General features: G+C 52.4%; 8 protein-coding genes and 1 long non-coding RNA gene across 33 annotated transcripts; 6 read left to right on the forward strand and 3 right to left on the reverse strand.

Moving 5' to 3' along the window:
* The first annotated feature begins 1,733 nt into the window (after positions 1-1,733).
* Positions 1,734-55,312, forward strand: LOC110472802 (phosphofurin acidic cluster sorting protein 1). 2 transcript variants are annotated; one of them, XM_021534843.4, is made up of 25 exons: positions 1,734-1,960; positions 35,730-35,817; positions 40,791-40,880; positions 41,181-41,306; positions 41,493-41,655; positions 41,803-41,894; positions 43,388-43,468; positions 44,233-44,292; positions 44,924-45,075; positions 48,986-49,079; positions 49,388-49,459; positions 49,764-49,894; positions 50,018-50,150; positions 50,259-50,363; positions 51,632-51,738; positions 52,041-52,195; positions 52,289-52,399; positions 52,487-52,589; positions 52,951-52,983; positions 53,344-53,386; positions 53,478-53,520; positions 53,615-53,756; positions 53,849-54,072; positions 54,267-54,380; positions 54,481-55,312. In XM_021534843.4, the coding sequence occupies exons 1-25, from the start codon at positions 1,767-1,769 to the stop codon at positions 54,594-54,596; spliced, it is 2,772 nt and encodes a 923-aa protein (XP_021390518.4). In that variant the 5' UTR covers positions 1,734-1,766; the 3' UTR covers positions 54,597-55,312. The 2 variants fall into 2 exon arrangements, with proteins under 2 accessions (XP_021390518.4, XP_021390520.2); XM_021534845.4 differs by lacking the exon at positions 52,951-52,983 and having other exon boundaries at positions 1,735-1,960.
* Positions 55,313-55,516: 204 nt separating this feature from the next.
* Positions 55,517-70,031, reverse strand: LOC110472822 (cullin-9). 2 transcript variants are annotated; one of them, XM_085575823.1, is made up of 29 exons: positions 69,206-70,031; positions 66,838-66,992; positions 65,956-66,474; positions 65,694-65,829; positions 65,308-65,498; positions 64,449-64,821; positions 64,052-64,253; positions 63,597-63,804; positions 63,307-63,500; positions 62,964-63,181; positions 62,587-62,818; positions 62,107-62,212; positions 61,588-61,815; positions 61,334-61,424; positions 61,095-61,266; positions 60,815-60,920; positions 60,552-60,647; positions 60,289-60,464; positions 59,648-59,781; positions 59,392-59,568; positions 59,060-59,175; positions 58,455-58,637; positions 57,956-58,113; positions 57,456-57,666; positions 57,192-57,357; positions 56,924-57,069; positions 56,628-56,745; positions 55,988-56,113; positions 55,517-55,905 (listed from the first exon to the last, which is right to left on the reverse strand). In XM_085575823.1, the coding sequence occupies exons 1-29, from the start codon at positions 69,891-69,893 to the stop codon at positions 55,742-55,744; spliced, it is 5,790 nt and encodes a 1,929-aa protein (XP_085431949.1). In that variant the 5' UTR covers positions 69,894-70,031; the 3' UTR covers positions 55,517-55,741. The 2 variants fall into 2 exon arrangements, with proteins under 2 accessions (XP_085431949.1, XP_085431948.1); XM_085575822.1 differs by having other exon boundaries at positions 55,988-56,184.
* A 1,485-nt stretch (positions 70,032-71,516) lies between these two features.
* On the reverse strand, positions 71,517-73,119 carry MRPL2 (mitochondrial ribosomal protein L2). Its single transcript, XM_021537027.3, has 6 exons — positions 72,853-73,119; positions 72,640-72,781; positions 72,437-72,552; positions 72,237-72,347; positions 71,851-71,924; positions 71,517-71,761 (listed from the first exon to the last, which is right to left on the reverse strand). The coding sequence occupies exons 1-6, from the start codon at positions 73,100-73,102 to the stop codon at positions 71,549-71,551; spliced, it is 906 nt and encodes a 301-aa protein (XP_021392702.2). The 5' UTR covers positions 73,103-73,119; the 3' UTR covers positions 71,517-71,548.
* KLC4 (kinesin light chain 4) lies at positions 72,322-98,661 on the forward strand. Of its 13 annotated transcripts, none has more exons than XM_085575841.1 (16): positions 72,322-72,457; positions 83,802-84,068; positions 84,258-84,488; positions 84,800-84,878; positions 84,965-85,190; positions 85,495-85,582; positions 85,882-85,983; positions 86,288-86,461; positions 86,617-86,716; positions 87,209-87,261; positions 89,716-89,783; positions 89,865-89,973; positions 90,734-90,883; positions 97,539-97,663; positions 97,777-97,834; positions 98,184-98,661. In XM_085575841.1, the coding sequence occupies exons 2-16, from the start codon at positions 83,820-83,822 to the stop codon at positions 98,271-98,273; spliced, it is 1,902 nt and encodes a 633-aa protein (XP_085431967.1). In that variant the 5' UTR covers positions 72,322-72,457; positions 83,802-83,819; the 3' UTR covers positions 98,274-98,661. The 13 variants fall into 13 exon arrangements, with proteins under 13 accessions (XP_085431967.1, XP_085431970.1, XP_085431974.1 ...); XM_085575844.1 differs by having other exon boundaries at positions 90,734-90,856; XM_021537025.3 differs by lacking the exon at positions 72,322-72,457 and adding an exon at positions 73,269-75,023.
* Positions 98,662-98,773: 112 nt separating this feature from the next.
* Positions 98,774-103,374, forward strand: LOC110473962 (heme-binding protein 1). The gene is made up of 5 exons (XM_021536990.3): positions 98,774-98,973; positions 99,069-99,154; positions 101,755-101,896; positions 102,044-102,227; positions 102,376-103,374. The coding sequence occupies exons 1-5, from the start codon at positions 98,814-98,816 to the stop codon at positions 102,548-102,550; spliced, it is 747 nt and encodes a 248-aa protein (XP_021392665.1). The 5' UTR covers positions 98,774-98,813; the 3' UTR covers positions 102,551-103,374.
* A 2,074-nt stretch (positions 103,375-105,448) lies between these two features.
* Positions 105,449-140,077, forward strand: PTK7 (protein tyrosine kinase 7 (inactive)). Of its 6 annotated transcripts, none has more exons than XM_085575837.1 (20): positions 105,449-105,550; positions 127,511-127,804; positions 128,357-128,459; positions 128,967-129,157; positions 129,784-129,931; positions 130,882-131,012; positions 131,226-131,492; positions 131,717-131,850; positions 132,231-132,366; positions 132,479-132,598; positions 132,742-132,891; positions 133,150-133,300; positions 133,663-133,790; positions 134,076-134,288; positions 137,367-137,522; positions 137,702-137,934; positions 138,458-138,538; positions 138,619-138,770; positions 138,845-139,023; positions 139,242-140,077. In XM_085575837.1, the coding sequence occupies exons 1-20, from the start codon at positions 105,502-105,504 to the stop codon at positions 139,400-139,402; spliced, it is 3,177 nt and encodes a 1,058-aa protein (XP_085431963.1). In that variant the 5' UTR covers positions 105,449-105,501; the 3' UTR covers positions 139,403-140,077. The 6 variants fall into 6 exon arrangements, with proteins under 6 accessions (XP_085431963.1, XP_077638045.2, XP_085431961.1 ...); XM_077781919.2 differs by having other exon boundaries at positions 134,076-134,279; XM_085575835.1 differs by lacking the exon at positions 105,449-105,550 and adding an exon at positions 105,793-119,913.
* Positions 139,581-145,748, reverse strand: LOC146768024 (uncharacterized). The gene is made up of 2 exons (XR_014953968.1): positions 143,803-145,748; positions 139,581-143,691 (listed from the first exon to the last, which is right to left on the reverse strand). It is a non-coding gene; the product is annotated as an uncharacterized LOC146768024 (long non-coding RNA).
* Positions 145,607-159,883, forward strand: SRF (serum response factor). 2 transcript variants are annotated; one of them, XM_085575875.1, is made up of 8 exons: positions 145,607-146,065; positions 147,387-147,653; positions 152,782-153,040; positions 153,378-153,557; positions 155,175-155,294; positions 155,985-156,176; positions 156,705-156,781; positions 157,042-159,883. In XM_085575875.1, the coding sequence occupies exons 1-8, from the start codon at positions 145,622-145,624 to the stop codon at positions 157,135-157,137; spliced, it is 1,635 nt and encodes a 544-aa protein (XP_085432001.1). In that variant the 5' UTR covers positions 145,607-145,621; the 3' UTR covers positions 157,138-159,883. The 2 variants fall into 2 exon arrangements, with proteins under 2 accessions (XP_085432001.1, XP_021392695.3); XM_021537020.4 differs by lacking the exon at positions 153,378-153,557.
* CUL9 (cullin 9) lies at positions 156,763-188,444 on the forward strand. Of its 5 annotated transcripts, none has more exons than XM_085575830.1 (42): positions 156,763-156,781; positions 163,233-163,294; positions 164,342-164,995; positions 165,783-165,937; positions 166,283-166,816; positions 170,219-170,357; positions 171,354-171,544; positions 172,031-172,403; positions 172,598-172,799; positions 173,047-173,254; positions 173,351-173,544; positions 173,670-173,887; positions 174,033-174,264; positions 174,639-174,744; positions 175,036-175,263; positions 175,427-175,517; positions 175,585-175,756; positions 175,931-176,036; positions 176,204-176,299; positions 176,387-176,562; positions 177,070-177,203; positions 177,283-177,459; positions 177,676-177,791; positions 178,215-178,397; positions 178,739-178,896; positions 179,187-179,397; positions 179,496-179,661; positions 179,786-179,931; positions 180,110-180,227; positions 180,672-180,868; positions 180,952-181,211; positions 181,290-181,653; positions 181,941-182,081; positions 183,657-183,821; positions 183,919-184,082; positions 184,218-184,311; positions 184,492-184,566; positions 185,071-185,181; positions 186,221-186,338; positions 186,682-186,815; positions 187,008-187,099; positions 187,474-188,444. In XM_085575830.1, exons 3-42 carry the CDS (start codon positions 164,356-164,358, stop codon positions 187,664-187,666), a joined length of 7,578 nt encoding a protein of 2,525 aa, XP_085431956.1. In that variant the 5' UTR covers positions 156,763-156,781; positions 163,233-163,294; positions 164,342-164,355; the 3' UTR covers positions 187,667-188,444. The 5 variants fall into 5 exon arrangements, with proteins under 5 accessions (XP_085431956.1, XP_085431960.1, XP_085431955.1 ...); XM_085575834.1 differs by lacking the exon at positions 156,763-156,781 and adding an exon at positions 162,829-163,004; XM_085575829.1 differs by lacking the exon at positions 156,763-156,781 and adding an exon at positions 162,867-163,133.
* Positions 188,445-203,058: the final 14,614 nt, after the last annotated feature.

The raw sequence follows: 203,058 nt of genomic DNA on the forward strand, positions 1-203,058 counted from the left end.
GCATTAATGACTTACTTAAATGAAAGCAAATGCATTAAAGCAGCAATGAAGCTGTTTTGTGAGCAAGTCAGGAGGTCTGGGCAACTCTGCTGAGACCCATGCCATTTATCAGATGCAGAAGTGGGCCTGGAAGGTGGGCAGAGAACAAAAAGTAAAAGTTTGATGATGGTTCAGATTATCCATCTAGTCAAACTGGAATCTGATGTGAATTACCAGCATGTTACTGACCAACCTGAACCCCAACAGCAGAGCTAATGCAGACCTGACAAATGCAAGTAAGAAGAGGTGCAAGGGACAGACTACAAATGATACATCAGTATTCAGTATTAGGAAGGTGCCCCCAGAATGTTTGCTGGTAATGTTTTGAAAACACAGTACTCAATATTGACAGTAGAAACCATGGATGTTTTAGGCTGCTTTGCAAGATTTTGCTGATGCCACTTTTCCGAGTCTAATTCCTCCACTGGCATAAGCCATGTTATACAGTCTGCCTGGAATAACACTGCATCCATGGAAAACTCTGTCACTGCTAAATGCATTTAGGAGCACAGGTCCCTGCAGAAGCTGCTGGCTTTTCTTTGTTTTCTGGTTTGACCACTATTGAGTTGCCTGTTTCTTTCACATAGTTTTCAGTGCAGCTCTCGGATCACCTCTGCTTCCTTTCAGAAGCCCTCAACCCTACCACCCTACTTTGATTATGTGATTTCTCTGAGCCATTTCAGACAGATACTTCTGCTGGAGGCAAGGTACAGTGGGGAACTTTTGTGCTTTCTACCAGAACAGAGTGCACTTGTCCAGCTGCAGTGTCACAGGTGTGTCCTCAGCTCTGTCCCTAGGGATGCTCTGCTCTGCACATGCTTTCTAATCTGCAACGCCTTCTCAGCAGTTGAAGCTCTGGGCATGGTCTCCAGGTCACAAAAGGCTTTTGCCCATGACAGCCACCACTTGCAGTTTCTGGCCGACGAGGTTCCTCCTTTTGCTGCATTGGCCTGGAGAGGTGCAGTGGGACTGAAGGGGATTTCTGCCTTGCTCCTGTAGCCTGCTCGGAGTTCCCAAGTGTTTCGAGGAAAGAAACAGTCGGAGGTCTCGCCTTCCTTTTGGCTTCATCTCGCCGTGCCCCCGGGTCCAGCTGCTCTGTTCCTCCTCAGGCCCATCCGCTGGCCGGCCCTGCTGTTCAGCCCTGAGGGCACCCTCTCCTCTCGGCGCTTCACGGCTCGCCATCGCCGCGGGCGTTCCCGCGGACATCTTAACCGCCGGTTCACCGCCACCGCCGGGAGAGCAGCTCGTGCGCGGGCGAGGCCCGGGGCAGCCCCGGGGATTCTCCGCCGCTGCCCGGGTGCGGGGACGGACAGACAGCTGGACCAGCCCTGGCGGTGGGACGCGCGCCCGACCGCGCCCCTGGGCGCGCTCCCGCGGGCGGACACCGACGCGTTTTAAAGGGAGCGACGCCGCGCCCTCCTACCCCCTCCAAGCCGGGGCAGCGGCGCCGCTCCCATTGGCTGGCCCCGCCCCGCCGGCCTCTCCGATTGGGCAACGGCCTCCCCGGCCTCGCCTCTCGCTCGGCTCCGATTGGCTGTTTCCCATCAGCCGCGGTCCTCGCCCTTTTCCTGACTCCGGTTGGCTCGTGCCCGCGCCCCAGCCGCGCTCTGATTGGTCACGGGCCGCGAAGGAGCGGGCGCGCGCGCGCGCGCGCGCGCCGGGGTGGAGGCCGTCGCTGAGGCGAGGGGCTCGCGCCGCCCCCCAGCGCCAACGGCGGCGGCGGCGGGATGGCGGCGATGGCGGCCGCGGCGTCGACGAGCGGTGCGCTGGGCTCGGGCCCCGCCGCAGGGCCTCCGGCGGCGGCCGGCGGGACGGCGGCGACAGCGGCGGCCGCGATGGCGGTGGGCAGCCCGATGCAGGTGCCCATGAACCTCTTCGCCACGTGGGAGATCGATCGGTCGGCGCCGAGCTGCGTGCCCAGGTGAGCCGCCCGGCCGCCGGGGCCGCGCGGAGCCCGGACACGAGCGGGGCCGGGCAGGAGGCGGCCCCCGCAGCATCCCTGCCCCGCCGGGCCGCGCTCCTCGCTGGCGGGGAGGCCCGGCCCCAGGCAGGGGCCGATGCGCACTCGGGCCCTCGCTGTGCTTCCAGCGGGAGCGGCCCGGGGGACCGGCGGGGCAGGGGGCACAGCACTGGAGCGCGGCTGTGTTGCCTCCATGTTGCAGCCTCTGGCGAGCTGCGATGACCGTGGATCGTAGAAGGGGGTGTATCATCCTGCCGTGCTTTGGAAAGCTGCCTCTTTGCCCCCGAAGTGAACCGTGATGGCCCTGCTGCCGGTTCCGTGGAGCCAGGCAGTGGCCAGCGGGCATCCATGGGCCTGTGTCATCTACACTCCAGACCATAGGGAGCAACAGGAAGGATTCACTGTGCTGCCAGCTGAACTCAGAGTTGTATCTCTAGCAGAGCTGGGAGACAAGCTGAGTGCTGTGGATGTCATAACTGTCTGTATGGTTAAAGGTATGGTCCAGGCTAGACGTACTTGTTCACCTGTCTTGGAGCCTGAAGGTGCCGGATGTGTTAACAAGGTGGGTGGGTGTCCTTTGACCCACTCACCAGGTCTTCTCATGAGAGTTACAGGGCAGATTCAGGAAGTCACCCTGGTTCCTTGTGTCTCTGGGCTGTGGTGTGTTGTCTGCAGTGATGTATTCAAATGTTTCACCAAAATTAGAGGTGTAAAATTCAAGAGGGAGAAAAAACCCATTCCTGTAGGGCAGGAGAATACCAGCCTTTGTGAAAGGGCTTTGCTAGGCAGATATGTTTTTAGGGGGAAACTCAGTGACTGTGTGGCCAGATGGGCTGGAGTAGAAACGTTCCAAAATACTCCAAGCTACTAGAGAAAGCCTCTGTGATTGTGGTGCCCAAGGGGGTGCTGGGCTCGGCAGGCAGCAGATGTGAAGGACTTTGCAACATGTGTCTGCTAAAAGCCTGTGCACCCTTTGATGACACATACTGAGGCTGTTGTGTGGAGCAGGAAGCAAGTGATCATTTCATAGCTTTAAAGTGACTTGAGGTGTTGTTCATTTGTGGGTAGGTTACTCCCAAGCTAGAATTTGGAGAGCAGGACAGAATTATCATGTTGACTTCCTGTAGAAAAAATTTGCATATGCAAGACCCAGAACTTATTGATGGTAAAGGATGTGCATGTACATAGGCTTCACAAATGGAAGTGCTCCAGGAGCTAGGGAGAGAGGAACTGCTTTGGGCAAACCATGGACAGAATGACTGAGAATAGTGAGTCTGAGTGTACAAGAGGGTTACATGGATGGCAGGATGCCAGCGGGTGACAATTGATGTGTAATCAGTCTGAAAGTTGTTTGTAGAACTGGTTTTTGGCCCAATGAATCCTATGTTTTCTCACAAGGACAGTTTCCATTAGCATTGTGTAGATGCTTGTTCTAATGCACAAGCTTATTTGTGTGCTGACAGCCCAGGGGGCAGCCATCTGACACAGCTGCTTGCAGGGAACTTCTGTGAAATTCATCTGAAATATCATCTCTGAAATGTCTTCTAACACAGCATCTGCTAAGATGGGAAGAAACTGATGGAAGCTAATTCTTCCTTCAGAGGCCATGGCTCTAACATGATGTGCTGTCATGTCTGTAGAGTCAGCAGGTCTGGAGAAGTCCTGCCAGTGGCCACAGTCTACAGTGACCAGTGTGGAACTGGTGCTTCTGTGTTTTCCAGTGTTCAGTTAGCCCAAGCTTTTCTGACTGAGCAGGTCACGGGTGGGGATGTGTCAGGCAAGTGTTTCGGTTCACTGAAGCTGAAGGCAGCGCAAGCCCCAAACCTGAGCTGTTAATGGAGTATCTGTGCACTGTGCTTCCTTATTGCTTGCCCATGTTCTTTCTCTACTGATCTGCTTGTATATGGTATAGTCTTGATGTGTTCTTCAAGGCAGGAGCTCTGCCGGACTGTCCCAGTGCCCAGCAGAGGTGGTCTCTGGTCTCACTGTGCTTTGGGGGTGGTAGTGGTGGCAAAGTAATTTCCATCCATAGGCAATAATGCCTTGGGTTTCTCTGTCTCTTATGCATGTGTAGTCTGTGTTTTTTCATACTTAGGCATATCTGGAGAAAGAAGAACTTTGCATTGGTTTTAATGCTATAGAAGATGATTTCTTTTTCTGGAGTCTCTATTGCAAATCTTGGCTGTCCCTGTGCTTCTTCTTAGGTGTTTAATTTTCTGCAGGTGTAGCTCTGGCTGCTGCAGGAGTGTGACTGGGCTGGATCAACCTTTGTGGGGTTGCTGTGTGCTTGGATACATAATGCAGGATAGATGGGAGGCCTTCAAGCTACCAGAAAGAGTCTGGGTCAATAAAAATAGTGGGAAGTATAAGCCCTAGTGCATGGAATAGTTCAGTAGTATGACTACAGGACTTTTGATGCCTTGCAGGAGGATCTTGGCTTTCTAAGCTCAGCTGCTGGCTGTAATGGAAGTTTTTTTCTGGCTGCATCAGGCATGTGCCACTGAACAAAGTCCACATTTATTTTTGGAAATTGCCTTGCTCTCTGGGTGGAGGTCTGCTGGGGTCTGTCTCTTCTCAGGGCCAAGTTGAGAGAGATCTGTGACCTCTTGATGACCTTCTTATGAATTGGCTGAGCACAGCCTAGACCCCAGCTGCCTTTGGCTTAAGTGGCTACCAGGGGAGGCAAAGCTGAATTTTATGGGCAGTGGGCTATTATGCAGAAAGGCAGAAGGAAGTAAACACCTGGAAACTGTAAAAAATGTTCTTTGCTTCTTCAATGGGGCTACCCATTGGCTCAAAATTATTGGCTTCCCATCACAGTGCCTTAGAAGGAAAACAAACCTGCTTAATTCACGATGCAGGATGTGAAGTATGCTTTGGTTAAAATAGTCCCTCAATCAGCCTTAACTTCTATTCATAGTTATCTTAGTAGAAGTCTTTATAGCAGTGGTGAGGTGGGAGTGTCTTGCTTTAGATCCCCTTAGGGGTAGTAGCAGATTTTCACTGTGTGGAGACGGCCAGAAGTGGACTAGAGCATCGCCAAGGTAAAATGTCTGTCTGCATCAAGGTAATGTCTTACTGTGTTTTCATTGTTCTGTGTGTTGGTCAGGCAGTACGTTGGGAAAAAATGTGTCAAAGGACTTTGTACAAACATGCTTGAGGTCTTGTTATTTCCACATAGTGGTATTTTCCACCTCTTTTAATAGGACTGCTCTTTTTTTTTTTTTTTTTCTTTTAACATCTGAGCGTCCATAAATGTGAGTTCTTAATTAGGAAACAAGATAAGATTGTGTGATTGTGTTCACTTTTTCCATGACACAGCTACTGTGTTCAGTGTTATGTGGATGTTGTTTCAGTGATAAGTAATCATATTTCTAGTTAGAGGTGAGAGATACAAGCTGTGTTTTGGTTGCTGCGTCAGTATTGTTGAGGTCAGGCTGCAAAAGCAGATTCTACCTGTGTAGATTATGCTGTGAATGGCACTGCAAGGATTCAAATACACTGCATTTCATCCACAATGTCTTGTATCTCAGTACAACGCATGAGGAAACATTCCAAATCTTGCTGCCACCCCCACAGTGTGCTCGAATACAGTGTCTCCTGTTTATGGTTGTTATAAAAGCATTGATTGAGGGAAATGCATGTGTTTTGGACTCACTTTATAGGACTGTGTATGTGTACCTTCAGGATATAACATTCCATCAGGTGCTCTGAATTCTCTATCATTATCAATTGCAAACTTTTGATTTGGAAAATTACAGCCTAATGAATGTCTTCTTGGAATGAGAGCAGTTGTTGCAAGTACAACTGGAATTATCCCCAAAAGTGCCAGCTAGGGTGATCCTCTGAAGTTCCATGAGGTGAATGCTCTTGTCTCTGCAACCCAGTTTTCCTGTTTGGGCAGCCAGTGTCCATTACCTGACTACTCATGGATTGTAGGTGAACATTTTATTTGTGCAAGTGTGGTTGCAGGCTTCCCATTGCCTGAGGCCCAAGAATCCTTTCAGTGACAGTTCCTGCCACGTGGTGTGAGGGAATGTGCTCTCCTCTGGCACAGCTACATGAAGGGGCTACTGTGGGCTCAGGGGTCTCTTTACTCTCAGCACAGGGCATTGCCTGTCTTTTCTACACCCCCTAAGAGTTTCGTGGCAATGAAGAGTGTCTGAATTGGGTGTTCCTTTAAGAAATGCTTATTCCAGCAGGAATAATATGTATTTATCTGCCTGAGATGTTCTTGAGTGGTTTCCTGGGTAAATTAGACATTTTCATGGTAAACTTCCTACCTCAGCAAAATCTGTTCTGTTTGGATAAGCTACAGAGTTGCACCTCTGGGAATGTTAAATGATTCCAGATTGTTCCTTCAGAAGACAGCTATGATTCCTTGACAAACTGATGTAGCTTCAGACTCAGAGTGCTTGGGAGAGGCCACAGTTTCTTGTAGGGAAACAGTCTCTTATAACTGGTGATATGCTGTGTTTGAATTATGATTTCCTTTCAGTCCTATATAGAAAACAAAATGTTCTAAACAGCCATCAGATGGCTTATTATTCTTAATATCATGGGCTTGGCTACAGGCCTGCAGGATAATATGTCTCATATGTTGTCCACTATCTGTAGCTCTCTGTGGCAGTGGAACACATTTGGGATTTCTTCTCTAGCAGTGTTTTGTTTTCCTTCTGAGCATACAATAATTGAGCAGAACTTGGGACAAGTGTGCCCTCCTAATATGATTGATGGGGGGTGTGCTCCTTGCAAAATGTTAATAGTGACTTCCCTGAGGGTTTAATTTTATTTGAAGGCCCTGTCATGCTGTGTCCTAGCCTGGTTTTCCAGTGCTTCATTCATTAGCCAGGCTGTGTTGCAACAGTTGTCTGATGGCTTATCAAAAATGTTGCATTGTTCTTGCTGTGCCTGGACACCAGGAGTGCACATTCCTCTTCCTCTGGCATCCTCAGTCACTTGTGGCTGATCATTAGCAGCCATGTCGTTTGTGTACACTTCTCTGGGATCACAATCCCCAGACCTTTATTCTGTCAAAAGAAGGAATTGTTGAGCACCAGTGGCTTACAGGGTTCCCCTAGGGATCCATTCTGTGCTTAAGTCTGTGCTGATGCTTTTGTTTAGTTGTTTGAACATGGAATGATTCTAGATTGAAAGCTGTGTCTCCTGTCAGCTTTAAAAGTTGTTTCCAAAAGAGAGCCAGAGGTAAAAAGCATGCTGCATTTTATGGCATGCCAGGTGAGCATATGGCCAGGGCTATTTTCCAAATACCTTCTGTTGTTATCTTGTCCAAGCTTTCAGCATCCCAGCTGATGGGGAAGCTGTGCTTCTGTTTTGGTTTGTTTGGGTTTTTTTTTAACTACATCAAAGCTGGTGAACACTGTTTTGGGAAACAAGAAGTGAGAATGTCTTACTCCTCTGTGCGGGATGTGGCAGCAGGAACTTGTCTCTGCCTCTGGGGAAGCTGGCAGCTCAAGTGATACTGCTCTTGTAGGTAGAAGTCTCTTAGATAAATGAGGCTTTGTTTGGATACTTCAGTATACTCATTGCAGTGTACTGAGAGGAGAAATGCAATATTTCAGGTGCTTGAACACATTGCAACTGTGGTTACAGAGACCACTCCCTGCTCTGCAGTGTGATTCAGCCTCAGTGCACACAGCCCAGAATTACGCTGACATTTTCTGCTGGCCTGTTGCAATGCCCTCTCCTTTATAATGCTGCCCACTGCCATCTCTCATGCCCTGTTTTGCTGTATTGTGGTTTAACTCAGCGAGGGGTCCTGTCTAGTAAATGAGAACTCCTGTTCTATGTTTGTTCTGTGTTTTCCTTATTTACCTACTCATGCTGGTCTTTAAACTTCCATTTCTTATCATATTTCTTATTCTTCGGTGCAAACATATTTTAAGTAGCATGGGATCCAAAGCCACTGTATGTGGGACCATTTCCTGGACAAAAAATGTCCAGATTCCATGCTCAGATATGTAGTTTTAACTGTTTTTCTGCATATGTGATAAATAAATTCTTATCAGTGTAGGCAGTTCAGGATGACAGCAGAACTCATGTCTAGTTCCTTTTTTCCAAAACTGAAAACCATTAACAATTAGGTGTTGGACTGTTGCAAAGGTAGCAGGGTTAGAATAAGAGTAACTCCCTCTTAAAGGGTTCTGCTACTCTTTTCCTGTTCTTTAATAGCTTTCTCTACCAGGGGAGAAGATCCTGTTCATGCAAAGCCTCTCATTGATTCTCCTGCTGTTTCATTTTCAGTAACAATTCAAGTAGTGTCTCTGAATCGGTATTATTTAAATAAGGGTCATTCAGATTTACATTATTTATATACTTTTTAAAGAGATCCTGTGTATTTAGGATTTCCCTCCATGTTCCTTCATCTGTCTTCTTCTAGTCTATTTTCTGCCTTATCAATACATTCACTTTTTTCTGCACATACTTGCGATATTTTTGACACCGTTCTCACGATTTTTTCCTTGCTTCTGGCTTGACTTGCAGACCTGTAATTGAGCAATCTTTCAATCCAAGTCTTAATTCTTCCCTTTCAAAGTAGTTTGATTTTTTCTTATAATTTAAAGACTATTCCTAGTGAAGCTGTGATGACTTAATCTTATTCTTGTATGGCTTGTATTTTTTAGCTGGACTATGTTCTTGATATGCTTGGGTAATTTCTTAATGCCTTTTACATTTTTTCAGTGTTAATGAATATCAACCTTTTTCTTCTTCTAGACTTTCTGAACTTTATTGTATGTGCATCCCTGAAATACAGTCCCATAAGTCAACATTTCTTTCAGTTGTCTCATACCTTATTCTCAAGGCTGCTTGTTCCAGGTATTCCTTCCTATCCTGTGTGCTCCTTTGTCAGAAGCAAACTCTGGATGTCTGGATTTCACTTGCTGTGTGTATGAATAATTGATTAAATTTCTCCTTGATGTTTGTCAAGTCCCTTGACATTTCAAGCTTTTTTTCCCCTGCCTCTTATGTTCCTTAACTTCCAGTCAGATAAAAGGACAACATTTCCATTGCTCTGCATTTACACTGTATTCATCTCATCTGTGTGTTGCTGAAATGTTAATACTATTTGGAGGTGATTTTATCTGTTGCTGTACTGATTTGTGAAAGTATGGACAAGTCAGCCTTGTTTCAGTCTCCTGCTCCACCCACAAGGATCTGACCAGGGAACTGCATTGTACAGACACTGGTTATTAACAGCTTGTGTTGATGAAAAGCCTAAGAACAAATTTGCCAGCTTTGGTAAGAATCACTCTTTTGAGTGAAGAATCTTAACTGTGCAACTCTTTAGAATGAAACTTTTTTTAAAATGTAATTTTTTTCTTAATTTTTTGAAGAAGCTTCAAAAATGGATGTCCATGCTGGTTTGACACTCTTTCATGGGCTTGTATCGCTTCGGTCTCTCCCCTGCCTATGCTGTTTTCCCAGGTGTAATTTAACGCGGTACAGTGTTCCTGAGTCTGCAGGGATTCAGATCTAAGGTGCTTGCCAGCTCAAGATAAAAGCCAAGGGAGTGGATGACAGTGTTGTGTCCGTGCTACTTCAGGAATAGCAGGCTGTAATGAAATGTGAACTCTACATTAAGCATTCGTAGGAAAATTGTTAACTACACTTTAGGAAGGCTGCTGTGTGGCACATGAGTGTTTTTTGCCAGTGTGTGTGTAGGTCTTTACCAGGGCACTCTGGATAATGGAAGGAGTTCGTGTGTATCAGTGATCTAACCCTGACCTCACTTCGACACTTTTCCCAGCTTAGCTGCGTTGGCACAGCAGGCTTGGAGGTGTATCCCAGGAAACTGTGCCAGGTGATGAGTGTGAGAATGTGGTCTGTTCTGCATCCCCATTAGCACTTTCTCACTTGGTTCAAAGGTACTTGTCACCATGTCTTAAGCTCTTGTGCTTTCTTTTCTACAGAAAAGGCTGCAAGTGGTGTTTTTGTAATTACCACTTTGTGGTGGTTACTTCATTAACACATTTTATTTTAGCCTGGAGACAGTGAGCAGCAACAGGTACCTACCAGGCTGCTCTGGCTGTGGAGGCTCCAAGCAGCTGTGCTGTGTATGCAGCTTGCCTGTGCCACTGATTGCTGCTCTCCGCTAAACTGGCACTGCAGCATCATTTGTTAAAGCAGCCTTGGATTTGGGGGCAGCTGGTACAGCAATTCTGCTGCATATGGAGAGAGAAAATTTCAAAATCTGTTGCATTTGTGAAGAAAGTTCCATGACATTAGCCATACTACTGCTGTTGCCTAATTTCAGCATGACTAAAATGAGAGATCAGTATGCTGCTGCAGACTTCCACTATTTCTTGTCTATCCTAAGATAGCTTTTGGTAGACCCCAGTGAACAACTGGAAGTTTTAACACAGTGATTTTAAGTAAAGCAGTGACCAGGTAAAGATGGGATGTGTCCCACCTAGTGTGCCCCTTTTATTGCCTAGAAAAGATAATTATAAAAGTTCACTGCAGCATGTTACCACTGCCCTGTGGATTGGTTAGTAAGCTCTTTTTAAGGTATATAGGGAGGCTGGTACGCATCAGCAATGAATTTGGTCATGTGCTCTTTGTTAAACAAGTAAAAGTTTGAAAAAGAAAAGGTGACCTTGTGGTTTGGACGCTGAAGTGAGGCTTAGGTCCAGATCCTGAAGTTGCTTGCCCTTCTAATTGAAGTAGCCCTTTCTCCCCCCGAAGCCACAGCTATGACTCATGTTCCTGTTCTCCCTACTTTGTTCACAGCTGTTTCCATGCCACAGTGTTGCTTTTTTCTTGCATGTGATAGGGCGACTGTGGAGAAAAACCACCTGAGAGTGAGAGCGCTAGCAGAGTTTGCCTTGCTGCCCAGTCTGCCAGATAGGAATCCCATGGGAGCTGGTGGAATCTAGACTGAGGTTTGGAGAGCAGTGTGTGGAAATTATGTGGACTTTCTGCTGAGGTTTTAAGGGCTCTTTGTGCAGAGAAACGACATTGTTCCTGGTTGAGTTGGTGAGTTTCTGCATAACTTGCAGTGGAACATGAGAGAGGCTGATGGCTGCATGACTGGGTAGAATGCTGTGCATGCTTGCCAGGGTGCAGGCTGTTTGGGCAGACCCTAATGCATCCTCAGGAGATGCTAGTTGACAGTGTCCTTATTAGCGGGGATTCAGCTTGTGTGACAGGACATGCCAGGATGCTATGGCAGAATCTCACATTCTGTTGTGGTAGATGCTACATGATGTGCTACAGTGAAATGTTGCTTGTTTTGTGGGGGTTTTACTCCGTGGTTTGAATTAACATGGGTGAGGGGGAAGCAGAGGTGAAGCAATTCATCCAACAGTTTAAAAGTGGCAGTGACAGATTAAATCTTATGTCTCTGCCTGAATCCAGATCTTAACTCTAAATTGCATCATTCTAAGAGCAATAAAGTCTTGCTATAGCAGGGTCCAGGAAATGTAGTTATGTCACTGCAACTCTCCTGTTCACACGGTGGGGCAGCAGTTGCTTGGTATGGTTTGTCCTCAGTTAATTTTCCTTTTTATTTTTTCTCACTCCTTCCTAAATATTTGGGTATTGTGAACAACACAGCCAATGTGTTGTAGCCTCACACAGGAATCTGCTAGGAAATTACACAGTGTCTGTCCAGCTCTCTCAACTTCTGATCTATTTGCCCAGTTTTGTACTGTCTTGTCAAGGGCAACTGTCTCAAAGAATCGTATTTCATAGAAATCTGTGGTTAAAGGAAGCTAGGAGGTCCTGTTAGGTCCCGGGTGGTGGAGAACTTGGCTGTCTTCCAAGCCCGTATTTGCTGTCTGGGTATGCTGTGGAGGTAACTCAACCATCCTCAGGGTTTGCTGTCTTTTTCTAGTGGGGTGGTATTGAGAATCAGGAGGGGGAAAGGAGGAGAGAAGGCAGCCTGGAAAGAGCTGATATGAGTGCAGGAAAGGAGGTGGGAGAGAACAGTGCATTTTCAGGCTAAGCTGTTTCAGCTGTGTTCTCTTCAGCGATGCATCTGTGTGGGTTTGTGGTGTGAAAGGATGCAGAGTTGAGAGATTAGTTTCAAGGAGTCTGTTTCATTCATGGTTTGTGCAGCAAGGTGCACTTGCACCCTGCATAGGTAAATGTGCCTTTAAATCAATGAGTAGGAGGCAAAATTAACAACCCTGAACACCCCTCTCAAACAACTGAGTAGGAACAGTTTAACAGCCCCCCACTTGCCTTGTAACTTCTGCCTACTCACAGCCTAGCCAAGAGGAGGGAAAGGAAATCTCTTAACCTGATTATTGTTTGTGACTACAGGAAGCAATCCAGTTACAGCAATACTTTAATCCTGACACTGTTGGATCCCACTTAGAACAGAGAAATTTTGGTTTCATACCCTTGCAGGCAGGGATGTGGTGTTTGTAAAGAAAATCATCGAACCTCCCCTTGCCTGAAGAAACTGTGATGAGGCTCCACACGGGAGTTTGTTGAAAGAGCATAAGAACAGTTGGCCCCAAAATTTGAATCCTGTCTGTCTATGTAAGGAATGACTACCTTTGTAGATCTAAGTGTCTTTTGGGGGGGAAGTTTGAAGCTTTTAGCAGATCCTGATAGTTGTACGCTCCTGAGAAGAGGAATCTTGAAAAGCATTTTCCAGAGACCACTTCTGCCATTGCAGCCATCGTTATTTCTCCTCTGGATAGCTGGCAGAGCTGTGAAATTAGGGAAGAAACCAGGCTGTGAACTGTGGCAGCTTATGCCTGTGACAAGGGAAATTGTGTTCTTTGGATGAGATGCAAAAAATGAAAAATGATTGGCGATAAACTGGCAGAAGTGGTCAACATCCCAGCTAAACACAGCTGTGAACGAAGGCAGAATAGGTATTGGCCCCCAGAAGATTATTTTCTCTTCTGAGAAATGATGAGGGACTTGTCTTGTGTGCAGTCCTGTAGCAGCAAACATTCATGTTGACATTAATATGAATAGGTTTCAGGTCCCAAGTGACCAAAGATTAATAACTCTGCTTAATTACAGCCTAATTTTTTTCTAATACTATGAGAGAGATGGACTTTTGAAGGAGACCTGACTGTGAGATGTGTGCAATATTAGAACTCTCTTTGGGAAGAAGGCAAAATTAAATAGATCAAGGTTTAAAATTCAGGCAAAATTTGTGTGACAGAAGCTCCATGGTCTCCGCCTTTAGATTAGATGTGTTTTCAGGCCAGACAAACTTTCCACTGAGGTTAGCAGTGTTCATGTAGATCTGTCCCAGGGTGGTTACAGCCTCAGCTATCCAGGTTACAGAACATCTTCCTTGTGACATCACAGCACTCCAAAGAAGATTATGAAGAGGAAGTGTAGAGTTACATGGTGTTTTGCCAGCACTAATTATTCATTTTATTGTATAAATAAAACACATGAAGTTTCAGAATTCAGTTCCTGTCATCCAGAATAAACATTTGTTGCTGATGGCTCTCTAGAAAGATCCCCGAGTTGTTGACAGTGCAGGTGACTTCATATATGATACAGTTTAAGAGCAGACAGCAACATGGGGGGTGGGGGGGGTTTTCTCTGAAGCAGCAGGTAGAACAACAAAAGCTAGAAAAGAGAATCTCTTAGAAAGAAAGGAAAAGAATGAAAGAGAATAGAAGAGAATAAAAAAGAAAAAAGATTGATTGGTGACAGTGTGAAGATTTCTAGATGTATTTTTTGAGTGTCTTGGTTCTTTCTTGTTGACTGTGGGAAATGAAGCCATTGAAGGGAAAATAACTTGGTCCTTTCTGGGGCTGAGAGAGATAATCTCAGGCTGCCTCAAAGAAGACTTTTCAACAACTTCTTCTCTTATTTTGCAGTAGGAAATATCCCCACTAAGTACGTGTTAGATGTTCTGTAGAGCATCTATTAGTTTTGGGGCATGTAACTGAAATACATGGGCATGTGCACACCCTCCCCACTGTCCCTCTGAAAGACAAAAGCTGGACCTCAGTGGCAAGTTACCACCCTTGTCAAGGGTACTTTGGAAATGCATGCACTGCAAAAGGCCTATGGATTTGAGCTGTGGGGGTGTGACTGTTAGTCCTTCCTCCTTCTCCCTGTACCTGTGGACTCTTTTTGGAGGGTCAGCTCCGTGTGCAACCTGTAGGATGCTCTTGGATTTGCAAGGGATGGTTGCTGCTTCTGAATGGTACCTGTTGAAAGGGAGATGATTGAGAGTGTTTGAAAAGTACATGTCTGTACAAAATACCTGTCTCCACCATTATGCTTGTCCTGGAGATGATTATACCTGCATTGTACCTGGGCTCTGCGTCTTGCATCCCCCCCTTCTCCTGGGACACAGGTGCTCAATCTTTTAGAAAAGCAATAAATCCATATAAAGTAAACAAGTTGCAGGTTGTGTTGTCCATGTCTCTGGTGCAGGTCCAGGGAGAAGGGACAAAAATGGAGGAGAACTCTTCTCCTATCCTATTGAACTGAAAGACATTTTGCAACTGCGTCATTAATTGTATAATTGTGTGACAGCTGTCAGCACTGTAGAAACTCAAGCCTGTGCCATTTGCTTATTATTTCCCTGGTTCTCACAGTTCTTAAGTTTTTGCTACATCTTACAGCATCTAGATTATATAAAGGAGAGGCTGAGTAAAAGCCAGACATGTTTTACACTTGCCGATTTTCTTCCTTTCATATTTTTGGGTTTTGTATTACTTTGAGATTTCCCACTTTTCAGCTATGAAACAAATACTTGTAAGGACTAAATCTTAATGTTTAGGATTAGATAAAAGGGGTGTTGAGGGAAGGAGTCTATTCTATGCTTGGTGACATTGGTTTTGTGCATGCACAGCCTGCAATGTTTGGGAGGAGAAACAGCTCCTGAACAAACTGCTCATGGACTATGTCTGCTAATGACAAATGATTTGGGGTGGCAACTGCCTGGTAGTAAAATGACCAGGCCAGTGAAACAAAATAGCAGAGAGATTTTTTGGGCTTGGGAATTTGTATGAGGTTTTGTACAACTGATTCAAAGGAGCATTTCAGTCTTGTACTGTCTTGCATCCCATCTTTACCTGGTCACTGCTTCACTTAAAATCACTGGCATTAAATTGCCCCAATAGAAGATAAAGCAAATTCACCTAAGCTGAGTGCTTCCTTTCCTCTGATTTACATGAGCTTTGCCTTGGGAAGTGAACCTGATAAGCTCTCTTGCAGTATGTATGTGGGTATACGATAAATAAGCTCTAAATATGATTTATTTTTCCTTCTTTAATGTAAGACCTTGAGATATTAGGAACTAGGAAGAATCCTGCTCTTCCATGTGGCTATCCCTGAGAACAAAAGTGTTTAGAGTTCACTAGGACCCACAGCAGCATTTCTTCCTTGCCTGCCTGTCTTCCCTGCCCTTGCAGAATTTGGCATGTGCTTTCTCTTGCAGTGATAGTAGGAGGTTTCTTGTAAAGCTTGTAATTATTAAAGGCAGGGTTCATTTTCTTTTTACTTTGCCTGCAGAGGTTGTGCTTTGGAGGATTGTCATCCTCTGAATAGCAAGACTAGCAGCTTTCTTCTCCTTAAGAATAAAGCTCTAATTTTGAAGATGTATGCAGATTTTGCACTGAAGGAAGATATCTAATAAAATAGGGAATTTTCTGTTAGGACAAGCTGTGCATTTCTTTGTGGCTGCAGCTACTAAATGAAATGGATGAGATGCTCCTAAAGCATATACCTTAGAATCAGATCTTTCTGTATGCTATGAATTACTGGGCTACTTCCAGTGATAAAACTGCATGTAAAATCCTGGTCCTAACTCCAGACTATTCCAGAAGCCACAGGTCCATATCATAACAGAACTGAGTGAACTGAACTGTGAGGTGTGTGGCCGAGTTTCCCCCCCTGTCCTTTCAGATGCATTTCAAGCTGTTTCTCAATGGCTGTTGGCAGACTTCCAGCCTCTTGCTGCCTTGCTCAATCATCTACAGTGTGAGTAGTTTAGTAACACACAAGAATTACAGCAAGCGTGAGGTGGTGTGCCCTGGGAGTTCTGATGGAAAGTCTGCCTGGAAATGGCATTTGGGGTTACTGGTTGGTATGAATTTGGGTGCAAATCCACCACTAGCTCCCAGCAGCTGACATCCCTAGCAGGGGATAAGATTGTAGTAGTTGTTTTCTATCTTTTGAGTTAGTTTTCTCACCAATCCAAAGGGGAATGGAGTAATGTGGCATGAATGCTGAGAAGCTGCCCCTTTGTGGAAGTGCATTGCCTGTTTGGGACTCTTTAGAGGTAGCAGTTGCCAGAGTGCAAAAAGAGGGTGTGATGAAAATCCAAACGTGGATACTGGAAGGATGCTATGCTTTTCATTTCTTCAGCCGTGGTAGCTGACTTCCATCTTTTCTTTTATGGAGACAATCTGCCCATTTTCCAATATTTTCTGAGGCAGTTGTCAGTCAGTTGGTAGGTGGGCAGAAATGCCAACTTTCCAGGCAGTGGTGCTGGGGATGAACACCCCTCATCTTTACTCCTTCCTGTCAGGAGGTGTCTTCCAGTGCTCTGTCCTCCCTACTTTTTTTCCAGAAGAGATGGGCAGGAACATGTAGATTATCTCTGAAGTATCTACCAAAGTAACTGTCTCTGACTGGAGAGGCTTCTGGAGGGCTAGGTAATTATAAATGTTATTTCTTAGAAAAGAAAAAATAAGTTTTCTCAAGCCACTTCCTCTCATTGCTTCTTCCCTGGGAATATGAAAAAAGAAAAGCTGTCTGCACCCCTTCTGGAAGTTGCCTGGATGTTTGGTTGACTCTGGTACAGAGCAAATCCTGCAGATGTTCTGACGTCCCTTTGTAAGATTGCTGGTTCACGTGCTTCAGGTGTTAGGGGAGTGTATTAAGATATTTAGAGCTCAAATATCGCAGAATCTCCTGAGCTGGAAGGGATCCATGAAGATCATCAAGTCTAACAACCGACTGCATACAGGACAACCTAAAATTCTCAAACTTGTAAAAACTCAAAATTTTTCACTATGAGGGTGAACAGGCCCTGGCACAGGTTGCCCAGAGAAGTTTTGGATGCCCTGTCCCTGGAAGGGTTCAAGGCCAGGCTGGTTGGGGCTTTGAGTAACCTGCTCTACTGCAGGTTGAGTATGCCTGCTCATGGCAGGGGAGTTGGAGCAAGATGGGTCTCTTCCAACCTAAAGCAGTCTATGATTCTGTGATAATTGTCCCCATTTCTGCTGAACATCTTGTCACTCCCTGGCTGTCAGTTCAGGATGGGAATCGGAGCTCTTCAGAAAGTTACAACTGTTTCTAAGTGTAAAGATTTTGGTGCTGATTAATGCAACAATGACTTTGAATGCACTTCAGTGTTGAATTCTGCTTCCATGGATGCATACTGGACATGAGGCTGCTGCTTTGTCTGTTATAAGGAGTTGCATCTAATATCTGAGGTGCTTTGTCAGCTGTGTTTCCTTTTTTATTCTGTGGACATACAAAACAGGGGGTAAATTTCAGAGATGGCTTGACACCAGCCCAGGTTTTGTTGCTTTCTGATAAAAGATGGACCATTTCTCAGTGGGTGTTTGGTATGTTGCCATTTCTTTCTTGCCTGAGGAAATATGTTGTTTGTCTGTGCTCTACAGGAGGTCATGCCAGACAGACCTAAAAGACTTATGGGCCCTCCTAATCTTAAAAAAGAATGGAAAAAAACCCAATGGGAAGTCTTATATGCTGAGGTTTAGAGGATTACATATTAGATGCTGACACTGAATGGTTTTCTCATAAGTATCTTTTCAAATAACTTGGTGGGGTGTTTTGTTTTGTTTTGTTGTTTTTTTTTTTTTTTTTTTCCCTCCCCAAAGAGCATGATTTGAATGGCACCTTTCATGGGCTTTAGTGCAGGTAGCTGGGATTCATGACCCAAAGCTGTTGTGTGAGCTCTCAACACAGCACAGCCAGTGTTGTCAGCAGAAATCTGTGCAGCAGGGTGCAGGACTCAACACAGGACATAATAGGTGAAATAAAAGTACGCCAATAAGTCAACAATACTGCCTTCTGGAAGCTGCTTCAGGAGCTGTGGTGTGCTGAGGGAGAGAGAGGTGACAGGCACCCCAAAGTGGCTAAGTGCTTTTTTCTTATCTTAACTGGAAGCCTTGCATGCCTTTCTGCTGGGGTGCTGGGTGATATGTATGGTAGGCATTACAAGTGCTTCCTGTGGGTGATTCATGCATTGATTGGGTTGTGTCGAAAGAAGGTGGGAGAGCTTTATTCCTTTCTCAGGCCCAGTTCCAGATCCTCTCTACTTACACTCAGCAGGGACACCTGGAATGGCGCAAATTGGCAGTTCAGCCTCACAGCTCTGGACTGACACTAATTCCAGCTCATGCCTGATTATGTGACAAGCTAGCTCAGTGCTGCCCTGGAAGGAAACAACTCATTGTTTTTTAGGCTCATTCTTTGCTGGATGAACAGGCTGAGTCAATGTGTCATATGCTCAAACACACAGTGGTGCTTGGGAATCGAAGGGAGTGAAGGATACAGCATTAGGTTCTGGCAGGGGGGTTGGTTCTCCAGCTTCTCTGCCTGCACCCTCTGAGAGGGATTGTCAGTGTTTCCAAAGAAGTGGGATGTTGCTTGATTTCTGTGAGCATCTCTGACAAGGGCCTGAAAATGAGCCTGGTGGGGAATTGTCCAAGCTCCTATGGGACTCCTGGGGGAACCTGGTTATGGGCAGGAACTATCCCTCACCCTAGATATCTGTCTGTCCATTCTGCCCTTTATGTGCTCTCTGATGGGCACAGCCTGTAGGTCAGTGCCCATAAAGGTCCATGAAATGGAGCCATGCTGTTTTGTCTCTGAGAGAAAGGCAGTGGTATAAGGAAAAGGTCAGTCTGACTTAGTTCTAGTGTAAACAGATTAAAACCTCCTCTTTGCTTATTCACATTTTTTTTTTCCTGTAATTAATGTGGCTAGGTAGCACTCTTTACCTTTTGTTTTGTGCTTGTTTCAATTAACAGTGATGTACATGGATAACTGAGTAGAATAAGGTATTTCTCACTGAGTGCCAGTTCTAATGAGGATATTATCAGGTGTTCTCTTCCCTGGCACATTTTCCAGGTGATTCCTTGAAGAAAATTCTCTGCAGAGATGGAAATATGTCTCTAACTGAAAAAAAAAAAAAAAAAAAAAAAAAAAAAAAAAAAAAAGAGGATCTTCCAAAAGCAGCAAAGCACAGTGAAGTTGTACTGAAGTATAGGAATTCCCATGGACATTTCTACAGTGTGTGCATATGTAAGAATTCATCCTTTCTCATTGTGTATGAAGCTGTTACAGAATTTCTTGTGCACAGAGGTATTTTAAACCCAAATTGCCATGGTGTATCTGGGGCTCCAAGTAAATATCATTCATCAGGTGAGTGGCAGGGATATTCACAGGGCTTTGCAATTTTTTGCTAGAGACAGTTTCATCAGGAGTGCAGCTCTCAGTCAGGGGTGTGTGCTGGATAAATTACCAGTAGTGCTCAGATACCAACTTTATCAAAAACAATGCAAACTGAAGAAACAAATGCAAGAAACAGCTAACAAATACCTCCAGAGTCTTTGTTCTATGATTGAAGTCTTCCCTTTAAGCCTTATTTTTTTGGGGGGTGAGGGGGGGTGGTAACTGACCTTGAGTCTGAAACCAGTGCTTCAGTGTCTGTGAGCAGCTGTTCTTTGAGCAGATAATATAAGTGTGTGGGAGACTGGCTCAGCTTGCCTTCTGAGGAGTAAGCAGCATTACACTGGGGAGGTGGAGGGCTGGTTCATACACAGGTGTTCACACAGAGCCTGTTCATGGAGACCCAGGAATGAGTACCCTGTGCTTTATGTAGCCACCAAACCTGGAAGCAGAGGTGGCTGTTGCTGATGCAGGAGCTTTTCATAGTTGTGTGCCCGATCTCTGTCCTCAGAGTTTGGTTGTCACCTGTATCTTCTGGATTTTTCCTTCATATTTCATAGCTGTTCACATTGCTGGGTTAGATCTCTTTTCTTGCAGGAAGTGTTAAGCCATAGACCTTAGGTTTTGTCTGTCAATGATACTTCTGCACATTGGGAGTTTATTATGTTTCACCTGTATTCAGTTGCAGGGTTTTGGCATCACCAAAAGTGAGGCTGGACTTGGTGTTAAATCAGCATATTCCAGAGGGAGACAAAAGCCCCAGTGAAATGTGAGTGGTAGATTAATCTCTTGTTTCAGGTTATCTCTACAACTGTTGGAATAATTTGATCTTTCTCTGTGGTGGTTACAAGCAGTCAGAGGGGCTGACAAGAGCAATTGCATTAAGCCTTCTTAACCCTTGATAATGCCATGAGCCAGAGAAAATGCAGTATTGTCTGACTGAGGCTTTTAGCCAGTTGTTTAATATCAGGTACTTGAGTTCAGATTTTGAGAAAGGGTATAAACAAGAAGAAAGGGAAAACACACAGTTTTATTTCTTTGCTTTTGGAAAATGCTGGAAGGTGCTCCAAATTATTGTCAGCCTTTATAAAGTAGTTCTGAGGATTAATCACTCAGGTAGGTCTAGTTGTATGTTTTGTTGCCTGTTATGCTGAAGCAGCTCAGGCAACTTTTTAACAGAGAACAATCTGTGCTGCACACTCCATGTGTGCTGCTCTGCTGGTCACAAGTGCAGATCTCCAATGTATCATTCCCTCAAATGGAAAAACTTGGAGAATCAATCACAATGGCAGTTCAATGATCGGCCTAACAGTACCTTCACAGCTTGGCTTTGTGGGATGCTGAGCCTGCACCGGATGTGCCAGCTGTTCTGGTATTCCTTGGAGATCTTCCATTCATAAGATTGAGCTGGGCTGATCTTACTTAGGCTTGCAGTCCTGTTGCCAGAAAACTGGATAGCTGGCTGTCATCCAAGTGCTAAAAGGGCTTTGCTGTCAGAGTTTTCTGAGTATGGTGGTCTCTGGTGACATGGATATGTGGAGTTGCTGTGGCAACCTGCATAGGTTTCCTCAAGCCACTGCCTGGTTTCTGGTTTCCAAATTAGCTTTGTTATTCATCCCACTCTGGAGAAGGGAGACTGAGGGCTGGGCCTTGGGGCAGTTTTCCTGCTGGACAAGCAAAGCAACCATCTGTAGAGGTGGGAGCAGAGAGCTGATGGCTGCAGCGTGGTGCCTGCCTGCCTTCCCTCCAGCTGGGCACATGAACCTCTGTCTCTCTGCAGCCTCCCTATTGCCTTTGCCTGCTTATTCCTGCTGTAGCTGTAGTTCAAAAGTAGTTAAAAGTTGTTGTGTCCTGACCCCATTGCATTAGGTCAGACTGATTTTAAAACCCTATGCTATTTTCATTTTAAGTGAAAAAATACTGATAACTTAAGCAGACACATGGCTTTAAAACAGTGCTTGCTTCCAGTGCTTGCTTCCATTCCTCTGCAGTTCATCTGAGTGGAACGTAGTTCAAACAACGCCTTGAAAGGCAGAATTTTCTGAGGTAACTTAGGGCCTGATGCTTCCTAGCTGGAAGTCCATCCCACACCCTGAAACATGCAGCCTTTCACTCCTGTCCCTTTCACTCCTTGGAGCTCAGTGTGCAGCACTGTTGGCTCTACATACTTGCAAATTTTCTTCTTGAAGCTCCATGCCTTCTCATGAGGATGCCTACAAGGTCCTGAGTGATTGTCTCTTCTGGTGTTAAAACGTGAAAGGGAGAAAATGAAACTTCCTATTTTATGTGGCTAGCTTTTAACAGGTAAGCACCCTAATTAATTAAATGCCATGCACAGCTCTAATATAGGATAATTAAAGGTTGGAGAGGGATATTTTTTTTCCTTTTAAATAATATTTTAAACACATCTTTTTATTATGATGAATCATGGGTTATTATATGCATTTGATTGAAATTTTCTCATTTTTCTTCTCAGGATCTGATCACCCATCCCAGCATAATAGTCTTGTTTTCCTGTTTCTTGTGAGGTGCCCAGCACTGCTGCGTACCTAGTGTTCATAGCAAGCTAAACATGAAGTGTCTATAAAAAGCTGTTCCAGTTTTTATTTTCACTCTAACAGGTTCTGCATAACTGATATCTTGATTAAAATATAAAGCATGTAGTTTTGTTCCATTTATGTGACGTTTAGTAGCAAGTGGGGAGAAAAAGCTAAGCTTAGTGAAATGCTACTTGGAGTTCTATGACAGCAAGAGCTGCTTATATTTTGGGCTTGATATGCACTTGCATCAGGATCATTAGAGTTTAGAGTTGGAGGTTCTGGCCTGTGCACAGCAGAAGTGCCTTTATATTGTCCAAGTCATGTGTCTCACTTAAAGTACTTTTTACTTAACTTTACACAGCCTTGAGCTTGAGGTGTTCTGGGTATTGCGTGTCTCTGATAAAAATAACAGAGAAGCAAATATGTGCTCAGGACTGGGATTGTTGCAGAGCTGCTAGTGATCTCAGAAACCACAGGAGTGTCATGTTCCTCAGCTCTTAGATGGAGATGCCTTGAAATGCCTGTGTGAAATGCTCCAGGGCATTATGATCCTGCAGCCTGCGTGCTGCAGAGACCATACATGGGTAAAGAAGAGCTGTTTATTGAATGGTAACACAAGTTCTGATTTTCAGTCTGGGCACAGGACTGCACATGTTAGTGTCTGTACTGTTAACTCACTGTGAAGAAGGGAGTGTGTAGGGGAACTCTGGCACATCAGAATCGGGTTTGCAGCCTGCCTTGGATTTCCTGGGTACACCGCAAACACCTGAGTATGCATTCTCCAACTCCCATGGAAGTGATGAGAAACACAGTATGTGAAGGGAGACTGGGGGTGATGCTGGGGGCACAGAATTGCTTTTACTTGTTTCTGCTTTTGCTCTTTGAGAGTAATCTGAAATATTTGTATCATATGTCATTGCATTCTGTGTCTTACTTGCCAAGACTGGTTGCCTTAGTCACCAGGGCTTTGGTAACTAGGACAACAAGATTAAGCAGGCAAATGTAGAAATAATAGTAATAACTTTCTCAACTCTTCCTGCAATTGGCTTGTATGAACAAATATCCTGCATGTGGGTGACCTGTGTCAGCAGTCTATTCTCGCTTTCTGCCTGACACATCCTGAAATCCTGCTGGTGACACTAATCGAGCTGTGGTGGTGCCCTCCTGCAGTTGGAATAAGCCTGTCAGGGGGCCAAGTGAATATTGCTGTCCACCTCCTTCCTGAGCATGGCAGCCTGTGCTGGAGCAGGGTGCAAGGGGCACTGAAGGCCAGCTCTCGGGGCCAACACTTGTGTGCTCACTAGCTTGGTGACAGATTCTGAGAAGGAAGTATGGGACCAGTGTGTCTGCTGGGATGGGGAGGCTGCCTTACAGTGCTGGGGCCAACTGGTGGCTTCCATGCAGTCACTTTCTTCCATAGATGCTGTCCTCTCCTGGAACAGTTATTTACATCTTGATTTGTTTGCTCGCTGTTGGACTCAGGAGGGTCTGGGAAATGGTAATTGTCATCCTGTCTCTTATTCCTCAGGATACTTGTTTGCACTGTTGGAGATCAGCTTTTGATGAAATTTTGCTTTGCTTTGAGAGCAGGCTGTTTCTATTCCACCAGCTAAACCCAAATCGTGACTTGGGACATTGAAGTTGTATCTCCCACCCCACCTTTGAAACATGTTCTTGGAGGCTCCCAGGGAGCTGCTTGCTGTGTCTGTGCCTTGCGTCTCCCCTTTCTGCAGTAACAAACCAGCGCTGTGTTCTCTCCTCTAGAAAGCTTCCAGCTCCATGAATTTGGGATACCAAGGCACTTGCCTAGTATTCGTTGCTGCTCTGTGCAGTTTTCCTTCTCCCTGCTTGTTTTCTCCCAGCTGAACATGATAGGGAGCTGCAGTGAGCACAGTAAAGGGATTCCCTTTGGCTTGGGAAAGAACAGACCTCTTCTTTGTGAGCACCCAGTGCAAGCTTAATAGGCTCTTTTGAATGCTCTTGACAATCTCTGATCTTTCATGTGTGGGAGGAATAGGGTGATCGCATCCAAGGAATTGTGCTAACAAAAGACCCTGTGCTTTGGTATCTGCCTTCCCTGGGGAACAGCTTCCTCTGCTTTTTCTCCATATGTGATTATCCTGAGTGCATTCACCTCTCCTTTGAACTGGCAGCTTGTTCATAGCTGCAAGCAGCATTTCTATTAAGGAACTGTCAGATCTTCCTGAACTAAGTTTTTGCTTTGAGTGGTACCCTTTTCATATGTCCAGATCCTGTGCCTTTAGTTATGTTTCTTTCTCTGATGTTGCTTTCCCTTGACTTTTGTCCTCTTGAAAAGTGTAACTGGCTACAATTTCATAGTCACTTGCAGTCTTATTACTTGCCCTTACTAACCACTGTTAGAGTCAGATTCAAAGGTGTCCCCTCATGGCTGTTTTAAAAACTTTTCAGTATTATTCTGGACTGGAACTAGCTTTTATTTCTTTTATAGGCTTGTTTTACAGTTTGATCAGTGAACCAAAAAACCCCATGTTTTTGTCTCTTCTGCTTCAGTTGGCTGATGCAGAGCTTCCTGTGGGCCAGTCTCAAGGTCGTATGTGCACTGGCAAATGCTTTTCTGGAAGCCTGTGTACAAGAGCTGAGGACAACTCCTTTCAGAAATGCTTAATGACCTCCTGTATAAAATTCAGAGTACTTAGAGAGAAAACAAGGATGCTGCATCTGAACATATACAGGACAGCATATGCCCAGATAATGGACATAAAGGAGTGCCTCTGTTGCACCAAGTGGTTTTGTGTGCACCTATTGTCCTTCACTATAGCTACACATTCCTGTGGGCTGATGGGAAGGATTGCATGATAAATCACCTGTCCCTCCATTTCCTGAGTTCTTCAATAGGCATTCTGGTGCTTCAGTGAGCACTAAGTCTTCAACTGTGCTTTAAAGAGACAAAGTGGTTGGTAGGGTGTTGAAATTCTGAAGTATGTAACAAATTTAAATTTTCTTAGTGATGGTGTCTTTGGATGGCTGCCTGTGCCCTGTATGGCTGTAATACAGGATGTGGTGAGGAGGCACACCAGGTTATTTATGGATCCTTTTGCTGGGTGAAATGTGTGCTGTGATAACTCCTGGCTCTGCTTGCAGCTGGCTGAGAAGGTGAATAGGCACAGTGATCCTTGGAAAGAATGTCCTGTTCCACTGGGACAGCATCTGGAAGTGAGCCATTGCAGGTGCATGCAGTGTCATCTGTTCAGTGTGTGTGCTGCTTGCTGAGGTCCCCAAGAGCCCTGTCAGCCTGTCAGTGACTGTCTGACACTGCTGAGCCCAAGCTGCAGCACCTTGGAGAGTAGGGACAGTCTGCTGGACAGCCTGGCAGCCTGCTGGCAAATCTTGTGGTGCCAGTGAGCAGGAATGACTGGACAGCAGCTGCCTGCATGCTTTGCCTGGAGAGGGCCCCGAGGGGAAATTGCCTCTGCTGTGGTCCACTGGTGCTCCAGCTGTTCCCTGGAAACATTTATTTTTGCAGCATAGCTGGTTCATGCTCTTTGATGCCTGCTCCCAAAGAGCCTGATGTTACAGGGTCAGTGGATCTGGACAAAAAGCAGTATTCGTTTGCTGGGATTTTTTGGTAAATACCATGATATTTCTGAGCTAGGGATTTAGTGTGAGTCATAGCAATGTGTACTGCCTTGTCATTTCCACTCCAGCTGCATGGATTGTGTGGCATCCCTGCCTCAGAAAAGCAAGCATTGCTGGGTAGAAACAGCCCAGAAGCTTTGTATTGCAGTGGTGTTTCAAGATGGATGTCTCTTCCAGGAGGGGCTATTTTTGAAGCTGACTGGTGAGGCGAAGCAGTGCACACTGGAGTGTTTGCAGGTACCTCTATTCTAAAAGGAAAGCTGCTCTGTAACACTAGGTAAGCTGCAGCTCCTTGCTGTGGAGTTTGGGCTAGTTCTTGCATGTCTGTGTTAGTGACAGGTTGGAGTAGCCAAGTGTCTTTCTAGGCAGATCTCAGGTTTTCCACTCCATCCTGTGATCTTGTTTTTGTCACTGAATGCACAGAGTGATTGCTCTTCCGTGGTTTTAACAACTGCCCTTTCATAGCTTTCCCACTTTTCAGACAAGGGCTTGTTGTGTGTGGTCTGCATAGTGGCCTCACTGGTCTAGATCAGTGGCTTGAGAGACCAATGCAACAGAGAGGTTTATAAACCTCTTGGGAAACAACTACTGGGCAGAGCTCTATATTGAATTATGTCTGGAGAGAGGAGACTTGCCAGGATGGGGAGGCTGAAATAACCCTGCCAGTACTGACAGGCCTTGCTCATCTTGTTTGGGAGTTTGAGATTCTGGGTAGGTTTGGCATCACAGTGGCAGCTGCTCTTTCCTCCTGCAGTGGGACTAACCACATTATTGGGAATGTCCCTGAGATCAGGGTAGGGAGGATGTATATCCTGTGTGTGATCTGCTCTCCAGCCTGGAAGAACTTGTGGGAGATCTCAGTCCGCAGCAGGGAGGACCAGGAGGAAGCAGTCCTCAAGTCAGGAGGTGGCATGTAGGTTATATATTGATGTTGGCCATCTCTCTGTCTGCTTCCTACAGTGTGCCATGCTTTTCCTCAACACAAATCCACAACACGAACTAGTAGTAGGCCAGAGTGGTCCACTTCTTTTTGAGGCTGCCTGTGTTACTGAGTCTGAAACTCTGGAGCTGTCTTTAGCTATGGAGCCTGTAAAGGATAGATGTGCTTAAAGAAATCTGCCTGGGAACTGGAAGGGAGCATTTTGTAATATAGGCTTATCTTTGACTGGCTTCCATTATGGTGTTTGAATTTGAATTGAGAAAGCACCATTTGTCTTGTTTAGAAGCTATTTGCTTGCAGAGATGCTGACACACACTTGTCCTTGTGAGGAGACACGTCCAAACATCTGGGGATGGTTCAGCAGGCTCGAGAAGGAGAGCACATATACTCTGGAAGTGTGGGCTGCAGGCCTAACCAGAGGGAATCCCAGAGATCTTTGCTGGTCTGAGAGTGTCACTGCTGTCCATGCTTTGTGAGGTACTGGAGAAAAGGGAATACTCCTGTAGGGCCTTGGCCAATCATTTTGTGAGTTTTTCTACTGCAGCCAGGCTTGCTCTGTCCTGGTTTGGGATCTCATGACCTCTGCATTGCCCTCCTGCTTAGAACAGCCTCACTGTGCTATGGGCAGCAAACAAGCCGAGGGATCTCGATGTTAGTTCCTCTCCTGAGTAGCCATTATTTAATTGGAAATGCAGTGTTACGAGTAGTAACACTCTTTGGTGTGCCTTGCTAGCATGGTAACATTTTGGCAGCCCAAAAGCAGCTGAAAGCCTGTAGTAGCTTTTAGGAAAGAGAAGTGTTCTGCACCCTGAGCACAGCACTGCTGGTGGTCCATCTGCCGCTCCTCGTGTGACTCCCTGGGAGTGGGGCTGGTGTACACTCAGTGATGCATGTTGGCTGACCTCCTTTTTAGCAAGTGTGTTTCTAAAGCAAAACCCGTTGTAACCTTCTTGTGAAGGAAGCAGTGGATGGTCCAGCAATAGTGTTGGTTGCAGTTTGGCTACACGTGTCAGATAGCAGTTTTGAAAACCCTGAGGAAGATTTTGTACATCTTGTTTGGTATGTAGAAAGATTTTTATATTGTCTTAGATAAATCCAACAAATCTTCTGTAATCCTGAGTGAATCTTCCAGACAAAACCAGTGAATCCAGTACCTGTCTGCACTTTCCTCCCTTACACCTATCTGCTTTCACACTGGTAGCAGCAGCTCTGATGGCTGTTGCTGGTGATCAGTAGTAGCTACTGCTGCTGGCTGAGTCATGCATAGTGTTGATGTCCTTATCCTTTGTCTGAACCTCCTTATCTCACTGGTGCACCTGACCCAGCCTGGAATGCCTGCTATGCCTGTGACGTTGTGTCTCTTTGGGGTATGACCTGCCCTGTTCTTTGCCTCTGTTGAGAGCAGCTGTGTGCTGTCTCAGTGGTACTGCAGTACTATGAAATACATCTCAGAGCACAGAGGAATGTTATTAGCCTGTGATGGAAGAGAAAATGCCTGGGAGGCCTCTGGGTGGCAGTCAGAGCCCCTGGGCAGAGCTGTGTGTGGTCTCTGCAGCAGGTAGGAAAGCTGCTTCAGCGTGTTTAACAGCAGCTGGGTGCTGACCAAAGCAGAGATCGTCTGCCCAGAGAATGAAGAGTTAGACACTCTTCTAAGGGCTGATTGGAGCAGGGTATGCTCGATAAACGTGCATACATGGTGATGTTTGATGCAGTTAAGAATGGCTTGCCTGGTCAGATGAGAACAGCAGGGGCTGATGGTGTGGATTTTCCCTTCCATGGGGATAAGAAAATTAAAAAAATGAGATGCTCCAATTCAGTACAGTGGTGCTGAGGTCCCATTTAATGCACTGCACTGGCCTCTTTTCAGTGTCTGCAGTCTATCTTGAATGGCCATTCCAGGGGGGAAATGCTAACCAGGACACAAGGCTGTGAGGAAAACTCTAGGCAGTAGCAAGAAGCCAGCCAGGAAGACAAGGAAAGGTAGATGTATCTGCTTGCAGGACACTTTTCTTCCTATTTGCCTCATTACTCAGGATGAATTGCTTGATGATACCGTGCTCTTGGTAATGTATATCCTACTTGATAGTGTTCTTTGCCCTCCCCAGCATGACTTTGCCTGTCTTCCTCCCTTGTAGCTCAACCAAGTTGCTGCTGTGAGGACAAGACCCCCCCTTCCTTTGCTGCATCCTCAAAGACAAAAGGAAGGAGGGTGTCATCTGGTCCTCTGGGATGTCTGAGCATTGGCCTCGGGTTTGGTCTGTCTGGGGGCACATGGAAGGAGATGGGCTGATGGAGGGGAGGAATAGTCATGTGGGAAGACAGGTTGGATTTCTTGAGGCAGGCAGAGCTGTAAGCTGTGAAATAAAGGGACATAACCTGGGCAGGTTTTGTTTTCTGTGTTTCGTGCTTTAGAATTTCCTTTGTGAATGTCACTTGGGAATTGGGATAAATCAAACCTACTGCAATTTGCGGTAACAGAGCCCTGCTCTGTATCCAGCAGCAGGGCAGACATGTGCTACTGGTAGCTGTTGTCAGCCAGGACACAGACGAGCCAAAATGTCCCTTATGGCAAGGAGAGGAATGCTGGTTGGCACCAGGGCTGTTGTGCTGCACACCACCCTGTGTAGCTTGGCTGAGGGACTTGAGACACAGCAGGTATTTGGTGGCTCTGCCCTAGTTCTTTCCTTGGTGACTCCAGGAGGGTGCTGCCATCTCTTTTGGCCTTTGTATCCTACTGTGTTACACTTCTTCGGTGCAGCTTGCTTTACTTGCCCATCCTGGGCTGCAGCAGTTGTAGTGGCTAGAGGACAGAGTGGCAAGAGTGCTGGCAAGCCCTGAGTCCTCCGTCTGTCTCTCCCTTGGGGGAGCTCTCAGAGCAGGCTGGCGCTGGCTTTTCTCCCAGTCCATCTCTGATTGGCGCAGCTACCTGTACTGATTGATGCCTGATCTGCAGAGCCTGATGAATCTGCTGCTGTCCCAGTTCGTTGCTCTGTTTGCTGGCAGCAGGGACTTGGTTTCTGAAAGTGGAGTAGGTCTCTCCTCCCCCTGTGTGCATCAGTGGTGTCTCATGCAAACACACCACTTGGGGCTTGGGGAGGATCTTGCTTTCAGGAAGCTGTGGCACATTTTGGGTGGTGTCTCACCACTGGCACACAGTTTGTGTGCTCTTCCCTTGGCGCCTGCTTTGGCCAGTATCCGAGGTGAGCTCTGTGGATGGACACCCCTCTGATCAGATCTTTTACAAGCTGCTCCATGCGGCCGGCCAGTCTGCAGAGCGTCCCGGTATCCCGGGTTTGTGGTCCTGGCCGTCTGCCTTCTGCCCTCTAGCGGGAACATGTTTTGGGAATAGGTGCTACTCCAGCTCTTGGCAGGGGTACCAGGAACATCGGGAGCATCCCGTGCCTTCTGAGGCCATAGAAATTCTTACATCTTTCCAGAAGCCCAGTCTCAGAGTTTAATGCCACCTTTAAGGGAAACCTGAGCTGTCAAAGTCAGGAAAAATTGAAAAGCAGCTAAACAGACACTATTAAAGGCTAAGTACTCATCTGTGCATCTAGTAAGGATGGTAGTGCTGACAAGGATGCACAGAGGGCAGTGCTAGGAAAGGTAGATATGTTCTAACATTTGTATGTGGCATGAACACTACAGGAAAACCCAAGACTGCTGCCACTTGGAGAAATCAGTACAAATGTCCAGGGAAACAGTCTTGTCCAGAGAATGAGCTGCCACTCATGAGTGATTGGTAAGCCAAGCACTGAACAGCCCAGATATCAGCAGAAAAAGAGCTTTTTGTGGGCTTGACCCTTAACTCGGTAATAAGGACTAGCTCTGAGGCTGGGGCACGGAGTGTGGTTGGGCAGTGACTCTGGATGTACACTGGGATTTCCCCCTGGCTTGTTCCAGCTGCAGTGGTTACCACACCAAGAGCAGATTCTCCAGATGTTGCACATCAGCTGAAACACTGCTTTGTTATTTGGATGAGATTTTCTTTGGATTAGTACTTGCTTATAATAATGCTTATATATGTTTTTGAAAAAAATTCTAAAAGCATATTTTTATACATTTACATTTATATGTAAGAGGATGGTAAACATACAAATAATATTTGAAGACTGCCTCCAGAATGAGGAGGACTGTTGTAGTTGCTCTTAAGAAGATTTTATTACTTCTGTTCATACATGGAGGGCACCACCTGTGACCCAGTTTAGTGGCACAGTCAGCAGCAGAAAATCTTCTTGCTTTTGAAAACAATATTAGTTTTTTTAACTTGGTGAACACTTTCATTTTCTTCAAGGAGGAAGTTATGCAAAGAGTACTGCCCAAGCAGGAAATTGTTGCATAATGCTTTATATTGCTCCTTCAGTGAAAAGGAAAGCAAAAAACAACCTTTTGTTATTGAAAAGAAAAAAAAAAAAGAAGTAGAAAGAAAATGCTTTAATGTCCTCTTGCTGTGGTCTCTGGGAGGTAGAGGATTAGGTCCATTGAATCTATAGAGAATTTTGACACTTTTACTGCACTGCAATAAATATATTGAGTGAATTGGTTCTTGGATAATATGTACATGATTTGGTATAACAAATAGTGATAAGAATGCTTATAAAATAGATCCTATACATCTCTATATTGCTCTGGCAAAAAAATGGGGACACAGTGCAGCTCTGGCCAGACTTCAGTTGTATCAAAGTTAAAATGTTTAGGATTTATTTTGAGGAAGGATAGACCCAGGAAGAATAGAGGCCATAATTAAGCTCCCATGTCTGCTTTCAAGAAAGCAGATATGAGGATTTTTCAGAATAGTGAGATTTCATTGGCTGTGGTTTCCTGGGTTAGGGGAATTGACTAAGCCTCTGACAGAGACAACCAATAATGAAAACACAGAACTTGTCACATGGGGCTCAGAGAGGGAACAAGCTTTTAAAGCAATAAAATGGTGTCTGCTCCTTGTCTCGGGCTCCCACATTATATATCCAATCTGTGTGTATATGAAGTAAAGATAGTGGAGTGATAATGCAGAAATTGTGACTGCACCACAAACCAGTCATACATTATTCCACTCAACTTGATTAAGTTTCATTTGGAAGACCAGCCTGTAGTAAATCACTGTCAGCAGCAGCAACAATATTGGAGAAAGCTGCTTCTTTGTCCTGGGACATCCCATAACAGTCCATGTTCCACATGCAGTGGAAACACTGTAGAGATAGCATGCAACCCAAGCTCCATTGCCACAATGGGTCACGTACATACATAGGTATGAGCTGACCCTCCTAATGGCAGATAACATCATCTTAAAGGGATGTGACACCTTGAATTCAGCAGGTCTCACACCTCTGCCTGATGATTTGAAGCTCCACTTTGAATACTGTGTTCAGTTTTGGGCCTCTCACTACACAAAAGACACTGAGGTGCTGGAGTGTGTCTGGACTTAGTGAAGGGTCTAGAGAATTAAGTTTATGAGGAGTGCTTGAGGGACCCAGGGCTGTTTGGTGTGGAGAAAAGGAGACTCAAGGTGACCTTATAGCTCTACACAGCTCCCTGAAAGGAGGTTGTACCGAGTTAGGGGTTGGTCTGTTTTCCCAGGTAACAAATGACAGCACAAGAGGAAACAGCCTCATGTTGCACCAGTGTAGGTTTAGGTTGGATATTAGGAAAAAGTTCTTCACTGAAGGGGTGGAGAAGTGGTGGAATCAAGTGATGGAAGCACCACCCCTAGAAGTATTCAGAAAACAAGCAGATGAGGCACTCACGTACATGGTTTACAAGTTGGTGGTGAACATGGTCGTGCTTTGTTAATGGTTTGATGATCTTGGAGGTCTTTTCCAACCTTAACAATACTATGGTTCTCCGATGGAGAATATCACCTGTATGATGCACATTTCAAGTAAACCACAGACTGATTTAACTAACATTCTCTTACATTACCCAAATCTAGTTCTTTTTGCAAATGTTTTGTCCTCCTATCTGTAAGGACACTGGTGAACCAGGTAAAAGCAGTAGAAGCAGAACAACTCTTAGCAAGGATAAGCGCACAGGGAGCAGGATTAGTCACCTTGGAACATCTTCTGGGAAGAGGAGAAATGAATTAATATCTCTATGGATTCCAATATGTTTTTGGGGTGTGTCAGGCAGCAGGAAGGTTATGAAAAGAATGGGGATTCTTCACATCAGCAGAGGATCTTCTTCACGGCAGAGTATCTATCCCTTGGAGAACAAATATTCAGTTTGTTAGAATTAGTACAGTTACCTGTGGTTCTGGATGGCCAGAGAGGAAAGCTTCCTTAACAAAAATAAGCTGCTGTGTGTTCTCTGTGACCTCTTGATTGGATGCTTTTGCAAACAACCGCTGGAGGCAGTGCTTTGCTGCTGGCAGTGAATTTCACAAAATGCATGTTGTAAGAGTTTTCTTTTTCAAGATAACTACAGGCCAGCTTGGTGAAAGCATAAATGTTTCAATCAAACTTCAGAGCAAAAGCTCCAAATCTGTCATGTAGTGAGGGAAAGAAGGCAGCATTTTTTAAGATAATACCAGGGAACAGTGAGTACCTCTCCCCAGTAAATGACCAGTAGAGTGGTGTAGGAGTACTGTTCCAGGAGGCTGTCAGACTGCCCTGTTGGAGTTCATTTTCCTTGTTGCTGTCAGTCATTGTTGCTATCAGAATGTTACACAGACATATTTACCCAGCTCAGTATAGTGGAGGTCTCTACAGCAGTTCCATAGCTCAAGCACAGTTGCTGCTTGTTCTGTTTAATTACAGGAATAAGTAAATCCAGATTTATAATTTATCTACCAAAAAGTGATTTTCAGGGATCACGCTGTGATCAGTTCTGGACAAAACCATGGGGTTGTTGCCATGGGATTTGGCTGAAATGTTCAGAGCAGCATCTGATCACTGTGGATCGATCCTGTCCTGTAAATATCTGCAGAGATTTGTGTGAGACCCTCTCCTGCCCTGGACTGGCACTGATCACTCAGCACTGTTGTAAATCTGGGTGATGCAGGGATTGGTTAAGTAACAGATCAAAAGAGGATCATCAGGGACAACCAAGCTGCTTAAAAATTGTGTGCTCTTGTGCTGCAAGTACATTCAGACTCTAGAACATGCATGTTAATCCCTGTGGGAAGGGTTGTGGTATTTTAGAAAGCACTGTTTTGAGAAGGGTTGGAGCTGCAAAGTGCAAGCTATATCTTTGAGTACCTTATGTCTTTGAGTGCTGCAGGGAGGAATAGCAGAGGGTGGAAGGAGGGAATCACCTTCTGGCATGTGCTATGGAAAGGACATAGGGCAGACTACAGCGTCTCTCACTGTATATAATAGATCTTGAAAGCTGGAGAGGGATAGAAAGAGAAGAGTGCCATATTAGAGATCAAAGAGCTGCCCAGGTGGCAGAGCTGACAGTAGGCATTCATTCTTCCCCTGGAAAAAAGACCAGGTACTGCCTCAGAGAGCAGCATGAAGAGCTAATGAATTAATTAGTTTTTGATAAGGAGTGTGCTTCTACAGCGAGAACAACTGCTAGGGAGAATTAAAACTTTTCCACATCCTCCAATTAAGACTGAATATCCTTATGTAAGTTTAGTCTTTAAGAGATAACTTTTCCATGCAGGTAACTAGGTGACTAAATTAGTGCTGCAAGGAAAGTTTGAGTAGATGGGCTGTACTTGTCTTACATGTTCAAGCCTCATTTCTCTCCATGGCTTGTCTAGCGACAGTCACAATTAGCACTGGTCAATGGTGGTAGCTAAGCTTAGCCTCTTTGCAAGTTTTCCTTCAGTACATCTGATGGAGTTGCTCTACCCCTTTTTCTAGTTAGAACTCGGTCCCCCCCGTCCCTGCCTGAGAGGTGCATCTTTGTCTTTGGCTGTGCTCTCCACAGCTCACCCTGTAACCATGCCTAAGTATTTCTGGGGAGGAAGAAACCTGCCTCAGGTAATAAAGTTTCTCCCTTCCTACAAGCAGAGGCTCAGAGGGGAAGGGTGGACAGAGATGGGATCACTTGTTGCTGGTGTGCACAAAGTACGAGAGCTCAGGGTCTGTGCTCTGGGGGCAGCCATCTGGCAAACAAGTGTGCAGGGCTTCCCTTCCTTCACACACCCAGCTTCCGAAGGGCAGAACAGCAGGGTTGCAGTCACAGTCCAGGAAACCTTCCGCACAAGCTAAAAGTATTCTAGAAGGGAGGACAGGGACATGATAGGAGGTGAGTGCTTGCTAAGCTCTAAACCTGTCCTGCAGTTCGGCTCTGTCCTTCCCTTTTTACTGTCATTCTGTCTTGGGGATTGTTCTACACTGCTGCTGTACGTCACCATAGCAAGAGCAGGTTTTTCCCTTTAAGAATAAATAAGGCCAGCAAGCCTTCAGAGAGCACCGTGTGTCAGACAAGAAAGGTATTTGGTAGTAGCCAAATCTGTAGTCCTGGGAGGGTGGCCTGACTCTCAGGTCCAGCATGCTGATTTCCACAGAAGTCCTGGGAACCAGAGTCTGCAGCAACGCAGCTGTGGAGGGTAACTTGCAAAACATCAGTGTGCTCTTACTGCTGGTAAAGCCATGTTTGGCTTTGCTCCCTGACACAGAGTTCCTTGCAAGCAGTCTCTATGGGAGTCCTGCTGCAGGTTCCTAGGTAGGAGATTTGAGTAGTTAGCTGTCTCACTGGCACTGTGACTGCTCCTTTGAGCAGCAAAGTAGCTCTTCTCACTTAGCATCAGAATCCCTCCTAACTTTTTCCTGGAAGTGCCACTTACCATGCTGAATCCCCAGGATTTGAGCTTGTCAGTGTGGCTGAAGCTGTATGAAGCCTCCTTGTGGGGTTGCTTCCCAAGTCAGCTCTGTGTGGTACTGTGCAAGAGAGGAGCTGAATTGTGATGTCTGCATGGGAACATTTGCCTTAATTAAGTCCAGGATAAGAGTGGATTTAAGTGCTTTGGTTTATAAATAAACAGTGCTGTGGCCAAGGTAGATTTAAGCAGAGCTGGCAACAGCCCTGCTTGGGAAGGGATCTCTTTACCACATGGCCTGCTGTTGGACTTCCTGTTGCATGCTAATCCCTTAAGCCTGCTTTAGCTCTGTTAATTTTCCTTCTTTCCTTTTTTCCCCGATGGGCTGTCTCCGTGGCGTGTGAATGCCAGCGTTCCTAGGCCAAGCTTGTGCCTGCGACTGGGCCAAGCATCCAGGCTGCCTTCTGAGCACTGGGTACCATGTGGCAGGGCCCCAGGGATGGTGGTGCCTGAATGTGTCCCATTCTCTCTGTCTTACAGGCTCTGCAGTCTGCGCCTGAAGAAACTCACGGTGCTGAAAGAGCTGGACAAAGAGCTGAGCTCTATACTTATCGCTGTGAAGATTCAGGTAGGCTCCTCTCATTGCTGCTGCCTGATGGCAGCAAGCCAAGCCCATCCTTGTGCCGTCTGTGAAGTGCTGGTCTGCATGTCCCTTGCCTAGTGCCAACCAACCCCTCTGTCTCAGCATGCTCAGGGAGATTTTGGCTCTCAGGCAGGTGGGAATGATACCCCAGGGACAGCAGCAAGATACCTGGTACTGGCTTGTATTGGGAATTAATTTGGTTAGACACTGGGACAGAATCTGTCATGCCTCCCTGCCCGCTTCTGCCAAGGCGTTCCTCTCAAAGTGCTGTTTGGAGTTTGTCATCCTACTGTTTCCTACCCTTTAAGAGATGCAGTGCTGGATGGTTTCCAGCAGTGCCTTCCATTCAGATCACTCCCTGGGGGGTGGGTGAAGGGTGCAAGGGATCAGCGTCTCTGTGCATAATGTTCTGCTGATATTTGTCTGATCTCTAAAATCCCTTCCCTTTCCCTCTGCATCCCTGCTAGGCCTGGTACCTCTAACCAGGCAGAAGGGAGGGGAGAGGATTTTTGTCACCACAGGGACGGGAATTTGCCACCATCCTAGTATGTGTGATCCCTCCACCCTCTCTGCTGCTTGTGGTGGAGAGATGCATTTCTGGGGTTGCAAGCACATCCTTTCCACCTGCCAAAGGACAACATGGAAACAAAATGCATCTTGAGCATGCTGTCCTGGCCACAGCTTCCCTGACCTAGCTAGGGTGCTGGTGTCCTTCCTTCGTTCTTGTCAGATGGCATGAAATCAGCTGATCCCGTTGAAAGCACCGTGGGTCGTCAGCTCAGCGGCTTTGTGCTCCCACAGAGCTCTGTGTGTCACACACATTAGGATCTAAATCCTGGATTAATGCTGGAAGCTTCAGTATTAGTAGAGCCCTGGGAGCTGGAGTTTGCCTTCATGGCAGACCTGATTCCCTCACACAAAAGCTGAAAGCAACATGTATGAAACCTGGGAGAGAGAGTGAGGACAGTAGGAGGAGGCTGTGGTCCACACACTATTGGTCAGTGTCCCACTTTGCTGGCCTTTCCATCACTGTGTGTACATGTCGTTCTGGAGAGCTGAAATCCCTGAGACCCAAGCCTCTTGGGTGCAGGCTTTAGCAAGGAGCCAACCTGAGCAGCAGAGAACTGCCTGGCTGGCCCTTGGAAATGTGAAAGCAATCCAGGTTGGGCCACAGCTGGCAGCAGCTGCACAGGACTATGGGTCTGGCAGTCAGCTGGGAGCTGTGGGTCCTGCGTGATTGGGAGGGCTGGGGTGGTCCCTGACTTTTCTTCTGCATGGTCAGCCCAAGCTCAATGTGTTTCTCTGCACTGGGGAACCTTCGGTTGTTGTGCAGCCCGGTTATGCTGGGGCTGACATGTGCTGAGTGTCCTCAGCTACAGCCCTCACACGCTGCAAATGTGGGACCATGGAAGAGACTGCACAGCTCTTTCAAGCAGACCACCCCCATCCCTGCCACAGGCCAATCTTGCACCTTGATGGCAAAAGAAATTAATAGGCCTCAGCAGTTTGAAGCCACAGGGCCTTCTTGCTGCAGGGCTTCTTTTCCTGTTAGGGAATGGAGGCTGCATCCAGGGATTTAATTTAAACACGGTCACCTCCTCTCTGCATGGCCACGTAGCTGTGGCTGCATGCTGGTGTAGTCTTCCTGCAAAGCTGAAGAAAACGAGGAGAATGCTTTTGCCCACATTACCCCCTGGCTCAGCATTCCCTGTAGGAGTGGGCTGCGTTTGTGTGCCTCTCTAGGCTGCTTTCCACCTGCCTGACCAGCTGCCTTGGCAGGGTTTGGGATTGCTGGAAGGCAGATGGAGGCTGTAGGCAGCTTCAGCACAGCGTGCCTACAGAGTGGCCTCAGATGGATCTGTTCCTCCTGCTCCTCTCCTAGGTAACAGATGAGTCACACTAGTAAGAAACTGTTTGAAGGCTTTCCAGTGAGCATTCCATCTTTTGGATGGAAAGAGCTGATGCACATAATTTATAAAGGACCTGCAAATTCCCAAAGGGGGAAGCTGGGGACTAGAGGAAAGGAGAGCTATATTTCTCTCATTTTAATAATAGTTCTGTTAGGATCAGGAAGTTGCTGCTCTGAAAGGCAGATTGCAAGGAAATAAAACTCTGACCCTGCCTGAATGCGGCTGCCATGCAGGCAACAGCTCCAGTGCTGGAGACAGTCTTCTTCAAAACTGTGCATGACCCAAAAGAACCTGTCCAGAACTCCTGTTGTTTTTCTCACAGTGCTCTTTTGGTCTTAAAAGACAGCTTCGAAGGGTGCCATGTGCTGCTATCTGCTCCTTCATCTGAAAATACCACTGTCAAGGAAAACTTTCTATGTCTACAGAACTTAGCCATTTCCCTGAGGTGATTTGAATATATAATATTCTGTGGATTTGAGTGAGATAAAGCCTGAACTACTGTGAAAAAGGGGATTTGCTCTCATTCACTTGAGTGGTTTTTAAACCTTTGTCCCTTGTTATTTGTTTTAGCAGACTGGAGCCATCATAGAGCATTTCCTTCTGCATGTTGTTTACTGTGGCACTAAGAGATTTGGAGGTGCTGGCTCAGCTCTATAAGGCTGCAGATACCTGCCTTGGTATCACAACTGGTTGTGGCATGAAGGGAAACAGTGTTCCCTCTCAGCAGAGAGACTGTAGTTCACAAAGACCCTATCTTGAACCATGAATAAAGTAAACAGTCAAAGAAAGAAAGAAGAAAAAAAACCCCAGCACTCCCAGAACTTTCAGCTCCTCTTACAGGTGCTGTGGATGCCGATCTTCCTGCATCTGCATGCAGGATACAGCTGGTGACTCGGTTCAAGCCTTGGTACTGCTGTAGCGAGTTGATACTGAGAGTCCCTATGTAGCAAACAAGAGTGTGTGCTATGAAATAGGCCAGAGTAAAAAGGTTGTTTGCCTCTGCCAGGCCTGCCTGCTGCCCCATCCCTGCTCCCTGAAGGAACTTGGGTTGTTTTGGTCTTTCTTACTATGCAGAGATTTTTGTTTATGCCTCACTCATGCTTTGTTCCTTATCTCTTTGTAACCACTTGTAGTATTTTTCACTTTGCCTGAGCAATCCTAGCTAAACCCAAAATTTGTTTATTATATTAATGAGTTGTTCTCTCCCAAAATTCATGTTCAACTTGAATTCTGGTGTTGTGCTGTCTGCCTAGTCTGGTACTTACATTAGTTCTCTCTCATTTTCCAGATGTGGTATGCTGCTCTAGCCTCAACCCTTTAATAAACCAGACCAATAATGACAGATTTACAACTGAAATGTGGGATTGTCCCTTGCAAACCAGACCTGGGCATCATGTACCTGCCTATTGTAGTGAAAGCTCCTTTGTGTTTTCAGTTCTTAGGAAGCAAAAACCTGTGATCACTACCTGTCCCTATTGCTTTTCTCTTCCTTGACACTCTTTGTCATCCATGATTTTCACTGTAACAGTCTGATATTAAGTTTTTCTGTGGTATTCATAGGGATATATATATTCATAGGGATACTCAACTGTTCTACAGAGAAATTTGTCTTGCCTGACATTATTCAAGTTACAGAACAGATGAGCTACATCAGGTGTTCAGTGCCATGTCCAGTTGAGGTTTGAATTTCTCAAAGGATGGACAATCTTCAGTATTTCTATGTCCTTGTCCTTGCACTGTGATAATGAAGCAGCCTTTGTTCCAGTCCTTGTAATTCCACATGGATGTGCACTGGCATTGCACTGAGAGTTTGGATTTACCTAGGATTGAGGCTGGGCATGTAACTTCCGTAGTGGTAAATGACAGTAAGGCACAGGACAGCAATGTTTATGAAACCATCACTTCCTGGACACACCACTCAGGATATCCTCACCTTTTCTTTGCTGTAAATCCTTCCCCAGAAATGTCTGCATCTTCAGGAAGAGTAATTGCACTTTACTTGTGTTTTGATGAAAGAATGAATCTTTGGTGGATCATTTCTTTGCAACAAAGAGCAAATGACAAATGTACTAAAGTAAATGGTCACTGTCATTGTAACTGCCTGTCATCTGTTATCAGAGAAGAGTTCAGGAAGGGTCAGTGTGTTCTTGGCCAGGAAGGCTCACAGATGGTGAAGGGGATGAGCTCCACCTCCTCTCTTCCATTTTAGGAAGACCTTTTGCAGGAAAGCCTTGCTCCTGGCACAGTGTCTGGGAACAGCACTGCAGACAGCTTTTGGGAGGATCTGTGGGTTGTGCCACCCTGCAGCCAAGAGGACCTGGTGCATGCAGACAGCATTTTTCTGCCCCCAAGTCATTCAGGGTCTCTATCAGAAACCAAGACATAGAGATGGTAGAGATAGGGCAGAGGTAAAGAGTTGGAGTGGGAACATGATTAGAGTGCCTCCATTACTACCCTTCTGGTACAAAACATTTCTATATGTAGAGAGATAAAGACTGTTGCCTGAAGAAAAGACTGGGATAGGGTTTTCTGAGACATAAGCTGAGCAAGCAGGGGGGCTCCTGTTCTCCTGCATATCCTGACTTGGTCCCAGTAGAGCCAGCCTGCCAGCTGTGCTTAGACAGGGATCTGCACTGGGCCTGTCTGCTTGGGAGACAGATGTCTCCAGGACCTGTCCCTTTCCTGGCCAGTGTGCTGGGATCCTTTCCTTGCCCTGCATGGCTCCCTCTGGCTCCAGGAGTGTCCCTCTATGGCATGGGAGTGGCACTCCAGGTGCAGAGAGCCAGATTAAGCAGAGCAGGCTTGTGAAGAGCAGGTGCTCCCTGGCAGGTGGAGAAGGGAGAAGGTGCCTCTGGCAGCTCAGGGGATACTGCAGGCTTTTGCAAAGTGTTCATAAGCATGTGAAAGGTGGCTCTGCAAGGTGAAACAGAACAGTGTTGAAGGATTCTCATTTTCTTGTGGACTGTGAACACCATTGTCTTTGTGTGTGTGATGCAGTGGAGTCTGTGGTCAAGCTCTCAGTGTGTGTGTCTGTCAATCTTGTTGTAGGGTTCAAAGCGAGTCCTGAGGTCAAATGAATACATCCTCCCGCCTGGGGGTCTGATGGAGACCGAGCTGGAGCTGACCTTCTCACTGCAGGTACCTGGTGTTTCCTGGTCCCCTGGGCTTCCTTACCTGGCGTTTTTCCACAAAGACAACCTTAGGGCTAAGTATGAAAGGCACAGCCTCTGGGGAGGGGCCTGCTGTGGTTGGCCAATTGCTCCAGGGATTGTTTTGCTGGGCATTGGGATTTGGGGGATGATGGATAGGTGAGATGGCTTTTGAGGGGCACTTCAAAGCTCAGCAGGTCAGATCCTGCTGTACATCAGCATTGAAGAAGAGTTTTCTACCTGTGTGTCTACCTTATGCTGCCATATTCTGTGTGCTTCCCTTCCCCAGTATCCACACTTCCTCAAGAGAGATGGCAACAAGCTACAGATCATGCTGCAGCGGAGGAAGAGATATAAGAACCGCACCATCCTGGGTTACAAGACCCTGGCAGTGGGAATCATCAACATGGCTGAGGTACAGCGTGCTGGGAACAGAGGGGAGTACCACATGGCCTTCCTGTGCCAGCACTGGCCAGGGAACTGGGCAGGGTCTCATTGCTGTGAGTGTTCTGGCTTGTTGGCTGGCTGTAATATAGAGAGGGTGGGCTGCCAGCTGCCATTGTGTCACCCTATCAGCGAGCTTGTCTGTCTGTGTGTCTAGGTCATGCAGCACCCGACAGATGGTGGGCAACTCCTGGGCCTTCACAGCAACATGAAGGATGTGAACATTCGAGTGGCTGAAATCAGCATCTACTCTCTGTCCAGTCAGCCCATCGACCATGAGGATGGGAATGTCCCTTCAGGTCCTAAAATCAAAGCTTCAGGTGTGTTTGGTGCTCAGACCTGCAGGCAAACGTTTGGGGCACGGGTAACAGAGTGTGTCCCTCAGCACTGCCAGCAATGCCAGTCCTTTCACTGCAGCCATGACAGGCATCATGCTTAGCTGGGGCATTTGCACTGTCTGCTTTCAGATCGCTCCCCAGACATTGATAACTACTCTGAAGAAGAGGATGACAGCTTCTCCTCAGAGCAGGAAGCCAGTGATGATGCTGTGCAGGGTCAGGTAAGGGAGGCCTGGCAAGATGCCTTATGTCCTGGCCCTGTTTCTGAGGCAAAAGTCAGGCATTGAGGTTCTTGATCACCCTGAGCCCTCTCATCCCCTTGTAAACATAAGATATATATATATATATATGGCAGATTTATTCAGAACAACTTGGTTGCAATGGAAAGGAGGTATGTTTCCATTTCGGTAATTATTACCTATGGTAATACAGTATCAAAGTATAAAGATACCACTTCAGAAAATATAACTTCAGAAAAAGATATAACTTCAGAAAAAATATATATTCAGAAAAAGAAATAAAGAGAGGTAAAGAAACAGTAAGAGTAGATAGTGGAGAGAAAAACTGTGGATTCAGATTTGATTATTGCTTGGTTTGGTTAAAGCAGTGGTCATAGTCTTGATGGGGGAAGCCTGAAACAGAGAGTTCAATAGTTAATATGCATTCAGGTTTGGGTGGGAATGCCCAGGTACTTCTGCTGGTGGGGACTTTTACATTGTCTAATGTAACTGTAGATTTGATGCAACACTGTGAATTAGGTGCAGTCCTAGAGCGAAAGGCCTCAGAAATGAGTCTGGGGGTGCTTGGGTGGGGAGGGTGGTCTTTGATAAGACGTGAGAGCTCTCACTTCAGTGCACTTGAGCCGGTTAAACTCCATCAGAAACGATGAATACCTTCAGGCCTAAGGGGGCAGCGGATGGGGTAGGAAGTTTTACACCTGAGCCAGCTAGGTAATGGAGGATATTGGTCTGATGAAAAACATTATCCTACCCAACAGGATCTGCTTCTTGTGGCCTTCCTTTATCTAGCTCAAAACCTAGTTTGTTGCTAAGCTAAAATTTGTCATGGTTGGTTTCTGGTGATGGGTGCTTACCCCTTTGTACCTAGGCTGTTCTTATGCAGATCAGAGGCTTCTCCACCACACATCCAAAAATTCTCCTCCTCCTCCCCTTTGGTTTGCTGGGCCTCAGCAAAGCATACCTGCTGCTTTTGCAATGGCCATTTGTTCAAGACATTAACCATTATCATTTCTCTCACAAGGGTCCTCCAAGATTACCTGTCCCATCATGCTGGGTTAATACAGTAGTGGCCCATGTCCCTAGGAGTTGTGAATATTGTTAAGGCTAGCCCGTGGAAAAAATGGGGTATTTTGTGATTCATGTTCTGTGCTCTCTGAGCTAACTCTGGAGAGGGGAGAGCAGGAGAACAACACACAGGTCCTGAAGAGGCTGTTTCTCCTCTTAATCTTGCTGATACATTCTTCTCTGGAGGGGCCTGGAGACAGAAGTGCTGGGAAAGAAGGTCTGAAGGGGAACAGTGCTAAGGAGAAAGAAGGAGCTCCATAGAGAGAGGTAGCAGAAAAAGACAAGACTTTAGGAGCATATTGGATCAAAGCTTTTCAAAATGAAGGGCAAATGTCAGGTGGGAAAATTTTAGAGGAGGTGCTGCTCCATGAACTTAGTTGTTCTAATGTACTGTGACTTTTTGCCTGCAGGATCTGTTTGATGAAGAGGATGACTTGAGGAAAACCAAGAAGGCCAGGAGGAAAATGAACCGAACCACATCAATCACCAGAGTAACATCCGCATTTACAACATGATTAAAGGGATGGAGGGGATTCACTTTCTCCCCTCACTGAAGGCATTGAGGGGTCTTGGGAAGGGTTGATGCTGTCACTGGTGCAGAGCAGGGGAGAGAGCCCTTGGCTCTGAGAAGGAGCAAAACTCTTGCCATTAATGAGCTAGCTTGTTGCTCAGAGCTGTATCCCAGGTCATGGTCTGTGCTGTGTTCAGCTGGGCTTTGTGGTGATCGGTATGCAACAGTTTTGACTTGCTGCTGTCATGTGGTCTCTTTCCTGAGGAAGGGGAAGGTAGGCACAAGGAAAGCTGAACTATTAGCAGCTCCTCTGTATGTCTGCAGAAGGAGGAGCTGCTCTGTCAGATCCTTGCTCTCCAAACTTCTCAACCCTATTGACTTCAGCCCTGCGGATCCCTGGCCACCTTCTTCCTGAGTTTGTTCCCCATCTTTTCTTGCTTGAAGGCAGTATTGTTCAACCAGGGGGTCTGGGGAGAAACATGATTTAAATGAAGTGCTGTTCCAGCCTGTAGCAGAGAAAGTATGAGTCCTTGCATCCTCCCTCATGCCCAGACCATGGCTTCTTGTGGAGTACAGAGGTAGCCTAAGTCCTTCGCCAAATTTAAAGAGAGAGAGAGCAATCATAGCTGACCTTGGATCTCTGGACAGCATGTTAGAGGGAATAACCATGGCCTGTTGTATGTTAGCTTGGAATGTGGTTTGATAGTTTTGTTGATGTTTTTTTCTTCCCTCCTTTTGTTTTAGCAACCAAACTTCAAGCAGAAATTTGTGGCTTTGCTGAGGAGGTTCAGAGTGACAGAAGAGGTAAGGAGCAAGAAAGCTGCCTCATCTGGTGATGTCTCCTGCAGATGTGTAGGTGTCAGAGTGCAGATTCCCACACACTGGTAACACAAAGCTCATGAGCTCAGGCACGTGCCAAAGATGGTGTAAGACGTGGCAGAGACTAGGACATGGCTTTTCCAAAGCCTTCTGCCTCAAGAAAGCAGTTCTGATCTTTGTGCTCAAATCAAAAAGCACCTTCCTGTTAAGGGAAGGTGCCCAGGGAAGAAGGCTGCTGTCACGGACTGACTCTGCACCAGGAGCTTGCATTGCAGGGGCAATCCTGTCCAGTTAGACTGACTGCAGGCTAACATCAGCCTGTGGATGGTTTCTCTTGGCTGACAGCCCAGGCTAAGTGTGTAGCACAGCCAGTGAAAGTCCTCCCAGGTGTCCTAACTGCCAGTAAGTGTGATGGGTGTCTGAGACTCCTTTGGATGTCATGTTCATGGCATCTTTCTTTGCCCCAATAACAATGTCATTTGATTCTTCCACAGCCTGGATTTGCCTCCTTGAGGTGGGAGCAGTGCCATGGTGACTGACGGGCAGCTTGTACATGTCTGTTGTGGGATGCAGGGAACTCCATGTCTCTTCATTCTCTCTGGTCTTGGTCCCACAGGTCCTGGACTCTGACCCTGTAGACCAGACCCGGGAGGTGGAAGAAGATCTGGGCTTGCTCTACGATAGCCTGGAAGAGTGCAACAACAGTGACAGTGGCCCAGAGATGGAGGACAATGAGAGTGTACACAGCACACCCAAGCCCACCCTGAGGTAAGGGTCGCAGGGAGTCCCTGGCCAACAGCACACCCTATGGGACCTGGAGAAATGCTCTCCAACACCTTTCTGTTGCTTGGGCTAATGCAGGCATTGCCTTGTCTCCACTCCCATTGCCATTTGCTATTGGCACCACTGGCTTCTCACTTAAAACTGCCCAATAAATCTGACTTCCTTCACATTTAATCTCATTTTTCTGCCAGCCTAGCATCTGACACTTATCTGCTGGTAGAGCCCTATTTGATCTAAGCCCTGGCTGCTCCCAGCTCTCATGTCTTTCTGCCAACACTCCTGGCATTATCTGGGTGCTCCATACTGAAGCATGCCTGTCTTTTGAGCCCTTTGTGACTGCTTGGACCAGTCCTTGTGAGATGTGCATGCTGTGTTCCCACCCTGTGTGGCGATGTGACTAGCAACCCAGCAGCGCTGTTCCTCACCCCGTTCCCCAGGCACTGGTGACTTCCCTCTGCCAAGAACTGCTGACTTAGCACAGAGGTCTCCAGTGGATCGTGCAGGGAAACCAGGCTTTGCTCCCACATGATCTGTGCTCACCTGGCCTGTCTGCTCGTGGCTTTTGTGCTTTTGTGCTGTCTTTTTGTGGAAAAGTTGTCTTTTATTGTCTTTCTACTTGACTGCGTTCTAGTGCACTGGGTTTCTTGTAGTCAAGCCAAGCTTACTTGGCATTGTTGTTTCTATAGTTTTATATATAGAATCATAGGATCATAGAACAGCCTGGGTTGGAAGGGACCTGAAAGATCATCTAGTGCTGACCCCCCTGCAATGGAAAAAAAAAAAAAAATTATTTGGTTGGTATCCCCACTGAAGGTACTTAGCAGGAGTAGCAGGCATGGTTTGCCACAGGCAAACTGAAATTAAATCTGTTGGATTTTGGAACCCATAGGCCACTTGGGAAAAATCAGGAATATGATAGAAGTGTTTTTCACAAACGCACAAGTTATTGTGAAGGTGACAGCAGGCACATAGGCAAGCTGCTTAAGTGATCTGCTTGGACTCCAAAAGGAGTTTCACATGGTCTCTCATCAAAGGAGACAAAGGTGCTGTGGGAGGAAAAGGAAGGTCTTTCTGTGGTCAGATAGTGGTTTATGTATATAGACTATATGAAACTGTAAGAAAAGTCTCTTGAGAGTACTTAAATGTAAAGACAGACCTCCACCCTGGTTTTGCAAATGCGGACCTGCAAACATCTGATCACTGGAACAGCATTCCAGAATGAGTGCTAGTTTGTGCTGGTGCCCACCATTACAGTGTTCCTGGAGTGTTTGGTGCTATTCCTGGAAGGACAGCCTATTGGGCTCTGAGCTGTTCTTCATCCTGTTCAGAAAGTGTCCCTGGCTTGATTTGGTCTCTGGTGCCTCAGTTTCTGGCAATGCTGAATGTGCATCCCTTGAATTCACAAGGGAATACTTCACAAAATTCTGGAACTGTATTTTTCCTAAGGAGATGTGGAAGCTGCCTGCCAAGGTGTTTCATGTAGACTTCATGGTTCACAAGTGCTATGTAGCCTTCTCAAGGGGTAAATTACAGCCTAGCCTGTAAATTTGAGGTGATCCTCACTTGCATTTCTTGTCATGGACAGTCCTGCTAGACACTGTAAACATCTCTGTGAAGCAAGGGCACTAATGATGTGCAGTCTTCAGTGATAGGAAGTGGCTGGTGCCCTGGGTTGGGCCAATGGTGCTGAGAGCTGATCCTTTTGATCAGCCAGGGAGGCCATGCAGCATCAGTTTGCTCCTGCACTGGGGCAAAGCTGAAGCTGGAACTGAGGCTGTTAGGCAGGACCTCAAGACAGACCTGTTGATTGAAGGTCAAAGGTAAATGAACAAACATCTTCATAGGTGACTGGGAAAATGGATGGGACAAGGGGGGCTAAATTGATTTAGAACAGAAGGAGGCTGTGCAGAAGGACTGGACTTCACCTAAATCTCAGAGTGCCGAGATGTGGGCTCAGTCACGCCTGTAGGAGGAGAGCCTTTAAACTGCAGAACAGGAAATTGCAGAGCAGCTCTGTGCTTAATGTGATGTCCTTGAGGGATGAAAGTTTCTGAATTGCAAGTGAGATAGGGCACAAACAAACACAGCTTTCATGGGGAAGGAGGAGACAGCCTGATTTAAATGAAGTGTTGAAAGCCAGAGGAAGTATAATATAATCTAGACACATCCAGTGTCTAAGAAAAGGGAGGGAATGAAGATACCTCTTTGTGATGCTAGTGGCACGATGGGTATGTCACATTCTGGTGGGATTACTTGGGACAATATAGAGGAGTATGGAAGAGATGCTGATTGAGGGGTGATCTATTTGAAAACCTACATGTTTTTCTAGTGTGACTCTGTAGTTACTAATGTAGTCTGTATGGATTGAATTTCTGGCTGGCAAAAGGCAAGTGTAGAGTAATGACTGTACAGGATGCCTGAGAATGAAAGGGAAGAGAGAGAAGAAAGATGTTGGTAAAAGGAGATGTAATTTATACCAGTGTGGCCTGGAGAAAATGTACCACCAGGGCACTATTGTGACTCTAAACCTGAAGCAACTGGTCACAGAGCCAGTGAGGGGAAAATCAAGCCATGACTTTTCCCAAACAGTGCATAAACGCTGCTGCTGAAGAGCTGCTCTGTGTGGGAAGCATCATTTATTTACAGAGGTGGAATGTCCTTTCAGGAGCAGTAAAACCTGACAAACACTGTTGTGCCTGGCAGTACAGTGTGCAGTATACAAATGAGGAAGCATGCTAAAAGGAAATAAAAGGAGCGGGCAGGATGTTCAGAGGAGGTATCCTGCAGGAAACTGCAGGTAAATTCTGATGAGAAAAGTAGAAAACAATGGAAAGACATTCTGATAGAGTTCTTCTGATAACAGAAGAACATCTCTATATCTTATGCCTCTGTGGCCATCCCTGGAAACCTGCAACTGCATAGGCCCTATCTACACACTGGGCACATCAGGAGAAACATTTCCTGGGAGTTACTAACCGCATACACAAAGCTTAGAGGGAATCTAGCTCTGATCTCCTGCAGCCAAGTCACAGATTGCAGGTGGATTCTGGTTGCTGTAAAGGTCTTGGGAAAACTGGCAAGTGAGATCCAGTGATAGACTCCACTTGTTTCCTAAAGACTGGTCTTTGGGCAGCCCACAGGCTGTGAAAGGGGTCCTTGGCAAAGAAATAATATGTGGAAAAAGGGTAATCAAAGGTGGAAGCTCACACTGTAGTGGCAGAGACTGTCCTGGATTCCCCAAGAGAGTTCCTGTGTGAACTATGGTGACTTGAAAACAGGACCTTGGAGCTGCACTATGCAACTCTACCAAAACGTCAGCTTAGAGACCGAAAACCTGGCACGTTTAAGTACTGTGCTACCTGAGGTATGGTTCTAAGGAGAAAGCAGAAAGGGAAGGTGAATGCTGCAGTTGGAAATGTGTAGCAGCAGCAGGCAGAGGCAAGGAGCAATCCCTGGAAAAGGGGAAGCAGAAGAGAAGGCAGCAGAAGTCTGTGGAAACTATGTTGATGCAGCGGAAGCAGAGAGGTTTAGTGGCACGTTGAAACTGGTGTTGACAGAGACCGTATACCAGTGAGATGGGGCAGAGTGGCAGCTCTGCACCTGCACTGCAGGGCTAGGGGATCACCTAAGGCAGAAAGCCCCAGGAGACCCTACCTCCAGCTCCCCGAGGTCACAGGGGGAACCGCTGACAGGTCTGCTCCTCAGCTGTGCATCACCCAGACACTTGCCTGTCTGGCCCTGTGTCCCACTGAGGACCTCTCCACAGAGCTCTGTGCTTGGGACAGGCTGGTGGGGGTGTGCTGGGATCATGGTGACTTTGTTCCTCTCTTATTCCTGCCTTTTTCTCTCCCATCTGTCTGTCTGTCCGTCCGTTCGTCTGTCTGTTTCTCTGCAGGCGTTTCTTTGAGGGAGTCTCTCATTCTGGTTCCCAGACTGAGATCGGCAGTTTGCACAGCCAGAAAGGGCAGGATCAAGAGTCGGGCAGCCCTGTGAGTTACACCTCCACCACCACCTCTTGCCCCTTTCCCTCCCCAGGCAGCCCAGCACCCCCACAGTGCCCGTGCTCTGAGACCACAGCTCCTAGCAGCGCCTGCCTGGGGCTGCTCTTTCCTTCTTTCCTCCTCTTTTTCCCAGCACAGGCAGACAGGTAGCGATGGGGGACATCCTCTGGGGCCAGTCCCAGAGATGCCCGACTCCCCTGTGGGAGCTTGTGTTCTGTGAGGCCAGGCATGGGTCACTGGCAGCTGCCCTGCACAGAGTGCTCCATCCTGCTCTGACCCCACTCCCTGTCCCCCAGGGCGAGGCAGACAAGAGGAAGCCAGGAGCACAGCAACCAGAAGAAGAGCAAGGAACAGAGGTCCCTGCAGTGGTGAGTCCAGGCTATGGGATGTGGAGCTCTTTCAAACCCCAGCTTGCTTTCTGGAGTACCAGGGGTGCCCACCAGGCTGCAAGCAGGGCTGGGAAGACAAGCAGATTGTGCTGGAGAGCAGCAGGAGTTGAAGGAGTGTTAGGGTCTGCAGGAAATGCAGCCCAGCCCCCCAAGACCCTGCAGCCTTTCCTCTCCAGAAGGGGCCACCTGGAGTCTCTTGATGATGGGCACCCATGGGTTCAGGGTTGCTCCCTGTTGGAGCTAGGATAGCAGTGTGTGTGAAGTGACTCTGTGTGGCCCTCAGGAGCTGGTGACAGAGGAGTCGTGTTCCTGGCTGGGCCCCACAGAGGCTGCCATGAGGGAGGGCAGCATGGACAGACTGGCCCAGCTGGGCCCTGGGACCAAAGCCGATATCCCCAGTGCTGTATCCCCCAGGTAAGGCAGGTCTGTGCCCCTTCCCAGGGCTGATAGAGCTCACACTAGCTCCCTGAACTGAGTAGGGGTTGGTGGAGATGAGATTTCCTCAACAGTTTTGCCTCTCCTGCTTCTCCTTCACAGCAAGGCAGAGAACAAGCAGTTGTGGCGTCCCCGCAGCACCTCTGTGAAGGACCGGCAGAGCTCAAAGGTACAAGGTGGCCGTACCAGCAGCCTGGACAGTGAGAGCTCCCCAGACTCATGGCATAACACCCAGGTGAGCCCACTTGGAGGCTTCTCATTCAAAAGCTCTGTCAGATCTTCAGCCGTGGGCAGTGTCCAAGGTGGATGACTGGGGTTAACCTCTATGGTGATGCTGTCACAGGTGCCTCGAAAATCTGTTTATGATCAGCTGAACCAGATCCTGGTCTCAGACGAGCAGCTCCCTGAGAGCATCGTGCTGGTGAATGTTGCTGAGTGGCAGGGCCAGGTGAGTAGGTGTGATGAGAGCTGGATGCATGTAGGCAGCTGTAAGCAGGGTGAATTCTCCCAGTTATAGCAGGGCATCTAGGGAAACTGGCATCAGCTGTGCTCTCCTCTCCCCCAGTGTGGCACTTCATTCAAGGAGACAGTGCATTTACAGGATGCTGAGTCACATACACGAGTCAGGTGTCTCCCCTCCATCACACAGCATCACTGGATTCTCAAAACATGATGGCCTGATCAGTCCCAGAAACACTGGCTAGCAGACTGTGCCCTACGCCTTCACTGCTTGGTTCTGGCTCCCAGGAAACCTATGGGTCAGAGCTTTGTTGGATTCCATGGCAAAGACCTCTCCTGTGTGGGCACCAGGTCCTGGGAAGCAGCAGAGGTATTTCCCACTGAGAGATGCAAGAGTGTCACCTGCCACTCCCAGGGAGCATTAACTACATCATCAGAGCAGGGTGGCGTGTGAGGACAGGCCCAGTGTCTGACAAACACTTGCCTCCCCCATACCTAGAGCTCTAAAACCAAAGGTGAGCAAGGAAATGTACATGTGTGCAAACATGCAGTTAGATAAAACACTTGTGAGACTCCTTCAGGATCCTGCAGCTACATCTGGCATTCAGAAAGGGTGCTGGAAAATTGTGAGGCAGAAGAAAGCACTTATTGAGAGGCAGTGAAGTCTTGACTCAGACCATGCATTTTTGGCTTGTTCCACTTGTCCTGGATAGGGAAAAAAGGGTCAGTGCCCAGTTGCAGAACCAGCCCCCTTGTCCATCTTGACTGCCTATTTTGCCACTGTTGAACTGCATGCAGACACATCAAGAGACAGAAGGATTTTGGAGTGCCATAGTGGGAGAGAGCAAGAAGAGGGTATGACCAGAGGCAGAGGGAGCCTAGAGTAGGATCCTGCTGTGGGATGACAGAACGTAAATCAGAGGGTCCCTGGACCAAACTGCTTATTTCAAGGAGCACAGCCTGGTTCTTGGAACAGTTTTTCCCTTGCCGTGGCAAGGGTGGTGACTGCTGTGTTCAAAGGTGAGAGCAGGGGGCTGGCTGGCCCCTAGAGCAGAGCTGGGAGGAGTGGGGATGCTCAGGATGTAACTGTGCAGGGAGACTGAAACCTGGTGGTTTCATCCTCCCTGCATGGCATGGGTGGGGACAGGTGTCCCAGCTGTAACCCAGGGGCACGGGACTCAGGGCAGGCATGGGCTGGTGCTGGCCAGCACAGCCATGGTTCCAGGGTGCCTTAACCTGAGCTCTCTGCATTGGCAGTACGTGAGCGAGCAGCTCCAGGCGCACAAGCAGTTGGTTGTATCCACCTGCTCCGTGGCAGACATCCAGGCAGCCTTCAACACCACTGTCTCCCGCATCCAGCGATAGTGAGTACAGCTTGGGATCAGCCTGGTGGCACTGTATGGGTTCAGAGAAGAGCTGGGTACGGCCCTGACTCCCCAGGGCTCATTAGGACCCTTTGGGGTTGTGGATGGTACTATAAAAACAGGTGTACATCCTGGGGAGAGTGGGGGGGTCCCAGTACTGCTTTTGCCTTTGGCAGTGCACACCAAGCTGGATATTCTCAGCAGTGGGTTTTTGTCAGCTGGCCTGGCAGATCATGTCCCCTGGCCCACCTGCTGAGCCACTGCATGTCCCTCAGGGTCTCCTTTTCCTCTCCCTTTGGCAGCTGTAACTGTAACTCCCAAATGCCTCCCCCGGTGAAGGTGGTGGTGGCAGGAGACCAGAGCTACCTGAGTGTCGTCCTCCGTTTCTTTGTGGAGCAACTGGCCAGCAAGACACCCGACTGGCTCAACTACCTTCGCTTCCTGCTTGTGCCGCTGGGTGAGAACCATGAGGAGCCCAGCCCTAGGGCTGTTCTCTCCCACCTCCCCAGACTCCCCTGGCTGAACCCAACACTGCCCTTCTCTCCTGCAGGTTCTCACCCTCTGGCCAAGTACCTGGCCTCGGTGGATAACAAATACAGCACTCTCTTCCTGGACACAGCGTGGCGGGAACTGTTCAGCAGGGCTGAGCCTCCCACCGCAGGTGAGGAGTGGGGCAGGCTGGCATCAGCAGTGCCCTGATGGGGAGCCCAGCTGCCATCGAGGTCTTCATTGCTCTTTGTGCCCATAGACACTGTGGACATAGCCGGCCGTGTTGCCCAGTTCATTGCTGGAGCCAGCCTCTCTCACCAGCTCCCCATCTCTGAGGCCATGTTGACCTACAAGCAGAAGAGGTGAGTGGGGCCCCAGGGTGCCTGTCCTCCCTCAAGCAGCCCCAGTCTGGGATGTGCCCAGGACAGGAATGAGGGACACGGGACAAGTGAGTGAGGCCCTGCATTACGCTGACGAGCAGCATGGTTTTGAGGGGAGCTGGGGTCCCACAGTGAGCGGTCCACAGCACCATTCCCTGCCACCTCCTGGTGTCCTTGGCCCCTCCAGTAGCTGTGACTGTGATAGCCCCAGTGGTGGGGACCAGCTGCGAGGGCTGGGATGGGCTGGGTGGGGCTGCAAGCTGGTACTGTGCTGTCCGGGGGTTGATGCTCGTGTTCCAGCTGCACTCTCACCTCTCCCTTCTCTTGGTTTCTGGCACCCAAGGAAGAGAAGTCTCTATTTTGATTTTTATATCAGGTATTGGCTTGTGCTTGCTGTGCCGCTGCCTGGCCCCTCCCTGCCTTTCCCCATGTGCGTCCATCCCTCTTGCTGTGCAGAGGAGCCATGACCCCCCAAAGGGGCAGGCTGCCCTCCCGCATGCAAGCCCTTTCCCAGCACTGGAGGGGACAACTCCTTGCCTCCTTGTGTAGTGTGCCCTGTGCTGCCATGTTGGGACAGGGGGTCTCATGGGAGGGAGGGCAGAGGAGATGGTCCTAGTGGATGTGAGCCAACATTGACCTCTGTGAGTTCAGGGCTGCCTGGGCACAAGGTTAGTAGTCACACAGCAATTGGTGCTCAGCACACCCAGACCCTGACCAGACTCTCTTCCTTCTGCAGCCCTGATGAGGACTCCTGCCAGAAGTTTGTCCCCTTTGTGGGGGTGAGTGAGTTGAGGGGCCAGCAGGGGCTGAGGGGAGAGGTGCAGTGCACAGTCCTGCTGATGCTGGGTATCCTCTGGTTTCTCCTTGCAGGTGGTGAAGGTGGGCCTGGTAGAGCAGTCTTTCAGTGCCTCCGGTGAGTATCTGGGAATGCCCATCTCTCTTCTCCACAGATGGGAGGCTCTTGTTGGTGTCCCCCAAACCTTCAAACCCACACTTTTTCTTCCCAGTGGACTCGGATGATGCCACAGTTTGCACCCCCTCCCTGCTGAGCTCAACACCAGCCTCCAGTGTAGCTGTTCCCTACGGCAAGGAGACCGTGAGCACCCCACCACCCTCTCCATCTGTCAGCAGCAGCCTCTCGGGTGCTGGGTAAGGAAACAAGGTCCCCTCAGCCTGTGGCAGTCAGGGGAGAGGAGCAGAGGCAGCACCTGTGTGCTGCATGTGCTGTCCATGTTACCCAGGTCTCCGAGCCCTGGTGTGGAGGTGATGGGCCTGCAGGTGGACTACTGGACAACACAAGGGCTGGACAGGAAGAAGGAGGGTGACAGGCGGGAGACGGGTATCAAGAACACACTCAAGAGCAACTTCCGCTCGCTCCAAGTCAGCCGCATCCCCAGCACAGGGGAACTGGTGTCCCCCAGCACTATGGCCATGACTGTGGTCACCAAGGAAAAAAACAAGAAAGGTAACCAAGCCCACTCTGGGGTGCTCTCTGTCTGTGGGGCCACAGTGCTTTGCAGAAAGGGTGGGGGGAGCCTGCAGGAGGGCAGGGCTGAGATGTGGCCCAGCAGGGATCAGTCAATGCACTGGGGCAGGGGCTCCCACTTAGGGCCAGGTGGGGGCATCCTAACATTGGTCCTGTCTGGCCTTGGTCCCCAGTGATGTTCCTGAGCAAGAAACCAAAAGAAAAAGACTTGGAACCCAAAAGCCAAGTCATTGAAGGGATCACACGCCTCATCTGCACAGCCAAGCACCAGAACACCATGCTGCGAGGTGAGGGCAGGTACCAGCCCCTTGAGGCTGTAGTGGGGCAGCCCAGGCAGCACAGGCTGGCTGTGATAGCACTGTGGCTCACTACACCCTCTCCTCTCAGTCTCCATAGATGGGGTGGAGTGGAACGATGTGAAGTTTTTCCAGCTGGCAGCACAGTGGCCAACACACGTCAAGTACCTCCCTGTGGGCATCTTCGGCTACTCAAAGAGTGTGTGAGACATTGGGGCATCCCTGGAATGGAGCTGCAGTGGGTTGCAGGAGACAGGGAGATGGACATGCTCTTGTCCCCATCTTCTGCAGACCAGTCCCTGCCTGCTCAGTAGGGGGGGATACTATACCTGCACCCTGTGGGCCAAGACCCATGAAGGTGAGGCCACTGAGACCGGGTCCGTGCACCCTCCAACACCAGCCAGGACACCATGCCATCTGCCTCCCGTGTCCCCCATCAAGCCTGGGACAAGGGTTGGCACCAGCCAGCAGGGCCCCAGGATGGGCTCTGGGCCCCACTCCCCACAGATGCACCTGCCAGGCCAGCCCTGTAGCCAGCCAGGGTCCCAGCTGGGCTGGACCCAGGCAAGTTCCCCAGTGCTGCAGCCAGCCAGACTGCTCTGTGCAGGGGCAGGTGCTGAGCAGGGCCCACCACCCCTGTACCACCCTTGCCAGCCCCACTGCCAGCCTTGCACTGCTGTGCTGGCCCTGCCCTCTGCAGCACAGCCTCAGCAGCTTTTCCAGTCCCCCTGCAGCCCTGCTGCTGAGACTGTCTTCTTCATCTCCCCATCCTTTCCCAACCAGCCCTACCCCATGGTGCTGCCAGCTGGAGGTGTGGGATGAGGGCACCTGAGTTTTTTTTTTTACAAGATTCTATTTTTTTTAAATTTATTGTATGGTTACTTTTCAGGATTAATTTTAATAAATTAACGCTGTTACCATTATGGCAGGGCATGTGTGTGTACGTGTGCGCTCATGTCTGAGGGCATGACTCAGCAGAGCTGGGAGAGAAAAAATTTGGGCAGGGTGCAGCTACTACCACCACTCCAGCAAGCACAACTGTCAGGGCTGCTTGAGCACATGGGTGTGGCCTGGCCACACTCCCAACCATGGACCAATTGAGCTCTCAAACAGACTACACAGTGGGACTGGGTGGAGTTTGGCTCATTTATTTAAATAAAACTCACATGTGTTTAGGAAGAGATAGACTGGATTCAGCCTGAGTTCTCCCAGCCAGGTTCTCAATCTACCTGAATGTGGAAAAAGTCTGTCTCCTTTCAGAGACGGCAGAGGCCAGACTTGCTGCTGTCTTAATCTCTACAGTCTGGAAGGCAACCTGTGGCTGGACCTGAGAAGTGGGGAGCGTTGTGGATTCAGCAGAGATGTATTCCAAGACATGAGGCCTCCCCTCCTGGCGCTGGAGATAGCCCTGGTTCAGCAGGTGCAGGATGCAGGACAGCACGTCCACACTGTGGCAGCAGAAGCTCAGGAACTGCACCCCGGGGCCCAGCTCGCCCTTCTGACAGGCATCGATCACCTACGGCAGCAAGGGAGCCCCACTGCAGTGGCTGCAGCCCCATGCAGCCCCTGTGCCCCCTCTGCCCACACCACCCCCGTACCCTGAACACCAGGTTGTCGATGTGCAGCTGCTTCTCCACCTTGAGGATGCGGGTGATGAGGCAGCACAGGACGTTCCTCTTCCTTTCCAGGGCGCTCACCTCGGCCCTCTCTGTCCGCAGGTACCTCTGCTGGGGCAGCAGCCTCAGCTGGCGGTCGGAGCTCTGGGCCAGGGCTGCCTGGTTCAGCCGCAGTGCACCTGGAGCCAGCCCCCAACCCCGGCTCAGCCAAACCTCGAGCTGAGCCCTGAAGGAGCCCCAGGACACACGTGGGGCTGGGGGACCCAAGCTGGGCCTGCTGCAGCTGCCTGCACCGCTGGCCACCCCGCCCTGTCCCCAGCATGTGGCTCCAAGCCACAGCCACGCACACGGCCCCTGGCCCCAGCCCAAGCCCATACACAGACCTGAGACCCACCCACCCACACTGACCCAGGCCCTGTCCATGGCCCCGAGCCACACCCCACACATCACCCCCAGCCCTACATTGGCCTCAGGCCCTACCCTGACACACAACCCGTGCCCTGAGCACCAACACGTGGACCCAGCCCCTTCACCAGCCCTACAAGCTCCTGTACCCCTAAGCCCAGCACCCCCTCGGGGTTCAGGCCAGCCCCTCCCCTGGGTGCCCCAGCCCCGCACTCACCCCCTGGCGTGCAGCTCCCCACCAGGATGCCCTGGCCGTGGGTCAGCGGTGTCAGTGCTTGGTGCACCAGGTCAGCAGGGAGCCCTGTAGCCTGCAGCAGGGCCTCCACAGCCACCTCCTGCAGCACAGGGTGGGAGGGCAATGGCCAAGACTCACTGGCCACGGGCCCTGCCTAAGAATGGGGTCCTGTGCCCCAAACACTGCTGGAGACCCCACCAGAAGGAAAGGGAGGACACAGCCCTGCCATGCTCCAGCCTCCCCTGCCTCCCTGGCCCCATCGTGGCTCCAGCCCCTACCTGGGCGCTGTTGAAGCACAGCAGGATGTACATCTGCAGCGTGGACACGTGCAGAACGCAGTCTCCAAACTGCAGCTCGGCGTGGCCCAGCCACGTCCACTGCAGCCGACGGGGCTTCGTGCACTCCCAGCCCAGCTGGCTCTGGCCTGCCAGGGACAGTGTCAGTGCCAGGGACGGGGACCAGCCCTGCCAGGCACTCCCAGCCCACCACCACTTGTGGCTGAGCTGCCCTGGAGGGTCTGGGCACACCCCCGGCCACAGCACTCACTCTGCCGGCAGAAGTCAGCAAACTCATCCAGTGGGGAGCTCAGCACCGCTGGGAAAAACCTCCCAGGGTTATCCATGTAACACAGCGGGGAAACAGGCCAGCAGCGCGGGGACAGGGCCAGCACCTTCACCTCTGGCACGTCTGGCACTGTGGCTGTTCCCAGCACCTGGGCACAGGGGCACGAGGGCAGCTCAAGTCAGGCTCCGGGATCCCCGCAAGGAAAGCCGGCGGCCTCCGGCCTCCCCACGCCCCCTTCCCTCTCACCTCCTCCAGGCCCGTGTCCAGCTCCAGCAGCCGCTTATCCTGCTCCTGCAGCTGGAAGAGGCGGAACTGCCGCTGGAGCTCCTCCGACTCGGCCAAGTTGCTCAGCATATCTTGGGGAAAGCGGCTGGGGAAGCACAGCCCGATCTGCTCCACGATGCCTTCCTCCAGCCATGACGGCCCTTGTGTCAGGAGCCGGTCCCCCAGGTAGTGCCTGCCACGGCCACCAGCTTCAGTCAGGGCTGGCCCCGAGCCCTGTGGCCATCAGCCACCCACCAGGAGACAGCCACAGGTCCGAGCCCACCGTATTCCATGGCGCGTGGCCCCTCCCTGTCCCCAGCAGGGAATGTGATTCCACACACTGGCAGCACCCGCAGGCCCTCTGCACTCCATGATCCCATAAAAGCAAAGTGGGAGCACCACTGCCACAGCAGGCCAAGCTCCCCCAGCACACCAGGCCACGCTGCAGCAGGCCCCTGGTTCTGGAGACACAGCAGCCTCACCTGTAGAAGTGTTCAAAGGTGTGGGCAAACTCCAGGCCACTGAAGACGACAAAGGGCTCCAAGAACTGCTGCAGCCGCTCCAGAGGCCCCGTGCTGCCCGCAGCCCTGCGGAGCTCCTGGATCTGCACGTCAAGGTAGCGGGCAAACTGCTCACTCACCTGCAAGGGACAGGGCTGGCTACAGACAGGACTCACCAGGTGCCCACAGGGCCGGGATGGGGGAATGTCCCTACAGGGAGCAGCTGGGAAACTCTGGCACTCCCAGGGACCGAGGGTGCCCAGGCACCAGCCCAAGGCTGGAGTGTGCCAGGGCTGGGCCCACCCTGGGATGAGCACCACGCACCTGAGCTGGGCACCATCCGGGGTGCCGGGGCAGAGCTCTGTGGCTCAGAGGGAACAGGACACCACCCACCCAGAGCTTGCCCCAGTGCCGTGGGCCAGGGCAGCTCCCCAGCCCTTGCCCGGGACCACAGCACCGGGGCCGTGCTCCCTCGACTCACGTGCAGCGCAGTCAGGAAGGAGAGCTGCAGCAAAGCCCCGGCAAAGCCCTGGCCCAGGGCCAGCACAAAGGCGGCCTGCTGCCCAAAGAGCTCCTCCGTGGCCCCGCGCAGGCGCCGGTACAGCCGGCAGTAGCGCTCCGCAAGGTCCGGCGCCTGCCCCGCCGCCTCCAGGAACCGCTGCACCTGCGGGAGCAGCGCGAGGGCTGAGCCCGCAGCGGGACGTGCCCCTGGAACATCCCCAGCCCTGCCCTGCGACACCAACTGCCTGGCTCCCCGGGACTCGGGGCCCTGCTGCCGCTGCAGGGCTGCCGAGGTGGGAGCGCAGCTCTGAGGGCTGCCCAGGGGCTGTGCGGGCACTGTGGACACGCAGCAGCAGCCCAGCAGGAAGTAACAGCCTGGCACCAGACCTGTCTCCTGGCCTGGCTGGCACTCGAGCCAGCGTGACAAGCACAGCAGGGCTGTCCCCACATCGCTCCAGGCTCTGTGGAGGCCAGGTACAGCCCTCTGCCCTCCCCATGCTCCCAGGGCACTGCCAGACCCCGCTCCCTGCTCCAACCACCCAGGGAAGGTCCCACACCCCTCCCAGTCAGCCCTCCAAGCTCTACCTGCTGCTGCACCACACCGCGCCAGCACTGCGAAATTCCCCACAGGCCTCTCGACTTCTCCACCACAGCCTTTGCAGTCCTGGCTGGCACCTCCTTGTTCTTCCTTTCCTTCCCACCTGCCAAGGGTCAACCTCAGGCTCAGTGTAGCTCCATGAGCAGGCCCCACACACTGACCTGCCACAGCAGGGCTGAGGCACGGCCCTGCTGGGGCATGACCACAAGCATGAGCATGACCTGAGCATGACCTGGCTCAGGAGCCTCTGTGCCATAGGATGCTCCCCAGAGGAGCCCCAGGGCCACAGCCTGGCACTCTGGAGCAGCCCCTGGCTCACCAGCTGCTCTGGCCTCCTCTGGCTCGGGGCCACCGGGGTCCACGTGCACCAGGAGCTGGGTCAGGCGCCGCACGCAGGAAGCAAAGGCAGCCCTGTGTCCTGTGGCACAGCGGGGCAGCTCCACGCTCTCCAGGTACTCAGTCAGCAGCCAGCCCAGGGGACTGACACCATCAGGGTCTGCGAGGCCAACCAGACTCAGAGCCAGGTGCCTCTGCCTGGGGCACGGCACAGGTGGGTCCCGGAGAGCGCAGGGTACCTGGGCTGGTGATGCTCTGCACCAAGGGGTTCACCAGGGCCTCCCAGAACGTCCTGCCCAGTGCCCGGGCTGCCTCGTTGTCGGGAAGGAAGCGGTTGGCAAAGCCCTGCTCGTGCCGCAGCGCCCGGTTCAGTCTGCAACAGACACCGGGCAGCACACGGTGCCAAGGGCTGGAGAACTCCCATGGGAAAGCAGAATACAGTGGTGGCTCCCTGCTCTGCCCTTTGCCAAGGCACGATGGCTCGCTGGCCCCACTAGCCCCCAGCAGCCAGGGAGAGCCCCTTGCTGTCTCGGGGCCTGCCCCCAATGGCCCTTGGGGCCTTCGCCCCTCCTGCCAAATGGGGGCTGTGCAGTGCCTGTGGCCACGAGATCCTGCTGTGCCTGGCCAACCTCTGTCAGGACGTGCCAGCCCTGGGGGGACCGGCATCCTGCTCTAGGGGGGTAGCCCAGCTTAAACCCAGATGACCCCAAGGTGGCTCTGGCCAGGAAGGATCTCTGGTGGCCAGGAAGGAGCAAGGGCCCCTCCCATCCAGGTGGCACAGCCAGCTGCTCCTTTCCCAGCCCCGCAGTTCCCTACAGGCTGCCAGCCATGTCCCCCTGGGACACCAGGGATGCGATGGCACAGCCAGGACACGACTCACCTGCCAAAGAGCTGCAGCAGCCGTCCCCGGTCTCGGCAGATCTCCTGGCTCCAGGCATGAGCCCGAGCAGTGCAGGAGAGGAACGTCCGCCGGCACAGCTGCTCCCTGAAGATGGGCCAGAAGGTGGGCTTGGGACCCAGCACCTCGATGCCACGCACGCGTGTGTCGATGCCACCCTGCAGGACAGCGGGACCCTCAGTTCCTGGGGCACAGCCCCAGCGCCCCACACTGCCCGCTCCCAGCCCCAGGCCCAGCTCCCCTACCTGCTGGCACCGCTTCACGCGGATCTGGATGATGGGCCAGAAGCGGGTCATGTTCTCCAGCAGGATCACTCTGCTGTCCGAGGGCAGGATGGTCACCTGCAGGGAGGCATGAGCCCTCAGCGTGACAGGCAGCCCAAGAAGGCTCCCACAGTGCAGCTCCTGCCATTCCCACCTCCCCGAGGGCACCTCCCAGGGCCTCACACCACAGCCACACCTCCCCGGGGCACGGCAAGGACCAGCCCGCCACTCCCACGGGGACTCACCGCATTGAGCTCTGTCCTGATGGTGGCAGGGCTGTCCCCACCCAACACCACGACCCTCGATGGCATATAGCTGGAGTCCTCGCTGGCCACCAGCATGCTCAGCTCCCTGCAGCACAGCAAACACGAGGCTGCCCGGCCATCCCCGCCTCCCTGCCCTAACCCTGACAGCACCACGCCCTGCCCGTCAGTCCCGCTGCCCCCAGGATGGGGACACTGGCAGGGCTGGCACAGATCCCCAAAGCCCTCTTCTCCACACACAGCCCTGCCGGCCCAGCCCCACCTGATCACCACTCCACACTGCATGTGCACAGTGATGAAGTGGGAGCCGGTGCTGCCGTTCGACTCCCAGTAGGTCCTGGGGTTCCTGTCCATGAGCTTGCTGGCCTGGTGCGAGTTGGAAGAGACCTGCACCTTCTCCCAGCACTTGTCCTCCTTCACCTCCATGCTGGAGCCTGTGGGCAGAGCACAAGGAGCTTCCAGCCACCAAGCCCGGGCTCAACTCCCCCTGCCTCCTCTCACCTTGGCATAGGTTGTGCAGGAAGACATCAAAGAAGGGGATGCTGATGGGCTGCTGGCTCCGGCGGTGCTCCTCAATCTGTCCCAGGACCAGCTGTGGGATGGGGCAAGACTCTTACCAGGGGACCCAGGTCCTGCTCCCCTCAGCCCCTGTAGGGCTGTGCCAGCCAGAGAGCACAAGGCCGTCCCTCAGCAGCAGGCACAGCCTGATGCCCCCAGACCCAAATCCTTAGGCAGCTGTGCCTCCCCAGGCCCACCTGGATGCAGCCAGCCAAGATGCTGCTCATCAGCTTCTTGTAGAGGCCGGCGTACTTCTCACACTCCGTCAGCAGGTTGAGCAGGGCCGGCGCCAGCGCCAGGACTGTGCTGTGCTTTTCCAGGGCTTTGCACAGAGCCTCGTGGGTGCCCACGTGGCACATCACCACCACACAGTCCTTGCTGGCACTGCCCAGGCGGTGCAGGAAGCCCACGACCTCCTGCAGCACCTACTGAGATGCAGCCATGAGCAGACGTGGGGCACTGCTGGCAACTCCCCAGGGCCCCCCAGCAGCCAGAGCTGCAGCTCCATTCCCCTCATCCCAGCCCCACCAGAGCCTGGCCAGGCACAGCCAGACTGGGCACAGGGCCACCAGGTCACGCACATGGCCAGGACAGCCGCTCCCCACCTCTCCCAGCACCTCGGACACAAGGCCAGGCTGCCACCCGCGGGGCCCTGCTTGCCTGAGGCACAGCCAGCACAGCCACCCTGCCTGCTGGGAGTCCCGGGGCCCCCTCACCTCCCAGCTGCTGCTGTGGGTGATCAGGAAGGACACACAGGGCTCCACACACTCATGCCAGGGCAGCACATCCTCCTCATAACTGTCCAGGAACTTGTTCAGGATCCTGGGTGACGGAGGGGGCAGGCTCAGGCCGGGGCACAGGGACAGCAGTGCTACAGGCAGCCCTGCTTCCCTGCCCCGCCTGGAAGGCACCTCTCCAGGACTGGGAACCAAGGCTCCCTGGCACCTTGCACACACCACCAGCACCCAGGCATGTCCTCTGCTGCCCCGTATGTCCCCACCAGCACCCAGGCACAGCTGCTCTGGCTCCATGTGGCCCTGTGCCCCAGAACACACCAATCAGCACCTGCCTACAGGCTGGGGTGAGCCTGCCCCCAGTGAAGAATACCCCCACCAGATCCCACAAACAGCATGACCACCAGCACTCACACACCTGCTCAGGGGGTCCCATGCTCCCCCCAGTTGCCCTGCACCCACCTGAGGATGCTCAGGCTCACAGCTTTCTCTGTCCCCAGCAGCTCCAAGCTGCGCAGCAACAGCCTGAAGCAGCTGTGGTCCTGCAGCAGCTGGGCCACGTGGCCAGAGGGAACAGGGCCTTCACTGCACAGCTGCCGCTCCAGGGCCACCACCACCTCCTTGGACAAGCCGCCATCGTCCAGGCCACCCAGCAGCATCTGCACGCCCTTTGGGTCCAACAGGACCTCTCTGCCTGCCATGACAAGGACATGTGAGCCCAGCCCAGGCACTCACTCCAGCGGCAGCAGCCCCTCAGGGTGCTCTGCCCTGCCGGGCCAGGCAGCCCTGCCCATGGCACCCACGGGGCCGTGGCACGGGCAGGGTGGGCAGCACAGTACCTGCTGCCTCCGGGCCCAGGGGCAGCCCGTGCTCCGCCAGGCGATTGATGGCGCTGAGGGCCAGCACTGCCTGGGGGCAGCCGCTGCTCTGCCCGGCCCTCCAGCAGCTCTGCAGCACTGCCAGGAGATCGCAGCTCGCCAGCTGCTCCGCCAGGCCCCGGTGCCCATCCATCAGCATGTTCACCACCAGCAGGCCGTTCTGCACCCCTGAGGAGCCCCTGTGGGAACATAGCCATGCCACTCTCCACCCCAGGCACAGAGCCTCCCCTGCACCCACAAGCCACCTGCCCACCCTGCCCATCCTTCCCCCCAACCTCAGCCGCTCCCCACACTCTGCCCCTACCCTGGGACCCTCTGCATGGTGCTCAGGGCAGCAGGGATGCTGCTCAGCAGGCCGGCAGAGCCCTTGCTGGAGGCAGAGCCGATGCTGGCAAAGATCTCCCGCATCATCTGTGCGTCGCCGTGGTTCCAGGGCAAGCACTTCCCACCGGCACCTCCCGGCTCAGCGTCCGCAGCTCCCACCAGCACCTTCAGGGCCTGTGAGGACGAGAGCGGCGCACAGGGAGCGGCCCCTCCACCACGCCCGGGGCAGCCCGCGCACCCCTGCCCACCCCCACATCCCCTGGCACTCACCGCCAGCCCGGCCTGCTGCACCAGGGCGGAGCAGCCGTGCTGCTGCATGCAGGCCAGCACGGCCCGCACGCCGCCCTCCGTGGCAAAGGGCACGCGCCACTCGTACCGGGCCAGCAGCACGGCCAGCAGCTGCAGCGTCACCGCCACCAGCGCCTTCTCTGCCACCTCCGTGCTCAGCAGCTCCACTGACACCTGCACCAGCTTCTCCCTGCGTGTCACAGGACACCTCAGGCAGAGCCCCCTTGGGCCCTGCCAGCCACCTCCTTCCTGCCCACGCTGCAGCTGGGACAGCCCTGCCAATGCGCCTGCCTGGGACAAAGGGACACAAAATCCACCTTTCCTCTTGCACATACCACCCTTCACACTCCCGCTCTTCCAGCTCAGCACGGTCCCCCACCCTGCCCAAAGGGCCCTCTCCAGGCAGCAGGAGGAGTGTGCAGCACCCCAGCACTCACCCAGCTCTCCCGGTGCCCAGCCTGCCCTGGGCTGTGCCGACTTGCTGCTCCGACTTGGGCTCCTCCTGCAGCATCTTCAGGATGTGCTTGAGCCCAGCTAAGCGCAGCCCCACCGCTGAGCTGCTGCTCTGGATCACCTCCACCACAGCCGCAACCTTGGCCAGCGAGTCGCTCTCACTCAGCCCCTTGGAGCCGCCCAACGCTGGCCGGAGGGACGGAGGCGTCAGGACAGCCTGGAGGTGACACCTCCAGCAGCTCCCAGGGCGCCACACGCCCACACACCCAGCACCCACAGGCACCCCCACTTCAGGCAGCCCTGCCCAGAGCCTTCCCCTGTGGAGGCAGCAGTGCTGCTGCCAGCACTGCACCTGCGCCCCAGCGTGCAGCAGAACATTACCTTGGCTCTGCTCCTCCGTCACCTCTGGCAAGAACAGCCCTTCCCTCTCCAAGAGCTCGCTGAACAGCTGGGAGTCCGACTTCACTGACACTTCACTGCAGCCTTGGGGTGACCCTGGGGCTGCAGAAAGGTCTCCCTCCACTGCCTTGGCCATTGTGCCTTCAGGGCCGGTGCTGCTGTCACCCTCTGAGGACGCTGCGGTGCTCCCTCCACCATCCTGCTCTGCCCGTCTCCCGAGGAAGTGTCTGGCATAGACACGGGAGCCACGCAGGTCACGCAGAGAGCTGCCCTGGCACCGCTTCTCCAGGACCTGCAGCACCTTCTGGGCCAGCTCCACAGGTACCGACAGCTGCATCAGGGCTTCTTCATCCACCTGTGACAGCCACACCCACGGGGGCAAGTTCATCTCAGGCTCGCCACGCACCCCACGGCCCTTGTGGCAGCCACTGGCACATCGGACAGAAAGGCTGCACCGCCAGAGATGCCCAGGGCCACTCCCCACTGCCACCCTCCCCTGCCTGTCCCCAGCCCAATTCCCACCAGCCCACACCTCCCCACCCGTGCTCACCACCCAACTGCAACTGGCAGAATGGCCCCACGGCCTTGCCTCGCCTGCCCAAACCCTGCTGGACAGTCACTCTTCCAGTCAGGGGACACTGCCTTTCCTCTCATCTCCACTTACTGCTCTGCTGGGCCAAGCTCTCCAAGCTTTCGCCATCCCCACTCACCCTCCCATTTCTGCCCCGTTCAGGCTGTCCCTGCACAGCTCACACTTGCCATCTCCTCTGGGCCTGCTCCTTTCCCTAATGCTCCCTTTGCTTCTCCCTCCCATCTCCCTGCTGCAGGCACTGGCCCCTACCTGCTCTCCCTGGTGCTGCTGGATCAGACAGGTGATCTCTTTCTGCTCCTGTGCTTCCAGCTTCCTCACAAAGAAGAGCAGCTCCCACCATTCGGCACGGCTCAGTGTGTCTGCAGCCTTGGGCAGCCGCTGCCCCAGGTAAGGCAGGGAGTACAGCCCCCCCAAGGGCTTGCACAGGAATGGCTGTGGAACTGCAGGGGAGCAGAGCAAGGAAGGGCACTGTCAACTCTGCCAACTCCCCTGTCCTCTGCTGCACACTCCTCATTCTCCAAGAAAAGAGCTCATGCTGGGCAGAAGAGGTCCCCAGCTTGTTGGGAGAAAGGAAGGTGACAGGAGGGTAGTGGGAGAGTTGTAACAGGCTTGAAGGAGACCGATGGGCTGCTCACCTGCTCTTAGTCTGTGGTTTCGTGTCAGGGTATTCACCCTCTCCGGGCCCTCAAGCTCCTTTTGTTCTGAAGGGCCAATGATCTCAACCATGTGCCAGTGAACCCAGTACGTACAGCCCAGAGCTTGCCAGTACACCTGAAGAGGAGAGCCCAGAATACACCCAGCTGGTAGAAGGCAAGCCCAACCCCAGTGTTCCCATGCAAGGCTGCACAGGAGAGCAGACATGCCCCTTGGCATCACCTGCTCCCCCAGCAGCATTACCTGCACTGGGGGCATGCCATCATTGCTGCGGCGGAATTCGCCCTCGTCACCGGCGCTGACCTGCTCATAGTCCTCGAGCATGCGCACCCGCATGCCGCTCACCAGCGTGGCCTGCACGTAGTCCACGTAGCTGCTGCGGCTCGGGAAGGCCGAGCGCGTCTTGAAGGTCACGGGCTCCTTCACTGGGGACGTGGGGGCTGCTTCGGCAGCAGTGCTGGCTGGGGTCTTGTGCTGGAAGATGGAACGGACAGGGCGAGGCTGCAGGTCCCGCTGGGGCAGCGGCTCTGCCTTGTGCCTGTGGCTCCAGCCCATCACGTGCACCAGCTCCGAGATGAGGTTTGCCATGGCCATGCTGAACTCAAACTCCTGCTTCACACGGCTCCTCTCCTCAGGGACAGGGCTGGGCACAGCACAGCCCTGCTGCTCCTCTCCCTGCTCCACGCCACTGCTCAGCTTGTCCAGGAGAGAAGTCACACACAGGTAGTGCTTCACCAGCACAAACAGCTGCTTCCCAGGGATCTGCAACAAGCACAGCTCTCACACTCGGCCTGCAGATTACTTCCAGCCCCCAGCTCTCTGAGCCACCAGCTCATTCCCAGGCAGGCTCCCGTGAGAGCTCCGGACCAGCTGGCACAGCAGAGACCTCTCAGCCCACCCTCCCCTCCCTGCTTGCAGACCAGGCTCTCCAGGTGCCTCTGCACCACCCCCAGCCTCTCACCAGACCCAGGTCCTGTGCCAGCTTTCCCCCAGCCAGTCCTGCTCACCTGCCCACCTTCAGCTCCCCTCCTGTCCCAGACAAGCTGCCAGCCCTGGCCCCCACTCCCACCCCTCCTGGCCCCTCATGCCCCACAGGCCCAGGGCTGCTGGCGGCTCTGTCACCACCTGTGGGAGGTGAATCCCCTCGAAGGACATGCAGTGCTCTGCAGAGGACATGACCTCAGCAAACAGCTCCAGCAAGGTGCAGCGACTGTCGAAGTCCATGTGCTGCTCAATGCCATCCTGCTGGCTCAGGGACAGCAGCACATAGGCCCGGCTCCCTGCAACAACAACAAAAACTCTTCAGGCCCCAGAAAGACAACCCTCACCCACCTTCCCTGACAGAGACAGAGCTGCAGGGAAGGAACAGCTTTGCTGCTCAGTGTCACCTGACCCACGTTCTGGCCCTTCCTCTTCTTCATTTTGCTCCACAGTGTATTTTTTCTACCCCTAAAGCTGTGAGATTCTCACAAAGCAGCAACCCCAAATAACTGATTCTAGAACAGGGTTCCAGGGAAGAAAAGAAGTCAGGTTTTAAGCTGAATCAGCCCCTCCTCTGCCCCACTGCAGAGCTGCATGATCTCAGGCACTAGGACAGGGAAAGTCACATCTCCTGTGGGATACACCACAACCAGCAACATTCCAGGTGCACCCAAGTCTCATCAGGCACTTCCAAGCCACGGCAGCTCCTCTTAAATGAGAAAACTGGGTGAGGACCAACCTCTACTGACCAGGGCTGTGTCAAGCCCTTTGGCACTGGTTTTCATTGCAAGGGTACATGGAAGGAGATTTTCTGTTTCTCTAAGTGTATCAAGTCAAGGACCTTTTCACTGCAAAAAGTCAAAGTAAGAAGGAAGCCATAAACAAGAACATGAAGAATCACAAACCTGACTGACAAATGCTAATGGATGCAGTGAGGAGAAACAAATCTGGTCAGTCATAACAATTAGTAAGGACATCTGGACAACAATTAGTAAGGACATCTGGCATGTGAGAATGATTATTTTTCTGTAAGATTATCTGATTAATTGGAATTGGCAAGGAACACAAAAGGGGGTGCAGAGAATGGGCCATAAAAGGTGCCAGTCATGTTTAAACCATGGCTGATCAGTGTGTTTGTTTGACAGCCCTGTACCTGACCGACACAGTTTGTCCTACTTTCTTATTGAATCTTTACTAAGTCTCTCTACCCTGTGCGTGTGCTGCAAAGACCGAGTGCCAGCTGCTGGTGAGACCTGCATGAGTGGCATTTGGTACCACGAACCGGAGCCTCACTGAGGGTGTGGGAGCCCCATGGAGTCAGTCAGTGCAGTGAGTGACAGCTGGAGGTGCCATCACTCTCTGGATCAAATAATGGATTTGAGCTTGGAGTGCCAGTTATCAGGAAGACTGGTGTACAGCTGACCCAGATCAAATTACTCAGTTCTGATCAGGTGTGTAGGAGTCCCTGGCCTGACACGCCAGCTACTGTGCAAGAGTCAGCTCCAGTGCTAGTGCCTGGAGTTGGCGGGATCCTCGGTCATCAGCCACTGGGGAGAGAACAGTCTGAGTTCTGAAGAACAGCTGCTGGAAGGGAGGCAAGTGAAGAGTTCAGCACCAGCAGCTGAAGCAGAACTGCAGTGCCTGGGGCCAGTGGGAAAGGGTGACTGTCTGCATATTTCCCAACCCTGCTGTGCATGTAACTCATCAGCAAAACTTCATGCTGGAATAGCAAGGAGGAGGTCCTGGGTCCAGACCAAGGTATGAGGTGGGTGGTGGGTGTGCTGGAAGTCCCAAGGGATGTGTTAATGTGAACTGTGGAACAAAAGTGCTACAGGTTTACTGGCAAGTAGCAGGCTTTAACAATGAGCACGGGGATCCCTGGTAGAAGGGCTTGGATCCAGGCACATGTTCAGGAGAGAGGGGCCATGCTGGTACCCAAGAGATCCATGAATGTGTGTGTACTTGTGAACATGGAAAATGCAGTATGTGCTAGCTGCAGTGACCTTCTGTCTCTGCTGGACGAAGAGCAGGAGGGGACACAGCTGGCTGTACTTGTGTTTATGTGAGTGCTGTAAGTGTGTGCTGAGTCCTGCCTGTGTCTGTGCTACAGGATGGGCAATCAGCTTTGCTACTGGTTGAACCTGCAAATGGAAAACTTGCAAACGACAGCTGCATCTCTCAGCTTGAGAAACTACAGATTCCCCAGGCTGGGCTCCAGCAGTGGAGCAGAGGTGCTGGGGCTGCCAGAGGAGCCTTTACATTCCTTCACACTCCTAACAGTTAATCAGCATCCCAGCTCAGAAACCTGGCAGGGGAAAGAGTTTCTAACTCCAAGAGCAGTCCAGACAACTGCAACCATGGAAGTCTGGAAGATCCACACTGATTCTTCCCCTTTTGCCAAGAAGCCCCGAGACATGCTGCTTCCCAGGCATTTCACCCCTCCCAAAGGCCTGGCACCCCTCAGCTGCCCAGCAACCTCTCCTCAGTGGCACCGAGCAGGAGCAGCCCCCACCTGCATCGTGTGCACCCAGAGCGCGCAGCATCTCGCCGGCACTGCGGCGGATCTGCTTCTCCCTGTGGCACAGCATCCTCGTCAGCAGCTCCAGGGCTCCCGCCTCCCTGAAGGCGCCCGCCAGGGAGCCGATGCTGGCGTAGGCACCCAGCACGTGCACCGTGCTCAGGATGGAGCACTCGGGTGTCCCGGCCTCGGCCACCTGGCGCCTGGCTCGCTGCACCAGGCTCCTGACATCGGCCTTCATCTCCAGCAGCGAGGCTTCGTCCAGCGAGGCTTTGGCCAGCGAGGCTTCGGCCAGCGAGGCTTCCGTGGCCAAGGGACCAGGCGCCTTCTCCTCTTTCAGCCTTGGCCCTTCCGGCCTCCTCTGGCCCAGCAGCACCGGGCAGCTGGCGCAGACCTCTTCTGCAGACATCCACATGGAGATGTTCTCTGCCTTGGTCTCTCCAGAGGAGGCACTGCCACCTCCCGCTGCTCTCTCTTCCAAGCTAACAACGCTCCACTGCACCAGGTATTCCGGACGGTCGTCGTGGCCCCGCCGCTGCCGGAGCAGCTTCTCTGGGCGGGCCTGCAGCTTGGGCCCCAGCTGCACAAGCAGGGTGCCATTGTGCTTCTCATTCACCATGGCAGCAGATGTGTCTGCAGAGACAGAGGGGAAGCAGGAGCTGGGGAGAGGTGGCTGAGGCATGCTATGGCTAGAGAGCCGTGTTCCTGTGTGTCACAGTGCTGGTGATATGGCAATGCAGCCATAAAAATGTGCTTTTATACCAGCTGTACTCAAGGACAGTGCTGTACAGCCCTAACACAGCAAGTATGAGATATGGCTTACTTTCTCCTTGAAAAGCCGCATATAGTTACAATATAACAGGGCAAAACACAGTGATTTCTGGACTGTCCAACAGACTGTGGGCACGGCAGGAATACGGACAGCAGTGCCCAGGAAGGACAGCTTTCCCCAGGAAGCTTAGCTATAACACCCGGCTGCGTGCTGATGGAGCGAGCTGCCCGAGGCAGGCAGAGCCCACAGGCGGTATCAGGAGGCCAGCACAAGCTGCACATGGCCCAGCCGGGACCGGGACACGGTGAGGGACAGGCCTGTGCCCGGGCACACATGCTAAAGGCAGGCGGCACGGCACTGCCATCCCCGTGGAGAGGGTTCGTGCGGGCCGGCCGCGCCAGCGGCAGCACCAAAGCTCCTTCCAGGCGCGGGCAAAGCGAGAGCTCGCCGGGCACCGAGCACTGGACCCGGCCCGGTTCGCTGCACTACGTCTTGCCCAGCCGGCCGGTGGCCGCGACCGAGGCCTCCCGCAAACGGCCCGGGCCCGTCCCGGGCCGGTCCGCTCGGGGCGCTCCCCGGCCGCCGCCCGCCCTCCGCCGGGGCCGCGCCGAGGCCGCCGCGTTACCTCCGCCCCGCTCCCGCGCCGCTCCGGCCGCGGCGCCTGCGCGGACCCGCCCGACGGCGGCCGCGAGGGCTGGGCCGGCGGGCGGCAGCGCGGCGCTCGGCGGGGCGCGGAGCGGGGCGCCGGGAGCGCAGCGCGGCGCTCGGCGGGGCGCGGAGCGGGGCGCCGGGAGCGCAGCGCGGCGCTCGGCGGAGCGGGGCACCGGGAGCGCAGCGCGGCGCTCGGCGCTCGGCGGAGCGGGGCACCGGGAGCGCAGCGCGGCGCTCGGCGCTCGGCGGAGCGGGGCACCGGGAGCGCAGCGCGGCGCTCGGCGGGGCGCGGAGCGGGGCACCGGGAGCGCAGCGCGGCGCTCGGCGCTCGGCGGAGCGGGGCACCGGGAGCGCAGCGCGGCGCTCGGCGGGGCGCGGAGCGGGGCGCCGGGAGCGCAGCGCGGCGCTCGGCGGGGCGCTGGCGCTGAGTCCGGCACCGGGAGCGCAGCGCGGCGCTCGGCGCGCAGAGGGACGTGCAGGGTGGGACAGGGAAGGCGGCGAGGGAAGGACGCAGCGGCCGGCGGTAGAAGGGCCAGGGAGCAGTGAGGCGCTGCCGGGGCTGGGAGGAGATGATGTCCGTGATTCGCAGCTTCCCAGTCACCTTGGCTGGAAGCCACCTTCCAGTCCGCTTGCCTTCACTCCTCCACAAGCTGAGGGTGAGAGAAGAGCTCGGGTGTCCTGCAGCTAGGTTTGACACGATTGTGCCGATTGACCGCACCGGGTCACCCACCAACCTCAAACTCAAGCCAAGGCAATCCACAGCCCCACACTCATCTCTCCCACCAATTCCACTCCAGCCAGGGACTGAACACAGCAGAACTTGACCCGTGGGAAAGTGAGGAAAGGCCCTGTGCATAAAAGACATCAGTAATGCAACAGCAGTGGCATGAAAAACGCTTTATTTGTCCTGGGCATCACTCCACTGCTTTGACACGTGGCAGGTTGACATAGCTTTTCATGGGTGGGAGAGGCTTGATCTTGCGCCCAGCCCAGCCACCCTTGCGGTGCCACAAGCCCGTGTGTGGGCGCTTGCCCAGCCAGCGGTTCCGGCCCGCCTTCCCGATCACCCGCTTGTTGTGATCCACGTTGGACACGCGGCCCACTGTGGCCACGCAGGTCTCCAGCACCTAGGGGAGAGAGAAGAGCTGCAGGACTCTCTGGGGGCATACGGCTGTGTGCCCAGGCAGTCGAGCCAGGGGCAGCACAGCTCCTTTACCTGCATATGCCTTTTGGACGGCAGCTGCACGATGGCTGTCCCATTCACTTTCCGCAGCAGCACCCCACAAGTACCTGCAGCAGGCAAGAGAGGAGGCAGCTGCCTTGAGCAGCAGGACAAATATCTCACCCTGTGACAAGCACATCCCCATGCTGGTAACTCTCCAAAGGCCCCCACTATTGTACTAAATGCAGCACTTCTTGCTGAAGACAGAGCCTTGAGGAATCAACGGGGCAGAGCTGCCCCTGCTTTTCAGAAGGGATGTGTTGCACTCTAACATAAGAAGATGGCAAATCCCTGTCACAGGCCAGTGCTCCCCTACCATCCTCTCCAGCTGTGCTCAGCCAAGCCCCTACAAGCAGTGGGTTCCCTGTGTGGGGACATACCAGCTGCCCGGATGTACTGCGCTCCCTTCCCCGGGTGGCTCTCCAGGTTGCAGATCAGCGTGCCAACAGGCAGAGCCCCCAGTGGGTACGCGTCCCCTTCACTGGCTGACACTGGAAGACAGAAGCTGACAAGTTGGGCAAGGAGCAGCCGATGAGCCCTTGGCAAGACCAGCACAGCTGCCCCTGGCCCTGGCGTGCACCTGCCATCCTACTAATGTGAGGTGAGTTCGTGATGCTGTTCCCTGGCTGCATGTTCTCCGTGGCAATGATCCAGCGCTTGCGGTTGCCGCCAGCCACCAAGGCGATGTTAGCCGACCTGCACGGAGAACCCGCGGCGGGTGAGCAGGGGGCCGGGCCGGCGCTACTGCCCGGGCCCGGGGCCAAGCCCGCACGCCGCACTCGCCTGCAAGGGTCGTATCGGACGCTGATGACCTTCTCGGTGAAGGGCTCCGGCGGGGCTCCCTCCTCGTAGCGCAGGCGCTGGAAGTCGATCATGCGGTAGCGCCGCTTGTGCCCCCCACCGATTCCCCGCACGCGGACGCGGCCTGCGGGACACGGGAGCGGCTGCAGGCGGGATCTCCCGCGCCCAGCCGGCCCCGGCAGCCCGCCCGCCCACCTGTGTGGTCGCGGCCGCCCGTCTTCTTCATGCCCACGGGCCGCACGGTGTACTTGACCCGGCACTTCCACAGCGGGTCGGTGGTGCAGCGCGGCGCCGAGCCGCCCAGCCCGCGGCAGGCGGCAGGAACCGACACCGGCCCCGGCAGCCAGGGCTGGGGGCCGGACGGCAGCGGCGGGGGCCGGGCCCGGCGGGGGCCCGCCGACAGCAGGAGAGCGCCGAAGGCGCGGCAGAGCCCCAGCGCCGCCATGGCCACGGAAAGGCGCCGCCGGACGGGGCGGGGCCGCCGTGGGCCTCACCTGGCGCCGCCGGCAGGTGGCGCGCTCCCGCCGGCGGGGCTGAGGCGGCGGCCATCTTGGATTTAAAGGGGCTGCGCCGCTGAGAGGGCGGGTGGTGCCGGCCGCGGGTCTCGCCCCGCCCCCGCCGGGACCGGGACAGCGACTGGGACCGCCATCGAGATCTTGCGCCCAGCAGGTTGGACGGGCGGGTTTACGAGGGCTCGGTCGCTTCCCTCGGCGACCCTGGCATGGGGAGGACACACGGAGCCCGGCGGCGTATGCCGGAGCGGGGGCGGCCTTCCCGGGGCGACGCCGCCCCGCCAGCCGCGGGGGGCGGTGGGACCCTCCGGGGAGCTGGGGAGGCCCTGTGGTGGGGCTGGGCTGGGCTGGGCTGGCGAGGCTCGGGGCGCCCTGCCCGCTGGGCAGCGGAACGAGCGGGGGCGAGGGCAGCGTTCGGGCCGTGCCCGCCGTAACGCTGCGGGTCGGCGCTAAGGGCGCTGCCGGCTCTGCGGACTTTGGAGCCGGCGAGGCGCGCCCTGCGGGATCAACCCCCTTCAGCCCCGGGAGCCGCTGGCTCGGGAGCCCTGCCGGTGCCCGCTCTGCTCGGGTAGCTCCCGGTACGCGGGCTCGGTGCGCCTGGCCTCCCCGCGGGCAGGACCGACTGCCACGCAGGGACGGGCGGCGGAGGCCGGGAGCCCCCGGGGGAAGAGCGCAATGTGTGTGTGGCAGCTGTGGGTCAGCCCGAAGTCCCGGCCGTGGCTGTTTCCAGGGTGCTGTGGGCACAGACTGCGGGATTCACTGCTCTATAATTAGTCTGTGTCTTCATTGCCAAGAATGGCTTTCACTGTAACACAAATAATGTATGTTTGCACTTCTGCTGTGTAACTTATGTGAAATGTAAGCGTGCCATAGTTGTATGTACCCCCACAGCCAGCTAGATTTGCCCTCCAGAACTAGGGAATGGAGGGCACCAAGGTGCTTTAGTTAATAAATATGTGTTGTGCGATGAGGCAAGAGAGAGCCTGCGTGTCAACATGGCTGGGCTGAGCTGTGTTCCTCCTGGGACACCTGAAGCCCTTCCCCGTCTGGGGGAATCCGTGTGGAGGGACAGGAACACCGGTGCAGTACTGGTTCAGGCAGATGTAGATAGCTGGGGACATCGTCGGGAGCACCGTGACAGTTGTGTGTTACCGTGCATGGGATGGCTATAGCAACAATCTAAGCTGGATCCCGTGTCGTTGTCCTCTCTGAGGAGAGCAGCCAGACTGAACAAGTGCTTCCCAGCAGTACCCGGCCTAACCCCACACTGCGCAGTGTGGACACAGCAGGGTTCCAGCTTTCCCAGATCTCCTGAATCTGTCCATTGCTGTGGGCACAGCGATAGCCTCCATGCAGCTGGAGGGCTCTCGGCAGCTACACCAGCTTAACTTTGGAGGCTGGGATGGGGTCAGCAGTGGGGACACAGCCGAGGGTGGTACCAAACAGGATGTAAAACCTTCGGCCACAGGATGGAGGGTGGGATGGAACGGGGCTTTGTCGGGCTGAACAGGAGCCCGGTGGTGGCCAGTGCTGCTTGGGAAGCATTTGGCGGCACCGTGGGGGCTCGGCCCTGCTCCTGGGCGCTCCCGTGGATCTCCGAGGAGGGAGCTGTGAGCTTGGCGTGCGTGGCGCTTTCTGCGCTCCCAGGAGAGCGTCCGACCGTCCTGTTCCCGGAGCGTGTCCGCATCCCTCCCCTCCCCCTGCCGCAGTGTGGTTGGCTGCCGAGCGCCGGGTGCCTGCGCCGCTGCTCGCTCCCCGGGCGGCGCGGCAGACGGAGCCGCGCAGCGCCGCGGCCGCCGCTCCTCCGCCGCCTCCGCGAGCACCGGCGCTGGACAAGCCGCTGCAGGCAGCCAGGTACCGCTCCTCTGCGGCGCGGGGCGGGGGACATTCTCATCCGGTGACTGAGATGGGCAGGGTGCCCAGCCATCCTGGAACAAAGGACCGCTTTGATGCGCAGTTTCGGGCAGAGCTGATGAAAACTTTTTTTCCCTTGTGAAGCTTTCACTTAGCCAGGTGGGCGCAGAATTTCTCTGTGGTGGTTCTGAGGGGTGAAGGGGTTTCTCTGGCTTGTTTGTTTCAAGGATACGCAGCGGGCGTGCCTCCTGCTGCCAGACAAAGCCGGAGAAACGATGACGGAGCAGGTCATACAGCAGTAGCTCTCAGAGAGCCTTGTTTCGCCCCAAACCGTCTTTTCATTAATTAACTGCATCCTAAGGTTTTCCGAAGTGGAGGGGCACCCTACCAAAGGTGGTAGGCTGGGGGAATCGCTGGTAAGCTTCTGTGAAGGAGAAGATGCGCCTGGGAGGAGGTGTCTGAAGAAGAGCTGGGGGATGGTGTTGCGGTAGAATGCTCTGGCCAGGCAGCCGGGGAAAATCTGCACAATGGTGGGAGGCAGCAGCACATTACCAGAAACAGCAGGCTTCCCTGCGTCTTGCATAGCTGGCATCTGGCACACTGCTGCAGTTCCATGCTCGGCTCTCCTCTAGTGCCCTTGGTCTCCTCTCTGCCACGCCGCCTTGGAGATGCAGAAAATACCCACCCCTGCCTGTGCTTGTGGGGAAAGAGGGTGGTGTTCAGCACACATCAGGTCAAAGATCTGGCCAGCTCAGGCGCAGGGTAAATAAACATGGCTGTGCTTTGCTGTAATTGGCAGAAGGAGCAGGAAGCATGTGTTCTCTCATCTGCTGTTTTGGAGGAATGTCCAGGTTAGAACAACAGCATTAACCCCAAATACCAAAATGGCTCTTGGGGCACAAAGGACATGTGTTAAGATACTGACCTTGGCAGAGTTACTGGATAAATGCTTGATTTGCTGAGAAAGAGCCGCATAGCTCCTCAAAGAGCTCAAGCCAAAGATAGAACAGGTCCTCTGCCTGTTTTGCAGGTAGAGGTTTGTCCCTGTGACTTTGCCTGCCTTGCTGTGGTTTACAAAAGCTGTTTGCTCTTGGAAATAGCAGTGCAGTCTTGCAGCCTGCAGTCGGCTAGTCTTTGCAGGTGCCCCAGGTACACCATGGAGGGAGTGTGGGCATACCAGAGTCCCTCAGGGCACACAGAGTGGCTCCAGAGCTCCTGCTGGTCCCATCTGCATCCTGGTTATCTCCTGTATATGGCTCAGGCACATCTAGTGCATAGCCCTCACATTAGACAGATGCCTGCAGAGGCATTACCTCCTGGGAATTACTCTGCCTGCTTTAATACTGCTTCATGCTGTCAGGGCAAGGTAATGGCTCTCGCTCTGTTTTTTATAGTGCAAGACTCCCAATCAGATTCTGAAGCTGGGAAGAGATGCTTGCCCTGGCTCCATTCCAGCTGCTTAACTCTTGTCTCCACTAGCCTGGAAACACGTTTTAATGGTGTTTCGCTGTAGTCCCAGGCGCAGCAGATGCAGAATGGATTTGGTGAGCTGCTGCAGACACCAACAAGTTTAAAAACAAGGTCTTATCAGCTGATCTGGAGGTGCCAGCATAAGCTTGCTGGTAGGAGTGGTGATGACTGCTGTTCTCATTCCAATGGTCTGCTGGAAGGGGCAGGTTTTCCCAGCCAGCTGGGGTTGTAAAAAATATGATGTACAACCAGAACAAATGATTTTCTGCTAATGGCAAAAATCTGTGCTATTTTTTTTTTTTTGCTTGGTTGGTTTTGCTGTTGTTTGTTTTGTTGGGGTTTTTTTAACTCTTGTTGATTCCAGTGTCTGTATTTGGTAGTAACAAATGGAGTGGGACCTTTCTGGTCTTTAAAGGAATGAATGATCTGATACAAAGCCAACCAGACTACCTGTTCTGTCTTCCTCAGAGTACATATCCATTCTGGAATTGGATGATGCTTTGATAATAGAGGACTTGCTTGCTCTGGTCTATCAGAACAAACACCATTACCTTTTGTCCATTTCCAGGTGTGGGCTGGAAGGTGGGAGGGGTATGGGAAACTCCCATCTTCCTTCTGTAGTGGTGTGAACATGAATCACTGTGGCCAAGTCCTTGTAGAGCCACCTTATCACCACCTTGCCCTGGGTTTCAGGAAGGTTATGTGATTTGTGTTTTATTAGAGATTGTGGGTGGTAGGGAGCCGAAACTTCTGGGGCAGAGAGGAGTGTTAGGAGACTCCCCTTCATGCTCTTTCCTTTCAGCTGCTGTCTCTTTGTGACTTGAGCTGCAAATCTAGTTCCTTAGTCCTTGTCCCCTGGGCCTCTGGCAGCCTGCTGGTTAGGACAGACATTCCCAACACAAGCCTTCCAGTATCTAGAAAAAAACCCCAGAGCTAGCATGTGTCAGCTGCTGAAAGAAGCAATCCTGGCCATGATCCCTGGACAGCCCTCCCTATCCCCCAGACAGGGATCAAAGCATATCAACAGCTCAGTCAACTTGTACTGTGTTATACATGACTCTGGGGATTGGGGAAACTGGTTAAGTGAAGTCTTTCCGGGCTTGGAGACTGGCTTCAAAGCCATGTGAGGAGATGTCTGGATGCCAAGGAGAGTCCTGGTTTTGGGGCATAGGAGAATGTGAGTGAGACCACTTCTTGCTTTCACTGCATGCTGTGTTGTTGCAGGTGGATTGCTTTGGGAATCCAAAAATCCCTGTGGGACCTTGCTGGAAGGAAGCAGCCACTGTAATCTCTTTCTCTGGGCCTTGGATCAGTTTCTAGTGCTGTGGTGCCTCGGTCCTTTGTCCTGAAGAGGTGTTCATTAAAGGCAAACACATTGAGTTTATCTGAGGAATTCAGATGAAGAATTTTTATTTTTTTTCTTACCTTTTTTTTTCTCCCACAAGAGGATGGTTAAGTCATGGTACAGGGGTCTGAAGAGTTTGTGGGATCTCTGTTTTGGGAGATGGTCCTTTAGCTAGACACAGATACCTGATCAGATACCTACTTTGGATGAGGGAGTGGACCAAAGATCCACTAAGCATTCATTTCAAGTAATACTCTTCAAATAATACTCAAGCCAGACTCTTATTGAGGGAAAGATTACAACAGAACAGTCCCTCTATAGTACTTGAAGTCATTTGTGTGTTGGTTTAACTCTCTGGACTGTCTGCAGTGCAGAAAAGGTCTGAGCTGGAGGCTGGCATTGGGAAAGAATTTTAGCCAGAAGATGGGACTCTAGGTGTCCCCTTTTTTGGCAGTAGGATGTCGAAACTTAAGAGATAACTGGTGGCAGAGAGTATTATGGACATTAGAATTTGGTTGACATCTTTTGACTTTACAATTGCAGCTCAGATACACGGTGGGTATGACCTCCCAGGATGTGTGTGTCCTTAGTGGCTCTAAGGGAGCATCTTGGCATTTCTGGCAACAGTAACAAGCATCACAGAGCACCATTCCTGCTCTGTGCCTCATGTGAACCACAGCATTTCCTGTTTTACCCAGATTAGAACAGCTCTGGAAATACCAACTTGGATGTGGAGCTCAGCAGTGCTGGTTTGTCCCCTTTTCTGTGCTTCTGCTCCAGGTGGCCTGGGGTGGTGACCCTGAGCACAGTGGCTGTTCTAGCAGTGGTGTGTCAGTGTGCAGGTGTTCCTGGCAGTGTCATTGTGTCCTGGCTGTGCAGTGGAAGCCTCAGAGGCTCTGCACAGCTGACTGTAATCTCCTACAATCTGTTTGCTTTCTGACATGATATCAAAATAAGAAAATTTGTGACACGGTCTCTGTGATGACTGCAACTTTGTCACTCTGTTTGCTTTTTACTGCTTTTATTTTTCAACATCCAAAGTATTAGGTCTAGGTTTTGTTGCAGTGTCCCTTAGGAGTGAAGACTCTCTCTTATTTGCAGTCTTGCTTCTAGCTTCATTGGAGGTCAACCAGTCATTCCAGAGACCCTTTGTTGCTCAACAGTAATTAGCTGGCAGAGGTCCAAGGAAAAACAAACAAAACAAAAAACCCTTCCTGCTTTTATCAAGTCATTTTGCTTCCCAAATGTATAACCTTGCTGTTTCTCCAGGTAGCAAAAGCATGTCTCACAGGAGGAGACTGGATAATTATGATGAAGCAAGACAAAGCCTTGTGTTTTCATTTCTAAATGGAAACCATTGCTATCTATCTCCCAAATGTGGTCACTTGTTCTTGCTGTGGGTCAGACTTACTCTTTTCCACAGGAAGCTTTTTTCCAGAACCCAGCTGTATTTCTGCAACTACTTCACATCATTTATATTCTTGGATCACCTTCTCCTATGGAAGAATTTGCTGCTGAAAATCTGTTTCACTTCTTTACAGAAAGTGCTGGCAGACCATCTGCAGTTTGAAGGAACCTTGCTGCAGTTATTGTCTTGTGCATGCAGAGAGGCAGTGAACTGCATTAGTTGTGTTGTTTGTAGCCCTGAGATCTCTGTTGTGTTGTAGCTGACTCCTGATTTCCCCGATGCTTCTCCTCCCCCACTCCCACAGTCTTTTCTAGCATTAGGCATCATAACCTAAGCTTTAAGATTGACTTGGACCCATTTAATCTGGCATCCTTGTAGATGTTGTGGGTTGAAGATAGAAACAGTGAAGCTTCCAGCTCTTTCCTCTTAAAGGTCTTGCATGTGGGAGCAGTTTTGAGAGGCAGAAAAATGAGCTGCTGAAATTGCTGATGCTTAGCGATTTCGCGGTTATGCACTTGAATACAGGAGGAAGGTTTTTGCCTGGCAGGATGTATTTGCTGATGGATCCCTGGCTGATTGCTGCAGCTGCCACAAAGCTCAGTGCACGCATGTTCCTTCCTTGTCCTCTAAACGGGAGCAGAAGAGGAGAGATGAGATGGGTGCTGTCGGAAAGGCAGGCTATTCTAGCAGCTCACTGTAAATAGGGAAGATGTGCCAACTAGAGCGGAAATGTGCGGGTGGAGACCTGGGCTGGGACACCTGCAGGTCCATGAGGACTGCAGCAGGATAAGCTGGGAACAGGACTCTCCATCTCTCAAGGAGCTTGGTGGAAAAAGCATTCTTTCTTCCTGTTCCAGTCAGGGCCCCACCCTGCTAAAGGCAAGCCATGATGTATCCCCCTTCTCTCTGCAGAAAACCTCTGTGTGTTTTCTGCCTGAGTAAAGGACACTCAGGGCCCCTTACTGAATGTAACGGAGTAAGAGTGCATATACAGCAGCCTCAGCCTGCCTGACCTTGGCACTGGCTACCATAGCAAGGGTTTCCTCTTTGAAGGGCTGAGCACTGAGAGTAGACCTGCCAGCACTGGGGAGAACTAGAAATAAGCCCTCTAGGGGGAGATTCCTGCTTTGGAAGGTTAAGTCAGCTCCTACTGGTGTTTGTTGCTTTTCTTTGCTGTACAAGAGGTAGCAGCATTCAAATGACTTCTCTTTGTTTTCTTGTTCAGCAGCTGTGTGTTGTTCTTAGGTTTTGTGCCTTCTGTCCAGCCTGGACCATTCTCTGTCCACTGCTGAGCATGGAAACATGTTGGTACCTGGCAGAGTTCTGCTTCCAGGCTGTCACCCTAGGGGAGAAAGGCTGAGGTTGTTACAGATGTTTGTACAGCCAGTGAGAGAAGAAAATCCTCTATTAGGATGCCTTGAAGGATCTGAGGATGTAGTTGCAGGGTAGGATGAGTCTTATATGCTGTGGATCAGGATATTTTGATTTATTTTTCCTTCTCAGTCTGAAATCTTTGCAGTTTCAAAAAAAACAGCTTGATTATGAGGACTGTGAAAGGCATGAACATTTTCTGCTGTAAGGGCCAAAGAAAGAATGTTGCTGTAGTAGAGATGCTGATGGCTTGACACACAGCAGTTTCACAGTTGAGGAGTAGTTCTGTGTACAGGGGAATTAATGAGCCTGATTCTCTATGGATCTGGGTCTTGTCTGCCTGACTCTGTTACCTAGCAAGGTGTGAGGTCTGGTGCTTTTTATCCTGTCACATGTTCGTCTTCCCATTGTGTTTGTCTTGCACTTCTTAAAAATGGCAGCAAGATCTCTGTATGGACGTAAGTGATGCTGCCATGAAAAACTGTCAGCATTTCACAGTTGGTCCAGTACCCACAGGGACTTGAACTGCTCAGCTGTGAGAGTTTTAGAGCAGAGTTCTAGTTTTTTGGGTATGAGGCCGTTCCTGTGTATCTTCTTGTTTCCCAAGCGTTGCCTGTGTTCCAGAGAACTCCCACTTGCCTGTTTCCCTGTTTGCAAGTGAGTCAGGGTGTGTTTTCTTACAAGTTGGAACCAGTGATGGGGCCATTTAACCCCTTAAGCAGTTATTACCTTGGTTCTGTGGAAGAGGTAAGTGCCTGCTGAGCCTTCCTGGGAAGCTGTCTGGACTTATTTTAGAGCACAAGAGTTTGTGGCCATATGAAGCAGTGCTATGACTCTTTGAGCTGCTAACCTCTTTTCTCTAGGGCTGGGAGTTGTTGCACATTTCTTCATGAGTTGTGCTCACCTGTAGAAGTCTGCATTAAGCAAGGCTTTCCTTATTGCTTTAGCACTTGATCCCACTCCAGGTGTGTTGGAAAGGTGGGAAGAAGAATAACTAGGGGAACTGTTGACCAGAATGCTTAGCTGCCAGTTTCTGGAGAATGAGTTTGGAAGATGGGGTATGAGTGGCAACCAACTCTCAGCAAGCCTGTTTTTCCTTTTGAAACAGTAGTCTCTGTCCTCTATCTTGACCTTAATGAGGTTTTTCATGCTATTCTTGTAATATAATCTTCTCCAAAGGACACTGGCATAAGTTATGGTCCAGATGAGACTCTTTTGGTATAAAATGTGCTGGGTTAACTGCATGTGGAGCATGACAGATACCCAAAAGCAAAAGATACAGTCAAGTATGACTCAGAATTGGTGCTGATGCTAGATCATGAAGTGAATATGAAGTCAGCATTGTGACTTTGGGGGAGGATGACTCAGTTCTTGTTCAGAGGTGTGAACAGAAACCAAGTCTTCAAGAGACACAAGGTGTTTCTGTCCTTCTGAGGGGTTCAATAAGGTCTCAACTGTGTGTTGAGGGTTTGCCCCCTCTTCCTGAGGGATGGAGGTACATAATGGGAACAGAAACCAAAGAAGAGTTGAGAGGAGTGTTCAGGCCTATAAAACAAGTGGAGGAAGAGTGAGTCTAAAGAGGAGGAGATGAATAGGTTTAATAATGAGATGTGTGTACTTAAAACAACTGTCCCAGTGCTGTTTATCATCTTCACTTTAAATACTGCAATGAGGAGGAAGCTGGGCGTCTCTATTGCTCAGGGCCCATTCCCCAGTAGCTCCCTGGCACTTGGACACAGTGCACAGGTGAGGAGAAGAGGAGCCTGCCAGAAAGGGGAGCTCTGCTTGCTCTGTTCCTGTAGCTGGAACAGTATTTCTGTTCTTTCAGTAAAACAGTCACAAGGCAGCTGCCGAACAAAGAGCTCAAAGCATGCAGAGGTGGGTCCGGCAGGAGGTCAAAGGCAGATCTGCTGGAATCAATTCCCTCACCTCCTCCTGTGTAGCTTCTGGGCAGTTTGCCAGCCTCCTGGCAGCAGGGCCATGGACACTCAAGTTGCAGAGGCCTCTGCCAGCTCCAGGTAGCAAGGATGTGCTGCTGGGCCGGTGCTGCCTGTGCAGGGCATTGCAGGAGGCTGGTTTTGGAGTGACCTGATAGCAAGGTGGGAGGAGGCTTTACTGTTGAGTAATGTGAGGAAGCTGGTGGGGTGGCCCAGCTGGTGTGAGAGGCTGGGATTGTGCTAAATAAGTGAGTCATGGAGCAGCCAGGGTCTTGCTATTAGGGGTCTTGCCTGCCTGTTGTGTCTCTCAGCCTCTGGCCTGTTGTGTTTCCCTAGCTTCTGGACTTTGTATACAGGGATCTTGCAGCCACACTAACGTTCTAGGTTGTAGTGCTTGGTGTTGCTGTGCAAAGGCAGTAGCTGGGTACTTTCCCATTGTATATCTGGGGGAACAGGACAAGGAAGGAGTATGGAAGTTCCTAGGCCATCCTAAGGAGTCCTTGGGGTGGCAGCAGGGTGAATGAAGATGGAAACACTGTTGGTGTTTCAAGTCAACTCCTGCACAAGGATTATGTTAATGTGACTGTAGCTGTGGCTGTATGTGAGCTTCCCCAGTCACATACTGGGGAAGTGGTGTGTCCTGCTGGTGGCATGTCCCTTAGTGGCATAATGGCAGTTCTGTGTTTAGGCTGAGATCCTCAGCATGTACTCTTCTGGTCAGGCATGATGCCTCCCTGTCTGAGATGCTCCTCTAGGAGATTATCCTTTGAGGAAGCAGAAAGTTTTGAGCTGCCATCCCTCCACTTTGTGTTCCCTTTCTTCTGCAGTCAGAAGAGGTGCTGAGCTCTGACACCCTCTCTGCATCAGTGGTCTGTGGGCAGGTGTATAGCTTGCAACCCCAGCTGCCAACCACAAATCTCTGCTCTTAACTAGAAGCTAAATTAGTCTTCCCCCTGCTGGGAGTGTTGGGGTGTTGGAGGTCACCACTGGTTGTCACCTTTTTGTCTCCTCTCCACATAGGCCACCTGCACTGGTTGCCAGCACTCCCAGCCACAAAAGCAGAAGCATGTGCCCTGACAGCTGCCTGCTGCCAGAGGGAGAGGGGAAGATGAAGGAGAAGGGCTTAGAGTAGGCAATCAGATAAATGCTGTCTCTGACTGCTTGAAGGATGTTGTGATGCTTGTGTCTGGTTGTGGCTCCCTGAAACAGTGCTGGGGCATTCAGGTTTTGTCTTGGTCTCTGTGCAGGGCTGCAGGAGTAGGACTATGTCCACCATGGTGTACCCAAGGGAGGAGAAACTGGACAAGCTAAGCCAAGAGGAGATAATTTCCAACACCAAGCTGGTAATGCAAGGGCTGGAAGCACTCAAGAACGAACACAACTCCATCCTGCACAGCTTGCTGGAGACCATCAAGTGCCTGAAGAAGGATGAAGAAGCCAATCTCGTGCATGAGAAATCCAACCTGCTCCGCAAGTCAGTGGAGATGATAGAATTGGGGCTTGGAGAAGCTCAGGTGAGAGTGGGGGGTGATCCCCGAGGTGTTATCTGGGATTGACAGAGGAAGGGTAGGCATGTGGCCATTTCCCATAAGCTACAGGAGTGGGAAGGGGCTAAGTGTAGAAGGCTAGCATGGGTGGACCCTAAGCATGCATGTGAGGGAGAGACAAGACTCTGGTTGTTACTGACTGAGACTCTTAACAAGGTGATGATGGCATTGTCCAACCATCTGAATGCCGTGGAGTCAGAGAAGCAGAAGCTGCGTGCTCAGGTGCGGAGACTGTGCCAGGAGAACCAGTGGCTGCGTGATGAGCTTGCCAACACCCAGCAGAAGCTGCAGCGTAGTGAACAGACCGTGGCTCAGCTGGAGGAGGAGAAGAAACACCTTGAGTTCATGAACCAGCTGAAGAAGTATGACGAGGATGTCTCGCCTTCGGTATGCCCCAGTCCTTTTGAGCAGCTGCTTTTGTGGGTCCAGGAGGTTGGACTGGGAGAACTGCCTACATGTGATAACATTGCCCTGGATTTTGCCCCTTCCCATGTACAGCCATGCCTGTAGCTAAAGGGGGCCTGCATGGGGCAGAATCTCTGGATTTTGTTTTGTGGGGGGAGATGGTGGCAGAGACAGAGGGGAAATTGAGTGTGTTGGTGGGCTGCAGAAGGGGCAAGAGTTTGGCAACTGACTCAAGCCAGGCTTCTGCTGTCTCTGCCGAGAACCAGCAGTATTTGTGATTCTCATTCTCTCAGGAGGAGAAGGAGGGTGATTCCACCAAGGACTCTCTGGATGACCTATTCCCAAATGAGGAGGAGGAGCATGGTCCTGGATGTAAGTGTTTGCTCATGCATGGGTGCTGTCTGTCTCTGTTCAAGCCTGCTGGGCCATTTGTGCTGTGTTTATTTCTGTGTCCACAGTGCCCCACCAGCACAGCAGTGCCGTGGCAGCTGCCCAGCAGGGAGGTTATGAGATTCCTGCACGCTTGCGCACCCTCCACAACCTTGTCATCCAGTACGCCTCCCAGGGACGGTATGAGGTGGCTGTACCACTCTGCAAGCAGGCACTGGAAGACCTGGAGAAGACATCAGGCCATGATCACCCTGATGTGGCTACCATGCTCAATATTCTAGCACTAGTGTACAGGTGAGGATGGTGGGAAGGGTAGGAGTGGGCCAGGACAGCTTTCTGCATCTCCTGTTTCCCTTTGCAGCACATTCTGGGGCTCCCCATGCTCTCAGGGTTTGCCTTTCAGAAAAGTTTTGGCCTAGATGGGGTATTTGATTTGCCAAGCTCTCAGATATAACTAGGGACTGACTAAAGCAGGGAGGAATGAAGAAAGAAAGAACTGTGAAGGCTTGGTCTGTGTGGAAGGAGCACAGTTCATAGTTCTGCCTGCTCTGGGCTGTAATGTCCAAATCCCAAATAAATGGTTGACTTTGCACTGCAGGGATCAGAACAAATACAAAGAAGCAGCACACCTCTTGAATGATGCTCTTTCCATCCGTGAGAAGACTCTAGGCAAAGACCACCCAGCGGTGAGTGTCTCTCTTTCAGTCACTTCTTCACCTTTGGGTGCTGCTGGGGCGCTGTTCCAGCAGTGTTTTACTGCTTCAGCATTTCCTGCTGGCTGTTTCAGTATGGCCTGTAAGGAGTTGGCTTCTCTTGGATCCTGCGATATAGGCAGGGCAGCTTTCTGTCTCTGGACCTCCTCTTGAGAAGCAGCAGTACTGCAGGCTTGGAGGAAATGGGACAGTCACTGTTACTGTTGGTTGTGCCCCTTGTTTGGTCCCGCTGGAATTTGCTTTCTTTCATGGAGAAGTTTCTGTTTCTGCAGGTGGCAGCGACTTTGAACAATTTAGCTGTTCTCTATGGCAAGAGAGGGAAGTACAAAGAAGCAGAGCCACTGTGTAAGCGAGCCCTGGAGATCCGTGAGAAGGTACGAGTCTTCCGTGCTCTTTCGCCTTTCAGCTCTCTCTGTGGGCTTTCTCTCATTACCTCAATGCATGTGCGAGATACAGGGCCTATCTAGTCTGCTCAGCTGCTGATTCTGCCACCACCTTTCCTGTCTCTCCAGTGTTTGTAGCCCTAGAGGGGCCTTCCAGGAGGTGGAAGCTGGAATTTTTCCTCCTCTCCAGACCTTGGCTTTTGTCTGACATGGGCATGTGCTAGGGGGACTCCAATGTCTACTAACTCCAGGAGTCCTCTCCAGTCTTTGTGGCTTGTCTTCTTTTGTTCACCAGGTTCTAGGCAAAGACCATCCTGATGTGGCCAAGCAGCTGAACAACCTAGCCCTGTTGTGCCAGAACCAGGGCAAGTATGATGAGGTGGAGTACTATTACTGCCGGGCCCTGGAGATCTATGAGAGCTGCCTGGGTCCGGACGACCCCAATGTGGCCAAGACCAAGAACAACCTGGTGAGGCACTGGGGAGAGGCCATGTGGTGTTGGGGAGGGGCGCTGTGGGAGAGGTGAGCACTGCCTGGTGCTTGGAGACAGAGCAATAGCTGCAAGAGGTGGGCAGAAGTAATCTGTTTCCCAGTGGGGCTGGAGCTGTTTTGTTTTGGTTGCAGGCTTCCTGTTACCTGAAGCAAGGCAAATACAAAGAGGCAGAGGCGCTGTATAAGGATATCCTTACCCGTGCTCATGTGAAGGAGTTTGGCTCTGTGGATGGTTTGTACAGCAGAAGCCCTTGGGGCAGGGGAGGGGTTTCTTGGCTCTCAGCCTGGACTTGTCTGGTTCTGGTGTTGCCCAGACTGAGGGATGGGTTGCCTTGCAGGGCCCCTGCTTTGGGCATCCCTTGAGATGCTGCCATTCTAGTGTGTTATGCTGTTCCTCTTCTTCTCTCAGGAGTCTCAGCCCAGTCTTTTTACAAGGTTAGAAATAGTTAATGGCACACTCATGCTCAAGCATAGGCTGAAGTTTCTCCTGTGCATCTGGCAAATGTAATTCTGCTGGTAGGACTTGTTCTTTCCTTTCCTTGTCCTGCCTTTGCAGTGTGGGTTGCCTTTCTTGGGACTCTGAGCCAGGGACTGGGGTGAGAATCTGGAGTATCACTTCCCTCTGATGAGGAGCTAGCTCTGGTGGCAGAGTACTGGGCTGTACAGGAGGCAAACAACAGTGTGGGTTGGTGAGCGGACCTGTTTTGCATTCTTCCCCACACAGGTGAGCACAAGCCAATCTGGATGCATGCAGAGGAGAGAGAGGAGATGAGCAAGGTGGGTTTGATCTTCTCTTACCACAGCCTATCTATTTCCTCCTTCCTGGAGAAGCTGCTGTCTGAAGAGCTGCCAAGGTTAGGAGGCATCTGAAGAGAGGGGGATACAGCACTGCTGCTCCCTGGCCAGCAGGGAGGGAAGGACCATCAGAGAGCAGGGTGTTTTTCCTTGGGCAGGACTGTTCAGTCTCTCAGCCATGGCTGCATGCTCTCTCTGCTTTTGTGATTGATCCCTCTTGGACATGCAGATGATGGAAGATGGCACATGGTTGTGCTGCAAGGCCTTGGCACTCTGTTCCAAAGAGCTGCCAGTACCCAGAGCATAACTGGCTTGTAAAGCAGCTCTAAGGCTGTTTGGGAGAAAATGGAGGTCAAGAAGAAACTGCTGCTGTCACCTTGCTTAGGAAATGGAACCATATCTGAAAAGGGTTTCTGCATAGGGCAGGCACTAGCTGGCCTCTGAAAGGGGATAGAAATGGACAGTGCTTGCTTTCGACTAGGCTGAAAGGCAAAGCTACTGTTGCCCCTGCAGCCCAGGCCCTGCTCTGTAGTCAATAAATGCAGCAGTCATGTCTTTGCTTTTGCCAAGTGTAAGGCCCCGTCTGTTTTTTGGCAGGTGGGTGAAGCAGCAGAACGAAGGGTTCTGATCTAGTCCTCTACCTCCAGTAGAGCAGGGGCACTCCTTTTCTTCTGCCCTCAGAGCAGACCCCAACCCTCCAGGGTTCAGGCAGCAGTCTGGCAGGCTTGACTTAGTGACTGATGAGTCCCATCCTGTCAGCCTTAGAAGCAGGGCACTTGCAGGTGTTCCCACAGTATCCTGTGCCTTCCCATTGAACCACTCTGCATGGCTCCCAGTGCAGGGCACTGCTCAGCTTTACACTCTTCTGGTTCTTGTACTGCGAAGGCTCTGCTGCAAAGCATCTGCACTTGCTGCAGCACTATCCTGGAGAAATCCAAAGTGGAGTAGAGACCAGGTTCCCGTTGCCTCCTCTGGGATTGAGACTCTTCTGGTGGTATCTTTGGAGAATTTAGGGATCAAATGTAGATAGCTGTAGTATGAAGCTATGCTGCAGATAATGGAAGCTCTGCCATGGGGCAAGAGAGCAGGCTGATATACTCACAGTTAGAGTAAGAGATTCATTCTGCATGTGAGTCTTAGGCAAGGGCTAAACCTCTTTCCCTGACTCTGGGGCTCCTCTCCCCAAGGCAGCTGTGTCTGTGCCTCATGGCAAAGCAGGTTGGCATTCCTGTCCAGGCAGCAGCAGTAGTTACAGACCTGCTTGTACTCCTGGCCCAGGAGCTGAGGCTGATGTGTTCTGCCTTGTGCTATTTCCATATATTCTGTTAAAATGTATAAAATTCCTCTGACTAGAGCTTGACTACTTTTGTCACTTGCCCCTCTTTCCTGGCAGCAGAGAGGGAGGCCAGTTCATGCCATCAGCAGGGCCTTGGGCACAGCTGGCAGCCTTGGCCTTCAAGGCTTTATCTGCCCCAGAAGATCTGACACCATTCCTATTAGGTTCAGACACCCTTTAGGGCTGTCTCTACAGGAGTAATGTATTGAGTCCTGAACTCCCCTGTCCCTGATGCCTGTCCAGGCTGTGTAGGCTCTGGTGTGAAGAAAACTACATGTGCCTATGGCACAGGGAGACTGGCATGTGGGATAGAGAGCTGAGGAGTGCTGTGGGACTGAGTGACAAAAATGGCCCCCATGGAGACAATTTCTTCTGGGCTAGAGCTGTAACTCATGCTGTGGAGCAGTGGCCCCCTGCACTTGCTTGGTGCTATGGTCCTACATACCCAGGGCTAGCAGCTAGCACCCTGCAGTGTGGGTTGTCCAGATCTTCCTGCTTGAGCATCAGGCTCTGCCCCTTGTGCTATTGCTCTGGCCAGCAGCCTGTTTGCAGCTGGCTGGGACAGGGCCAGCTAGACAGCTTTGGGGTGCAAATGCTGGGCATGGGGAGGGGACATCTAACTGGGCTTACCTGCTGTAGGGCAAGCCTGACCTTGTAGGCCAAAGGCTGGGATGTGGTTGGCTGATTCCTTTGCTAGTCTTGGCTGAGGGATTCAGTGCCCATGGTGATTGGCATGCCAGTGGGGTTTTGTCTCCCTTTTGCATTTTGGTTGGGGTGTCACATGCTCCATTATGCCATGAGAATAGGCTGTGCTGTCCCTGCTGCCTTTGGTACCATGGAAGGGGATAAGGAGATTATGCTTCTTCCAGAAAGGATATAATTTTGCTTGTGGCCTAAATCTGTTGCAGCAAACATGCTTTTAACTTTCCTACCAGGAAGCTGCTGGGTTTCATCACTGCATTTGCATATTGTATTTCCAAGGGTTGAGCTGGTGCAGGGGTGCAGCCTGAGGTCTGACCCTGGCATCCAGTGGCAGAGCACAGGTCAGAGAAGGGCAGTAGGTGTGGAAGTAACAGCTCTCTTCTCTCCTCACCCTCTAGAGCAAGCACAGAGACAGCACTCCCTATGCTGAGTATGGTGGCTGGTACAAGGCCTGTAAGGTTAGCAGGTAAGAGCTGGTTTGTGGGCAGTTGTGGACTCTGTGGGGGTGACCCCAGGGCTCCTGCTCACCTTCTCTGTGTTACCACAGCCCAACTGTGAACACCACTTTGAGGAACCTGGGTGCGCTGTACCGGCGCCAGGGCAAGCTGGAGGCAGCCGAGACCTTGGAGGAGTGCGCAGTTCGCTCCCGGCGACAGGTAACTCCAGAGGGACCTTCCCTGGAGTGGGGGGAGTTGCAGGACTTGGGATGACACGTTATGACACTGCCCTTGGTTGGGGTGTGGTGAGAGACTCTCCTGGTCCTCTCTGATGTTCTTGGTTTATGTTCCCGTGACACCAGAGGGCCTTGGTGGTTGGGGATGCATTTGTGCAGAGATGCACACGTGTGTAGGTGTGTGGGGTGGTGCATGTGTGCGTGGATGGAGCAGATGTCCATGTGTGGGGAAGGCATGGCTCACTGAGTGCAGAAATACTGCAGCAGGGTTAAGGCAGATTACTGGGCTTTGTCAGCTGCTGGGGAGAACTGCACTTACTGGAAAGTTTTCTTCATACTAATTTTTTTTCCAAAGACAAAAAATACCTAGAATTTTTTAGAGTACCTCTTGCCTTAAACTCCTCTCAGTCCTCAAATAATAAAGCAGGAACTGTAAGCACCTAGCACAAAAGACTGAAGGACAGCTGCATCCTTCACACTTCAAAATGTGAAGGAAAGAAGCTGTCGGCTTTGGGGTAGCAAGCACTTGTTCCACAGGGTTGATTATGGCCTTGTGACGACTCATTGAGCTAAGTGCAGGATGGCATTTGGTTCCATCCTGATTGTGTTGGGCAGTTTTGGCTGTGATGGGGCACTGGCCAAGAGAGGAAACGGGAACCAAGCACAGTGATGGCACAGTGAATCTCTAGAGGGAAGGAACACAGAAAGACAAAACAAAGTTCTTTATCCTTTCCTACTTGCAGGGCATTGACCCAATAAACCAGACGAAGGTGGTGGAGATCCTGAAGGAGGGGGATGGCACAGAGAGACATCGGAGCCTGGGGGGCAGTGTCAAGTACGAGAATGCCACAGACGGTAGCGAGGAAGTGAGTATGGGCGTGGAATGGAGCGGGGTAAGTACAAGACACCATCAAGAATGGCCTCAGCCGGCTGCCAGAGAGAAGGGACAGCGTGGCTGAGGGCTGTCCCCGTGTGGCCTGTCGTGGCATCCTTGTCTGCCTCCATTCATTCCCTGCACATTTCCTTTCCCTTTCTTGGCATGAGCCAGCCAGCCCGCAAAGGTGCGTGTCTGGGTCTGGCTTCTGGTGTATAGAACAGATATTCCCAGCTGAGGGCTCCTGCTTCCAGGGAGCTGCCAGGGCCTGGCAGTACCCAGCATGAACTGGTCCTGGTCTGCCCTTAATCTTAGGCTTGTAACCTTATTAACATCTCTCCCTGCTGCTCCCCTCTGGAGGCCCTGGCTGAGAGCATCAGCCCCATCTCAGGCTCACCCAGCCTGTGAGAGCCATTTGGCTGTCTGTCCTGCACTGTGCCACTGACGATGCTGAGCCTGGGCAGGGCTGTGTGTGTGTGATATGCCTGGTGTGTCTGTGACTGACTGACTGCAGGGCACAAGAATAGTCTGTAGCCAGCATCTTTGCTGTCCCCCTCTCCTGGTCTTGTGCCATAGGCAGGTTCTGGCCAAGCAGAGGGGATAAAAGGCAGGTTTTGCGGGATGGCAAGCTGGGCTGACCAGTGGAGGCAAGAAACTGGTGTTAGCTGAGGCACAGACAGGGCAATCTGAACCTCTCTAGGCTTGCTCTGAGGCTGAAGGTGACTTTGGTCACTAGCACTGAGTTTGGAGAAAGGTAGTGATCCAGGGCTGGAACAGGTGCCTTTTGTCTCCTGCAAGCAGGAGGATGGAGAAGAAGAGGCAACAAGTGAGCGTGGTGGTGGTGGGTGCTTGGCTCAAGGGCTGCTAGAGCTGTTAATGCTTACAGTTCTTCTGCAAACCCAGAGAGCATAGAGTAGCTGGGTTTGCAGCCTGGCACAGGGAAGGCACTGGGCACGCAGAGTCCTTTGCTGCCTCCTTACATCTGCTGTCACTAACCCTTCCCCACCTGGCTCTGCTCTATTCCCACCTGCATGAGCTCCCTCCCTTCCTCTTTTTTCTTCCCTGTTGCCATGACAGCCCTTCAACACCCAAAGCCTGAAGCCTGCTGGCTCTCTTGATTGTGGATTGTACGCAGAAGGTGGCTGAAGGGGATCTGAAAAATGGACTTTCAAGTGGACCCAGCAGCTTTACCAGATGCAAGGCTGTCCTTTGCCCCAGGTCTTGGCTTCAGGACCAAAGAGGGTCTTAAGTCTGGCAAGGCACCAACTCTAGCCTCCTTACTAATGGCACTCACCATTAGTAAGGGAGCTAGACAAGCACAGAGGGAGGGCTGCAGGTTTGGATTAGAATCACCAGGTCCCTATGCTGGCTGGTGTCTTTCTGCAGCTCCTCCTGACTTTGCTTGGTGTTGGGTAATCTCTTGGCACTGGTGATGGTCTGGGAGACCTTCCTGACAGTCTCTGAGCTGATCATCCTAAGGCAAGTAGGTAGTGCCACCCTCTGCCACAGCCAGTCCCAGGGAATAGTCCCTTCTCATAGGACCCTTCCCTAGGGGTCTTAGCAGAGCTTCCCTGACCCAGACAGCTGTAAATAGAGGATTTGAGGGCTAGCCCAGCACCCTGGGGGACACAGCTGCTGCCACATGATTCCTTTTCCAGCCTGCTGCATATATAGCCAGTCTTCTCTTCTGAGCCAGCAGCCCTGCACTGTAGTGAAGTTCCCTGCAAAAGAAGGCTGAGGCAGCTCCTGCTGCTGCTGTCTGTCACAGCCTGTTATTTCCTGTGTTGGTCCAGAGACCTCAGATGTGCTGCCTTAAAGCAGCCTCTGCTGTCCTCCCCTAGCTGTCCTCTGCTGCAGGCAGGGCTGTGGGAGCCCCCAGGGTGCCCTGTGCCCATAGGCAGCTCTGGAAGCACCCTAGGGCCTGGATTAGCTGCTTGCTGCCCAGGTAATTGGGATGTGAGAGCAGGGGGATGGCACCAGCTCCATGGTGCAGAAGCCTTGGCAGGTACCCAAGGCCCGGGAGCAGAAGCCCTTGGAGGAGGAGACCCAGGCTGTTCCTCCCTGAGCTAAGCTGTTTCTGCCAACCCACTAAGCCCACTGGCAAAGAGATGAGGGGCAGTTTCAGCCTCACAAGACTCTCTCCCTGCCCAGATGTGGCCTGGGGTCTCTGCATGCAGTCTGGGCCTTGTCCCACCTGCTCCCTAGGTGACCTACAACCTCACAGCCTTGTAAATTGTGTCTTTCTCCTCTCTGTGCACTAGGCTTAAATGCCTCCCGAGACTCCCTCTTTCCCCTCCACCGCAGTCACCTGGATGCTTGTGTTGTATCTTCCGACTTTTCCTCCACACCATCCCTCCTTCCTCAGCGAGAGCTCCACGCCAGTCCCCCAGTCCTCCTGGCGCGTGCCAGGGCACCGCGACGCCTGCAGAGGAGTGCCTGGCCACACGGCCCAGCTCCAGTCCCGTGGCCAGCAAGAGCAGGAAGAATCTGCGAGGAGCTGCCAGCTCCCCCAGGCCAAGGAGACGGACCACCGTCCCCTTGTGTGCCCCCACCCCTGGCCTGCCCTTCCACATCCCTGGGGCCCAGGCCTGCGGGGGGTTGTCTTCACTCCAGGCTTGCTGACTCCATTGTCACTAGACATCTTCAGCCCTCCTAGCTTGTTCTCTCCATCTCTGCAGAGGCTCAAAGATGGAGGGCTGTTATGGGACAGTGGGGCCTGGCCTAGGCAGGGCTGTCATGTGACCAGTTGCTTTCTTCCCTGTAGGCTTAGCTGACATTAGTGCCTTGTAGCAAACCTGTGCTGGTTCCTAGTGAGATGGGCTCTCCCTGCAGCACAGGGCAGTCCCCATCTTGTTACCCTCATTCCTGCTGAGCTCTGTAACCCAGAAGCAGTGTGTGGATGTCTCTGTAGGGCAGCCCATAGACCTACTGTACATCCAAGATGAGGTGAGGGGGCAACAGCCAAGGACTATGTACAGGAGCTGGCCAGCACAAGCATGTTTGGCTGCAGCTTCCTGACTGGAGGTTCTTCATCTGGCATTAAGGGCTGAATCAGCCCCCCATTGCTACAGAGCTCTTAGGTGTGGCTGGTGGGAAAAGTGAGGGTGAAGCTGTTTGCTGTTCTTTGAAAGCAGAGGAGGGGTAAGAGGAAAGGAGGTTTTTTTTGCAAGGGGTAGACCCCAGACCATTAGAAGTGGTTGAGATGGGGAATGGCCTGGATTGGAGCAGTGGTTGGGAGAAAAAGAAGGTGCAAAGACAGATGTGAGGAAGCAAAGGGCTAGGGCTGGAGGTGCTCTGAGCAAGTGGGAGCAGACAGGATGGCTGGAGGGAGATTGCTGCAGGGGTAGGGGCTGGATTGCTCACAGGTCTGTGGGCTTGACTGCAGTCTGGCTGTCCCTAGCCGAGTGGGTGGGAAATGTGTAACCCTGCTACCAGTAGGGTCACCATGCTGACCCTGGGGGGGTGTGGGGATGTCTCAGTGCCTCTGATGGCTTCAGGCCTTCACAGGATCTGGTGCTGTTAGTCATTACTGGGATATGGAATGTGTCCCAGGGCCAGACCTCCACTGTCTTGGGTCTCACATCCTTGAGTGTACACTGTTGTCCCACCTCCTACAGGAAGGGAACCTCCCTGGCCCTCCTCTTTGGGAAGAAAGCCTGGGAGGCTGTAGGCAGCAGGATAGAGCCCAGGGGCCAGCACAGGACTCCTTATTTATTTAGCTAGATCCCTTCTTTATGCTAGTCATCTGGCAGGTTGTTATACTAAATGTGCTTGTGTCTGTCTGGGCCTGGCTTTCCTGTGGTGGTGCAGAGGCCTTGGGGTACATGCATGCTGCTCCCCTGGGAATTTGTGCTTACTGAAAGGAAGCTTGTCCTCGGGACATGGGGTGTGGAGCCCAGGGCTGAGTGCTGCAGGGCTGTACCTTCCCTGCCTCTCTGTCCCAGTGCTGCTCCGTGCTTCTGGAGAGCGGTGAGTTCCCAGTGCAGGGTGTGTTTGGACCTCAGGGCCACCTGCCCCTGTGCTTTGCCATGTCCTGGACCTGGTGCTGTAACAACCATACCTCTAATTAAAGGTAGACTGACCCAAATCGCTGCCCTGTGCTTCTTTCCATGCTCTCTAGGCCAGCGTCGGTCAGCCCTGGGGTGGTGGGTGCAAATGCTGCTGGAGCGGGTCTGGATGTGCTTGGTGTCTGTCTGTGTGTGTACAGGGGCATGTGCTGTCCCCAGGGCTCCCCTCCCAGGCATTGGAGATGAAGGACCCAGCTCCACTGTGCTTTTCCCTGTCCTCCAAATTGGAGTTGCTGCTAACCTCAGCTCTGTAACCATGTGTGGCAGGGCTGCCCTGGGGCATCTGAGCTTGGACCTTCCCCAACAGGCATTTCTATTTAGCCAAAGAAATACCCCATTGTGTCCCTCAGTGCTGAGCTCTACATGCTGCCAAATCCTGCCCAAGTCCTCTGCCTCCATGCATTAGGCAGGGTGGGAGCATGCAGTGGAGAGGAGCTCAGTGGCGGAGCTGCTTATTTTTTTTGAATGCTCTCATCCTGGTGGGTGCAATGGGGTGGGGGCTCTGCGGCAAACCAAACCCATAAATGTTCTGGGTTAAAAATAACCTGTCAGAAAAGGGAGTGGGGGGAGAAGGGAGGCTATTTTTAACCCAGCATGCAGCAGCATTTGGTTCTGGTGTTGGTCTGCAGTCAGTCTACATTGCTGCAGCTGGGTAAATGTGGATCTATCCTCCAGCTCTGATACAAGAACATACTTTCTGGCCTGATCCTTCTGCCCTTGTACCATGGTCCTGCTTCCCTGTCCTAGCTGTGTTCCCTGTTCCACCCCTGGCTTGCGTGCCCTGGGAAAAGGCAACAGTGCTTGGCATAGCAGTACCTTGCAGGGAGAGTTGTGACCCAGTGTAAGTCTGGTGGGGAGGCAAAAGACACCTCCCCATCTTTGTTAATGCTACACACTGATAATCAGCTCATCCAAAACCTGCCCAGGATGCCTCATCCAGGAATTGAATTGTTTACTTTGCTGCTTTGAGTGCTGTCTGCGATCCCTTTGCAGCAGCAACACGTGGCTATCAACTTGGTAAACCTCATCCCAATGAGAATGTGAAGAGGTTAAATGCACTTGTTTTATCCAAGAAGGGATGAGAGGAATACCAGGAGAAATATTTGCTGGTAAGAAATGTCCTGGTCAGCTGTTAAGAGAACAGTCTAGGGCTGGCTCAGCTTTGGGTAATCAGAGTAGAGGAGCACTGGAAATGCCTTCCGCAAGGGCCACAATCTGTAATGGTCAGCACAAGGGGGTGACCGGTCTAAGGCAGAGACCCTGTCTACCTGCAGAGCTGCTTGGACACTACTGAGGTAATTGCTGCTGCTAGCCTGAGGCACAAGGCATTTTGGTCATTTGGAGTGCTTCAAAGGGGCTCCCTCACATCTTCCTAAGGAATAAAAGGGCTTGCCATCACTTTACCTGCTTTTCTTCAGCCCCAGTGTTCCAGGGGCCACTCAAAGCAGGAGCAGGGAGGACTGCTGTTATCCAGCCATCAGAGCAAAAGTAATTCCACATCAGTGGTGATGTCACAACCTTATGTAACAAGCAGAGCAGGCCACAGGGGAAGAGCTTGATGGCATGATGACATAGTGGCATGGTGTGGTGCCATGCTGGCAACGTGTGCCTTGCAAAGTGCAGGAGGTGGACTGGAGCCTGTTAGGGCCTGAGAGTGCCTCGCTGAGTACTGGAGACTTTTGGAGGCATGTGGGAGGAAACGGGGTCAGGAACAAGATTTCAGGCTGGTTTTGGTCTTCAGAAAAAGCAGGTAGACATAAAAAGCTCCCTGTAAAGTGCCACCCCCTGGGGCAGCTATTGGGGCTGCATGCAGCTAAGTTGGGGGAGCTAGGAGTAGTGGCGCCTGCTTGGCAGCACAGATAAATCCATCCCCAGTGGAGCTGCCTGAATTGCTCCAAAGGCCTGAAGCTAATTGTCTTGGGGGTGTTAGAGATTGGACAAGGCTGCGTGTGCAGTGTGAAATGGTCTTGTGTGATGTGAGTGAGCCTGCAGCATCAGGGTGTGTATCTTATCTGTACGAGTGCTGGACAGAGAGGAGGAATGGTGATGGTGTGGTGAAGAAGGGCAAGGGGAGGGAGAGGATGAGGATGGTCTCCAGTGCAGCAAATGAGGAGAGAGTCCTTGAAATTAAATCCCCTGCAGCCTGTCCTGGCCTGACAAAAAGTATCCCTAATCTTGGGACTCCCAACAGGGCTTGTTGCTTCTCTGGCCACTGGGACCTCCTTGATAGTTGCTTCCTGAGCTGTTACAGGTCATGGGAGCTGTGTCATCTTCGAGAAGGACTGTGTGGATGTCAGTGCCATTTGTGCTGGGGGCCTGGGGCAAGTCAGCAGTCCTTCTGGATGTTGAGCTCGCACTGGGCAGGAGGGAGTATCAGGCTGGATGAGCCAGACAATAGTGGCTGACTCCATGGTTACCATGCCCTGTGGAGAACTGGGTGAGGGGAAACCATGTAGTGAGCAGTAAGCCTGCTTTGGGCCAGGGCTAAACCCTCAGTGCAAGTGGGCAAGAGGATGTTTGGAGCCAGTTCCAGCCACTCATCAGCATCATGCCAGAGCCTGATCAGTGCCACTTAGCCATCACCCTGGCTTATGTCTCTGTGTCCAGGATGGCAGTGGCACTCTCCAGCGCAGCAGCTCCCTGGGAAAAATCCGGGATGTGATACGGAGGAGCAGTGAGATGTTGGTCAAGAAGCTGCAGGGCAATGGTCCCCTGGAGCCCAGGAACACCAGGTATGTGCGAGGGTCAGGCTGCGTACAGGGCAGGTGTGGGCCCTGCCACCTTGTGTGTCTGGGTCTGACCACTCACAGCACGATCACATCTGCTCTCCTCTGCTTCCTTACAGCATGAAACGAGCTGCATCCTTAAATTACCTGCACAAGTCTAGTGATGCTTCGTTTGAGGTAAGCACAGTGTGAGTGGTGGGGCTGTTGCAGGACTGTGCGTGAGGCTGGGGTGGTGTGGCCAGCGGCACGGGGGTGAGGGGCATATTTGTGGGGCCATGTGTAGTGTTGAGAACTCCTGAGCCCCTTGACTGAGGTCAGAGCTCCAAATCTGAAGGTGTTGTTTCCAAGTACCCACCTTCCTCTGCACAAAGCTCAGCCATAGATTGGGAGCAAAGGCAGCAGCTACTGTGTGTGATGGAAGCAGCAGGGCCGTCCTGGCTTGCAAGGCAAGGGGTGCAGGAGTTGGGATGGCAGCTTTGGGGCATGAGGCGTTGCAGGTACTTCATGGGCACTGTATTTTTTCCAGGGCACCCAAGGCTTCCGTGCAGAGAGCAGAGGCCTGAGCGCCAGCAGCATGGACCTGTCCTCCCACAGCTCCCTGCTCTCTTCCAACTGAGCTGGCTGCTCCGCTGCTGGGCACCCTGGCTTCGCGCTGCACGGGGCAGCGCCCGGCACCTCCCCACACCACCCACTCTGTTCTCCCCATCACCGGTTCTCGTGCCACCGTCTGCCTGCCCAGCCCGGCCCACCCGGGGGTCCCTAGCTAGTTCGGGCACCGCAGCCCGCCCGCATGCTCCTCTGCTGCTCACCGGGGCGCGCCGCTCCGGTGGCCGCATGCTCGGTACCGGCCACACACGCTCACCAGGTAGAATCGCCAGCCCGGGGAGGGGGGCTATACCCCAGGCCGGGGCACGGCGGGAGTGACCCATGCCCCCGGCACGCCGGTTCCCCGCCGGATGATCGCTGTACTTTATTTTATTAAATAAAACCGACCCTAGAAGCGACCGCGGCTCGGCCTGAGGGGGACGGGGCGGGGCGGGGCGGGGCGGGGGCAGCGCCGCGCGGTCCGCCGGAGCGGCAGGGGGCGCTCTCCGCCGCGCGGGTTGGCCGGGCTGTGCCGCCCCGGGGCGGGCCCGTTCCGCTGCCGGCGGACGCGATGGCGAGGATCACGCTGGAGGACTTGGAGCAGCTGGGCGAGGAGCCCGCGGCCGCCGAGGGGGATGGCAGCGACAGCGAGGACGACCAGGAGGGGGAGGGACGGCTGTTCGCCCACTGGGAGGCCGTGGCCAGCACGCACAGAGTGAGCCTGCCCCGAGGTGAGCGCCGAGCCTGCCGGGGCTGCGATGGCACGGGCCGGGACTCTGCGCTGTGGCCAGGGCGAGCCTCGCCTCTCGTGTGCTTTGCCTTGCAGACATGGCAGGCCCGATCGCCCAGATGGCCCGGCACAGGCACGCCCGCGAGCCCGTGCCCTACGTCTCCCTCTCGGAGCACGGGAAGGTGAGGCCCGACTCCACCTGGCTTCTCGCCCGCTGCCCGCCCGCGGTGGGGCTGCCTCGGGTGCTGCCGCCCGTCCGGGCCCTTGGAAGAGCCGCTCCCGGCAGGGAAGGGGCCTCGTGTCGCAGGCACACACCGGCCTCGCCGGGGCTGCTGCGGCGCCGCGGCCGGGATGGCACCTCTGCATCGGTGCAGTGTTCTGCCGCTCCTGCACCTCCGCCTGTGTAGAGTAATGGCAATGCTCAGCTTCCCGGCCTTTAGGTTAAAATTGGACAAGTCGTGCTGCTTTCTCTGGTCTTCTGACTTCCAGCTCCCTCCTTTACCAGCCTATCCTCTTGTTGGGGTGGGCACATCTAAGAAAGTGAACTTTCAGTTCAGAGCCTGCTCCCTGCCGTTCTCCAAACACCTTGTTGCATAGCTCTAAGTCCTGCTGGCTTTGCATTTGTGCTGGTTACGTTGGCTGGTTGAGCTGGAGAATTCAGCTGGCACAAGATAAAGATGCGTCTGTGACCCTGGCTGTCATATGAGAGTATGTGTAGTTATTTGTCTCACCCACCAATCCAAACATGGTATCTTTTGCTTGAAGATCTTCTCTTTGTGCTGGTTATTTTGCACATTTACTTTCATCTCTTGCACATAAGGGTGCTTCTGTGCTTTGAGAAATAACTGCTTGTCAGACTGGTTCTTATGTCTCTGCAGGCTTAGCTGGGCTTTCTACCAAGAAGACGTCTGTCAGTTGTCCTCTATATGAGAAGTGGTTAACCAATTTCTTCTGGGCTGAGATCCAGCACTCCCTGTAAAACATGTCTGAGCATGTGGCTTGTGCAGCTTGGAACTGGGGCTTCACCACGCTCCCTTTTTCCTTGTTCTGTGTCCCAGGGACTTAATTTGGCCTTTTCTCCTCCTGTGTCAGTCCCAGGCAGGAATGGGGCCCCAAGACTTGGTGGGAACTGAAGAGCTTTTGTTGTTGTTGGCATCCCATTTGTGCCTGAGGAGGATTCTTGGAGTGTGAGGCTGAGTGAGAAGAGCCACTGCCTTACATCAGCGCTGAGGGGACTTTGGAGCTGGGGCTCTTAGGGACACATTTGTCAGGCTCAGGCAGATCAGTAGGTGAGCTATCCTGAGCTATGAGCTATTGGTGCTACAAGCCCTCATCCTCTTGGAGGCAAGTGAATTTTTATGCCACCTACAGCATTGTGCCCTGTCAGCACTCAGGCCCCAGCTCAGTCAGGGCTCAGTTCCCCAGCTCACATTGCAGGGATCTGTTGCTACTGCGTCTGCATGAAGCATCTTCCGTATTTCTTGTGGACAAGTGTCATCCAGAGTGGTGGTGCTTAGCGGAAGGACCAGGCTGTGGCACAGCCAGATGCTGTGACTTCACTGGGTTGATTTGTTTATTGCAGGTGCTATGGTAGATGAGAGTTGCAGATAAAGTAGAGGGATTGGTGATTTCATTGCTTGGAAAATGCTCTTGCTCTGCTCTGCTTTGTTTGGTGGGACAATGGCAGGCATGGCCCCAGCTAGGGGCTGAATGCCCACAGTGTTTTGGGGCGCTCTTCTTCTTGGCATCCCACTGATGCACACAAGCAAGCCTGCTGCCTTCCTTCTGCCTTTGGTTTGGCTTTTAGAGTAGACAACTGATTTGGGTGGAGGCACAGGGAGGCTGCACCCTGCTGTTGTCACAGCTTCCTGTCTCCGTCACTGCTGGCACAGCTATGGAAACAAGAAGTTTGGGAAGATGCCTTGAGCTCCGTGGGACAAGGTTGTCTCGTGACCACTCTGATCTGGATGAGGAACAAGCTGAGAGTAGGAAGACAGGCGCTGGCTACAACTTCCCAGTGCCTGTTTAGGTTACCTGTGGTCACAGACATGCCATGAGCTTACCTATGAACATACCCAAATGGAATTTCCCCATTCCCCTTGCCCCTGCTTCTGTGTCAGGTTTGTCCAGAATGTTGGACATTCTGTGTTGGAAATAGAGATGCCACAAAATTCCACAGCTGGCTTCATGTCTCTTCTTCCTCCTGTCACTTCATAGTACGGGAGAAGGATCTGAGGAGTTTTATTCCAGTCTTTGCAATTCTTGTGGGTGCTAGAGCTCTTCTGCCAGATTTTCCTTTCTAATGGGTAGGGAGTTTCTGTTATCCTCTGTGCATGCAGTGTTCCAGGGAAAAGGCACTGCATCTGAGAGCAACATCAGCCTTACTGGAGGCCTTTGGGTGCCTGGAATCAGGAACATCCTTGTGAGTAGGCCGGACCGAAGAGGAACTGAAAGTCCTGTGCCCCTTGCTGAGGATGTGCTGCATTCCTTGTGCATGCTGGGAGTCTCCAGACCCCCTTGCACCCTGTCCCTTGTCTGTGCCTTTCCTTTTGCTGACTTCTGCTGACCTTTGCCCAGTGCTCATAAGTATCCTTGTCTGAGGTGTGATGCCAGTTCCCCTCACCTTCTTTGTCCTGTTCTGCCGACCACTGCCTAGCAGGGGCTCTCTTTTTGGCAGGCTCATGTCTCCCTGCTTCTTGCCTGTCAGTGTTGGTTTTCCACCCAGCTGCTGCAGTGTTGTCAGTGTGCTCGGCTCTGACTTGGCTTGTCTGGCCTGTTTCAGTGCGAAGAAGCGGCCTACGAGGAGCGGCGGTACCCAGCTGGGAAGTGGGCCTGTGTCACCATGGGGGAGCCCATGTATGAGCAGAGCATCTCCATGAGCTTCATGAAGCTCATGCGCTACATCTGCAAAGAGAACTCTGTAGGTGTGTGCAGGCAGGGGCTGGAGGGGCTGGCAGACTGCACACAGGGAAGGGCTTTGCCACTGTCCATCTGGAGTGGGGAGGAGGGCTGCTCTGCTGCTGCTGATGTTGCTAACATACCTGTCTCACTGCCTGCCTACCTCTTTCCAGGTTGCCATCTGGGCATGACAGTCCCAGTGCTCAACGAAATCCACCTGACCAAGGAGGGGACTGAGCTGGAGCGTGAGGTCCTAACTGCCTATTATCTCCCAGGAGCATTCCAGGAAAACCCCCCTGTTCCCATGGACCCTGAAATCCACATCATCGAGAGGGCACCACTCCGGGTTATAACCAGGTGACCCCAGCATCAGAGGTGTTTTCTCAGCTCAGCAGAGATATACAAACTCCCTGCATGGCTGCTGTGGTTCGTTAGGCAGAGGGATGGGAGCTCTGGCTGTGCGAATGTGCAGGCTTTGTTGCTTATGCTGTTCCCTTTGCTGCAGGGTTTTCTATGGGATGACCACTGAGGAGACAATTCTGCGGGAGATCAGTCTCTTCTGGGAGCTCTTGGGCTCCACAGACATGGTGCTGCAGGGAACCTACATCGTGGCTTCTTACGAAAATCCCAGCGTCCCTCAGCGCCGCAATGAGATCTGGTTCATCTGCCGGGCCGAGTGAGTCACCGCAAGGCAGCGTGCGACTGGACCCGGTGTAGATGGCAGTTCTGACCCAAAGGAGACGGAGCACATCCCCACCCACTATTCACCTACACAATGAGAGACTAAGAGACTCTGGGGTGGGTTTCCAGCCTGCCCTGCAAGGGTCCTGTCAGGGGAAATCCTGCCTGCTCTGTGCTTCACCTGTCCCCACAGCTGAGTCTGGAGCTGGCACCGAAGATGACCTCTAGAGCAAGCTCTTGATGGGAAGCACGTGGTGGGGGCTCATTAAGGCAGTAACCGTGTAGGCTTTTGTGATGTGCTAGCCTGCACTGGGCTTCCAGAGCTGTGCCAGGGAGGCCAGTGGTTCCAGTGGTGGACAGCATCACAAGGTGATAGTGTCTAGAAGGCGAATGATTGTGTACAATATGTGGGGCTCAGTGTGGCCTTTGGCCTGCTTCCTGTGAGAATGGCTGACTGTCCTGAACAGAGCCTCTGAAATGCTGCTACAGAGACAGCTGGGTTGAAAGGGGAAAAGGGCTTAAATTCAGGTGCGAATCCTGAATGTTTCCTGCTGGGTGGTTCTCTTTGGACTGTTGGGTGTCTCCCTGGCTCACCATTCCTCAGCCAGGACTAGGGCGCTGGCAGCCTTTGTCCATCTCTTGTGGGTGCTATTTTGCAGACCTGCTGTGAGCTGAGAGGGGTAGGTCCAGAGAGCAGCAGGAGCAGCACCGCTGTGTGTTGTGTTGTGTGTCAGTTAATGATTCACATCCATGAATACCATCATGCCATGCTTTCCTGGGGGAAGCTGGCAGTGCCAACAGTAAATAAACTCAGCTCAAACCACTGCAGCTACAGATCACTGATGGTGGGGATGGAGGGCAGCTGGGTTGGCTTGGGAAGAGCCTTGGTGTCTCCTCCCTGGAGATGCTCCAGGCTGCAAAGCTGTGGCTGTAATTAGCCCAGGTTACAGCTTCTAGGTTCAGCCAGGCATACCATCTCTGCATTACTGCATAGGCTGCTTCTGTTGCTGCTGCAAGAACTGTGGGCACACTCCCCTGCAGGTAAGGTGGTTTGTCTGCTGGATGGGGTCTGCCTCATTTTTCCCTGGTGCAGAAATTGGAACTGTGGCTGTACTCCATATGGGCACCTGATCTTTTGGGGTGAGAATTCAAATGCAACTGCACATCATGCTGGTTGGCTGCAGAAACTGGTGCACTCCTGCAGGGATGTGCGTAACAGGCTTGGTGTGGAGAGACTTTTAACTGCTTCTGACACTGTTCCTAATGAGTATTCTTGTGCTGTATGCCTTGCTGCCTGCCACTGTTGCTCAAACTCCAGCTCTGGCCCTTTGTCCCTGTGCTGCAGCTAGGGGGTAGGAATGGCTGGAAGGCCTGGCCCTCTTTGTCATTTCACTGCCTGGCAGCACAGTTGTTTTCTGCCACTCCTTTCTCCAGTCAGGTGCTGCTTACTGTCCCTTCCAGGCTGGCTTGCCTTCTGGCTGTGGGGAGCCTGGATGCCCAGCCTGTAGGTATGGGGAGAGTGGGGCTGAGCATGATACACCCTTTTCTGCAAGGGAGGTTGAGGCAGAGTCTGGGTAAGCACAGCAAGGACAGACAGTGGTTTCCTGACGACCTTGTGATACAGTTCTTGTTCCTGGAGCACTAAAGACAATAATGGAGCCAGGAGATGCAGTCACAGCCTGCAGCACTGAGGGTGAATGTGGCAAGTGCTCTTCAGAGAGTGGATCAGCAGTGCTTAGCTCACTTTCCCTCCTGGGAAAAGAGAAGCAATTCCCTGAAGCTGGGGTTGGGTGGCTCAGTATCGCTGGGAGAGCAAAGTCTGCCAGTATGTGTGGGACAGAGACCCTTTCTCTTATCAGCTGCTTTGCTTGCCCTGAGCTTGCAGGTGGAAATAAAACTTCCTTTCTAGAGGGTGTTGAATAGGCTACCACTTCCTCTGAGGCTGCTTGGTCCCTATCCAAAACCAGAACAGCTTTTGGTGGCAGGAGGTGGTGGCTTTCCTGTGAGAGGGGACTGGTTTGTGGTTACTGACCAAGTTCCACAGCTGCATGCCCTGTGAGAGCAGCTCTGTGGTCTCCCAGGACGTGGTAACGGTGGGGGCTTCTGATGCAGCACCAGGCTGGCGCTGCCACACAGGGCAGCAAGCACACTCCAATCCTGTACCACAGGTTTTGCTGACTAAAGGCTCCAGCATCCTCTGTGACGGATCCAGCAGTGCTCAGGGCCATGTCTGATGGCGAGTCTTTCACACAGTACTAAAACCAGTATTTTGGAGGCTGAACAAACCGGCTGGAAAGCTGGTGTTCAGAGTGACAACTGCCAAAGCCGGTGGTGCAGGGCTGGAGCAGGTTCCAACCAGAGGCACTGGATCGGGCAGAGAGGCTCCAGTCTGGGCCATGAAGATGGCCAGACCAGCTCTTCGCTGCTGTGTCTCAGCTGGGTCCTGCAGAGGAGCAGCCAGCGTGCTGTGCATTGGGACTGTGTCCAGCCCTCTGCCTATAGCAGGGTGCAAAGCTCCTGGCTCCTCGCTGCCTCGGTACCTTCACAGGGTCTGTCACAGCGGTACAGACCGGAATCTTCTGCCATCAGTTTAACAAACAGCCCGGCTACAAGGAGCCCTGGGCGGGAGGGGAGCCGCGTCGCCTCCTCGCTGCTCGGGGCACTCCGGGGGCGCTGGCAGGAGCCGGGGGGTTCGCAGGAGCTCGGCGGGGCTCTCCCCGCGCCCCGTGCCGGCGGGGCTCTGCGGGGGATGGCGCCAGCGAGCCCCGAGCTCCGAGCACCGCGGCGGAGGCACGGGGGGCCGAGCCGGGCGCTGCCTGGGGTACCCCACTCCTCCCGACCCCGCCCGGTTTCCGGTGACCGCCCCTCCTCCGGAACCCCTCCCGGCGGCGGCGGGCGGGGCGGCGGCGGCATGGCTGGGGTCCGGCGGGCACGCTGACCGGCGCGGGGGATGGCGGCGGTGCGGAGGATGGCGGCGGTGCGGGCACTGCTGGTGCTGGGTGAGTGCGGGCCGGGACAGCCACCGCAGCCTCCCCCGCGCAGGGGACGCGGGTCCCGGCGGCGGAGCTTCGCGCCTCCCCTCGAGTGCGCGGCTGCGCCGCGCTGGGGCCGGCGGGCGGGGGTCCACGGCCGGCCTCGGTCGTGCCGCCGTGTCCGGGGCCGAACCTCCGGCGGTCCGCGCCCCCCCGGCTTCCCGTGAGCCCGGGGCGATGGGGCCCGCTCGTCCCGCCGGACTCGGGCGCGGAGCGGGGGCTGCGTGCGGCCCCATCTGTTCCCCCGGCCGGCCGCGCCCCCGCCCCGCGCAGCCCCGCTGGGCTGCGGGAGCCGCCGGGGCGCCTCGCCCGGCTCTCCTTCCCCGGCGTGCGCCGGCTCGCCCGCTCCGAAGGGGGAGCGTCATGCCGGCATCCACAGGGATGCAAATACGCCAGACATTTGCCGTCTGGGAGACGGCGAACAGGCGGCCCCGGAGCAGCGCGCACCTGGGTGGGCTCCCGGAGACCCCTTGGCTCCGACCTGCGCCGCTCCGGCCCCGTGGGCAGGGCTGACACCGGGAAGGCTGCGCGGAGCAGTGCGTGGTTTTTCCTATGAATTCAGGTCAGATCAGAACCCGGAGGAAAAACAGGGCGCGTGGTGAGTTGCCACCCATGGAGATGGACCTCTCGGCCGCTGAGGGGTTTTGTCCCTTGCTGAGCGCATCTGGAAGAGCCCCTCTGCCCCGCCCCCCGTGCCACCCTCCTGCCCGTCCCGAGCTCCGCGGCCCCTTGGTTTTTCTGGCTGCTGCTTTTCACAGTGTTCAACTCGCCTTCGCTCGCTCTGCTCCGTGGTGTTTCTCCCCACTGGCCTCCTAGCACCGTTCTCCTTGTCTGAGGAACCCGAGGTCTTAGCTGTGCTTGAGTGAAGCTGTCTTCCAGCCCGGCTTTGAAGGGTCCCACGGCTGCCCCATGCCACATCACCTTGTTTCTTCACTTAGGAGCCCTGGCAGTAGCTGTTTGTGGTCCCTTCTGTCTCAACATGCACAGTTGTAGAGTTTGCATAGCAGTTTCTGCTATAAAATCAAAAGCAATATTAGCTTAGCACCTGGGTGGAATATTGCCTCTGAGAGAAAGATGCCTACAGCACTGCTGCCGTCCATATCTGGAGCCGTGGCTGAGCCCTGCTGCCAGGAGGCAAGTATTGTCCAATTTACAGCTGATAAGCACGAAAAGCAGCACTTACTTAGCTGATTAGCACCGTGATTGCCATCCGCCTTGGCAGCCTTCTGGGAAGGCTGTTTCTGGCGGGGGAGTGCGTGCTTAACCTGGGCTCTGTTTTGAAGTCGAGTGCCAGGAGGCCACCACTGGCAGCTGGGATGTGCAAACCTGCCTGTGAGGACTGTGTGCTGCCTTTCCTGCCACTCTGCAGTTGCTGGAATTTCTGTACTGCTTCAATCACGTATGCTCCCCCTTGTTTCTCTTGCTGAGCAGGATCACATCCTACAGCACTGGGGGCAACATGCAGCTGTCCAGCTCACAGACACTGCAAAAAATCTCAGGCACCATCAATGTAGCCAAAAAGTGCAGTTTGATGTCTAGCTTTTGCAGGCTGGTGGTAAGAGACTGCAGGGCATTGTCTCTCTGCCTGTGGATGGTGTTTGGAAAGAGCACTGGAGAAAGATCTGGAAGGTGTGGAGTATCCATGGCTGACGAGGTCTTTGCCATGTATGTGTTCCAGAAGTGTTTGATGCCTGGACTGCTCCTTCTTCCTCCACTTCATTGTTCAGTGAAGCTGTGATCTTTCTGGCAGTGGCACTGCAGCATGCCAGATGTGTGCTGACTTCTGCTGGAACATGTGGTTGAAATGCTAGCAGAGGAAATATTTGCTGAGTCAACTTTCCTTTAAAGGAAAAAAAAAGAAAAAAAACAAACCCAAAACCAAAAGGTCTATTTTGTTCTGGAATTGCCTTCATGTCCTGTGTTGAGCTGTGTGTTTCTGTATGGAAGTGCTTTTCTCATGCTTCCTAGCAAGCCTGATCTTAAAGAAGAAAATTTATGAAAACAGGAATGATCTGATCCCCCTTGGGACTTGGCTGTGTTCAGACAGTGCTCTGGGCAGGCTGGAACCTCCAAGTGGCAGGAACTTCAAAGGCATGGCAACTCCATGGTCATGGCCATAGGCACTTCTTTGTCTGCACAATGGGCTCCAGAGCCATTGGGAACTGGCACTGGTCAGGGGGCTGTCATGTTTAAAGATTCCTTAAAGATGTGTTCTGAGCTCTTAATTGACCTGGGATGAGACCATCTTCTAAAGGCAGATGGGCAGATGTTTAAATGCAGCAAGCACCTGTGTTTAGTTGCTGTGCTAGGTGATGCATGTTCTTGCTGACTGGGAGCGTGATTCCTCCCAGTCTGCTGAATCCCTCTTGTTCAAGGGAGGTGAGGGGATGGCAGCTCACATCTGCTAATAGCTCAGATGGTAGGTCTCACCTTGTTTGGCCCAAGGCTGGTTTATGCTGCATCCAAGCAGATAGGCAGGGAAGGCAGGTTGCACTTCCTCTAAAGGCCATGGAGCCCAAAGGGAATGGAGGGAAGAAGGTAGGAAAAGTTAGGAAGAGAATAGCCTCACCTTGAGGCAATGGACAAGAACATAAGGGCTAGTTTGGCTGTGATAAGGCCTTCAAAAAGATCTGAAGGCTGTGGGGTCTGGTTACAGGTATTTACTAGAGGATCTTTACACTAATATTTTTCTTGTGTTCATTTCAATTCATCTGCTATTTAAGTTGCAGAGATCAAAGCTATATTCCAGCAAGCACACGTGGACTAAAGTAAATAGCAGGACCTAGTACACCTCTTCCCAGTGAATAAACACTCTTTCCTCTCTGAACATTTTCAAGCATACCTCTCAGGCCTGGAATGCAAAATATTTCACATTAACAGTGGGTGTTTCCACTGCTTTCGATATTTGGGAACTTGGAACAAATGCTTATTTAGAAGTGGACAGACCTGGGTACAAATGTGCTCTTTGTGAAGGCAGTTGCCGCTGTGGTGTTTGGAGGGAAATTCCCCTGAGATTGGAGGACATGCAATTGTTTGTCCAGACCCCAAGGAACAGTTCTCATTCTCCTAACATACAGTGTCGGTCTCAGGGGTTGGGACAGGCAGCTCTTTGGAGGGCAGTGACACTAGCATGATGCTTGGCAGACACACAGGAATATTCTTCTTGATGAGGTTTAAGGTGCACAGGGTGTTAGCTTTGCGTTTGGTGGGGTTTGAAAAGGCTGTGAACCAGCACAGTGGATTTTGCTGTGTAAGGGAAAGAGGCAGCCCTACCTTTGGCATGGCAGTACCTGCTGCAGAAAGCTGATAATGTCTGAGGTGGGAGAAGGGCAACTGTAGTGTCTTCTTCCTTTATAAAAATCAACTGTGTCTGTGCGAAGAGGAGGAAGAGAGATGGAGAAATGATAATTTGACAGTTGGTAACATGTTGTTTCCTGGGCTCAGTGTGTTTCAACATGGCAGAGGTGCCAAAGTGGGTGGCCTGATTCCATGTCTTGCTCCTTGCCTGGAAGATATTGGGAGCTCTGGCATCCCAGAGCTACTTAAAAATACTTTTGAGTCTGTTGGAAGAGCAGATGTTGTATTGCACAGAGGGGTTAAAAGGCTGTGCTGTGCCTGTGGCATACCTTGTGTGCTGCCTTGCCTGAAAAAAAGCAATCACACTGCTGGACACTGAAGGATTTGTTCTCTGGGGGAGACTTGATGAGGAAGGGGTGGGAATGCTGCAAGTTTTCAGGCTTTTCATGTGGCTGCTGCTAGAGCGGTGGCCATTCCCTGGCCTTTGTCATGGTTTGGAGGCTCTGCACATGGTTCATGTTTCTCCTGATGTCCATATGAGCTTTCAGCAGTTCAGAAATGTTGGGCTCTGGTTTTTAGGGAGGCTGTTCAGAGGGAGTTGCTAGTAAGGTGAGGGGTGCGGGGTCTTCTAGAAACTTTTTTGCTTGCTTCCTAATGCTGACGCTGCTGTACCACAGCATATGGAAGCAAGAACACAGATTTTTGATTCTGGAGGATGTGTGTTCAGAGTCCTGCATTTCCACCTCCTTCATCCTACCAGACCCTGTCAGGATCTGCTGTGATGTGTTGATGAGCTGTCAGCCTTCTCCTTTTTCTTGCCTATCACAGTGACTGCTTTCCTGCACTGCTGTTGGGTGTTACAGGAAGGAACAGTGTCAGGTCACCTCTGAAGTCACACAGGACCAGCAAATCCACCTTTGCATTGCAATGGGAACTGCTGACTTTGCCATTTGGTTTGGAGTGGACAGCTGGTGTGTCTAAAAAAGGACCAGACTGAAGGAAGGATCATCTTTGTGGAGAAGACCATCTCCTGTTTCAGTCTTCCTGTGCCTTCTGAATATATCACTATGCAAGCAGGAAGGAAAAGAGGCTTGCAAGGCATGTGGATGTAGGTTGGTTGGGAGCTAGACCAGAATCTTGCTTTTCAGGAGGCACACAGGTGTCTGTAGTCTCAGGGAGGGAGGAACACGAAGAGCAGTTGTTCAGGGTCTATTCTGGAAGAGGGTGAAGAAGAGTGAAGTCTGATTGTAGTGAAGCTTCTGTAGGCTCTTGAGGTTGGAGGCACATTCAGTGTTTTAAGCAACTGCAGCTCTCCAGGTTCAGCCTCTGGATCCAGGTGCTGCTTAAATAGAGGCTGAATAGGTTTGTCCAGCATTTCCTATTGTCTCTGCCTTATTTGGCACAGGACAACACAGTGAGGATGAACCCATGCCACCCAGTCAAGGCAAGGACTCAATTTCTGGTCATTCCTTTGTTCCAGGGAAATAGTTGGCAGTAAGCACTGTTCTGTGTTTACCTGTGTCTCCTTTTAATCTGTGCAGCTCTTGATGAGTAGCTGTGGAAGACCTTCAAGCCAAAACACTAGTGGTCTTTGTTTCAAAGCATCAATTTGTGTTGGCAGCCAGGTCTGCAGTGCATGTGCTTTTCATTGACTGCTGCTTCGGCTCAGTTTCTCACTCTTGCCAGCTCTTTTTTAAAACTTAATACAGAAATGTTTTTCCTGAGCTTAAAAGGCTGACCTGTACAGTACTTCTAGTCTTAACTTAAGCCTTGTCTTTCTCAGGGAAGCAGTCTCTGTCTGGTCACAGAATAGAGTGCTTACCTCTGCTTTGAGAGATGACTAATACACATTGTCTGATCAGCAAAGAGAGTGGCAAGGGGGTGCACTTCAGAGTGGTTTGCAAGTTTCTGAAAGCCTGATCTGTGTGCCTGGGATGAGCAGTTTCGGTGTGCCTGCTCAGCTCTGACTTTTCCCAAGCTTGCTTGTCTTAGCAGTTTGGGAAAGTTAATGGGTGGGCGCTATTTTGATACTCTTTACAGACTGTTACTGCCTGGGGCTGCTCCTTTTATTTGATCAGCTTTCAAGAATCCATCCTCTATTCTCTGATTTTGACCTTCTGAAATTGTTCTGCAAGGGCCTCTTTTGAGAATGCATGCTAATTCTTAAAAATTGTAAGTGCCATCCAGGCAAGGCCCGTTGTAATTAAGATATTTCTGCTGGTAGTGAACAGATGAATGCTGATGTGTTCAGGTGCCTCCGAGAGCAGACTGAAAACTGTCCGTGTCCAACTGCGCAATTTGGGATGAACAATGAGGAGCACTTGTGAACTCCTGTCTCCCTGCACAGGGGGTGTGCACAGGTTGTGTGCCAGGAGAAGAAGCATGGCTGGTTTTAGGTGATGATTCCTCCTGTGAGATGGTGCTTGCCGGCGGGATACCAGTGGTGTGTCTCCTCCTCGTCAAATTGTCTGACTTGAATGGAGCAAGCAGGGATTTTGACACTTGTGAACTGGAGCATGCACAGGGCCCCTGGGCGTGCACAAATTGAATCCACCACTGTCAGGTGGTCTGCACCTCTGGGAGGTTGGGATGGCTTGGATTGATGGTCGTATTGTGCGGGTTGATGAATGAAGAAAACTGATACGAGCAGATTCCTGTCTGGAAAGGTGGTGTGACACATTTGATTTCAGGGCATGAACCTTCTTTCTCTGGAAAACAAGGTGGTGTGTGCTGGGAGAAAGCAATGACGTAGGGCTGTCATTGCTGGGATATGTGTGCTGGGACCCGGTGCAGAAGGGGGCTGGGGTTTAAGTGAGTGAGGATGACAAGGCTCTTTGTATTTCAGCCCCTGGTTGACCTGTGTTCACTTCCTAGGTGACTTCTGTCCTGTAAGACAGCAGTGTCCATGAGCATTGTGCTTAGACCTTGGTGCTAATGCCCAAGATGTTTGTAGCTCTAAGATATAAGGCTTTGTAACTTCTCCTCTCCTGTGATGCTGTTGTGAAATGAAATTTGCCCCAGCAGCAGGATTTTACATTTTGATGCAGCTCAGGCCACTCTGAAGAGCAATCAAGACTCCTTCTGTCAATTTGGGCAGACCAGCAGGTTGGCTCTGTCCTCTGTCACTAGGGAAGAAAGCCAGATGAGTCTGTCCCCAGAGCCATGGCAAGTGGAGGCCAAGTCCCACTCTGGCTGCAGAGGGGAGGCTGTTGTGCCTCTGGGCAGCTCTGGGGGGCTGTCCTTTCTGAGAGTGATCCTGGCACAAGATAGGCGCAGTATTGCTTAAGACCTGCTATAAATGCTCTCCTCCTTGCAGTTGCTCATTGGCTTCTTTGGGAGCACAAAGGAAGCCTTTGATTCAAACCATACAGTGGCTGTCCAAATGGTTAAGGGCAGGACAAGCTGCTGCTTGCAAGTGCCTTTATTGCTCCATTGCAGCGTGCCTTGGTGTGTGCCCTGGATCTGCTGGGGCAGCCTGGCACTCCTGTGGCACAGAGCTGCTCCATGCTGCTGGGTCTGTTGAGGTCACTGGCAGTGCCTGGATTGCTGGGAAGCATTAATTGGAGAAAAGATTATGGATTTTGTCTTTCCTAGCAAAGACGAGACCAGATAGAGTAAAGCCAGGCAGTCTTGCAGGATGCCACAAAAGGCAGTGCATCCAGTTCTCCTTAACTATTCATGGGAGCATAGGTGGGTTTGTGCTGCTGAGGTCAAGCTATGCAGTTGCCTTTGCAGAGGGACCAACATCAAAAATCTCTTTCAGCAGTCGCAAGAATTGTACAAATTGTCTTGGACAAAAAAAACCCCAAAGCTTCTCATGAGTTACTTGATGTTCTTTCTTTCTGTCCATCCATATGGCCTGCTGTAAACACCATGAGCCTGGCACACATCTGAGCACCTGGCAGGAGCTATGAGACTGGCCAGTTCCTGGGTTGAGACTCCTTCTGTAGCAGCGAGGTCTTGTTCTGTGATCATTCTTTCCTCCAGCTAGGGTCAAGCAGTTCTTTGTCCACCATATTCCAAGCAAAAGCTGAGCAACAAAGGCAACACATCTGATTTTTTTTTTTCCTCTTCTGAGTTAATTCCTGCTGGCTCTCCCTGCATGTTGTGTGTGTGCTTGTGCTTGCAGCTTCCCGATATGTAAGAGCTATTTGTTGGGCCCTCGCCAGCACTGACCCTCCTGCCTCTGTCCTGTCTCTCTTGCTGCCTTTTTCTGGCTCAATTGCAACTGTTTCTTTTCCAGTTGTGCCTCCTATCTCCACCTCTTCCTGATTCTTCTTCTGTATCCAGACCTGCCATGGCATGCCACACGCCCCCTTCTCAGACTTTGCTGTTGCTTGGTTTCTCTCCAGTGCCTGCCTCTGGGCACTGCTGTTTTCCCAGGTGTGGCTGTGGCTTCTTCCTGCCATCTTGAGATTGCCTTTGTCTCCGTAAGCCTAGCCTCCAGTTCACAGCAGGTGATGAGAAATCAGAGCAGAGCTGGGGCAGGGCTGCTGAGATGTTCAGGTGGTCCTTGGAAATCATGAGACTTTCTGGATGCGGATTCTTCCACTCAGCTGAAGAAAAGTCTCAAAGCCATGTGGCCTGAAGCAAAAAACATTAATCTGAGTGGTTAACATTTTGGCAAGGAAATAACAAAAGACTGTCATCCTGGGCATCCTTCACCATCATGTTTTGTTTCTGTGGCCTTGCTGGGATTTTGGCCTGCCTCTCACTGGCTGGAGATGCATTCCTGCAGACATAGGCCTGCCATGGGTTTGATGGAGCAATCCATTATACCTGGGTTGCTGAGTGGCCACACTGAGCAGCCAGGGAGCTGCAGGTATCTCAGCACAGCTCTGTGCTCTCCAGGACCTGGTTGTGTGCTTCCTTGGCATTTGGTTGCTTAGGGTGTCCAGGTACTCTTTGTACTGGTGGCTTTGTGACTGTCCAGTAAGAACTGTTTGTTCTCCAGATGTATTGGAAATCAGCTTTTCTGCTGCAATGGGGAAAAGTACTTACTTTTCAAGGAGATCTGGTTAGTATGAATTTCTGCCTCAGTGAGACTGTTATAGCCAAGCTTTTCTTTAATTTGACATGGGGGCTTTGCATTAGATTTATCTGTAGCAAACATCCTGCCTAGGTATTGATTAGTAAAATATTCCAGAAAGTGCCCTGCTGCATAGTCTTCCCACTCAGGGACTTTTTTCCATTTTTAGCTGCGATAATGTAGCAATGTCTCATAGGGAAGCTACCTCTTAATTAATATTGCATGAGCAGAAGAAATATTAGCTTCTCCATCTGCTTTCCTATTTTTGTGGCTTTTAATATAGATTCGTAAATGGCTTTAATGAAAATAAACAAGGAACTGTTCTTTTCTGTGCCCTCTGCTTTCAGAGGTGATACTGCAGGTCCAGCCTCCCTGGTGATGTTTTCCCAGGAGGTAAGTCATGGACAACAGCGCTTCCCTGCACGATCATAAATTATGATTGTGAAATGGGGCTGATCTTCAGCTTTCTAGCAATGGAAAGAGGAGGATCTAGGATAAATCTGCAGACCTGTAGGACATAGCTGGAGGCAGCTATGGGGAGTTGTGGATGGTGCTTTATAGCCAGAAAGAAGCCAGTGCCACACAGATGGAAAATGGATGTGCAGTGCACAGCAGGGAGTGTTTATGAGCAAGTGTTCCTGAAACACTCGTGAGGGTTGGCACAGAAATCCCATGAATCCAGCAGGAAGCCCAGTCCATCCTCCTAAAGTTTCAGAGGCAGCCAGAGGTCAGAACCCAACCTTGCAGAGCCCATATAAATAAAAGAGGCACCAATGCAGGTAATGGAGTGAGGCCTATTTCAGGTGTCTCCTCAGTGCCTTTTCACAACAATTTTTTAATTTGCAGCACTGTGGTGGCTGCTAGAAAAAGTGATTGCCTCTCCTGGGAGCTTCTTTCCTTCCTGTAGGAGGGGAACAAGCAGGTTTTTACCTTTGGTGAACCAAATGGTGAAGCAGGATGCTCCAGAGATTCACCTTGAGCAAGACCCACAATGCAGCTGTGCTCTGTGGGGAGCCCAGCAGTAGGATTACCCTGATGTAGTGTTGTATGGTGGCATTCTTGGGAAGGCAGAGTGGCTGGGTGCATGCTTGTGGGTGGGCTATACAGAGGCAGCAGCAGGAAGGAGTACACAACTGAATCCCTGCAGCAGTTGCCAGAGCATGGGTGTCATTTTCAAGACCATGGCACTGGATGAACCATTTCTCCCGTGAGCTGTAAGCTGTCTGGAAAGCTTGGCCAGCTGGATCTTCATGGCAAATCCATCTGAGTCTTTACAGGCATATAACTAAGGGAAACTTAGCTGTAAATATACTGACATGACCTGGAGAGAGATTTAAAATATTTATCCTAGAGCAGAGCTTGGGATATAAATAAGCTCCCTGTCTGTTTCCCTGCACGCAAGGCTCAGAAGTGCAGCTGTCCCTTTGTCCCCAGCTCGCAGAGTCTTGTTTGGGACCAGCAAGTTGCTTATGGGTGGGCTTGAAGTCCATACAGATGGTGTAAACGTGGAGCTGTCAGCAAAATGGAGAGGGTATTTACAGTAGTATAGATGGGAATTTTCGACTGCAACTTCTGTCCCTTCGTTGCTCCTACAGCTGCTGGCTCTGCTCTGTAGCTCTCGGGGTGTTTGTGGAGTTTGCTGGTGAGCCATGTCTTGGGGTGTGCTGGGTAATGCTGTAACCCTCTCACTTGGGCCCCTGAGCAAGCAAGATTTGCAAGATGTCCAGACAAGCATACCCAAAGGGAAGCACAGATTTGGGTGGTACTGGAGATGTTTTCTTCCTTCCAGTGGGTTTGGTGTCAGCACACAGAGAAACAGCTCACTCAGGTACTTTGAGTGGCAAATAAGCTTCGTTCCCCAGCAAAGTCCTGGGAGGGCAAGGAGGGCTTGCTGGCAGGAGTGCTCCGTGGCCAGTGCAGCCTTGGTGACCTCGCTGTGTGGAGAGGAGCTGGCTCTGAGCAGCAGCTCTGTCTCCAGTGGTGTGTTTGCTTGCAGGCCTCATGCATGCTGCTCCTCTTTGCTCGGCTTCCCTTGCCCTGGCCTCTTTCTACCCCCACCCCCACGTCCTTTTGTCTTTACAGCCTGAGCTTCCATTCTCTGGAGCAGCTGGCTGGGGCTCCTGTTTGCTGCAGGGAAGTGCCAGACAGTTTTATGGAGCTTCTTCTGGCTTTTCCCGTCATCTGGAACAGTGTTTCAGCTGGAACGGGAATAACACAGAGCCCTGGCCAGGCGCTCCATCCACACACACACACACACACACGCACAGTGCTCTTATGGGGGAATCCCTCTTGGCTGGACTTGGGATGGCAGGAACAACTTCAGCCTTTGGCCCTCAGCCTGAGTGCAAGGATGTGGAGATAGATTGGCAAGAGCTGGTGTGACACCTGGAGATGCTGGCCCTGGCTGCCGTGGGATGAGCTCTGAACCACACAGACCCTCACTGCCACTGGGCCTTGCCCCCAGCCCCGGGGCAAGGCGTGATGAGGCAGCCCTGTCACAGCTCTTCCTGGCTGGCAGGACCATGTTCAGCACTGCCTGGGCTCTCCTCTGCCAACAGCAGTTTTGCTTAGTAAAGATATCTTCATTCTCACATGGCCCATGCTTAAATTGTGGGGGAAGCATGATCTTTCAAGGCCACTGCACAGGAAGCATGTGGCTCATCCTGGTTCCACTTGGCATCTTTCTACTGTGTTTCCTTTAGGGGGAGAAAAGTGCAGTGCCTCTGCTGTGCTGGCCAGAGAGCTTAGCCTTCAGATCCCTGTGCCTCCTGCCAGCAGCAAACATCAGGTGTTTATGAGGAAAGCAGGGAATTGCTCAAGGGCTCAGAGCAAGCCTGGCAGAGTTGGTTGGCAAGACCGGTGGGTGCAGCAAGTCTGTCAGTGGTGCTGAGTCGCCTTTGAAACATTTGTGTTTCTCATTGGGGCTTGGCAGTGTGGCTGGCAATGTCTGCTCGGGAGCCCTTGGCTGATGCCCCATTGAAGATGGTTTCATTGAGCCAGCAGGATTCCCAGCTCCTGTGCTGGGCTTGAAGCCTCCTGTCTCACTTGTTCCTCTGTCTCTCTTTATCTGCTATGAAGATGTTGACCTGGGAGTCCCATGGCCACCACTCTCTGTGATGCCCAGCAAGCAGGCATGGGCCCACTTACTCAGCCAAAGCTTCCTTTTCCACTTTCCCCAAGTTCCAGGGGCCAAGTGGTGCTGCCAGCACCAGCTGTGCCCTGAGTGTTTGTGCAGGAGAAGTGGTGATCTGGCTGCTGTCTCTGCCCTTTCCCAGCTCCACTGCAGTGCTGCACTCATGGCTTGGGCTGGTTCTCTGTGCTGGCTGCTCAGGGTATCTGGACTTAGGGGCCTGGGACCACACAGTGACCTGAAAGAATGGCATTCCTTCCCTGGTGCAGTGTCCTGTGGAGATGCCTGTGCCCCCTCTTGCAGCAGGTGCCAGGAGCACAGGTGCAGCAGAGCATGGCTCAGAGTGGTGTCAATGTGCTCCCAGGGCAGACAGGCAACTCCTGCAGCTCCAAGTCCAGTTGTTCTGGTTCAGCAGCCCCAGCAGTTTCAGGGAGCCAAGGAGCTTGGCTACCACGGGGAGTTCTCTCTCTTGCTCCAGTTTTTTTCTGTTTGAGCGAGGTGCTGAAATGTTGGGAGAAACTGTGGCACAGAGCTCAGATCTCAGTTCAGCCCAGACATGTTCTCCGTAAGGACAACTAGCAAATCCCACAGCCTTGGGGACAAACTGTGCAACATGCTGTCTGTCCCACAAGATCAGGTCAGCCTGCAGTGGAGTGTTGGTTTACAGCAGCTGTGCTTGACTTGGGAATGAGTAGGAACCTCCCGAAATACTCCCATTGCTCTGTGGCTGCAGAGTAGCACCCGTTTGCTGTTCTTGTTCATTGCCAGAGTAGCACCTAGTTCTTCCCTTACTCCCCACCTATCTGTCCCTGCTTTCAGAGGGTATCATGACATTCTGCTGCTTTGGATTGGCTGCTGCTTGGCTTTGGGCACACAGGAAGGCAGTCTCTGTTCACTGCTGGTGTAAAAGTGAAGCAGGGAGCTCCTATGGCAGAGTTAGTAAACTGAGCTTGGAATGGTCTTGGTCCTGGAAGCAAGCCTGTGGGATGTGTGGCTGGGGAGAGAACTGGGGTTCAGAGGGTCTGGACTGGGGAAGTAGGAAGGGCAGCATGAGGAACAAAGGCAGGGAAGCCCCAAACTAGTTTGAACTGGACAAGTGAGTGAGGTCAGTGCCAGGCTAGCCTCGCTATCCTGACACGTGCTGACAGCTGTCAAGGGTCTGCAGCTGGTTTCCTGGGCTCAGTGTCCTTGTGCTGAGCCTTTTTTCAGTTCTAATGGCCTTTTCTCCTGCAACACATCTGTGAGCAGTACCTGCCTGCCTTGGAATGGGGCTGTGTGCAGCAGAGCCTGCCCTGCTGTGTGTGGCAGTGAACTCTTCCCAGGTCCCAGCTGTACCCCAGCACATCACTGGCAGTGCTGCCTTAGCATTTGCTCCAGCAATTGATTCAGTATTCAAACACCAGTGGCTTTGTTCTGGTTTCTTCTGATAACTGCTCAGAAACTGGGCTTGGCTGTTCCCATATTGGGATCCTGGGCCTGGAAGGGTAGGGATACCCTACAGCTTGCAGCCTCTCTGAACACTTTTTGGGAAGCTAATGGGAGTTGTGCTAAGTGGTTGCTGCTTTATCCTTTTTTTGTTTGTTTTTTGTTTTGGTTTTTGGGGGTGTTTTTTTGGGTTTTTTTTTTGTTTGGTTGGGGTTTGTTTTGGTTTTGGTGTGGTTTTTTTCCAATTCTAAAGCTATGTTTGAAGGGCAGAATTAGTTTCTTAATGTTTGCTTAGTTGTGCTCCACACAGAAAGCAATAGAGAGAGGTGCTGTGGGCCACCTGGAGTGAGCTCAGTGGTGGTGTGAAGGCATTATGTCTCTTGCAAATCTGGAGGGACTGCCACAAAGGCAGAGGTTCAGTGGCCATCTGAGCAGACCCACACTCTCACAGCAGAGCTGGTGGATCCAGGTGTGTGATACAATTGTAGGGGCAAATAGATGATATTTTCCCAAGTTCCCAGTCATCCAGATCCACCACAGTATGAGCTGCAGCTCCTAAGTACTGGTCCAGTTTCTCCTACCTCATGAAGCCAAAGCCAGTCTAGCAGAGCATTTCTTGGAAGTGCTGCTTTGTGCCCATGATTGCTTTCCTGGGTGCAGAGTGAGTTTTTGATTTTACTTTAACTGGAGTGGGAAAAGATGTTGTTTTAAAAACCTTATGTGATGAGTGCCCAAAGACTTTCCAGATGTTGTGCTGCTTGCTGTGTTCAGAGCTCCTTGCCTGAATCAAACCATTTCCATCTGGCCTGGTGGTTTATTGCAAGTCTACCCATCTGAGAGGCTTTCTCAACTGGAACCTCTGGCATGGAGGAACACACTGGCTGGAAATAATTTGGAGATGCAAATATCTCTGGGTGTTTGGCTTGGCTGCTGTTGCTGCAGTGTCTGCTAAGCAGTGGAAGAGGCTGTGTGTGGAGCAGGCATGCTCCCAGCAGCTGCTTTTCGTGGCTGTAGGGGCCAGCCCAGGAGGCAGGGGGGGGGTTGCTTGCATTTACTGAGCATTCATGATTTTCCTTGCTTGCTTCTATGGTTTCAGCTGGTGCAAGTGAGCCTGCTGGCTCTGTGCTTGTGACCAGGAGGGGAGGAAAAGCTGACCCATGTGTCGTTCCCTGTTCTGGCATGCCAAAAATCTGCTTTTATACGAGCATGTTCATAATAAGCTGTGCCAGGAAACACATGGCTTGCTGGAGACATGAATGGGAGGTCTGTATGGGGCCCTCTGCTCTCTGAGAGCCTCGCAGGGACAAAGAGCAGATGCTGGTGTGCTTTGCTTGCTCTCTGGCAGTCAGTGTCCTGTGGGCTGCAGAGGATGGGGAGCAGAAGATGGGATCAAAGTACGAAGTGCTTGGCTGTTCCAGTGGTGGCAGAGAGGACAGGACAGGAGGCCAGGTGAGTGGTTTTACTGCCTGCTGCTCTTTGTGGCTCTCCAGGTCTGGAGAGGGCTGGCTTGCTGCTCTGGAGATGTGGCTGTTTGCAGTGAAGGCTGGGTTGGAAGGAGCCCAGGCACTGCAGGCAAGCAAAGTGCTGCTAATAGCTTAGGATGACAGTTGTGGATGGGAATGAGGGGAGAGCAGGAGAGATATGTCAAGCCCATTGTGTCCTAGGTTCCATGTGGGCAGAGGGGCTGTTCAAGCAGTGCTGGCTGCAGCAGGAAGAAAAGGCTGTCAGGGGAGAGTTGCAGTCCTGAGCATTAGCAGCACTTATAGTGTCTTGAGTGTTTCTCCCTTGTAGGAAGTGCTGCCAAGCCTGCATGGGCTGAGCTGCTGCTGAGCACTGCACACACAGCACATGAGGAGTTAAACCTGCCTGCAGGCAGTGGAGCCTTGTTCTGACAGAGGGCTTGTCGAGTCCTCTGGACCAGCAAGCTCAGGATGCTCTAACTCAGTGATTTCATTGCCCAGCCTTTGGAAGCATGCCAGGGCTTGAACACAGAGTTTGCTGCTCTTTGATCCAAGAGTGACTAAAAGCAAAGCCTAAGTGCTGGAGCCATTCCCGAGGACCTGGCAACTGAAGGAATTGCTGCCTGTAGACAATGACGTTAAAGTTGCTCCTAAAGACAAGACCTGTTTGATATTGCTTTCTGGGAGTGTGATACTGAAACCTGTGAGAGGCCAGGACCGCAAGCCCTAACACCATCTCTGTTTTGCTTTTTGTGGCCTTGGGATGGAGCACAGGTCATGGTCTTTTCTGAAAATGTGCCTATGGTTGCCTTTGACACCACACTTCTGCTGTGGCCCAGTGTCTTTCTCAGAGAATAGGTGATAAATTAGTCCTGTGTTTGGGACATGGGACCTGAGTGTGAGCTTCTTAGTCTCTTCTGCTCTTTCTCCTTTGGGGACTGTCTTTCTTGTGGCCCCTAGCTCTGCCCCTGGGCTTGCAGGGAGCCAAGTCGGCCTCCAAGCTGTGGTTCTGGTTTTGCTTGGGGTTAGCAGCAGCTAAACGTGCTGCTGAGGGGTGCAGTGGCAGCTCTGCCTGTGTCTGCCTTGCCTCGTTACAGGTTTACAGAGCTGGGAGCGAGTGCAGCACCGTGATAAGAGTGAGCGCATTAGCTTATCCAAATCCTCCTTTCCTTAGTGGTTTCTCATCAAAGAGCAATAGCCTGTATTGCTGCTGGACAAATTGCAGAGGCTTTGTTTCTTCAGTGGTCTGAGCAGTGGCAGAAGCATAAAGGTCACAGTGTGGATATGGTGGGGTGGTCGTGTATTGAGAATGGATTCTGAGAGGGCTAAAAGCTGTCACTGCCACCTTGCTTTGCTGAGGTCTGTTAGTTAGCTGACACATCCAGAGTTGGCAGCTGAGTTAAAAAGTGGTGAAAAGGTCTCTTAGTCCTGGTCTTTCAGTCTGAATCTGAAGTGCTGCAGCCTGAGGTTAGATTTAGGCTACTCCTGCTGTTTACCTCAAGTTAGTGGTGGGGACTAGGGCATCTCTGACCAGGTCAGCTTGCTCTCTCCCAGCTGTATCCCTGGACTCCTTTCTGCGGTTGCTGCAAGGGGCCCACGGCCTTCCCTTAGTGAACTGCTGTGCTCCTGTGGGGCTGCAAAGGGCCCAGCAGGTTTGGGGAGCCATGGGGATCAGGCTTCCCAGCTGTGTGCTGCAGCAGTGCCTTCCCAGAGAACACGGCATCTTTGCTAACCATGAATGAAGATGGACAGGGAGCCAATGTTTAGCAGTGTGTTGCACTCTCTCTCCTTCAGTGCTGAGCTGGTGGTGTAAATACATTCTGCTCCTTCCTCAGGTCTGAGACTTGCACCCTTGTTGTGCAGCCGCAGGAAGAGCTGGCTCCATGGTGGAGCTGGGACAGCTGTGAGCTCCTTGCTCTGGCATGGGAGCATGTGAGGTCCACTCTGCTTTCAGAGGCCAAACAGATGCTGGCTAGTCATGTCCTCTGCCAGAACAGGTGGCTGGGCCAGTTTTTGCAGCTGGCTGCTTCCATCACATCCTGGTACTTATGGGTCTTAGTTTTGTTTCCTCTAAGCCAGATTTTTCCCCTCCATTGCTGGGGTTGGTCCAAGGCCTCCTGCTGGCAGGGAAGAGGAGGAAGAGGATGGTTCCCTTTTGGGGAGAAAGGATGGATGCAGTTTGGGTGCTGTGGGCTTTGCTATCCTGGGCACTGGAGACAAATTGCAGCTCCTCTAAACTGCTGTTCCAGGTGCAGAGCATTAAAGAAATTGGCTTGCACATCTGGCTGAGCTGACCCAGGGTGAATTTTGCTGAAGTGCTCCTGGAAGCAAGTCTGCAGAATAATGCTCCTGGGACCTGGCTGGAGAGTGGGGCTGGGCTACAAGCTGCAGAAACATCACAGTGCTGGGCTTGCTTTCCAAACCAGGAAACCTTATACTTGCACAAAGCCCTCTCCTGAATCCCATTCCCATGCTTTTAGTTCCTGGTTTGGTTGGAAGCAGCTTTGGGATTACTCATATCCTGTGGTGTCTCAGAGATTGGTAAACTCTTGTGTACGATGTGAAATGGATCCTCTCCTTCTCCCTTTCTGTCCTTTGTCCCGAGCTCTGTTATTTTGGAGGAGCTGGTGCCCAGGAGCGGCGTGCTGGGCATGCCTGGATTGGGCAATTTGGGGTGGATGAAAGCATGGATCTCCCACAGGGCTGGGGATGTGGAGCACTGCATTGTGCTTCCAGCTGCCTTGCCTGTTGCTTCCCCAGTGGGGCTGTAGGTGAGAGAGGTGACTGTGGACTCGGAATCTGAGGCTGTGCAGCAGCTGAAGGCTTTGTGGTTGAGGCTGCATTCCCATGCGATGTCGTTAGGGAAGGAGACCATGATTTTCAGATTGCTTCAAGATGTAGGCAGCCTGGCCTGTCAAGCAGGGCAGAAGATGTGCTGCCAGCTTGCAGGGTTGCTCTGCAGCACCCAGATGGTGTTGGGCTGCTGGAGTGTCCCCAGGTGATTCTATGTGGCACTGAGGCATTAAAGCAGTGAATTCTAGCTAGCAGTTCTAGCTCTGGAGAGTGGTCCCAAAGACATTCCCAGTCTGTGCTGAGTCTGCTGCCACATCACTGCATTAAAGCTGTGGCAGCCTTCAAGGAGCTTTCCTACCATGGGGCTGGGTGTCCTTTACCAGAGCTGTGGAGAGTTCTTTGCTTCCTGGCAATCCCACAGGATTGAAAACTTATTCTGCAGAGCTTCAGACAGCAGTGACTGACTTCATAGGGCTGCTCAGAAGACTGTCCTGGATATGGCTTTGTTGATTTTATTTGTCACCCTGAAATGCTCTGCACGTGCTCATGCTGGGGTCTGGCAGTGGCTGAGTCTTGGGGGCATCCCAAGACAAAAAAATGAATTGACATACACTTGTTAGAAATGAGGACTGGTATGCAGATATATTAGTGTCACTGTTTTTCCTGGGAAGCTGCTGTTTGCTTCCCTAAAAAAATGAAATTAGTTTTGAGCAGGGGGTACCGCTGCCTGAAGGATGCTGTATTCCTGCACTCAGATGTTTGCCAGAAGGATGATCTCAGAGCCAGGATGGGATTTGAGCCTGCTCTTCTCTCCTCTTTGTGTATCCTACTAGTCCATGGCCCCTCCCTGCAGATGATTTGCTTTGTGGTGTGTGGGAATGATACCCTGTGGACCTATAGGTACCAATTCAACCTCCCTACACAATTCACTTAACCTTTATCTATTACCTCAACAGGAGGGCTTTGCATTTTAGTTAAGTACCCTTTGGGTAGCACACCACTGGATGTTTTCAAGTGTGCTGCATTTCAAACATCTTTATCTAATCTGGCTGAAGCTTTCCTGAAAAGCTTTCTGTAGCCACAGTTGAGACAGTTTTAGGCCAGAAACATGTGTGGGGGTTCTTTTTCTTCTAGCCAGGGGTGGCTTGTGTCACATGCATATGCAGAGGCCGGATGTTTGCCAGCACATACATTGGAGACTGCTCCATGCTGGCATTGGCTTTGCAGGACCATGGCTGGCCCAGCTGTGTTGCTGGGGGAAAGCTCTGCAGTGGCTCTGTCTTGCTAAGGCTGATGTGGCATTGCTGGATAGTTTTTTGAGGTGACTCTCACTAAGGGAATCATTTTGCTTTGTTCAGCAGCTCCTAGCAATGTGTCCCAGCCCAGATGAGCTCATGAAACCACAGAAGAAGCTATTGGGAAGGTGTCCAGTGTGAGCTGGGGTTCCCTTTGCTCTCTCCTCTGGGGTAGCCTCCAGTGGCTGAGCCACACATGGCCATGGCTCTGCCACACAGGAGAGCTGGGAGGTCCTGCAGCGGCTGAGTGGAGCAGACTATTCAGCACAGGTGGAGATTGTTGGCTTTGTACAGGTTTTACCCAAACTCTGACATAATGGCATCCCACACAGTAGCCCTCTCCTTAGACAGCTTCCTTAGCCTCTGTCCCAAAAGCCCAGGAGGTGGAGGGGGGTGCATAGACCCTGCTGACTGCAGCCTTTTCCTGGGCCAGGGTTGTGCAGCTGTTCCAGGCAAGTGCAGCAGTTCCCATTTCCGAACGCTGGGCCCTGGTGCTCTGGATTGAAGTACTGTGAAAAACTGTGTCCAGCTCTGGGCTTCCAATGTTTTCTACCCCAAAACTGTCTGGACCATATCTAGCTGTGCTTTGTCTTTTCTTGTAGCCCAAATGTGCTACATGGTTGGGACAATGGTTTCCAGCATGTGTAGCCAGTTCATTGATGGCACCTTGGATGCTATTGTCAAAACAAAACAGGTTGGTGACTCTTGCTGCACTTTGTACATTTATCCCAGTTTGCCTTGACATCTGTGTTCATGAGGTGTTCATCACAGGGATCTTGCTTGAGCTAAAATCGTTGTGTTCATTTCCCCAGCATGGAAAACAACAACATAAATAATTCCTCCTGTTTCACCAGGGAGCTGGATCCCAGTGTTTCCTGGCACCTGGTAAAATCCCTGCTTCCCATGTGGGACTTGTGCCAAGCCACCATCATGTCCTCTGTTCACAGAGCCATGTCCTCCCACCTGGACATGGGGCATGCTGAAGCAGCAGGATGCATGTGATGAGGCAGCTAAAGCTCTCAGGTGATCAGTGCTGAGAAAAGTGCAATTGTGCTGTCAGTGGTGGGGTGAAAGGAGCTCTGTTGCTCTTTGATGTTGCATTGGTAATTCTGATGATGTAATGTTAGAAGTGCATGTAATTTAAAATATGACATCTTAATACCCTAATGGTCTGCACCTTCAGAGATAGGTGTCTCATCACAAATGAGCCCAGTAGGCTGACACTCCAAGCCCTAGCATGCCCAGTAGGCTGACACTCCAAGAACATGAGCTCTGTGTACCCTGCCACTTTGCACATGATTTTTTCCATACTGGTATGGTTTGATGGACATATGCCTGGTGTCCTGAGGCCTCTCTGGGGAAAATGACAGACCTGGGTCCTGTAGATTCAAACCTGAGTGGATTTGACTGTCTGTTCACCTTTCCTCCCACCTGTCTGACCCAGCAGCCTGCTCTGGCGTGAGCTCAGCTCCTGATGTTCTGGAGATTTTAGGCTATTGAGGACATGGCTGTATTTGAGTGAGACTGGCTGGTTGCTGCCTTGCTGAGTGCTGTCATTGGGACAGATCTAATGTGACATGTTCCTGCACGTTGTATCACCTTGAGGCATGTGTTCATCTCAGGTTCATGAGACAGCTGTCACAGACTGATGGATAGCTCCTGCCTTTAGGGGAGGTACATGGCAGCTGGCCATGGAGACTTCACTGGACTTGCTGACCCTTGGAGCACAGCATGTTGATGGGGCTTGTTGATGAGACCCAGGAAAACGGGAAAACCATTCAACGGGTTCCGGAGAAATGCATGGAGGTGGCTGTTCTGCTGCAGAAGTCAGGACAGCCAAACTCAGAGTTCACAGCTCTGGGATCAGAGGAAATTTAGTTGGGAATTCAGTGGCAGAAGGGTCACTGCAAAATCCAGCCCCTGCTCCTGGCTGATGTGTTTGGGACAGGTGTGAAACCCTGTTTGAGTGCCTGTGTCAGTGCCTTGCTGCTGTGAGTGGGGTAGCTCAGACCAGTGCTGCAGGAAATGTGTGGCTGATGCTGGAGTGCCCATGAGCAGTATTGCCTTGGCCTCTGTGCTGTGTAGCAGGCTTCAAAGGCTTTCCAGCATGGGAAGGGCTCTTGTGGCTTTCTGGAATTTGATGGTCTTCAGAACATCTCTTTTGGAAAAGGATTCCTTAGCCCTAGCTCTGTCTGACTGAGATGTGTTGTCAGATTGTATCCCTTCACCAGGCTCTTACAGAAATGTCAGGTAAGAGGATGTGGCTGAGCGTCCAAAGAGGAACTGCCTTCAGCTGGACTTGGATACTGCTCTTGTAACTTGTCCAGGCAACCACTTTCTGAAGCTGTTTCTCTTGCAATGGTGGGAGCAGACTCTTTTGACCACGCTCTTGTTCATCATCATTCTAAGAAGCTCAAAATCTGCCTGGCTTGGCCCCTTTCCCTGCAGAGCATGGCTCTGGTAACAGAGTCCAAGAGCCATCATCATGTGCTCAATTGCCTTTTGTTTGCTTCCCTTGCTTTTCCAGCTGGTAACCAGAGCAGAGTGCCTGCAGGGCTGGCTGTGGGCAGGCAGCAGCCACATTTGGGAATGTGCGAGCGTGGTCCCTCAGCAGCCATGCCAGGCACTGCCCAGGGAACTGGCTGCTCTGTCCCCAGGACCCTGAGCTCTTGGGTGAGCATTAGTGTGTCAGGGAGGGTGCTTTGGGGTTTCCATCTCTGTAGGGAGATGCCTCCAGCCCCTCAGGCCACTACCAGATCCTGAGGACAATCGCCATTTGTTGTTTCCGCTTCAATATGCGAGTGGGCTGAGTCACCAGTGCAAGTTTGTGGTGTCTCTGTTGCATCCTCTTGTGCTGTGTTCCAGCAACTGCTGTATTTATTCACATAGGTAATCCTTGTTCCACACCAGTGTTTCTCTGAGTAATTGCTGGGGATGTGGAGGTGAATCAGACATAGTCCCAAGGAGAGGGACTTTGAGGAAAACCTGGAAACAGTCTGTGGTATTTCTGATCAGGGATAATCTTGATGCAAGGCTGGAACTTGGGATGCATCCCAACAAACAGGGCAAGAAACACTCAAAGAAACATTCCAAGTGCTCAGGAAGCTGCTTGCTCTCTAGGGTTTTGGTGACTGCCTTCCTGGCTCGTACATTGCAAGACACCTTTCTGTTCAGGCTGGCAGTGTGACACTCAGTAGTAGGTCATGGGAGCTCCCTCTTAATGTCCCTGTCTCCAGGGAGCAGAGGGCTTTCCTTGGCTGTGGCAAGCTCAGGCACCCCTGTTCCAGTGATTGGTGCAGACAGGCTTAAAGCAGCTGTGCTGGCATCCAAGCACAGATCTGTTAAAACTCTGAATTAGTTCTGACAGATGTGCTTTGAGCTCTGTTTCTCCTAACATGGCTCGGACTGTCTGGAGACCCTTGAGAGCAGCACATGCTTACCTGATCCATTCTTCTCCTTCCCTTGCTCTAAACATGCTCTGCCTTTTCTGTCTTGCAGCCGTGGGGACCCAGGCAAGCATTCTTTTCACAAAAGAGCCATACTCCCAGGATGCCCTGCACGGCCGCAGCGCCATCCTCCGCTGCGAGGTGAAGGAGCCAGCGGACATGGAGTTCGAGTGGCTGCAGAACGGGCTTCCCGTTCAGGACACGGAGCAGCGCTTCAAGGAAGGCAGCAACCTCCAGTTTGCTGCCGTGGATCGGCACCGGGATGCCGGCGTCTTCCAGTGCCTGGCAAGGAACGTGCTCAGCGGGGAGGAGGCGCGCTCAGCCAACGCGTCCTTCAACATCAAGTGTGAGTGTGGGGCAAAGGCAGCGGGGCACACGCCGCAGCCTGCTGCTGCCCACTGTGCTCAGGGAAAAGCATTCTCCTGGGGGAGCCCGAGGCTGGAAATAGTTTTTCTAGGCTAATGGTAATGTTTGTGTGGGTCAGACAGGGATCGGACGGCTTGGGGTGCTCGAGTAGGATTCCTCTCCAGCTGCCATGTCCGTCCTGCCCTGTAGTCCTCTTGTATCTTCTGGTGCCCCTGAGGCTGTCAGAGATGCTTTTTCCTGCTGCCTTTCCTATTTGTGCATATGCAACTGGGACATTACTGCAGCAAGTGTCCTGGGCACTGCACGTCCTTTCAGAACTCACCTTAACCCTCAAAGAGCAGCTACACAGGGCAAAGTGAGATCTCTGCAGTGTGGGTGTCTCTTTACTCCATGCTGGCTTGAGGGCATATGTATCTCTAAGCATGCTTGTGCCCTTGCTGCCTCCTCTGGTTATCAGTGAGTCACTAATAACCACAACCTGGGCTCTGGAGGCTTGGAAAGCCAGCTGTGTTGGTATTCTTTGATCCCACAGGGATTGAGACAGGCAGTGTGGTTCTGAAGCAGCCGGCCAGCGTAGCTGAGATCCAGCCCTCCTCCACAGTGGTTCTGCGGTGTCACATCGATGGCCACCCACGGTAAGGGTTGCCTCCTGAGGAGTGGACCCTGCCAGGGGCCCCTGCACCTTGGCTGTGTGGTCTCTCCTTCTCTCTCTCTCTCTATCCCCCTCCCTCTCCCCCGCCACCTTTTTCTTTCTGCTCCTCCCCCACCTCCCCTCCTCTCTCCCGCAAGAATTCAGTAGAGTCAGGGAAGGCGAAAGGCAGGATTGAGCCTGTGGCTGAGCGCCGTGGGAGAAGGCAAACGGCTTCCCCAGAGCCGCGTAGCGAGGAGCACAGTAAGGATGGGCTGTCACAGTCCAGCTGCTGAGCTGCTTGGTGTGCTGCAGTCACTCTCCGTCGCTTCCCAGTCGTGTCCCGTCCACTTTGGCTGCATGTCTCATGGCTTCGTGTCTTTGTCGGGGCCAGCAGTGGGGACGGAGAGCCAGGGAAATGGGCCATCTCTGGGCTGTCTCCTCCGCACACCTGCTCTCGGGGCAGCCCTGACGGTGCCGTGCCCTTGTTCACCTGCTTGCCCCTGTCTTGCAGCCCCATGTGGCAGTGGTTTCGGGATGGTAGCCCCCTCCCAGACAGCCACAGCTCCTACTCTGTCAGCAACAAGGAGCGGACGCTGACCCTGCAGAGCGCCAGCCCCGATGACAACGGGCTCTACTACTGCTGTGCCCGCAGCGCCGTCGGCTTTGTCTGCAGCCACAACAACTTCACGCTCAATGTCATCGGTGAGTTGTGTCCCAGCTGTCACACTGCGCTGCTCACAGCCTTCCCTCTGCTGCAGGGGAACCTCAGGCTACTGTGACTTTCCTCTGTGCTAAGCCTCTGGACAGAGACAGACCTGACAGATCCTGGCCAGGCTGGAGCCCAGGCCTGTCTGTGTGTGTTAATTCACCCCTGTGTCTTTCTGGAGTAGATTTATGCTGTCTTCTCTTGTAATGGAGCAGCCTGGAGGCCGTAGGTGCTTCTGGTTTTGCTAATGTTATTGCCATGTGGGTAGATGCCCTGTTGGCCTTTGGAGGCAAGACCTAAGGAGGGCAGGAATTGTCGACATTAGAGGAGTATTTGGAACTGGATAATGGAATTTTGCTATCCAGTGTCAGCTTTGCTCTATTCACTAGGAACCAGGGTGCTCAGGGTGTTGCTGGAAACAGAAGGGGTTTTCCCCTTCTGAGCAGCTCCCACATGCAGTCCTGAGCTCTGAGTCCGTGACTCTAGCTGCGCCGGCACATTTGCCTCCTTTGGTTTTGTATGGCACACCCAGCTCTTCTTTGAGCTTTTCCCAGAGCACTGGTATGGGGACACCACAGGCCCCTCCGTCCCTCTCACCCTCCTGTGTTTTCTGCCATTGCAGATGAGAGCTTTCCTCAGGCAGTGATCGTCCCACAGGACCTCATCGTGACCAAGAACGAAGAGGCCATGTTTGACTGCCAGTTTGCAGCTGTGCCCCCTCCCACACAGGAATGGCTCTTTGAAGACAACCCTGTCACCAACAGATCCAAGTAATAGGGACCCCAGTGATGTGGGCAGGGCTGGGAGGAGAGGGGCACTGTGTTCCAGAAGAGAGAGGTCAAACCCTGTCTGTACATGAGGGCAAGCACGCAACATCAGAGTGGCCACGGGGGTTGGTTTCTCAGCTTGACTGGCTTGCGTTTAGCAGGGACTTGGTCCTTGTGCATGGCATTTACCTGAGCAGGACTCAGGGAGCAGTTTGTTCTCACAGTAATCTATGGGGCTGTCAGTTCTAGATGCTCATGCATGATGGCCCCACAGTTAGGGATGTCTCTCATCCCCAGATGTGGTGATTCTATGGAGCCAGGGAAGCTCAAGCTCCAGACACCCACTTGTGGCAATTCACAGTCAGGGATGTGTCCCAGTACTAGATGCCAACACGTGGTGATCCCCAGACTTGGGAATGCCTCCCAGCCCCCAACATCTGCGTAGCAATCACTGGGCCCATGGCTCTCTTGCACTTCCATATCCAATTGCATGATGATCCCCAGAGCCAGGAGTATTTCTGAGCCCCAGACAGCCTAAGCATGGGGCAGTCTGCAGAGCAGGGACAGTGATCCCGGAGCTGGGATGTGTCTCTTGCAGAACCTGGAAAGCAAGCAGTGCCATCTGGGTGCTGCCCTCGGCCTGGCAGCCCCTGGGCGCCACCTTGTGTCCCCTGCCCCTTCTCCTGGCTTTCTGTGCTCCCAGAATTGGCTCATGCTTGGTGATTCATTTTCTGGTGGGAGCCAGCTCTTCACCAAGAAAAAGACTTCTATGAGCTCATTTCCTCCGTGAAGAATGTGTCCCAACCATCTCTTTGTTTATGTGTGGTGGGAAGCTTTGGCATGGCACTCTCTTGGTTTCACGGGCTCATGCAGGACGTCTCGGCGCTGTAGCTCTGGCCCGTGTCCTGCAGAGATGCCCACTGAGCCCTTCCTTCCTCTCCCCACGTGCTCAGGACCACCGTGTTTGCCAATGGCTCCCTGCTGATCACCCAGGTTAGGGCTCGCAGCACCGGTGTCTATAAGTGCGTCGGCCATGGGCAGAGGGGGAAATCTCTTGTGCTGAAGGCAACTCTGCGGCTGGCAGGTGAGGTCCTGGGGCTGGTGACAGGGTGGGGCGTGGGTCCCAGAGTTCCAATGGATCAGTATGTGCAATGGTTCATCCTTGCTGTCTGGATGAAGGGAGCAAACAGTTTGTGTGCTCTCACCTTTAAATGGTGCCTCCCCTGTGAATGATGGTGCTGGTGGGTTGGCTATATGTTCTTGGCCTCTGAGCCCTGTGGTTTCTTGTTCCTCTCAGAGATTGAAGACATGGCACCCTTCTCCCCGAAGGTGCTGACAGCAAACCAGGGCCATCGCGTGTCCTGCACTGCCCCACAAGGCATACCCACACCCCAGGTCTGGTGGGAGAGAAACCAGGAACGAGTTCCCACTGCTGGAAGGGTGTACCAAGAGGCAGAGCAGCTCATTTTCACCAGTATCACCGAGATGGATGCAGGGATCTACACATGCCATGCTGCCAACAAGGCTGGAGAGAAGAAACAGGAGCTGAGCATCACTGTGGCTAGTAGGAAACTTTTTGAAAAGGGTGGGAGCAGAAGAGGGGCTGGATAGGGGGTTAGGGTGAGCTGGGCAGTGGCTCATTACCTCACTGATACAGAGAGGCACCTCTCATGGCGGAGGTGCGGGGCCCCATGGCTGGTTACACTCTGCCTGTGTGTTCTGTTCTGCACTGCTGCTGGCCAGGGGGGTAGTGAGGGGCTCCGCGTAACCCCTTGCCTTCGTGCCCAGCGGTACCCAAATGGGTGGAGATGCCCAAGGACAGCCAGCTGGAGGAGAGCAAGCCAGGATACCTGCACTGCCTCAGCAAGGCCTCCCTGAAACCCACGGTCACCTGGTACCGCAATGGTGTCTCCATTTCTGAGGTGAGGCGACAAGGCAAGCCCCTGCCCCTCATGGGCACTTTTGCTGGGCACGTGCTCTGCTGCTGCTGTTTCTTACCTTGTTCCTAGGCCCAGCTTCCCTGTCACCCCCACTTTGGCCATATTCCTGGCACTAGCTCCATCCTACTGATGTGTGGGTGCACAGTTGGCTGTCTCTTGCCGGTTGGCTGGCAGTCAGCCCTGTGCTTTTGGGGCAGGGGTGAGAAAAAGGTCCCTGCAGCTTGCCTCAGTTCTCTGTGTGGGTCTCAGCAGGGATGTGTTTATCTGTGGCATGGGGAGTGTCAGCAGTGCTACAAGTGAGGGCTAACCTAGGGCTGGTGACAGTGTCATTTCTGTCCCGCTCCTTCCCCCGCTCTGGGCAGGACTCGCGCTTTGAGATCTCAGAGAACGGGACACTGCGCATCAACAACGTGGAGGTGTACGACGGGACCATGTACAAGTGTGTGAGCAGCACCCCGGCAGGCAGCATCGAGGGATACGCGCGCGTGCACGTGCTGGGTATGCTGACAGCGCCTCACGTCCCTCCCTTGTGGGTGCAGGTGTGATACCTCCAGCTCCAGGGTCTCCTGTGGCGGGGAGGGAGCCTAAACATCCCCTCTGTCTGTTGCAGAGAAGCTGAAGTTCACCCCACCACCTCAGCCCCTGCAGTGCATGGAGTTTGATAAGGAGGTTACAGTGTCCTGCTCAGCCACAGGCCGGGAAAAACCCACCATCCAGTGGACTAAGACAGGTCAGGGGATTTGGTTGTGATATGCCTGCCTCTGACCTGAGGCTGTGGGAACTTCATGTTGTCCCACCTCTAGCATGGGTGAAGCAGCAGTGTGGCCCAGCGCATCCTGCATGACTGCTGCATCTGTCTCTTGTGTCCTGCAGATGGGAGCAGCCTGCCTTCCCACGTCAGCCACAATGCTGGCATCCTGTCCTTCCACAAGGTGAGCAGGAGCGACTCGGGGAACTACACGTGCATCGCCTCCAACAGGCCGCAGGGCGAGATCCGTGCCACCGTGCAGCTCGTGGTAGCAGGTGAGGGCTCTGTGGCAGGCAGGAGCGTTTCCTGCTGTGCTGGCCTTGCACTGGCTTTGCCTGGGTGGCAGAGAAAGCAGCGTCTGGCCTGACCCTAAGCTGTGTCCCACGGCATCCGACTGTCTGGTTTGTCAGTGCTTTGCATACAGCCTGGGAGGGCACGTGCCACTGTGCCACCGTGCTGGCCGTGCTCCGTTGTGGGAGCTTAGCACCATTCCCAGGAGCTGACAGCATTCCTGTCGGCCTCTCTGCCTTCAGTTTACGTCACCTTCAAGCTGGAGCCAGAGCCCACAACGGTGTACCAGGGCCACACAGCCATGTTCCAGTGCCAGGCAGAGGGGGACCCTGTACCGCACATCCAGTGGAAAGGGAAGGACAAGATTTTGGATCCCGGCAAGCTCCTGCCCAGGTACACAGCCTCCATTCCAAACTGACACGTGGCACAGCAGGATGTTCCCAAGTATCCCTTATCCCTGCCCAGTATGAGGGTGCCGGTGGTGCAATCCTGGGTTCCTAGCTTGGTGGATACATAACTGGCTCCACGTGCCAGGACCTGGACTCTTCCTGGCCCCAGGCTTTCCCTTTCTGCCACAGCCTGCCAAGCTGTGATTAAGCTGCAATCATCTGTTCTTAAGTGTTGCACAGCCTGAGATGGAAGCTGATGGCTGTGGGGACATGGGGCTGAGGCATCCTGGGGAGATGGGGCTGCAGGTGCCCCAGACCTGCCTGTGCCCTCTGGTGTTTGCAAAGAGCTCTGTGTGTGGTTGGCAGGATTCAGATCATGCCCAATGGCTCCTTGGTGATTTACGACGTCACCACTGAGGACTCTGGGAAATACACCTGCATCGCTGGCAACAGCTGCAACATCAAGCACCGGGAGGCATTCCTGTATGTTGTAGGTAAGGAAGGTGCCCAGTGTTAGGACATGACCTCCTGGAATCCCTGGCAGTTCTAGGCCCTGCTTCTGGCCCTAGCTGTGCCTGCCACGTAGTCACAGCAGCATTCCCATTGGAATGCAGCAGAGTGTGCTGTGGCATGTGCCCAGAGTGCTGTGGCTGGGTGAGGAGGTGGTCACAGCAGTGGATAGGGGGCTGGGGGCTTTTCACATCCTTCCACCACATTCCTGAGCAGGATTTGGGAAACCTCTCCACACCCCCATGTGTTGGATGCTCTCTGCCCCACAGACAAGCCAGCAGCAGAAGAGGATGAGGGACCTGGCAACCACACACCCTACAAGATGATCCAGACCATTGGGCTCTCAGTGGGGGCGGCTGTTGCCTACATTATTATTGTGCTGGGGCTGATGTTCTACTGTAAGAAGAGGAGAAAAGCCAAGAGGCTGAAGAAGCACCCAGAGGGCGAGGAGCCTGAAATGGAGTGTCTGAACGGTGAGGCCGGTACGCCTGAGGGTGAGGGCTTCACTGCTGGTCCCCTGTCTCTGTGCTGGAGGGGCTGAGGGGCAGGGAGCTCCCAGGGAATAGGATGACTCCTAAACCATGGTCTCTCCCTCTGGTTTTTGGCTGGTGGCAGAGACCTGCTGCCAGGTGAGAAATAAGCAAGTTAGTGTGAACCTGACTCCCAGCCTCACATTGTGGTCATCTCTGTCTGCCGAGTTATGTCTCGCTCCTGCATCCCAGCACCTGCACATGGGATCACATGTACCAGGGGAGGGAAGGATCCCTGTTGCAATGTAATGAAATAGTAGTCCTCTCCTGGCTTCTTCAAATCAGAGTTCAGCAGCTACTGGTGCTGAAGGGGAGATGTTTCACTGAACTCCCTCTGTTATATCCAGTGAGGACTTGTAAGCAGTCGGGTGCAGTTGAGTTTGCTGTCCCTAATTCCTTGGTTCTCCCCATTCATACTCCCCATAAATGCAGATGTTCCCTCTCCCAGTTCTCCAGCACACAGCCACATCCTGATCATGTGCAATTTGCTGTGAGGGCCTGGCAAAACATAACTGCTAGGTTTGCTTCCTAGCTTTCTCCTTGCATTGGCACTTTGAACAGAGCCAAACCTCCAGAAGAGAAGTCTGGCTGTGGGGAACCTTCTAGGAGCAGAGATGCAGGAGCATCTCAGCAGCTTTGTGCTCTGCATGTCACCGCTATGAGATCTTTCAGTGGAAAAGTCACAGGCAGCTCACCTGTGCCAGCAGGCTCTCGCCAGTATCCCCTTCCTGGGAAAAAGTTTATTTCAATTGTTTCTGAGGTGGTCTCAGATTTTTATCTTGGCCTGTATTTATTATATTTATTTTCTGCTAGAGTTTGCCTCTTCTTATTCGCTTCATTGGAACCAGGTTAGCTGCCAGTTGCATCCTCATTCTTACAAGCAGACCTAGCTTCCCAGATGTCTACACTCCTTTTTGTACCTTTGTTTGTACCTTTTGGTACTTCTGTAGCCTCTCTGGAAAAGTGGTTTGTGTTTGCTGTCAGCTCTAGTAGAGTCATTCCATTCACCACAGTCTTCAAAGATCTGTCTCTTTGCCTCTTTGATGCCTCTTCAGCTGGGTGACCCAAAGTATTTCAGCACCTGCCTAAGTACCTACAAATACTCCCTGACTGACCACCAGCTGACTTTTCCAGTGCCCTCAGGATCCAGACAGATTTTACCTCTCCATGGACTTGCAGTGGATCTTTGCTATGTATTTCCTATGGATCTTTGCACTTCTAATCATCCAGTTACTTTCCAAGGTCATGTCGTTGGTATGCCACATCCTGTGTAACGAGATCTTGCTCTCACTATCCATGGCTGATTCTGCTACTTTTTTTTTTAATTGTTGAATACAGACATAGCATTGGGGAGGTTCATGGCTGTGGGGACTGATTTCCATGCTAGTGTCTCTAGGGCAGCATGGCTGTGTCTGTTTCTCCAGGAGATGCTCCTGTATCTGTTGCAGGCAGGTGGGCAAAGCTGGCAACTTCCTTACACTTGGTTCCCCTCTGGACTGCTGGATACATAATTGAAGCCTCCTATCCCTTTGTTACCAAGTGCCTTGTCCAGACTCTATGAAACGTGCGAATATGTGTTCTCAAAGGTGTCTCTTGTTTCTGCCTGCTGGTGCTGTCTCTCAGTGGCAGCACACTTACTCTGCAGTTTTCAGGATTTTTTTGGCACAGTTGCAGTGGTCGTCTTGTGTTATCCTCTTGGCTTCAAGCTTGTGGTCTTGAGACACGATTAGTCATGTGTGCAGACAGCACAGGGTCAAGCAGTCCTGCTGATAATGAGTGTAAAAACAGGGAAAGTGCAAGGAGCATCCAGCTTTGATTTATAGGATAAGTGGTGGTTTTTTGCTTTTATCTTTGCAAATCTTACTCCACCATGTGAGAGCAGACAGCTGTCAGTAGCCATGACTCTTAAATCAACATATCTCAGTGTTCATAGCTCCAGTCCTACTTGTGACAAAGCCATGGTTCCTGTCACGGTGGCCAGGCCTGCTCAGGATGTGCTGGTACCTGTCTTGTACATGTGCATTGTAAGCAGGCACGTACACACACTGTGATCCAACAGCCTGTGATGGAAACTACATGCAATGGGACTCCTGTTGGAGTTACTTAATGCTGGGTTGTCTTAATTTCGTTAAAAAATTCCTATTGCGTGGCTGTTTGTCTAGTGCTTATTCCAGGAGCAGATGAAATGGAGTAGTACAGAGTGATGCTGGAGGTGTGTGTGACCCTAGCTCAGGGTTGTTCCCTGCTTTAAATTCCAGCTCCCGCCTTCATGTTATGGAAAGTACCACTTCCTAGTAACCAGGTCTGATCCAAGCAGTAAACACATTCAAAATCAAGATTTGCCATCTATGCCATCATTTCCCTACAAGATGCCTGTAAAATGCAGGGTTTTTTACTTTCTCAAGGCAATCATGTTTTGTCCTGTTCTCTGGCTTGTGTTTGTGCTAGGGAAATTTCTATTGAAGTTCCAGTGCAGAAGGCTTGCTGGGGCTGATTGCAAGGAAGCACTGCTTTAACCCAGCTGGTTAAAATCCAGACTGGTCTGGTCTTACAGGTTCAGCACTTCCAAGGACATTCCCAAGGCTTGCTGGGAGGCGAGTAAGGATCAGGGACATCAGACTGCAGCAGCTGATGTCAGATAGACTTGAGAATCTCTTGGGTATCAAGAGACTGGTTATAGCAAGCAGTGTTCATCTGTTCTGCCTCTGCCTTGCCCATCCCATCTCCTGCTGCTGTCCTGCAGAGTTTTGTCAATGGTAGTTTGCATGTAGCCACTGCTTGGGGATGACTGAGTGGGATGGACAAGGCCAGATGGGGCTGGCTGGCTCTGGGACCAAAGCCATTGCTCAGCATCTGATTTCAAGGGTGGCTGCCGGGCTGCCAGAAATGGGGCAAAAACTGAGGCCAGGCCACTTGCTGCCTGGGGCTGGAGTGCTTGGAGTGTCAGAGCCCCAGGAGGGGTTGAGCCCTAGAATAACTTTCACTGTGTGGCCTGGCAGGATGCTGAAGCTGTTTGTGCTTCCCTTGCAGGCGGTGCTTTGCTGCAGAATGGGCAGATGACAGCAGAGATTCAGGAAGAAGTGGCCTTGACCAACCTGGGCAGCAGCTCGGGGGCCAGCAAGCGCCACAGCGCTACTGACAAGATGCACTTTCCACGTTCCAACCTGCAGACAATCACAACCCTGGGTATGCTGGGCTGCCCTGGCCTTGTCCCCACTCCAGCAGGAAACCTGTGGCTGAAACCCCATGTCCCAGCCAGAAAACAGGATGTGCTGGGTACAGAGGGCTCTGCAGCCCCTGGAATGTCAAGCACACCTGCTGTCCTAATGCACATCGCCTTCCCTTGTGCTTGTCTACACTTCCAGGCAGGGGGGAGTTTGGTGAGGTGTTCCTGGCCAAGGCCAAAGGTGCAGAAGATGGTGAGGGTGAAGCGCTGGTGCTGGTGAAGAGCCTGCAGACAAGGGATGAGCAGCTGCAGCTCGACTTCAGGCGGGAGGCAGAGATGTTTGGGAAGCTGAACCACGCCAACGTGGTGCGGCTGCTGGGGCTGTGCCGCGAGGCAGAGCCACACTACATGGTCCTGGAGTATGTAGACCTGGTAAGGGCTCTGCCAGTGGTAGAGCAGGGACATGGCAGCAGTGGGTGTGGGGCCTGCAAGTGTGGCAATGGAGTGGCAGAACAGGGCAGCCAAGGTGTGAGAAGACCACTGCTGTTCCCAGCCTCTGCAGCAGTCTCAAGGGGAATGGGAGTCTCTTGCAAGACCTGGAAGTGACTTTGTCCTCTACAATCTCCTGGTTTCTGGTTTATGTCCTGGACTCAGCTATATAAGCTAAGCTGTGGGACTCCATGCTGCAGAATGGCTAAGGGCTGTGAGGATTCTGGAGTTTGTAGGAGAGAAATAAATTTGGGGCATGAAAAATCTGGATATTTCAGGCCTACTTGCCCTAATCTTAGCCCAGAAACAAGATACTGGCTTGCCCTACAAGGCAGGGACCAGGAGGACAGGAACCTTGGATCGGGAGATGAGGATCTGTGGTCCTGCCACATCCAGGCACTGCAGGGACCAGTGAGCCTTGTCAATATGTAGAGGTGCTGACTCTGAATTGCTGTTTGTTTCCCAGGGGGACCTGAAGCAGTTTCTGAGAATCTCCAAGAGCAAAGATGAGTCTCTGAAGCCACAGCCACTCACTACCAAACATAAGGTGACCATGCAGCTTTGGAAGTGCTGTGGGCCTGGGGACCCTAAGGAGGGCAGCCAGTGCTGACAGCTCTCTGGGGTCAGGTGTCTCTCTGCACACAGGTGGCTCTGGGCATGGAGCACCTCTCCAATGGCAGGTTCGTGCACCGGGATTTGGCAGCCAGGAATTGCCTGGTCAGCGCCCAGCGGCAGGTCAAGGTCTCATCCCTGAGCCTCAGCAAGGACGTGTACAACAGGTCAGGGAGCCTGACAGGGGAATGGGAGGGGATGAAATGGCACCAGTCTCACTGCCTGCCTGTCCTGCCCGCAGCGAGTACTACCATTTCCGCCAGGCCTGGATCCCACTGCGCTGGATGCCACCTGAGGCTGTGCTGGAAGATGAGTTCTCCACTAAGTCAGATGTGTGGTCCTTTGGGGTGCTCATGTGGGAGGTCTTCACGCATGGGGAGATGCCCTACACTCCGCTGGCAGATGATGAGGTCCTAGCAGGTATGTGGAGTACCTGTACTGTCCCTGGAATTGTAGCCCACTTGCTTTTCACATGGTAAAGATGCGGTAAAAGAGGCCAGACAGGCTGTATGACAGTACTGGTCTGGCTGGGGAAACTGAGTTCTCCAGCCTGCATGGAGAACTGCTGGTCTCGTTGCATCTCCCAGAAAGGATCATACCCCTTGCCAATGGTCCTTTGGACTTTTCTTTCATGCCAGGTCTGCAGTCAGGAAAGACGAAGCTCCCGCACCCCGAGGGCTGCCCCTCCCGCCTGGCCAAGCTGATGCAGCGCTGCTGGGCCCCCAGCCCTAAGGACCGGCCCTCCTTCAGTGAGCTTGCCACCACCCTTGGGGACAGCCCAGCTGACAGCAAAGCCTGAGCACCCCAGCCCTTGCTGGTGAAGGATGTGGCGGGGTGGACAGGGGTCTGTCTGTGCCTGGGGAGCCCCTGGCACTCCCACAGCCCCTTGCTGAGCCCGACCCCAATGCGCCAGCGAGCAGCTCAGCATCAGCAGCTGCTGGACTCAAAGCACAAGCCAGTGTACCCCAGCCCCACTCCCCTCCCCTGTGGGTCCCAAAAGACAGCCCTTGCTGCCTCCTGCCCCCTGCCTGCTCAGCTCATGCCCTTAGGCTGCTGGTGTGGATGGAGTGCAGCTGCCCCTCCCACGGCAAGAGCTTGGGCGTCCCTGCTCGCCACATCCATCTCTGCCGGCCTGGCCCGGCTCTCTCTCCGTCCGTCTGTGCTAGGCATGCCTGCCTTCCCCTTCCCCATGGGGACAGGCCAGCCAACAGGAGCACAAAGTGCCTGGCATATGAAGGAGCTCACTACCTTTCCCAGTTACCCTGTGCCTTTTTTTGTACTTATGACTCTGGGCAGAGCCCCTGTCTCCCTCTTCCAGAGCGCTGACTCCTCCCTACCATAGTATTTCTGTTACTGGAATGCAGCCTAGAGTGGGTTAGTTTGTTTGCTTGAGTGGAGGGTACTGCAGCCAAGAAGGGTTGGGTTTTGTTGGGTTTTTATGTGCTGCTCTCAATAAAGAAGGCGCTTTTTTTTTTGTTTTGTTTTTTTCGTCTTTGTAAAATACTGCTGTCAGATAGTGATTTTCTTCCACATGGCTCCTGGGAAGGGTTTGGGGCTCATTCCTCAGGCATCTGTCTGCTGTGTTTAACCCCTTTGCCCCCTTCTCAGGTGAATCTGAGATGCTGTTCCCAGCCCTGTGTGCTCTGAGGGAGCACTTTCCCTCAGCACTTACTGTCTCTCTGGGCAGTCATGAGTTTCTCTCCAAGGTCTTCTCTCAAGAGAAAACGTCCCTCCTAAGACTCCAAGCAAGCAACCACTCATGGATATGTTGATACCCACTTCAGGTATTGATTTGGTTTGTGCACCTACCTCTGGCCTGGGGCAGCTTCACAGCCCACACTGGGTTGTGGTTTTGTACAGGAGATTTCAGCTGCTGCTTCTTACAGGATGCTACAGGGCCAGGCCTGGATGGGGACCCTGGGGGATATCCTGCTGCCACATGTAGTCTGCAGCCCTCTCCTCTGTGTTTATGGCCCAGAATAATGGCAGGGTCCTGGCAGGCTCTTCTTGGGAGAGGAAAGGTGTGCACATGGTGTACAGGAAGCCCAGTCCCCAGAGGATGAACATGAGCCAGGCCAGCATGGGTTTGTCCCTTGGAACCAGAGCACTGGGACCAGTTTCACTTAGCTGTACAGCCCTGTGTTGAGGGGTTATATAGATGGATCTGAGCTTTTGCAGGAGGCCTGATGGGAGGTAGAGGGCATAAGCTGCACAAGTGACATTCATTCTAGGTATTAAGGGAAATGCTTCCCCTCAAGGGTAATACAGGTATGAGTCCTAGAGAAGCTGTGGCATCTCCATCATCATCATCAGAAATACCCAGTCCTGGACCAGAGAAGTCCTGAACTACCCAGTGTAGTTTGCCTTGCTTCAATCAGGGATGGACCAGAAATGTCCAGGATCCTCTTCCCATCTCTCGTACCCGAAGAGGTTATGAAGATGCTGGAGGGGGGAAAAGTGGTCATTTCTTGGAATATGCTAGCTGGCTCTGAGCTCAGATTTGGTCTAGGCTTGGAAACTGGGTGCAGGTAACTTTGCTGGCAGCTGCTCTGCCAGTTATCAAAGGTGTTTGTCCTTTTTCCAACACTTGCAGGTGGGAGATATGGACTCTCCCCAAGCCAAGGTCTCTTGGCAAGCTCAGCTGTGGCAATGGCTGGCTGTTGTGCCCCACTCTAGAGGAGGACAACCAGGTCTGGTTCATTGGACCTGGTGCTCTCTGGTGTAATAGGCTTGGCAGCAGGTGACTGCCACCCTGACCCCTGGCTGCTTCCATGACCAGAGAGCCTGGCCACAGAGTGGGGCTGGTGGCACTGTGCATGCTCGACAGACCTGTTGGGGACAGAGGGATCAGGATGTGCCTTTCCTTCTCTACCCCTTGCAGCCTCATGTCCCTCTTGTTGCTCTCCCAGTCCCTCCCAGTGTGTGTGCAACCCTTCTGAAGTGTGTGAATGTTGTGGCACTGCTGCTTACGTGCTCTCCAACTTGCAAGTGACCTGTCTTGTGAATTTGCTGTTGTTTGATGTCCTTTTGTTCCACTTCTCACATCCATTCCATTCCTGTGGACTTTCCTGCCTGCTGTCCTTCCTTCCAGGTAGGAACACTGCACTCTGTGGGCTGATTCCTGCAGCCAAGCCACTTGTGGTGGCCTAGCCAAGCAGAATCTCAGCTCTGCCGTGGCTAAAGACCAGAGATGCCAAGGATTTTGGGGATACCACCCTCGTTCTGCCAGCTCTATGCATGCAGGCATCTTGTGTGGTGGGAGGATATAGCATGGGTGCAGGGAACTGGTTCTGTGAGCAGCATCAGAATTAGGGGCTCCGCTTTATCCCAACACAACCTGGAAGCTCCATGGCCTGTTTGCCATGCAGTCAAGACCTGGTGACTACAGGGAAGCACCCAAATGGAAAGCCACCAAAGCTAGGATAAACTCCAGACCCAAAGAGTACAGAATGATGGGGTTTGGCATTGTGTATTTTTGGGAGTGATGTCATGAAAAAATTGGGGAGGGGAGAGATGTTGGCCAAAGTAATTGGAAACAGCAATCTGAGCAAATACAGTCCCAGCTAAAGGCGGTGGAGCAGAGCAGGGAATCAGAGCCACTGAAGGAGAATGAAAGCATGTAGGCAGTTGAGAAGAGGTGGGATCCAATTGCCTCAGCCCAAACTGAAGGAACATCTTACAGAAGACCATGTGTGGTATCCAGGGCCAGAAAGATGGCTCCATCAGAGCACAGGTCCACCTAGAGAGCCACCAGCTGTGACCAAAAAGGAACATTACAGAGCGGTGTAAGAGAACAGCAAGCAGATGAGTGTTAGTCCCAATGAAGAACTCCCTAAAGCACAAAGACATCCACCAGACATTTCTGGCAGTCCCTGATGTTTGCTCTTGCCCTGAAATTATCCAAATTCTCCCTGCACTGCTGCACCCTTTGAGCACCCCTGGTCTGTGAGTGCCATGCAGTTTGAGGAAGGGCTTTTTGGTTTGCTCTGATTTCCTCTGCTGCCCCTTGGGTCTTCTGCAGCTGTGTCAGGCACTTGTTTGGAAACTGTCTTAATTGTCCTGAGCAGCCTCACCTAGGACTTCCTCACACTCCTGAGCTGCATTTAAGCTCAAGCCTGTGTTTTCAGGTTTGTTTTAAGCAAGTTTGTAGGTGTTCCTGTTTTGGCCTTGCCTCTAGCCCTGTCTTGTAGGCATATGTGGTAGCTTTATTATCCAGTCAGGATTTTGGCTCTATCTCACAATCAAGTGGATGCTGGATTTAGTCCATGGTTTGCTCTGTGGATGGCTGCTGATACCAACACCTGTTGCTGCTCTGCTCATGTACTGTGGGTTTATACCTGTTCATGAGGACATGGAGTCACTCCTCAGGGAGCAGCCCTATTCTTACACCTGTGTGTTGAACAAAAAAAAAAAAAAATTAAAAATTAATAAAGGCTATTACCTAGTTTTGCATGTGCAACAGTACCTCTGTTCTAGTTGTTACTGCTCATAGAAGAGATCTGGCTGTTAAAAAAATGAGCAGCTAACTGTATTCAGCAGCAGTCAGAAAAAGCAGCTGGATATCAATAGCAGGAAGATCAGGAACAGGATGGAAACCATCACAACCCCAGCACCCAGCTGCAATATGGATGAAGAGCTGGAAAAGGGTGAAGAAGCACTTGTTGCAATGGCCTAGAGAAGGATTGAAAAGGGGAGGTAGAGGGTGGGTGTCATGCTGGCAGCAGGATCCATGCTCCCGTGGAGCTGTCAGGCAGCTTGTCTGGATGGAACTTTGGGGGAAATCAGGTAAGAGACTTTTAAGGTATAGTATCAAGTGCTGTGCCCTAAAGCTGCATAAGAACAGGGCTAGAAATGGGAATTTTATTATGTGGGGTTGTAAATGAGAAAATCCTTGAAGGCTGAAAACTTGCTTTAAGCTGCTTCCAGTTGTCAGTGGCTGCTGGTTTGGTTAAGGGAGGACCTGCTGGTAAACTTGTGTCCTGTGGATGATGGTGGCTTGGGGACAGGGCTTGGCTCTCCAGGGTGGGTCTGATAGCCTTGGTGAGAGATTGGCATCCTGGGAAGCTGGGGTAGGCTGAAGCTCTTGGCCTGTTCAGAGCACAAGGACAGACATCTTGGAAAGGATCCACAGGATGAGGCTTAGGAAGGAAAGGACTAGAGCAGAAGGGATGAACCAGCCCAGAATGAGCCAGATCTTACCTTTTGCCTGTGTAGACACTTTTGCAGCTTGGGAAGCAAAAGACCTTGCAATTGGAAGGCCCAGGGAAGAGAAGGAGGAAAGGAGTGTGTAGCTGTTCCATGAACAAGAGAAAACCAAATCCTGCTACCTGCAGTTACTGCCTTGCCTGTGGCTATCAGATGCATGTGCTCATTGTTCCCAGCCTAACTGGTGACCCCAGCCAGGCTGAGGGTCCTGCTGACCCTTTCTCAGCCTGGCAGGACATGGCGAGGCCTTGGTCTCACCTGTGCCAGGTGTAGCTTGTGCTCAGCTTGAAGGGAGGGTGGCCAGGGCATGTGATGGGAGGCATGTGAGCTCCAGCAGCCCTGCTGGAGCTATAAATGGCATGTGTGCTCACTGGAGGAGCATGGCTGGCGGGAGGAGGGGGAGGCGGTGGTGGCAGTGAGGGGGGTGTCTGGGTTTGCAGTTACTCCCTTGCTCTGTAGGAGGTTGGCCTGGGCTGTGGGGGACAGCTGTGAGGGCTGGTGCTGAGCGTGTGTGTCCTCTGAGTGGTGAGGCAGATATGGAAAGGGCTTGTGCGAGCTGCACAATCCTCCATGGGGTGCCCGGGAGACAAAATGGGTCTGTGGCAGGACTGCTGCTTCCAGAAGTGGGGTCTTGCCCTGGGTTGCAGTTCTTGTTTGCAGCACAGCATGTGGGAGGACCCTTTTTCTCAACTAAGAATTCTCTGTTCTCACAGTTTGGAGCTCTGGGGCTGTGCTATTCCTCTCACAATTTTGCTGACCCGCACGCAGTGTGCCTTGCACACGGTTGTCCCTTTGCTCTGGAGGTGCTGGGTCACACCTGCACAGAGGATGTGACTTGTGCCAAAATGCTCAGAGCCATCTGATGTGCAGAGCCAGGATGGGCATGAGCCAGGGTGAGACCAGCCCCTTCCCGCCTGTACAGGTGCTCTGTCCCACCCGTGGATGGCGGTGGTACAGAACCCCAGCCTCGCCTTCTGCGGGCTTGAAGGTATCTGCGGCCCATCCTGTTAAACGGGAGATATTTTTTCTGCTAGGTAGTCATCAGCCCGTGCCTCAGCAATGCGTGTTTTGGACATATCTGCTTCAGTCCTGTGCCCTGCATGCCCCTGGGCACCCACGTGTCCCCCACACCCTCTCGGTGCCACTGCAGCCACCGGAGACAAATGGATGGCAAGTTTTCCCTTGCGGGCTGTGACAGCAGCCGGGGTGCGGAGTTGCCTGGAGCAACAGCTGGTGGCATCGCTGGCAGTCAGGCGCGGTGGCGCGGAGCCGCTCCTGGCTGGATCCTGAGGCTGGCGAGGCACGCAATCTTTGAGCCACGTGGTGTGTCCCCTGCGAGGACCCGCGTGCCCGGAGCTGGCGGTGGGAAGGGGCCCGAGGCAGGGCTGACAGCGGGATGTCCCAGCTCGCTCGCAGCCCGCGGTCTGTCCCGTCCCCGCCCCGCCGCAGCCCCGGCCCGAGCGCCGCGTTCCCCGGGCCGGCCGCGCGGTCCCTTTAAGAGCCGCCCTGCGTGTTCCAACCCGGGCGTGACGCGAGCGCGGTCCGACCGTATGCAAATCAAACGCCAACCGACGGCCAATGGGCTCCGGCGCTCGGCGGCCGCCAGCCAATGGGGTGACGCTTCCCGACGGGGCGCCGTCTCGCCCCATATAAGGAGCGCCTTCGCCATAAAAGGCAACATTGTATCGCTTTATATGGGGGCGGCGCGGCGCGGCGGGGGCGGCGGCGGAGCGGGGCCGTGAGCGCGGAGCGCGGCGGGGACATGGCGGGGCCGGCCTGACCCGGCCCGACCCGACCCGCGCTCGCCGCCGCGATGTTGCCGAGCCAGGCCGGGGCCGGGAACGGCGCCGCCGCCGCGCTGGCCCGCGGCTCGGGGCTGGGCCGGTCGCCGGTGCCGCGTGGGGCGAACGGCGGCGGGGCGGCGGCGGGGGCGCCCGGGGGCTGCCTAAAGCGGGAGGCGCTGTACAGCGGCAGCGAGGGCGACTCGGAGTCGGCCGAGGAGGAGGAGCTGGGCGGCGAGCGGCGCGGCGTGAAGCGTGGCCTGGCCGAGGCGGCGGCGGCGGCAGCGGCGGCGGGGCCCGCGGCGGGAGCGGCGGCGGCGGCCGCCTACAGCGGCGGCGGGGGCGGCGGGGCCGTGAGCGGCGCCAAGCCCGGGAAGAAGACGCGGGGCCGGGTGAAGATCAAGATGGAGTTCATCGACAACAAGCTGCGGCGCTACACAACCTTCAGCAAGAGGAAAACCGGCATCATGAAGAAGGTGCGGCCCCGCGACTCCGGCCGGCGCGGGGGGGCGGCCCGGCCCGGCCCGGCCCGGCCCGGGCGGGGATGCTGGCCGGCACCCACATGTCCGTGGGAGTCCCGGCCGGGTCCGAGCGCCGAGCAGGCCAGCGGGCTGTGCCCGGAAACGGCGGCGGCTTCCCCGCCCGCGGGACGGGGAGGCGGCTGGGCACCAGCCCCTTCCGGGGGGCTGCGCGGGAGCCCCCGGCGGAGCTGCGGGCAGGGAGCCGGGCGACCGGCAGCGGGAGCCCCCGGGGCCGGGGGATGTCTGTTTGCTTGGCGGTCCCCAGGCGTGTGATGTGTCCCGGGAGGCCCATCCCGGTGCAGCGTCCAGCCTCGGGCTAGAGCTGACCGGTGCCCTCGGGGCCCCTCGCTGTGAGCCACCACCAAAACGCCGAATGTTTGGTGGCACAGCTGGACTGTCCTGCCCTGTCCCCGGCAGGACTGCCTGCTTCGGCCGGTCCAGAGTGCTATCCGTGGTTCCCGGTGTGCAAAGACAGATTAGAAACCTGGGGGATTTTGGGTGCTGCTGGCGGATTTGTATCCCTGGTGATGCTTATAGCATCTTTTGAACAACTGGGTAGTGCTGCATAGCAGCTCAGCTGGGTATCATGCACTCTGGGAAGGTAGGAATGGGTGCAAGTTACTGCTGGGGCACATCCCGGAGGTACAGGACTACGGGATGTGGAATGAGGCCATCCTGTCTGTAGAAGCTTGTGTGAGACCATTGAGTGTGCAGTGATAGCATATGAAGAGTGTACCTCCTAGTCCACAGGTATTCACCTGGGGCATAGTGACCTTACTGCAGGGCTGTTTGGGTGCAGCTGTGCTCAGAGTTCTGGAGCCTGAGAGGAGAATCTGGGTCGGAGCTTGGATGGGGTGTTGGTGAGGGGAATGAGGTAGCAGAGACGTGTGCCAAGTAACATCACTGAGAGGTGAGGTGAGGGAGGCATCCAGACATGTCTGGAGAAGCTAGTGGGATTTCCAGAATGGAGACAATCCTGTGTTCCAGTGTTATCAGACTTCTGTACTGAGGGGAGCACTCTATCCATGGTGTCTGGGCAGGCACATCCCCTAGGGGTGTGCTAAAGGGGATGGGAGCACAGCACGGGGCAGTTCAGTCTGTAGGGAGCCAGTTGGTTTTAGAGGCCACAGTTCCTCCGGGGTGGCAGGGAGCTGAAGCTGGTGTGAGGAGAAAGAAAGCCATTGTGGGAACGTGGGGACATGCAGAGACTTTTGTTCTGCACTGTCTGTTGTCCCTGTCACCTGTGACTCCTTGTTCTTCCTTGTCCTGCTGGCAGGCCTATGAGCTCTCCACGCTAACTGGCACTCAAGTCCTGCTGTTGGTGGCCAGCGAGACGGGCCATGTGTACACGTTTGCCACACGAAAGCTGCAGCCCATGATCACCAGCGAGACGGGGAAGGCGTTGATCCAAACATGCCTCAATTCCCCGGACTCGCCCCCACGCTCGGACCCCACCACTGACCAGCGCATGAGTGCCACTGGTTTTGAGGAGACGGACCTCACCTACCAGGTGTCCGAGTCGGACAGCAGCGGGGAGACCAAGGTAATGTTCCTGGGCACTCAGGGAGGTGTGGGCTGTGCTGGGAGCCCTGATCATCCCCAGCCCTCTTTAAATAGCAGTATTGGGAGCTGAGGATGAATCCCCTTTTGCTGCGACTGCAGCGAGCTTGTGTCATGACATCTCTGTGCTGGCTGGCTCCGTGGCTGATAGCAGCAGTGATTGAAAGAGGGAGGGAAGCGCGTGGCAGGTATCCTGGTCCTGGCCCTTGCAGCATGGCTCCCCACTGGCCCAGCCCACCCCCCTGGCCAGCTTTCAGCACTGTTATCTCTCCCCAGGCGTCTCCTTGCTCTCACACTCATTGATAAAAATTTGATTCTGCCTCCATGGCCTTATAAGGCCTGGTTTCCCTCGCCAGAGTCCCTGGCAGGGCCCCTCACATTCCTTATAAGCTGCAGCTGTCTCTTGCTTTGGTGCTGTTTTGGAAGGGGGCAGGGAGGACATGGGGAATGGAAACATTTGGCTGGACAGACCATTTCTGCTCCCTGCCTGTTGTCCCTGCAGACGCTGGCCCCTGCCTGCCCGTGTTACTTGTGGCCTTTTGCCCAGGGTGGCCTGGCTGTGGGTGCACGGTTGGGCAGAGTCAGCTTTTCTGCTGGAAGGGCCCCTTCTTGTCTCTGCACTCCCTGGCGCTGTTCCTCAGAGCTGTGTCCCACATCCCTGCCACTTCCTTTGCAGGCTGATGCTCAGATCCATAGGTACTTGGAGATGGGAGGCAGGAAATTTTATGGTGCAAGACAGGTGGGATGGCATGCTGAATTTAGGGCTCTGCCACAGCTTCCCAGGCCTGTGTGCAGCTCTGCTGGGTGCTGGGAATTAGAACAGCCCTGCTGTACCTGTGCTGGTGTCATGGGTACTAGGCTTGCTGCAAAAGTGTTCTTCCATTGTCCTTGTCATAGGAGCCCTCCAGCTGTCCATGCTCAAGCCACAACATTGTTGCTGTGCAGTAGCCTCTAGATATTAAGCAGACAGAACCTGGAAACCTCTGCTGTAATTGCAAAGGTACTGAGTGCAGCCCTGAAATATGCCCAAAATGTCTGGGGCTGCTGGGGTATTTAGGTGCCTGTTTTTATGACAGCATAACAGCTCTGGTCATGGTGCTGCTGGGTACCCCCTGTTCCTTAATGTCCACTTCCCGACATATGTGCAGTGCTGCACCAAGCAAAGGCTTATTGCTGCTGAGCCCTGAGACTCATCAGCAGCCCCAGAGATCTCTGCAGGCAGAGGAGCTGTGGTGGGCCAAAGTGTGGCTTTGGCCCACCACTTTGTGGAGTCTCTTTGCTGTAGCCTTTAACAGTCCTTTAGAATGGCTCCTGCTGATGGGATCCCAGCAGCAGTCCTGGCTGTTTCAGTCTGTCATATCTTCCCTCGTTGCTAGTGTAAGCTGTGCCAGCCCTATGCAGTAGGCAAAGAAGCCTTCTAACACCAGCAATCTCTCCCTTGTGCAGCCTGTGTAAGGTATCCTGGTCCTGGCCCTTGTACAAGTCCTTTGTAAGGACTTGTGCCTCCTGGGCTTCTCCTGGATGAAAAGGCAAGTCCTGTGGGCATTTCGTAATGAGACAAATTACCTGTCTTTGGCATGAGACCTGACCACATCATATCCCTTTGCACTCTTCCTCGAAGTACTGCTGGTTGGCCCCAGGGGAACTGTGCCCTTGGGGTGCAGTTACTCTGCAGAGACCTTCTTAACACAACTTCTCCATTCTCACTGTCTGATGCAACCCTGAAAGCTCCATCCCAGCGCTAATGCTTAGTGTGGGGTGCTTTGTGGCCACAGCCAGCATTTGATGAGAGGTTGGAGGAGCCCTGTGGCCCTGTCTTCTGCTTGACATTCTTACTAAATCCACCCCTGGCTGGCTGAGAGTTCCTGTCATGGCAAGCCCTGGGGCTTGGGACAAGGGCTATCCTGTTGTGCCTTCTGCAGGCCTGGAAGCCTGGTGGTGGTTGGGCAGAGACCAGCTCAATTCAGATAGATCAAGAAGTCCTCTGAGGATGAAAGGAGCCTGTGGATGGACCTTGCTGGGTGGCTGGTGCTTGCTGAGGGGTGTGTGGTGCACAAGGCTGGGTTACTGGTGCCTCACTGGAGGAGGTGGCAGGAGATGTGCCTGGACTGTCAGGTCTAGCCATGCAGGATGCTCCAAAAGACTCCCTTCTGGGCCTTCTTGTGTGAACTCTGCTTCCCAGATCTCTGTATGGACAAAACCTGCTTGTGTTCAGTGCTGCAGCATAGTGGGGAGAACAACTCAGCGGGCTGTCACCTGCAGTCAGCAGCCTGCTGGTTATTCCTCTGTGCTACACCAGCAGCAGCTCTGAAATCCTCCTACTGTGCCAGACCCAAACTCCCTGCTGTGGTTGGTGCTGGGATTGGGGCTTGCTGTACTTTTGAGACAGTAGCTGTATCCTCATGATGATACCTCTTTCATCTTTTGCAGGCCCCAAAGGACACTGCCTGCATGCAGTCTCCTGGGTGTGCTTGTGTGGGAAAGGATATTTTGGAAGGAGCTCAGAGGCTCTAGACTGGGGTGAGAGCATGGGAGTAGCCCTGATCTGGTCATCTCTATGGAATGGGAAAACGTGAGACTTTCTGCCACATCTGGAACACAGACCAGGTGTTGGAAACCAAATTGGGATTTCCCATGTACCTCTGAGGCCTGTTGTCCTGCTATACCTGTGTAATAATTCTGTCTAGGAGGTCTGGGCCATGCTGAACAGCATTGCCTCAGGCAGTCCCTAAAAGCTGTGGAGTGGGATCGTTTCTGTCCTCAAGACCCTGCTGTGGTCCAGGATGGGCATCAGCTGGCCTGGTCTGTATGCTGTGACCCACTCATGCTGCAAAGCAGTGGTGAGGGTCTGGGCAGACACCTGTTGCTGTACTGCAACTCTGCTGTGTGCTGCTTCTGCAGACACTGAGGTTTGCACTGAGCTGGAATGGATGTGCAGCTGGGTCAGGAAGGGAAGAGCTTTCAGGGCTGCTGTCCATGGCCCCTTGGGTGATGTGTGCTTAAGTGACCTGTGACTTGCCTCATGCATGTGGTCTGGGCTTTGCAGGGTGCTGGGAAGAGCCAAGGTGCCCAGGGGATCACTGAGGCATCCCAGACACTCATGAGGAGATGGCAATGGATGTCCAATCCCAGAGTCTCTCCCAGCTCTCTTTCTGTATTGGGAGCTGTTGCTGCAGCCCAAGAGAAGCACAATAAAATGGGAGGAATCTGAGTCTCAACAGGGTCAGAATAGGGGGGACAGAGGTGGGCTGTGCATGATTCAAGTCTGTTGCCACAGCATCTCTCCCAAACGCCTTTGGTTTCTACTGAGATTTGCCCTTGTGCTTCTAGGGAGCCCTGAGAATCTCCCTGAGATTCTCCCTGAGTAGAGTGCTGTGAACTTTCTGGGATGCCTTGTCCAGGCCGGGGAGTATGGAGTTGACTGGGTGCTAAATGCCCTGTCTGGTTGGGGGTTTTATCTCATGGGTATACTACTCTAGAGCTATAGCTGGGCATGAGGAACCATGGCTTTTCCAACTGGGAGCAGCACCTGTCCTGCCCAACTCTGCTCTGGCTCCCTAGTGGGCTGGGGAGCTCTGCCCTGTCACCCACGTGGGGAGGGCACCCACAGCCTCCCATGTCCCATGTGGGATGGCAGGAGTTTGTGGTTGAGCTAATGGAAAGTGCCTCTGTTGGGCTTTGCTCTGTTATCACGTGCCTCTGCTAATTTGGACTTCAGGGACTGCAGTGCCAAGGCAGAGGGGTGTTGCTCTCCTCCCTCCCCGGGCCCTGGGGCACAAGTGAGTGCCTGGGATTGGATCCCCCTGTCCAAAATGGGCTGCCTTCCCTTTTTTAGCTCTTCGTTGAGCTGTGAATTCCTTGCTCCTGGCAGCTTGACAAGCTGGGAACAAGGCTTAGCACGTGGGAGAGCTGGGCCCACCAGCTGCAGTGGGAGGGGTGGGAGTGTGGCAGCCTTAACTCTTCCCAGGCGTGCTGGCAGCTGTGTCAGGGCACGGGGACAGCAGGTCGCCTGTGGTCTGTGACATGGGCTTGGGTGAAGCAGTGCATTCTCAGTGTGCTCTTGGCCAGGTGAGAAGGACAGGAGAGGAGTCATGGGCACCCTGGCTATTCCAAAGGGGGTTTGGGGGATGGAGGGAAGTTAGGTGACGTGTGACTGCCAGAGGCAGCAGGAGTCATGCTGGGCTTGGTTGGTTCCTGGAGATCCAAGGCACATCCAGTCAAATGCTTTGTGGCTGTGGAAACTAAAGTGTTACCTCAGCTTGGCACACACGTTCCTCCCTTGTTCCCACACCTGGGATGCCAGTCTCTCAGTCCAGTGTTTGCCCAGCACAGAGCCCTTTTCCTGGTGCTGAGCTCCTCTGGCAATGCTGTCCTTGGACAGGCATGGAGCTCTGACATTCCTTGCAGGACCATGCTGGCTGTAGTGAACACGTGGGGTCCTTCAGAAGCATTTGCCTCATGCCCATCTCCTGCCAGTGGATTGGCAGATAGGTGTTTCCTATGGTCAGGTTCTCCTAGCCTCTGCTTCAGGAGGTGTGTGGAGGCATCTCCCAGGGCTTGCCAAAGCTGCTGTCAGGGCTGGGTTTGGGCCTCCCTAGTGTCCAGGTTTGCCTCTAGACACCTCTCCCCTGTCACTTCCAGTGTACAACTGCTTTTAAGAGCAAGTTTTCAGCTTGCTCTTGATCGTGTGTTTCCTGCCTTAATGGAAGTGGTGTGTGTTTCTGACAGGAGACTCTATGCCTTTATGTTTGTCCCTGCAAGGGTTGCTTTTCCCTGGTGTGTGCCAAAAAGAGGCTATTCTCTTAGACATTTTGGTGACTCCTGGGGAGTGGAACAGTTGCTTTGTCCCCTAGTGTGTTGTAGGGAAGGCTCTCAGGGGACCTCTGTGGCCCTGGGCCAGCATCCAAAGTTTATGTGGAGCTCTCTTCAGCCCTCCTCATGTTTGTGCAAGCAGCTTTTCTCTGCTCCCCTGGCTCTGCTCCATGTGCTGGCAGCAGGCTGTGAGGGGTATGGTTTGGCAAAGGGATGATGCAACCTACAGAGCCTGGTTTGGTCTCATGGGCAGATGTCTCATGGGCTGGTCCGAGCTGTCACAATCTCTCCTTTTGCAGGACGCCCTGAAACCCGCATTCACTGTCACCAACCTGCCGGGAACAACGTCCATCCAGACAGCCCCGACCACCTCGACCTCCATGCAGGTCAGCAGTGGCCCGTCATTCCCCATCACTAATTACCTGGCGCCAGTGTCTGCCAGCATCAGCCCCAATGCCGTCACCAGTGCCAACGGGACAGTGCTGAAGACTACTGGAGCCAGTGCAGTGACGTCTGGGGGCCTCATGCCGATACCCACTGGCTTCACCCTCATGTCAGGTCAGTGCCTTTAGGGACTGAAGACTCTGTCTGTCCATGCCTGCACCTGGAGTGTGTTGCTGTTCTCTCCAGGGGAGAGGAGACCTAGTGGCAGAAGGGAAGCAGAGTGGTTGCTGCTGTAAGGTGAGCCCGGCTGTGATTCCGTGCTCAAACCCAGCCAGGCCAGTGGCCGGAGAAGGGTCATGTAGTGACTGTTTCTTTAGAGTGCTACAAGCTGGCCATGCTGCTGGGAGGTGGCAGGGAGCTGAGCTGGGACCCCAGGGCAGCACCGAGAAGCCTGGAGGGAGTGAAAAGAGCTGGTGGTGACAAAGCCTTTCTTTCTCCCTCCTTTTGGCAGGTGCTTCCCTTTCTCCGGGGACCCCTACCATTCCTCTCACTCAGTTACAGCCGCACTCCCTGGCTCTTTCCAGCCAGCAGGGCCAGCTGGTCACGGGTACAGCTGGACCGCTGCAGCAGGCACAACAGACAGTCTTCCACTTCCCTGCCAGAGCTGGAGGGCATATTGTGTCGCTGACAGGTCAGCACTCGCTTCTCCTCCTCTTGCTAGAGATGGGGGGATTGAGGTGTCTCTGGGGTCCTGGGCCTGGCTACAGAGCTCACCCCTGACTCTGGGAGCACAGAGGAGGCAGAGCACAAGGAACCCTGGCTGTGGCTGCTGGGGAGAGATGGGAAGATAGGACAGAAAATGCTTGACATAAGCAGGAGCAGTGTCCTGGGGGATGCAGACTCGGAGGAAGCAGCAGATTTTCAGTCTCATGCCCCAGGGCGTAGCCTGTGGCTAGCAAAGGCAGTAGAGGCAGGTCCCTAGTGCAGCTATGCTGAGGATGAACTGTACTGCTAGAACTGATGGAGGGATAGCACAGGGCCTGAGGTGCCCAGTGGTTTATTGACTGATGGCATTTGGCTGTGAGCAGCTGCCCTTGCTTCTCTGTTTCTATCTGCAGTCAGACACTGAACCACAATGCAGAGGATAGGTTAGGGGAGACCCAGGGCAGAGTAATGGTGCTGCTCTGCTACCTTGTATGCACTTCCCTTTGTAGGAATTTCTTCTTGTTCTGAGTTAAGTCTCTCCAGGTGTTTTGTTTTTTGGCTGGACATGTTCTGGATGGAGTTTCAGAGTAGGGCAGGGCTCTCCTTTGAGGTGGTATCCATCATCTGAGGACCAGCGCTGAGTGACACAGTATTTCTCGTGTCCTGCCTGTTTGTGCCCAAGTCCATGACTCTGGCAACTCCTGTGCTTTCTTGGAATGCTTAAGGCTCCTGGGGGCCTGGGCTGACAGCAGGCTCCCATTCAAGGGAGCTGAATTTTCCTCATGATCTGGAGGAGGAGAATAAGTGATGTGTGTCTCTGGGGTGTGATGTGTGGGGAAATACCCAGTCTGAGAAAGCTGGCCAGTGATTCTTGCTCTCTGGCATCCCTTGCTCTTCCCTCTGGAGGCAAGACCTCCGCCTTAGGAGACCTTTCTGTGCCAAGCTGTGTTTCTCGATCTGAAGTGCTTTGCAGAGAGTGGTCTGGGACAGAGGCCGTGTGGCCTGCACCTCTGGGATGCACACCTTGAGACCAGCTGTTCTCTAATCCCTCTGTAGGGCACTGTGATGTCCTTAAGGTCACAAGAGGGGCGAGAGCTGCACCCTGAGTGCCATGTGGAAGAGGGAGCTGGGCTCCAGAGTGTGAAGGCAGCAGAGCCCAGCTGATGTAGGCATTTGGGCTCTTGTGGTTCCACTCAGTGCAGCAAGGTGATCCTTGCAGAACTGGCTTCCCTCTGGGGAGGAAAGGCTGGCCCCTCTCCTCCCAGCATCTGTTCTGTGTCTTGGTGGAGCCAGGAATGGCAAGGAGGATCTTGGATATTCTTAAACCATGGCTGGGAGTTGGGCAAAAGGTGTTGTGGCCTTTTCTTCATTCTTGGAGCTTTGTAGGCCAGTTAACCCCTTCTTGGCCCACATGCCAGGAAATGAACAGGTTTTGATCTCTGCTTTCTGCCACACACTGCTGCTGTGTAGCCTCCCCTGGTGCAGCACCGAGTGGTGCTGTGGAGCTGTGTGCAGCCACAGAAGGACTGCAGGGCTTCCACATGGCCCAGCGTGCCTGTGTCCCTGTGGAGCCGCAGGCTGACAGGCTCCTCTCTCTCCCCAGGTGGTACCATGGCTCAGCAGGTTCCAGTCCAGGCAATCCAGGTGCACCAGGCACCGCAGCAAACGTCTCCCTCTAGTGACAGCAGCACTGACCTTACCCAGACCTCCTCCAGCGGAACAGGTATCGGTACCCGCCTTCTGTCTGCCTTCCTAACCTCTGCTGAAAACAACCCACACCAACACGCCTCACACCTGCTCCCTGGCCAGTTTCCTTCTTCAGCTCTATCCAAGGCTTTCTGACAGTTTCCCAGGCCAGGTCCTGTATCCTGCACAGGTTACAGTGTAGTCACTGTATCCTATGCTGGGCATAAGGCACCTTATAGGAGATTTCAGAGCCTCTTCAGATACATCAGCTGCTCTCACTTGCAGCACAGATCTGGGAACAGGATGCTGAGTTCTCAGAGGGTTCAGAATTGCCTCTAGCACAGGGCATCAGTTCACATCTGCTTGAGACTTCTACTGTCTATGCAGAAGCCATCTCTTTGTCAGCAAAATCTGAGTTCAGGTGCCTGGATGCAGGCTGAATCTAGTTCAACAGCTCTATTAAAGTTTCACTGGGGAATTGAGATACAGGTTGAATTTAGTTCTGGGATGTTTGGCTACCGTGTTTTCCTGCCCCTTCATACTCACGAAAGGAGAGGTTTGAGCTCTCCTGCTTGTTTACCTGAGAGCTTGGAAGACAGAGGTGGGTATCTCCATGCACTGTGCTTCAGACAGCATTCCTGGGGTGGCTGTGGTGGAGGTGCTGAGCTGGTAGGTGAGCGTGGCAGGTTCCTTTTGTGTGCTCACGTGTGGTCTGTCCCGGTGGCAGTGACCCTCCCTGCAACCATCATGACGTCGTCTGTGCCAACCACCGTGGGCGGCCACATGATGTACCCCAGCCCGCACGCGGTGATGTACGCGCCCACCTCCGGCCTGGCCGACGGCGGGCTCGCGGTGCTCAACGCTTTCCCACAGGCGCCCTCAGCGATGCAGGTGTCCCACGGCCAGGTCCAGGATCAGGGTAAGGCAGCTGTCCAGGTCAGTGCTTCCTGAGAGTGCACTGACATCCTGGTTTTCCTCATCCTGTATTTATGCTGCATGCTGATCACAAAGGGTTTTCTTCCCAGCAGTCCTGGTGGCCGCACAAAGACCTGGCAAGGGCGATGCTCAATGTGCGTTTTTAAGCCTCGCCATTCTCTTGTGCAAAGGATTACATGAGCTGTTGATGGGTACAAAGGAGGGTGAGGGTCTCTGGGATGAGAGCAGCATGTGGGCTGGCAGCAGAGGGAGCCAGGAGGCTCGGGAGAGGATATGTGCTTGCCTGATGGGGCAAAGTAGCATGAAGCCATGTGGGCAAGACTTGGATTGAGGCCTTGTGCCTGCTTCTCCCAGCATTTGGAAAACTATTGCATGTGGCTTTCTTCTGGAATGTCTCCATGTATGCAATGAGGCACCTTTGTCCTTGAGTAGCTCCACAGAGCTCAAAGAAAGAATCCATGGGGGAGTACTTCTTAAGGGACAGTGTCATTTGTGCTTCTCTCTGTGGCAGGTGGTGTCCCCCAAGTGTTCCTGACAGCCCCATCAGGCACGGTTCAGATCCCTGTCTCAGCTGTCCAGCTTCACCAGGTAGGCACAGAGAAGTACTTGCAGGTGTTCAGGGCTTATTCTCGCTCTTCTGTCTGCACATCCTTTGTGTGTCTGGGTGGACCTGGCTGGGTAGGATCAGTCCCTGGGTCTGGGAATGCGCTCTGTGCTACCCACCCTTGGGTGAGGGAGTGTTGTCCTCCTTGGACCGGTGCTGGGAAGGACGTTGCCCCCTGGCTGCTAGCACACATGGTCTCAGGGCGTGCTGTCCCCCAGTGGTTCCTCCTCCCTTCTCTCTCTAGATGGCTGTCATCGGGCAGCAGAGCAGCAGTGGCAGCAGCCTGACGGAGCTGCAGGTGGTCAACTTGGACACCTCACACAGCGTCAAGAGTGACTGAGAGGCCTCTGCTGCCGGCCTTCTGTTTCTGGCTTGTCGTGCCAGTGTTGGGGCTGGCAGCAACTCCTTCTCGTACAGACTGCACCAGTTATTTATTGTTGCCTTTTCACGTTTCCTTCATCCACACATGCACACACACACACACGCACTCACCCACCCCCACACACACAGGCATGCGCGTGGGGCTGCAGGACCCACCCGGGGTGGAGCTGTGCTGGGGCCGTGCAGGGCTTTGGGGCATTTGGATGCTGCAATAGCTGTGCTTGTCTCACGCCAGCCAAAGAAATTTGTCTTTTGAGGGGAGGATTGCTCTGCCCTGTAAATAAATACTGCAGGCCATTCCCACCTGGAGGCTCTGGCTCCTTCTGGGTGCTCTGAGTCACCTTGCCCATGAGTGTTTACTCTGCGTGGGGCTCAGCTTAGACCTGGAGCCATCGTGCAGGTGCAGCTTGGAGCAGAGTGGGTTGTGGCTGTGCTGCTGGCCTCAGCAATGTGCCTTTGTGGGGTGACAGGTCCTGGCCGCAGCAACTCACCCTGGGCTCTGGACCCAAGAGAGGGGCCAGCTTGCATGTGCATCTCTGGGCCTGCATGCCCTCTCCCCAGAGGGCAGGGCACTGCCGGTGGCACATGGCCCTGTCCTCCTCGTATGCACTACAGTAAGCCCTCTGCCCTCAGTGCCTCCTCGCTGGGCTGCCTGGCAGACTTTCAGCCTGACTGGCCCTGCCCCACTGGCTGCCCTTGCACAGGTGAGGTGGTGAGATGGATGCCCAGGAACACAAAGATGCCCTGGAGAGCTCCTCAGGGGCCCTGTGGTCTGCTCAGCCCCACACTCTCAGCCCTCGCACTGCTTCTGGACTCCATACACCCAGGGGAACATGGCTGGATCTTTCCTACATCCCCCTGTGGCTCCAGCCAGCGCTTTCTAAATTTCTGTGTCCAATGCAAGGTGGAGAAACACCTCAAATGTCAAAGGGAAGAGCCCATGGGGCACTGAGCTGCTAGGCAGGTGGCAGGCTGTCCTCTGAGCACCAGGGTGATGTGCAGGCCATCCTGGGCTGTGGGGGAGCTGCTGTGATGCCTGTACAGGCTCAGCAAGGCTGGGGGAGGAGGGCTGGGGCATGCTTGGTCCTGCATGGGAATTGCTGTGAATGGCTCTGCTACCTAGCCCTGTCCCTGGAGGGAGAGTGAGCAAGTGAGAGAAGCTGCTGAATCCTTAGGAGAAGAAGCAGCTACTGTAACTTTTTTTTTTTTTAAGTTAAAGACAAAAGAAGCCTTGGAGAGAAAAAAAAAAGAAAAAAAAGAAAATTACTTTATTTTTCTAAGTGTTAAACTCAGTATTTATGTAATTCTTTAAGGAATAAAAGTTTGGCTCCTGTACAGTTTTAATGGGGTTTGTACCAGGGGGATGGGAGAGGGGTGGGTGGGCGGGCATGGAGGCAGGAAAGGGGCCTTGCTTTTGAGTTTGTATTGTAACCTTGGACATGTTCCCTCAGCATTAGCGTTTAAGCTGCACTCTCCATCCACCAGCATGTGCCAGGGATCAAGCTGAACTGAGTGGGATGCTTGTTTCCTACTTACCTGTAATGAGGACTTCATACCCATAATTTTGGGCTTAATGGGCAGAAGGCAAGTGAAGACCAGCAGTGGTTGGTCTCTGGAAGTGGTAAACCCATTCCTCAGAAGCAGGCAGTTTGCAGTGTGCCCAGGAGCCAGAGGTGGGCTGGGTTTTCTGATGACTGCCCTGTTCACTTCTGATCCAAGGAGCTAGAGCTGTTCTGTCACTGCTCTTGGCACCGAGCAGTGCTGCCTGTGACTGCCTAAGGGATATGGGTGTCCCCACTCCTCCCTGTGGTGAGTGACCAGCAGTGGCTAATCCCTGTTCTCCCTGCTTGCTGTGCAGGCAGCATCTCCTGAACTCCTGGGTGACAGTCTGGGCTGTAGTTCCCCTTTACTGCCATTCTGCAGCACACAGATGGGGACAGGTCTCCTCCAAGCTCCCTGTGCAGAGTTCCCAGAAGAGCCTTTCAGCCCTTGATCTGTTAGCAGCCTGTGAAGGGCTTGTGGGGAGTGGCCCATCTGGTGAGGGTGATGTTGCATGCTGCCTCCACTTAGAATTCTTGCTCTAAGAGGGATGCAAACCCTGCAGCTCAGAGCATGTGGGAGTGTTGAGCCATTTCCCATGGCTCAGTGTAGGAAAACTGTTCCATGATGCTTCCAAAACCATGTAGGTACCTAGGAGTTCATCCAGGGAGAAGTGTGGGATCAGAGTTTGCATTGTCCTTTGCCCCAGCACATCACTGTGGCCTGGCTTTGCTCTGCTTTGCTTCTGCTGGCACTATGGAGCAGAGCTGTTGGGCCAGAACGGCAGGAGAGCCCCTGCTGCTACAGGGTGTGTGACTGCATCCCCTCCCTGGCTCCCCAAAGGCAACTGCTGGTTAAACGCTAATGGTGTATTTTATTTAAGTGCAGACTTGTAAGAACACTTGTGTATCAGGGATGAAATGGCATTTATTGTGTGGTGACATTTTTAGTTCATTTTGCTGGTTTGAGGGGGGTGTGTGCGTGCGCGCGCGCGTGTGTGTGTGTGTGTGTAAGCATAAGTGTGTGTGGGATTATTTTTTTTTCCCTCCAGTTTCCAGGGTTGTGTTTCTGGAAGGATGTGGAAGTAATCACAGTACTATGTACAGAGCTTTCTTTTGTATTAAAAAAAATTTACTCTTTCAATAAATGTTATCATTTTGTGCACAGATTTGGGATCTTGACCATGCTTTGCAGCAGGGGATGACACACGCCTTAGGGCAAACAAATGGGGATTGGGGCAGATTCCTGCACCTGCTTGTGTTCTGAGGAGGATGGGGAGCTATCTGAGCATGACGTGGCAAAGAGGGGCTCTTTGCAAAAGTTTCTATCCATACTGCCTCCTGCACAGGTTATTCCTGACCACCTGGACTTATCCTCTGGAATCTCAGCCTAATGTGTGGGCCAGAGAGGGCCAGTGCCTGACAGAAGGGCAGTGAAGGCTCTTTCCTGAAAGCTCTGGAACAATCTCCCTGGTGAGCAGGGAATGGTGTCAGTCAAGAGAAGTAAAAACCAGCAATGAGGAGGAACGAGGTATTTTGAAAAGGAGTTGTTGTAATTCATGTGTGTTAATCGGGAGGAACAGGGAGACTTAAATTCCCTGCAGAAAACTGCTATGAGATGATAAGGCAATATTCAAAATCCAGTCTGGAGAGACATCACTTAGTCAGAGGCCTAGAAGCCAGATCAAGGACACATGGAGGCTCAGCAAAGTGTCCAAAGGTATAAATAAAAGCAAAGAGAGAGGCTTATTGCAATCATCAGGGCTGCTGGGGCCAGAGTATGCCAGCTAAAAAAGCAACTACTGGCCACTCCATAGCATCAGATCCTGGAGCAGATGCCAGTGTAGTGTGAGGAAAGCTTGGCACTGATAAAAGTATGCAGTTGGGAGAAAATACCTCAGGAGGGAAGAGGATTGTGCAGAAAGTACTTAGGAGCAAAAGCTGTCTGAAATGGCTCTTTCCCCATTAGGAGGTGAGGTGCCTCTTACAGTACAACCTCACTTTTAGCCCTGTGCCTACACAGGTGTGGCTTGTGGTTCAACACCACAACCACTCTTTCAGCACAAGCAATCCCACATCACCTGTGCACAGGGGCTTGTGTGTCACTTATACACCATGGAGCAAGATACCACAAATACATATATATCTTTGTTTTTAGGATAAATGACTTACTAAGCATGGAGGCCATCAGAGCAAAGACATAAACAGGCTGTGTGAATACCACAGAAAACCTCTCACAGAAAACAAGGATGTCTTGGTAGTGAACAGGGAAGGAAAATGACATCTTAATTGAAAACAGAGATTTCAAGAGCATCCATGGGATTCTTGAAAGAAATTATCAACATGTATAATCATATAATGTATAATCACATGTACTAATGGGGGAATCAAGAGTGTAGCTTGGAAACATAAACCTTTACAATCCACCAATGGTGCCACAGATTTAGAGGATGGTCTCCACAAACTGATGTAGCATTTCACTGTTTTATCCAGCCTATAATTAATTGCAATTATATTGTTTGGATTAATTGCTGACTGCTATTGTAAAATGTGGAAATTGTCTAATCCATTTCATTAGTACTGAGGGTAGAAATTAGGTTGGGCACATACAAGTTACTCCAGGATCAAATAAAAAAGCAAATACTCATCCAGTTAGCTGGTGATTTTAATGACTGTTTATAATTTAAAACAAATCTTATCAGACTGATAGAAACTTGTATCCCAAGGAAGGGAAGTGTGGGCACAGGATAAGAATTTAGATTTTATGGTATGGCCATTTCATATCAGTGTAACACCAGAGCTGGAAAGGAGCTGGAAGCAGGCCAAACTTGTGTGCAGCTGGCTTCAACTGGCTCTGCAGCAACACTGAGAACAGGGCAGTCTCAGAGCCCCAAACCTGCCTGGAGCCAGCGCAGCTGTCACTGAAGCCAACAGGGTGGATGAGGGTGGGTGCAGGGCTGGAAGCACCCCAGGGCCAGAGGCCTGACATTGCTACACTGTAATTCTTGATTAATGGTGCATTTGCAGTAATAATATTAGTGCTGACATGACATGCTTTTAGCTTTCCTGCCACACATCCTGCTACAATTAATCACCAGAGAAATGGTACCAACACACAGCATAACATTGCCACCTTACCAAAAAGCAGCTCGCTCTAGCAGATGCCTTCTTCAGCTTGCAACTTCCATTTGTTCTGGTTTCTAACATCAGCCAGGGGAATCAGAAGATATTCCAATCTTTCATCTTTTTCCGCCGCTCACCACCATTTCTGGTGTGGGGGAACAGCAGCTTTGTGACTCATGGCCACAGACAGGCCCGGGTGCCAGCTCAGGCCTGGAAACCCTTTGGGAGCCATGAGCTGTCCTGAGGGACCCTGTGGGGCAGCCAGCAGAGCTCCTGTGGCACATTCCCAATGGAATCCTGGGGTGCACTGGGAACTGCATTGCCAGCAGGTCAGGGAGGTGATCCTGCCACTCTACTCAGCCCTGGTGAGGCCAGTCTGGAGTGCTGTGCCCAGTTCTGAGATCCTCAGGACAAGAGAAACGTGGAGCTCCTGGAGAGGGTCCAGCAGAGGGTGACACAGATGATGAAGGGACTGGAGCACCTCAGTTCTGAGGAGAGGCTGGGGGAGCTGGGCCTGCTCAGCCTGGAGAAGAGACACTGAGAGAACCTCATCAATGTCTGTCAGTGCCTGCAGGGAGGGGCCAGAGCATGGCCAGGCTCAGCTCGGCAGGGCTGGGCAATGGGACAAGGGCAGTGGGACAATGGGGCAGGAGCTGAGGCTCAGGAAGCTCCACCTGAACATGAGGAAGAACTTCCCCGTGCAGCGCCCGAGCAGATTGCCCAGAGAGGTTGTCACTGGGGATGGTCAAGAACCATTTGGACGCTATCCTGTGCCATGTGCTCTGCGATGACCCTGCTTGAGCAGGGGGGTTGGAGCCGATGACCCACGGCGGTCTCTTCCGACCTGTCCCATCCCGGGATTCTGAGGGACGGCGGGGACTCGGCGGGGACACGGCGGGGACTCGGCGGGGACTCGGCGGCGCGCGGGCGCGGGACGCGCGGCTCCCGCCATTCCCCTGTCCCTCGCCGCCTCCCGTAGGGGGCGCGGAAGCCGCGCGCTGCTTCCGGCGCCTCCCGGTGGCGCCGGGGCCGCTGGAGCCGCGGGCAGGGTCGGACGGCGCCTCCAGGGCCGCTTCCTTCTCCCCCTCGGGGCTGAGCCGGCTCCCCGCCTGCCGGGGCTGGGCCCTGCCCGGCTCGCCGTGGCTCCGAGGGCAGCGGGACAGCGGTGAGCGAAGGGCCGGCACACGGGCGCGGCTCGCCGGGGTGTCCGGGACGGCCCGGAGCAAAGCCCGTGTGTTCCGCGGCGCCAGGACCGAGGCGCGTCGCTGCGAGCTGTCCTCTGTGTCTGTGCACTGTACGAACTCATTTAAGGAAAGCAATTCTTTGGCTTGTGGTGTGGCATCTAAAGGCTGTTAGAAAGCACAGGAGAATAACTTGTTTTTTTTTATTACAGAGGCTGCAAGAAAATTCCCATCTGGCATGCTGCAAATTCCAATGAAGGCACCACAATTGAAGGTAAGCATGAATGTCTTGGGAGTTCAGGCTGCTTCTCTCTGCACCTGGAAAATATTTAAAATGTGCCTATCATAGTCTTTGATGGCTGGTATCTTCTTTGGTTAAGCATGGATTGACTGTTTCTCTGCTATCTGGCTTCACTGCTTCTCTTGCCAGTGTGTGTAAGTGGTAGGAGCATTTCCCCTTTCCACCTGGCTGAGCTTCTTGCTATCGGCCTGATCTGGAAGCCTTTGTGAGCTCAGTCCCTGGTTTTGACTGCAGCTGGCTTGCTGATTGCTGGCACTCAGTCCTGGACAGCAAATTATTTCCATGCTGCTTTTTGCATAGATGAAAGCAGAGAAGCACTTGTCTTCTTTATGGTCCCAAGATGCAGAACAGTCAGGAAACAGAGAGTAGAAATATTTTAGTTCTGTGGAATTTGTCCATTGATGAAACATTGTAAAGGCAAAGAATTCTGAGAAGAGGGCAAGGAGGAAATGCTGAGAGACTTTCAGGTAGTGAGGCTGATTTGATGTGTATGAATTAGATCTGAGAAACTGCTAGTTATTTTCTTCGGGGCCTGGTGATGTGAAGGTTGCTGGGCACAGTGAGAGTACCATGAACTCTAGGTGAACTCACACTCTAAAACAGTTATAAATGGTAAATAGGAAGAGGGAAGACAGAAGTGCAAAAACAGCAACTTGTAAGGGTCATATTATGGGCAGTGGCAGGGATGCGAACAGGACTAAAATCTCTCGTCATATTTTGCTATCTTATAAAGGGCCCTATTTTGCCTTCATGTTTTGTGTTAGTTTTCTTATTGAGGAGAACCTCCTTCTATGTGTGCACTAATGCTTGGGACTGTTTCTTTTAATGAAAAATTGCCTTATTTTCTTTGAAAGGGAGTGTGAGCCTCTGTAAAGTGGGTTTTCCTTCAAAGCATTATTCTAGGATCTCAGAATCAAAAGCTGTGCCACAACCACTTCTACTGTCAGTGCTAGCTCATACTTTCCCCAGCATGCAGCTCAGGAATAAAAGCTTGACCCTGCTTTCCCTCTGTCTCTGCAGACACATCTGCTGCCATGGTGAATGAGAAGCACAATGGCACCCTGCTTGTGCAGCTGGGGCCCAAGCTGCAGGCCCACCCAGAGAAGCTGCTCCGGCAGCGGCGGGGCCACGACGACCATCCGGAATACCTGGTGCAGTGGAGCGTTGTTAGCTTGGAAGAGAGAGCAGCGGGAGGCGGCAGTGCCTCCTCTGGAGAGACCAAGGCAGAGAACATCTCCATGTGGATGTCTGCAGAAGAGGTCTGCGCCAGCTGCCCGGTGCTGCTGGGCCAGAGGAGGCCGGAAGGGCCAAGGCTGAAAGAGGAGAAGGCGCCTGGTCCATTGGCCACGGAAGCCTCGCTGGCCGAAGCCTCGCTGGACGAAGCCTCGCTGGCCGAAGCCTCGCTGGACGAAGCCTCGCTGCTGGAGATGAAAGCCGATGTCAGGAGCCTGGTGCAGCGAGCCAGGCGCCAGGTGGCCGAGGCCGGGACACCCGAGTGCTCCATCCTGAGCACGGTGCATGTGCTGGGTGCCTACGCCAGCATCGGCTCCCTGGCGGGTGCCTTCAGGGAGGCGGGAGCCCTGGAGCTGCTGACGAGGATGCTGTGCCACAGGGAGAAGCAGATCCGCCGCAGTGCCGGCGAGATGCTGCACGCTCTGGGTGCACACGATGCAGGTGGGGGCTGCTCCTGCTCGGTGCCACTGAGGACGGGTTGCTGGGCAGCTGAGGGGTGCCAGGCCTTTGGGAGGAGTGAAATGCCTGGGAAGCAGCATGTCTTGGGGCTTCTTGGCAAAAGGGGAAGAATCAGTGTGGATCTTCCAGACTTCCATGGTTGCAGTTGTCTGGACCGCTCTTGGAGTTAGAAACTCTTTCCCTTGCCAGGTTTCTGAGCTGGGATGCTGATTAACTCTTAGGAGGACTTAGGCCAAAGAGATTGGCAGAGTGTGGGGTGACTCTGCTCCAAGCTGTTAGTTGGAAAGTCTCTGGCCTATTCTTGGCAGGGAGCCTTTCCTCAGGCCCTGGATAGAGGCTACTACTCATTTAAGAGGAGCTGCCGTGGCTTGGAAGTGCCTGATGAGACTTGGGTGCACCTGGAATGTTGCTGGTTGTGGTGTATCCCACAGGAGATATGGCTTTCCCTGTCCTAGTGCCTGAGTTCATGCAGCTCTGCAGTGGGGCAGAGGAGGGGCTGATTCAGCTTAAAACCTGACTTCTTTTCTTCCCTGGAACCCTGTTCTAGAATCAGTTATTTGGGGTTGCTGCTTTGTGAGAATCTCACAGCTTTAGGGGTAGAAAAAATACACTGTGGAGCAAAATGTTGCCACTCCAGAGGAAGGGCCAGAACGTGGGTCAGGTGACACTGTGCAGCAAAGCTGTTCCTTCCCTGCAGCTCTGTCTCTGTCAGGGAAGGTGGGTGAGGGTTGTCTTTCTGGGGCCTGAAGAGTTTTTGTTGTTGTTGCAGGGAGCCGGGCCTATGTGCTGCTGTCCCTGAGCCAGCAGGATGGCATTGAGCAGCACATGGACTTTGACAGTCGCTGCACCTTGCTGGAGCTGTTTGCTGAGGTCATGTCCTCTGCAGAGCACTGCATGTCCTTCGAGGGGATTCACCTCCCGCAGGTGGTGACAGAGCCGCCAGCAGCCCTGGGCCTGCGGGGCATGAGGGGCCAGGAGGGGTGGGAGTGGGGGCCAGGGCTGGCAGCTTGTCTGGGACAGGAGGGGAGCTGAAGGTGGGCAGGTGAGCAGGACTGGCTGGGGGAAAGCTGGCACAGGACCTGGGTCTGGTGAGAGGCACCTGGAGAGCCTGGTCTACGAGCAGGGAGGGGAGGGTGGGCTGAGAGGTCTCTGCTGTGCCAGCTGGTCTGGAGCTCTCACGGGAGCCTGCCTAGGAATGAGCTGATGGCTCAGAGAGCTGGGGGCTGGAAGTAATCTGCAGGCCGAGTGTGAGAGCTGTGCTTGTTGCAGATCCCTGGGAAGCAGCTGTTTGTGCTGGTGAAGCACTACCTGTGTGTGACTTCTCTCCTGGACAAGCTGAGCAGTGGCGTGGAGCAGGGAGAGGAGCAGCAGGGCTGTGCTGTGCCCAGCCCTGTCCCTGAGGAGAGGAGCCGTGTGAAGCAGGAGTTTGAGTTCAGCATGGCCATGGCAAACCTCATCTCGGAGCTGGTGCACGTGATGGGCTGGAGCCACAGGCACAAGGCAGAGCCGCTGCCCCAGCGGGACCTGCAGCCTCGCCCTGTCCGTTCCATCTTCCAGCACAAGACCCCAGCCAGCACTGCTGTCCAAAATCCTGTGTTGCCTTCAAATCCCGGTCCTCACAAAAAGCAGGGCTGTGCCTTCCTGACAGCATCAGACTTCGCAGACAGCAGTGACTACACAGAGTACTTGCGGGCAAACCTGGTGCGTGGCATGCGGGTGCGCTTGCTGGCGGACTGCGGTGACATTAGAGCTGGGGAGGAAGGCGAGTTTCTCCAGAGCACGGATAACATGCACACAGTACTGGTAGGTCATGGGGAGACTTCTGGCTAGAATGGCAGAAGGGCATGACTGGGTTGACAGATGAATTCCTAATTATACTTTTATGTGCAGGAAATTGGACAATAGGCGTGGCATAATGTGTATCACTGGCTGCATCTGTCCTAGCAAAATACTCCCCTTTCAGAGCTGGAGGGATGGGTTGCATGGAAGGCTAGTCTGGTTTTGTATGGGTTGTGCCACTAAGATTTCTTATCCTCTAAAACAGGTCGTACTAAAAAGCCTCTCCCCGTTTTTCTTACACCTCCCCTCTAAGAACTTGAGAGGTAAGGTTTCCCTGGAGCCCTCTCTTCTCTGGATTGAACAACCCTAATTCTCTCAACACTTCCTCAAAGCAGAGGTGTTCCATCCCTCTTACTCTCAGAGGCCTTCCTCTTTACCTGCTCCAACAGGTCCATGCCTTGTACTGAAGTCTTCAGAGCTGGATGCAGTTCTCCAGGTGGGGTCTCACCAGAGCAGGGCAGAGGGGCAGAATCATCTCCCTTCACCTGCTGGCCACACTGCTTCTGATGAAGCCCAGGGTATGGTTGGCTCTTTGGTCTCCGAGTGCACGTTGCCAGGTTGTGTCCAACTTTTCATCCGCCATTTCTGCTAAGTCCTTCATAGGGTTGCTTTCAATCCCTTTGTCCTCTGGCCTGGATTGGTAGTGGGGTTTGCCACAACCTAGGTGCAGGACCTTGAACTTGGCCTTGTCGAAGCTCATGAGGTTCCCACTTCTTGAGTTAATCCAGGCCTTTTTGGATGCCATCCCATCCGTCAGGCATGTTGACTGCACTGCTCATCTTGGTGTTGTCAGCAAATCTGCTGAGAGTGCAGCCAGTCTCACTGTTGTCACTGATGAAGATATCAAATGGTATTGGTCCCCATACAGACCCCTGAGGGACACCACTTGTCACTAACCTCCAGCTGGACATTTGTGAGAACCCCAGCCTTATTCTGGGGTCCCATTTGGTGGTGAAATTCCTCCTCCAACCCGTGCTTCCAAAGAAAAACTGCGCAGGCTCTTGCTGTTTGGTCTCAAGGCAGTTTATTGTGAGTTATCTAAAAGATTGTCTTCTCGGGCTGCGGCTGCTTGGTCAGCAGCCTGGGCAGAGGCACACACACACACTGACATCCTCTCTGTCTGCTGTCTTCTTCATCTCTCCCTGCGCCCAGGGCTGCTGCTATCTTTTATATGATATATTACTTATTACATGTTTACAGTTATTCCCCAATACCTACTACCTATATTACAAAGTGCTTTTCTACTCTAAACCAATCTGTGAGTGCCAACATCACCAAGAACACGGAGGCAAGGAAAAGGAAGGAGGAAGAACAGGATCGGCCCACTTTCCTCCATCTTAGAACTTCTGACCCCCATGTACAAAGTAAAACCCCCCCTGTACATGTGCTGAAATCCCCCTGTAAAATACTAAAAAAAATTCCCCTCTGTTTTGTAACTACTTTTGCTATACTATCTAACCTTTTGTGACTGCTTGTTCCACCTTCAAAGTTGGTAACTCATTCCATGGCTCAAACTCAACATCACAGCTGTTTCCAGCTGCCTTCCAGGGTCTAAAATGCTTCTGACCAAGGCCTGGAACCTCTAAAAATGTCTGAGAGACATTTTGAGTTCCCACAGACATTGAGCTGTTGACCTCTGAATATGACCATTCAATCAATTCCTCATCAACTAATAGTCCATTTGTTGAATCCATGTCTCTCCAATTTGAAGAGAAGGATGTTGTGGGATTGCTGTCAAAAGCACTACAGAAGTCCAGAAAGGTGACAGCCATAGCTCTTCCCTTGGCCACTAATGTAGTCACTCCATCATAGGTGGCCAGTAGGTTAGCCAGGCAAGACTCTCCTCTGGTTTTCTGGAATCACCTCCCTGTCTTCCATGTACTTCAGTTAAAAGGCTTTTCTAGTTCTGATCCATGCATTGGTGGTGTTTCTATTCAGGCCTCCTCAGCTGAATAACTGCTTTGCATCTTAATTTTAAGTGGTTTATAAACCTCTTTTATAACCCACTCCATAAACATAACTTGCAAAGGAAATGTATTTCATACTGATTCTTTCTTTGTCCTTATACTTCTTGGTTTCTAATATTTGGGTTTTCCTAAAATTGTGATATTTGTTTCTTACAAAGTTGTACTTGCTTTTAGTCTTAATTATCTGGGCACTTGGAAAGGGCACCAAGGTCTTTTGATATTTTCTCCTGTTGCCAGTGGCATAAATTTCAAAGGGTTTTCACTTCAATGTTGAACTAAAGTGTACTGTTAGCTTCCATTCCCTTTGTCCTGTTGGTCCCTTGGGTTTCCTCTGCTGTCTATTTTTCTGTTTAATTAGGTTGAATGAATTTGCAGTTGCTCCATTCAGGCTTATTTTCAGTAAGTTATTTTTAAGGCTCATACTATTAACAAAATCAGATCTGAATGGCAATTGGACCAGTCCATCACAACTCTTGTTTCTTACCTTGTCTCATCTTTCCTTTGTTGCTCTGATTTCTGTTGCTGTCCTTTCTCTCCAAAAAAAGATTTTCACTGTTGTGTCTGGTCCTGCAGCCATATCTTTCCATGACTCCTTTGAGATGGTATTTGGTACATAACTAGTTTAGGTCAGAGATACATTGAAAACTATTTGGTGTTGTGTGTAGTTTAACTCAACTTATTCCATATGGTGCTTTCTCAAAGTCAGTCAGCATCTCATCTGCCCAGCACAATGAGTTCTTAGTAGCACTGGTGTAACTCCAAAAGAGCTCAGTGAAACAGGCAAACCATATGTTTTTCTGCTGGTTTTTTAAGCTGCTGACATGTTGTACTTGCTGTTGCTGGGTTCTCCTGCTCAGAAGGTTAAATGCAGCACTATGGTACGGGAAGCCATAAAAAAGTCCTTCTGACCTTTGAGACGCAACTTGGACAAAGCAGAGGAAACAATTGCTGCCTTTGAGACACACTTATCAAGAGCCCAAAAACTGTTTGAGAAGGTTGATGAATGACCAAGGTTGTAAAAGTGAGGTACTTTATATAAGGCTCATCTGCCTCGAGATAGTGTTGGTTATGTCCTTTGTCTGCTTTTCCCAAGCACCTGCAGCTTGACATTTTGGGAACAGGTGTGATTAGCTGGATGTACTCATGCCTCTGCTGCTGTACTAAGTGAGATCTGTAGTGGTTGCAGGAAAAGTTAGTGTTTCTTTAAAAATAAAGATCCAGGTGTAACCAAGGCAAGAATTTAGTAAAGATAGTGTGCCTCAAAACTGGACAATGTGTGTGCTGAAATTCGTAAAAAAAATGTGTAGTCTTCTACTTCTTTGGGAAATGGGAGGACAAATGTTTCAAGAGGACTGAGCAAGTGAGCAGATCTGATTGTCTGGATTTGTTTCACCTGTAGGTTTTACAGCAGTCAACGGGTCGGACCTACTGGGTGCATTGGCACATACTGGAGATTATTGGCTTTGGGGACCAGTGGGAAGATCCTGCTGCTCAGGTGAAGGAATGTAGTGTGAGAAAGAGCTTCACTGTGGACACAGGTGAGATTGTGATGCCTGTGTATGTAATCTCTTTCTGATTATCCTGTGGGATAGGAGTGGGGATCTTTATATGGCCAAACACATAGCAAGTAGTAGGCTGGGTTTAGAAAGCACTATCAGTTTGTGTGACCATGTAAAGCTAGTTAAGGAATTACATGCCTTGTGATTGAATGGAGTATTTTTGAACCCTAGACTTCTGTAAAGATGTGTAATGCAAGTAATGATATAAAAGTATAAAATTTAATTTAAACTCCAACTGTCAAAACTTTGTGTTTGAATGAACTCACCGAACTGCCAAAACATGAACTTGGAATTCCTCTGGGATGAAGCTGTATGGGGGCACTCAAGTCCCCTTAAGTAAGTGATAAGTATTTTTAAAAGCATCAACATAGCAGCAATTTGTTTAACTTCATACTGTTAAGCTTTTAACAAGGTGTTAAAGTATTAAGGAACTGTTTTTGTAAGACATCTGCAGCATCTCCTAGAATCATTTAACATTTCCCTTGTGCTGGGAGAAAAAATGAAAACCAGAATCCAGACTTCAGATATGCCTTTCTTGTTCAGCATCTGACATGATTCTAGCCAGGGAAACCTATAAAAGTAACTCTTTTATCACAGCAGTGGTCTTCTAGAATATTTTTTGTGTAGAGTGGTTTGGATTTACTGGCTGAAAGAGAGAATATTGAGATCAGCAGCTAATTGCACACTTTGAAACTATTCTTTTTGATGGTTTCTTAAATGGCTTTTACCTCTTGTATTTAAAGGCTTAACTTCATGTCAGTGTGCAGTGTCTAAGTTAAAACAAACTTAGTTGGATTTCTCCTTTTCATGGTCTTTCTGATTCTGGGAGAAGCAGGAGCTCTGTTTCACTTCTGTGTATAACTCTTTCCAGGCATCATATCCAACTTAGAATATGAATTGAAATGTGGGTGTGCAGCAGAGGACGGGGGAGTTGGCAGAGTTGACAGTGCCCTTCCTTGCTCTGCTCCCCTGCAGTTCCACAGCCATTCCTGTGCAAGCCCTTGGGGGGGCTGTACTCCCTGCCTTACCTGGGGCAGCGGCTGCCCAAGGCTGCAGACACACTGAGCCGTGCCGAATGGTGGGAGCTGCTCTTCTTTGTGAGGAAGCTGGAAGCACAGGAGCAGAAAGAGATCACCTGTCTGATCCAGCAGCACCAGGGAGAGCAGGTAGGGGCCAGTGCCTGCAGCAGGGAGATGGGAGGGAGAAGCAAAGGGAGCATTAGGGAAAGGAGCAGGCCCAGAGGAGATGGCAAGTGTGAGCTGTGCAGGGACAGCCTGAACGGGGCAGAAATGGGAGGGTGAGTGGGGATGGCGAAAGCTTGGAGAGCTTGGCCCAGCAGAGCAGTGAGTGGAGATGAGAGGAAAGGCAGTGTCCCCTGACTGGAAGAGTGACTGTCCAGCAGGGTTTGGGCAGGCGAGGCAAGGCCGTGGGGTCATTCTGCCAGTTGCAGTTGGGTGGTGAGCACGGGTGGGGAGGTGTGGGCTGGTGGGAATTGGGCTGGGGACAGGCAGGGGAGGGTGGCAGTGGGGAGTGGCCCTGGGCATCTCTGGCGGTGCAGCCTTTCTGTCTGTTGTGCCAGTGGCTGCCACAAGGGCCGTGGGGTGCGTGGCGAGCCCGAGATGAACTTGCCCCCGTGGGTGTGGCTGTCACAGGTGGATGAAGAAGCCCTGATGCAGCTGTCGGTACCTGTGGAGCTGGCCCAGAAGGTGCTGCAGGTCCTGGAGAAGCGGTGCCAGGGCAGCTCTCTGCGTGACCTGCGTGGCTCCCGTGTCTATGCCAGACACTTCCTCGGGAGAGCGGCAGAGCAGGATGGTGGAGGGAGCACCACAGCGTCCTCAGAGGGTGACAGCAGCACCGGCCCTGAAGGCACAATGGCCAAGGCAGCGGAGGGAGACCTTTCTGCAGCCCCAGGGTCACCCCAAGGCTGCAGTGAAGTGGCAGTGAAGTCGGACTCCCAGCTGTTCAGCGAGCTCTTGGAGAGGGAAGGGCTGTTCTTGCCAGAGGTGACGGAGGAGCAGAGCCAAGGTAATGTCCTGCCGCACGCTGGGGCGCAGGTGCAGTGCTGGCAGCAGCACTGCTGCCTCCACAGGGGAAGGCTCTGGGCAGGGCTGCCTGAAGTGGGGTGCCTGTGGGTGCTGGGTGTGTGGGCGTGTGGCGCCCTGGGAGCTGCTGGAGGTGTCACCTCCAGGCTGTCCTGACGCCTCCGTCCCTCCGGCCAGCGTTGGGCGGCTCCAAGGGGCTGAGTGAGAGCGGCTCGCTGGCCAAGGTTGCGGCTGTGGTGGAGGTGATCCAGAGCAGCAGCTCAGCGGTGGGGCTGCGCTTAGCTGGGCTCAAGCACATCCTGAAGATGCTGCAGGAGGAGCCCAAGTCGGAGCAGCAAGTCGGCACAGCCCAGGACAGGCTGGGCACCGGGAGAGCTGGGTGAGTGCTGGGGTGCTGCGCACTCCTCCTGCTGCCTGGAGAGGGCCCTTTGGGCAGGGTGGGGGACCGTGCTGAGCTGGAAGAGCGGGAGTGTGAAGGGTGGTATGTGCAAGAAGAAAGGTGGATTTTGTGTCCCTTTGTCCCAGGCAGGCTCATTGGCAGGGCTGTCCCAGCTGCAGCGTGGGCAGGAAGGAGGTGGCTGGCAGGGCCCAAGGGGGCTCTGCCTGAGGTGTCCTGTGACACGCAGGGAGAAGCTGGTGCAGGTGTCAGTGGAGCTGCTGAGCACGGAGGTGGCAGAGAAGGCGCTGGTGGCGGTGACGCTGCGGCTGCTGGCCATGCTGCTGGCCCGGTACGAGTGGCGCGTGCCCTTTGCCACGGAGGGCGGCGTGCGGGCCGTGCTGGCCTGCATGCAGCAGCACGGCTGCTCCGCCCTGGTGCAGCAGGCCGGGCTGGCGGTGAGTGCCAGGGGATGTGGGGGTGGGCAGGGGTGCGCGGGCTGCCCCGGGCGTGGTGGAGGGGCCGCTCCCTGTGCGCCGCTCTCGTCCTTGCAGGCCCTGAAGGTGCTGGTGGGAGCTGCGGACGCTGAGCCGGGAGGTGCCGGTGGGAAGTGCTTGCCCTGGAACCACGGCGACGCACAGATGATGCGGGAGATCTTTGCCAGCATCGGCTCTGCCTCCAGCAAGGGCTCTGCCGGCCTGCTGAGCAGCATCCCTGCTGCCCTGAGCACCATGCAGAGGGTCCCAGGGTAGGGGCAGAGTGTGGGGAGCGGCTGAGGTTGGGGGGAAGGATGGGCAGGGCGGGCAGGTAGCTTGTGGGTGCAGGGGAGGCTCTGTGCCTGGGGTGGAGAGTGGCACGGCTGTGTTCCCACAGGGGCTCCTCAGGGGTGCAGAACGGCCTGCTGGTGGTGAACATGCTGATGGATGGGCACCGGGGCCTGGCGGAGCAGCTGGCGAGCTGCGATCTCCTGGCAGTGCTGCAGAGCTGCTGGAGGGCCGGGCAGAGCAGCGGCTGCCCCCAGGCAGTGCTGGCCCTCAGCGCCATCAATCGCCTGGCGGAGCACGGGCTGCCCCTGGGCCCGGAGGCAGCAGGTACCGTGCTGCCCACCCTGCCCGTGCCACGGCCCCGCGGGTGCCATGGGCAGGGCTGCCTGGCCCGGCAGGGCAGAGCACCCTGAGGGGCTGCTGCCGCTGGAGTGAGTGCCTGGGCTGGGCTCACGTGTCCTTGTCATGGCAGGCAGAGAGGTCCTCTTGGACCCAAAGGGCGTGCAGATGCTGCTGGGTGGCCTGGACGATGGCGGCTTGTCCAAGGAGGTGGTGGTGGCCCTGGAGCGGCAGCTGTGCAGTGAAGGCCCTGTTCCCTCTGGCCACGTGGCCCAGCTGCTGCAGGACCACAGCTGCTTCAGGCTGTTGCTGCGCAGCTTGGAGCTGCTGGAGACAGAGAAGGCCGTGAGCCTGAGCATCCTCAGGTGGGTGCAGGGCAACTGGGGGGAGCGTGGGACCCCCTGAGCAGGTGTGTGAGTGCTGGTGGTCATGCTGTTTGTGGGATCTGGTGGGGGTATTCTTCACTGGGGGCAGGCTCACCCCAGCCTGTAGGCAGGTGCTGATTGGTGTGTCCTGGGGCACAGGGCCACATGGAGCCAGAGCAGCTGTGCCTGGGTGCTGGTGGGGACATACGGGGCAGTAGAGGACATGCCTGGGTGCTGGTGGTGTGTGCAAGGTGCCAGGGAGCCTTGGTTCCCAGTCCTGGAGAGGTGCCTTCCAGGCGGGGCAGGGAAGCAGGGCTGCCTGTAGCACTGCTGTCCCTGTGCCCCGGCCTGAGCCTGCCCCCTCCGTCACCCAGGATCCTGAACAAGTTCCTGGACAGTTATGAGGAGGATGTGCTGCCCTGGCATGAGTGTGTGGAGCCCTGTGTGTCCTTCCTGATCACCCACAGCAGCAGCTGGGAGGTGAGGGGGCCCCGGGACTCCCAGCAGGCAGGGTGGCTGTGCTGGCTGTGCCTCAGGCAAGCAGGGCCCCGCGGGTGGCAGCCTGGCCTTGTGTCCGAGGTGCTGGGAGAGGTGGGGAGCGGCTGTCCTGGCCATGTGCGTGACCTGGTGGCCCTGTGCCCAGTCTGGCTGTGCCTGGCCAGGCTCTGGTGGGGCTGGGATGAGGGGAATGGAGCTGCAGCTCCGGCTGCTGGGGGGCCCTGGGGAGTTGCCAGCAGTGCCCCACGTCTGCTCATGGCTGCATCTCAGTAGGTGCTGCAGGAGGTCGTGGGCTTCCTGCACCGCCTGGGCAGTGCCAGCAAGGACTGTGTGGTGGTGATGTGCCACGTGGGCACCCACGAGGCTCTGTGCAAAGCCCTGGAAAAGCACAGCACAGTCCTGGCGCTGGCGCCGGCCCTGCTCAACCTGCTGACGGAGTGTGAGAAGTACGCCGGCCTCTACAAGAAGCTGATGAGCAGCATCTTGGCTGGCTGCATCCAGGTGGGCCTGGGGAGGCACAGCTGCCTGAGGATTTGGGTCTGGGGGCATCAGGCTGTGCCTGCTGCTGAGGGACGGCCTTGTGCTCTCTGGCTGGCACAGCCCTGCAGGGGCTGAGGGGAGCAGGACCTGGGTCCCCTGGTAAGAGTCTTGCCCCATCCCACAGCTGGTCCTGGGACAGATTGAGGAGCACCGCCGGAGCCAGCAGCCCATCAGCATCCCCTTCTTTGATGTCTTCCTGCACAACCTATGCCAAGGTGAGAGGAGGCAGGGGGAGTTGAGCCCAGGCTTGGTGGCTGGAAACTCCTTGTGCTCTGCCCACAGGCTCCAGCATGGAGGTGAAGGAGGACAAGTGCTGGGAGAAGGTGCAGGTCTCTTCCAACTCGCACCAGGCCAGCAAGCTCATGGACAGGAACCCCAGGACCTACTGGGAGTCGAACGGCAGCACCGGCTCCCACTTCATCACTGTGCACATGCAGTGTGGAGTGGTGATCAGGTGGGGCTGGGCTGGCAGGGCTGTGTGTGGAGAAGAGGGCTTTGGGGATCTGTGCCAGCCCTGCCAGTGTCCCCATCCTGGGGGCAGCGGGACTGACGGGCAGGGCGTGGTGCTGTCAGGGTTAGGGCAGGGAGGCGGGGATGGCCGGGCAGCCTCGTGTTTGCTGTGCTGCAGGGAGCTGAGCATGCTGGTGGCCAGCGAGGACTCCAGCTATATGCCATCGAGGGTCGTGGTGCTGGGTGGGGACAGCCCTGCCACCATCAGGACAGAGCTCAATGCGGTGAGTCCCCGTGGGAGTGGCGGGCTGGTCCTTGCCGTGCCCCAGGGAGGTGTGGCTGTGGTGTGAGGCCCTGGGAGGTGCCCTCGGGGAGGTGGGAATGGCAGGAGCTGCACTGTGGGAGCCTTCTTGGGCTGCCTGTCACGCTGAGGGCTCATGCCTCCCTGCAGGTGACCATCCTGCCCTCGGACAGCAGAGTGATCCTGCTGGAGAACATGACCCGCTTCTGGCCCATCATCCAGATCCGCGTGAAGCGGTGCCAGCAGGTAGGGGAGCTGGGCCTGGGGCTGGGAGCGGGCAGTGTGGGGCGCTGGGGCTGTGCCCCAGGAACTGAGGGTCCCGCTGTCCTGCAGGGTGGCATCGACACACGCGTGCGTGGCATCGAGGTGCTGGGTCCCAAGCCCACCTTCTGGCCCATCTTCAGGGAGCAGCTGTGCCGGCGGACGTTCCTCTCCTGCACTGCTCGGGCTCATGCCTGGAGCCAGGAGATCTGCCGAGACCGGGGGCGGCTGCTGCAGCTCTTTGGCAGGTGAGTCGTGTCCTGTCTGTGCCATCGCATCCCTGGTGTCCCAGGGGGACATGGCTGGCAGCCTGTAGGGAACTGCGGGGCTGGGAAAGGAGCAGCTGGCTGTGTCACCTGGATGGGAGGGGCCCTTGCTCCTTCCTGGCCACCAGAGATCCTTCCTGGCCGGAGCCACCTTGGGGTCATCTGGGTTTAAGCTGGGCTACCCCCCTAGAGCAGGATGCCGGTCCCCCCAGGGCTGGCACATCCTGACAGAGGTTGGCCAGGCACAGCAGGATCTCGTGGCCACAGGCACTGCACAGCCCCCATTTGGCAGGAGGGGCGAAGGCCCCAAGGGCCATTGGGGGCAGGCCCCGAGACAGCAAGGGGCTCTCCCTGGCTGCTGGGGGCTAGTGGGGCCAGCGAGCCATCGTGCCTTGGCAAAGGGCAGAGCAGGGAGCCACCACTGTATTCTGCTTTCCCATGGGAGTTCTCCAGCCCTTGGCACCGTGTGCTGCCCGGTGTCTGTTGCAGACTGAACCGGGCGCTGCGGCACGAGCAGGGCTTTGCCAACCGCTTCCTTCTCGACAACGAGGCAGCCCGGGCACTGGGCAGGACGTTCTGGGAGGCCCTGGTGAACCCCTTGGTGCAGAGCATCACCAGCCCAGGTACCCTGCGCTCTCCGGGACCCACCTGTGCCGTGCCCCAGGCAGAGGCACCTGGCTCTGAGTCTGGTTGGCCTCGCAGACCCTGATGGTGTCAGTCCCCTGGGCTGGCTGCTGACTGAGTACCTGGAGAGCGTGGAGCTGCCCCGCCGTGCCACAGGACACAGGGCTGCCTTTGCTTCCTGCGTGCGGCGCCTGACCCAGCTCCTGGTGCACGTGGACCCCGGCGGCCCCGAGCCAGAGGAGACCAGAGCAGCTGGTGAGCCAGGGGCTGCTCCAGAGTGCCAGGCTGTGGCCCTGGGGCTCCTCTGGGGAGCATCCTATGGCACAGAGGCTCCTGAGCCGGGTCATGCTCAGGTCATGCTCATGCTTGTGGTCATGCCCCAGCAGGGCCGTGCCTCAGCCCTGCTGTGGCAGGTCAGTGTGCGGGGCCTGCTCATGGAGCTACACTGAGCCTGAGGTTGACCCTTGGCAGGTGGGAAGGAAAGGAAGAACAAGGAGGTGCCAGCCAGGACTGCAAAGGCGGTGGTGGAGAAGTCGAGAGGCCTGTGGGGAATTTCGCAGTGCTGGCGCGGTGTGGTGCAGCAGCAGGTAGAGCTTGGAGGGCTGACTGGGAGGGGTGTGGGACCTTCCCTGGGTGGTTGGAGCAGGGAGCGGGGTCTGGCAGTGCCCTGGGAGCATGGGGAGGGCAGAGGGCTGTACCTGGCCTCCACAGAGCCTGGAGCGATGTGGGGACAGCCCTGCTGTGCTTGTCACGCTGGCTCGAGTGCCAGCGAGGCCAGGAGACAGGTCTGGTGCCAGGCTGTTCCTTCCTGCTGGGCTGCTGCTGCGTGTCCACAGTGCCCGCACAGCCCCTGGGCAGCCCTCAGAGCTGCGCTCCCACCTCGGCAGCCCTGCAGCGGCAGCAGGGCCCCGAGTCCCGGGGAGCCAGGCAGTTGGTGTCGGCAGGGCAGGGCTGGGGATGTTCCAGGGGCACGTCCCGCTGCGGGCTCAGCCCTCGCGCTGCTCCCGCAGGTGCAGCGGTTCCTGGAGGCGGCGGGGCAGGCGCCGGACCTTGCGGAGCGCTACTGCCGGCTGTACCGGCGCCTGCGCGGGGCCACGGAGGAGCTCTTTGGGCAGCAGGCCGCCTTTGTGCTGGCCCTGGGCCAGGGCTTTGCCGGGGCTTTGCTGCAGCTCTCCTTCCTGACTGCGCTGCACGTGAGTCGAGGGAGCACGGCCCCGGTGCCGTGGTCCCGGGCAAGGGCTGGGGAGCTGCCCTGGCCCACGGCACTGGGGCAAGCTCTGGGTGGGTGGTGTCCTGTTCCCTCTGAGCCACAGAGCCCTGCCCCGGCACCCCGGATGGTGCCCAGCTCAGGTGCGTGGTGCTCATCCCAGGGTGGGCCCGGCCCTGGCACACTCCGGCCTTGGGCTGGTGCCTGGGCACCCTCGGTCCCTGGGAGTGCCAGAGTTTCCCAGCTGCTCCCTGCAGGGACATTCCCCCATCCCGGCCCTGTGGGCACCTGGTGAGTCCTGTCTGTAGCCAGCCCTGTTCCTTGCAGGTGAGTGAGCAGTTTGCCCGCTACCTTGACGTGCAGATCCAGGAGCTCCGCAGGGCTGCGGGCAGCACAGGGCCTCTGGAGCGGCTGCAGCAGTTCTTGGAGCCCTTTGTCGTCTTCAGTGGCCTGGAGTTTGCCCACACCTTTGAACACTTCTACAGGTGAGGCTGCTGTGTCTCCAGAACCAGGGGCCTGCTGCAGCGTGGCCTGGTGTGCTGGGGGAGCTTGGCCTGCTGTGGCAGTGGTGCTCCCACTTTGCTTTTATGGGATCATGGAGTGCAGAGGGCCTGTGGGTGCTGCCAGTGTGTGGAATCACATTCCCTGCTGGGGACAGGGAGGGGCCACGTGCCGTGGAATACGGCTGGGCTCGGACCTGTGGCTGTCTCCTGGTGGGTGGCTGATGGCCACAGGGCTCGGGGCCAGCCCTGACTGAAGCTGGTGGCCGTGGCAGGCACTATCTGGGGGACCGGCTCCTGACACAAGGGCCGTCATGGCTGGAGGAAGGCATCGTGGAGCAGATCGGGCTGTGCTTCCCCAGCCGCTTTCCCCAAGATATGCTGAGCAACTTGGCCGAGTCGGAGGAGCTCCAGCGGCAGTTCCGCCTCTTCCAGCTGCAGGAGCAGGATAAGCGGCTGCTGGAGCTGGACACGGGCCTGGAGGAGGTGAGAGGGAAGGGGGCGTGGGCAGGCCGGAGGCCGCCGGCTTTCCTTGCGGGGATCCCGGAGCCTGACTTGAGCTGCCCTCGTGCCCCTGTGCCCAGGTGTTGGGAACAGCCACAGTGGCAGACGTGCCAGAGGTGAAGGTGCTGGCCCTGTCCCCGCGCTGCTGGCCTGTTTCCCCACTGTGTTACATGGATAACCCTGGGAGGTTTTTCCCAGTGGTGCTGAGCTCCCCACTGGATGAGTTTGCTGACTTCTGCTGGCAGAGTGAGTTCTGTGGCTGGGGGTGTGTGCCCAGACCCTCCAGGGCAGCTCAGCCACAAGTGGTGGTGGGCTGGGAGTGCCTGGCAGGGCTGGTCCCCGTCCCTGGCACTGACACTGTCCCTGGCAGGCCAGAGCCAGCTGGGCTGGGAGTGCACGAAGCCCCGTCGGCTGCAGTGGACGTGGCTGGGCCACGCCGAGCTGCAGTTTGGAGACTGCGTTCTGCACGTGTCCACGCTGCAGATGTACATCCTGCTGTGCTTCAACAGCGCCCAGGTAGGGGCTGGAGCCACGATGGGGCCAGGGAGGCAGGGGAGACTGGAGCATGGCAGGGCTGTGTCCTCCCTTTCCTTCTGGTGGGGTCTCCAGCAGTGTTTGGGGCACAGGACCCCATTCTTAGGCAGGGCCCGTGGCCAGTGAGTCTTGGCCATTGCCCTCCCACCCTGTGCTGCAGGAGGTGGCTGTGGAGGCCCTGCTGCAGGCTACAGGGCTCCCTGCTGACCTGGTGCACCAAGCACTGACACCGCTGACCCACGGCCAGGGCATCCTGGTGGGGAGCTGCACGCCAGGGGGTGAGTGCGGGGCTGGGGCACCCAGGGGAGGGGCTGGCCTGAACCCCGAGGGGGTGCTGGGCTTAGGGGTGCAGGAGCTTGTAGGGCTGGTGAAGGGGCTGGGTCCACGTGTTGGTGCTCAGGGCACGGGTTGTGTGTCAGGGTAGGGCCTGAGGCCAATGTAGGGCTGGGGGTGATGTGTGGGGTGTGGCTCGGGGCCATGGACAGGGCCTGGGTCAGCGTGGGTGGGTGGGTCTCAGGTCTGTGTATGGGCTTGGGCTGGGGCCAGGGGCCGTGTGCGTGGCTGTGGCTTGGAGCCACATGCTGGGGCCAGGGCTGGGGTGGCCAGCGGTGCAGGCAGCTGCAGCAGGCCCAGCTTGGGTCCCCCAGCCCCACGTGTGTCCTGGAGCTCCTTCAGGGCCCAGCTCGAGGCTTGGCTGAGCCGGGGTTGGGGGCTGGCTCCAGGTGCACTGCGGCTGAACCAGGCAGCCCTGGCCCAGAGCTCCGACCGCCAGCTGAGGCTGCTGCCCCAGCAGAGGTACCTGCGGACAGAGAGGGCCGAGGTGAGCGCCCTGGAAAGGAAGAGGAACGTCCTGTGCTGCCTCATCACCCGCATCCTCAAGGTGGAGAAGCAGCTGCACATCGACAACCTGGTGTTCAGGGTACGGGGGTGGTGTGGGCAGAGGGGGCACAGGGGCTGCGTGGGGGCTGCAGCCACTGCAGTGGGGCTCCCTTGCTGCTGTAGGTGATCGATGCCTGTCAGAAGGGCGAGCTGGGCCCCGGGGTGCAGTTCCTGAGCTTCTGCTGCCACAGTGTGGACGTGCTGTCCTGCATCCTGCACCTGCTGAACCAGGGCTATCTCCAGCGCCAGGAGGGGAGGCCTCATGTCTTGGAATACATCTCTGCTGAATCCACAACACCTCTTGGCGGCCAAGCACAGATAACTTTCCAGTGCAGGCCAGCCCAGGCATCCCTGGAGGAGGATGGCAGAGACAGCCTGCATTGGTAGGGGTGCATGCTGACCAGGTGTGGAGGGGTGTGCATCTCCACCTTGTCTGAACATGGCACATTTCTCCATGTCAGGTGGAACCCTGGAACAGGCAGAGCAGAAGAATATCTCATGGCAATGCTGCAGGTGCCAATGGGACACACGCTCAGTCCAGAGGAGGCAAAGCTGCTCATGAACCAGACAGTACAGCAGGTCCAGGATACTCTGAGCATATCGGATGATGTTGCTCGACACCTCCTCATGCACTGTAGGTGGAATGTGGATTTCCTGATTCAGTGTTACATGGAGAACCGTGAGGCCCTGCTCGTTTCCTCAGGGCTGCAAGTGCAGGATGTCCAGCCTCCCCCAAGCCCTGGAAGCCACTGCCCAGTCTGTGTGAACCAGCTGTGTCCTACTGAGAAGCCACCAACCCTTTGCTGCATGCACTACTGTTGCAAGGTGAAGAGCCTTTGGTTCCTGCTGCTTGACAGGCAATTGCTGCTGTCTACTTGGAGCAGATGTTCTTTGTCTTAAGGTGTTATCAGGGGATTTTTCAGAGCTTATACATTCTCTTCTCAGCTCACTTTTTTATGATCCTTCACCCCTGGTTTGTCTATTCCCACTTTTGTGCTTTGGGGTACTTACCTGTGATCTGTGGGGTTTTGTGCACCCTCTGCTGGGTGGGGAGGGCTTCCAAGGTCACATGGCCCTGCTTAGGTCTGATCTCTCCTCTTGTGCCCTGACAGCCCTGTTGGAGGGAATATCTCACAACTCGCATTGAGCAGAACATGGTTGTCAACTGCACCTGTCCCATATCCGAGTGCCGTGCTCAGCCGACCACAGCCTTCATCTACTCCATCGTGTCCTCTGAGGAGGTTATAGCCAAGGTGAAGCAGGAGGGGTGGCTGCTGGGTGTTCAAGCTCTCCTGCATTTTGGTCAGCACTATCAGATGATTTTGTTGCTGCTTTCCCTCTTCCTGTTTCCAAGACTGGCAGCATGATAATGGTGGCCAGCCAGATTTTGTCTGTTTTCTCTGATTATGGTCAATTCCAGCTGTTCAGGAAAGCATAACATCAATGAAAGAGCACAGTGGTGTTTCCTCTTAAGTATATCTCTAGCAAGCAACACTTCAGGGACATCATTAGTTCAGGACTAGATGAGAGCCATGGTAGCAAGGTCATGACAAATATCCTCCACTGGTGTGCTGGAAGCAATTTAACAGTAACAATAATAATAATAACAATAATAATAATAAATCAAGGCCAAATGACAACATGAGTAAGTTCATTTTACTGCTGCATCAGTGACCCCTATGTCCTTCCTCTTCCATTGGTCTCTGGCTTTGAGCAGTTCAGGTTTTTATGAAGATGGCAGGAATTGCCACATCACATCAGACTTAATCTTCACTGTAAGTCTGTGTGAGTCTGCAGACTTATCTAAATCAGGCTTTCTGAGCTCTGCTTACTTTAGTACTTGGTCATCAAGCTACAGCAGTAGATGCTTGTTCTAAAACCTACTTTTTCTGTTTTCTCAGCTTCTAGGGCTGAATGCCCTCCTGACCTAATAGCAGAGCTGTAGCTGTCACATGACTGACTCTTTTTGTTAACTGCTTGGAAGAACAGTCTCTTTCCCACTGCTCTATTCTTTGACAGTTGTATCTTTTGTCTTTCTTTTAATAGGAAGTGCTTGGAGAATTAGTGCATATGTCTGGACAGTTAGTCCTTAGTGCATTTGCAAATCCCATAGTCACACCTGTCTGAAAGCAGGATTTAGTAGCCTGTTGGTGTGACTGTTTTATAAAAAGAAATAATTATTGCAGATTGACATAAATAGCAGCTAATTTTAACAAGTTGCTCTGATGCTCTCACCAAAATGTTATGTTTTCCTTTTGATCAGTAAGTGGTGTGGCTGGAGTGTTAATGTCTGATGCAGAGTCACACATACAGTCATAGAATATTTTGGGTTACAATAATTTGTGGAGTTCTCTGGTCCAATCCTGAGCTCAAAATAACTAGATTATTGTGTGAAGATCTAATGCTGGAATTATATTTAAACATAAGAAGACTGGTTGTTGGGGTTGGGGATTTCTTTCCAATAGTAAGGGTAGTGAGACATGGTACCAGTTTGGGGGGAGAGATCTGTGGTCTCTGTGCTTGGGTGTATTCAGAATTCAACTGGACACAGTCCTGAGCATTCCTGCTTTAAGCTGGACAGTTTGAACCAGGTTTTATTTCCAGAAATGCCTTCCAACCTCAGCAAATCTATGAAATGCTTCCAGATATGACATGGGCGGGGATAGAAAAATGAACACAAAGGGAATGAAAGGGTAAACTGACTGAGTGCTCTTTTGTTGGGTGCAGCTGTTTGGTGAGATGCATAGCCCAGAGCACCAGACACTACTTTTAAGGCCTAACCATGCAGCTTCTCAGACTTAAATCTCTTCTGTGGCTTCTCATTGCAGTATGAAAAAGCCCTCCTTAGGCGCTATGTTGAGTGCTGCTCCAACCTGACATGGTGCACCAACCCTCAGGGCTGTGATCAGATCCTTCTTAAGGATGGACTTGGTTATGGAGCAGCCTGTTCTAAGTGCTCCTGGATATCCTGCTTTAACTGCAGCTTCCCAGAGGTGAGCCTGAGCTGGATCACAGGCTGTACTCACTTAGGTTTGGCACCCACCCTTCTGCTTTTTTATGGTTGAGTGATTGTCTTTTCCTCTCTCTCAGGCCCATTATCCTGCCAGCTGCAGCCACATGTCTCGGTGGGTGGATGATGATGGATACTATGAGGGAATGACAAGTGAGGCCCAAAGCAAACATCTGGCTAAGCTCATTTCAAAGCACTGCCCAAACTGCCAGGCTCAGATAGAGAAAAATGAGGGGTGCCTGCAGTGAGTATACAATTTTGTTTGCTACTGTGTTTGTGACTGAGTGGCACAGTCCCTGGCTGTAGTGTAGGGGAGCACTGTCAGGAACTGTCTGCAAGTGGCTTTCAGGACTGAGCAATTGCCATTGTCCTTCTGCAGTATGACATGTGCAAAGTGTAATCATGGCTTCTGCTGGCGCTGCCTCAAGCCCTGGAGGCCGAATCACAAGGATTATTACAACTGCTCTGCTATGGTGAGTGGTTTGCTGTATCTCCTTGGTTCATGATTGTGTTCAGAGGCCCCTGTAGCCTCTCAGGATCTCCACTTGGGCCCTTTACTCTGGACTTCGTCATTTTGCCTGTAATACTGGCATTTCCAGGTAGCCCTGCTACTCAAGGGAAATTGCTACAAGTTCCTGTACCTTTCCTTCCAGGTGAGTAAAGCAGCTTGGCAGGAGAAGCGTTTCCAGGATTACAATGAGAGATGCACTTTTCATCACCACGCAAGGGTAAGGCCTCCTCCTTCGCTTGCAGACACTGACTGCTGCTCAGCCCTAGTGAGCAGGGCACTTTCTTGTTTCAGTGGCACTTTTGTGTCAGTGTCTTGTCTGCTTAGAAGCAGGCTTCACATCCAGGCTGGGATCACTGGATGATCATTTTTCCCTGGCTCTGACATTAAGGAGTAGTCCTTGGCTGCTTTATTCTGTCCAGACTGTTGTGAAAACTGAGCACTTGACTAGTGGTGTTGAGGGGCTCAGAGTGGTGCAGGAGTTGGAAGCATTGGTGACTGAAGGCTGAACTCTGCTCAGAGCTGAGGTGCTGTAAAAGCTTGAAGTGATGGCACAGTAGAAATGTCATAGTTGGATGCATTAAATGCTCTTCTGCTGCCTACATCTTCTGGGATGGCACTTCAGAATGCTTAGCAATTATTTGTGTGGAAGGTGCTGTTTTTTCAATCTTGTGAACCTTGACAATGACATTGACCTTTTTTCCCTCTTCTTTGGTTTTTGCAGGAATTTGCTGTAAGTCTGAGGAACAGTATTTCTTCCATCAGAGAGATGCCAAAACTTAGGAACTTGAACTTTGTCCTTGATGCCTGCAAAGTGCTAGAACAGGCACGGAAGGTAAGGCTGGATAATACAGTTTTGCTGAGGTTTAGACTTAATTTTGCTGGTGTGAGGAGACACCAACCTTATTCTCCAATCAAGAGGATACAGAGAAAGCTTGAAGGAAGGAGTAGCATCAGGACAGGGGAAGAGCTCATGTCTGCCATTCCCTGCTTTGAGTCTGAGTTGAGCTCTGTTTGGAAGCAGTGAATTACCCCACTACATGTCCTCATAGCCACATTAAAAAGGATTTGTGGTACAGCCACTGTACATGTGCAGTAAGCCTGTGACACCTCAGGTCTGTAATACCTGTTCTGTGCTGAAACATCGGCAGGAGGTGGGAATTGTCTTTGCAGTACTGACTTTGCATATACACCCTGGTTTTGCAGGTAGGCTTGATTTTGAGAGAGGCATGTGGGACAAGGGTGCCTGACCCTATTTTGTCTTCTAAATGTGATAGCCCCTGAGTTTTCTGGGGTACATATCATTGTTGCTTGCTGCTGCTGTTGAATTTCTGGCCCATTTCTTTCAATGGAAATGGTGCTCTCATTCCCTGCTGGGTGTCTATATGGCTTTAGGGGTCATTCATTTAAAACTGGAGTTTGCCACTTGTTGAAATACGTTTGTTGTGGGCTCCTGGTGCTGTACAGCACCATGCCTCCTCATCCCTACTTCCCTCTGGGCTCCATTCTCTTTGTTGTTCAGCTGGGCTGCCCAGCATTGCCTAGTCCCATGTGCTGAAGGGTTTGACTCTTTGCCTGCTGGTCAGTCACACTTATTATGCATTTACAGTCTGTGTTCTTGTGGTGGTTTGCAAGTGGGAAAAATAATTTGCTTTAGACTTCAATATAAAATAATTGCACATTCATTTCCAATCCTGCCAGTAGCTTGAGTTAACCTGGTACTGCTGTCTCTTGTCATAATGGGTCATTGGGCTATGGCCACAGGCCAGAGGCCACTGATAATAATGAGGTCTGGAAGGGTTTGATACTGCTCCCTTCTTGCCCGCTCTGAAGCTGAAGGACAGTGCTCAGCAACATGATCTGTACTTTTCCAGGTGCTGGCCTACTCTTGTGTGTACAGCTACTATAACCAGGACACTGAGAGCATGGATGTTGTGGAACAGCAGACTGAGAGCCTGGAGCTGCTCACTAATGCTCTGCAGATCCTCCTGGGTAAGTCCTGCAGCCTCTTTGAAGTTGTGACTAACATTTCCAGCTGTAGTCAAAGGGCAGCAGCTCTAGTGGGGCGATGGCATATATACCAACACCCAGCTGGCCTCACTTCTCCCAGTCCAGTCCTTGCCTTCTTGATGTAATTTCTCAGAAAGTCCACTGGAGCAGTTTGGCTGCCAGTGGAGATGGATGCAGTATTGAACAACATGTTCTGTTCTGAAAGAGGGGTGCGTTTGCACAGGAGATGTAAGCAGCTATGGCTGGCTTCACAATCAGAGCCAAGGACTTGGTCTGTGTTCAAGAGTGTGGGATGCAGCATGACTTTGTTGGCCTTGAATTGCAGAGGAAACCCTGCTGCAGTACCAGGACCTGGCCACTTCTCTTCAGCTTCTGAAAGCAGAACACTTCCGTGTGGGTTTGGAGTTGGTGCGGCAGATCAAGGAGCGTCTCTTTGCAATTCTCTGGCACTCCACACAGGTGAAGGCCACATGGCTGTTCGTGGCTTGTCTTGCTCTGGTCTAATTTGATTGTGGGTAAACTAAAGGGTTTGATCAGCTGAGAGCATAAACTCAGGATTGTGTGTCTGCATGGTAGGGGTTTTGCAGCACAAAATACACCCCAAATTACATACTGTTTCTGTCTCTTTTGGCTGGTTTTTCCTACTAACAGGATTTCCATGTTGGGCTCCAGACTTCAGAAGATGCTGTTCAGAGAAAGTTGAAACTTGCAAATGTGCCTGCTTCAGCCCTTGCATGTACAGGGTGAGTTTTCTTAGTGGAGTAACAGAGGAAGGTGAGTGAGTACGCACAAAAAGCAGGTGTGCAGAGTTTTCTCCTGTGCTCACCGCCATACAAAAGAGTGAATGACAAACACTGATTACTTGTGTCCTGTTTTGTTGTTTGAAGTAGCAATTTAAGTGATGTAGTGGTGTGGGGAAATGAGCAAAACCTCTGCTTGTATGCAGCTATGATCAAGAAAGCTCCATCACTGGCAGACTCAGTTATGGAAGTTGTTCTGCCTGGACTCTCCTGAGTTTCTGTGGTGGGGATGCTGAGACAATGACAGTAGGGTGTTGTGGGGCTGGGTTGCGGCTGATGCTCACAGCAGTCTGTTTTTATGCTTTGTTCCTCAACAGGCAGAAACATATCATCCTGTGTGACTCCCCCAACACAGATGAAGGTGGCAAGGATGTTGAAGATGAGGAGTATGAGCCACAGTGGCAGGAAGACTATGATGATGATGATGACCTTGATGAAGATAACTTTATGATGGATAATGATTCAGATTGTGATTCTTACTTTGATGATAATGATAGCTATCGTAGCTAACACTAGAGTGTTCTGTTACCTAGCCTGCCACCTTGGACCTCTGCCTCTACTTTGTCTCAATCGGTTTGTGTTACTGTTTTTCCTCAAAGCAGGGAGGAGCTCTCAGATGGAACAAAACATTTTCTCTGGGAGGTTTCTTGCTCAGTGCCTCTTGAATTGCAGGAACATGCTCTGGGCAGCTAGTCTGTGTTACTATGGCCACCTCTCTCAGAAAGACATCTTGCCTTTTTCCCTTGTCTCCAGTTCTGCCTATAGCTATTTAATTGAGTTAGAAAGCCCAACTGCAGAGTGAGGACCACTTGCCACCTGTAAAAGGCCTGCTCCTTGTTCTTGGTGTGCTGTCCCCAAGGGCACAGGGGAGGGTGGCACATGTCCCAGCACAGCACTGTCTAGTAAGGGCCAGTGTCTAGAAATGCTGTAAAAAGATGCATTTACACTCAAAGCCTCCCAGCTGGAGCTGGTGGAATTCTCTCCAGCCACATGGAGATGGATGTGGTTTGGTTCCTCTGGTTGAGAGGAACTGCATTTTTGCCCTTTGTTGGAGTTTTCTTCTCTGTTATGAAGCAGGAAGGGCTACTACGAGTGACACAAGTTTGCAGGATTGTTTAAGTTTATAAATATATGCACACACATATATTTTATATACATATATATATGCAGAGGTTGTTCAAATAATACTGTATCTTTGCAGAAGAAAAAAAAAAAAAAAGAAAAACCCTGAGGAACAAGGGTTGAATAAAAGTTCTGTTTAAAAAAATAAATAAACAGTTTTCTTCCAGCACAAGCCTCTTGTTGTCTGTGGGGAATGGGGGAGTGGAGGAACAGCACGATATCTTAAAGTAAGGATGTGACCAGGATGTGCTTATCAAAGAAGTTCCTTGTGAAATTAATTATTTGTGAAATTAGTTAGAAATCACAAATGAGCTGGGTTTGGAATCCTTACCCAGACCACACAGTCTGTCCTGCAAAATGGCTTTTCCTTCCTGGGCAGTTCAGGGAACAGTGAGAGGGTGTGGGGAGCAATGGGAAAGAGGGCAGGGGACCAGACCATGCAGAGTAGTGGGGCTGGTGTTTCTGGGACCAGGTGCAAGACAGGATGCCTGCACGTTGATGGAGGTGGTAACGTTTGGTGCCCTGCAAAAGGCATATGTGGGAACTGCTATCAGGGCTTGAGGGGTGATTTGGGCTTGTTTTGGAGATACAAGGCTCTTAGGCCTTGGATATCATCGGGAAGGGATGTGGGGTTCTTGTGGACAGGGAGTAGCTGCCAGACAGACCATGAGGGAAAACTGATTTTTCCACTTCCCTGCAGCTGGTAGCTCCTAGTCCTGCTGAATTTGTCCTGGTGGAAATCCCAACCCTGCTCCCCATATGTGGCAATGGGTTCCCTGTGGCGCCACTGGGCCCTCTCTTCAGGGCTCCTTGCAGGAGCAACCTGAATTTCCCAGGTTGTTGGGGATGGAGCAGAACATCCTAGATGCCAAAGGTGCTTATGTGGAGGCTCACACCTGCAGTTCCTCATTCACTGTCTCCTGGATGTCTGCTTAAAACCCAAAGAATCAGGATTGTGAATCTCTGCTCTCATGGAGTGTTTGTACTGAACATCATGATCAAACCTTGCTCTCCTGCTCTGTGGGAGGTTTCTGTCCTCCCTGAGCCCGTAGGACACCTGTGTTAGGGTGTGACAGGACAGTTTGTGCTTTGCCAGTCAAACTACCTACCTGATGCTGGCCAAGGAGTCAAGGGCAACAAGAAGGGCTTCTTCAATTGTCATTCCTGTACCACATGCTCTGAGATCACCCGCCTTGAGCAGGAAGGTTGGACCAGGTGACCCACTGCGGTCCTTTCCAGCAACACTCCTGTGATTCTGTACTATATGGAGTGCACCTGAGAGTACTGACAGTGTTGGCAGATGCCACAAGGCCACTTTTCATCATCCTTAAAAGGTCATGTCAATGAAGAGGGTGCTCCTAGTGACTGGGAAAAGGCAGATAATATATCCATTGTCAAGAAGGACAACCCAGGAAATGAGGCCAGACTCACCACAGGGCTTGGGAAAGAGATGGAAATGCAAATTGCACCAAATTGCCAACTCGCTACTAAAACAATCAAATTGATAGTTCATCAAGAAGGTACAGAGAATTAATTCAGAAAGTTGTGGATTGCTCCAGGAGGAGGAGAAAACTAAATTCCATCAATCTGGAACCAAAAAAGTAACATAGTGATTCCAGAAGCAGTCTGTAGTGAGACCCTAGTTTCTGAACTGAAGGTTTTCTCTCCAAATACCATCCTTTGGAGATGGAGTGACTGGAGGAAAGATGAATATTTGCACTGTACTAGATTGCCATGTCAGGAACATAAGCGAAAGAAGCAGTAAGATACAGTGTTATATAAAAATTAACATAATACAATTAAATTCACTGCCTGTTAAATCCCCCCAATGTACACACCACACTTAGCCATCTTCCCACATTACCAACTTTGAAAAGCACAAAATTAGTAATAACTGGAATGCATTAACATTTCCCTCCATCCATTGGAGGCATTCCCAACAAGAATATTATTAGTGCCTTACCATTTAGAATGAGCAATATACCCCACAAGGTAATTTCTAGCTGAAAGTCTCTTGCTTACCTCTTGGTAGGCATTGTTCTGCAGATCAGGAACTCAGGTTCAAAAAGCATAATCAAGAGTGTGTTCTGCTGCCTGAAGAAACTCAAAAGAAGGGTTGGCAACATTCTAACCAGTCACTCCAAAGAGATCACAATCACCAAAATCATCCTTCAGGGATCCCTGCTCAGAGGACTTGATTATTACACAATCCCAGGCACCAAAGCAGCCAGCATCATGCCCAACCTCATGCTGCTGGGACTCAGGGTTGCCTGCCCAGTAGGCTCTGTGGTCCTTAGTCCCAGGATTCTGCAAACTTCAGGGGCCATGGTCCCAAGGGTACTGTTGAGGCACTTTCTGTAAGTCCTCACCTTTGCTTTGTAGTCATTTTGGGTGTGGTTTTGTTAAGAGACATTAGGTTTAGGTATAGCAAATAGTGCTGAAGAGAGGGTGAGGGTTAGGGTTATGGTCAGTGTTGGGGTTTTAGGTGACGGGTTTGTATTATAGTTAGTCTTGAGTTTAAGGTTGGGGTTACAGTCACAAGGGATAAAGTTAGAGTTAGCTCTGAATTTAGGATTAGGGTTACTGTTTATAGGGATAGCATTAGGTGGTAGAGTTAATATTAGATTTACAGTAATTTTGGTTATATTTAGGGTTAGGACAAGTGTTGGACTTAAGGTGAGGGGGTAGTTGAAATATTGTTAGGGATAGAGATACAGTCATTAGGGTTAATGCTAGAGTTATGCTTAAGCTTAACTCTATTAACTGGGTAGCAGGTGCAGTTGTTATGACTCATTTTTTGTTAGTTTTTTGGGATATGATCATCTAGGTTTATGGATTTTGTTGTGAGGGATTTCGGTTAGTGATAGCCACAGAATTATTGTTAGGGCTTTTTTTTTTGGAGTGGTGGAAGTGTGGTGGGTATTATGTGAGGAGAAGGCACAGGAGCAATCCTAGTAGTGAGAGTATGATAATGACTGTGTCTGTTTTGGTCATTATGTACTTAGTAAGTTTTTCAATAATAAGTCATTTAAACAGGAATCCTGGTAGCAAGGGAAGTCCTGCTAGGAAACCTAAGCCTAATATTGAGATTTTACTGTGTATGTGGATGTTACAGTGATTGACAAGGGTGTTGCCCAACAAAATATCTCCCAAGGCTGCAGCCAATCTTGCTGGCCAGGACCTGAAGGGGTGTGGGGTTCAAACCAATGACAGCATCCAGACTGGGTCTTTCAAATGCCCTATATAAGGGAGAGGTTGGGAAAGTAAAATTTTCTGTAGTTTTCTGTTGCCACGTGAAGTTTGGGGTGAGTGGTCTCTGTCTCCTGTCCCCTCAACACTCTCCTCTCTCCCCGCTTCCCCCCACCCCTGACCTAACATGTGGATATTTTCATTCTTTAGGCCATTATCATTGGTGGTTTTTGAACTTTGTTTGCATTGAGAGCGAGGACTGTTGTGGCAATTATAAGGAAGTATAAGTAGAAAGTTAGTAGTGGGTGTTTGGCTATTACAGCCATAATTATTAGGCTATTCAACCCAAGTGAGAATTCCTAAGACTTTTCCAATCTGTTTTTGATTTAGTCCAGTTCAGTCATCAGTCTCCTAGAGCTGCTGAGGCAAGGATTATGGTGATTAATAATTTTGAGTAGAGTGATTTAGGACAAGAATGGTGATGGGTGGCAGTGAATTTAATTATTGCTGATAGCCCAGTTGTTGATAATCCCAGTGATTAGGGATTAAGTACTTCTGTGAATCAGAAATGGAAAGGGACTGGGACTAGTTAGACTGCAATTGCTGTTGTCAGTAGGGGCAGGACATTGTGTGGTTTGATTTGTTAATGTCACACTGGTTCTGCTTCAAAAGAAGATGAATGCTGAGGCGGCTGCTTGTACTAGGAAAGTATTTGATTATGGCTTCAGTGGCTTGTGGGTGGTGGGATTTGCAGATTTGGAGGTGAGTGGAATGATAGTGAGGGTGTTAATTCCTGTTATTGTTCAAGCCATGATTCAGGGCTGCACAGATCATTGGTATGATGGTGCCTGCTCCATTCTAGCTTGGATTCACCTTCCAAAGAGGCTCAGTACAGAAGAGTGGGATTCCATTTCCTACTGCCTGGAGTAATCCAAAGGGGTCTACAATGTCTGGGCCTTATTAGGCTTGTATGTAGGATTTTTCATTCTTCTAATATTAAGAAGGCTAAAGCAATTAAAATTGGGATACCATGGGACTAGGAACATGACAAGATAAAGATATTTAAAAGTAGAAAGTCAGCCCAAGAGTAGCTATGGTGGGAAAAGAGATGAGGTAGAGAAATTATTTGAACCTCTGGATAATGGGATTAAATTTCTGACCTCTGCTATGGGAGCAGTCCTTTTCCAGGACAGGGGATAGTACTCACTTGGTAGTTTAATTGAGTTTATTACTCACGATTGCTTGTACTCACTTTATTTGTCCTTTTATAAATGAAAAAGTTCATTGTAGAGAGAAAATGACCTGGATTGCTCTGGTCTGAACACAGCTTGAAGATACAAATCCCTAAGAGCAGCTGCTGCTTTAGGATGTTCTAATACAACGTTGAAGTTGTAAACTTTATGTCAAAATGGGCTCTTGGAGGACATTGAGCAGTTTTCCCTGAGTGGTTTGTTCAACTGCAGGGAAGGGGGAAGGATAAAGAATTTGGGCTGGGGTTGAGTTAAAATGGCACTTTGCTGCTTCAGATTTCCTCCCAACTTTTGCAGCAGGGTGGCAGCTCCATCCCTGCAAACCACTCTCTTCTACAAACTGGTCCATGGTGGTCAGTGCTGGCTCGGTGTCAGAGTAGGTGGCTGACAGCTACAGACGATCCTGCAAGGACACCCATGGCATCACAACATTCTATCATTAGTTTACTCTGCTTTCTCCTTTTTGACAGTGGCCAAATCACTCACACTGTCAGCCAGGACAGGGACTGTGGCCACAGCTGATCACAAATTGGACATGGTCATGAAATGCAAGTCCTGTTGCTTTCTTTGCCATCAGTGTCGGCTCTCATGACAGATAAAATTCCCCTTGTTCCTTCTCCTTGCTGATGGGGTCCAACACTGATGATGGTATTACAGTGCTATAGAAACACCATAAGGCCTGTCTGCTTGCAGAGAGGTCTTTGTGGTTTGCAGAAATAGCAGTCACAACTGTGTGGGTTTTTCCTGTGGATTCACAGAAGGCCAACCTCAAGAAGAAATCTTTTTTTCCCTTCTTATCATTGGAGCCTTCCACCTTTCCCTTCAGACTTGCTAACTCAATACTGTTGAGAGGAATTAAACACAGGCTAGTTCCATGAAAAATAAAAACAAAGATATTTTCTCAATAATTACAATTATTCCCCTCGAGTGTTGCACCCATTAGATGCGTTGGTGGTAAAGATCGGAGTTCACCCAACTCACTTCTTCCCTTGAGAGCAAGGCTCAGCCTCACACAGAGGTGAGGGGGAGCTGGGCCGCTCTCTGGTGGGAGGAAGGCTCCTGTGGCAGCCCAGAGAGCCTGTGCACATTGCCAGGAACAGCTGTGCCCCGTGTGCCCCTGCAATGAGCTGTGCTCTGCCAGTGCCCCTGGAGCTGTGGGGCTGCTCAGCTGTGGGGCAGGGAGAGGAGCAGGAGGCTGCATGTGCAGCTGAGCCATTCCTGGAGAGCACAGGGCTCTGGGCTCCTGCTGTCCCAGGGCAGCCCCGAGGCCAGGCTGCTCCCGTGGCAGCCCTGTGGAAGTGGCTCAGGGTTTTCCCCGTGGGCTGCTCCAAGGGGCTGCCAGCAGGAGCATGTTTCCATGTGCAGCTGTGTAGCGATTTCTGTCGCCAGGACGGTGTAGATGGATTGAGGCAAGAGATCTCTGAAGGCTGCCCTTGAGGAATGAAGTTTATTGGGGACGGAGAAAGGTCCTGCCTCAAGCTGCCAGATGCAGCACATGGCGAGGCTTAAGGAGGTAGAGAGACAAAAGGATGCTCTAGGAGAGGGGGAGTTCTAAGAGGAAGGGAAGTTCCAAGAGACCGCATGGCTCCTCAAAGCCCCCTTTTCAAGGAGCTTCAAGGTGGGCTGGAACAAGGCATGGGCCAATGGGGTTACAGGCACTTCATGTTTTGGGGGAGGGAATACAGGTGTGGGGTGAGCCATACATCTTTTGGGGAGTGAGATGGAACAGTCCACTTGACCCCTGGACCCATCCATAGGCAGGGGCATTGTCCGGCTAGCAGGGAGGACTGTTTTATCTTGGCTGTATTATTTATGAATAATTATATTTATCCATCCTCTGCAACACAGCTGTTCAGAAGTTTCCAGGAAACATGTCCCATGAATTATGGAGCTTCAGAAGCTTTAGGTTTGCATTGTGACCTCTGTTATATTTTGTGTCTCCACATTGCAGGCCTGACTGGCTACCCTCTTACCAAGAGGTTTTCCCTGGCAAGTCCCTCAAAGCTTCTTCCCTCCAAGCCATTGCCTCCCATACAGAAGAGCTCTCCTTCTACCAAGCCAAGCAAGATTTGCAGTGGAGAGCAGAAGAATGGGAAAAATGGCACCGGATGTGATGAGGAGAGTAGAAAAAAACAGGCGATGAGTTCAGAGGGAAAAGGACGTAAGATAAGGAGACTAAACTAAGTCCAGTGTGGTAAATTTTCAGTTTATGTGGTGTTTGGCAGAGCTCTGAGACCTTTCCCCTGACAGGAGCTGACCCATTCACTGAAGTTTGAACAGGTCCTGATTTGGCTCTTTAGCTGGGCCAGAAATGACGGGACACTAAGGAAAGATGTGCATCTGCCTCTGCTGCCTCCACCCCCCTTCTGGGCCATGGCATGGGGGCCCTGGAGGAACTCAGGCAGGCAGAGACCTTGCAGAGAGCAGCAGGGCAGGGAGCTCTGCTGAACTTCCCAAATTCCAGTGAGCCTGGGATGATGGTTAGGGAAAATTAATCAGCTTTGCATCATTTAGGAAAAATCCAGAAATGTTTCCAAATTTTTGGGTGGGAAAAACACAGTGAGCTACTGGAAGTAGCCACAGTTGGAGGCAATTTTCCATGGGAAAGTCAATTCCCCAGTCTCTGGGTACCTGCTTAGAGGTGGCATTTGGGGCTATAAGATCATACAGGTTCCTAGTTGCTTACATCTGTAGTTTGGGAGAAATCCTGCTAAATTTGAAAATGTTGAGGTCAGGCACCAGACGTTACCACCTCCATCAACGTGCAGGCATCCTGTCTTGCGCCTGGTCCAGAAACACCAGCCCCACTACTCTGCATGGCCTGGTCCCCTGCCCTCTTTCCCATCGCTCCCCACACCCTCTCACTGTTCCCTGAACTGCCCAGGAAGGAAAAGCCATTTTGCAGGACAGACTGTGTGGTCTGGGTAAGGATTCCAAACCCAACTAATTTGTAACTAATTTCACAAATAATTAATTTCCCTGTTTTACATCTTCCTGTTCCAAATCTCTGCTCTGCTACCTTCCCTCCCCTTCAAATAGGAACGGGGAATGGAAAGCCCTTTCCTAGGGCTGGTTCCCAAGGGTTCCAGATCAGCTGCAAAGGAGAAGCTGTGGTGGGAATGATGGGGGGTGGTACCTCTGGAGGGCTTCTAGCACCCCAGGGCAGGTGCTGCTCTAGTCTGGGTAGGAGTTGGGGAGGGTTGCAGGTGATTTCAGAAGGTGTATTTCCCAAATGTGCTCATTAGTTTGCATAAAGGCTACCAGAGAGCCAAGAACAGTTTCTTGATCTAAAATAGAAACTTGAAAAGCATTTATTTCAAGCAGATCCTCATTCCTGATCCTGGGATATGCCCTTCTCCCTTGCTCAGGGAGATATTCAGCCTAAGGAATGCAAGTTTTTCCTCTAGCAAATCAATGTCCTTGAAACATCTAACATCGTCTTAGCATGGCTGGGGGAACTTTTCCTGTGAGAGGCAAAAATGATCACAAAATTGTCATTAAATTTGATTTCCTTTTTGGCTTTAAATTAACCTCTAAGCTGGAGGATTTTGTATCACCCAAGGAAAACTATGGAGTAATATTGACATTTCTTATTTCCTTGGTGCTAAACCTTCAAAAATGCAAAGCTGCACCCATGCAATTCAAAAAGAGATGCAGCACATTTTTGTGCCGCTGTTAGCTCAGTGTTTCTTCTTCTGGAGCAAAGAGATGCCACTGCTTCCCTCAGCACAGCCTTAGGGATCCAGAGGCAGAGGAGAAGCAGCAGCAGGCCAGTGGTCAGGCTGGGGTCTCTCCTTGCCTGCTTCCCCTGGGCGGTGGAGACACCTGGGACCCAGGACTGGCATAGTCTGGTACCTCAGCAGAGCACAGTGGGCAATTTTTTTCAGAATTTCAAAGTTTGGATTTGGAAACAGGTGCCAAATAGGAAAGTAGCCCCAGTCTAGCAGAGACTGGAGTTAATGTGAAGGTGTGGTGCTAACTGGCTTGCCTTGCTAAGGACCCAAACTCCCAAGAATCCAAGTCCAGCTCTCACTGTCCTATCTACCCCTCTCATGCAGCTCCTCCCTCTCACTTTAACTGATGCCTGACGTGCCTCTTCCTGCAGAGACAAGGAGCTGGACTTTAACCTCCTGATTCAGAGCCAGAAAAATGGGTTCAGTGTTTGGTCACTAGAGCCTGTTGGCTAAAACCCTGGGGAGTTGGGCACTGGGCTTCCATTGAGATGTCTTCCCTAAAACTGTCATCCTGCTTTCATTGTTCAGAGTCTCTCCTGTTTATCTGATTCCCTTAACCTCTCTGCTGTAGTACTTAATTTCCAAGGAAGATCAATAAAGGAGTTAAGCTAACTGGGTCTGGGCATCTGTAACAGTGGCTCTTCCACTGCCTTGCTTTTTGGAGGATTTTCATTAAGCTACTCAAAAACAGGGCAAAAGTTGTTAGACCCTGTTCACTGACTGATTTTTTTCTGTGCTTTTTCCCCCCCAAACAAAATTTATGATCCAGCTCAAATGCTGGAGGGCTGCTAACTGTAATGCTTCTAACAAAATTTATGCTGAGATCTCCTTCTCCCAAGTCATCTTGTTCCTCTGGCTTTCCTGGAAAAAAAACAAAACAAAACAAAAAAATCCCACAAAAATATCTGTGAAGCCAAACACTGTGAAACAGAATAGAAATTTAACAAGGTAGAAATCCATTTCAGATTTAAGTGAAATGTGCTGTTTTAAAGTCTAGTAACTCTACTATGCTCAAGGCTCCCTGTTCTCACAAAAAACTTGTACTCACAAAATTACCTCAACCAAAGAACAAAATGCAAACTTCAAAAATAAAAAGAGCCCCTTGAACTTTGAAAGACAAGAGCCTAAAGCTGAGGCTTCAAGAGATGAACAAAATGACCAGAGTTCTCTCTGTACAAGAACTAATAAAAACTAATTGCACATTGTAATGCGAAACCACTAAAATAAATATGCATGAACCTATTGTGAAACTCTATGCATATAACAAGCAAAGAGAATAAAAAAAGTTTTCAAATTCTCAAAGGTGCACATGTCCTTTGAGAAGAACAATCCCCACATGCACCCAGTGCTAAAATAAGCATAGGGGCTTTAAAAGTTTTACAAGTTGTGAAGTAAGTTTTTTTTTTCCACAAACGAACAGTGTACCAGCAGCCAAAGCTCCATCCCTGGAGGTTATTTGCCAGCATGTTCACATCAAGCTTTCTGGTGTGTTTGCTCTTGGTCTGATGAGGCTGCAGATAGAGAGGGAGAGCAGGAGCAGATCCCTTCAGGGTGGGAGGAACAGTCCCTGTGAGAGGCACAGAGCAGGGGGACCAGCAGAGCACTGCAATGATCTTTGCTCCACATCATCACAATCCACAGAAAACTGCACGGTCAAGCACCATGTGCTCTTGTGCACAAAGTCTTTGGGGCTAGCCCAGGAATAGATGAGAGACCTCTCAGGAAAAAGAACCTTCTGAAGAGCTTTCCTGGGTTGACTTCCCTGCCTGAAGCACTGCTAGTCTGGGAGTGGGATGCCCACCAGCCTGGAGCAAGCATTCAGCCGAGCATCCCTGGGCCCTGCATGTGGGGCAGAGGCAGGAGGCAGAGATTCCCAAGCTACAGCTGGACTTCACAGCTGCAAAACCTTCCTGCTGGAAGTGATGAAGCCAAATGGCTGCATCCTTTCCTGGAGCAGTAAGCACCTGGAGGTGACAGTGGCACTACTGTGATGGAGCAGGACAGAACTGCCCAGGTCACAACCATCACCAGGCCTTGCCTTACCTCTTCTCCTGTTGGTTTGCCTCACCCTATGAGGTAGGTCTGGAAAAAATAGTGGAGAAAGCCCTTGGCTCAGCCTTTTTCTGAAGCAGAACAGATGACTGGCACACAGCAGATCCACATTACTTGGGATGAGAGCCACTGTTCTGTGAAGGCAAAGCTCAGCCCAGCAAGGGCTGGAGGCAGCCACTGCTTAGGACTTGTCATGCCAAGAGCTGTGCTTTCACCCCTGGACATGTGTGCATGGACACACACACACACACACATCCAGTTGCCTCAGGGCCCTCCCTGCACATGTAGCCATAAATGGATTCCAGCATGATTACATGAGATTTGGGAATAGGCAGATTAGAGGGCTAACCACAGGCAAATGCAATTATGGAAAAGTAGTCAAATAAATAGAATCATGCTCCCCCACCCCAGTAAAGGATTCCAGCCAGGCCTTGGGTACATTTAGGATAAGGGGATCAGGCACTGGACATGGAGATTACCAAGGATCTGGAAATAGGACATGCTGCTGAGAGAAAAATCCCAACATCCTTACCTGCACTGGTCAGTGTTTGCTTGGATGCTGTTTTGGATCAGGGTGACGGTTTTCCAGTGTGGAAAGCCAAGGCCAGCATTGAGGTAGGTGCCTTCTCCCTGTCCCCTGCCACAGCAGCAAGCCAGGGCAGAGCATAAGCAAAGATCAGACTTGTTCTGCTTTCTGGCCTGTCAGTCACCAAGTGACTTTTCTTCATTACCTACACAAGGTGAAGAAGAGCTTATTCTGCCAGCATAACTTCACCAAGCACAGGTGATCAAAAAGATGGACTATTCATTTCCTGTAGTTATCAATCAACAAGCAGCAGATTTTTTCACCTTGATAGTCCTCTTCATTGGCCAGTCAAAAAAAAAAAAAAACAAAAAAAGAAAATACCCACCAAAAAAAAAGACTCCAAACAATCTTGCAAATGATCTCACATCAGCACACACTCCATTTCCCTTGTAATGTCACTCTCAGCACTGCACCTGCCTTTTAAATACTTGCAGGGATGATGAACCCCACCACTTCCCTGGGCAGTCAGTTCCAATGCTTGGCGAATCTGCCCATGGAACTTTTTTCCTGACATTCAGCCTAAACCTCCCTTGGTGCAACTTGAGGCCATTTCCCCTGGTTGTAGCAGATTTCATAACCTCATAACACTGAAAATCTGACTACGGACAGGAACACTGAACTTTTTGTCCAACCACATCAGACAGCAAGCTAAAGAGCCTAAATATCAAGTCCAGTCAGGAAGAGCGTGAAAGGTTGTTTGGCTGATGCCAAAAAGCCAATCAATGGACCTGAGCAATTTTTGATCAAAATTTCCTTATTATCTAGTTGTTAACACTGGGGCTTCAACAGTTCTAGGGTTTAGTACTGAGATCCTGCTATTCTTCTCTATGGCTTTTAAAGGAGCTGCTGCCACCATCCCCACCATGCTGCACTAAATCTAACCCTGAATTAGGGTGCTAATTCTAACCCTAATTAGGGCTATGAATTAGGGCTGTTCCCATATCACCAATTGAGCCTAACTAAAAAGGGAAAAGAGTTGTTTTTTCCCTCAAAGAGAAAATAGATTTTGAGAAAGACACTAACTTGGACATTGTTGGTCTTCCTATTTTTCTCCTGCTTCTCCTCCTCCTCACACAGATCCAGACCTTTTGGTAGGAAAGCCATGCTGAACCCAGGGTTTGCTTGCTCTGGCCTTTCTCTGCACTTGGCTAGCCAAGGGCAACCCAGGAGGCTCAGAGTGGATTTTATTGTGCTCTGCAACCACCTGGAAGGAGTTTTTAGTGAGCTGGGGGTCTTCTCCCAAGTAACAAGTGACAGGACAATGATATTAGGGAAAATTTCTTTACCAAGAGGGTTGTCAAGCACTGGAACAGGCTGCCCAGGGAGGTAGTTGAGTCACCATCCCAGGGGGTATTTAAAGACATGGAGATGTGACACAGGGGCATGGCTTGGCACTGCTGAGTTGGACTCAAAGACCTTAAAGGTCTTTTTCAACATAAATGATTCTATAATTGTGTGACACTTTACAGCTCAACAAGTCTAATACCAGGGACTCACCCTGCCTTTCCCTACTGGTTCAGTGCAAAGAGGTTTAAGAATAGAGTGCAATGCTGCCATCCCATGACTTTGGAAACCCCAACCCAGGAATTCCATCTTCTCCACTTCAAAACCCACTTAGAAGTCAAAGAGAGATTATTTTTTTGTATAAGCACATTTTCTGATCTTCTAGCCTCAGAGCTCATGCAATGCCTCTGGGTCGCAGCTCGACTTTTGTCCTGGAAAAGGAATTCTGAAATTTAAACCTGATCAGCTCACAGCATCCCCTAAACTGCATCCCCAGGTCAGGGCCACCAAAGTTCTGGATCAGATCTGCTGAAGGTCTCCTGTCTCCAGGAGCAGACCCTGGGAAGGGCTTAATGCCTGGAATTAATTTCCTCATGAACAGGAGGGGATGCCTTTGAGTATGGTACCCCGATTGATTCTTCTCTATGAAGCTGCTCAATCACTTTTCAAAGCTCTGCAAAGGTTTGGCAGCCACAGCACCTCTACCATTCCAGGCCATGGAAAGCAGTGCCTCACCTGGCCTATTTGAACACACCAGCAAGAGATTTATCTGCTGGCTGCTCCTGGTTCTTCTAGTATAAGACATGAATGGTCTTTTTTTATCCACCTGCTCTCTCCCATCATTGTAAGTAGCTCTTCTCCAGGCTAAGATAACCTTATATATTTACTGATCCCTCAACCAGAAGCTGCTCAGAAGACTTTCATTAACTTTGGTACCTTTCTCTGTACATTTATTTTTACACTTCTGTGTGTGGAAGGAGGTGGGTGCAGCACCTATCAGAATTTGCTCTGCGTCTGTGGAGGAAAATAATATTTTTCCAAGAGAGTTTTACGCCTCCAAAGCAAGCTTTGAGCATGGTATTCCCAGACTCACGGTCCTACGTGTTCCTTGGTCCCTCGGCGGAAGGAGTTTGTTGGTTAGGAGAGCAAAGAGTGCGGGATGGATCGGAGTCTGCAGTTCAATCCTGCCATCTGCAGCTCCCAGCTTGGAACCGCGGCAGCAGCTCCTGCCCGCCTGCAGATGGGCAAACAACCCCTTCTTTAAATATCCTTCCCAGCTGAAGTTTCTGGGCTTCAAATTCCCGGTGGCGAGAGAAACAGGGCTTGAAGAGGAATGAATATACTGTAAATGAGATAAAGTCTTTTATCAAATTGACTTAAGCAGTTAAAACACACACTGCTGACAATTTAAGATGAGATTAGCCTCGGGGGAGTGTCTACTTATCAGCAGTACAGGGGGCTTTTAGCTGTGTTGTTTCCCAGAAGTTCTTACACAATCTTTCAATTTCAAGGGGGAAAAATAATGTTTGTTCAAATACTTTGTCTAGAAAATTTCAACTTGCCAAAACTTTGCATGCCTTCAACGCTTTTTTCATGAAATTATAGAATGGTTTGGGTTGGAAGGGACCTTAAAGATCAATCCCCTGCCACTAAACCAATTCTTTTGCTGGCATGACCTGTTGATTTCTCAGGGTTCAGAAGGTCAGGGTGACCCTGAGATCATAAAGAGTCTTTGCTTCCCTAGCCCGACACAGCCAAATGAAGGAGCCTGGAATGCATCTGATTGCGTTTTCAAGGTTGTTTACTTCTTCTTCTCTATATTATTCTTTCTCTGACCTGCTGAGCTCTGTCCAGAAAGGAAGCCATGGCAATCTGTCCCTGAGCCTCGGGCAGCTCCCACCTTATATACTCAAAACTGCGTGTCTATGTATACAATTTCTTCACCAATTCCTATCACCTATGTTAGACTGTGAATCTCTGCCTTGAACCAATAGAAAAGTGCCACCATCTCACCAAGACATGGAGGACAAGATGAAGGAGAAGAAGACTAGGACATGCCCAAATTCCTCCATCTTGTACCCCCTTGAATCCCATTCTAAAAATCCTAAATTTCTACTTTTCCACTCTGTGTTAGTTCAAATATCACACTGCTGAAACAAACCCTTGTGACTTGTAATTCCTCATACAAAATTGACAGCTTTTTCCACAGGCTAAAATCGAAGCCACAGATGTTTTTGACTTCTTGCCAAGGTCTCTGAGACCCCTGCCAGGGTCTCGAGATAGCCAGGGCAGCCAGAGGGACGTCCTGGACTCTGACAATGACCCTCTGAGCCATGCCCAGCTGGATCCCAGCTTAACTCTGCGAGCTGTCATCATCCCCATCCAGATCTCACCACTTCAGATCCTTGTGATGGAGGAGAACATTTTCTCCATCCATCTGAACTCCTGTACTAGAATGACATGACAAATCCCTGGAATTAATTAAGTCTTCATTAAATCACAGCATATCTCGTCAAAGTAAAAGAGAAACAACCTGTTCCTGACCTAAAAATTTCTACCTCTGACTTTCTGCCACTGGGTACTCTTGAGTTTCAAGCCTCTCTAAAATCTCTCCCATGTTCAGTCAATAGTAAAAGGGAGTTTTGGAAATCCTGTCCCCTTTTTTATTGATTCACTTTGGAGCTG

This window comes from Lonchura striata, chromosome 3 (assembly GCF_050655825.1).
Source record: "Lonchura striata isolate lonStrDom1 chromosome 3, ASM5065582v1, whole genome shotgun sequence".
NCBI classification, from domain to species: Eukaryota; Metazoa; Chordata; class Aves; order Passeriformes; family Estrildidae; genus Lonchura; species Lonchura striata.

Bases quoted from the DNA above. Each gene is read 5' to 3' on its own strand.
- LOC110472802 (XM_021534843.4), top strand. From the start codon at position 1,767: ATGGCGGCGATGGCGGCCGCGGCGTCGACGAGCGGTGCGCTGGGCTCG. The intron at 45,076-48,985 runs GTAAGGGTCGCA...GTTTCTCTGCAG, and splicing joins ACACCCAAGCCCACCCTGAG to GCGTTTCTTTGAGGGAGTCT. The intron at 54,073-54,266 runs GTAACCAAGCCC...CTTGGTCCCCAG, and splicing joins CAAGGAAAAAAACAAGAAAG to TGATGTTCCTGAGCAAGAAA.
- LOC110472822 (XM_085575822.1), bottom strand. From the start codon at position 69,893: ATGCCTCAGCCACCTCTCCCCAGCTCCTGCTTCCCCTCTGTCTCTGCA. The intron at 62,819-62,963 runs GTACTGTGCTGC...TTGTCATGGCAG, and splicing joins CCTGGGCCCGGAGGCAGCAG to GCAGAGAGGTCCTGTTGGAC. The intron at 59,176-59,391 runs GTGAGCCAGGGG...GACCCTTGGCAG, and splicing joins AGAGGAGGCCAGAGCAGCTG to GTGGGAAGGAAAGGAAGAAC.
- MRPL2 (XM_021537027.3), bottom strand. From the start codon at position 73,102: ATGGCGGCGCTGGGGCTCTGCCGCGCCTTCGGCGCTCTCCTGCTGTCG. The intron at 72,782-72,852 runs GTGGGCGGGCGG...CGTGTCCCGCAG, and splicing joins GGGCGGCCGCGACCACACAG to GCCGCGTCCGCGTGCGGGGA. The intron at 71,762-71,850 runs GTAAAGGAGCTG...TCTCTCCCCTAG, and splicing joins CGTCCAAAAGGCATATGCAG to GTGCTGGAGACCTGCGTGGC.
- KLC4 (XM_085575841.1), top strand. From the start codon at position 83,820: ATGTCCACCATGGTGTACCCAAGGGAGGAGAAACTGGACAAGCTAAGC. The intron at 89,784-89,864 runs GTAAGAGCTGGT...GTGTTACCACAG, and splicing joins AAGGCCTGTAAGGTTAGCAG to CCCAACTGTGAACACCACTT. The intron at 89,974-90,733 runs GTAACTCCAGAG...TCCTACTTGCAG, and splicing joins CAGTTCGCTCCCGGCGACAG to GGCATTGACCCAATAAACCA.
- LOC110473962 (XM_021536990.3), top strand. From the start codon at position 98,814: ATGGCGAGGATCACGCTGGAGGACTTGGAGCAGCTGGGCGAGGAGCCC. The intron at 98,974-99,068 runs GTGAGCGCCGAG...TTTGCCTTGCAG, and splicing joins CAGAGTGAGCCTGCCCCGAG to ACATGGCAGGCCCGATCGCC. The intron at 102,228-102,375 runs GTGACCCCAGCA...CCTTTGCTGCAG, and splicing joins CCACTCCGGGTTATAACCAG to GGTTTTCTATGGGATGACCA.
- PTK7 (XM_085575835.1), top strand. From the start codon at position 119,721: ATGGGAGGTCTGTATGGGGCCCTCTGCTCTCTGAGAGCCTCGCAGGGA. The intron at 129,932-130,881 runs GTAATAGGGACC...CCACGTGCTCAG, and splicing joins CCTGTCACCAACAGATCCAA to GACCACCGTGTTTGCCAATG. The intron at 132,367-132,478 runs GTATGCTGACAG...TGTCTGTTGCAG, and splicing joins CGCGCGCGTGCACGTGCTGG to AGAAGCTGAAGTTCACCCCA.
- SRF (XM_085575875.1), top strand. From the start codon at position 145,622: ATGTTGCCGAGCCAGGCCGGGGCCGGGAACGGCGCCGCCGCCGCGCTG. The intron at 153,041-153,377 runs GTCAGTGCCTTT...TCCTTTTGGCAG, and splicing joins TGGCTTCACCCTCATGTCAG to GTGCTTCCCTTTCTCCGGGG. The intron at 155,295-155,984 runs GTATCGGTACCC...TCCCGGTGGCAG, and splicing joins GACCTCCTCCAGCGGAACAG to TGACCCTCCCTGCAACCATC.
- CUL9 (XM_085575830.1), top strand. From the start codon at position 164,356: ATGGTGAATGAGAAGCACAATGGCACCCTGCTTGTGCAGCTGGGGCCC. The intron at 172,404-172,597 runs GTAATGTCCTGC...CCCTCCGGCCAG, and splicing joins GACGGAGGAGCAGAGCCAAG to CGTTGGGCGGCTCCAAGGGG. The intron at 185,182-186,220 runs GTAAGGCTGGAT...GTACTTTTCCAG, and splicing joins TGCTAGAACAGGCACGGAAG to GTGCTGGCCTACTCTTGTGT.